Raw genomic sequence first — 276603 nt, 5'->3', positions numbered from 1 at the left:
AGTGATGTGTCTGAAGGTTAGAAGTTCATGATGAACTGAACTACAAAACAGAATCCTTCCTAAACCTTGACGTCACCCTGACTGCCACATGCACTCAGACAGTTACTCTGAGCAGATGGCTTTCTGTGATGCTCTTGTGCAGTGTAATTTCATTTTCTGTTCAACATTTTGGAAGTCTTGGGATGGTGCTATTGTGGACTGTCTTCACAGATGTATTTTAAAACAAGAGTGTAGGCTGTGAGCTCTTGAGACAGATGTGGTCAGGTGCAATACATTCATTTTTAAAGAAACAGGATACTCTATCAGCAAACTTGTGGTCTCATGCAAAAGCTCCAAATGGTGTGAACAGAGTGGGCAGCACGCAGTCAAGTTTTAAATGTTGGCTACTGTTGTTAGTAGCACCAAAAGACATCACTTTTACTGCTGGAGGCTACTAAGGGGAGGTCCACACCTACAGGCTATAGCAGTTTTAACTAATATTAAAATGTCCATCCAGCACAAATCCCCGTGTGGGCACTTTCCCATGGATTTCAAGCAATTTATATTGGTTACAGGTGCAAGCTAACCCAGTAAGTTTGGTTTAAATAGGCTTAAATTTGACACACAGAGTAATGTTTATTTAGCTAAATGAAATTTAAACAGCTTTTTTAGCCAAGCCAAAGTAAACGTCCATGTAGCATTTTCCCCATTAAAGTGGACTATTTTCCTTCTACTTAGAGACAATAGAGCCACACACAAACAGCTCAACTTTAACACAGCAGCACCTCTATGGGTCTTAATTTATTAACAAACTTTCCAGAGGCCTGCACACAGGAGACTCATATTCTTTACAAGATTAGGACATTCTCAGGAGTTTAAACAAGCCAGACCTCCCCTCATCTCCCCCTCCTCCAAACCTACATACCACATTGCTGAATGCTTGCATTAAACAGCTTCTACCTGCCTGCTGGAGAAAGAGTGGTAAATGTGACCAGCTGAATAGGCAGATCAAATTAGCAGCAGTATGGAGAAAAAGAAGCCAAGAAGAAGTCAAGAGTCTCCTGAGAAGGTTTAAGGGTAACTTCCCTTGCCATACCCTTTTCCTTTATCTTGTCTTGCTCATATCCATAGCAAGCTCTTCAGGACAGAGTTCATTTGCTACCTTGCAGATGTAGCAGAAGCTATCACAAGAGGCCTTTTCTTGTGATTAGTGTCCATGCATATTAGTGTAATTACCATAGGAATCACAGCTGGGACATATAATGGCTCCACCTTTGCCTATACAGGTGCAATTGAGACATCCGTTTGGGCTCAAGTCAACACAGGTCTGAGGTTGCCTAATGCGTGGTGCCTGAAGTTTTTCCTCTGTGAGCAGTCCAATATTTCTTGTAGGTGGTCAGTGCCACAGTCCACACAAGTTCATTTCTAGAAAACTCTGAGCAAGTGACACGCGTGCTCAGGTTTCTCCAGCGTCCAACACGTGCCAAAGCTGTGCTAGGCAGGAAAGGGCAGTGATGCTGGCTGTCAGGCAGCCTAATGCCACCGCTTCTGTTCCAGGCCATGACCTCAACCATCACATGCAGCTAGCTGCAGGATGGCACATCTGGCCTACCAATGACGTTTGTCATGTGGAGCGAGAACACAAAACAAGGGAGAGATTGTGGCATGGCTCCCTGAATGTAAGATATAAGTCTTGCTGGGGGCAGAAGAAGAATGAAATACAAGAGTCTAAGCTTCATAGGATGTGACTCACCAGGACTCACCTTTGCAACACACCTTAAGACAGTTGTTAGACAATAAACCACCATAACTGGCTGCACCCTGTTACTTTGGTTCACTCTTTTTCTGGATCAAAGGGGAACTTCAGAAGACACTAAATGGAGTGGGACATCTGGGTCTGAAGAGGGGAGAGGTCAGGGGGATGATTAAGTGTACACTGCTGGTGGATGGCTAAAGCCAAACCTCATATTAGAACCAGACATTGAGCAGCAGATGTTAGCGGCTCCTCAGCTCTACAGACATACACAGGATAAAGTTTCACCTAGTCCATTTTATTCACCTATCCCAAATCAGTGTAATCTCTGTAAAACTTAATTCATTTCCAATAAACATAAATATTTAATTATTGATTTGGGTGTTAGGAAAAAAAGTCGACAAATATTAAAAGACCTTTCATCTTATTTTCCCAGGCTCAGCTTCCCTCCAGACACCCCTCCCTCCACCTTGATATTGCTGCAGGTTGCACAGAACCCCTTCATGAAGCAACGAGCAGTGCAGGAGGTCAGAGTCAGTAGACAGCAGTTTCTCTTTGCTGCCCTTTCTCACCCTTGTCCAATGCCCCAACATGGGTCCTCTGTGGGCCAAAGTCCCTTCAGAGGTGTACCCGCTCTGGCATGGGCTTATTCACAGGCCACAGTCCCTTCAGGGGAGTACCTGCTCTGCCACAGAGCACCTCGTTATCCTCTGACTGTTATTTTTTCTGTTCTTCCCTCCTCCTCTCTGTTCCCTTGTTCTCTCCAAGTTCCTTTCCCCAGAATTTTCTGCCTTTTCTTAAATATGTTTTCACAGAGGTGCCTCCAACTCAGCTAATGGAGTCAGCTGTGACCTGCAGTGGTCCATTAAAAGGACAGCTGGAAGGGCTGTATCTGACACAGGGCAGCTCCTGGCCTCCTCCTGCTGAGGCCATGCCTGCAGACCCCTGCTGCCAAAATCTTGCCATTTCCATCCAATATAGCCTCTATGGGATGGGAGTGGTCATCTTAGCACAAAAGTGTGCAAGTTAAAATTAAGCATAATGAAATACACTTCAACAATTTGTGAGAAGAGTCCACACATTTACTTTCAGGTCATCACAGGTCACCCAATTAACACAGAAGGGTATTATAAATTATTTTGGGGCTTAGGCATCTACTCTTCTATAGGAACAGAGGTTAAATTAATAGCACCATGTGGATCCACTCATATATACTACCAAACTACTAGCTCAGAGCCACATAATACCTGTAGAAGTTCATAAATTAGCATATGGGTACAATACACGCTGACATAACATAAAAGAGAAGCTTACAGAAAACATGAGGAATGCTAATAGACAGTCATACGACTGAATACTTTCACTAATCAGAAAGTGACTTTATTAAGGCTTGAGCTGCTTAGACGGTATTTTGCTTAGCATTCTTATCTTTTTCTGTGAAAATGTGATTTCTGAGACAATGGGGAAAAAAACCCCTGGATTTCCTCATTTATAAACCCCCTAAAATAATGGATAACTTGATAACTGGATTTGTAAAAACAAGAAAAGATTTCATTCTCAATCGCAATTCTAGTATTTTATGGCATTGGTTATATGCCATACTTCAGCTTTGTCCCATCCCCTACTATGTTTGCTTCCTCAATTACCATGTTGGCATTTGCCTCTAGAACTCCAGCTAATAATGGCAGTAAAAACCTAGGCATACATCCACGAGTTATTCCATGTACCAAGATAACAACATCTTACTTTCACTTTCCATGGGTCAAGGTAGTACAATTGCCCATTGGCATGTATTATCATCAGCACATATGGCTGTCAACCGTCAGAGAAACACTTGGCAATTATCTCTGTTAGTCACAGGCTTGCATACAGCTCTTTAGAGTCCTTCATGAGTAAGTCTGCTTTGGTATCATAGGTCAAGTCAGGGGAGAAAAAGCTACCTTGCATATATTTTTGGTTGGTTACGCTGTTAAATGAGCCTTTAATGAACCTTGATGAACCCAGGATTTTATTTTATTTTTTAAGTTATTTTAAAAAACATGTAAAGAAATAATAAACCCTTCAGTTCTGAAAGACAAAGACCCAGTAGATTTATTATCATATATCTATTACAATTTTTTTAAATTATTTAAAATTAAATTTTAATTATTGACTTTTGCCAGCTATACACTCTTAAAGGCACACTATAAAAATCACACTTATTTATTAATTAGATTACTGAGAAATCCTAGGCCCTATTTACCTAGATCTTCTGATATATTCAGCTTGGAAATCTACATTTCCCCCAAAAAATCTTTTTTTGTCTTAACTAAGTCAAAATTACTCTGTAGTAGCACAGTCCCTGGATAGTGTCTTTTTTGAAGCTGTTAAATCTTTCAAGTCATGATAGTTCTAAGAGTCAGCATTGCTTTCAGTTTCATACTTTTCAATTTTAAGGCAGAGAGGAACCATAAGAGCCTCTAACTTGTATTAAAATTCAGTAAGTTTAGTATCAAAGTTCTTGTCTGATAAACTGATGTCTTCCAAACCAATTTTTCCATGGAAGAAGCTTTCTGACTCCACATAATTCTGTCATTTCCATTTATTTCCTACTGCAGACTAACTGCTCATGACACAGTACTGCCTGGGCCCATGCTGGCACATGGCCACATTGCAGCATCTGTGCCACACATTATAATGATGCCACAGGAATTAGACACGTATGGAGCTTCTCAAGCACGTCAAACTCTACAGGCATGTACTGGTCACCCAAGCAGTCAAGATTATAGCTTAGTGTCCCAAAAAGCAAGACGGTAAAACACAGCCCCCCTTCCCTTTCCCATCTCTGCAGCTACATCGTAGCAAAAGAAGATAAAGTTATTACCTGCAGTCAGAGAAAAAGAAGGGAGACCACACCGCCTCCTACCTACCTGCTCTCATTTCCAGCATCAGTGACCATATCTGATCTCTCACTCTGTCTGGTTTCTGGTGTTCCCCAAGCTGAAGAGCAACTGCAGTTCTTTTACATCTAATAAAAGCAAGCACATCGCCTTATGAAGAGGGGAGGTTAAGTGGGTGTTTATTTTTCTTCTTTGGCCCTGCTATCCCATGCATTACTTCCCATGTCTCCCCATGAAGTCACAATCTTTACCTATCCTGGTGCGAGGAGTGGCCTCCCCGTTCAGCAAGAGTAGTTTTGCTGCCGACCTTTCCTCCCGTGATTACAATAAAAACATGGGTTGGCTTCAGAAATCTCTCAGCCACACATTTACAGCCTGGGAAGTACTTATCAGTGCAGCAAATTGAGGGCAGCAACTGGCAAAACAAAAAAGGCAGGAAGAGGCTTTCAGAGACATAAGTAATGGGAACTTGTATGACTGCGATGGAGCAAGAGAGAGTTAAAAGGACAGAGGGGCAGGGCAGGATCTTGGCTCATTTGGTTGTTACAGTGCATTTCTAATGGAATTACCCTTCGTTTTCCCTTTGATAAATGGAGAAAACTTTTCACATGTAACTGCTATTTCCCCATGGAGGTGCTAATAGGTCCCAGACAAGGAGAGAGACTGGATCTGATGCTAATGGCAAGTAACCCTTCTCACTCCCTGGTGGCAGCTTCCCATTCATTTGGGAGCAGTTGCTCTTAAAAGAGAGGATGAAAATTAAGATGGTTCACTAGAAAACACTGTCAGACACATGTGACAGTAGGCAGACATGCTGTGTGATCTGAGGAACTCATGCAAATTGCTGTCTACTGCACTCACATGAATCAGGCATGCCTGCCTTGCGCAGTGCTACAGTTTTGCATCTGCAGAAGTCACCACTGACTCAACTCACAGGCAAGCAGGAGTGCAGAAAAAGTTTGTAGAATAAAAACACAGCCTGGAGGTCAGGAGAGAACCAGCATCTTTTTTTGTGAAATTCTGTCAGCAGATGCTGGACATCCAAATACAAGAGTAGTTCCTTACATCTAGTTATTTTCTACGCGTTCTCCCTTGGGAAGATGGGTGAAACAACGGCAGGCTTCTGACTTCTTAACAATATGTAAAGACAGGATTTTAAACACAGACACACCATGTTTCTTAAGCCAGTTCAGAGGTATTTAAAATAGTAAGCCTGCAGCAGAGAAGACCAGGAAAGAGATTATTTGCTCTTTCCATTGTGTTTGACCAGATTTTTGGAGGTAAAAAGCAACCATCAGTCAGCTGACTAAGCCTTGTTTCCTTACAGTCTACTGAGAAACACACGCCCGTCAGTACAATCATACGAAGGCACACAGCAAAACTCCAAAACTGTTTACAAAACAAGAAGTCCACGAAGTCCAGGATACAAGAGCAACGTCACCACAGCTAATTGCTATATCCAAGCTTTTGGAACAGAGTGAGTTTTATTAATAACCACGTCCCTTCCTAACAATAAGACAGTTTGCAGCCAACAAGTTAAATGCCTTCCTTAAAAAGACAGTAATGGCAACATGGAATTTTCTCATCAAAAGACTTGAAACACAAACCCAATTTCATCTGGAGAAGGCGCTATATATAAAAATACACAGAAGACCAAGACAATTAGAAAAAGGGGAAGGAGCAGTGTATAAAGTAAAAATCTATCTCAAAGATAGAAAAAACATCTTACAGACTTTAAATGTAACACATTAAACAAGTAACTTTGATCTTTAGTTTGCTACTATTATTTTGGTAGTTAAATATTTATTGTATGAAAGAATGTTTAACACAGGACTGTAGCTACACAGATATCCCACTTCCACAACCACAAAGCAGGACAACAGGACTTCAGAGAAAGAAACCTTACCAAAATCCATTGGTAAAGTTTGCAATGCTCATGTCTTAAAATACAACACAGTAATTCTCTAAACCTCATCTATTTGTAGTGTAACCTGTATTTACTGCCTAAAAGAGCAGCATCCATAGAAAATCCCCAAATGCATATTATGTAGAGATGCTTTGCCAAAGATGCACCATTATTTGAACATGAGCAGTTGCTGTAGCTGTAACAGTTGAGAATCATATACCCCACCGAGTATCTTTTTGGCTATGTGGATAAAGCCCCTTCAGTTAATTGGTAGTATAATACCTTTGCACTCACTGGCTCAGGCCATCCCAAATACCTGTCACCCTCATGACACTTACTAAATTCATCCAAGCCTGTATTTATAGAGGAAACTTTTAACTACTTCCTCTCTGGCATTTATTTATCAAATTTAGTGAGCTTATCATAATTTCTTGAAGGGTCTACTTAACTCTGATAAAGATTTTGAAATAATAAAAATCCTGTAGCTATGTAGTAAACCTAATATGAAGTGGAAAATGTAAAGTAAGGAGAGGAAATTATAGGGTGTGAGGTGTTAGGAAGATCTTGATTTAGAAGCTGAGAGAGGCTTAGGGACTTGTTTGCCCTCCCCTTGTACTCAGCATTAGAAGACTGACTGTTACTGCAGTCAGGTTTTGAAAACAGCTCAATCCTTTTCAAGCTTATTTACAGGAATGAATTATATTTCTATAAACACTAGTATTCCAGATAACTGTGCCCAAGTCAGGATTTACACCAATTTCTGAATCAATATAGTTGAATCAGTGCAAGAATTCCAAAAGGAGCAGATTCTGAGACACAGAGCTGAAGCAAATTGCAAAAGAGCCTTTAATTTAAGTATATTAATCTGAAAACCATCACTCCGATTTTGGTTCCACAATATGAGCTGAGAACTAAATCAAAAAGAAGGATTAAGTGCCCAAATCCTGGCTCCCTTTCACTTTAAGGACCTGACTCCAGAGGTGTGATTGTCAACCTGGTCTCTCACTTCTCACCTCCTTACCCCAGAGAGTGACTGCACAAAGCTTTTAGCCTCCTTCTGCATTTTCAATATTAAAGTCCCCAGATGCCAAACAGTGGGCTTTGAGAAGCCTATTGGAGTCAGCAACACCAAGCAGCTCCCTTCTGAGGTCAGTCCTAAATCCTTTTGGAATCTGCATACCGGATGCATTGCCTGTGGTGGTCATTCCCATATTAGACAGGTGCATCTGTGATGCCCAAGTTCTTTATCCAAGACCTCTGAACACTCCTTAAAGCTGTGAGAGCTATAGGATCACTCTTTCCCATTAGTGGAAGGATTTATAAATCTCCCAGTGTCCTGGCTGAGACTACAGAGTAGATTTGCCTGCTCCAGAACATCAATGAAATTCCCTATTAACATAATGAAATTTCTTTGTAGAAAGCAGGCAAGAGCACAACTGTACAATTTAAAGGGAAGAGCTCTCACTCAAGAAGAGGGTGGGGGGAAAAAAAAAGTGAATTCTATCTAGTTCCTGCCTCAATGCCTACTTGAGATAAAAATATACGGACAGTCATGAGGGCAGGGCCTGAAAACCAAGAGTTTTAGGAAGGGTGTCAGCTGTTCTAGGAAGTACGTGTTCATGAATTTGGTAAAGCGGAGCATGAGTAAGCAAGCAAAAGTAGGCAAGACATCTTTAGCAGAGGGGATTACTATTAGTCTTTTAAGGAAGCTATTCCATGAACAGTGTGATAAGGCTGGCATGTCATGGCTATTCTGACTCAGATAACAAAAATCACTATATATCCAAACAGTAAGTTGACTCCAGCCCTAGCCCAGCAAAGATTTTCTGATGTAATTTGCCCCACTGATCATCAACAACGTATCTGCATAAACTGGGGTTTTTTTACTTCCCACTATCAACAGCAAAAATTTCCAAACAAGCTCTGGGTTCAAGTGCTGGGGTTGCTGCAAAACAAACGGATCTCACCAATGCATGCCCTATGAACCTGCATGAAGGTTATGGATTGGGTGGACCTCAGTGAGTTAGAGGTTATGAATGGAAGCCTCTCTGTAATGATGATGTTCCAAGTTTAGGAAATCCAATTCGGTGAGACTAGAGTTTAAGCTGGCAAAATGTTATGCCTTTTTAAAGAATATGAAAAGGAATATAACATAATGACAAAGACTACATGCATCCCTGGGTCGTGTGTCAAAGGCAGCCTCATCAACATGCATAGCAAGCATGTAAATACACTCAGTGTAAGTCATGCTCAATCTATTTGACCATATGACTTAAATATGAGCCTCAGGGACAGATTCCTATGTTGAAAACCATGAATCTGCTTCAGGCATGGGGAACAAAAAATACTTCAAAAGGAGTGGAAAATCCTCGTTCCTCTCAGAGAACTTGTTCCTGCACACCTTTCCCACCCTCCAGATTCTCTTGCACAAGTCCACCAATACTGGCAGTTTTAATGGTGGCAGAAGGAGTTATATATGGAAACGTGCTGATATACTTAACACATAATATCAATATATGTTAGCTACTGGTATATTAAGCTTGGTATGACTTCTGTGATAGTCCAAAGCATATATAATGCTGAATCACTAATATTAAATTTGTGTTAATTTAAGATTAAATGATTATTTTCTGTTTGTAGGAGCTAAATATATAATGTAACCAAACAAGAATAGCTCGGCTCTCACTAATTTTGCACAAATTATTATGCCTGGCAGGTTCTTGAGATGCTGAAGCCTTCTCCTCTTGCCTGAGAAACTCCAGATCATTAGTAACGAGAATATGCATAAATCACAGGTGGGAGAGTACAGTGTAGAAAGAGTCAAACCATTTCACCTATTTGAATATGGTCAGAGGGCACTGCAACAAGGGGAGCAGTTAATTCAGAGAAGTGAGACAGCAGATGGCCACCAAAACAACCAGAGTAATTCTCAGGGGTAATTGTATTTTCTGCTGAGCTGTAAACATCACTCGTGTGGGTATTTCCACACACCCACACTTTGATCCTGACCTCATACACACTTACAGGTAAGCTGAACTTTCCGATGGGACCACTCATGTGTTCAGCTCCACAAACACCTACGCGTTTGCAGGGCTACTCTTTGCATCTGAACTGGACTTGCCAACTCTCCTTTGATGATACCACCAGTGCTTGAAGCTGATACTCTTGTATTTTCATTACAAGTGAAGGATTCTCCCCTGTCCCAATGCCTCTAATCTGGTGGCCAGGTGGTTTTTAGGTAAATTATACCAATAAGCAAACTATTAATGAAAAAGTACCACTGCACTTGCTATTCACATCAAATAGGAAAAAATACAGGGGAAAGCAGTGAACAGCAAAAATCTCTGACTGGAGAATTTGTTTCAGCTTTTTTTATCCAAACACATTGTCACTCCTGACTTAAAAGGGAGGGGCAATGTGAAAACACGTCTTTCAAATTTAGCTGTGAAAAGTGATTATACCACAAATATGTTAACAGAAAAGATTTTGTACAAGTTTTTTAGAGTACTTATAAAAATGTTCTGTAGCCAGGCTCAGACAGCTTAGGAAAAAAAGAAAACCACACAAGTACCCCTTCAGTATTTTTACAAGTAGTTTCCTCTCTTTCTTCAGGAACATCCTGAGGGTGGCTCCTGTGTTTAATGACATTCTTAACTAGAGAGAGGGACTGGTAAAACTCTGGCTACTCTTCAGCTAGATTTTTTGCTATAGAGCAGAAATAGGGCTGTCCAGACAACTGTGAGACTGCCCTGAGCATTCCCCCCAGGGTAAAAGAAAAGGATTTAACAGGAACCTCACAGTCATACAAGTACACACTGAACTTCTACAGAGGCACAGCAATGGTCACGCTGTGAACCGAATCTCCTCTACTATGTAATTACAAAAATTCCAAGATGAACTATTTCTGTTAGGCACTGGACTTTCTGGGGGTGTGTCAATGGGAAATGCAAGGACAGGGCGCTTCCCCAAAGCAAGCATGCTGAAATTTTATTCGCATACTTCATGCCTCTGCAGAACTGTCCTGGCTTACATGAACACGTGGGGTGCAGGGGATATTAAAAAATCTGAGCTGTGTTTAACAGGAAGTATCCCTGGCAAAATGTGTTGATGATAAGGATTTAAACAACTGCACCCTTGAGAATCTTGTAATGCTGATCAAATTTTATTTTGTGGTCAGAGGATTGAAAAGTCTAGTCATGAGTCTTGAATAAGACACAGAGACTACAGCTGGAAGCTGTAAATAAAGGAGGGTTGTTTACCTTATATTTTGTGGATCCAAATGTTGAGTTAGTGGCACAAAACTGAGCTTTCCTCACTTAATCTTTGAGGCGATTCAGTGATCTTTGTGACAGCATGTTTTCGGACATATATTATCCAAAGTTGAGCTCATCAGCGCAGTCACACAATCTTTACTACACAATCATCAATAGCTCCTTTTTGTAATACAATTAATTCCCAAGGATGCCTGTGTTGCACAAGAGGTACATGTAGCAGGCTCACAATCCAGCTGATGGAACCGTATGGCTTTACATCGTCTTCTGCACCAGCCCTGCCACAGTAGTCGGACCAGAGATAGGGAACAAAGTGGTGCAGCAGGAACAGTCTGAGCTTCTACCTATTTTCTGATTAATAAGGGGTTTAATTTAGGTTTGAAGCATGGTCCTTCAAGAGACCTTCTCATCTGACCAGGCAGCTTGCTCAACAGAGAACATTCATCACAAACATCACAAAAAAATACTTTTGGAACCAAGCACACCATGGCACAGTCTTTCCCAAAATGAAGAATTCCTATTGCTGTGGAGGGGAAGAAAAAAAAAGAAAAAAAAAAAAGTAAATAGTATTCTGGGATCAGAATAAAAAAGCAAGAGCAGCACCAGTGCTGTCTGCTCCACATGGGATGGAGACCTGGTGAGGTCTGAGGGGCCCCAATGCAGCCAAGGTTCCCAGGGCATTAGAGGTTCCTGAGCACAAATCCAGGTACCACGGGAACCCCTAAGCCTGCTGCATTCACAGTGTGGTGTGCCATCTGCACGGGAAGGCTGCAGTAGAACCACAGCCTGATAGTGCTTGAGCTCTTGGTGCAAAGGCAGTTTACCCTTGGAGACGTGAACAGGCAGGAAGCTGGGCAGACTACTCACTGCTTTTATGAACAATTGAAACTGATTGACATTTTCCTATAAAATTTCCAGTTAACTGGCAAAGCTGTAAACTATAGTTTAAAAGTAAACCAAAAAAAGTCTTCAGGGAGAAATAAATAAAGGGACAACCTGACAGTCAAAAAGCCTTGGTCCTGGCTTTTTGACTTGATATACACCTTCCTGAATGGGACTTCTCTGCTCTCTACCTTCTCTGGCACTTGGCATCCCTCAGTCTCATTACATATCAAGCGCCATCACCCATTCATTTGTTTCCATTCCTCCTAAATCTTCCTCAAAAAAACCCCACAAAACATCATTTCTACATAAATAATAGATCAAAAGTTCTTTTATATATATCCTACACTCCAATTCTCATGTTTTAAAGCAGAATTTCAGACTGCAACATTCAAAATATACTGGATGGGGGAAATCAATCACTCATGAAGCAAAAACATCAAAAATGCAAGTATCCAAAAATAATATGGATTAAAAAACTGGAGATATTTAGGAGACTCACTCCTCATTTTTAGGATGGATTTTTTTAGATCTTCACAATTTAATTACACATTATTATCCAGAATGACTGAATTATATCTTTATCAGCACACCTTCACTGTCTCTGCTTCTCCCTTTTTCCTTCAACAAAAAAAAATCTCTTCATCCACCCTCAAAGAGTAACCAGTCACAAGCAACTTCCTTCAGACCAATCACACTATTTTGAGGGGGTACTCTTATCAAGTCTTTACTTTTAAGCCAAATACTTAAATTGCTCTATACTCAACTTACATCATTATTTATTGACTAGCTCTGCAAATTAAAACACGCTTGTCATAAACAACCTCTTCACACCAGTAAATAAGCACCGTTTTTCCCTCCCCGCTAGACAAAACACGGTACCTGTCTTGTTCCCACAAGAGCAAAAACAACGCTATCGTTAATCACAGGTCAGGAAAATATAGGCATTCTGAGCACAAATGACTGCTTATCAATGAGGTGACAAAAATACGCCTCACCCTTAAGTGTTTTTATGAAAGGTCTAGGATGAAAATAGGAAAGCAGTAGCAGTTTAGGAAAAAAAAATAAAAACAGGGAAAATCACTTACTGTACTTGGTTCTGCAGAGGTATTCAACACAAACATCACCCTTCCTTGTCCAGCTGCCAAGTGCTAAAGCATGAAATGAGCAGCTGTTTCCTTCAAGCTGGGGCTGTGTGTCTTAACTAGTCACATGCCCCTCCTGATAAACCTCACTGCTGTGCCAGGAGGTCAGAATCTGAAGATCATTATTCCCCCGCATTAGAAAATCCTTTTCATAACAGCAGCCTTTGCTAAAACATTTGACTGGAACGTGGCGCTATGTGCTCCACAACTACTCTTTTTTTTTTTTTTTTTTTCTTTTAAATGACTAATGCCAAACAGTAGATAAGCCTTAATTGACAACAGGGGCAGCACAAGTGGAAAGTTAAACACATGCATCCCTGCTGATGGCTTCAGGTTTGTTTCTAACTTTGTGATCTGCTGTGTTTACATTTAGGAATTTAAACCTTCAGGAACAAAACAATTTAAAATGCTGTGGTGTTCATAGCACTTTTAAGACCAGGCCACTCCACAGGTTATCCAAAATATGTGAACAATCCCACTTTTGGGAATTAGTTGTTCTTAAGGGGCAACATCACTACCTTTTGTGTTTGGATAGCAGAGTGAAGAGTGCCTTATTAATACTGGAGATCAATTTAATTCTGATATCCGGCATTTTTACAGCATGGATTGTGGGGCTGCATTGCGCCAGACGTTGTCTAGTCAGACTGTGATAGCCCTTTTGAGGTGGGAACTATCAGTCTAAACAGAGAGAACAAAATGGGAAACAAAAGCATCCTTATCCCCATGTTCCCAGATGTAGAGGAAACACTGAAGTCAAGAAATTAGCAGACTCTGATGGAATTTTCCAGGGTGATATGTAGCCATAGGTTATTGAAATTCAACTGAGACTCTGCATTTAATTCAATTTACTTTGGTCATATATTAAAGATATTTAGGTATTTAAAGACAAAGGCATGCTGTCAAAGGAATTTTGAGGGCAAGATGCAAAATGTCCTTTTCTGAAATGCTGAATTCCCACCCCACTTACAGGATATACCGTAGTGAAACTCCAGAGGGACTTTACATTGAAAAGACTTACAGGACACAGGCAACTGCCATACCTCAGTATAGAATATGGTAATGGTATTTTATTGTTTGGCCAGTAATCCTGACCTTGTAAGCTTGCAGTCTCATTGGATTTTAAAGGGCATTTTTCTGAAATACATCCTGCAACTGAGATCAGAACAAATTCAGGGGATGCCTGTTGTTATAAAGACATTAAGTGCTAATAGTGGGTCTAACTGGAACATGTCTCAGGAAACACTGAAAGCTTGCAAATCACTGAAGATGAGGGCTGCAGCAAAAGGAAAAAGGAAGGTAACTCAGGTTGCTTCCCTTGGCCTTAACCCAGCTCTTCCCATTATATAAACTCACATACGGTTATGAAACCGCTCAGCCCGGGGCAGGGAAGGAGCCCTAGTGCCAATTCCCCCTGCCTCCCTTGGTGGGTCTCTCGTTTTCTCGGTACCGCAAGGAAACCGCTGGGCTTCCTTGATCGGTTTTCACAGGAAAAAAAATCCCCACAACAACCCGTTCCCGCGTTCCGTGGGCTCTCACAGCCCAGCCAGACCCGTCCCTCGTCGGCGGGCGGGCGGGTGAAGGTGCGGCGGATGGAGTAAGTGGTCACCGCCTATGACCCGAACCTCCCGGCCTTTCCCCTGGTGACGCGGCAGGATTTGGTGCCTTCTTTGTCCTCGTCAGTCTCTGCGCCCACACCCTGGTAACGCACGTAAACAACAAATAAGCGAGAAGGAAGCACCGGGTGTAAAGTCTTCAGCCCGTGGCCAGGGAGGCTCGCTCCTTGCTTTCCCCGGGAGGATGAGCCCGGCGCGGCAGAGCCGTGTGGGCGCGCCCCCGCCTGGGAGAGACTTCGCCCTTTCGGCCTGACATCCTAAAGGGTGAAAGCGCGCCAGGCGCGGAGGGCGACGGAAAGGAGTTTCTCAGTGTCACCCAGGGACCGAGTTCCAGGCCGGGGCTGGAGGGGGCACCCGGTTCCGGCCGGGCAAACAGCGCTCGCAGCCGGCGGTGAGGCCCAGCAGCAGCCCCCAGCGGCCTGAGGTCTCCGGTGCAGCCGCCCCGGACCCCTCAACTCGGGGGCCTGAGACGCGGGTTCGTGCTTGGAACGCTCGAACATGATAGTATGGTGCCAGGCCTCTGTTCGGCGTAGGTTAAGGGGTACGTATGTGCAGGGTGAGGAGAGATGTTTCTGCGCTGCCATCCAGCGAGACCTGGACAGGCTGGAGAGCTGGGCAGTTAGAAACCAGATGAAGTTCAACAAAAGCAAGTGTAAAGTCTTGCACCTGGGAAGGAACAACCGTTCGTTTCAGTACAGGCTGGGGGATGACCTGCTGGAGAAGAGCTCAGTGGAGAAGGACCTGGGGGTCCTGGTAGATGACAGGTTGGCCATGAGCCAGCAGTGTGCCCTGGTGGCTAAGAGAGCCAATGGGATCCTGGGGTGCACCCGGAGGAATATAGCCAGCAGGTCAAAGGAGGTGATCCTCCCCCTCTACTCTGCCCTGGTCAGGCCCCACCTGGAGTACTGTGTCCAGTTCTGGGCTCCTTGGTTTAAAAAGGACAGGGATCTCCTGGAGAGAGTCCAAAGAAGGGCCACAAAGATGATTAGGGGCCTGGAACATCTCCCCTATGAGGATAGGCTGAGTACGTTGGGACTGTTCAGCCTTTAGAAGAGAAGACTAAGGGGGGACCTAATTAAAGTTTATAATTATCTTAAGCAGGGGATGCAGGGGGAATCAGCCAGCCCCTTTCAGTGGTCTGTGGGGACAGGACAAGGGGCAATGGCTGCAAGTTGGAGCACAGGAAATTCTGCACCAACATGCAGAAGAACTTTTACACAGTGAGGGTGGCAGAGCCCTGGGACAGGCTGCCCAGGGAGGTGGTGGAGTCTCCTTCTCTGGAGATATTCAAGACCCGTCTGGACGCCTATCTGAGTGATGTGTCCTAGGGAGCTGCTTTGGCAGGGGGGTTGGACCCGATGATCTCTTGAGGTCCCTTCCAACCCCTACAATTCCATGATTCTATGATTCTATGTTTCTGGAAGCATAGGTTAATGGCCAGGCGAACCCAAAGGTTTGCTGCAGTTGTACACCACTGTTGTGTCCCAGTGAGCCACCTGGCCTGGCAGCGTGTCACCAAGCTGCGCCTGCTGGCTGTCCTGGCAGGCTGCGTTGAGGAGCCTCTCCAGGCTTCCTTGGGAACTTCCACCAGGCCTCTAAAGCGTCCTGGTGTGTGGGGCTCTGGGACGCTGGGGCCTTCAGAGGCGCTAAGGAGGCTTTCAAGGTAACGGCGACTGTAAAACCTATGAATTTAAGAAGTGAGAAATAAGCCCACAAGGAATGAGTTCATTCAAGGTTAGGGCGTTGTCAGGGTGATAATTTGACGGAGGGACTGAGAGCTGCCTCTGCAGCACTGAGTGGGAAGCTCCTGCAGGCCCTGCCCATGGACGGCTCCTCACGAGCTGGGCAGAAGGTATCAGGCCCTGCACAGAGAAGGGAGAAAGCACTCACTGTGCTTTTGGCTGTGGCCAATTGACCAATTGGTTTATTTTTGATAAATGCCATTTCAGTTCCACTAAAAGGCATTTTCATTTGAGATTGGGGTAACAGAACTTCATATGCAGCTTTCAAATTTCCCTTACATTTCTTTTGCGTTTATCAAGACCCTTTAATATCATTGATTAAATGCTGTTAGTACCTGGGCCATTTGGAATAGCACAGAGGACAGTGTCACCACTCTGCACTGAATAGCAGCCTATTTTTATTCAGTAGTCATGCTCCACATAGGAACATAATTTGATGGTAATGACTGAATGGCAATATTCCACAAATAACTTGGGATACACTCCCTAAAAAGAAAAGGAGCTTTTGTACTCTCTGAAATGAGTAGACAAATAATTGATTTTTTTATGGCTCAGTAAAAAATGCCATAAACCCTGATTGCAGTTTATGTGGGAAAAAGTTTATCAGGTCCTCATGCTAGACAGGCAAATTTAAGTCATCATAAAACAGTGAAATCAGTTGGGTGTAATTCCCAAATAGAAAAGTCTCAAGAATTTGGTGGAGAATTGGGTTTTTTTTTCCTCCTTCCTCCTTCCTCCTTTTTTAAAGAAATGCCAACATAAGAAAGCAATAAGGTAGCGAATGCAGGCTCAATGAGTGTAATGTTGTGCTCTTGAATCTATCAGCATCCTCTGTATGACCAAAGGTTTGCTGTGTGCTACACAACATCTATGGCCTTCTTTTTCCATTGAAAAGATGACTCGGGACTGGACTGAAGAGGGTATATTTTTCTCTGCAGACACTGATGCCTTAAATAAAAACTAAGACATGAACACAGGTTTCTCAGGTGTGCTATGAGAAATACTGGACAGGAGTAACAAAAAATTAGTACAGTTAGCACTGAATTGTGATAGGGGTGGGTGCATGTAAGGTTAAATTTTCAATGTCCAATAGTATGGATAGATTTTAGAGAAGTCACAGGAAAGAATGGAACAGTTGCCTATTTTGGTTCACTTTGAGATCAGGAAGTCATTCGTTTTACTGAGGCTGGATAAATGGATCCAGAGTCTCTCCTTACTGTAGGAGAGGATTTCTTTCATGGCTTGTTTTTAACTATTATTTCTCTTTTCAGACATACTTGGCTAGGCCTTGCTTATGGGTAATTTAATTAACTGTAGGTGCACTCATTTATAAATTGTTCACTGATAAAGAGTTTGTCTCAGCATCAGTGCTTTCCTACTGTGCAAAATGTCAGAAAGTGGCGTCATGTTTTGAGAGTGACAGTTGTGAGGGCTGTTTTGTGGATTGCCTGGAAGTTTTGTGGATTGCCTGGAAGTGTCTTTTTCTGTTAATGTGTTCTTCTGGAGTTTATGTTACAGGAGGTAAGATTCTCAGTGGACATAAATGTCAGGTTACACTAACTGCAAGTCTGTGTTACTACATTTGCTTCATAAATGGTTGTGCTATGATTTGACTGCAACCTTTTAGAAGATGTGGCATCCATGACTAATAAATGATGCCTGGTTTGCCAGTCAACCTAACTGCCTCAGGTGTTAAATAGCCTTCCTATCAGCAGCAGAAGTGAATGAAAGCAGACCACGGAAGCCTTCACAAGGCAGGATGTTTTATAAATACCTAAGTGCGATTAAAAAGTCTGCTATAAATAGTCCAACAACTCTTAAGCTAAGCTGACAGCTAAAGGGCATCTGAAGGACATTACAGGAAATTTTGTTGAAAATATTTTATATAAGTCTTTCAACCTTACATTTCTTTAAATCAGTATTAAACATCTCTAGGCTGTGTTACATCCCTAGCAATCTAATAAAATTCCAAGTTCTTCAATATAGTGCTCTAGGGGGCACAGGAGTACTGCGAAAGCACTGTGTTACCTCCCCTTTCACACCCAAGGGAACACCTGATAGTCGTGTTATGGCTAAGAAGATAAGGTGTCATCAAACTAGATCATTCTTAGGTGTGACACTTGAAATCAATCCTTCCTTTATATCAGCAGTTGTATGTCATAGGTGGAGCCTATAGCAATGCCTAGAGTTAAATCTACTGGTTGCTTTCTGTTGGGGGAAAAATGCTTTTGAGTGATTTTAAGTATATGACAATACAGTAATTTAAACTGAAATTTGATATGCAGTATACCTGCCTGAAATTTGGAGTTTGTTAATTAGGTTAAATACCTGATAATTCCGTTCTCTAAAATAATGAATGGAAAAAAACCCCAAACAACCCATCATGCTCTGTTAAACGTTTCTTCCAAATGTAGCATTGAAAACCAGTAACATTTGTAGGGCTAAAGTACAGACCTGCCTTTTGACAGATCCGTTACATTGTGGCAGGCACTAGGGGATATTTTTTCCTTGACCTAGTAATCATGCAGCCCAGTTATGGGCTTCTCAGTAAGGTTTTCACTTATTCAGTAGAGATTTGGGTATTTGTTACTGTGGCTTCTGAATCCTCCGGGGATTAAACTGCTCTGCCAGCAGTCCATGCCCTCAGTGCTTCTTGCATCATGTTCCCATGGGGCCTTCCTACCCATCCTCCTGGGCCACCTTCCCACCACTTACAGATAACTCTTAGTTTTCTCTTAAGCACTTGATCTGCATAGTAGAAGACCCAGAAACAGTATGCCTGGAATGGAGAGGAATATGAAGAAGGGGTTACTGCACTTAAGAGGGGGACAGTGCAATGAAGGTGGGTAAAGTTCAAAGAGGTGGATAGGAAAGAAATATAACAGAATAGAATATTGCCATTGGGAAGGACCTACAGTGATCATCTAGTCCAGCTGTGAAGTGCAGACATGTAAGAGTAAAGGAGAGGAGGATCCAGGAGGTAGAGATTGAAGGTGGAAGGATAAAGTTTTTTGATAAAGGTTGGTTGCATAAAAGTGGTGGGAATAGCATGACCAGATTGCTTAAGGCAGCATTTTCATTACTAGTGGCTCCCCTCTCCTTTTCTTTCTTTTCTTTTGATGTCTAGCTTAGATTCTGTTCTTTGGTTTGTGGAAATGCTGTGTGCTCGCAGCTCTCAGTTAATGGTAATTGTGCCTTAACTCATGTCATCTCTGAAGAAATACAGGGAGTTAGTAGATCTTAGAGATTACAAAACTGGCATGAAAAATGGGGACATTCTTAATTTCTCCTTAACTTTGGTTCTCAGATTTAGAAGGGGGGGTGATGATGATTAATGAGGTGAAAGATAATTGATCCACAAACCCAACTCTTCTCCCTTATTCCTTCACTCCCAAAGCCCACAGTACTCTCAGAAAAGCTGGAAAGTTACAGTTTCTAACAACATATGTAAGAAATTTCAGTTGTTAAAATCATTCCTACTATTGTAGAGCTACATTTTTTTTTTATTTCCAGTTCATTTTACTTGTTTCTGTTTCACAGAGAGGTCATAATTCTTGGTATTGTATTTGTCTTGTAGCAGGACATGTTTGTAAGGGGAAACACCTTGTCAAAAGCCTCCAGCATAAACTAGCTGGCTGTTGCCCTGAAGAGGCTGTGGTGGAGTTTGTTTAAAAAGTAGTATTAAGACCCTCAACACATTAATATCCTCAGTATTATTTAATTTTTTTAAGTGATGTGACAGTGAGCCAATAAATTTGTCTTTTATCCAGTATGTTGTCTTCAAACATGATACTGCATCAAAAATGTCTCTTGATGTTCAGTCGAGGGTAGACCAAGATAAGGAATCCCTTATGTCTTGAAAAGCACCAAGTGACCATCAGTATGCAGCAAGAGGCATTTCAGTTTTAAGTTTCTCAGTGGTTTGAGCAACTTTTTATTGTTTGATAGGTTCTTAGTTGTTTAATAATGAGATTGTTTGTTGCCTTTGAACTTATCCACAATGCTTATCCTTCTCCACTGTGACTTCCATTTTTAAAAATGCAGCAGGAGTTCGTGAAATAGCTGATCTCAAGCAACTGAGAGATGAATGTGTATGTATTTCTCACATTGTCAGTTATTGAAATAGAATTTGGGTTTTTTTTTTAGCAAGAATTTGTTTCTTTTAGAAACAAATGAGAAATTTTCTCTTGTAATCTTCAAAGTGCAGAGATGGACTGACAAATTGTTCTGTGAATGGTCAAAGGTAGTGGCATTGCCTTTGCTAAGGTGTGGGGTGAAATTGTGCCATGCAGTCAAAGCAGGTGATAAGGACGATAACAACATATTCCTGATTGTTTAAAAAAAACTAAACAAAACAAAGCATGGTATTACCAACTAACCTAGGTAGATATGTTCATTTCAGAAACAACTTGTAGAGTGTGTTCCTGCAGTTCTAGACCTAAATGCAGTAGCACCACTAAGCACAAAGCCAAATCTGTCATATAGAGTATTTTTTCCAGTGTTACCTTTATTGTTCTGAAGTTGAAGATTTCTAAACAGATGAGCATTTAGAAGATACTTGTTTTCTAGGTTTCTATAGCCATCCTCATTGTGGATGACCTGCTGAACAAGGATGGAGTGTTGCTGCAAGGTTGAATGTACAGCAGCTCTCGGATTTTGTTGTCTTTTCTGCATCTGGTAAGTGTGAGTTAATCATCAGTTCCTTTACCATTTAAAAATCTTCAACAAGTATGGGGTTTTTTTTTCCACAATTGATGGAAATGAGTACAAGTAGACAAGAGTATGACATCAGTGCTTTTCAGAGCTCTTCATTACATCCTCTCTCACAAATGAATTCGAATAGTAATTGGACAAAAAGTTTTCAGGTCAGTGAATATATGATTTATAATGCATTTATTTCTGTTTTATGTAAAGTATCTAGCTTCCTGGGACTTCTGTATTTTAACTTGCCTCTCCTGTTGTAATTTCAGCTACTTTCAGCTTTGTCTTGTATAAATCACCTGTGAGTTTGCTTTTCACTCAAAATGTGTGTCAGAGAAAATGTTACTCTGCCAATATTGCATTATACATAAGTAGTGAAAAATGTTTTTTTTCTGTTTTGTTACTTGTTACATACGTGTTGCCACCATTGATGTTACAGTGGTTCTTGGTTCAGTAACCTTCTATGGTTCTGTGAAGTCAGTCTCTTAGTGAGGCAGCACAAGCTGGTACTGAATATCTGAGTATCAACCTGAAGTAATACATCCCACCTTGCTGCTTGACATAGTCTATTTGCATTGACTTTATGAGAGTGGAAGTAAGTGGAGTCTAATAACAGACCCAGCAAAGAGCAAAAACCCCAAGCCTCTTTCCTTCCTCTCCCTAGAAGAAAACTGAACTTTTTTTAACAGTGTCTAACAAAATGCTATAAATAATGCACCACTCCCTTGCAAACAATAATACTTGGAGCCTGTGCTTGCACTGTAAAATGAGGCATGGATCACAAAAGCCTAACGTGGTAGAGCTGGCAGGCAGGGTCTCTGCTAACACAGCTTGTTATCTGTCTTACTATGTTACTCACCAACCTATCTGAGATTTGCTGCATTGTATGCAAATACCTTGGGGTTCATGCTTCCAAACTTGCTGTGAGATGTATGAATTTGGATGCATCTCTGCCTTCTATGTACTCTGTGAGGTACCCAATGCAAAGACAAGAGAGAGCGATTGCTTCCATGCTCATTAGTTGTGAGGACATGAGCTTATTATAGTCACAACAATTATTATTTTTGTATCCTGGAGCCCCCTGGGACCAAGGTCTCTGTATACACAGCTCTGCTGGATTTGTTGCACTTGTTTGAGTATGGGCCTTTTTCTGTTGCTAATATTCTGGCTTCACGTCTCTTCATAGTATGAAGATGCTATCCTGCTTTCTTGGTCATATTTCTACTTTAAATTATTGCTTAAGACAGTCACCCTCCACTCTTATAGAATACCTGTGAATGAATAAAACTATAACAAGATGATGTGCTGTGTCCAGAATTCCATATAGGCTGTATAAACCCACGGCATTACGTGAAGGCAGCATGGAGGTTCCTTGTTTTAAGAGAGAAACAAGAGACTAGCCATGACAGAGAGGAAGGTCAGGCAGCTTGGAAGAATTCAGCACTAGTCCCCTCCCTTGCCTCTTTCCCTTTCTGAAATTAGAAAGAATACCTTGTAGTTGAGTTGAGATTGAATACTCTTTGAGCTCTCCTTTTCCCTTTAATAATGAGCCAGCTGATCTTTTGAAGATATAGCTTTGTCTCCAGCCTCCCAAGACAATTGTGGTATGGTAATAATCCAAAATAGCAGAGAAACAATATATGGCACTATGCTGGGAAAATAAAGCATGTTAGGATATAAAGGATTCTAAGAATGCTGAGCTATTTAAATAGAGGTACATGTTTTTGTTCTAACCAAAGTGACCTACAGCTTTATAATGTAAATTATCATTAATTAATTAGTGGGAGAATGCCAAACCTGTTAGTTGACAGAACATTACATTCCCCACAAGTAGAGTTATTGTGCATGTGGTTGAATCACACTGGTAGAGCAGACTACCTGCAGTGCTTTGTATCACACCATGGCCACCCTGGCTGTTTGCTGACTTTGTGCTGTCATGACCAAGTGGCATCACTTCTTTGCAACACTGGCAACAGGCTGGCCAGTGTGCGTTTTCATGCTCCCGGAGGTGTATGGTCCTGCATTACTCTACTGTTACAGCAGAGCTATGTTTTGCATTGTACAGTTGCTTGAGTCAGTACAATCTGTTTGGGGACCACTCATTAAACTGGTCTGCAACCATTACTAAACAGATGGCTGAGAAGGGTCATTTCAGAGATGATATCCAGTGCAGAAATGCAAGCAGAGCGCTGCAATGAGTTTACAGAAGAGCTGATGATAAAATATGGTAGTGTATTTGCTATTTTCCCTTGCTGTCAATAGTTGGGAAAGGTTTCTTCTTCCTGTAGGGTACTTCTCTGCTTCCCAGGAAACACTGTAAGTAACAAGGAGATTGCCAACCCTGAAACTCAGTGGAAATAGGAGGAAGATAAAACCAAGAATGCTTCTCAAAGCCTACAAGTCTCTTTTGTAGGCATGAAGATGCCTGCATGGTTACTGAACTTGCACATTCCTTGGAGGTGTCTTTAGCCAGTGTGTCCTATTTTATTTTTGATTAAATTTTGCTATGAACAAGCATTAGTCATATGTCATATGGTGGATTTTTACTTTGTTCTAGCTGTTCTGTGAATACAGGCACTTTGGATGTAGAACTACTTCAGCATTTAGGCTCACCTGCATAAAGCATGAGCCATCCCATTTCCCCTAGCTGTGTTTTCAAAGAAGCCCCGGAGGCTGTATGTTCCAACTCATCTATCCTGCTGCAGTGTTGGAGATTCCTTGTAGTAAAAAGATCTTTGAGTCCTGGAAAGGTAATATGAATTGTGGGCAAGGTGGACTTGTACTCCAAGCCAGTCTTTCTTGTTCCCCCTCCCTTTTTGTTACAAGCGTATGTTGTATCCTTCTACAGCCCTGTTCTGCTGTTGCTTATTCATGTAATATAAACCCACTGCTACTGATGCTTGTAAAGGAGGCCCCAGGTCAAGCCTCCCACTTTTTCTCTTGTCTTTTGCTCAACTGCCTGTGTGTGTTCAGGGGATGATAAGAGGTTTGACAATTTCTGTATCTCCCAGTTTGGTTAACACTTCTGTGTCTCTTTTGCTTCTGAACAGTGTCTCTTTATTTTGTATCACAATTTCAGAGAATCACAGAACGGTTTGGGTTGGAAGAGACCTTAAAGATAATCTAGTTCCAACCCCCCCTACAGGGGCAGGGACACCCTCCACTAAACCAGGCTGCTCAAGGCCTTATTCAGTCTGGCCTTGAAAACTGCCAGGGAGGGGGTAGTTGCAACTTGTCTGGGAAACCTGTTCCAGTGTCTCACTACCCTCACAGTAAAGAATCTCTTCCTAGTATCTCATCTATGTCTGTTCGTCTTCAGCTTAAGGCCGTTACTCCTTGTCCTGTCACCACATGCCCTTGTGTACAGGTCCTTTCCAGCTTTCCTGTAGGCCTCTTCAGGTACTGGAAGGCTGTTAGAAGGTCTCCCTGGAGCCTTTTCTTCTCCAGACTGAACAAGCCCAAGTCTCTCAGCATGTCTTCATAGGAGAGGTGCTCCAGCACCCTGATAGTCTTTGTGGCCTCCTCTGGACTTGCTCCAAGAAGTCCATGTCCTTCCTATGTTGGGGTCCCTGGAGTACTCCAGGCAGGGTCTCTCAAGAGTGGAGTAGAGAGGGAGAATCATCTCCATCAACTGACTAGTCACGCTTCTTTTGATGCAGCTCATGATACGGTTGGCTTTGTGGGCTGCAAGCACACATTGCTGTGTCCTGTTGAGCTTCTCATCCACCAACACCACCAAGTCCTTCTTCTCAGGGCTGCTCTCAATCCATTTTCCACCCAGCCTGTAGTTGTGCTTGGACCTGACCCATGTGCCTCACAAGGGCCTCACACTTGCCCTTGTTAAAATCCATGCGGTTTGCACGGGCCCGTCTCTCCGTCCTGTCCAGGTTGCCGCCAGCGTGTCGGTCACGCCGCGCTGCTTGGTGGTGTTGGCAGACCTGCTGCTAAGGGCGCACCCAGTCCCACTGTCCGTGCGGCTGACACAGAGGTTGAACAGCACTGGTCCCGATACCGGCCTAGTACTGCCTTTGCACGTGGTCTGTGGGAGATGAGAGAACCGAAGGCAAAAAGACAGCTGTGCTGTGGCATGGAGGTTTTGCAAGACAGCTTTTTCATTCATCCTTGGTTATGCATCAGTACTTCTCTAGTCCACTAGAGGAGTAGGAAAGCAACCAAAGTTAATAGCTTTTTCTGATGCACATAGACTTCTGGGGGAAGCAGTCCATCTTCCATGCACGCATTGACCTTCACCCTTGTGCAGCAAGCTGGCACGAGTCCTGTGCAACATTTACCTCCTATTAGAGCGAAGGGATTTGTGTCAACTTGAACAGTTCTTACTGTAGTGAATCACTGCTCATGGATGTAAAGCATCATGATATTCCCCTTTAAACTTTTATCTTGTAGATACTATATCCAGATGTTCTGTGGTAAGCAGGCAAGCTTTTGGGTTTTGGACAAGAGGAATGGTAAAATTAGCATCCTGCGTTTGAAGTCAGACTAGATGATCTAATGGCTCTGCCTGGCTTTAAAATTTATCAGCTTATTGAAATAATTTTGCTTTAAATCAATGGGACTACTCATATGCTTAAATTTAAGCACCTGTATAAACATTTGCATGAGTCAGGATGTTATTCAGCACATAGTTATTAGCTGGGATTTTTAAACGTTATCAAAGTATTTTTTTAGCACTGACATTACTGTTTTAAGTGTTGAGCAGCTGCTTCTTTTTGTAGAACTATTCTGACGCTGTCCAATATTGAACTTTGATTTCTTACTGTGTTTTAGCTGGGTTTCTTTTTATATTCTCACCCCCTCCAGGTTCTGCTTTTTGAGTGAGGCTACCGCAGGCTGTACACGTGTTCTCAAAAAACCTTGCTTTGACTGCCCCAAACAGACCCACTGGTACTTCTAAGTCTCTGCTCTTTTTTCCTGTAATGTTAGTGGGCTTGACTGTGACTTGGAGCACAAAGCTCCCTTGTAAGAGCATCTGTTATAGCGGAATAGGGGCTTAGGGAGTAATTAAGATACTTACACTGGAGTAATTGCATGAGGAATAATAAATCCTACTAAACCTGAGCTAGCTTTGCATGAAAGCGTGGCATGATTTGTCACCCAGAGTGCATTATTTTTTAAGTCATGTGATTTTTCTTTTAAGTCAGTTAATTTTCCTGGAACCAGAAACCCATGCTGTACACAGTAGTGACAGCTGACTATGTATGTGTTTGACAACTCTGAACTTCTCTGTATCACCTGGCAAAATAAGGTCAGGTTAGAAAGCATGTGAACCTCCATTTCCTTCTGTTGTATCTAGTTCTCCTATTTAATTTTTAGCTTGGATTCTTAATACTTGTGAGCACTCTGAAGTGTTTATGTATGAAGAATCTCTCACAGTATAGTTAGATCCTAGCAGGTAGTAAGATTTTATAAAGTGCAGAGGTGTGAATTTCTTTCTAAAGCCTTCTAGAATGATTGTATCTTCAGGACAGAACTCTCCATTTGCAAACTTTGAACTCATGAGCTTATGAACTCCTCCAGTTTCAAAACAAATCTTTTTTTTTCCCCAAAACTGCTACTTCTATTATTATATGACTGTGTAAGGCAGTTTCCGTTTTTTAAACTAGGGTTACTAACTCTTGCAGTTACAGAGACAATCTTGAAAACACTGGCCTTAAGCTCTCAAAGATAGAATGCATAACAGTTATGTCTAAGCAATATCTTTTCTAAGGCAATCTGCTTTATTTGGAAACATCATAGTAAGTATTGAGCACCGCTAGCCGTACTGCTGACACATTTTCCTTGATTCTGAGTTGCTTTGAGCCTGTCCTAGTTGCTAAAATGGGAAAAGGGATTGAAGAAGGAGTAAGGTAGCTCTGAGCTGCCATTGTGTTCCCTACAGAGCCCACTGTAAGAAGCAGAAATTAGTTGTATGTTATAATTATCTTCAGAACAGAAAACTCAGTTCTCAGTGGTGTTAGCAAATCTCTTGGCTTCAGTGGGTTTGTACCTGTGCCTGTCGTCAGAATTTGTTCTGCTAATTCCTCATTAAGGGTATGAATTTATTGAGAGTATTAATCAGGCAATTCTATGTGCCATCTGTAATATCTTTTCCACAGATAAATGTGAAGGTGCATCTGTACATTATTTTATCTCCTCTTCTGTAATTACATTGTAACTGGCTGATTTGCAGATGATCTCTCTAGCTGAGTAATGGTCTCTGTTGTGCTACATTCTTTAAAATAAAGTTGTGGTGAGTGTGGCAGACCTGAATGAATCTGAATGATACAGATTTTGCTGTTCAGTTGTATTGCAGTAGATGTGCAACTGGCACATCATGGAACTCAGCGCGCTTCTTTTGACAGCAGAAGTCGCGATGCTTTTTTGCTTTTTTGATCAGTATTTATCCTCAGAGTTGCCTCTATAAGTTTTACAAAAGCTTATCTAGTATAACTGTAGTTACACAATTTGATCTTTTCAATTAAAACCTTTTTTTTTTTTGTTTGTTTGTTTCTGCTCAGTGTTTGCATAGAGGAATCAGTTACTGAAATTGAAAGCAAGGCATGGTACCTGAATGAAAGCATGTTAGTAGCTATGCTAGTGTTACTCAAACTGCAGTCTAAAGAGCTTTCTCTTGCAACTACCTGTATGTTTTTACTCCTATTGCAGATATTTATTTTTCACAAGACCAGGTTTATAACCTCTTGGAAATGAGAATTACTGTAAATAATGGAGTACTTTGAGTACTTTGAAATCAGTCCAAAGAAAAGCCTATGAGCATTGACTAACATCTGCTTCACTGGAATTGCTGCTTGGCACTTCCCTGGATCAGATTTTCAGCTGCCTGGTGCTGTTTACAGTTGTCCTATCGCAGCTTTTCACCTACATGGATGACATCCTGCCTTGCTATCTTCACAATAACAGACTAAACATAATAGCATACTACAGGGATACAGTAGAATAACAACACATCACACTTCCTTTTCAGTCCCCAGCAACTTTTTTACAATAAACCACTAATCCTGAGCAACATCTGAATCACAAATGAGTAATCTGAATGGCATATGCATAGAGGTAATGTATTAACACAAGTGAGACTAATACAAAGGTTATTCTCATAGCTAATTCAAAGGACATGAAAATTGCAGGATGCAACCCTGAATCTAGTGTTCTGTAAGCTCCTATCCTCCTGCCTTCAAATCACAACAGTGTTTCCTGTGTTAATGGAGCAAAGGTCATGATGGGAGTCAAAGAAATCAAACACAATCTTAAAATAGCTTTTTGTTTTTCCATCTTAAGTCTGTCTTGTTGATCATTCAGTTAATTAATATGGTCTATACGCTGGTATGTCTTAAAGTGGAGCTTTTTAGGCATAAGAGTCATTATAACTGTGTATAGTATCTGAAAATAAACAGATTAAAATTTTCCACTCACATTCTCCTGTCAATTTAAATTAGACCTCAGGATGGCAACTCCATGGTATTGCAATGCAGAACCACAAGGAATAATATATATTGATGTCTGCGCATTGCATATGTTTGTGTGTGTGCGTCTACACACACACACAGACACACAAATTACCTGCTACAAGAAATTCTAAAACTGTGGCCAACTTTTGGGTGCTTTAATTTTGGCTAAGTTCCTACCTTCATATGTACTTCATGACTGTAAAACTAAATTCTCACAAAATTTTAGTTAAATATATCAATATTTTATATAATTTGTATGTATTCTAAATTAACACATCTTGTGTAAATACATATTACATATACTTTCTGTCTATTTAACCTAATGCAGAGCTGATTTCATTATCTTTCTTTTGGGCATATAGCTGCCCTCAACATTTCTCTAGTACTTAATCCCAGAATATGAAATTAAGACCACACAGGTGAGGAAACTAGCAAAGTTATCTTATGGCTATAAGGCAAAGGTTTCTTTTGCTTAGGGGAGGTTCTGAAGAATTGGTAATTGAATTCAGATGTCTGTCTAAAAATTCAAACATCTGGCCAAACTTCTACCTAAAATCAGATTCAGTTCTCTAAAGCTCATTCTGTTTCCATTTACTAGTCTGGCCACATCTGAAATGACATGGAGAATGCAGCAAGCAGAAATGTCAGAAGGAGACTTACCTTAGTTTGATAGGTGTCTAACATTCAGCACTCTTTTCTTTTTAAAGAGTTGTTCTCAGGGTGCTGAGAAGCGGAGATCATTTGCTGCCCAGCAGTGTCCCCTACACGACTCTCCGGCTCAGCAGCCCTGGCAGGGCCCTGGAGAGAGAAGCAGGATTGTGCTTCGTTCACTCCCAGCAGCTTCACTGAGGCTGGGGCTCTTTTGAGCTCAATTAGTTCTAGATTGTTTGGCTAAATGGCAGCCACATTTCCTTCTATTCTTTCCCAACTTAGTTTTCCTGCCTCCAGTGGTGCTTTTTCCTTTCTTTGGACTATAAATAGGCCTGCCACAACACAGTCTATAGCAGTAAGGAAGGCAGGAAATGCATTTAAACAAAGGAAAGATCTTGGGGGGTTTTGCCCTCCCCCACCAATATAAGAAAAAGAATTTGATAAAGATTGCTCTGCAGACACAGTTCTCTTGTGGGAGGAAAACACTTGTTTGAAAACATGCTAGGATGTAATCTTTTGTACTCTACAAAAAAATGAGGAGACCGTAGCACTAGGCCTTTTGACCATAGTCTCTTGAGTAATTATCTATTTCCCTTAAGTATTTAATTTTGATTAAACCTTTGAAATTGTTTGAGGCTGGAGAGCTGGAACAAAGATTTTCTTTGGCTTAGAAAAGAGGGCAAAGATGGCTAACATTTTAGGATGGCAAAATACGCCATATAGGATGTGCAGATCTTGCACACTTAGGGATGACGTTTAAAGCCTGTGAATCATCATTTCATCTTGAGTACTTTGTTCCTCAGTGAAACTTACCCTTAGACTATACTCTTAGACTAAGAGGTTGGAAGCATTAAGCCAACAAAATGCTTTTACCTGCAAGGAGACAGCAGTATTCAATGAGGACAGCTATAGCTCTTGAAGAGCAACTATGTTAAAATCCTCAGATACATTTTATGAATTAATTTGAGTTAAAGAATTATTTTGATGGACTGTGGGTCAGTTTTTTTATCAGAAGCTTTCCAGTTCTGTTTTTTTTACTGCTTGCTGGTTTTAAAAACACATACCAAGCTTCCAAGGCTCTGTTAAGCTTTTAAAAAAATAACCCTTTTCACGTTATACTCAATGAAGATGATAATTAATACTGTACTTACCTTGCTCTTTATCTTCTTATTCCCACTTTTTCTGCTATCTGAGGTACATGCCTTTACCTAATTTGTGTAAACTGAATGAAATTGCTGCAAAAAAAGCCTTCTTCGGGTCTTTACAGTGGTAGTTGCACATCAGAATAGCAGCGTGCTTACTGAAGGTAGTTAAGACCATAATGCATGGTTTGGGATCAGTGGTTATTTTATTGGGAAGGTAGAGACCTGAAAGATAGCTGTTGCTCTGTGGACAAGTGATTTTTCCGTTTCAGATTTGTATGTGAAGTATACTCATAGGAGTCCTGCTGAAAGTGGTGAGTTAAGGACCTGTGGCATTTGAGGAATTTGGAAAACGTTAAACCTTTTGTTTCAGCCATGTCATGTAGGCAGTGATCATGACTGTTAGATGGTATGGTGTTTTAGGTATGAATTTGCAGATCTGTGCTAGGCTTAGGTAGGCTAGATGGTGCTGTAGCAGTTTATGTAAAAATCAAGAGCATCTTCCAGAAAGTGCCTGCCTTGTTGAGGACTTTGCAAAGATGCTGTTTCTCATGCAAGAATGTGGTTGTTTATGCAAAAAGAGGAGACATACAAGTGGTGGGTGAATAAATATTTTTGTGGATTTCTTGAAAATTGGTAACTCAAGGCCATGGTTTTCCTTTAAAGTACTTCTTAATAAAGTTAAATCTTGTGTTGATATTGGTAATTAGCAGAGAGATTTAAATTCTTAGGAATATGTCAATTTTTGCGGATTGTGTAACAAAAAGGAATACAGTTCTTTGTAGTGAACAGTGGATTGAATATTGACTTCAACTGAAGCATGGGAACCAGTTTTAGCTGAAAAGACTGTCATGGAGATGGTTGCAGTCTTTCTGGCTCTTTCCAGCATAAGACCAAGGCTGAAGGACTGGCCGTGGGTAAAATGGATCGAATTCATTATTATGGAGCAGCTGTGGAACGGGCCTAACCAACCCCGTGTCTGCAAAGTTGGTCTTCACCATATAACAGCACTGAAATGCAGAGCTGCTTAGCAGTATTTCACTTGTGCATACCTTGATTCAAATGTAGCCTGGTTTAAATCTTAAATCTGCTCAATGTGTTGCTAGTGGTTACAGACTTGAACTTGCATCACACATTCTCAGTGCGCTGTGGTGCAGTTAGCACCAAGCACTGCCAGAGCCCTGGAGAGGCTTATTCTTGAATAGCTGCTTGCCTTTTGTCAGCACACTGCCTCCTTGCGCTGATTTAGCTGGTAGCCTTTCTTTCAAACACACACATCTTTTTTCAGTGTCATTCAAAACATCTCCAGACATTAAAAGTAGGATGCATGGTTAAAGCAGGCTTTCTCTCATCTGTCATTCCAACTTCGCACACTGGAGGAAATTCTCACCCCGTGTACAAAGTTCTTCACTCCCACCTTGCCCTTGCAGACTTGGAGAGAGTCTGTCTTCAGAGAGGTCTTCAGAGTTCCCACTTTAGTTTCCTTCAGAAATTGATCAGGTAGCTGGTGGAGCCACAACAGAGCTAGGAGCAAGATGGGAAAGAGTTGCTGAGGGCAGATGGTTGTAAGGGGGAGTTACATTTTTCTGCTTCAGAGTAGAAGTATTTTGTCTGACAGTCCCATTTTTACTCATCTTTCTTATGCATTAACCTCCAGGACAAACAATGGCTGCATGAGCAGATGCAGACTATCACTGTGGTGCCCAGAACTTAGGATGTTTCTGGTCCCCTGGAACTCAGTAGATTTTCACAATCATTTACAGTCTCTGCCCTGAAAATACATGTATGTGTGCGTGTCTTAAGGATGTAAACCAACTCTTTATCTTCAGCAAGTTCCTGTGGGTAAAGTCAGCTTGTTCATGTAAAGACAACTGTGAATTCTTCACCACAGAAAACTTAGACTGAGCTATCCCATGGCAGCGGGATAAAACCACTTCTTTTGGCTAAACACTGGAAGGGTGTTCTCACCAGTAGTTTGGATTTCTCCTAGTGAGCCACAAAATTAATCTAGATGCCTCGATACGCTTTCCCCCCTAGTGCTAATTACTGAGTTAGTTCTAGCTCTGCATCTGGCTTTTCACAATTAGAATGGTAAAAATGATATCCAGATTCCCATGGCATTTGTATATGGAAGCTTTTCAGAACGGTTTCCAAAGTAAAAAGCTGAACTACCTGAGCCTTCTCCTCTGCATTTATGCTGCCCCTTCCTTGTGCTGCTCTGCAACATTGTGTTATGTTGGGCTTTCCAGTCACTGATATCCGTGGGAATGGATATGACACAAAGTGAGTTTGAGCAGGGCAGCACACTTTGGTTTGTCGACCCTATAATTCATTAAATGGCTTGAACTCTTTATAGTGTTATTCCCGTCTCTTCTCTCTTCAGTTGTCTCCTCCTTGCCTTCATATTGCGTTGCTTCATGGACTATGTTGCAAGACATTACATAAATTTCCCTGGTAAAGAGGTACTGAGAAAGAAACAATAAACAGGTTTTTATCTCATACAGCTCTTGTTTAGTCTACCTGGCTTAACACCATGGAAATCACTTGTCTTGGTAGTATTGGGTAAATTATAAGGACCGAGACTTTCCTTTTGATTTCTGATCCTGTTAAACACAGATGGTCTTCTGGACTGCAGTGCAGGCTGTGGGCCAGATCCACAGCCTCTACAAATTGGTGTTGCTTCATCAGCTTCAGCGGAGCGACACTGATTTGGGCTGTCTGGGGAATCTGGCCAATTGGTTTTCATGGATCTGTGCCAGCTTATAGCAGCTGAGGAGCTGTGAATTTAAGGCCCTTTCTGATCGTAACTTATATTCACTATATAGAAACTGTGTTACTTTACTCCCCTGTGCCACTCAAACAAACCATCAAACACAGAAATATCCCAGCAGCTCTGCTGCTTACAGCTATGGGCCAAGCTGAGAACAGTTCATTGTGACCTTAAATAAAGAAGGCAGGGAAAACTGCAGGTCAGACTCAAGCTGTGAGTCAACATAGATGTAGAAGATAAAGTGCTGGTTGTCTGCCCTCTATGTTTGTGGCCTCATAAGGTTAGTGCAGTTGTGGTCTGTAATGCCTCCTGCCATAAACTATCCATTTGGGTTTTAGATTGGTTGTGTGGTAATGGAATGAATAGAAGATTTTCACCTTCTTGCCTGTGTGGTGGTGTACCAAAACACAATGTATGTTTTTTTCTCTGTACCTTAAAAAAAGAACATGCATTAAACCTGAGGGCAGCACAACAGTGAAGACTGAAGTTAAAGTTTCATTTACAAAATGTTAACATTCTTAAGGCCCAAACCTTGTGGACATCCCCATCTCTTCCCTGTGATTGATTTCTGTACAAACAAGCTGAAGTTTAAAGCTTTTAGGGAGGTGGTGACAGAAGAAAACATTATCTCTCTGGTATTGATGAGGAACTAGAGTAACTTGCCAAAGGTCTCACAGGAAGTAATACTTTTATCTGGAAAGCTTATTCTGTTGGGTTTTTTTTTCCTACTTTGCATCTATTTTCTTTGTCTCCTGTTGCCTTTTCAGCCATACCTTTGTATTCATGGTTCTTTGCATTCTGTTTCTACCCTGCTTAGGCTGTGTGCAATTCAGTCTAGCAGAGCTGATCTTTGCTTCCAGTCAGCTCATGATCTTGTCTTATGTTCCCACGTGTAAAATTTTAATGCAAGCACCCTTGTGTTTTCTCTCCCACTTGTGAGAAGCTGCTTTATAAACAGCTGCAACGTTACCTCACTGTTCTTCTGCAAAATTCTCCTCTGTCCCACTGCCCTACGAAATACCAGAGCTGTTGCTGCAGGGCTGCAAGTGGTGTTTTGTTCCAGGAAGGTAAATGGGACAACTTAACATTTCAACAGGTTCTTGAACCTGTCAGAAATTTTTCTTCTTCTGGTGCTGTCCAACTTTTTGGGTGGCTTCTCTGCTCTCCTGACTGCTCAAGATGCCATGTCAGAAGTTCCCTTTCCTCACTTCATCCCTTGTTCATACAGTGTGGGCAGCTGCTCTCACTAGCGTTATCCCATTATTTCCTTGTATACTTTTTCCACCTGTGTCCATCTTATTTTCTCATTTTATTGTAGCACTTGGCACAACAAGGTGCCTATTTTTGACTCACATGCACTGAGAATCAAAGTAACAGGCATTACAGTCCTGCACTTCAAGGCCTTTAGGCGTTTGATCTTTTCTATTCTTGTATTTATTTTAATGTGTTTATTTTAGAATTGAAGTTTCCAAGAAAAAAAGGGAGAAAACATGTAGCAGTGACAAATTGTTTCCTCCTTTGTGTATAATGCACTAATAAAAGCAATAATGTATTTTACAGGTAATGCATCTCTAGCAAAAAGACTTCCCTACAGCTGTTTACTTTTTCGTGGTTGCTGGAATCTGGGAGCACACCATTGTACTTGTCCCTCATAGCAAGGTGCAGATTAGGCACTTTTCTGCTGGAGTGGTGAATTGAACACTACAAATCATACCAGAACACAGACCCCTTTTCTGGCACATGGGCTAGGAGGGGAGGTGACTGATTACCCTGCCATAGTGTGACATCTCTTCAGTGCCAAATCTCTGTTTCTTGCACCTGTCTTGAGCAGCAGCTGACTGCCACAGTCTCATCTTTTGAAAGGAAGAGGAAGAGTTGCTCATTCACAGTTCCTGTCAGGTGCTGTGATAGCATGTCACCTCCTGGCTGGCAGTAACCGGACCTTTTGAGAGGCTCCAGAAGACAGGAATAGCAGCATACACAGCAAGATTCCTTAACCATGAGGTTTCTCCAGTGTCTTCAGAGGGACAAGGGTCATAGAGTGGTTATCTGTTCTGTTGTGTTGGGAAGATGAGTGTCTGTCTGTCTGTGGGGTTTTTTCCTGTGTTCCTAGGAATTGTTCCAGTGCAGTTAATGCTTTCCCTATCTCCTTGACCTGCATGTTTGAGCTAGCTTTACATGAGCTAGACCAGCTGCTCACAGCCTGGGGTAGGAATTCTGTTGTGCAGGAAGATTAAATGGTTTATTTCTCATACATCAGGAAGAGTCCTCAGAGTGTTAGTCAGCTGGGCTCTTTAGGTGACAGCTTTCACCTTAGGCTAATGGGTGTTTTAAAAATAGCCATTGTTAGACCCTAACTGCTCTGTGGGAACCTTTAAACTTCTAGTGTGCTCTTACACTGATACTGGGTTCAGGTTTTCTATGTTGCTGTGTTCTTCTTTCTTTGAAGCTTCATATTTCACATTGTCCCCGTTGTAGAAACACAGATTCTGTCTTCTTGGGGCTGCTTCTCAAGATCACTGTTTCCCCTCTAAGAGGAATTTCTTATCATTGTATCTGGATTTTCTTATAATTCCTTAAACGTGAACAATGTTATACTTCAGATGCTGTGCTGACCTCTAGTGACCAACGCAGAAGAAAAAGTATCTGCAGTTCAAACCCGTGAACAGCAAGCAGGCTTCCCTTGAGCTCTCCTCTTTTGTGCAGTTTTCAACCCAAAGTATAAGGGCTTAATCTCTTCGACTGTATTGCCAGGTCTTTGTGATACTTGCTTATATTTTTTTGTCCAGTTGTTGAACATTTGGTGCTGGATTCAGATCCTTTGCTGATTGTGAAATGGGTGAATTTTATTAACTTTATTAATTAGTACTTATTAATGATAAAAAATAGTAAATTTTGCAAGGTTCTTATGACCCTACAATAAAATGCTTTATATAAAGATAAACCCCAAGCCCCAGAATTTAAAAAGTTTGTGTTTTGCCCTTTAATTACATTTTAGTTCATGTTTCATGCTGGCAACAGGGGAGTTGGAAGGGCTCAGTGAGATACTACTTGTCTTGAAACAGAGAAAAAAATCCCACAATTAATTATTTTCTCCAGTGGTTTTAAACACTTTGCTGAGTTTTGAAATGTTGTATTTTTTTCTAAAATTTGAAAGTGCTAGAAAAGTCCCGCGGTTCTTTATGTACTGGGAGGACAGATCCTCCCTGTGTGAGTCATTGAAGTCAGTTGAGTTGCATCAAAATTAGTTTAATATTGTGATATTAACAGATACTGTCAATTGCTCCTGTGTAGAAGAATGAGGTGTGGAAATTTGAGAGAGCTGAGCCAGAGATGTGAGAAGTATAAGAGGCTCGTAGGGAAGGTGAGATGCTGCAAGGACCCTTTGTTTGGTCTGGCTTGGAGGCTGGTGGGCTCTTGCTCAAGGTCCTTGCCCTCCAGCCCTCTATGCTGCTTTCTTGGAACTGTTTTGAGTTAGATGCTGTAGTCAGGGAAAATAACTACAGTGTTGGATTTTCCTAGCCTGTCTTCCTTGTGGTGCTCATTTCCAAGTGTTTTGTTAGCTCTAATATGGGGTAGATGTAATGTTTTTAGCAAACACTCAAACAAACAAGTTTTACTGGATGAAGTAAGGGCCAGCTTGGCTAAAAATAGTTACTGCTGCCTTCTGGTGGAATAATCCAATAGCAGAACTATTACCAGATGTGAAATTAATATATATGTCTGGATGAACTATATATTGTTTCATTTAATAGTGAAACCCACAAAAGCTCCCTGTCATCTGCTTTGTTTTATATTCAGAGTACTGAAATGAACTAACATTGCAATGAGTAATATCGTTAATGTAGTTCCTTTTTTTTTTCATTTCAGCTTAAGGGAATTTTAATATAATAATTCCCTATTTTTCTTTAGTTCTGGAAAAAATGACTTTAAGTATGAGCAACTGTGAATGAAAATTGCATGTTTGTGCAGTTCACTGTTGCACAAACGGAAGGATTTCCCTTTCCTCTTTTATTTTCCAAACTTCCTTATTCCATGTTTGCCATTCAGCTCAGTTTGGTGATGCTGCAGGCCAAAGAACAACCACTGTGACGGGTGTCATCAGTTTACCTTGGTGGAAGGTTTTTCTGAGCCCCAGACAGCTGCTATCAGTTTCACCACATGCCAAATCTGTATTTAGAGACTGAAAACTAACTTATGGAGTCCAGTGCCAGTGAACAGGAAGGAAGGAGTGGGTATGTAGGATGCTGAGGCTTTGGAATATGAGCAAAGGACAGGGTGTACTGGAGATGAACAGCAGAAGCAGGACTGCAGTGAGACCTGGCCCCAGGAAGGGGTTTCAAATGGGACTAAAATGGGGAATGCCCTCGTGGTCAGAGCTGAGCTGGATGGCTGCCTGCAGCAGGAAGGGGAGGTGTGGGTCCTGAGAATGGTGCCCTCTCACAGAGTGACAGGGACCATTTAGATGACAGGAAAGTTAAGTTCAGTTAGGTGGAAACAGACTATATCCTGCTGGGAATTTTTGGAGCAGCTCCTACCCACCCTTCTGGGCAGTTACCTTCTGGATGAAAAGTGGCAGAAATTAAACTTTTAATGCGAAAGAAAGAAAGAAAATCTGCTTAGATATACTCAAAAACTGCTGCCAGAGACAGTCCTCATTAAACACACATGGTGGAATTTTTTCAAAAGAGCTTGGCACAGTCTTTGCTCTGCTCCCATCAGAATCCACAGAGGTGCCACAGGTTTCAGTGGGAGGAGGGCTAAAATCAGCATGGAGTGCTTTGGAAAAATCCAGCCCCCAGTGGATCCTGGCAGTGTGAGTAGATAGGGATCGGAGGTGATGCTGAAATTGTCACGTAGAAGTTTTCCATCCTGGCTAGGAGTATCCTCTCTATTCCCCCTTGTTCAGAGCTAATGGAAAGCAGTGTGTGGCAAAGCATGAGTTGAGGGAAAGTCAGCGTAGAAAGGAATAAGAATATCCTGATTTCCTCCCTCTTCTGTGTCTTTCGTTAGGACAAAAACTTCACTGCAGAACTTCCCTTCTACCTAAGGTTGCCTCTGAGCTCTTCAAGGACCTGCTGGCCAATAGCAAGCAACAGTCCACATTGTACTTGACAAACATTGTGCTTAATGCTCCTTCTGGATGGGGTTGTCCTGAAACAGGCTAGCACACCGGTGTTCTGTTTTCTCCAAAGTGAAAGGCATGATCCTGGCACGTCCTCAGATGTGGAAGGAGGAGAGCGGGGTCACATCCCCGCTGTCAGCTTCTCTGTCTCACCTAAGGATGGGGTGCAGAGGCTGGGGTGTCAAGCCACAGCCTCCTCCCCTGGAAAAATGTGGCTTGGATGGGACCTCTGGGGACCCCCTAGTGCAATCTTGTGCTTTGTGCAGAGCAAACTTGAAAGTTGGGTGAGATGGCTCAGCTGCTGAGACACAGAGGTATTTTCCCACCCAACAGCTTGAGAGGCTGATGAGCAAAGCAGTCACAGGCCCTGGACGTGCATCCTGCAGACTTCCATGAAGTGTGACTGAGTCAAAATATGTGATCCAATGGTCTTGAAGGAAAGCTGACATGACTGACATTCTGCATGTCTTTGGCTTATGTGATTCTTTCCCCACCAGACAGCAAAATCACTTCTTAATGCAGGTTGTCACAGGGTTCAGTTTCAATACATGTTCTCTTTTTGGTGGATGAGTGCTCAGACAGTAAAGGTGGGCTGGGGTGGTGTTGGGGATTCAAGAGCTTTCACAGCTTGGTGTGCAAACACAGCTCGTGCCAGCTGTGGAGGTGCTGCCCCAGGACAGTCCAAATTTTCTAGCTCTCCTGCTGTGTGAGGTTATTCTTGCAGGGGAATGTGGTGACTGTAGCCCAGCCTGGGGCATTCTCCCAGCTAATGCTGTTACCCTCTCCCAAGCTGACATTGTCCTTATTGGGACACCTTCAGCAAATGGCTCATTCACTCACTGCTACTTAATCTGCTTCTTTTTTAGATGTAACTTAGCTTCCCTATGTAAACTTCAGCTCTTCTGATAGAAAAAGCTATATAAATACCAAATAATTATCATCTTAGAAGTGAGCAGAAGCCTCTGTGACACCCTGTGTGGTGTTAGCAGAGACCCAGCAAGTACAAACTACGCTTCAAAGTGGGTGGCACTATTAAAAGAATGAACCTGGCGTCTCTTCTGGAGGCAGCACTGGGGCTTTTCAGTTTGCTGTGCACTTTGAAGGAATGAGCTGTAGTTCAGTTGCTGGCCACACCAGGCCTGTGACACGCTGTAACGGGATCAGCTGTTGAGAAGATAGGAAAGAGGAGTGCCAAAGCCAGGAGTCCCTCTGCTGCCATACGGATGTCACACAGAGGGCAGTGAGGTACTTAAAACCCAGATTCAAACTCCCGAGGCTAAAGATCACTGTGAGCTGATAGGTCGTGGCTACCACTTTGGTGCTGTTAGTGTTCTAGGACTTGGTCAGGAGTTTATTTGTGTCAGTTGCCACTGAGTAGATGAATATTTGTCCTGACTGCCAGTTTTGTCTCTTGGATTGGAAAAAATGTGTCCAGCCATGGCTGTTTTTTTTTCTTCTTTTTACCACCCAAGGAATGTTACTGCTCATTTTGAATAGTTTTAACATTGGCTAATTTTTTTTTTTCACTGAACAGCAGCCCAACATGAAAGTATCTATTGAGATCAAATATATTTCTAGCTGAAATGTGTGTAACTCTAGTTCTGGTGTAACCCCATTCCCATTAACACAGCAGCAGTGTAAGGGCACTAGTTCTACCATGTCAGCAAGTTTATTTTTTGTAGCAAGGAAAAGGTTGGCTGAAAAAAAAAGGACTAATTTTTTTTTATTTTTTAGAGGGTCCATATGGATGCTAAAAGAATTGGTGCCATTTGGTATAAATTGTAATCAGTTCCAGACTCTGCTGCACGCAGAGACTTGAATCGTGGAATTGTACGTGGGGGTGGCTGTATTTTTAGGGCTCTCACCTAAACCGCAGCTCTCGTAACAAGTAAATGGCGACAGCCATGGTGCCCAACCCCTCCTCTTAATGATGCTAAGAAAAATGTTTGTTTAACTATGAATCAAAATGGTATTCCTAAGCCCCACAGCTTTTCAGGTGAGATGACAGAACCAGCCTTGCTCCGGTGGGGCACAGTAGGTGGGCTCCAGGGGCTGAGGTCAGAGCGGCTGAGTTTCACTACATTGTGGTTCCGTTTCTGAAGGCCTGGAGCCAGGCAACGGGGAATGCTGAGCACTGGGATGGAAGTGGAGTTCAGGCTGTTTGGTCTGCTTTTGGCTCCCTGTGTGTGTTTGAAGGCATATTAGAGGTAAGAAGAGTGAAAAGAGAAGGTCAGAAGCATGCACAAAGTGTGCTGTTATCTCATGTACTGTCTGTAAAACAGCACAGTGGCTGTGGTGAGGGCGGGCTCTTGAACCAGGAGAATGTTTTCAAGCTTCACTCAGGGCTTGGGTCAACTACTGCCCTCTTGAATCAAGCAGAGGAGATGGAAGGTGGCTGGACACACTTCCAAAAACACTTTTGTGAATTGCTGGTCACAGAAATTGATAGGCAGAAATTGATGAACAGCTGGATACAAGTGACCCCAATAACGCTCCCTGCTGGGAGTCCGGACATTTGGCTTGGCAGCGGCTATGTCAGGCCATGTGCATCTCATCACCCCATCCTGGCATCTGCTGCTACAGGTGGGCTTCTTGAGAGTCACAGAGATGCAAGGAGCTGGACCTAGTCTGGAGAGTCATGAGGAAAGGTTATAGGAATTCGTTTTAGTTTTCTTGCTCATGGAACAGCTTGGGTTTGGGTTGCTTTGGTTTTTTTTTTGTTCATGTCCCCCACCACCCAAACAAAAAGTGAGAGGGTTGGAGTGTATATTGTCTGGGAAGGGCAAGGTCCCAGGCTATTCTAAACTAGCTTTAAAGAGAGCGATGCAATAAATCAGCAAGGAGTCAGTCTTGTGGCTTACAGTTACATGTTCAGTGCAGTGTTTGTCCCCAAGCAAAGACTGAAGTTTTAGTGTTATTTCCTCAGCTGGTTTAATGTTGTACTCCCAGGAAAAGTGGAGACTTATACTGCCATTTTAACTCCCTAGCAGGGGGAGGACTGAAGAACAACTGGGATGTTGAAAATCTGAGGCTGTGGTGCTGGTTGCAATGGAAGCTTTGGGGCCCAGGCTGTCTTTGAGAGGTGAGCACAGTTTCTGAAGCAGGAGGAGGCGGTCTAGAGGTTGGAGTCAGGGGGAGCACTGTCTTGTCTGTGCATTTTCATGATAGCTGAATGCAGACCAGAGCTCATCTTGAATCCAGTGAAAGGTTGTAACTGGTTTTTATTAAGAAAGATTGTAGGATTAACCTTAAGCAGGACAACTAAAGTGCTTATTCCCTAATAAGACCAGATCTTCCTTCCTTTCTCCTTAACCACAGCAAGTAAGCAAGAATTCTTTTTTTTTTTTAAATTTAAATTATGGATCAGCTGTAGTGTTTATAGCCCACCTCTTTTGGCTGAGAAGAAGGACTGGCCCTCCACTTCTCTCCTGTTTAATTCCAGAAAAGTCAAGGGATCTGGGCATTTTATAAAGAGTCACTTCCTTATATAATCCCCCCCTTCCATTTTATTCATGATTTTTTCTTGCATTTTAAAATACCATCAAATCTTAAATGTGCAATATCTTCATTAGTTGCAGCAGGCAATGAGGAGGGGCCCCAGGGAGGACAGATGCTTCTGCACGTTAACAGGCTTTCATAAGATCTACTGAGTGCACAGTACTGAAAGGAATATAACTTATGATATTTTTGGTTCAGTGGCTGACCTAAATATTGGAAAAGAAATTTGATTCAGAACCAAAACACGTATTTCTTTTGGTGAAATGAGAAATGAAAATCTAATCTTTGGACAATTGGACCCAATTGGACCCACTTTTTAAAGTCTCATGTTATCCTTTTCCTTTTAATGCAGGGCAGGTCTAAAAGACACAGCAGAAATGTTTCGTTTGGAAAATATCAAAAGGACCTGTTTGGGGATTTCCAAAGCAAACTCCTTCACTCTGGAGAAGGTCAGAGTGAAACATCTGTCAGTCTCCTAATCTCTTTTCTTTCCTTCCACTGAAAAATAGAGCTGGTGGGAAGGTACAGTTCATCAAGAGAAGGAAATTCTCCCCTTTCTCTTCAGTATTTTCTGAAAACCAGGCCATCATACTGAAGAGCCTTATTTGCAGATTCAGTGGGAAGTATGCCTAAAGCAGGAAAGAAGAAAAATTCCATAGGAATCAGTTTCCAAGTCAAACAGTTTCTGTGGGTCTGTGTTTGAAATCTTCCCTCTGGAAGCCTAACTTCAGGCATCAACTAATTCAGATTCTGGTTTTATTAAAACAGCATGAGAAGGAAAAACCAGCCAAACAACTCCCTATAACTATTGTAATGTAAATAAATTCTAGTGCTCCAAACACCTGAGGGGCTGATTCTTGTAACAAAAACACCAATAAAAGGAAAGGACAGGTACAATTAGTAAATAGCATTTTTCTAAAAAAAAAAGGTGATTTTATTGAGTTTTAATATACAGCTTTAATATGTTAGGGTAATCATACAAGATTTCTCTTGTGTTCAATTTACACATTACAATACGGACGTGAGCTAAAATCTTTTGTTTTAATGTACAAAAGGAATCCAATGTTGTCCACTAGCAGCTTTGAACTTGGCAAGAAATGTTCTAAAGACTTTTAAGTGCAGTAACAACCATACAGAATACAAAATGATTATAAAGACTTTTCGCCAAGGTATATAAACATTTGAAAACAAGTGGTGCCTGCTCCACAGGGCAGACAACTAGCAAATTAAAAAAAAGTCACTGACCAATGTTCCAGAGAAGGAGGAGCATTACCCTGTGTAACAGTTCTTATAAAATGGCCTAAGAATATCTGTATCATAGAATTTGTACTGATCAGAAAATAGGTCTGAAAAGAAACAGTAGGCAAGGAACTGAACAATCAAAAAAATGACATAGTAATATAAAATATTTCCATCACTATTTAAATGTCAAATTAATCAAGCAATAGTAAAAAAACAACAAACAAAAAAACCAAAGCTCTTCTGTTTAAAATAACAGCACTGTTTTTGCTTATTTTCCAAGATATTTTTTTTCTTATGAACACACTATATACTTGGTTGTTTCTTTCAGAGTAATGTGTCCATCTGGTCTGTCACTTCAGTGAAGCTGATGCACGGTCAGCCCATCACGTCTCACTTTTGACACATTTTAATGCTTTTCTCCCCTTACTTTTGCTACTCCGGTGCCTTCTCTCCTCAAGTTAAATACTTTTCTTCCTTGTCTTTATACAGTGCAGAGTATATGGGCTTAGAACGCGGAGGTTTTCCTCTACTCCAGTTCACTGTCCAGTTCTGAGTTCAGTGGTGTGCAGTAGTTTGGCTTGTCTGAAGGAACGTAGCCCGGGAGGCACAAACACTTGTAGGAACCCTCCGTGTTAATGCATTTGGCGTTCTTGCAGAGGGACATCCTGTTGTTGAGCTCGCTGCACTCGTTCACATCTGCACAGGGGGACACGAAAAGACATGGGCGTCAGCCTGGTGCGCAGGCAAAACTCACTTATTTCCAGCATTGGCAGGAGCAGAGCGTGCTGTTTGAATACACCCAGAACTCTATTTTCAGTTCAGATCAGGTGGAGTTAGGGCTGGGACAAAAGCTGTAACAGAGAGTTGGATGGAGGCGGAAGTTATCCTAGGAAATCAATACTGTATTGAATGACCTTCGACCAATTGCCAAGTCCAAATTCAGCCCAAGCTGCAACCCAAAAATTTAGTAACAGCTTACAAGTTTTTATGTGGTGACTAAAAAGTGGCTTATAAGAAAGAAGCTCCAAGTTCTTAGCAGAATTTTATATAAATAAAACACTTTAGGAGCTACTGGTGTTGTCAGCTAAATAGTTGTGAACAGCAAATTACCTGCACTCAATATTAATAGTGCAGCACTGGCCTGAGACACAGGAGCTACATCTTTTCTTGCTGTGCTGGTTTTGTCTGGGGTGAAGTTAGTTTTCATCACAGTAGCTGGTACAGGGTTGTGCTCTGGATTTGTGCTCAAAACGGTGTTGGTAATGCAGAGATGTTTTTGTTACTGCTGAGCAGCACTTACACAGAGTCAAGGCCTTTACTGCTTCTCACCTCACCAGGGAGGAGGCTAGGGGTGCACAAGGAGCTGGGAAGGGACACAGCTGGGACAGCTGACAAATGACATATCATATGACATTATGTGCAGTATATAAACTAGAAGAAGGAAGTGGGGGACAGTTGGAGTTTTGGTGCTTGTCTCCCCAAGCTTTTCTGGAGGTGGCTGAACACCTGCCTGCCCATGGGCTGTGGGGAATGAGTTCCTTGTCTTGCTTTGCTTGTGCGCGCAGCTTTTGCTTCATCTTCTCACTGACACTTGCCATCCCCATGTTTTGTTGTTTTAATTGAAGACATAGTCATTAGATGTCCTGGTTAGTAGTTGTGCAGATTTACTAGTTTGAGTGAGAGGAATAGTTGGGTCTGCTGACTGCTAAGTAAGTGAGAATCAGGGAGCAAACCCCAGAGTGGTGATCTGCAGATTTACGCAATTCAAACACTAAAAATCTGCTCATGAAATGACTCTCCTCCTCTGAATCTAGTTCCATCCCCTTAGCTCACTAAAGCCTTTGAAAAACATTTGCTCTGCATATTAGTGTTAACTAATTGATAGAAGTTTAAGTTCATTACACAAATGTGTGTCTGCTCATTTCTGGGCTCTTAACTGAGCACAGCTGTAATGAAAAGATGAACTGAGGAATACCAGTGTAGTTATTTCTGTATATTTACTGGCCTTTGCAATTAATCAAACAATGCTGACATCTTTAATACAACCCCTTTGTTCCAGCCCCTCCTTAGCTCAAGTCACTGAGTAAACTGACAGACTAACAGAAGATGATGAAGTAATACGCTGTCCTTACCAACACAAGTCATTTTGGCCATGTCCAGGTGATAACCATCAAAGCAGTCACAGGTATAGCCTTCCTGGACTCTTACACACCGGCCATTTTCACATCCATTCAGAATACCACATTCCTCTGCTTGTAGCTCCTCAAAGCTGTTTAGAAAACCTGGGTGGAGAAAGAATTGCAAATAAGTAAGTGACAGAGCTGTGTGATCAGTATACACAAACGTATAGCCAATGCCTGAGATTCCTGCCAAAGTCTGCAGGAAGGTGACTTTGCAGAAAATAGATTGGCTTTGGCAGATCTGCACCATCTGGAGTTTTAAATGCACTGGAAAAGTGCTGTGATATGCTTCAAGATCAAAACTGAGTAACTTTGTGAACTCTGAACTTTTTATTTTTGTCAAAAATCAGTGATTTTTTTTTTTAAAGGAAACCACATAATTTGTCAGTACATTTTTTAAAGGATAATTCAATGTTTTCTAAATAGCACCTTTTATTTGAATTGGTATGTGTATCAGTCTTTGGAAACAAGAACTGGTGTTGCAGTTTGGGGTAAAAGTTCCTTAAAACAGCATTCTGGAAAAATAAGGCAAGGGGAGGAGATGCGTCCTTGTTTATCCAGAAGTAAACAAATATTAAAAATGTCAACTGCCTTAAGGGAAGTCAGAAGTGGGTACTCCAGCGACATGACGGTACAAATACTTCCATCTACCAATTGCTCCTTGTCACAGTTCTTGATGGTGAGTAGTCAGATCCAAAGAGCTGTCTTTGCATTCAGTGGTTCATACAGTGCCTTTTGTGCTGCCTGTCTTAGGGCTTATTTGGCCGTTAGGTTTTTATATATAAGGAAGGATTTATACTTTAAAAAATATTAGACATTTTTACATGTTCAGAGATTCTGTTTAGGACTGAATCGTTCCTGTTGGTCCTGCACAACTTTTTTTCACTAGTTTTCTATTCGTAGAGCAGTGATGTACCAGGACTGCAGATGGCAGCCCATCACATCAAAAAGACTTTCAAGGAAAAATTTGAGAGCATTTGAGAGTCAGGTTTACCAGCATAATGAATATATAGCAGAGAAATGGAGAGGAAATTGGAGCTGAAGTGGAACAGCGTAGGATACATCTCCCCATCTACCTCATGAGATATAATTATTGTATATATATAATACATAGTAATTCCATGTAACAGCCGTTGGTTTATCTAAAACCAATGGTTGTTTACTGATTTATATTGCAGCAACAATTGTGATATGTAGATATACAATGCTGCTAAGAATATGATTTTCTCCCTTTCCTTGTGCTTGTTCCCCTGTCTTTTAACATTTACTGCATCGTGTCTTTGGCTACAGACTGTTTCTAGGCTGTACTTCTCTAGCACAGTGGGATTCTTTGTAAGGGTCATGCTGGTCAGTCATACACTGAATATGTTCTGGAGACACCGAACATGTAAGGTGACATGAGTACTGGCTGGCACAGGCTACATCTCAGTAACACATCCAGTACACAGGATGTATGCAAGTGCATGGTAAGTGGGAAAAACATTACAGTCCTTTCCATGTACCTAGTAAATCACATCTCAGGGCAACAGGATATTGAGCAGAGTGTCATGATGTATGGTAACAAGGTAGTAAGAAACTTGACCAATTTTCATTTTGCTCTCAAGTCCTCTAATAGAGCTTGCAGGGGGCTCGTGAGGGTCCTTTAAAGTGAAGATTTTGCTAACTTAGAAAAGAAACAGTGCCAAGGGAAATGTGCTCTAAATACACTAATGTTTTAAAAATAAAGGCAGCATTTATTTGATGTGTAGTACATAGACATACGTACATCCACATAGACATTTTTTCACTCCCTCTGTCAGAATAAAGTATGCTGTTATTTAACTAGATAAACTCAAAATATTTATTGCTCACAGCAAGTTCTACTTCACAACATATGCTACTTCAAAACAGCTGGATGGGACCTGGCTTGCAATTCTAATTTGTCTGTTTGCTTATGTAGAAGTTGATTACACACAACTCTCAAATACTACATTGAAGCAAGGGCTGGGAGGTGGTGGTGTAGACTGCAGCAGCACTGTGGCCCTGAAGTCTTTCCATGCCAGGAACATGTGGCAACTCTATCTGAGGGAATACACCTCCCCTGAGGAGAGTCATACAGCCTTGTGGTTTGGGGCTTCTTATGCCTTGGCTTGCCACTGTATCTGAGACAGCCATAGGATGGGAGCAAAAGACATGAGCTCTTAAGTCTCTGTCCCTAAGACAATGGTCTCAGCTGTGGATTCAAAACTGCCTACAATTTTATTGTATTTATTGACTACTGCTTATAACTTGCAAAGTGCTTCTTTCCCCTCAGTATTTCATCTATCACATTGGCTACCAGTCATCTTTCCAGGCTTCTCATTGTGTTTGATAGTTACCATCCGTGTGACACTTCAATTAGACATCAACACCTGGTACTGTTTAATTAAAATAATCTGTCTCTAAAGAAATAAGGCATTACACAAAGTGCAATGTGCACAAGGAATGCATATCACCCCTCTCATAGTGTGCTGTAGTCCTCCTGCCCTGTTTTGACCTATTACCCTGACTTTAAAAATAACTCCTTTTGCAGGAGAAGCACTTTGGGAAAGAGCATAGGGGCAACTTGTAGGCCATGTGTAATATGCATGGGGGGCTACTTGCTCCTGCTATCTCCACTTTTCTTTTCTAAAGCTGTGATGAAATCTGCATGACCTATACAAGGTGGCTGACCTTCAGGAAGATGCCAGGATGTGTAAGCATTCCTCTCCCACAAGTCTTAACAGGGAGCTGGGACAGATGTGTAAAGAACCCCGTTACTCCTGAGGTACAACCAAGATGCTGTATACAGCCCCTCACACCCTGCTGTGTCCAGCCTGAAGGTTGTATGCACACCTGTACTCTCTGATCAGACTGTGCTGTACATTTTCTCCGTTGAGTGAGAACGACTTGCATGCTCTCTATTTCCCCTATATCAATTCCACTGGAAAATCATGGAAAGCTGGTGTGAAGGGATATTTTTTTTTTGAATGAAATTCACTCTGAAGAAATTTGTCCCATGCTCCAGAGTAATTTGTGAGAAGGAAAACTGGCAATCCTTTTGACCTTTAGCTGTAAATCTGTTGGTAAATACAGATTTAGTACACTTGGCACAAACTATTTCATTATATTAAAAACTAATACTGTACTCTGAGCCCAACTGGACTCTTATACAATACTGGCTCTTGAACCAGAACACCTGACTGAAAGCTGGTGTCATAGGAATAACTAAAACATAAATAGGCCACATTACTCAGAAGCAAACAGAAGAACGAAGCCAGCTACAGGGAAAGAAGCCAAGTTACAAACCCTCATTTCAAGTATTTTATATAACAGAGAAACTTGCTTACGGTCTTCGACAAAGTATGGATTAGTTTCTGGAGTGTAGTGCTCCTCGAAGTCAACCAAAGCATCTTGTCCATATGGCCGTCGAGATCCTGGAACAGGAATGTTGCACAGCTGGGCATAATCCTCTGAGGGGGGAAAGAAAATAGGATATAAAATTAATCACACTTGTAACACAGGCTGCATTACATTAGCCCCAGTGAGCTGTGGTTCATATTAGCTGGAAATAAACTTATCTTCCTAGAAAGACCATAAATCTGCAATTTCCACAAAGCATTCTCTCTTCAAGAAGAATGTCATTAAAATGTTAATGAGCCAAATGCAGACTATTAAGTCATAATAGGGATAACACCAGGGACAGATTTGAGTCAATAACTGTACAAAAAGTTATGGGTCAGGTTCTTCTGGGCTGCAAGGGAAACAAGAGCAGGGGGATGCTGTGTATCCCACTGGCAGTGCACCCCTCTCCAGGGCTACAGTTACACTCCTCACTCTGGTGGAACACAGGTTATCCCAGACCATCACAGTTGCTAGCAGAAGCCACCCCAAAAGAAGCAAACTGGAGCAGGTGGGGCTGTATTCCTGGCGCTCTCAGCCAACCTGCAGAAATCACAGTATGAGAAATTCTTCAAAATAGTCCACTTTGTCTGCAAACTGCATCTTGAAGCTACAGGCTACAGTATGAGTGCTGTTCAAAACCTCCTTGGCTGTGAACCTCAAGGGGCGAGGGGAAATGCACAGCAAAAATAGTTGTACTCTCTTTTTCTGCCTCTCCAATAGCTGGACTCCACAAGTTGAAGCAGACCAAAGCAGCTCTTCATTTTAGGTGTCAGAGTCCATGTCTGAAATGCTGATGCACAGTTTGATTTTTTATTGGATTTATTCTGTCACTTCTCTTTCCATCACCATTTACTAAAACATATACGAGACAATTTGTTTGAAAGTAGAAAGGTTATTAAAATACAATGATCCAGGTGCTCCTTACTGTTGCTACAGACTATTTAGCATCTGTTTCTGTGAAGATTGCCTGGTGTTCTCAGAATCAGGCAGAGTAAGGACGGGAAAGAAAACCACCAAAAGAGAGAGAGGGGAAAAAAAGCCCTAAGCAGATACAAAATCCAAGAATTGCAGATGGTTCCAGAGCCAGAAACCTCACGCTGTGTAGAACTGTCCCAGACAGCAAACAGTCGGATAAATCCGGATTGCCTCTAGACAGTGCAGAGCGCACAGTGCAGAGCACAGCCCCACTTGCTGCCCAGCACTGTCATTTTACTTTCACAGGTACTATCTTCTCCACCTGGAACAGTTTTATTTTGTAGCTAAAACATTCAAAAAGTCTGTTTGAATTCTGTGGTCAACAACTTGGCTCTTTGAGAGCATGAGACTGTACAGTAGAGGCCACGCTTGCCTGTGCACATCCAGAACCGTCATGGGTGCCAGTCTGAGTCAGCAGAACAAACTCCCCAGAGAGCATAGAAATCATTCTAAGTCTCACCACCTTCTGCTTCAGGTGCAAGGTGATTTCCTCCCATGTACATCCTTTAGAATATATTTATACACAGTAATACTTATATTCAAACAACCTTCTGCTGTCCCAGATGAAAAAGCATACTGCCCAAGAGACATCCCAAGGCACATGAAAGCAAGCCAGCTTGAGAAAATAAACAACATATCCCTTAATGCACAGCTTCCTGATGGGACACTGTGATAATGAACAGGGTTTCAAGAGCTGTCACAGGACCAGAAACGCCCTATTCTTCCTTCCCCACATTTAACCCCAGATAACAATCATGTATAAGGATCACCAGGCTATCATCTGTGAGAATTGCACCTAAAAGGTTAAAAACACCAGTGTCTGCTTATCTCTTACACAAACCTGGAGATGTTTGTATGGGAGATGTGGATGGAGATCTGCAAGGTTGGTATGAGCAGCAGTTGAAGGAGGGAGTCTTACGGAGTTTTAGAGAATGCAGAATAAATGGACGGTTTCTACACAGAATCTTGAAAGCCATGGTGCCCTGAGTAAAGCTTTTTGTTTCATTATCTGTGAAAGGATGATTGACACCCCCAAATATGATAATGAGCTAAAAAAGGTGTACATGCTAAACATATACGAGTACTTGACTCTTGACCCAAATCATTTAAAACGTCATCCTGGGAGGGAACAGCTAAGATCAGGGTATAAAGGATATTGAGGAAGTTACCCCCATGAGATGGGACAAGAAATTGAAAACCCTGAAGAGGCAGTTGGCGGGCTCTGCTCCTCTTCCACCCAAGATGGGGACACCTTCTTGGCAAGCACTGTGATTTCACCTTTTTCAATGAAGAGTACCTTTATTTTGCTAGCATTATAATTAAACCCATGTATTAGCACTATTGCAGTAAATGCATTTATCAGTGACAATTCTGAACTCTTTGTATCTGTCATGTGAATAAACTTTCTGTTTCAGCTTTGCAAAACTGTCTCAGTGAAAGTCCCTGGGGGCTCTGGCAGGCAGAGCTTGACTCTGATACGGGCTTATACATATAATCCTTTTGGGAGTAAGACTGGACTAGACTTCTCTCTGAGAAGGAGTTCTGAACCTCGTCACTCAACTGGAGGGCCTCCCTCAGCCACACTTACTCTTTATCTGACATCATCTCAGATGGCTCTTTCACCACTGTGTGTTGAGCTACTCCTTATGCCCAAGGGCTTCAGTATGTACGCAGAGAAAAGCTGTGCAGAAATGTGAAAGCACTTTCTCACAGATGCACACAACTGTTCTTGGCAAAGGAAATCTGTGCTCCGCCACATCTGGCCTGTGTGGAAGAAACCACCACACAAAACCAGTCAGTGACTGGTAAGGGGACAAGGCAAGCAGGTCTGAGGGGTCATTACTTCTTCCACGTGAATGGGACCCGATGGAGAGGACTGGACAGAACCTGTACACAGGCTTCTAAGATTACTTGGTGCTGATTTTGGACTTAGTGATACCAGTAGTAGAAACAATGTTTTTCTTCCGAAGGAAGCAGTCAGAACATTTGACAGTCTATAGGGCTGGAGCTCTCATGTATGAGAGCTGAGTAGTTTGAAGATTGTGCAAGACTACTTTATTGCATGTTTTCCAATACAGAATTGTTATCTAAAGAAGAATAAAGAATTGTTGACAATAGAAACATGTTTCCTGCCACACTGGTCCTTTGCCAGTCAAGTTCTTGATGTCTGCATTTTTAGGTCTCATTATAAGTAAATTAGAGGCTCCAGAATGACAAAGGCGCTGTTGTAGGGCATACTGTAAACTTGGCATTTGTTACAAGGAATTGTAACCATATCAAGGTCTTTCACAGGACTGTACATACAACTAGAATAATCCATTGGCCTTTTGAAGTCCATTATTAACCATTTGTTCATACACTTTACTCATTCAATAATTCTATACATTATTTGTATCTAGAGCTTTAATGCAAAAGCTGACAGAGCATTTAAAAAGTCTTCAGTTGCTTTAGAATATGCAACACCTATCCTCCTTATAGATCATTTACATCATTGTTTTGATAAATGCTGTGGTGATCTGGAGTTACCTACAATACTCTCTTAAATCCTATATGCTCTGTTCAGCTGTCCAAACACCACAGACTTTCCCTCTTGCCTTTTTTAATGTGTTGATTCAGTTACTGGTTGTTCAGGGCATAAACTCAAGGAAAGCAACAGCAACCCACCTAAGAAACCAACAGTAGAAAATCAGGACTGATAAAAAGGCAAGTTACTTATGGCCCTTTGCTGAGATTGCCTCCCCCTGCCCCCAGGGAAGGAAAGAGCAGGCAGGTACAAAGACTGAAAGGTGTTTGTGAGGCCACATTCTGGAAAGATCATGAGAACCAGCATTTTGAGATATAAGGTAAATGAGTCTTGGATGCCTGAGAAGAATGAACCCATCGGAGTTCCCCTCTGGAGCACAGAACACGTTACTGCAAGACAGATGTGTACGTACAGGTTCTGTGGCTTTAAGCTTTTCCCCTGGCTGTGCTATGTTCCTGCAGTGCAAATCAAAAATAGACTATCTTGGGTCACTCACTGGGCTCTATGCTGGTCGCTTTTCCAAGGGAGGGAACTAAATGAACTGAGTGCTGTAAGATTTGTGGGTAGAAGAATGACATGGGACATGACAGGAGGAGACTTAGATCAAGAAGGCGGCAAGAGGGCAGAGAGCAAGGGAAAATGTGTAACTGCCCCTGAATGACAAAACCATTTCAGCTGTCACAGAAATTAATGTCTGCTTTAAAAATAATCTTTCATTTAATGTAAAAAATTTAAATAATTAATTTTCTGTAATTCACAATCAAGGAGAAAACCTTTTTTCTAAACAGATTTATTTTCTCTGCTCATCTTCTAGCTGTGATCAGGATCAACACAACTGCACTTCAAGAGGGGAAAAGACAGACTTGTGGTTGTAATATAATTTAGTCTACACTGCTCCATGTGTTTTTAAGGTTTTCTCATAACTTGCAAATGAAGCACTGAGACAGCTTGTTGCATGACATAGTATAGCTATTATAGAAGGAAGCTGATGTATGCTTCCAAAAATGTAAAGGACATTTTTAAAGTCAGATGTGTGCATATAAAACAAGCATGTTAGGGGATTACAGCTAGATGCACACACGTACTGGCACAGGCATTAGCCATAATTGGTGATGAAAGCTAGGCTGACAGAGACAAAGCAACATAAATTGGACAGACTGACTGGCTTCTAGGTGCTTGTTAGCACAAGTGCAGCTGTGCAAATGTGCATCTAATTTGCATCTGCAGTTGTAACTGTGCACCACTCTGAGGGCCTTATTTGTACCTGGAGGCCTAAAAATCCTAAACTCTCTAGTTGGAAATATTATTCTATATTTCATATATTTAAAGCAAAATATTATCTAAAAAAAAGCTTTTCCTGACATAACCATGAAAGAACTGCACCACAACCAATCCTAGCTCTTGCCCATGAAGCAGCTTTGTATCTGTTCCAGCTCCTCAGAACTGTCATCATTGCACACACAAAAAAGGAGCCAAAGCTATCAACACCAAGGCAGTTCCTTCAAACAGTTTCACCACGGAAGAAATCACCTGAGGGAAGCAGAAAGCCAAGAAAGCATTTATTATACACAATGCATGTCCCTTCCCAACCAGAGGTTCTGGACATCAGTCTGATTTGGTTAAGTTTATGCTCTCTCAGGAGAATACATTGTCTGTGGACTAAAGCTGAAGTTATTTCTGCTCTACATTTAGATTGTGCTGTTTGACAATTTAGGTAAGTACATTGACATCTTGCATGAAGAGTTGCTGAGGTTTGTGGTGAACAGCATTGACATATATTCTACAACTCTTGGTGCTGAAGAAAAAGGGAAGGGTACCAATCTTGAAGGATTTTTTCATGAGTTAAGAAGGATATTTATATCCTCACATGGAGATACTCTAAATGAAACAGCTGAGGAAGAACTCACAGTGGATGTAAAGCTGTTGTTACAACTGAAGTAATTACTAACCTGATTATTTCAACACCTCTCAGTAGTCACCTTTTGTTTCTCAACTAATGCTGTTCAGATTTCCTGAAACAATCTTTCTTTTTCCTACTGCTCGAGGTAGACTGGTAAAAGTTGTAATCAGAGTCAGATTGTTTCTGCCACAACTTTGCAAATGGCTTTCTGACTCCTTGCTGACTCCCATGTATGCTTGGAATTGAGTTTCCACGAGGAATGCCATTCCAAGGCTATTCTGCACATGTCTCTTAAACTTCAGAAAAAGCACTGAAAATCTTCATGAACAGACACAAAAGCAGTTACAAATCTACACAGCAGAGCAGAAGACTTTGAATAGCCAAGGCCAAATCACTGTAATGTTTTGAACACAAAAGATAATCCATCTGTCCAGAGTCCTTACCAGAAAGGAAGGAGGCACAATGCCATCCTAAATGGAAAGATGAATAATCGTCTCCAGAAATTAATCCAGTGCCTTCCTGCTAATTATTACCTCTCAAAACAAGGCAGATGGAAACTCATCCTTTACACACATTGGTTTTCCCTCTACTTCCAGATCTTAATGAATGACAATAGCCAGAACTCAAAGGGAACACTGTGTCCTCATCATATGGAAGCTCAGCCCAGAACTAGCTCATAACGTAGGATACATATAGTTCCTTGCAACAAAAATGCAATCCAAACAATCTGTTCTGCCAGAAGGGGTAGAATTCAACAACTACACGGAGGCATCTCCAAGGGTCTGCACCTCAATCATCCAGTGTCACTTTTTTAGTCCATGGAAAGACGTAACCACTTCTGGGACACCATCTCATCATAAAGTAGATGTCTAGAAAAGGTCAGAGGAATCTAACCCTCAGGGTGTCTGTCTATGCCTTTCTTCTGAGAGAAGGGGAAACTGGTAGGACCAGCACGTAACTGGTTTCTGTATAAAAAACACGTGAAATTGGCCAAGAGAAATTCTATATTATACAACAGCCCAGGTGACTCATGTTACTTGCTACACTCATTGCTCTCCTAGCCTGGGCTTTGCAAATGCCAAAGTGGAGATAAACTTCAAGCACAACATGAGCCTTCAGCAGTTCTTTATATGACTCCTAGTCCCATGCAACATCTGTACCAACTGGACTGGAGTTCTACCACTGTCCTTCTTGCAGATCTTGCAAACATAAAGTAGTTCCATGAAAACCCACAAACTACTAGAATTTATATCTTACAGTACAAGAGTAAAAGGTATTTAGGACGTTACACAAATGCTGGTGTCCTTTACAGTTGCCTAAGGATGCGTTTGTGACCTTATCCTAGCAGTCAGAGCACCAGCAGGTTCTTACTTATAGATGTAGTAACATACCCGCTCCCTCAATAGTCATGAAACCATCTGTTAAGCACTGCATTAACAAACTGCAAGACAGGTTTCCAAAGATGGTTTTACAAACACAGAAGTGGGCAGTGTCCCTGAATTAAACCCTGACCCTGGGATACCATCCTACTCAACATTTTCTAGCTGTTACTCCTACAGCTCCCTTCACATTTCCTGTACTCTGTAACAATACATCTTGTGTAAAATCCACTCCAGTCCCAGAAGGTCTCACAGGAGCTTCTGGAGGCTCAGCAGGTTTATAATTCAGGTGCTGCATGTTCAGGTTAATGTGAAGTCTGTATGGCCTTATTTTAGAGCCCAGATTTGTTCAGTCTTGGCCAGTTGCTCTATTTTCTGGCATGGCTGCTTTGACCCAGCTGCTAAACCCATTGGTTTAGCAGGACCAGTTTAGCTGGTCCTGCGGCCAGTTACCCGAGCACAGACTCTGGATGGAGACACTTGGGTCTTACAGCACTGGGAGTAAGCTGACCAATGAAGTGGGACTTCTAAAGGCAGGTCAATCCAGCTTGATTATTGTCTTTTGGGTGGGTGCAATGAAGAAAGGATGGTTTTGCTTTTGTCATCTAAAAAATATCCAATTTTCTCATTTTCCTCAATTGGTTAATTGTTACAGATTGCAAATGACAAACCTCAAATAACACAGAGGTTTCTTAAGGATAATTACTAAAAGTTCTTTGGGCAAGTACAGCCTAACACCACAATGAGCCCAGAGAGAATACATTTCAGTATTCATTCAGTATACATTCTGATATTGGATGCAATCTCTGAAAGCCTTTATCTCTAGTATGATGATATCATAAGATCATAATGTTAGAACCAGCGTGATTGAAAACAATCTGTGTCTTTGCTTCTTTTGTGTAATGAGAAGACAGTCTGCCCCACAACATGTTAGTGGGAGTATTTGTGTGAGTTAAGATGCACTCAATCACATCATGTTTGCACTATTTTGATCAGGACTTTGATATAGTATTATGAGTTTCTCCCTTGATGTTGCCATCAAAATACTTATCAGTCTTACTGTTGTTTAGATGTTGCTGTTCAGCTGTGTTCCTTCAGTAGGTGCTACTCCTTTTTGTCTCAGGCTCTCTCTGTATCCTGAAATGCACCCCATTTTCACTGGGGTAGATGATCAAGCATCCATTAGTAGCTTTTAGAAAATCTCAGCAACTACATAAATTCTGTTTTTGTGCCAATGAAGGGCTGGATTTCTTTTTAATTTATATGGATCAGTTCTTAGAGAAGTTCTTTATCTTCTCACTGGTTTTATGCTGGACGCTACTTAAAGAGGACATTTAAATGTTGCCATGAAAAAAGGAAATGCTTTCAAGAAAGGCTGGAACATGAAGGTTAGAAGTTATTTTTATTAAAATGAGAATTAGTTTTAGGAGAACCTTGCAAATATTTCACTTATGGTGGTAGGTCTATATTTCCTCCTAAGCGATCAAGATCCTCAAACAGAAGGGGAGTATAAACAATGTAAAAAGGAACCAGAGATCAGTGAATGATCCATGATTCAACCCATTTCATGGTGAAAGTCTTCTGGTGATAATGCTTTTCACATCCCTGGGTCTTCTTTAACACATGTAACAAATCTTCAGAATGCCCCTAACTTGGGAAATAAGCAAAAACCTGCAGTAGTAAATCTGGCCAACACAATACACAAGTATTTAAAAATGGAGGAATTCCAGGTTCCCCAGCCAGGACTTGAACCTGTGACCTCCTGGCCCAGAGGTGTGAAAGCACTCTCTTGAGCCAATGATATCACTTTAAGTGCTGCAAACTGAAGACATGTCAAATGAATCATTTATTCAGTTCAGTCAGCTTTAAATTTTTCTTGGTAAATGTTCCTGAAAACAGAGAAAGGCTTCCAGGTTTCTGTGTGTGTGCGTGCACATGTGTGTGGGTAGACATGAGCGCATACCGCCTCCGCTAAGAAATGTCAGCTTGTATGTCTGGTCTGACATAATAAAGACCTAATATGCTGCTTTTTTTAAAACTATGTTCCAGTCTATAAGGATGATTTAAAGTCTATGGAATCAAAGTATGCCATATACTTTCAGTTAAAGCAGATACTTTTCAATGCATATTAAACTTCACTTAAAAATTATTTTATGTCTGGAGGAAGATGTTATGATCCAACATAATGCTCTTCAGCTTTAGCTGAGGGTCATCCAAGTCACATTTAGCTTGTTATCTATCCATCAGGAACCTTCAAGTCATTTTAAAAATTAATTTCTCTATTTTCTTCATAGAGGTAGTGGGGATTTGCACTCCACTGCTGTCACAGGATTGCTGCTCCAGAATCCTGTGGTCCTAATGATCAAAATCCATCTAATTTCAAGCCTAAATATGTTCAGACTGAGCTTGTTCTGATTTCTTCTGCACTTCAGCACAGCTGTTTAATTTAAAAGCCTGTGGGAATCCTCCATTGCAGCCTCTGTCCTGCATCTAGGTTTGGCTTTTTTAATTTTCCCTTGTAAAACAGGTTTCTCCATTCCCTGACCACCTTGGTAATCCCTCTCTGTTCCTTTCCAGATCTCTCCTGCTTTAAATGTAACTTGCTGGGAATCTACCTACCTGAACTGTCTCCCAGGAATGGCTTTCCTTCCTTCTCTCAGGACTGCATGCTTGCACGACACAGATGGATCACTGTCACCATGCGATGACCAGTGTACAAACAACAGCTCCTTTATTATGCTCTGCCTTTCTGCCTGAGGAGCTGAGTCATAGCAACAATTCTTGCTGTTAGCTTTTGCCCTGTGTTTTTGTCACTATTACATTTCATTCCATTGTAGTTGTTGCTCTAGCAGGTGCAGTAATTCAGTGCCTGGGAATGTCTTCCTCTAAGATTTGTTCTGACAAAGACATTTTAGAGATTTTCATATCTTATAAAGCAAGGTGCTGTCATACCCCATTTTTGTTCAGTCTCTTTCTGCCTCAGCCAGCAGCCACTCCAGCCAACATCATCAAAATCAGGTGCTTTTTTTCAGTTGCTGCACTTCCAAAGCAAACTCAAACAAGTACAGATCTATAAGAACAGCTTCAAGGACCTTGCAAGTAAATTATAAAAACATAAAACCCAACCAGACACAACCAACCACATTAATCCTTCACTGAGTTTCTCTGTTGCTTTAACTGCAGGGTTCCTGCTACAAGTAAAATGTACTGCTTTAGCCACAACATCATGGTAACACCAGCCCAAGTAAAAATCCAGGTATGATCAGAAGAAAATGCCTCAGTAGTTTAGCATGGTTCTCCTACATGGGAAACCGTATTACTGAAAGACACGCTTGTAGTAAGAAAGCTACATCCAAAGTAGGCCTTGCAATAGTTTATATGGGGAAGCAGCTGGGGTGGTACCAAACTGTATATACCAGGGCTGACATCTTGGGCACAGCATGACACAGACCTATGCTGCTTCCACTGGTTACTTCTAGTCCCCAGAAATAAGTCTGTGTGTCAATGACAACATTTCTCTCTATAGCCACCTAGCTTTTGCAGTCGCCACAAGAAGCAGCTCCTACCTGTGACAGCTTGGAACAAAGTCTCATTTCTGAACACGCAAACAGAACACAGTCTTTCAAAAATACGACTGTCAGTCAGCTGTCTTTAAATTCTGTTCCCTGGAACTTCTCCAGTCCTTACCGATGCTCCATTTCCCTTATCTATCAGAAATTGTTCACCTATACGTTTCACAGCCTCTGAGCATATAGCCATAGAATAACAACTCATTCTTTGAGAGGTGCAGTGATTCTAAACCACAGCTTACCAAATCCTTCTTGGGGAAATGGCACAAAGCTGTGCCAGGGCAGGTTTAGATTGGACATTAGAAAAAAAATTTTTACTGAAAGAGTTGTCAGGGCCTGGAACAGGATGCCCAGGGAGGGGGTTGAGTCACCTTCCCTGGATGTGTTCAGAAAAAGGGTAGATGAGGTACTTAGGGATATGGTTTAGCTTAGGATGGGAATGGTTGGATTTGATGATCTTCCAAGGTCTTTTCCAAACTTGTGATTCTGTAATTACAGTCAGCCTGGCAGAATATCACACTGAAAACGCATCTGAATGCATAATACCAGCAACAAAAACTCCAAACCAGTTCTGTAACCTGTTGAGTATCAAGTGTGTGTGTGCACATGAACTGCATTTTCACAGATGGTATTTGAATTCTCAGCCATGTTAAGAACTCTGCTACCCTTAAAATGCCCTCCTGTTTCCACCAAGGTTCTAAATTGCCAGCTTAACAGTTTCACCTAAAGGAATCAGGTCCTGTAAGTGCCAAATAATGCAAGCATCCACATTTTCAAAATTTCTGATTATTTCCCCTTAATTAATGAGAAAAGTTTCCATTATTTCTTGGAGGGTTAATTTTTTTTCTTCTTTCTTATGTTAGTAGCCCAAGCATTAATGGATTAAACTGATTAGGTATTTCAACTTTTGTTCCAGGAACTGACATGTGCGTTTCCTTACCTGATTCCTTCATGGGACACAGGGCGCACTGCATGCCCCAGGCTTCACCGTAGAGGCAACAGCACTCCGTGTACGTAGTCTGCTTTCCCACCAGAGGTCGACTACAAACAAAATCATCGCTTAGATGCTGCCAGCAAAGATCCTGGTAGACCTCAGTTTCTTCAGTTTGTTCTGATGGAGAGGACAGTGTTAGATCGTCATGGCAGTGCTGTTACTGAAAAAAGATACTGGCATAATGCAGAATTTTCTAAACTTACTAGAAAAATAGCCTAGTTTTACAGACTGAGCTGAACACAAAGTTTAGAAGTCATGACCATTTTTAAGTGCTGGAGGTGGCTTATTCCTTGAGTTTTCAGCTTTGGGAAAGTCTTTAAAAGTTTTGATTTGGTGTTATTAGGCCAATTTAAAAGCACATTAGATTGGACACCCAAGTCGTCAAAGCTTCCTACATCAGTAGTCATTGTTGAACACTTAACATAGACTCAGCTCTGCTCTCATGGAGGTTAACAGAGCTTGACAAAAACCAGTGTTAGGACAAAGGTGAATATTTGAGGAACTCCATCCATGGCATGAATCTGTAAAAGTTGTTATTTTGCTCTTCTCAGATTGCCATCGGTGGCATCTGAAGGGCAGAGCCGAACAAAAGATTTACATGGGCTCAATGGGAGACTGGACAGATACTTGGAGGAGAGTGCCATTAACTACACAGACAAACATCAGGCCCAGGAAATCCCCTGAGCCAAAAAAATAGCTGGAGGCTGGGAGAGTGCTGGGGAGGGTGAGGAGAAGTATTGTTTATCTGCTCTTCTGGTCCCTAACCATCCACTTACAGCTATTGTTAGAGACAGAATACTGCTGTGAACTACTGTCACATTCTTACAGACATTAACAAAACCATGTATTTTTGTCAAAGCTGGAATATTTCAGAGACATACTAGTTCTGACAAAGATCTCAGTGGGAACAATTCCTAGTCCTAGCAATCTCTGATCACTGCTTATTGGAGGGAGAGGAACAGTGAACTTAATCTTCCACTTGGACTCTCAAAGCCTCAGCACAATTATTTTGTAAAGACATCTGCAAGGTTTTGATTTTGTTCCAACACAGAGAGGAAAATAAGCGGTGTCACAAACCAAGGTTGTGTTTTGTCTGTGCACATCCATTTGCTGCATTTTTAGGTGACGCGCTGGCTCATGGGGTGAGCACAGGATTGAAACTTAGTTCAAGAGTAAAACGGTGAGCTCCCAAAGCGCAGAGGTCATCGGCATTTAGATACCTATTCTACTAAAAACTTGCCAGAACACGCAGTGGAGAGCAGCAGTGGGCCTCTGCAACCAACTCCAGATTCTGCTGGCAGCAAGGAGTCAGCCTGTCCCCTCCTCCTCCGCGTTAGGGAGGACAATGCCAGTACAATACATACAAGGCTGGAGCACTTTGTGCTGGGCGAGAAGATCATTGCAGTGTCAGCCCCAGTGTCACATGATGGAAGACCCTTTGGGCCCTTGCATTCTCTTCACATCCCAGATGAACCCAAAGGGCAGTCCTGCTCTTGGTTTGTTTAACTGAAGATTGAGCAATAGAGATGCCGTGGTTCTTTCACAGTTTCAGGCAAGAGAATGACCACATTAATCCTCAAAAGTATCAGTCTTAAAATTTGGAGTGACTAAAGCAGGCATTCAGTGTGTATTCCCATTTCCTTTCACAGAGGCATCTTAGGAAAATTCATTGCAAGTTGCAGGGACCAGAGGTCTGGATTAATGGCTACACAGTGCCAATATTAATCAAACCCATTGTAAAATTTCTTTCAAAGATGTGTGTGGCATGGACAACGCTGTGCAGGCTGCATAATGCTCGGGATTTCTGAGACGTTTCTAAGAATCTCACAATATCTTAACATTTTTTCTGAAATCAGTTGTCTACTGAAATTAAAAAAATCCAAAACCCCTTACTTAACAGTGATGCTGCAGCCCACAGCTCGAAAATGTGAGCTCAACTTGCCTTTTATATCAATCAATGGAAAGCAGAGATACAATTTCAGCTATTTTCTTCTATATCCTGTTATTCCTGTTTTTATTCCTTGCTTCATTAGAATCAGTTGCTCACTCCAAACAGAATCTCCAGAGTTAGCCCACAGCCAAACCCCAGCCCGGGTGAGACAGCGAGCAGGCTGTGCCTCATTACCTACAAGGCTGGGCGAGGCAGATGTGGAGCTGGTGCATCAGGTGGTTGAAGACTCTCCAGCCCAAACCTAATCTCATGAATACTTCCAGCAAGCCCCTGCCTGTATTGGCAAAGTGGAGCCCTGTGGAGGCCTAAATCATGATGCCTTCTGGATCAACAGATGGTGGTCCAAGCACTGCCTTCTAAACTCCTCCAAAAGAGCAGGCTCATCCAAGCATGACCCAGTCTGAAGCTTACTGGGGTCCGTAGCCATGTCAGCACCACCTCGTAGAGGTGTACTCACTTCAGTAATAGGTATAATGGGTCATACCACTTGAATCTGCTGGTCTGATGCATCGCTTTTCTGTTGCGTCCAGAACCATTGGGTGTGTACAGAAACAGTTGTAAGATCCTTCTGTGTTAATGCACTGGCCATCAATACAGCTGTTTGGGTCCTGACATTCATCCGTGTCTTTAAAATGGAAGGAAATGTATCAAGGAGAGCCAGCACAAAGTAGTCGCATTGTGTTAATCCATGTTTATATTCTCCCACATTAGGAGCAGACTTCCCTGCATGCCTCCTGGGAATGACCACAAACACCAATTGCTGGCAGCAAAATCCTGCCTTTGCCCATGGAGGAGGGCAGACAGATCAGCAGGATGCTGACCTCTAATCCTAAAGTACTAGGGAGCATCTGGATGAGGAAGCTTGCTGGGGGGGAGTAGAGTGCCAGGCACACCAGGCACCCAGCACAGCTGCTGCTGCTTCCCAGGAACATGTCCCTCAGAGCAGTACCAGCAGGCATTAGAGGTGGGCATACTCTCCGAGATTCTTCATGAGCTGCTCAGAAGGGATCACTTTGCCTAGCCACAGTAGTGCTATTCCTTAGTTTGTTTTGGAGAGGAAAAGCAGAAATTTAGCTCTAAGGGAAGAGCAGACCGTTTTACTTTGAATAAATTACATTAAATCAGCAAAACCCCCACCCTTTGTAATGAGCAATCATAGAATCCCAAGGCTCTCTTACTGCAGATGCAAAAATTACTCCTATCATTATACTATATAATGTATACACAGAACACACAGGTTTCTGCTTACAGAGCAAACGCCAGGGTCACCGCTATGAGTAATTTTCAGCTGAATACCAGAAGCAAAGAAGTACAACAAGATTGCGCAGACTAAAATGGGCTTATCAATGACCTGAACTGTAATTACACATTGCATATTAACTCCTGGTGGAAAATATGTGTCCTTGTGGAAACTTATTGTAGGAAACCGCCACACTTACCAAAGGAAAGGTGAGCTTCAGCATACGGCTTTCACTGCTCACCCCGTGTACAAAGAGCAGAAGGCTAAGCCTCAGCTTGGCAGAGTGAAGCAGCGCTGTGTGTGTAAGGAGGGAGCCACCTTCCCTTGTTTGTGCTGTCTGTAAAAAGGCTGGTGGCAGCTCAATGGGGCACAAGGGGCAGTTTTGGAGATGCAAACTCCTGAGAGCAATGTGGCGAAAAAGGAAACAAGTAAAGCAAACCCTGCTCTACGTGCCATCGCCACGTCAGCCAGAGCTGCTGCCCAGCCAAGCAGGAGGGAAGGGAAATGACCCGATGCCTCTTAAAAAGCTGCTACAGGAGTTCGGAGGCCCAGTGTTCCTCCCCTTGCTGGGAATACTGCAGTTCTGATGGGAATCCTGCCGTAAGAGTCTGCTTGTTTTGCCCATCTGCATACCATTACAGTGACAAGACCACTTTAAATAAACTTACCAAAGCATTGGAGCTTAACAGGGTCATAGTATGTGCCTTGTTTGCAGTAGCACTCATAACCTGGCTGTGTATTCAAGCAGAAGCCATTTTTACAGATTTCTTGTCCAAAGAGTTGGCATTCATCAGCATCTGGAGAGAAAATATTAAAGGCTCTGTTACCATAATTCCTGTGAGGCCATGCAGAGGAGCAAGATGGTATAAAGCCTATACACTTCTCCACTGAGGCAAACTTCAGGGCCCCAGGAGCACAGATATCCACGGGGGGGGAGGAGGGAAAAGGAAAAAAAGAGGCTGCAGTGTGCTCATAGCCAGAATGGAAAAGGGAAAACTGATGGACCATGACTTTCCCTTTCTCTTGTCAGAGCAAGTCCTGTGGCACAGAGTGACTGGAATCTGGAGCTCCCCTTTCTTCCCTTTGGCACTACACTGCTCTTTGCTCCAAACAAAACAGATGAAGAATATGGCCTGTATTTTCCAGTATAATTTGCTTTACCCAAGGGATTCCCACCGTGGATCTAATTTAATCACACCATGTAATTACAAAACTAAGCAGTTATGCTTTATGGCTGGACTTTGAGACTACTCTCTTCTCTCCACCTAGTTTGGTGACTCTGCTGTGCAGGACAGGGAATCTTCATATCTCCACTGCTCACGACTTTGTTTTTCCAAGCTCTGTGCACAGCTTTGTACTTCCAACCACATCCAAACAATCGTGCCCGTTGCTCAACAAAAGGCTGTGACTGCTCTACACCTAGTGACAGCTGACAAAGAGAATCTCTCACACTTTCAAATGAGGCTAAATGTTTTCAGGGAACTTTCATGGAAACTATATGCCAGCTCATATATAGCTTTTCACAGTTGTACACATATTTTCCTAGTCTTGTATTTATGTATTTGTTACTGTTGGAATTCCATTCACTTCCTTTTTTCCAACCTACTTTTCTTAGCTAGACCTGCCTAGAATAGTCTGTTAAAGCTAGGCTGGTATTAAAAATGGCAGTAAAAAGCACTATGTGAAGTAGGTGATTCTCCTCTCAATACCAGTTGTCTTGATCCATTGCCTTCTGCAGAATTACTCCCCATTTACTTTGGGGCAACACAGATTTTAGCCCAAAGGTGCCATTTCCAGCTGTACAGCAGTTTTAAAGGTGAATTACTCAAACGTCTATTTTTTCCAGAAGAACTGAAAGTGCTATAAAGCCATTTATTTTTACAGCAACTCTTCCAGTCACTAAGTGGCTTCAAACATTAAATATTTAAATTTTGACTGTTTAGCAGCAAGAACAATGCAAAGATTAATAAGAAATGTCATGTAAATGTCTGACTTCTTCCTGTGGAAGACAGAGTTGTGCTTGGGGAAAAATGGGAAAGCCTGGGAGTAGAGTCAAGGAAGGTCAGCTGAGTATATTCACTTCTGACAGATAATTATAATTAAGAAAATAGGAGTTGCTCCTACAAGCAGAAGCTTGTGAATAAAAGCAACAGGAACATGAGTTAGTGCAGCAGAGAATAATCATGTTACTAAAAGTACTTATCCATTTATTGTATGTCTTTTGTGCCATTCCTAAGGTTATTGCAAAATAAACTTAGTGAAAACAGAAAAAGCCTTATTATGGCATGGATGTGAGGAAGATATTTTCAGATGAACCATTTCCACACTTAAGTATTTATGGCAGCTGGAGATATTATGAACCCTGAGGTAGAACACCAAAAACATGGCAGATTTTCTCTGAGACACATTTGGACATCCTGTACATGCAGCATGTCCCCAGCCTACACTGCAAAGATACACAGAAACCTTACACCTGTGAAGGGAAATGACAAACTGAACAAAAATACTCTCAGAGAGCATTAGGTCCTTTAAGATGAGCTCTGTGACAGTGTTCTGACTTGCTGAGATGTCAATTGTCAGTCTGTCCAACTGGTCCCTGCCACCCCAGCCTCAGGTCTGGTTTCATCCCATGGCACTTGGTTCTTTACTCAGAATTGATGGACAAAGCAACATGTCCAGAGAGTAGAGGTCTTCTGTGAGTTATCCCATTTAAATGCCCACATTAGTTTGACTGAGTCTGCATATTAGTGCCTTAGAACCTTTAATCTCTTTTCCGTTTCCCTGCACTTTAGAGGTGCAAAGAAACACTTGCTGCAGGACAAAGATCTGAACTCAACCATGGTCTGCTCACTAACTCCATGAGAAAAGCAACCACTCAGTGAGGTAGGGCAGTTCAGAAATGTACACATAATGATCGTTAGGAAAACTCCCCAAATCTGTGAATTTTTGTCATCTCTCAGAATTAGGTCTGACAGATTAGACAGCTGGAAGCAAATGCTTATTTACCAGCCCTGTGATACTAGGCCTTTGTTAAGGTTCTTAAAAATTAGTAAATTTCACCGTATTTTTATGTGATATGAACAAATATTTTCAGTTCTTGATTTGCAAACCAGCAATTCCAACAGGAACACAAATATAAAATGTGTGCTTTTCTAAAGATCCCCAGTTGCTATGTAACCCAAGGACAATACATTGACTTCATTTTAGCTAATACAAATAATGTGTTTAGTGTGTTTATGCCAAGGAGAATTAATCTCACAAATTATTAATACTGATGACTGCTTCTCAGACTTGAAAGGAATTTCACTGATCTCACTCTTGCTTCTTAGTGATGCCAACTCCTTCCCGTCCACACCCACCAACAACTTCTGTCACTCATATTTCTCTATAATCTTTTGTTCAATAATTATTTCCTGAAGTTCTGTAATTAGATTTTTAAACTTCTCTTCAGTTTTAAGATTGATTCTCGCTTGTAGGCCTAATGTTCAACAGAACCCTTCTGCTCTCTCCCAACACCCCATACATTCATTTATGAATTGCTGGTGCCTTTGTGTTTCTTGTGTAAACGAGTATTTGAGTTTGTGGTCTCTGCATCTACTCTCCCAGTACATAGCAGTTAGTATAAATTAAACCACAATATTAAAGAGACAGTACAATTGGCAGTCTTAATGACCTGTCAAACAATGATGTGCAGTAACATTTCATATCACCAGCTGTTTTTGTCACCTAATAAAATTTGAATTACCATATATACATTGTTGGCTTACATTTCAGCCAATTAACCACCAGAACTTCTGAAATAATTAGAAATAATTAAACTTAATACAAGTCAGTACTGACCTTTGTAATTCTGAGCAAGAAGCCCGTAAGATGATTGTCCAGAGGGAATGAAACCTTTTCCTTCAGGACACAACTCAGTAAATTCAGCTAGGAGAGAGAGAAAATGAAAAATTATGTCGTTAAGAAGAAATTACTCATGTACATATGTGTGGCATATGTGTTTCACAGTATTTTGAGAAACCTGAGGCGACGTTTTGCCTTACATCTATTAGGCAATAGTGCAACCCTTCAGCCAAATGAAGGGTGCCAAGGCTACAGCCCAAACTTGCTCTGCTCTGAGTTTGCAGCACTAGCTTTGAAAAACCCAGCTGGGGTACCCGCAGCGTCACAGAGCTCCATGTGAACTAATTTCTCCTGCTCTTTGGCAGGAGGATATAGTCCTTACTGGGTTTCATGGTGCACTGCAGTTATAACAATACCGGTAGCCCAATTATCTTAATTAAAACTAGCATGGGCCTCTCTGAGCTACAGTGCAAGCTGCGATCTACACATACCCCGACTGAGCTACAACCCCCTGTGCACATTCTTCAGTCCATATACAGGGAAAACACTAATTGACTGCAACAGGAGAACACGGTGTGGGTTACGGAGGGAAATTATTTAAAGTGTCTTGGAGGCTATACAGAACCAAATAAACCTATCCAAGCAGAGAGGCTCTTTTTGTAAGGCATTGCAGTTCAGGTCCACTGGCTCTGAAGTACAGTTAAAGCAAGAATTAAACATGATGCTACATCTGTGTGAAAAGTAATCTTTAGTGTTTAATCTCCGAGAGTTTGCACTTATGTGATTTTTTCCAGCTGGAGCCCGAGATCCAGCCATCACTGTTTATGTTTCAAGCCCTGTTTTCAATATTTGTGACAAATATCATATGGTGATGTTTTTCTAATTTAGTATTCAGAGGTTAAACAACAGTCTGCAGACAACTTGATTAACTGAATTGTTCAGTAAGTAGCAAAATGTAAAACTAATGTCATAATATACATCCATAATTCATAGTGCTGTAAGAACAACATTACAAATAGCTGTGGACTCAAATCCGCTCTAATTTTTGTGGGAATAATAAATAATAATAACTGAAAAATAAATTAATAAATAAATAAAAAGAATAAACCCGCTGATTTTTGTGGGAAAAATCTAACATGTCACCATAGGATCTGGAAAAGCTTCTGTGAGAATCCATCTTTGTTTAAATCAGTTGGAGATAATGCTGTTCAGTAACAGGCTGGTTTTATTCCCCAGGGTAACTGCAGCGAAGCCAACGGATTCACAGCAGGTATGAATTATTCCTACCTCCTTTTCCTCCGTGTAAGTCTGCTCTGGGTAAGTCATGACTAAATACTACAGAACAGGGGATTGAACGGGACAGCCTTCTCTGACCGCAGAGCACGCCACTGTTCACATAAACACAAGGCTTTGAAAGTTTGCAAAGGGACAGAACCTTCCTCTTACCAGTTCCAAAGACAGGGCATGGGAAGATTTCACAGTTGTCACCCCAGCCAGCACCCAAGGTACAGCAGCATTCTTGTTTGGTTACATTGGATGTAAGCACATTGTCACAGAAATTAGCATCATTCAGATTGTAGTAGCACTCCTTCTTTCCATCTTCTTGTTGGTCGGCCTCTACTGGTAATTCTAAAAGCAAAAAGAAAACATAAGCCATGTAAGACGATATATGAAATTAATTAGTTTTACGGGAGACTCATAAGAGTGGCAGAAACTCAGTTTCACCCCAGCGAAGAGCAGCGTTGTCAAACAGGGAAGAAAATGGTTAAATAACAAACCTGGTGTAATGATGGACGTTGATAACCTGACCTTATCAGACCTGCTCTCCAGCTTGGCCACACAGGGGTTCTTCGTGTTTGCACTTCCTTCATTTGTAAGCTGCACACAGACCTGCCTGCTCTCGCGCTCAGCTATCTAATGTGCCCAGCCACCGACACAGGGCTTTCCACGTGTGAATCTGGAGGTTCCTCGCAGAGAGAAGCAAACATTACACCGCCATTTTACAGATAAAGGAGCCAAGGCACAAACTGTAAAGGCCCAGTTTTCAAAAGAATGAGCTTTTCCAGCCCCTTTTAATTCCACTGGGTAAAAAGCATGTTCCACACTTGCATACAAGGCCCCTTATGATTTTTTCAAAGCTGACTGACTCCATGGTCAGCAGATGAATATAATAGACATCAAGTTAACTGGCTCTGTGCTTTATTTTAAAATAGGCTTCACTTTAAAATAGGCATCCAGCCAACAAGTCAGATATTCTGCCTTTAGCAGTTGAATGGGTCCTCTCACAATACTTGTAAGGACCGGGGGCAAAATAGTCTCTCCCATAGATGCAATAAAAAACCCTATAAATACTCAAAGACCTCTGTAAATCAAGGCACTCCTCAAGTACACCAAGAAGTGAGTTTGAAAAGAAATACCTAGTTAAATCTTCTATGTTTGTGGAACTCTGTCTAATCTTGCACTTCCACAGAATTCTCATTGAGAGCTTAGAAGTGGGAACTATCACATGGAATTGTTTTTCACACTTGATTAATATGAAAAACTTTTCATAGGCCATCCACAGAGCAACAGAGTTCTAAAATTACAAACACATTTATTAACCGAACCCAAAACTTTGTCCAGCAACTTCAGATAGATAAATCTTGAGGTGACTAGTTTATTTCCTTTTTATCCTGGGAAATTCTTTATGCTTAGCACTTAACAAATGTTTAATTCACGAAAACTTATTGCATGTTGGCTGATTTTCCATTGTTTCAGATTTCATTCATTCCTACTTAGGCTCTCACACAACATGCCAAGCACGAGCCATTGCTGAAGTAACACATATGTCCGGGTGGGAATCAAACCCTTATTTTATACCTGAGTGACAGCACATTTCAAAATGCCAGAAGATGAGTAAGACCCAGAGAGCTGTGGTGCATAACCTGCTTCTGTTGGCCTTGCAGTTCTTTTTGGGAAAGAGCTTAGGGTCGGCCCTCTTACAAGTATTGCTAAACCCAGGAGAGCAAAGTCACTTGACCACCTCATCTGTCCACCTCTGGCTGTCTCTTGGCGGTCAGGCTTGGTCTCTTTATGCCAGGTATAGCATGGATTTTCTTCTAATCCCACCCACTCAAAAAGGAATAGCTGCAAGATGGGACCTTGAAGATAACAATTGTCCAACAAATGCTGAAAGAATTAAAGGAACTCTAGCTCTTGTGACCTCAGCCTGTTATCCCTGCCCACCCACATCCTCCCAAGCAGATGGGGAAAGGCATCTTTATCAAGGAGCATGCAACTACTAGATCTGTTTAAAAATGCTGGTAGGGATTGCCTGTTACTGCACTTCGGTAGTACAAATGTGTATAATAGTTCTTTTGGCTTCTAATTCCCAACAGACAATTGGATTTATTTCTGGTTTCCTCAGAAGAGCGACTGTTTCAGGAAGTTGAGGGGCTGGCAGACACCTCTATTCAAATTTAGCACAATATTGCCACCTACAAGGCAAACTTTCCTTTGCTGTTTGGCCAGTATCACTAAGTTGTACATTAAAGGAAACACCCAGCTGAGTGCTTATTTCATCTTTCTTAGTTTAGCCTGTGGTCTCCCCTCATCAGGTAATTGCACTTTTCCTCAATGTGCTGAATTTCATACAGTGTGGTGGTTTTGTGGTATCAGCTGCTATCCACTAGGAACTACGTTAAGACTATCGCGTGTCACAGAAACGCCACTGAACTAAATCTGTTATTCCAAGGTGAGAGCGCAGTACTTCAGTCACCAAGTTACACATTTTCCTTGGCCATGTGCCATCTAACTGAATCCCAGCCAAACCTTCAGCAGGAGAGGCAGCATGGCAGTTTTCACGCTGTTTACCCGAGAAGGAACACCAGAAGCTGCCCGGGGAGGAAGGGGAGACAGTCTCATCATATCGCTGTTTATTCCCATTTTACATATGATGTGTTGGTTTCTCCTCCCACTATCTGTTCAGCAGCTTAAAAGTCTGTTGTTTACACAGCTGTGACTGAGGGTTAGTCAAGCAGGCGTAGTGAGCGTTTGGAAAGCAAATGAGACACCAATCTTCTATATTTTCCTTTTTTTTAAACCAAGACCAGTCTGTGTCTCCAAGCTTGTAATTTCTCTCTCATACATTATTAACCTTTAGTGAACGGGTTGTTTCTGAAAGTGGTTTCCCTGGGAATGTTGACAAAATATAATGGGAAATGGATACTTGTTTTGGTGTCATTGTTACAGGGTTTATGTTAGTAAAAAATACAAAATATCAGTCTGAGGGATGCTGGTAAAGGATCACGATTTCATCGGGTTGTTGATACGACTGTTCTGTTACCAGCCTATAGGAGAGATTTTGTAGATTGAACTTTGAAGTATTTATTAGAAATCGATTTATACACCTTAGCGTGACCTTGATCCAACAGTATCCTGCAGCAAGTGTCTAGCACAAAAGCGTCCATTAGTAATACGGGGTTCAGTGGATATTCATATTCACATATGCTTAGACCTCAGCATACACTTAAATATTTTCCTAAATAGTGGCCTGTTAACAACTGTGATCTGAAAAAACCCCAAAACGTATAGAACTGATGGGATCTTAAATACTGCAACTGTATGCTGACACCTCTTACCGACCACTGGAATTAGTAAGGAGGTTCCTAAATGAAAAGTCATCACAAGTTCATGACTTCTAAAACTTCAGCAAAGACCCCAGTGACTGAGCAAACAGCTTGAGGAACACACACTTTCAGAACCTGATTCTCAAAAAGACAGTAAGAACAGATTGGTAAGTGCCTATTGTCAGGGTGTGATGTGTGTCAGATTTCTCAACTGGCTGCACCTCTGTCCATCTATAGCACCTATGTCTGTGCATGCCTATGTACAGTTCAGGGGTTAGTGCAAGCAAAGCACTTGTAAAAAGTGTATCTAAGACAACGTTTATAGGACTGAAATTCCAATTATTTGCCTTAGAAAAATGCAGGGATATTGCCAGTAAAAAAAAAATACAGTTAAGAAGAGTTTCCTTTAAACTCTTAATGTTTAGGAAACCCTGAAAGTTTAGGAAATGTAGAAATTTACCTTCATGATAGAAAGGTACTGCAGTATTTTTCCTTATAATGAAGAATAGCAACAGTACCACTGGGCATTGCTCTTCTGCCTCAGCCATCTTACTTCTTTTCATTCCTCCTCCATAAAACAAGCTCCAGTAAGCCCAAAATCTCTCTCACAGGCTTTTGCAAAAGCTTCTATTTGCCAGTCAGCTGTTCGTGATATTTCACAGGCAACATCTTGAGTGGTGCTGAGTGTTACGTTCAGTGATCTAAATACTTGTTGCAATTAGGTCACAGATATTTCAACCTTGTTTACAAGTCTGAAAGACCACGAGTGGTTGGAGAAAACAGTCACAGCCTTGTAAGCTGTAGAGTCTACATCCTGGCACTAGAGACAGTTATTGTAAAGCCTTTTGAAAGCTAGATCAGCTACAGTGTAAGAACAAAACAAGAAAATTACTAAGATCTGGAGGGTAAAAAAAGAAGAAAAACCCAAGAGTTGTGCAAGTAAATCCCTCAGTTTCTTTTTGCTCCTTACTATGGGCTTGTTCCTTTCTCCAAACTGCATCAATGTAGAAATATGGAGGCAACTTTAAGAGTTCTAAACTCATTTGTCATTAGCTTGTTTCCAGTATTTGCAACACCCTGAACAACCACAAATCCAGTACAACGGACTACTAGGAAAAATGGGACAAAAGATGGAGCAAATCAGGCAAAGGCACTCAAAAACCCACACAAAGAGACTGATAACACTTATGTATTTTTGTTTTTTGCTTTCCTAGCTACCTTTTCTGAGAACTTATGTCAGTACTAGATAGTGCTAAGAGGATACTGCTTTATATGAATTTTGTTTTCCATCAGATGCCCCCTGAAACATTGTCCAAGCACACTGTGGATGTCTGTAAAAATCTGAACAGAAAATAACATCACTCCAGCCTTAGCCTCAATTCCACATCTCATTTCATTCTTACAGTGCAGCAAATGAGACTGTTTACTCTTAACTGCTGTAACTGTTCATTATTACTGCCTAGTCTGTTGACATACAAAATTTAGAAGGTGCTTCTGCTATATTTTCAGTGCTAACGATTCACTGATAAAATACTCTGTCCTAGGAAGGCCTCTTCCCATGCACACGCTTTCAGCATGACAAAGTTTGGGATTTTGCTGTTGTAGTTAAAGGAACACTAACATTTAAAGCAACTCTGCCTTCCCATTGCTTGCTTATGCAGTGGAGATCACACCAAGACCGGAAAAGATCCGTCGGTGTCTTACCTGGTGAGGCGCGGAAGCGACACTGCCCAGTCATGGGATCGTACTCCTGGTTTTCATCAGAGCACAGGCACAGGAAGGAGCCCTCCACGTTCTCACAGAGGGCTTCGCCACACACCCCGCTCAGCATTTCGCATTCATTCACGTCTGGGGAAAAATTCCAAAGCATAAATCAATTCAGGCCCATTACTGACAGATTGTTCTTTTATCTGCTGTGTCTGTGCCAACAGTGTCTGACAGATTACAGATGTGATCTCTGGGGAAGGATTAAAAACTCACTAATACCTAAGTGGATTCATAAACAAGTAGTCTGTCCTTTGAAAGAAATGCCCCCGAAAGCCACAGTGCAGCTTACAGACTGTTGGTGCTGATGAGGTGCTGCTTATAGACCAGAACACCGGCTTTGATTTTTTTCAGGTTTCTTTCCCATTTTTCAATACTTTTCCCTTTATATGGGATTTAAGATTCAGGGTCATTTAATTTCTTTTCTTAACTTATTTTATTATCAAACTTCGACTGAATTCAAGGTGCAAAGTGAGTAGGTTTTGGTGCGTTTCAGACTGCACTATGAAAAGAGAAATCCGTTTTCTTCTCAAAATCCCATTTTCCTCCTTGAATTCCCCAGCTCCACCACCACCACCACATGCCTCTCATGCATGGCCTCACAGGCTGCTCTGCAACCCACAAGGGATATGCCCAGGTCACCCAGGGTGTCCCTGCCAAATACCACAGACTTCCTCTCCCTGAAACACCTACATATTTTTAACTTGGATTCCATGTACCTGCTGGTCTCTCAGAAGACAGATTGATGAGAAAGGTCTTTAAACAAGGGTTACCACATACTCCTCACTCTCTTTTCCATTGCTAAAGTTTATGTTTGAAAATATACTTCGTCTACTAATGACAATCTGAAAATTGCTATTTGTATATCATGATTCAGAAATTTCTAAAATTTTGATCTGAAGTATGACTTGGGAGGCAATGTTTTACCCCTTTTACCTCTTAGCCAGTAAGAATGAAAATCTAGTCACATGACTGAATGATGGTTTCTGTGTATTTTTATATACATATGTATATATATGCATTTTAACTTGCGGTTTCCTCACCACCTTTAAAATGTACTTAGATTTTTCTTTACCTTTTTGCTGAATTCTTGTCACAAGGAGTAAGGCATCTTTGGGGAACACTGCCTGGCCAGGAACTAAAGAGACTTATCTTTTCCTACAGTTGCTTTGGTAGATAACTGGTATCAGCATTTCCAAGAGTATACTATATAGCGTGTACAAGAAGAAAACCCTAAGGCACTCTTTAACGGTGCAGAATCACTTCACTGGCAACTCAAAATTCAATTTTGTTTCAAATTGGCTTTTTCTTTCCTTTTTCCCCCTTTCTTCCTTTGCCTCATGTTTTTATCTGTGAAATGTGACTGTATGCAAAATAAGCACGGATATCTTGTGCAAACTAAGTGCCAAGTGGCATAAAGATTTTTGAATAAAACTATTTGATATATTAGAGCATACATACACACACTTCTGTAAAACTGACTTCTCGCCGGTACGTCGTTTAGGTTCTGATGTTGGTAAATATGTTTCCTCCTGAGTCTGAATTGAAGAAATCGCTTTATGAACACCTTTCCTTGATCTGGTATTAATTTTATATTAGGAATTTGTGCTGCTTCAGACAGATCTCAGGTCCAAACATCACTATTAACAACAGATCTGGAAACCTGCTACACACAAGAGTAACGTGCAGTATTTAACATCTACATAAATCTCACACCGTTTCACAGTGATGGGTGCCTTTCCTGGAGCTCGAAGCCAACCTTAAAATCCATCCCAGTGTGATGTGCCTGGGGCAGTGGGTGTGCCACCAGCTCCCACTGGCTCTCCCACCAACTCCCACTGGCTCTGCCACATGCCAGACGGTATTTCCTGTGGGGGGTACTACAGAGTTCTGGTTCTTCAGCTAAGAGACTAAACAGATGTTGCATTTAAATAGGCCAAAGTATTAAATTCAACAGGCTAAAGTATTAAATTCAATCTATTATATTTGCAAATGGTTCTGACGTGCAGAAATACTGGGCCTTCTTGGGTTTTTTAAGAGGCAAAATGAGTGGCTCAGCTTCTCTGCTGTTGGTTTCCATTCAATCCCAATAACAGGTTCTCATTAAATGGATACATGGTTAAGTTTCCATCTGGCACAAGGCTCAGTGAGTAAAGCACTGCTCAACCTTATTTTACTAGTAAGTGACATGACTTTAACCAAAAGCGACACAAACCAAAAATGCTTCTGTGAAGAAAAGCACCTTGCTCCTGTGTCGCTTTTTGCTCACTACAACCTCGCAGGAACGGCTGCTTGGCGCCTCACAACTCACCCAGACACCCTCGCCCGTCCTGTGGGTCCTGATACCCTTGGTAACAGAGGCAGCGGTAGGAGCCGTCCATGTTTTCACAGAACCCGTGGCTGCCACAGACTGTGCCGTTCGCACATTCGTCAACATCTGCAAGGAAGAAGAGTAGCGTCAGACAGGCCACGCGCAGTCAGGGCAGCCATGAGCCCTGCAGAGAAACAACCGGCGGCTGTTTCTGCAGACAGAGGCAGCGATGTCCCTCTGCACACCGGGAGGGAAAACACAACAGACAAGACACAAACAATAATGTGAGCACACCTGCAAGTTAAGAAAGGGTTTCGCTGTTAACTTCACAGGAAGTATGTCAGACAATGATTTTGGCCAACTGTCTCCCATCTGTTTCACCAAACCTGCCAATCATGGCATGATGCTACATGCTACAGAGTTAGACATAGTTTAAATATGACCATCTGACTGACTGACACATTCTGCCAGTGTAGCACTATACAGTCAACACCATGTGTGAAACCGAACCCACTGTGCCTACAAGGAGAGTTCAAGGCTGTGGTTGCATCTACTGTGCAGAAGTGCTGCAGAGATCTCGTTTTGGCTCTCAGCACTGAAGGGAATTTCTTGGTGTAAGTGGTAAATGTGGACTGAGCCTGCTGGCTAATCCTGTCAGCCTACACATGCGAATAATCTTACTCAGGTAGGCAAAGTACTTACAATGCCTGTATTCTTTATCCCTTTCATTTGTAGTTCCCGTTTGCGGTTTGCTGGCCTTACAAGTAAGAGTCACTCGCATGAGTAAGCCTGTTCTTTGACTCAGCTACCCATCAGCCCATAATAAAGCAGAGCTTCTTGTGGCAGAACGTGGTTTATTTTTGCAAGTGCATTACAAGTGCTAGGAATGTATTATTTTTATCTTCACTCAAAGTAAGATGTAAACCCAAGGCCCTGGCCATCTGCGGTCATTAAAGACGTCATGGCGTGTTTTTCAGGAGGAACAACATTTACTGAAACTCAGAACTTGCCAAGATACTAGGAATAGCGCCTTCTGCCTTCTAAATTCCTCTGCAGCTTGAAGCAGAGAAATTATTGCCATATCTCTTTCCTAGAAGCCATTATGACCATTAAGTAAGGATGCTGTCCACTTGGAATCACCTTCTGCAGTGTGCCTCAAGGGTACTTACATTTTAAATCCCAAGTAACATGATTAGCTTTATCTGGGTACTAGCAACTGTCATTAATTCTGCAAATTAGAATAGACCTTCATGCCATGGAGCCTACCCTCATTCTACCCCCAGTGAATGCTGGAGGCACTCCCTGAACTAAAGAGCTAGCGGGACTGCTACAGGGAGAAGGCTTCTGTCAACAAGTGAGCAGCACTGCTGCTTTGTGTCTCTCTGAAAGGAGAGAGCAGGACTCAAAACATAGTCCTGTCTGCTCCTCCAGCTCTTCACAAAGGCCTAGAAAAGTCAGCAAAGAGGCACTTCTGAGAGTGCTCGCCAAGCGAGAACATTCTTACTTGTAAATTGTGTGCGCCACTCAGCTGAAAGGGATTTCTTGGTCTTCGAACCAGGGGATCCAGTCGCAGCCCCCCAAGCTATCCACATTTGAGTAGCACATCATTACCACCCACACATGCTTCTGTCTGCCTCAGGGAGAGGCGTTTTGGGGATCTTGGAAACCAATTTTTCCTACGTGCTGTTGTTGGGGTTTGAACAAGTTCAGAATCACATAGAGATTTTCAAGGCCAGAATAGGATATCTTCTAAAATGGGTTAAAAAATTGTCTCTGGCAATTTCTGTACCAGTGGAGTAGATAGTGGAATTTCAACATCTTTTTCAGAAAGGCATCCAATTTCGCTTTACGATGTTTAGAGAGTCACTTTAATTTCACTTTGCGATGGAAAACTCACTTCTCGTACTGCAGATCAACTGGTTAACAACCTTCAGCTAAACCACAAAATTAACGTGAAACCCATTTGTACTCTGCACACACCAAAACCTAGGAGACCTAGATGAGTATAACTGAGAATTATCAAAGAAGAACTTGCAAGTAGAACTGGCAGAGTAATTTACTTGGTTTGTTGGTTTTGTCTATAATGGCTTTAATGGTCTTTAGATCCTGATTTATTAAACAGTAAAAAATATTGAAGGAATTTATCTTAGGAAGGGTTATTTATACTCTGGCAAAGAATACAATGGCCACTGTGCCTATTCTCCAAATATGAAAATTTGGATGGTTTCTGCATACTGAACTTCCTGAGACCTACCCACAAGTCCTCCCCTAGTCAAATTAATTCACCACCAAGAGCAAGCAACATGGCTGTGTTAAAGCCACTGACAAAGCTGAAAGTTCAAGTATTACCTTTAATACCCTTTCTTTTTCCAGTCACTGTAATGACAGGATTATAAAAGGATGCATATGGAACTACTGGGAGGAAGAAGAAGATACAAGTTCCTTACAGTTGTGCTTTTCTGGTCTATCCCCCTCGCTGCTATGCACTATACCTGCATAATGTAATGTTTCAATGCTTAGTCTCATGTGATCATCAGAGCTTCAAGTCTGCTCCAAAAATCTGAATACTCTCTCTCTTGTTCAGAAAATCCTGTTAAGAAAAGTTTCATAAAGGAATTCAAAATGAATAAACAATGGTGGATTGACAGCCAGGAATTTAAGACAAAAGACAATAATGTAGTGTGTGTTTTTTCAGTGGCTCACTATGGTGTAAATAGGAGTTCCTGAGCCGTGGGACAGTTACTCTGCTAAAAGCCTAGGCAGAAGAAACTGCACCTGGGGATTTTAGGATTGCATAAATTACAGTATTTCTCTTACTTAATAGCTAAACGTTAAAGGAAACAGATAGGGCAATGGATCATGCAGCTGGTCTTCTAAAGGTAAACTGAGGTCACTGAGGAAAAAGCTGCAGAAACAAAAACTGTGATTGTAGCAAGTGTCCTCATTTGGTATATAATACAGCCACAGAAGAGTGTTTTGGTTTTTTTTAAAGTACACAGTCTGAATACGACTGGATCTTTCAGTGCATGGGAAATTACAGGGAAGGTCCAAGCACCAAATATTTTTCCTTGTCTAGACAGCTTGCTCAAAGGACTCCTGTTTTACAGCCGGAAAGCGCATTTGTTTCTTTAATCACCCTGTAAAGCAGGAGGCTTGTTTGTAATTGGCGATTCTCTTGCTACAGGGAGACAAAGCAAGAGGAAAGAAAAGAAAAAAAAGAAACTAATATATGCTATGTCTGTCCAGTGACTAAAGCAGCTCTCTGTAATTACAACCTGTTTTAGAATCCACGTCTCAGTGCTGCCTGCTTTAATCAGAACTCCTTTGATCTAGCACCATCAGGATCTAACCAAAGGCAAAAACCATGCACTTGAGCGCACTCCCGTTCAGGTCCACACTGCATCCCTCTCTTCTGCCAACCCGAACAAGATGAAGACATACCTAACCTCAGGCGTGGTATTAAAATCTCACTGAGATCTACTCACATGGCCAAGCGTCTGAAGAGGAAATGTTTTCTAGGACAGTTCTGTGCAGTGCTTAGGGGACCAGAACTCTGATTCTGAGGCTTCCAGCGCTGCCCCTAACACCCATACATAAAAACCACTGCCATGAGAAAATTTAAAAAAATGAATATTTGAATAAAGACTTTGGCCATCGAGAGGCAATAATGCAGGATAGTCATTCCAGCACTGTGATGATGTGGGCAAGAGATTCTTGTTTCTCTCTTTGTGTTCTTAATTGTTCTAGCCAGCATCCAGATAAGAAGTAGTTGGTGCTCTAAAACATCTCTGTCAGCAAATGTGAGAAGGCTGGTGAAGGCTGCGATTACAAGAAGGTAGCTCACAGGGGCGCACACTGGAAATGTGTACTTACATCTATGTTTGGCAGAAGCCTGACCTTTCTGACTTCAGAATTCTGGCAGAGATTTGATGAACCTGTGACATTGTCCATTGCATAAAATTTACTCCATGTAACAGATGATACACTTTGCCCCCAAAGAAGTTCTAGATTTGCCATACACTTTTCATAAACCTGCCTTGTCTTCCTTATATACGGGCAGAATTATGGTTGTCGTGCAGTTACAGCAAATGCCTACTCTCTTAAAATGCCTGTGGTGGCAGAGGTAACAGTTACACACTGTTCACAGAGCTGCTCTTTGGTGCCTGATTTTCAGACCTCCTAGGTACACAGTCACCTTAAACGAAGGACATCTCATTGCTGTGTGCAGATTTTTAAACTGTTCTTTGATCACAGAACGATCTGTGCTCGCGCTGTGCAAGCATCCGAAAGGCTCAGGAGGGTGGCTAATTCAATAGATGGGGAAAAGAGAACAGGATATAAGACAGTAGGTGAGGGGAAAAGAAGCAGAGCTCTGGTGGGATGTATTTTTTCTGGAGTGCCTGTTGAGGCAGGCAGTGAAGGTCAAGACCTGGAGAAGAGAAAGAAAAGCACGGGAGCCACAGAGAGATACATGGGATTGGACATGGAGACAGAAGAGGTGCTTGGGGCAGGGTATTGACTTAAGCATCAGAGAACATCTAACTTGAGGTTTTGCCAACACAGTTGACTAGCAGCCAGCTGGGTTAGACACAGCCTTTACAGGAACCCCGGAGTGCTCAACAGGGAGCTAGGGAGTGCTCACAGAGCCTCCTGTTCAGAGAGCCTGGCGCAGCCAACATGCTGAGCCTGGGGCCAGGCAGCAGTGGCATGTCACTGCTACAACAAAAGTTTGTCTACACCTTGGAAGATGACACAGCCTCCACAGATGCTCGGTTTACTTTGGCCAGTGGCCATAAAAACTTCATACCAGAACTGAACCACATGGGGATCTTCAATGTTTTATGTTGTTGTTGTTTCTGTCTTTTCAAAAAAATGAGTCAAATTTATACAAAAAAAAGTCTGGAGATATGGAAAATTTGCTCCCCAGGTACACAGGCATGTCTGGATCCAGCAAAATTTCCTCAGGTTCTTTCTCTGATGGTATAAACAGTTACTCTCACTCACTTAACTAGAAGTAAATTTGCAGAGGCACCTAGTGTAAAGAACAGTAGCTAACTCCTGTGGCTGGAAGCCACATCCTTTCTCTGTACTTGGAATGTCACACGTTCCTTTTGTTTCGTCTTGCCTTTTCACATGCAGCTGACACCACTACAAATATTAACACTGATGCCATCAGTGCTCCCTTCAAATTAGTTTCTTCACTAGAATTGTTTTTATTAAAATGACAGAATGGAGAAACTAACTGTGATAGAAACAGAGTGCTGCTGCTTCAGAAGACTAGAAGTACCCTTGCTTTGCCAAGTTATTAAAATACTTTTCCAAACGCTGAATATAAAGTCTGATCTGTATTCCATACACACCACCAATTACTTGTGAAGCACGCTCAACTGGTTTTGTACTTGTTGTTTTATTCTGCATTAAAAAGTTCCAAAACTTCTCACAGTCCTGGAAATAAAATCTCGTGATTTCATCTTTTTCTATTTAGTAAAAGTTTGGCTTTTTTTGTTCTAATGGAGATTAACTTTGTACTGCTTCATCATGTGTGATGGGAACCCTTCCTCAGGAACTCTGCTACTCTATCAGCTGTCAGAGATCCAGACAGAGGGGCTCATTGTTTCTAGTAAATCTCCTAATATTTGATGCCACTGACTTTTCTTTTTCTTTTTAAAGATGTCTTTCTATTCATTCCTGCTTTTTTTAATTTCTGAGGGTTTGATTGCTCAGTGTTAGTAAGTGTTCTTCTAACTTTACCTTGGAATAAAGTGTTTGGTTTCAACTGCATTCTTCTCTGACCACTTTTTTTTTCTTTAGCTATGCTCAACAGTGAGGCAAAACACCTGCTATTACTTTGCTGCACAGACACTGAAGATATTTAACCATATCCTTCCTAAACACTGGGTGAAATGTATACATGCTGCCAAAAGAGTCCAGGAACATGCTTTGGAGCTAAGCCCATTACTTGAAATCACAAAATACCGCCTTGTCCATCAATCACTGGAGTTATTCAGATTTGCTCTGTCTAGCCTACTTGACCAGGCTTTTGTCTTGGCAGTAAGAGAATGTTTCTTTCAGCTTCTGCCATGATTACAAAATAAAGTAAATGTTTAGAGATGAAAAAGCACCAAAAATATGGCAGGATTTCTTTTTTTTTTAGTTATTAAAAATAATTCAAACACACATAGTGTTTCTGATGTTATGCTATATCTAAATATACAGCACTTACTCCCTTACATCAGCATAACAGTACTGCTGCCAGTAGCATATTTCATGTCACTGGGTATTTTATGACTAACTCCATGGCAGGGTGTATGCCAGCTCGAATAACAATGCTGTAACGCTGCTTTTCCTCCGGTCAATGCAGGGGATTAAATGCCACAGTCAGACAGACATTTCAATGCCCCCCCTCCGCTGAAGGAAGAACCTTTTGCCTATCCCTAAGTGAACTATGAGAGGAGCTGGCCCATGAAAACCCATCACATATGGATTTACTGGACTATAATTTGGGACAGAAAACAGCTTGTTTACTTCTCGGATGCTTGAGAGCCACTACCTGTAGCTTTTAAGACTGAACTATCATCTACATGGTGCTTCTCCTCAGCGTGCCACCTGCCGAATTACCTCCGTGTAATTTTTTCCCCTCCTGAACTTTTCCCACATCTTCTTGTCGTGAAGAGTCCTCTCATCCATAAGATCAGCCATGCTTCAGTCAGGGGAATTTTTGTTTGCTGTCGGCATCACTGCCTACGCAAAGCTACATATCTTCTTGGTATTGCTGAGCACAAGGCTCCTATTTCAAATTCAGTGCAGGAGAGCAGCATCGCTAGCAAGAGTGTGCATCCCATTAGCAACAAGATAGATTCTTGTGCCATGACCAAACAAACACCCTGGTTACACCTAAATTCTAGGCTTCTGGTTGATGTTTCTCACCAGCGTCACTACCAGAGCAGGTTTTACAATCTCTCATGAAAAATATCGTGTTGGCATACATAAATACTGTATTTACTAGGAATAAGCTGGCTTTAGCACTGTAAACACCTTACTGCTGTGATTTATTCCATTTCTGCCATTCCAAAATGCCTGAGGTTTTATCATAAGTAGCACTTTACTGCAGTTTCTCACTGGAGCTACTTCTGTTGTATGGATGCTTCATCTGAATCTTTTTTAAAGAACTCTTGACAAGCAAGGTTCTGTCATGTCCCACACAGCCACAACAACATTCAGACAATGCAGGCTTGCTGCTAATCCACTTAAGAAGCTTTAAATTAAATAATGCTAAATATTTATGGCAGCAAGGTCTTGCCCATTAAAACTTATCGAAGCCCGAGTTCCAAACTCACTTTACATGTCTTTTGTAAGTATTTATTGCTTTCACCCTTTCTATAAGACAGAAATGATTTCCCAACTAGGAATATATTTTCCTATTATTACAGATGTCTACAGGTGTCATACCTTGATGTAAGAACATCATTCCCCCTTTGCCATCATTTGCCATTGTTAGGTTAGTATTCCTTTTTTTTTTTCTACTAACAAATTTTGCTCAAAAAATACAATCCAATGTAAGGTAGCAAAATTATTAAAAATCGATAAAAGTGAGGCACAGCTTGTAACAAACACTAACTCCACTAGGTCGCCCGTTTGGTACATCTCCTGTTGCACTTCTTCCCATTCACTCAGCAGCACAGCACGCCGGGCGCTGACGAGAAAAAACAAAGGGCCCTTGGGTGATCAAGATCGCGGAGTTAATTGTGGGTTTTGGGGTGTTAGACCCACACTGACCACTTTTCTCACCCAACTAATAACAGCAAGTGAGTGGGAATGCACGACTGGAGCTTGTCTCACCTTCACACGTTCGGCCGCCGGCGGACACAGAAAAGCCTCGCTCGCATATGCACTGGTAGGAGCCAGCCGTGTTCAGACACTCCCCGTGAGGCGAGCAGAGGTCAGATCTCTCACATTCATTGATATCTGAAAACACAGAGGCATTAATAGCTTTGCAAACCATCATACCCTTAATGTTAAGCCTAAATTCAACTAGTCTTGAAAGCAGCTTGTATTCCCAGCAGCGAAGTAAATGGCTACATAAATGGGGCTCATTTCACAGAGTAACCAAGTCATCTGGGATCAGTCTTAAATAGGCATTAGTATCTTCTGCTGGGTCCCACTCTCACTGTATCACTCTGCGATGAGGACGAGCAGATGGAGTGATTTGTGAGGTATCAGGCTAAGCTCCATCCTAGCCAGCGTTTCTTTGGCGTTAAGGGAAGTCTCAGACAGCTCCATCTCACTGCTTTTTGACTGCTGCATGCTGGTCAACTTCTGTATCTGGCTCCATGCGTTACCAGCAGGTCTGGAGTTGCATCTTTCCCAGGAGGCTGATTTTATATAATTTAAAGCCAAATACTCTTTTTGGCTGATGAGGAATGGGAATGGTCCCAAAAGGTTGATATATAAGAGGAGTCTCTCATCATTGTTTTTGGCTTTTCCTAACCTTAGAAAGCATTTTGCAACTGCTGCCTTTCAAACTTGTGAATCCAAAAAACTAAGCATTTATTTTTGACTGATGTCTCATCCTAACAACAAAACCTGCCACTTCAGGACTGCATTTCCTCATTACAGAGGTACCACTTTCACATGAATTACCCTCCACATGGTAATCACACTGTGGTATTTTTGCTTGTTCAAGGTTCTGGGGAGTGCATTAGTCCTACTGGCCACAGGGTTACACTGGAAGCTCATATTAGGTTGATGCTCAGTGACCCCCTCAGTGCTTTTCAGTGACTGTGTCCACTATCCTACAACCACAGATGAGATTCCTTCCTCAATAAAGAACTGGATATACTGAAACATACACTGTTTGCTCATGCCCAGTATACCATGGGATCAAGATTACCCTGCAGTAGTAGCCTATTATCTTTTCCCATGCTTTCTTTCTCTCCAGGTAGAGAGTCTCAAAATGTTTATGCTTTTTTCTTGCTAGTTCAGAACTGCCATAGACCTATCTTTCAGCCATTTAAAAAAGCCACAGTTTACAGTACTTCAGAGGTACTCTGACAACATAAAGAAGTCATCATTTATGATACACGTATGCCTAGTTTTGTCCAGTATAAAATACAAGAAACTCTATTGAAAACTTCCATCTTTGATAAATAAAAGCCCCTCTATTATTGTATTTTCGGTTGGACTCCATGATCTCAAAGGTCTTTCCCAACCTAGTGTTTTTGTGACTCTGAGCATCCTGTAACAGCTCAACAAGTAGTCAACATTGTAAAAAAAAAAGAAGTGTAACTGTGGCAAGTTGTTATTTTCGAGTGTTTGTGGTCTTCATTCCCAAGTATGGCTCCTACCTCAAATGATTTCCAATTTTTGTTCATATTATTCTGTTTCAGGTCCTGTGTGTATTGTCTGTCCCTTAGCTGGCTTGTAAGTGCTTTCAGTTTTGCTGTATTTCTCCATTTAAAACATGAAGCTTGTATACTACTGCTCTGCATAGTAAAGAGACTAGAATGGTACCATAACTTGTGATCAACTCTGTAACCTGCTAAAGCAAGGTCTAATGCAGCACTTCCCTGTGGAACGTGCAACGTTTTCTGAGTTAGAAAGCAGTCATGTATATAATACCCAATGCTTACAAGGAATTTACTGTTGGTTGCTGTTCTGGTTTTGGCCAGGATGGTTAATTTCCTTCTAGCAGGGGGTGTAATTCAGTGTTTGGGAGTCAGGATGAGGGCAGTGCTGATAACACACTGATGTTTTTAATTGTTGTCAACCAGTCCAGGGCTTTTCAGCTTTTCACACTGCCCTGCTAAGGAGAAGGTGGGGGGCAGCCAGAAAGCTGTGAGGAGACACAGCCAGGACAGGTGACCCAAACTGGCCAAAGGGGCTATTCCAGATTAATGATGTCATGGTGAAAATAAAGGGGGGCTAGTGGGAGAGGCATGTGCAGCTCCACGATGTGTGACTTGGGGACAGTTTGGCTTCAGGACAGGTCTGAGTTGTGTGGTTTGGTGAGAAACTGCATTTCTGCATCACCAGTTTTGTATATTTTGCTATAAATTCCTGTTGTTATTTCTCCCTCCCTTTGTTGTCCCAGGAAACTGTCCTTATCCCAGGCCAGAGGGTTTGCCTTTGTCTTCCCATTGGTTTTGAGTGGTGCTTAGCTGCCACTGGGGCTAAACCACGACAGTTCCACAAGACCTTCAAAACACAGATCAGGTGGAATACAGTCTCTCAGCTCAAGTCTAAACTGTACATAGAAGAGCAGCCAGAGCCAGGTCCAGCTTCCCCATCCTCCAGAGCTCTCCAGCTCTAATGCCATGGTTCTTGTCTCATATAAACAGATGGCACAAGGGAGTCATGAGGCAGGTCTGGGTGTTGTGCTAACATGGAGCTGGGATTTTTCAGAACTAAAAGCTAAGAAGTATTTTTCTGGGTTTGGCAATGCTGACTCAGCCTCAGATAACACACAATCTTCCTCCCCACCCATCCTCCACAAACCACTGCAAGTAGTTTAGAGGTGAGTGAGGTTTATCTAATGTGACTTGACACTAAATATACTGCTCTTTCTGTTACATCACTGATAGAGAAAAACATAGAAGGCTTCCTCAAAAAATGTTCCTAGGATTTAGGAAAAGGCAGCACTGTATCTCTTGTTAGTTCTAGTACAGATTCTCTTCCATGTTGTGAAGGCTGAGATTCCAGCCCCTTGAAATAATTTCTCAGCATATATTTACAGAAAGCAACATAAAGTGAGAGGAGTAAGAAATTACTACAAATGATGAATAAAATGAGTTTCTCTTCTTGACCACAATGTTGACTATCACAAGTTATGCTTACACACTTAAAATAAGGTAATTTAATAGCTATTTCATACCTTGACATCCCCTGTTTCCTATCTGCTGGAAGCCTTCTGGACAAGTACATTTGTACGAACCATCAGTATTCATGCAGGTTCCTCCACGGCAAATGTCACTGTCTTGAAGGCATTCATCAACATCTGAAAGAAAAAGGTAACTGATTAATTAGAGGATGTAAAAACTGATGAAACTTTTAATAGTGATACTTCGATACGAACGAGCGACTTGAAGCTACAAAGTCATTTAGTAGCTGTGTGTGTCTGCGTGTGGGCATCGAGTTTACTACACTTTAGAATGGCCTTTCAATTTCTGTCATGTCATCATCACAACTTGTATTTCTAGAGAGCTTTAAAATCTGAGTTTGTATCACTCATTCTTAGCAAGCTAGTCTAATATGTGCTATCTACATCTCTAATGAGCTATCATGATTAGTCTCTCCCTGCTTTAATGGGACTGTGGTGTTACAGTAGTACAAGGAAGAAGAAAATCCAAGCAGCGGTACAGTTCGGAGACAGGCACAAAAATTGCTAATTTGCAGTTTATGGTATGCATCTTTGGACATGTTTAGACCACTACAGTGATCCCTGAGCTGGAAGTGACCTGACTCAGATGTACCCCAGGGTATGGGCAAGCCCAAGCACATCTGGTGTGTCATTCCAGACAAGAAATGCCTATGGAGGGTACTCACACAACCCCTGGCGGACAGGATGGGGACCACGCTGTGCGTGTGGCTGTGCTAACGGTTGCTTTTTCAGAGTCAGTTCATGTGATGCAATACAGCCTTTTTTGGTTTTTTACTTAGATTGGTCATGAAGCTGAGCAGCTGGCACCCAAGCCATAGATCCAGTTGCAGAGTCTGGGCAGGTGGGGCCTATCTCCCAGCTGCTCATATGCCACGTTCCCAGCACCAAGCTTCAGGCCTACAGACTCGTCCCTCATGGCTTGACATCCATGGGATAAGCATGTTGACTGACAAAGAGCAGGGCAAGTATCAGGATACCAACTAGATCCAAAGCAATTGAATGTCAAGAACAGGACACCGACATTGTCTCCACCTTCCCTAAAGGAGGTGGAGCACAGCTGATATGGGTACAGGTTTAATTCATCAAGTTCCAGTGATATTATACACCTTTCTTTCACTACAGTTAAATATACAAAGTATTTTATGACTGTGCCTCTAGTTTTAAAAGAAAACAGAAAAGAGAGTCAGATAAAAGAAGCATCTCATAAGGAACTTTCCCTTGCCGCTACACTGCCCTACCTCGTAATTCACCAAGCCTATTGCTCTGATAGTGCAGACAGCTTCCTTTGAAAAACAATCAAAGAGTTTTTCCACTGCCTTTGATTATTCCTACTTCTTAAGCTTGGATCTTAGCCAATTAGAACATTAACTTTTCCCTGTATTGCAGGAGTAAGTAACAACTGTAACGAACACAGAGGACAGGGCCTCACTTCTGCAGCCACCTCTGCAAAGCCCACGCTATTATCAAAGAGCAGCTATCTGAGGGATTTAATCTATTAGATACAAATGAGAAAGAGGGAGAGCTTTCTTACAGAAATGAATGTTACTGCAGATAAAACCGCGCTTAATGCCGACAAAGTTGTGACCTTTTGATAACCACATGTTTTATAATCATTTTCAACTGAGAAATAAATCGTGGTTTATTTAAAACAGCAATTAATTTTGACTAGGAGCATGAGAAAAAAATAACGACTCCCTTGTGCTGAGTGAATGCCAAGTCGCACAACAAGAAGGCGTCTTCTGCCAGATGCGGTCAGAAGGCATCATTTGCCATATAGGATCGTCCTGGGTCCGGTTAGGATGGAGTTCATTTCTTTCTAGCAGGCGGTGGAATGCCGTGTCTGGGAGTCGGAATGAGAGCAGTGCTGATAACACCCTGATGTTTTCAGTTGCTGCCAAGCAGTCAAGGACTTTTCAGTTGGTCATACTGCCCTGCTAAGGAGAAGGTGGGGGTCACCTGGCCAAAGAGGGGTATTCCATACCAATTACATCATGCTCAGCACAAAGGGAGGCTGGTGGGCGGAGGAGCGCTCCGCTCCAGGAGGTGCAGTTTTTGGGGAGGGCCCAGTTTTGGGACGGCTCTGAGCTGTACAGTCTGATTTGTGTGGTCTGGTGAGAAACTGCACAGTGTATCATCAGTTTTGTGTATTTTGTTATAAAATCATGTTATTGTTATTATCTCTCTCTCGCTAGTATCCCAGTAAACTATCCTTATCACAACCCACGAGGGCTTGGTTTTTCTGATTTTCTTTTCCCTCCCTTTCCCCCTCCCCCAATTCTCTCCCACCCCCTGAGAGCGAGTGGCTGCATGGTCCCTGGCTCACAGCTGGGGAAAAATCATGACAAGAATGAAAACCTCCCTTTCTCTGATACAACTCCTTGTGGGTCCTATGGTTGCTGTACAGGAATCTCCAGAAAAATCAAAAGGCATGCTCAAGACATTTAGTGCTTTTTACCACCCTTTATAGAAGCATTTTGGCTAGCAAAATCTCTGAAGGCTCCTAGGAGAGTATTGGAGCCTCCTATGCTTCAGATCAACTCTTCCAGTGGTCAGAGTTCTTTCAGATGCAAGTACAGCTGGTGCATATCCATATGTCTTGCCAACACTTTATACCCACAAGTGCACTCACACTTTGTGTTCCCTCATATTCAGAGCAACACAGAGCAGAAAGTCTCAGTGTCACTTCATCTCAAGAATAAGATGCTGAATGAGAGAGTAAGGCAGAAAGAAAGTAAACATGCATGTGGTCATGTGTCTTGGAGGCTCCTGACTACTAGACACTAACTAAATCCTGCTTTCGAGTGGAAAGTTGTGTGTGCAGCCTCCCAGGGATGGTCATATACTTCCAGGCTACTAATTTCCAGACAGATATTAGCAAGTCTCTCCAGATCCCACAGAAGGGAAAGGTACTTTAGCCATGGATAACAGGGTACAGAGGCAGGGACATGTGGATTATTGCTGTCAGACAGAACTGAAGGTATGAAGGCCTCAGTGCAGCTGTTGCATTTTCTGAAGAGTTCAGTGCAAGGATGCATACAGAGCATGTATCCTGCACGTATACACCTCTGTACAGAGCAATTAATTGCCAATTACCTTTATTCTTAAGCAAGTGAAATACTGTGCAAAGACTTTGAGACAAAATCTGCAGCCAGAGGGTTGCAAAAAGCGCAGCTCAAAATGAGCACAGGCCACTCTGCCAGATTCTGCAATATCCCTAGCAGTTTGCACAAGTGTATAATGATCAAACCAGCCAACTACTTCTTGAGCTGCTACATTTTTTAAGAAAACTTCTGAGATAGAAGAAATCTTTGTTATTAAGTAAACAAGCACATTTCTTGCAAGTGTGCTTTACCAGCTTGATACATTTTTTGGGTAGGCTCTGATGTGACAAATGTCCATCCCTGAGTCTTTATGGAACTGGACAAAATTTGAACCTCTCTGTTCTTTTCACACAGCTGTGCTCTGCTAGATCCACAGATTTTGTAATCTCTTTCCTACTTGGTGAAGTGTGAGAAAACATTCAGGTAAATACGCTAAATCCAAAAATCAGAGGCCATCGTGTGGATAAAAACTGTATGCCTTCTCTAGGTGATTTTCTCTTTATGGAAGCTCTGCCCTGTAACCTGTGCACACATCTGGCTGAACTGAGGTCAGGAGAAAAGCCATTTTCATGAAGATGGGAAAAGGGCTGAGAGGCTGAGCACCTCCGCTGGCGTGAAAAGCATGTGAGATTTAAAACTGTAGTTAAAGTTCCCTTGAAGTGCCCCAGTACTTCATGGTGCCTACTTACATCACAAGGGGAGTTAAAACAAGAGAGGGGAATGTACAGCAGATAAAGCAGTTGCACAAAGTGTTCTGACTGAGAGCTGAACAAGCAGAGTCTGTTCAAACTCAGTTTCCAGGGTGCAAGACGCAGGCCAGAACATCCTGCACTTAGAAAATATTGTAGGGATATAACGAAAGCACAGATGATTTATTCCACTTCAAGAAATGAACAGATTTTGTGCAGGACTTGTCCTACTTAAGATATCTTCAGTGAACAAACTCTACAGAAATTACCCCCTCTGCCACCGGGTGTAGAAGCTGCAGATTAGGTTACACACTGTTGCAAAGAAGACAAAGACTCTGAGGTGAGGGAGCAGTTTGATCCTTTCCCTTGTATGACCTAGTCCCTTTTCTTTTGCCCTGAGAGCTTCTGAAATTATTTTTTCTTCAAAATTGCCCTTGAACAGGATCAGGGAAGAGATGAAGATAAAACATGGACCAATCCTCACAGAAAATTGCATAGTGATGGACAGCAGCAACAGCTACCATGACTTCTTGGGCTGTATGAAATGCACCAAAGCAGTCTGAAGAATAGCTCTGGGAAAAGTTTCACATGCTTGTACGTACTAACAGCATTTACTAATTCCAGATATCTCTCTGCAAACTTGATGGGTTGTAAAGCTTCTTGCTGAAGGAATCAAAATGCTTGAAACGGTTATGCTTCCCACCCTCTCACCACCTCCCTTTATGGGACAAAGAAAGGAAAGAAAGAACCTTTTCTTTTTTAAGGTGGACAAGGTAAGAATTCATAAATTTAATTGTCACAATAGAAAATTACCATCACACATTTGGGAAAAGAGAAAGTCTAACAAGAAGGACAGCAAGACACTAGCACCGGCTGCTTGAAGAGATGTTTGGAATCTCATCTGCTGAAGCCTACACAGAGCAGGTTAGATACCTGTCAGAAATAACACATGGTTGGTTCTGCCTTTGGGAGGCAGGATGGACCAGTGATCCCTTGCACCACATTTTTCTTTCTTGACATGGTATCTTTGCAACTGTTGCAACTCACGAAGATCTTGAAGCCAGGTGAGAACGAAGTTCTTTGGCCTTGTATCATCAGCCCACATTTCTTGATGCTGGTGCCAGTGACACTGGTATTCACCAGGAAATTTGCAGAGATTGCAGAGAAGTTCTTCTATGACCAGATTCTCCAAACAGGTCAGGACCAAAAAGTATCAGTAAGCTGAGGAGATTTTATAAAATATCCGTATTGCTTGGTAAGAACTTCAAGAGAAGTCACTCATTACGTGTGGACAATCTGTTACCATCATTGATGATAAAGTCTGGTCTGACACTACAGGTTTGTCTTGAGAAGACACCATTTGGTTGGCCCAGGGGGATCTGCTCTTCTGCCTGGATCACATGAAGAAGAGGATTCTTGACCTATTGCTGTGGGGAGAAAGGTAGGAACTACCTCCCTGGAGTGCTGTGTGGAGGATAACCTATCAGCAGAACACTGTCAGGAAGAACAGCAGTAAGAAGCTGTCATTTCCATGGTATCAGGGTCTACAGAAAGCACACTGGAGCCACACCACATGTACAGTGAGACCTTAACTGAGCGGTTTTCCCCCCTAGGGTGAGATAAGGGAGCAACCGAGGAACAATCCTTTTTGGAGCTCACTAGTAAGAATATCACATGATGAAGGTGACCACAAGTAGCGCAGCAGATGTACCGTATCAGGTGGTGTAGCCAACGATGGAGAAGAGATAGTAGCTGTAAAATAATTAATTAGAAAAAAATCCATTTGGAAGTTCATGGACTGTTAAATTGTTCTGCTTGAGGGATAATAGGATGTTTCTGTCTTGTATAACACAGCATTTCTCCCTACATTTACTGTACATCTTTCACCTCTTTTGTTTTTACAAGTTCAGAATGTAGACTGCCTTCTGAGACAGTGAAAGCTGTGACCTCCAGCAGATCCCCTTGGAGCTCATCTTATGCTACATATTTCCTCTTGCCAGTGCACGTATGGGATTGTGGTGGCTGGCTACAGGTTCCCAAAACCAGCTGGAGAAGTTTTATCTTAGAAGGCCCCTGTGGGAAAGGCGTATGCTGGCAGAAGCTTTAGAACCTCTGTGTCAGAATTTGAGCAACAAAGTTTGGAAAGGCTTGGTTTTGGTAATAAAGTCAACTGCTCTTCCAATCTCACTGTTTAAAACACATGTTGATTTCTTGTGTGTGGAAAGATGATGGGAACTGTTTCTGAGAATCCATTAATTATGTGGCTGTGTAGGTGAGGACTATTGAATGGTTGACAGCAAAGTACAGAGAAAGAAAGAGGAGCAACATACCGTTCTGCCCCATTCGCAAGAGAGTTCATGTCTACAGATGAAATACACAGTATCTTTTTGAAGAAAAAAATTTTAAAAATCAGTAGCTTAAGTCCACAAGCTTACTTACCTTCACACTGATCTCCAGCAGCTGATAACGTGTAGCCTTGGCTACAAACACATCTGAAAGATCCTTCTGTGTTCCTGCAGCGTCCGTTCGTACAGAGTGATCGGTGCTGGCATTCATCTATATCTGTAGCAAGAGAGACAGTGAAAGCAGAACACTTCTGAAAATACCAGTTACCAACCAAATGGTGCAATAACCAATTCTGAGCAAAGCAGAGCGTCAATATCCAGCACTGCTTCTCTTGGTCTTGCTTATTAACAAATGCAGACAGACAATATAAAGCATGAAAATATATAAAATTGCAGATTGGGTGTTTTCTTTGAGATGACTGCATTCAGCTTTCTCTCCTGTAGTGTCAATATATTCCTCACACAGGTACACACAGACACACACGCTGCTTGAGAGGTGCTTTTGTTTCTTTTCTATCTGGCAAAAGTAACAAGCCAGCCGCTCCAGTGAGTCAGCAAAACCCACAAAATACTTTCCAGCAGGATCACCACCTTTTAACAGGGTGTGGTTTTCAGATGCACACTGACAGGCTGTTCCCCTGTGAAGCTGTACCTTAGAGCTCCTTTAAATACTTACCTTGTAACAGCATTAATCCTTTGACGATAAGGAAATGTCTCTTCAATTCCACAACCACTGCTAATCCCTCAGCGCTTCAGTTCTCATAAACTGAGGACAGCCTGGGTTAACACATGGGCTTGAACATCAAACTTAAATTTTCCTATGAAAAGCTCAAAACATTGGAGGGGAGTGGCACTTTGAATCCAGAGCACAGCACATGTCTTGTTTGAGCCTGTTCTCTCTCCGTTATTTATAAAATACTCGTTAAGGAACGGTAATTAAGTCGACATGTTAAGTTCTTTGTCACTCCTAGGTTTTAGGCAGGGCAGAATGTTTTTCTGAAAACACACCCCAATTCAAATGGGAGCAAGTTACTCAGTGAAGTTTTCCAGGTCTGTGTTACAGCTGTGCAGTCTGACCTCTTCAGCAACAGTCCCTTGAGACCACAGAAGCTTGAATTTAAGCATCAGCGAAATCTGAGGGGCTGCAAGAAGCACCTGGGCACGTCTACAGGTCCTTGCTTTAGAAGGGTACCCTTTAAGAAGAACAGACTGCACATGCCAGCTCAGCTTGGCAAGGGCCCTTTTCCATGAAAAGCTCAGAGGAAGCAGTCGAACTTTGTCTACATACTTTCCCCAGGACTAGTCTGCTGTGCGTCCTGGATAGCACATTTACCTCAGTCATGCCACTTCACTTACACTGATGTTTTGTTTCAAATGTCCTGACCAATTTACATGAACGATCATTTAGTTTTACTGTGTTAATATTAGCACGCAGGAGTCTGACAGTGTTTGGTGCCATATACAGACACTTAGGGAACAGTGGGGGGAGGGGAAAAGAAGAAAAAACCACGATCTGACAAGAAACTTTGGGTTTCTGTATGCTTCCATAGGTTGGAGAGACATTCTCCCAGATTTTCACCTTTGGGGAGAGGTTTCAGGAAGTCCCCTCCCCTTAAGAAGAGGGATATTCATACCTCCTGTGCATAGTGTAGGTTCTCTTTTGGACTCAGCTCTGACTTCAGACCTAATTTTGTTCCACTGGAACAGCCCTGGTGGGAGTTTTAGATGCGGAAGAAATGTGGAACCTGACACTTTAGAGGTACAGGTACTGTTCTTAGAAATACAACACCAAACTCCAACTCTACTAGGCATTGTACTTGAAATGTAGTGACACCAATGCAGGCATCAGCTCAGTGTCAACTGTCACTGCTGGGTTCCAAGCAGGCACAACCTAGGATTTTGTGATTCTGCTCACCCACATGAAAGAAAAGCAATTAAGGCAGCCAAAGCCACCATGCCCAAACCTCCAAAATGCAGAAGTGCCAAGGGTTTTGCAGAAATTAAGATTTAACAATACAAATATTACTACATGTTCTTGACTGGCCTTATAACAAATGTCAAAATCTACAGCATGACCATGGAAGCCATCAAATAGAAATACTTATTATATTTTTTGTTATTTAGCCTCAGTGGTGTACATTTGTGGTTTTTTCTCCATTAATTGGAACACTATTAGATAAAAAGTATTATCTAAAAGCTAAATGCAAGCTTATGACTTTTAATCATGTTCTTTCCTACCTTCACACTGATCCTCTGATGCAGAGAGTTTGAAACCTTGGCCACAAATACATCTAAAAGACCCCTCCATATTTTCACAACGTCCATGTCTACAGAGGTTGCCATATTGACATTCATCTATATCTGTGAACACAAAGCAGCATAAATGTATAATTGACATAGGTACAGCCATCTTGCAGTTGAGCTTGGGAATTAAAATTTTGCCATAACCATGGTTGTAATCAACTTTCCTGTTTATTCTGACCCTCACAATTCTGCAGCAATTGATTTTAGAAAAAGGATTTGACCTCAAGCTGGTCCATGCTCAAGCACTCAACTATACTCAGAGCACACGTGTCTAACTGCTCTCATCCCAGTACTGCAAGGGCTGCAGGTTAGGCTAGCAAAGCCTTTTCTTCCTTTTCTTATTTAAATAGGGGTTGCTCTATGAACTGTGTCCCCATCATCCTTACCTAAATAAGATTATTTTGTCCATTATTTTCCCGGAATAGCTTAAATCAGCACAGCTTTACTATACAGAAGAGGCGAGCAAGCGCTGGCACATTCGTTCTTGAACTGCACAGATTTACTCTTAGGATATGTACCTGTGATAAAGGCACTAGCAACTGCCAAAGCAACTTCTCCAGTGCATAGCTACAGACTCTGTACAACACACGTACACGTGAGACCTTCATAGATGACATTTTTCAAACAGACCTAAAGGAGGCAGGTTCTAAAGGACTTAGCTGACACATTTCAGTGTGTCATGTGGGTCCCTTTGTAAGGCTACTCTGTACAGGCAACAAGGAACTTGATTGAATTTTACCTTTATAACAGAAGCAAAATCTCTTCCTGGTCACAAACTATCCTTTATTTACAGGAGGACTTGAAAGAAACCTTTTTTCTACAAGCTGTTCCATAGACAACTACCTTTCATCATTCTCTAAAAGAAGGGTATTAATTAGATGGTCCGTTCTCTTTAACCAACATAAAAATCACTATGTTACTACTTAAGAATAATTTTCAAGAATTCCTTTAGAATGCAGTTTGTATAAGTCAACAAAGAAAAAAGCAAACATCCAAATAAATAGCACATTTCATTATAAACCTCATTAGAATTAATGGGGTTATTCTAAAATAATCAATTTTATCTTTTTCCTAGGAGTGGTTTTCACTTTAAAAAGCAGAAGGTTAATTTTGAAATTTTATTTACTTTATTTTGAGATGAACAGCAAGCAGGTGTCCCTGTTTGTTTGGAAAAAGCTGGGTGGTTTTGTTTTTTTTTTTTAGTTTCACTGATGCAGAAAAAAAATTACACTTTATTTACTTTTATGTGCCTGAAATCATATTACTCCCAATGTTTTGCCACCACAAAGTACACAAATCTGTCAACATAAAAGAGTAACGCTAATGATTATTTGAGCCACTTGAGCTATTTAGGCAAGTGTAGCACACAGAGAGCTGGAAAAAGATTAGAGGTCTTTAAATCATCATGAGAGCTCTTATTACCTTTTGTGAATATCCACAGTAATTATTTTGCTCACATATATTTATCTTTCTTGGCTCTACACAAGCTCCTATACAATCTGACTTTGACAAAGCCCATCTCTGCCCAGACACAAACAAAATCTCCATTATTGTCCATATTTCAAATGATCTACAGTTCTTGTTTCCCCAGTTGAGCCTCTAATTCTGTAAATAAGAGCCCCTGTTCCAGCCTGGCCAGGAACACGAAGTGGCATCCTCCCAAGAGATGACAGCACTGAACCACAGGTGCTCTGCTACAGCAGTTTGGTAAGTGATACTACTCACACTCTTCTGCAAGACTCATTTCTCAGCTCCCTACTGTTGCGAAGCTCAGCATAACACAACCTTTGCTCTCAGTGTATGTGATCTGTGCTCAAATTCCAGAATTTGTAGAAACGCAGATAACCTAATTCAGCAGTCAGGCATGCAAATTTCCAACTGAAGAGCAAATCTGCTTCTTATACATTAATTTTCATGCCCTTATCTCCAAGCTACTTGCAAGTGAAGCCTCCAATATTATTTTCGATGTTTGGATGGGACTTGAAGATCAAGAGACTTTCCCATAAAGCCAGCAGAAAAGCCAGGAACAGAGCTTAAATCATCTGAGATTAAGTCCAGAGCTGTGACTGATCCGATTGAATCTCCCTATGGTAGGGCTAGAGGTATATGGGTCAGTTCTGCTGGCTTTTGCATTAGTTCGGAAATCTTCTGATGGGGTCCCGAATGCTGTACAAGCTGAATAGCACAGCAGCAACATCCACCACAGTGATAACCATGAAAGATTGAATGGCCTATAAACTTCTGTCAATTTTTTTTTCTCATTTATTTGTCAATACACAGAAGCATGCTCTGGATTCACATACTACTTTGCTGTCATTATATATCATGATATATCACTTTAATTGAATGTGTAAATGTGGAGAGAAAAATAAAAAAAAAACCAACCCCACAAATCAAAACAAACCTGTGATTGCTACTAAAATAATAATAATAAAAAATACATATTTCAAACAGTCCCTGTATGACACAAATGCACTGGAGGATCTGTGACAGTAACAATTTCAAGAGAATGAAGTGGCAGGGTATGCAGGTGCCATTTAAAATGTCTTCCAAAATGCATCCCCCATTGGATATTCCCACCTAAGCTGCAGTTAAATCTATACTACACAAGTCTGGAGTGAAGCAATCAATTTGCCTTTGTCAAACAGAAGTAGCTATGTTCTTGACTTAAAATCTCAGAAGATTAAAGTATCAATAGCATCAAAGAACTGTAGAAATGTTACACTAGACCTTCTTGGTTATCAAGTACAGACAGAGGAATTAATGGAGGTAAAGAAAAATTACTGGAAGCAGCACAGGGGAAAACTAGCAGAGCTGCAGCTGATCTAAACTAACAGCAGAAACAAATGTATTAATGGAACTATGGGCTTAAATACCCTTCACAGACAGCTTAGGAAATATTTTCCTTTCCAGGGTACTTAAATTGTACCATATTCCAAAGCTACATATTTCAGACAAACTCTGTCCATATTACATCTTCTAAAATGTGCATGGCTTATAGCCAACATGACCTAAGTTTAAGATAAGCAGAAAATGAAGACTGATCACGTCCCTAATGATGTGAGATGTTTAGGCTTAGAACATTTCATAAAACAAAGGAAAAAGGGAAACTACATGCAGGATTCCAAGGAAAAAAAGCATCAGCAACTTGGAACAAAGACTTATCCCTTACATGTCTTACTTTTGTTTGTAATTCTGAGCAGAGATGCGACACTTTTTTTCTCTCAACCTACTCCTACTAACCTGATTAGCAAGAATGAAACAAGTGAAAGTTATGCCATGGTCCTTTCAACCAGGCTATTTTCACAAATAGGCATAGAAATCAAGCTTGATAGCTTGGAATAATGCAAAATTAAATCAACTTTACACTTTCCAAATAAGGAGTTAAATAAGAGGAAACCTTCCTTACAGAGTGCACATGCCACATTCTTTGCAAGGGTAGCAGTAATCCAGGCAGGAGGGAAGTTGCAAAATAAATATGAACATGAACATGTTGCTAAGTGAACCACATCATTTTGCTGTAAACATCTCACAGCTTGTTATAACTATGTTAAAAATCCATGAAATGATCTGAGAAATACATTTCTCCACAATGCCAAACGCGAAGACCAAATAACGAGGCTACGACACGCTGGGACATTGTAACAGGCAGATATTCAGACAGAAATAATTTGCTACAATACACCTTCATCAGAAAATAGGGTGATTGAAAAAGGCGTCATCATTGGCAGAGCAAACCCAGTGGTGAGGCTCTGACAGCAACAGTGGATGTTTTTCAGGTGCTACACTACAACCTGGCTCTAGTCTTGCTCCACATCATAGAATCATAGAATTGTAGGGGTTGGAAGGGACCTCAAGAGATCATCGAGTCCAACCTCCCTGCCAAAGCAGCTCCCTAGGACATATCACTCAGATAGCCGTCCAGACAGGTCTTGAATATCTCCAGACAAGGAGACTCCACCACCTCCCTGGGCAGCCTGTCCCAGGGCTCTGTCACCCTCACTGTATAAAAGTTCTTCCGCATGTTGGTGCGGAACTTCCTGTGCTCCAACTTGCAGCCATTGCCCCTTGTCCTCTCTCCACAGACCACTGAAAAGGGGCTGGCTGATTCCCCCTGCATCCCCTGCTTCAGATAATTATAAACTTTAATTAGGTCCCTCCCTTAGTCTTCTATTCTCAAGGCTGAACAGTCCCAACTTACTCAGCCTTTCCTCTCAAAAGCCCATCTGCAGCTGGAGCACAGTAGATGCCCCCCTTCCAGTGCTATTATAGCCAAAATAATGAACTGAACCAAATCACAATCAACTGCAACTGGGATCAATTAGGAAATAAGCTATGGAAGTACCACTACCAATCTGACCTAAAGGAATAATGCAGGCACCTCCTATGTAGGTTATTATACACCTATGTTTGGGTTACTCCAACCATCACAAATTACAGGGCATGTGTTACACACAGAATGGGCAGGAGGACTCACAACAGATATCAGAGCCTTCACAACTAAGGTCAAATTTTAACTTTCTGGTAGTGTCCCAAGAAGTGGCATTCAAACTCCAAAAGGTTATTTCTTTTTGCATAATTGATGCATTTTTCTCTTTCTTGCCCATAACTCAAATAGCCAAAATGGATTTGGAAAAAAATAAAATCAAATCTAACATTTAGAAACAGACCAATGGAAGTATAAAGTGAGAATTCTATCATAAAGACCTGAAGTGAGACAAGCTGTTTTAGGATGTGCTGAATGTTTTTCTGGAAGTACAGATAACAAAGGAGTTTATTTATATGCTTTGTGAGCAAATTCCCATATCCTATTGAAAAGCCTGCCAGTCACACTGATGTGTAAGCACTCTCATGCTCTTTCCATTTGTTAATCCCTCCAAACAATACCCTACTGTCATCTAACTGATAATACATCCCTCCCTTTCGGTTCCATATTTTCTATTTCAATAATCTGGTTTATAATTACAATTCTAGATTCAGTGTTCATTTATCTACAGGAAAACATTATTTCTTCATGTATACTGTGCCTGAGAGCAAAAAGTTGTATCAAAAAATCTCACATTTTCAAATATTATTGAATGAAATGAGGACCCAGGGCACAGGGCTGTCATCAAGTTGTAACATTGGTGGTGTAGGAAATACAGCATCTTGGAATAATAACTGGGGATAAAAGAGTACTGAACATACCATGGCACTGTCCATTCCAGCCTGTGAATCCCACTCTGCAAGGAATGCACTGATAAGAGCCAGGAGCATTAATGCACTGTGCATCTGGACAAGTAGTTGGGGTCAGGCATTCATCGATGTCTTCAAAAGAAAAGATAAACAAGAAGAAAAAGCGGTCAAAGCCATAACAAAGCACTGAGCTAATCTGGTTATTCTGACTGCACATGTACACTGACACATTTAAAGTATCTTGGAGACATTCAGGGAAGTACAAGCTTGCACAGGTGGTACCAGCGAAGGGCATCTCTGAGAAATAAATTAGTACCTCCAAATCCAGCTTCCTAAGCCCCAGTCCTTTCCCTGCCTCAAGCCTAGTGCCAAGTTTTCTGCAATTAAGGACTGCTACTCCAACATAGATAGCAGGGAGGCAATTTACTCCTAGTTCTGGGAACAAGCTAACAGAATGAAAGTAGCCTCCCAACAGTTGTAATTTAACTGAACAATGGTCCAACCTTCGGAGAACTGAACAGTCCAGCTCCAAACAACTCACTGGACATGGAAAACCCACAATTTTTCATAGAATCATGATTGTCCAGCTGAGAATAGTTTCTCATAGAAACAGGAACAGGCCTCTTCAGCTGGTATGATGCAGACTCAGTGAAACTGCTGTGATTTCTTTTCTATTTGACAAAAAAAATCCACTTCTCAGAACTGCCTGGACTGTATCTGCCCTGAAAACACACATGAATGATGGATTTGGTACAAAAATTTTCAGGCAAAATAAAAGTGTAAATGCTACAAATCTTAAAGAAATCACAAGATTTTATAGAAATACTTAACCATTTGCAATGCTGTTCAGCTATGCTTATCACACTGTTCAACTTACACAGCAGACTCCACAAAACCAACACTCTTTACTTTTCCCAGGTGAGGCCCACGACAGAGCACAGCATGACGGCAGAATGAAGGTGGGGTGAGGAAGTGTAAGTGAACTACGGTCCTAAGGAGGATTCTTGTCTTTGTTTTTGAAGGGTGAAGGAGGTGGAACGGAATTATTTGTGGAACCTGGAATCTGTCAGTAGGGTGACTATAACGTGTAGGTGTAATGGCATAGTGAAATGATTCCCTGAATGTGTCATTTCCTTGATTTGATGGATTTAGTGTAGGTGGTTTTTTCCCTTAAGCAACCTTAAGTAACTTTCAACAGAGAATTAGGTTTCAGAAATTACATGTTGTTGTGCTAGATGATAGAGGACTAACTACCACCACACTACTTAAAATCCAAGCTAATAGGAAATTTGACACAGTGTGATGCTCTGATTTCTAGCCTATTTTAATCAGAAATTCCCTACCAACAGAACAGATTCGGAAAAAGTAGTTGGAGGACTGACTGTGAAACATTCTGAAAAAAAACATATTGTCTGATTAGAAAGAGGAATCTTTTAGCAATGCTTAGAGCAGCACATCTATCCACAGCAGCTTTAAGCTGCTTACTGCTAGGCAAATTAACATTAGGAATTTTATTCTGTCTTAAGTAACATAGACTAAAGTATGAACAAAACTACATTTAAAATCAAACAGCTACTTGTGGTTTTTAGTTTACAATTTGAGCTGAAAGTGAAAAAAAAATAACATAACAGCAAATAGAGGAAAAGTATCACACTGAAAAATAATGTGAAGTTTTGAAGATCCTAGGATCTCCTGCAACATGAAATATTTGCTATATATTTCCAAATTTTAAAAAGTCAACTTATCATTTCCTACCTGTTATAATACAGGAAAAAAACAAATATATTTATTTTGAAACAGAAAGTTTGTACCAAGCATGGAGGGAAGGACTAACAACATCATTGCAAGATTCCATGGCAAGAGCTGTGAGAAGCTCTGTCCCAAGATGGTCTGACCATAGTGGGGAAACATCTTTGCAGCATCTTAATTCTAAATAATATGAATTAAATTGTGATCCCAGACATCAAATAACTGAGAAGACTGGAGAGTACCCAAAAATGTTTGTTGTTTAAGCTCACGCTCTCTGAGAATTCTCCCTTTGCAGCTCAAGCTGCAGTGCACTCAGCCTCCCAGGCAGGCAACGTTGGGCATTGTTTTTGTGATGTGACTAAATGGCAACTTTACTTCCTCATCCAGGACATACTGTAGATAAAACAAACAATGTCCTTTTGAACATGCTGCCATTTTCATCTGCTGCTCATGGGGATGTCTGAAGACAAAGTAAATGGAGAAAATAGCTGTGAGAGAAATGCAGTAGTAAGGTTATGCTAGAGAAATTACCCATGGAAAGAAGCAGAGAGTAGGATGGGGAAAAGGAACTCTGAACACAAATAGATACAAAGGCACTCTATCAAGACATTCCATCCAAAATCAAATAGCACAGGGAGACTGAAAAGAATGAAAAGAAATAGATAAGGTAGAAAAAATACTGTTAAATATGAAAAAATCCATGTTATTTTAATATCTATCTAATGGCCAGATGTCTTAAAAAATAAAGAAAAGGATGTCAAGTTTTCTGTTGAGATCAGAAGCAGCAGTCAATGCGAACAAATGGCTCTTCCTGTTCCTATTGTTTGGTTTGGCAACTGTTACAGTACTACTACTGGTGAAGAGTCCAAACCTACCTTCACATTCACCTCTCCGGTTCATTTGGTATCCACTATCACAATATTCACATCTGAATGAGCCAACAGTATTTATACAAAAGCCTTCCCCACAAGTATGAGGCCTTGAACATTCATCAAAATCTACAGATGAAAAAGAGAAGAGAAACTTCAGTTCACCATCACATCACTGCTTGCAATCTCCCCTAAACTCTACTTTAATTAAACATAAGGAAGGAAGTTTGGATTTTCAAGCTGTTTGGAAGCCACAGCCCTGCAGCTGTTCCTACAGAACAGTTCCATCTTGACGTCACTGTTTGTAATCACAGAGAGAATGAGATGCAGAAACAGCCAGGCCGTGGGAGGAAGGCAGTGAGCAACCCTGCCTGTGCTAACCTGAGGAAGATCACAGACACTTCTGTGTTGCTCTCTCCATGCAGTCCATGGCTGTTTGCAGGATATTTAAAAATCTAGTTTGTTATAGCTGTTAATGATTGAAAGATTTTTGAATATTTGTATTTCCCATCACAGAAGGTGTTTTTACTAAATGGCAGTTTTTGCAAACAAGCATGATACTGAATGAATTAGTGGTTTTAAATAAGTAACAATTTTGCAAAGTATCAGGAGCCACTCAAATATTTTCTTCACCACAATACCTGGTGAGAGAGTTCAAAACACTTCCAGGCATCAGTCTAGTACCAATGACATTGGGGGAAAAAAAAAAAAAAAAAAGACTTTAGGGGTTTCAGATAGGCTTCTTGAATAACTTCTGTATTTTTGTTTTCTATAAAGGAGACCAGTAATTACCAACACAGTCAGTTCCATCTTCACTGGCCATGAATCCAGCTTGGCATATACATAGGAAACTTCCTTCTGTATTTTCACAGCGTCCAAGAGAACAGAGATGGGGTGACTGATTACACTCATTAATATCTGTAAAAAAAATAAAAACAAGACTGTAGAATACCATATTTAGTTGTAATCCTTTTTGTGCATTTTATGTCATGCTTCTGAGAAGAAGATCTTGTAATTATTTTAGCTATTTGAAAAAGTGCAGCGTTTCCTCTCTCTCAGACCTGCAAAGACGCATTAAATAGTTTTGGTTGGAAAAAAATGCTCCTATTGGCTCAGACTATAAGAATACTGCATTGGCCTGAAGAATGTGACATGATTACTATTCAAATCACTGCACTGAGTACAAGCTGAGCACAAGCTGCAGGCATGAAACAATAACAGAGTTTGGATGAAATAGAGGGATTTTAAGCTGGCACTTGGCTATGTATGTGCATAAAATATTTTTCAATACTGGAATTGCACCTTATATCAGTGTCATGTGTATCAGTGTGAAGCTACAGAACTTCTGGTAGCATGAGAAGTTGATAATGTAGCATTTGGCAACATGATGTAATAAACTGTTTCTGATCAAAGTTACAGAGGAACCAGCATTTTCTGCATCAAAGATACTGATGCAGCTGCTTCATGTTCAGCCAGCCTGGGCTCTGCCTCATGTTCATCAGAACTCTCTGTTTCAGAACTTACTAGCGTTGAAGAGGATGGAGTCCTCCCTTTGCAGATCTCCTAATATGCTTCTGGGATGTTTAGAATATACTCTCTCTTTTCAGCAGGAGGTTGAAAGGAAAGACCTAACAGAACAACTGGATTTACTGCCATTGCAGAGCTGGTAGCTGGGCAAACCCTTCTGAGAAACAGGCACAAATTTGTTCTTTTTCCAAACAGAAGTGTATTTCTCCCCAGTAGTCTGATGATTTTAGATACCTGATATAAAACTGTCTCATCACTTTTTCTCTCATCTCACAAAGGGAAAGGCTTTCATTCAACTTAATTAAATTCACATTCAGTTCTGACTGACTGAAATACTGTATCAGAGACTACCCAGCAAATTTTATCTGACACACAATAAATAGTTTCTGTCTGGAACCATTCAGTGCAGGAAGCAACTCCTGACAACACTGTAGCATATCCACCCCACACCCCCCGCCCACCCCCCCTCCAGCAGACTCTACATTTGAAGCATTTCACTGCATGTTTATTTCAGAGTTTTGAAAGGGTCCATTCATACCAGAGCACTTTGTTTGCTGGTCATTAAGTTTGTAGCCCTCATAGCAGATGCAAGTGTATCCCACAGGCAGATTAACACAGTGTCCTGCTCCACAGATATCAGGATTAACTGTACATTCGTTGATTTCTAAGGGGAAAAAAATAAATTAAACTCTCACACATAGTTCAGTAATTGTACAATATTCTGTAATCCAAGAAGATCAGGCCAGAAAACAACTGCAAATCAAGTTTCTAAGGCCTTCCTTATCTGGAAAAATCTAGAAACCATTTAGGCTTTTCCTAATGACATATTCTCATGTCCTATCTAATATCTATAAATGGGTACATAAAAAAGAAAATAACTGTAGTGGGTTTCTGATTATTTTTTCAGAATTCTCATCTGTTAATGAGTAGGATTTCTTTTGTAAGATAAGGGGATTCAGACATGGGCAGCATTGGCTGCTAAACTCTTAACAGCAATTTAAACATTCCCAAAGTATACATGTTACTGCAAAAAATACAAATGATTCTGTTTAGCTGCAATTTAAACTGAGGTTATACAGCAGCATGAAACCCTAATTCCTGAAAACACCATCATCATCGGTAAAGAAGAATCATTTATCCAGACTATTTAGAAACAGGTTACATTCAAATTTAACTAAATTTTAAAGTACAAAATTAAGGCAATCAAAACCATCTCAACTCCAACTGCATTTAGTTTTTTAAAACCAATTTAGGATTTTCCCTTACAAATCTTTCTTCTCTTGTACTTTACTGCCTCTTAAATATCTGAGCAACACTTGGTACTGTATCTGAAGAACAGATTGATTTAAGCGTTCATAGCACACAGCAATTTCTACTTCCACTCCTTCTCTGGAGGAAAGAAAAAAAAGCAGAACATGGAAAACTAGCATTTTTCCTAACTGACGTGACTTCCCAGTGTGGAAACTGGGAGCTGTCAGGCTGAAGGGGCATGGTCACAGCACACCTGACTTCCAAATTCTGGTTTGACAATCACCATTAGTAGAGCTTTAGTACAGGAATGATGAACTGTAATTACAGGTAATTGAGGGAGGCAGTTGAGTGCTCTCAGGACAGGATACATTAGATTCAGGAGGATTTAACTGCAGACCGAATCATACCTCGAACAACTGGGTGATTTTGAACCTGTGCATGCAACTCAAAAATCCATTCCTGCATGAAGGAAGCCATCTCTGAAGAGTTAAACTTTTATTAAAGAATGGGCAATTTCTCCCCGTGAATGCAAATTGGAAAGCCTCTTGGTAGGCCTAGATACCTCTGTCATATGAGATACTGCATCTTAAAGTATTTACCTGGATATTGCAATTACTTCTAAGGCTGTGTTAATTTTGAGAGACTAGCCAATGTGACATTGTAATGCTCTCATGTATACACACATATTGTATTCACCTTGTTGCTTTCAAATTTACAGCAAGTGAAATTTTCATGCCAGGGGAAAGGGTGGAGCCATCCCTTAAGACAGGTTTCAGCTATGACAGGAGCATTACTTGCATTTCCATTATTTTCACTTCTTGACACACGGATATAGAAAAGGCAACTTTAACCCAGCAAAAAAAGGAAGAGGCACAAATGTCAAAAGGCCATTTCAAAAGAGAGCTTAGAGTAACTCTTCATCTACCTTTTTGAGAACATGCTGATCTACACCTCTCAAACAACACGATCACATGTACCTCATGAACACATGTGCAGATTGCCTAAAGACCTGACTTGCAGCCAAGAAGTCTTCAGTTCTGGACTCAGGTTGCAGATACATCATCTGAGTTGGAATTATTAGTTTTTCCTTCTATCATTTATTTATGGGCACAAAACCAGCAAGGACATCCTGAGGGGGTCTTGTCTGAGCTTTGTTGACAGCACCCTCCTGGCTGTGCTGTTCTGCATTCTATCCTTTCTGTTCTACAGCTACATTCTCCTTGCTATTATAAATCAGAAGTGGCATGGCACAAGTTATAGCATCAGGAACTCACATTCATTTCTTAATTTATTTTATTTCTACAAAGGAAGTACAATACCTGTAACTTGAGTAGGTGCAATTACTTGACTTGCACTTGAAGTAGAGATTTCAGGAGCAACTTCAACAGGCAGAGGAGGAGATGTTTTCTCAATCACTACTGTATGACATGGAATGGAAATCAATCACATCCAAAAAAAACCCCTTAAAGCATTCAAAAAAAACCCCAACCCCTTTAAAGAATTCACACACGATACTGAATGAGCCAGACACTATGGAGCTTTCATTAGTTTATTCTGCTTAGATCTGGACTAGAAAAAATAGTATAATTGCGTTTTCCATCATACTACAGCTTGTGAAAAAAACCTGAGGCACTAAAGAAAGCAAACACAATGGTAAAACTTTTGCAGCCAAAGTTATGCATAAATCTACAAGGAGGCAGCTTACTAAAATTTCCTCTTGAAAGAAAGGGGTACAAGACCTCAACTCTGCTGACATAAAAATTCTCATGTAGGTTATCCAGGATATTACTTTTGCCTAAAATATGTCTTTGCCTTCTAACAAGTCACTCAGCCAATGCCAACTTCTCAATTCCTCCTACTTCAGCTTCCATGATTTTTTTTTCTGTAGTCTGCTCAGGGAAAAATTGCTTATGAAGCTGCAATCCACGTTCATTAATCTCTGTTACAATGCTACCTTCCCATTCTTAGAAGACTCATAAGCAGTATCATACCAAAAGACAATTCAACACAAGTTACCTGGAAACTGTGGATGCAGATTAATTGTTGAAATTCCAGGAGAAAGCTGAGGCTGCCCAGGCTCTAGATCAGGCTGCTTTTCTTGATCAAGAGAGGCTAATTCCTAAAAGAATGATTAAAAACTTACATTCTGGAAACATTCTCTAAATTCAGCTATCATAACAATCCACAAACTCCTGGCTTGAGAAACTGCTAACATGCTCACATGGATGGCTCTTGCTAGCAGACCATTAAGTACCAATTTAAGCCTGAAAGACCATGGAATCCTATGTTTTACACTATGGCATACAATGCAGTGTTTATTTTATTTGAAGCAGCTATTTCATGTAGCTTATAACTGTATCTTTGGCTTTGTCCCTCCATAATATTCACAACTGCAGTTCAGCATCACACAAAAGTAGACAATCACGTATGTCTCTTTGACTACTGCAAAAGTTTCTCACGTAGCTGTTGTAATGTTCATCCTATTTTCATAAGTGTAAGGTGCTTCTACCTCTTTAAGAAAAGGAAATTAAGTACAGCTGCAGTTATTCCTAAAGAATCCCATCATCTCCAGAATGGGGGACTTAGAGCTACACTCCTGCTCTTCACTGAATCTGTAGCAATGCTAAAAAAAATTAGAAAACTAACTCGGCATTAATAAAAGTCTCTCAAGCTGGTGTCACAAATACTTCTTAGAACTTCATACTATTTTTCTCCAGCTCATTTTCTTTAGATGTCAGTATCTGTGCCTCTCCTTCATACTGTCTGCAGTTTTCAGTATCTTCTTTAAAATACAGGCTCCAGAATGGGATAGAACAACATAGCACTAGACCCTCCACCAATGCCCTAAAGAGAGGTTAAAGTAATCTGTTTCCTGTACCTCACTAACCTGCCTGCTGTATACAACAACATGAGCTCTTTTTGCCTCAGGGCTGGCACTGTGAGTCCACAGTGAGTTGTTTGCTCCTCATAAATCCTAAATCCTTTTCAGAGTTATCATATCACCTCTCATACACATGGTCTAATTCCTAGATAAATCACATCATGCTTTACCTGATCAGGGGCTGCGGTTGCCACTAAAACCAAAAAGAAAAAGAAAATTAATTGATCTTCACATAACATTTACTTACACATTCTACTTAAAACTACTAGAACATTTGAAAGCGTTTGCAGCCATCACAGGAAAATTTCCCTCTCCCAAAATGGTGTAAACGTGAAGTAATGTTCCTGAAGCAAATGTAACAACTAACATGAAACCAGAGTAAGATTCTACATGTTGTATGTACTCAGTGTTCACCAGCAACAGAGGTTTCTCAATTGTTTCCTTAGAAACAATTACTAACTCACTGATTGAACGTTTTTAATTCCTTCCAAGGAACATGAACATCTGTAATTATTTTAAAGGTACAAAACCGCCTTTAATATTTTTCTTTTTTTTCCACAGGATAGATTAAAAACCAAAACCAACCAAACAAAAAACCTCCATCATTTTTCTTGCTCTCTTCAGTACTAGCCAGGAGGCTGAATATCAGAACTGGGAAAACTTGTAATAAAATTTTAAAAATTCCAAAATTAAACTTATCTGAAAATAGAATATAAAATTCAAATGTGTATGTGTCATTACTAAGTTAGACTAAGGATGTTTTTAGAAGTGGGTTTTTTTAAAAAAAAAACACTACTCCTTTTTTTTCACTCCAGATTCTCTGTGTGTTAAGATTTACTAGAATGTGGTGATCTAATCACTGAAGTAGTATTTTAGCAAATGATACACCATGTTTTCCACTGGATTTTATAATCCAGCCCTGTCTATAAGTATGTTTGAACGGCTTCTTTTTCTCTCCAAATTCAGTTTAGCTCAGTTCTCTCTTTTTGAAAGCAAAACTAGAGCAGTGATTTTAAATGTAAAATAACTCATGTTGCAAAGAATTCTGCAAAGTCAGCTGAATGGAACTCTTTCTAACAACGGCCTGACGTACAAGTACATAACTGCTCCTTGGAAATAACCTATTAAATAATCAATACCAAGAGAGGGTTCTTCAGCAATGTGTTTCTTCTTGTCTACAGTAACTTCATCCAAATTTTGCTGGCAGTGTATGTATAGTAGCGCTGCCTTCTGCATGCCTTTGCTTCTGTGTTTGTTTTAGGCTCCTCCAGACAATTTCAGCTGCTACAGGTTCTTAGAGGAGCTTTCAGAAAACAGAGTCTGAGAAAAATATCTTAGAGGAGTCAGCTAATTGTTAAACAGCCCAGCAGAGAGAGGCTGATCCAACACGGTCATGCCGAGGGAGTGCACAGCTGCAGGGCTGAGGGCAGACCACCATAGGGGAAGGATGCCCGAATATCGGGTGGTGCTAATCTACAGGAGCATATAGAGGGAAGATGATGAAAACCTCTCAGCTTCTGCCATCCCAAATCAAAGCCTGAGTCGAGTCCTTTGTTATATATTAGAGATTATAAATACCTTTATAAAAGTCTTAGATATTTGCTACTTCTTGTCATAAAAATTAATGAAATTAAAGCAGTCTCCCTCCATGGTGTTCTTAGCATCTGGTTAGGAGCTATACAGAAAACACACGCTCCATGCCATGGAATGCTCTGCTGTGGGAAGTGATGCCTCTTTGTCCTGCCCTGTATGCAGCTACTCTGCAAAGAAACAGACCATTGCAGACACATGCATAGAAATATAGAAAAACTCCATTTTCCCACTCTCACCTTCTTGCACAGCCATCTCAGTCTCACTTTTCTGTGAGAAGGTCAGTGCCTCCACTGGCTCTTCCTTTGCTGGGAGAGGTGGAGGAGAAGTACCTTTAGCAACAGGTTGAGTAATCGGGGTCTTGCCAATGACAGGTGGCTGTACTCTAACTGCAGGGTGATGATATAGCTTGTTTCTGTGAGGGCCAGAAACCGTATAACCCATTCCACCAGGGCAGATTTCCTTAAAAGCAGCTAGATTTGGGATGGGAAAATATTCCTTTTAGGAGTCTAAAAGTGCAATATGTTGACATAGTGGAAAATATAATGACTACCACTAATAAATTTAATCTCATATTGTATATACATTTTCACAAAAAAATTTTAAAATTCAAAGACAAGCTATGCATTGCATGCTAATATGACAGAGAGTTCTCCCAAAAGCATGTCTGGCTGTTAATTCCCAGGATGTTTCCACTCCTGTTTACCATCTTTCTTCAATTATGTGTAATCTATCATTATATCAAGATAATTTTTAATTAATCTTCTTCAAACAGCATAGCCTTTCCAAATATTAATTTAAATATGCAAACTCTCATAATAATCTACATTGCATAATGAATGAAGATCAGTGTTTCTATCATTCTTTTTGCTGAAACCAAAGGAGAAAAGCTCACCACCCTGTACTAGAGAAGCAGAAGAATATCAGGCAGTAAAAACATTCATTCAGAGGATCCCATTTGACTACATCAGGGGTCTCACACCAGCCCTGATCTAAAATTCCAGTGAACTGAATAGGTCTTTCCACTGACTTCAGTGGGCTATATAAAAAAAAGTTGGGGATCATAAAAAGCAAAATCATCACCGAAAGAGAGTGGAAATAATCTCATTTACAAAGCTGCCACAGTAAAAGGTAACAGAAGTCAGGCAGCAGCACCTGTTCTGATCTCTGCAACTGCTCTATATGAGTATCAGGTTTTGCACTCCTAGTTAGAAGACTAGAATGAAAAAGAAACCCAGGTCAGCCTTCCTTCCCATCAAAGATAATAGATATGCTCCTGTCAGAGACAGGGAGACCTTCAGGAGTCTTGAGGGGGGCAGTGCTTCATTATCCTCATTGTTCTAGGTAAAGCCATGTTGGAATAAAACCAAAGATCTAGTCTCGCAAATTCTGCTTTGAACACATCAGGATTTTAAAATGAATTAGCATCTAAAATAAAAGCACAAAATACTGACTATAGGTCCATAGATTAATTCATTAAATTAGGCATGAAATTGCAGTATGCACTAAATGCATACTGTGTTCTGATTATGTCTCAGCAATAAAAGATGGATCAAACTGATTAAATTGAGTGGATTCAGAATGACAAAATACTTTATGTTGGAAAATGTAAATACCAATACTTGCCACAAAACCCCACACATCTTAGGATGGGAATTCTAGTTTGAGGAGGAAGACAGAGAAAACGTGATGCCTGTCCTTTCAGATGCATACTCAGGATTGTAAGAAAACTTGTTTCAGATGCAAATCAAAAATGGGCTCAAATGCAGAATAGAAATAGGAGCCTTATTCTACTACAGCTCTGATAAGTGCTTTTAACACCTGGGTATAAAAAGCTGGTCCCCCCCCTCTTTTGGAGCCAGTCTTCTGCTTTGTACAAATATTTTTCAAGTTATCAGAGAGTGAGATCATGACTTTTTATTTCAACGACTGTTAAATTAACATGGGATGCTGCAGTAAATACATTACCCCATTCTGGAGTATCCCACTTTCACACATTTTTCATAGAAAACTCTGAAAGATTATGAATTTAACCTGTTACGGAAAGGAACATGTTTTGAAATCATGAAAGTTGTCATGAAATGGGAAAAGTGTTTCCCACAGCTCATCAGAATTTTCTACTCACAGATTTTCTCTCTGCAGTCTGCTCATTAAGACAAATCACTAAAATAACCAATTCCACATAATATTCAGTAATATGCTTTTTATGACTAGAGACCAGTCAACTTTGCAAAAATACACAAAATTAGGTATAAAGCCTCATGCAATACTCTCACAGATGTAAAGCATCTGCATTTAAAATGCAACTCATCTGATGAGAATGTATTTTTCTCCACTAAAAATAGAACTTTTATTTCTCCATTAAAAACAGAGCTATTATTTATCTGCAAATGAACTGCACTTTTAAAATCCTACTTGGATCTAACAATCCAATGATCATGCAGGAAGCAATGGTTTTAAAAATTAATTTAAATGCTCAAAAATGTTGGTCACTTCCACTTCTGTAAGCCTGACTTAAAAAAGTAAGGGATCTGCTGCTCTCATCACATCTCTGATGCTAACTGTGGATTTCTCAAAACAGCTAGCTAGTTCTGAAACTCTCTGTCATAATGGTGACATCTGCAGCAGCAACTTCAATAAGAACAGTGGATTAACCATTACAAATACCTGTGCTAAAAATTTGAACAGGCTGTGCATCATGTATATTACAGTAAGTAATGATGCTTTTAAAAAAGCTGAATTTGATCATACATTTGGAGAAAAAAATAATACTCAACTGATTCTGACAAAAGACTCTTGGGAAATAGATGGTGCTGAAAAGCAGTAATCAGTATTTATGTATGTCTTAATTTATGAGAGCCTAAATGAGGGTCGTGACCAACCAAGCTGGTATTTCCCTTCCATATTTAAAAACAGCAGGACTCCAACTGGACATGGATGATAGGAGTGAGCTTTATGTACCAAGTAAGGAGTCATTTAAGTGAAAGGCAGCATGAAATCTTTAACTACCAGGTGACTTAAGGCAACATGGTACTTAGCACATTCTTCAAAATGAACAGCAAAGACATGAAGGAAGGCTAAAAAGCAGAGATACTCCTATACGTATCCCACTAACTGTAAACTACAGCATGAGTAGTTCTGCAACAGAATTCTCAAAAGCTGCCATCCTTTCACTAGTGCTTTTAACGCCTGAATAATATTGATTAGATTTTGGGTCAATTTGCCTGGATCTATAGTCAGAATATAATGTACAGTAAACTTATTTTCATGTGGTGGAGAATCAAAGCTCAAGGACATATTCTGAGATGGAGACACCCTTAATCTGGAATTCTATCACAACATGTCAAAGATGATTCCTTTATTTCAATCACAAATCCCTATGAACAAAACCACCTCATGTGATAATTCTACTGTTATTTTGAGAACTGTCATTTAGTGGCAGACACTCCTTGTTTAAAAAGAATTCTGGAATTATTTTGTTTTAAAGCATGCATAACAAACATAGGGTGGGGGCAAGAGCTTGTACTTTGAACGGGCAGATCTTACCTGTTCCTGGAAGAGGACACTTCTCACAGTGCGGGCCCCAGGCTTTGCCAACACTGCAACAGCAGAGCTGCTTGCTGAGCTGGACAGAAAGAGGATGCATGCATTGCTTTCCTGCACTAACAAACCGGTAGCACGGTCCTTTCTCTTCAGCAACTACAGGACTTTCAGCTGCAAGGAAAGTGGAAGAGAGGAGGGTACGGTTCACGTGAAATGACAAGCAGAGACACACCGCTAGATTTCCAACACCAGTTAAATGGATTAATACTCCCATCCACAAAGGTTTTATGGCTTGAGATTGGTGTTTGAGACAATCGCAACATAAAAGAAAATTCTAATTTTGTATCAAACACTCCTGAATTCCAACCCATCCCAGACCAAGGATATTTGAAAGGGTAAAAAAAAAAACAACACTAAGCCAGCTGTTGTTATGTTGCCACAATGACGAGTCAGAATCAGCTCCCTCACCTGTGTACCAGTCCAACTGCTGAAGACTGCCTAAGATCCATTCAGCTTCCTAATTTATGCACCCACATATATATACAGTTAACAAGTCTGGGTTGTATGCTCAATTAATTCAAAAAATACAAAGACTATCTGATTTTCAACATGACATGTAAAAGCAAAAATGAAAACCACCTCTTTTTTCCTGGAGTTGGAAAGAAATGAAAACTGGTAAGAACTGAAAAAAACTGAAATAAACTGACAAGTGGTAAGAAGTTCTTCAAAATTTAAAAACTTTCTCATTAATTGAGTGTCATTAATTAGTAGCATAAGAGAAATACACTGAAGAAATGAAAGACATCACCTATAGCTTTAGATTATACTTTAATTTATAAATCTAAAGATAGTTCAGGTAAGAAGCTTAGGAAATGAGGCATTTTTCATTGTGAGTATTCTTCCCCAAAAACTTGAAGTGAGAAATTTAGTTGTTCAATATGCCTTCTTTTCTTCTTGCAGAGGTAGATGATCTCAAACCAAGCAAAAACTGATTAACAGAGAAAAAGATTTGCATTCGTGCTATTCACAACTTTTTCTTTCTCCTAATTAATTCTTAATTTTTAACCCTTCTTAATCAGAAGGAAAATGCGCCCAAGATCATCCTTTGTTAAATGTTTAGCAATGGAAACTACCCAAGTCCATGCAGCAGAGGTGAAAGAGGTGAGGGCAGGATGTAAAGATGATTTTGGCTGGGGAATTGGTAGAGGGAGGAAAAAAAATTGTGGAAAGAACAACTCTAACCTGGTGAGCAAGACTGACTGTACAAGGAGACAGCATGTGGCCTTGAAGGTTTTGACAAGAAAACCAGGAAAAGTTGGCATGGATCTTGGCCAGCCACTGGTAGAGACCAAGGCTTCCAGGACAAAGAGACAGAAAAGAGGTATGAATGCTGAGACTGACTAAATAAAGAAAAGCTGTGGAGAGGCAGGGACAGCTTAGAAGATTTGGAGCCAGTCAAATAAATCCTCATCTAAATGCAACTAGTTAGCTATTTTGGTTGTTTTGATTAGCACTGTTACTTACGGATGCATCTTGAGAGGGTAGGATCTGGCACAAATCCCATTTTGCAGGTACATCTGTAGCTCCCCATGGTATTCAGGCACTCACCATTAGGACATACTCCCTGTAACTGACACTCATTGATATCTGTGGAAAAATTGAACACAATTAGATGCTGAAACTTGTACGAATGTTCTTTCTTCAGAAGTTACCTTTTCTTAAATATGTACAGGAGAACTGTTGAGTAAACACTGCAATCAACACTTTTCCCCCATACTGACATTTGCTTTATGACCTTTTAAAACACTGCTGAGAATATAACAGGAGAAATAACAGCCTTCTCAAGTACTCTGAATTAAAAGACAAATGCACTTTTATTGGCTCATCAAGCCCTCTTTTTCTGACTAGACAACTGCTCACAAAAGCATTAACAGTGACAAGTTTTAAGCAATATAATATATTTTATACAGGATGGAACATCACTTGAGCCATTTAATACAGTTTCTATTAGTATTTCTATTCAGCAGTGCCTAGAGGTTCATTGTGCTGGAAGAAGCACAGTGCAAAAATGTCACCTCTAGCCTAAAGAGCCTGTTGCTAATAGAAAGAATATGCTTCAGGAAGCACAGACCACAGGGTGAAAAGGACTGCATCCCTGGGATTGCAACGTTGTAGTAATTAACACTGATAAAGTTTGCTGTTAGGGGGCTACCTGCCTCAGTGTCCCTGTTAGGATTCTTACTGAATTATTCTCCCATGCCCCAAGCATTTGGCCTCAGGTGTTTATCACACTTGAGGTTGTATATAACTCACTCTTAGAATAGGACCTATCCAGCAATCATCTGGATACCATCTGTAACTAAGTTAGCCAAAGGAGGATTTTATTTTAGGAGACAGTAACAATGTAGCTTGCACTGACAATCAAAATCTTAAAATAATAAAAATAGTAATTAACTCCTCCTCCCCCAACCTATCATTGTCTCTGTCAAATTGTCACATTGCCTCTTTCAGAAAAAGAGAGACAGCACATTGACATAGACATACCTTAAAACGTTAATGTAGTTATTCCTACGTGACTTTCCCTCCCTATTCCCAAGCTAGGAAAAAAGGGCTGCCTTGTTGGGTAAACAAGCTTCAAGTAGGAGGCAGATATTCTAACCAATTCCTTGGAAATCAGGTATTAGTGATAATTTTATCTAAAATACAATATTAACTTTTTGCTTTTTACAAAACCTCTGCCATTTTATTTTATCTCATTCTATGTTGCTGCCTGATTCAACGTGATCACTGAGGGTAAGAGGTTGAATGTGTAAAACATAACAGATATGCTGGAGTTTGCTTTTGGAAACCTACAGAATCTTTCACAGTTTTACTTCAGTCTTCATTTTTCTCCACAAGTTTGGCCACCTGTCCCACCACACAGGAGCATACAACTTAAGCTCACAGTACAGCAGACTCCAGAAGGTGCCATGTCAGCTGTGATATTTCACAAGTATTCTGTATTCAGCTATTCCTCAGCTCTTCCAATGCTATACCTAAACTAGTATCTTGACACCACCTGGATCAACTTCACCTCTTTGCACTTAGCCACATGTGACAGAGAATGATAATTTATATCCTAGAACTCTGGATGAAATGATGGAAACCACATGAATTACAAAGGATCAGCTCTGCCTCAAAGGAATTTTCAAGTGAAATTCCCAGACTACATGACTTTCTGACCTCAGAGGGAGTGGACTACTTAAAAAGGAGAATGGTATAAGAAAAGAGAAAAAAACTCTGCTGAAATATTATCTAACTGCAGTCTACCTTTTGACTCTGCCTTTGAGCAGGAAGATGTCCCACATAAGCACAGGCATATCGTATTTGAGGATCGCACTGATACAGAACATTTAGTAAGCTAGAATTGTTCTGATGACTTTGATGAAATTTTTTTAGACTATTTCTTCAGCTGTTTAGTCTGACTAGGTTCCTCCTTCTGTCCTGAAACCTGACCCAAGAGGATGTTCACCACCATTTCAATACCATTGTCTTATGTGACTATTGCAAGGAACGATCTTGACAGTAGTAAATTAAAGTCACTACTTGAAACATCCCTAAACAGAAACATTGATGTGATTGTAAAGTCGATAAGAAGAAAGGACATATTGCTGACCCTCCACCTTCAAACATCAGGCACAAGGAACATAACGGAACAGAAGACTATGAAATACCTAGAAGCTGATACAATGCAAACACTGGAACACTCAAGAACCCACTACTGAATTTACTACCCATTGTCAATATGGGTTGTCAGATCAGTCCTCAAATGCTAAACAAGAAGTCTTCTCGCTTTGATAAAGCACTGACTGTCATCATAAACATGTTGGAGGAAAAGACAGTATGCTTAACTCTGAGTACAGCAAAAATCTCAATATACAGGTTCATTCCAAAGTGAAAATCCTCAACACAAATACACAAATTACACACACACACATGCAAAAAGGACATAGAGATTTTGGAGGAAGAAGAAAAACAGGAGAAACAAAGAAATGGAAGAAAGATATTTTTTAACAAGGACTGTGCTCTTTTATCCATCTTTAGTTTTTTATTTTTTAATATTAGTTATTCATTGGTTTTGAGATTGGCACATACAGTGAAAATGATTGCCCACTTTCAACAGTGTAATAGCCAGACATTTTCAAACAACTTTCTCCCCTAACAAATTCTATGGATATATTTTTATTTAGAGGAATCTTAACCTATACTACTGGGAAAAAAAGGAAGAATATCTCCCACGGGACACACATAACATACCAGGTTTTCTTTGCACTTTGTCTAGAAAATATCCATGTAGAATTAGCAGAAATGCTTTGTATAGTGAAGGCAGCATTTAAATCTTAAATTCATGAAAAAGACAACTCATTTAAAATTAGTGTTAATTTCACTTGGATATTATAGTTCTTACTTTTAAGGAAAGACCAAGTTTTTTGTTTGTTAACCATTAAAATATGCTCATATATCACTATTATGGAAAATTTGGCACTTCCTACTGAGGATAACTCTCATCATTCTACATGTATTTAATCAAGGTAAGCAATTACATAGCTTAACATAGGTGCATTCATACTTTCAGTGTCCAAATTGATTAATGATGCATTTTTCATTTATTAGATTATGATTTTAGTCATTGTTCGCATAAAGCTTCATGTTAAAAAATTATTTATGGATACATTGTATTATTGGAACATTTAAAGTATATAGCATGTAAATAACCAAAAAGTAAAGTCCTCCAAAGACACAGATAGATGAAGGGAAAAAAATTATGAAACTGGCTACTTATTTCATTCACAATGCTACTATTATCTCTACTACTGAAATAAACCATATCTTTTAAGTTTGTAGAATTATATCTGTATGGAGAAGGAAAAATTGTGTCTGTCTATAACTCTCAAGCCGTTTTAAGACTTTGGATAACTTAGCTACAGACATAAAATGTGCATGTATATATATTTACAGTGAAATGAAGAAAAAAAAATATGTTCTGCAGAATGAGGTACAAAATCTGGGTTTGGATTTAAATAAATTCTAGTTACAGGTCACAGGCTTCAACTAGCTGCATGATCTTGAATACCCAGTAGTGAAACTGTGCTATCTGGATTTTATAATGAAAAAAATATTTTTTTTAATAACTTATATTTAAGTCTGTATATCAATAAACCATAATTGTGAATCTTAAATTTCATTTACATGTCATCTCAACAGAAATTATGCACCTTTTCACAGATCTGAACTGTATTTCATGTCACAGCTGAGAAAAACTGCCACAGGAATCTGCCAGATGCATTTGGTGATACTAGAGGAATCCTTTTTTAGAGTTTTGCCTGCAATAGGGAGGGTTTCATGGCATTATTTACTGAAGTGGCTAACTTGCAGGTAGATGGGTCCTACCTATAAGTAATCAATACACAGTCATCTATCTTTCCAAATGATTCAACTATTCAGCAGGAAACATTCACAGATATTCACATTACTGCCTCTGTATTAAATCGTTTGCCAGATGAACTGTTCTTGTATATCATATCTAGTATTTATAAACCTAACACCCCATTCACCTGTACTCTGATTATTGCCATCTAAGGTGGGCACTGCTACATTCAAGTACTAATACACATGTAAATATCAATTCTAGAGTTGCTGATACAGATATTTCTCTTACTAAATTTGTCCAATTTTTGAAGTTAATGTTATCGTTCATGTTCTGGTGCCTCAGCATAACTTAATTACAGTGTATTTTTAATGCCTCTTTTCCAAGTCATGTTTTCTCAATGAGCTCATAGAATTATTGAGCTGATGCACTGTGCTGAATTACACAAGCCCAGCTAGGGGTTCAACAGAAACAAGCCACACTGATAAAATAGCCCTTCAAATTGTCAAAAGAAACATACAGGCTTGTAAGAATAGTGTTTATTTAATAACTTTGGGTTAAAAAAAACAAACCAAAACTAACCTCTTCCAGATTCACTATCTAATTCACTTTATTTCAGATAGTGGTAAAAGGACACCTTCCCAAAATGCTTCCCACCACCTGCCAGCTTGCCCAGCTGTGCAAATTACACTGGAATCAACTTGTTCAGGCAGCTGGAAAAGAAATCTGATTCAAGGTTAACAGACTATTTCTTGTACATGGACACAAAAAATATTTCAGTTGTAAACTAGTACAGCAATGAGAACTCCTTTGCTCCACTGTAAAACCTAGAGGAAAAAGCTACTCTGAAGTTGTCTGAATAATCTTTCGTTGTGCAGAAGTACCAACTGACAACATGCAGACTGATTTGATCAAGTACTCTTATTTACACCGAGAAAAATATTTTTAAGGGATTGTGTAATTATTATTTTATTAATAACCATTACATGAAGTTTTTTAAGGGACTATAAAACCATGCTTAGGGAAATAAACCTTTCTAAAAACCAGCTAAATATTATTTTTCAGTTTCCAAGGAAAGGACTGTAACAAGTCCCACTTCTAAAAAGCTTCACATTACTGATACAGAAAAAAAAAGTTGAAGCAAGGAGCTTTTGTGCACAGCACCTTAGATTGGCTCTGCAGCAAACTCTCATGGTAGGTAATGTTATTTATGATCTAGAAATAACTGGCAAATAAAGCATTGATTTCCTAATAATTGGTGCTTGCCAATGCAAATGACTCGAGCCTTCTCAGAAGTTACAGACTGGTGTAACCCCACTGGCATGAAAGAAGCTCTGTCATTCAGCACGGACTCACAGCCTGACCCTTTGCTGTTGTCTTTTAGTATTACACATGTCAAATACATGGAAGTGGTCCCTGACAAACTGTGCTCCTAGATCTGGTATTCTGTCTTCATGAAAATTTGACAAGAGATGAAAGCTTTACTTTTGCTTTGGATCTGTTGAGATGGCAGAGGAAGCCACATGCCATCCCAGGGGCCCTACTGATGACTCCACTCACAAGTTCATCCAAATGCACAGAGGCTTTGCCTTAACCAGGGTGTCTTGACAGTAGTGTTGCAGTACTGTACAGATAAATATGCTGCATTTCAGCTCCTCTTACATTCTCTTCTAAGCACATAGCTTGATAGATGGTCACCACAGTTCTCCCAGCTTCAAACAATCCAGATGCTGTTACCAAACCACTGCTAATCTGTCCCACAATCTTCCTCACTAGGGTGAACTCAAAACAGGCTCCCTTCACAACAAAAGTTTGTCTTTGACACATTCCCATAGTTTTTGATAGCTTTGCAGGGTGTCAGGTCAACCAGCTCACAAGAAAATACAATGTTAGTGACTCACTGCCATGAAACAAGCTGAAAGCTTGCCTGCTCATGTTAAAAGCGTGACTATGAACAAAGTAATCTTTATGGCTTAAAGAAGCCCCACACCTCCAAAACAAAACAGAACTGGAGGAAGAAGATGGGAACAATGTAAGATGGTATTCATTTGAGCAAGAAAGAACGTGCTAACATTGCAGTTGTTATAAATCATGATCTAAGTCCAAAAAAACTTCATCCTCAAAAATTTTTACATATATTAATTAGTAGACAGAAGATGGAAATGAATAGATAACTCAAATTGAAAATTTACTTTATTCATGGCTTTTTCTCCTTGCTCTCTAGGAAAGTTCATGAAGAAATTTTGTTTGGATTTTTGTCCGGATTAAGGCAATCTTCAAGGTTTCATATTAGAAATATCCCAAAAACACAACTGGGTTTTGAAAGCACTTTATCAGAATCTTGTTCCACAAATGGTTAGCAACATTAGATGAAGAACTGACCTCCATTTTTACTCATGACCACACACACGTATGTATTTCCAATCACATTAGGTAAACATCACAATTATTAGATTAAATTTCATTAAGTGCAGGCAACATTAATATAACAACTTCTTTTCTTCTAATAACTGTGATTTAGGGAAGAACTGAATAGTTCAGAAGAAATTTAAAAAAACCCCAAGCACCAAACACAAAAAACTCTTAAAATACAATCTAACCCTTATTTGTTACTTTTCTGTAAATATTTCTTCCTTGCTTAAAGATCCAAAACCCCAGTGGTTTTTCAACATCTCAGTCTGTATTATGAGGGTTGGGCTCCCTTAGTCAAGCACTGATTTACTTGTACAGCTCTCTTAGATGCATTGCACACTGGGGAATTGTGATGACTGAAAAAGAAATAAATGAATCAATGAATAAAATGGATATGGTATCAAATTCTGCTCTAAAGTACTTAAAAAATTAAAGTGACAAAGCATTTATGCACCTACTGAAAGATATCCCTCTGCCTATTGTACAGGTATTTGCATACAAAAGGGTACTACACAACTACGCAGTAGAATCTCTCCACTGTATGATGACATATGAAAGAACTCTGCTGGAGGGAAAGACGTGCTGCAGAAGATATCTTCTGATGTTCTGCTTGCATTCTCCAATTCTATAATGACTTTTAAAGTAGATTAAAAGGCTGCATCTGCTCCTGTTCAACACTACTTTGGTTCTCTACTGGAAACCTACATGCAATGTTCTCCTACCTTTCTGGGAGGAACTGCATGTTTAATTCAATCACATTCAGGAAATGAATCATTTCAGCTTTATTCCACCACGATTAATGACACCATAACGTAGCCTGAGTATCCTTTCTCCAAAGATAACAAACCATGCCAAGTGTAAACATCCAGTAGGAAAAATTCCTGTGCCTACTTACTAACAAAACCTGTACCTGTCACTTGCTGCTGAAAGCATATGCTTTGCTTGGTTACTGTAAAACATGCCGAGTGATTTATTGTGAGCATCAAAAAGCTACTGTGGCCTCCAATTTGCCCATTTAATGAAATATTTTACTTCAATTACTCATCAAGCAAATATGAAAATGCTTCACAGCCTACAGGTCTTCTACATATTAACAGGTCTTCTACATATTAACAGGTCAACACAACTTGTAGAGCTCAATGCCTGCTACAGCCCTGTGCAGAAGGATTACTTAATCAGCAGAGCACTGTTTTGCTACAGACCAACCTACAAAAGCTGACAGTTGGAATATCTGCCCTGTAGTGTTTCCCTTTGGCAGCCTCCAGCTGGAAGACTATTTAGGAGGAGAAATTCACTGTGTTTTGGCTGTGTTAACCATTATAACAGCTCTTCAGACCACCCAGCCCCAGCTGGCCTAATGCAGAATCTCAAGAAACACTGAGGTGGTATAAAGCTGTCTTCTCTCCCTTTTGCCTTGTAGCTCACTTGGACCCATGGAGCAAGTCCACTCTCTACCCTTTTCAGATAACGAGGGAGGCCCATATTTGGTCACAGACATACTGGAATTTGAAACATTCCTATAAAATGAAATCCACGCTTTCATCTCCATGCTTAACACATTGAATTTATGCTCATCAAAATCATCACAGCTTGGAGCATTTAACTTGAAAACAAACTAAATTGAACTGAACGTACATGTTTATTAATATGTTCTGGTCAGAGCTGCAATCTTCTTCCAGCATGTTATTTAAACCCATTAATTTTAAAGAAAATATTTTTGCTCAAGAAAAACAGTTTGAGTTCAAAAAAAATAAGGGTCACTATAAGAATTCTGAACAATGCAGATGTAAATAAAAATAATTTTTGGGTTTTTGAAAGAAATCATTGCTACCATTCATGTAAAGAATGCAGTCACATTTTGTTTCAGGAGCACTGATAACTTACGATAACATCAACTATCAAAACTGGATCAGGGTTTGGGTTTTTTCTATGTCATGTTGGCTTGTATAAACAAGGCTGAAGAAGACCAAGTAGTTATTTAGTATTAATTAAAATAACCCTCCTTTTGAAGCAACAGATACAACTACACAACACATTTTCTATTTTACACATCTGAAAACATGAATAAATCTATCCCAACAGACCAAAAAATTCAAATTCTTTAAGTCACACCACATCCATAAACAGAAGTTAACAACTTATAATTCCACAGTTTTAAAGACAAACACATGATACAAATGACGGGGTATAAAACCTAAATATGCAACAGCTTTCTGCCTAGGACAGTCAAGGTATCCAGAAGGTTCTTATGAAAACTGGACAAAGAAAGTGAACTTGTAGAAGCAGAAAGCCTACTCAGAACACCCCAGCCCTGGTAGTTGCACTGAAATACTCAGAATAAACTTGTGGTTAGAAAGTATTTCAGTCCTTCTCATTTCCCCTGCCCCAAGTGCCTGGTGCTGGAGGACAAAAAGCAATCTCAACATCATCAGCCTGCAGTCAATTCCGGGACTAAGCACCACAGAAAGGTAGATTTTGGGAGGGGGAATTCTGTGTTTAGTGCTGAAATCAGATTTCTGTGCTTTTCAAAATGTTTAAAAGACTAAGTAATAAAACCAAATGGGAAATGTTTATCTCCTTTTGACACAAATCAAGCAACTTGACTTTCAATAATAACAGTGTGCACTTAATATGCTTTGCTGTATTTAAGCACAGCAAGCCTTCTAGATCAATTATATACTAATCAGAAATTGTCAAAGTACTGGGCAACTTCTTAATTAGAAATAAACCTGTGGTCCGTTGTTAAATGTGATTTAGTAGTATCTGCAGAGACAGATGTTTTCACGCAGGTAGGGCTTTAATATGCACAATATCTCATGTTGCAAATTAAGACTGGAATATATAATTCAAGTCTCATTTGTGAAAACTGGGAGTCATTATGGTAGGTACATGGTAGGCTTCACTGAGAAGGCTGACTGAATAATCTCTGAATTAGTTCAATACGCAGGCATCATTTTTTTTTCCTCTTTGTGAAGATCAATTCCAACTGTATGTACTAACACCACTGAAAAGCCTGTTCCTGTTACAGCTATATTGTTGACCACTATTAATAACCTCATTTCTAAGAAAAATGTAATACCCAGATTTGTCTGCCTCCTTGGTAGTTGATTGTTTCAATAACCTGATTAGTGAGAACAAGGGGTAAAAAGAAAAAACAACAAAGTTTGGCTGCTAATGAAACTATTGTTATATATATTTTTTTTAAAAATTACAGAAAAAACATTTGCCTATTCTAAGAAATGACCCACTGATTTCTTCTGAGCTAACAGAGTAGCAACAGGAGGAATCAATCCAATTCGTTTTGTGCTTCTGCATGGAATTTACTAGAATGCAAGTTTTCAGAGCCACACTTTCCAAACACATAATCAACGTCCAAACAGCAACCAAACCCAGTTTCTGGAGATACATTTATTTTCCAGTATGATCATCATAAAAAAAGCTTCTTTGAAAGAAGGTTGTTAACTTAAATAGCTAAGTAACATTAAATAGCATTTTTTATGAAGCAAAGTTCTTTTATTACTTAAAAGTAATAAACCATATATATACAACCCACAGTGAAAACAAATTTATTACTGTATTTTAGGGACAAATGTAGGAGGGCAGAATATACTTTCAAAACTTATTTTAAAACAGAAACTAGTACTGTATGTTGATGGATCAAATTCTGTAATCATTTGCTCTGGGGACTTTAAGCTTTTTTTCCCATGGCTTCATCATGATTTAAAATAAGCACATGGGGACTTTTTAAGAACTTCCATGCACAACTTTTTATTTAATTGCAAAACAACAAGTGTTCACATATTTTTCCAGTTCTTCAAGATAAGATTTTGAAAGTGCTCTATTGGCAATACTTTAGTTTCCTGAAAAAGGAATCCAACCTTTTCACCAGCTGTTTTTTTCATTCTATTTCAGTTTTCCAAGAAAACCATTAGCAGGAGGAGGAAACAGTAAGTATAATTGTAAACAGGGAACCAGAAATCAGTATTGCATGTGGACTCTGTCAGAGAAGTTGCAATTCTGATAAGCTGTGTTTTGGCTTTAATGACAGCCTCAGGGCATCCATGTGCATAGATGCAATACATCATCCCATTGAAAAGATAATTACTGGGGGGGGGGAAGCTTTCTGGATGGCAATTACACTAAATTGTTGGAATTAGCATAACCACAGATGGTTCTTTGTTGTCCTACATGCACATTAGGGAGAAGAATGTTTTAATACATTAGTTTATTCACTTGAAAGGAAAAGAATCAGGACCTGATATTAATCACACTAATACTACATAGACTTTATAAACTAAGGAGGCTTTTCACTGCAAAACTAGTATAGAACAAAAGGTTAATTAGGCTTTTAAGCCTGAGTTTTCAAAGGCAGTGAAAGTTGGACGATACCTTTGTGAAAACAGCAGTCTCATTTAGCTGCAGGCAGGGATTCAGAAACGTATCCCCATTTCTATTTGGTCTGGCAGAGCTGGCCTTTCTGAGCATGGACACAGTATGCACACCCTTTCAGCAAAGAATAATCTAATTAAAATGTATACTTGCATATGGGCATGCTGTGCCACTCCTTCCCAATTTAATTGTGAGGATTACTACAAGAATACAAATACACCCCTGCCAGCAGCTTAAACAGTTTTCACAGTTCCTGCTGTTGCTTTGTTCCATGTTTGAGAGATAGAAAGCTGCTTCTTCATTAGACCAGTCCTACTCTCTTCTAGAAAAGCCCGTCTGTTTCAGATAAACCCAAACAGGACACTTTTGCCTGACCCATGAAGCAGCACATTCTAATGACCATTTCAGGACCGAAATACACCCTTGCCAGCAGCTTTCACTTATGAAGCTAGGTTTCCTGATGACTGCTCAAAGAGAGGTCAAAATCCTGACCCTCTAAAAGAAGATGGTAATCTTGTTACTTAGTTCAATAAGACTAAATTTCATCCTGGCTTTGTTTCATGGGTATTCTGTTTCCCAATTCCTTCCTTATTTGTACCTCCTTTTTGGAGTGTGCCGGTGAGCAAATTACAGGGAAGCCACCCAAAGGCAATAAGGGGAACCTGCAGCAGTCACCACCTCTGTCCTCTTCTCTAAATTAAGAGATTGTCCCCATCCTCAATTCATCAACAGTCTACTTCCTGGTGGGATAATCCAACTCCTACTGTCTGATTAAACTCTATAAGTTTCCATCTATCAATGGCAAGTTATATTTAGAGTCGACAGCTCTCTCTTTTCTAGGATTATGATACCAATAATAAACTATTTAAAACCTAATATTTCTTGCAGTATTAGTTATGTAGAACAAGAATGCATCAGGGGAAAAACTATCAAAACTCAGTACACCAAAGAATGACTAGTTAAAATTAACTTTATCTCCAGAGCCCCTATACACATCTTTTAACCCCAATTACTCTTTCATTCTCTCCTTCCCTCTACCACCACTACTATTTGATGGAAACCTTTTTACCCTTGCAGTATCAACAATGACTAACAAACCTGACCACAGGACCTCACTTGAACTCATTATTCTCTTCCTTCCCAAATCTCTCTCCAGAGCACCACTGCAGGATTGCCTACACCAGCTCAGAGTTCCTTTTCCTTATCTGAGCTGCACCAAACGAAGTGGATAAGCAACTAAGCTTCTCCTAACACACTCATCCAGCATCTCTGTTCAATACTGCATGACACACAGAAAGAACAAACATACGCCTATGATCATCTGTTCAGCTTTGCCAGATAGAGATCCTATAAGGCCAGGAGAATCTAAATGCCCCAAGACTTTCTGTGGAGCTGTGTGAGCATGCAGATCCCACATCCATGTATATTCCAATAACATCTGTGGTTACAGCCAGGACATATAGTGCATAGACTTGCAGTAACACAACTTATGCAGTATTTAATTCCATACATCCTCACCTGGCACTATGCACATTCTTGAAGCACGTGGCAGCACTACTTTATGAGGCAGCTAGGTACACATGATTATTCATTTCCACTTGCCAGTGTCATCATCTGGCTGTTCTCAGTACTGTTGTGTCTAACGTCTTAAGCCAAAAAGAATTGTTCTCTGATTACTCCACACTCTTGTGGTTATAGGAATTACTCTCTCTTGCTAGTATCATCTGATTTAACTGAGTATGTCACTGTTTAGCAAAAGAACTGACAGAATTATGTGTTTTTACTGAAAAACAAAGTAAATGAATCCTTATGAAGTTATCTTCATACATCAAAGAAAACAAGAACATATATAAAAGTTTTAAAAGCTTTTTCCCCAGAGGGAAAAAAAACCCCAAACAACAAAACCCCACTCTGTGGAGCTGACAATATATGGAAAGAGTTAAAAGTAATCTTGACAGGATTTCCCAAATACATATCAGTGGATCCATCCAAATCATAAATATCAAAGAATTTGTCACAGAAAGCTAGAACTCAAAATCAGCACAGTCAATTGTGGGTGCTATTATACCTTGACAAAATGTAGCATTGATCCTCTTGTAGCCTTGTGGGCATTCCATCATAGGACTGTATCCATGGTAAGCTGAAGAAAAAAACACATCAGTTACATGCTGCTAATTGATATGCTTATTTAGAGAACCTGGCAGCCAAATTATTATGTAACTAAAAAATATAATTTAAAATTTTTATGATGTATGGTTAAGCATAAAAGGTCAAGAAATTAAAACTAAAGGTTGTACAGGTAATCTCAATTCCACCTCTTTCTACATGTATACCACTTAAGTCTTCGGTCTACAGTTATGACATTGGGAAAAGATAAAGTTGAAGTTTCAATGATTGAAACTCAATGGTCCTCAAACTGACAGTAGCTTTAGAAGTAGAGAGATATATTCATTGTTAAATGAAATTGTTGGGGTACTATTTCTCCTGCCACAATGAATTTAAAAAAATATTTGAAATAAATAGGAAATAGAAGCCAATGAGCTTTTAAAACAAGGCAAAAAAGAAAAATGCACATTTGTGATTTACTGAACAAAGTTGCTAAATTTTAGAAGACTCTGTGACTTACTGGCTTATCAGAGTAAAGTCCAGGGCATAAAAACTCTGAAAAATATAGACTGAATTTGATTTTGCCAAAATAGAAGAGTGTTCGGTTAACTAGATTTTTATTTCTATTTACTGTTTCTTTCCTCCACTTAAGGTTGCCTTTGAGACTACAGAATACTGTTTATTGATTCTTAAACCATTATAACATCATAAATGAGAGCAGTAACTTCTTTGTATGGTTATGCGCTAAAAGCTAACCTCTTGGCAAAGCCTAGGACTTTATTAAACATATAGGACTAAACTTTTGGCACTAGGGTTACACAAGTACCTTTAATAAGAGTCAAGAGAGCTTTTCATAATTTGAATGCTACAACAGAGATACCTTGTATTTGGTCAGATCTTTTGTTTTTCCTTAAAAGCATTCTAAATGTTCAGCAGGCCAAAAGAAAAAAAAAAAAAAAGAGAGAAAAAAATCGAACACATTTCTTTCCATCTTTACTCTATATAAACTGTCAAATAAGACAGAACAACTGAGTGAAATAATGTTTCCAGTTGGCTTCACTTCCCATATAATGTCTGAACTGCACATTTATCCCTGCAGCTTATTTTAAAGCTGCTAACTGGTTGACTACAAGGGTGGGGAAAAAAACTCAAAAGATAATAATTATTTTCATTAGTTCTATATTTTTTGCAAAGAATAGGAAAAGCTTTAAGTCATGATCTCGAGTTGCAGGCTTGGGAGCGAGACAGTTTTATTTCAAATTGCTGTAAATTATTTTAAAATATTTGATTATTAGAACATTAAAAATCTCCCTAAAGGTAGCTTAAGGTGAGGTAAAGTTTAAACACAAAATATAGTACGGGTCAAAATATATCAACAATGTTCTTACAGTTTTGAACATATATTTTTCCATCTTTTCATTGATTACAACCATTTTAACAGAAATTAAAGATATCACCCCTCACCGAAAAAGGGCCAGCTCCAGTTTTTCTACAATGTTTAATATTAAAGTCAGTTGAAATTCAAGGAAATATTTTCAAAATGAAATTCATTAGCTTATTCCTGGTTGCCAAAAATGTCACTAAAACTCCTAATACTCATGTGGCAGAGTCAAATGATTGCACTGATTATGCCCCAACTTGTCCATGTTTGCCATGACAGACCTTATTCAATTCACATGAAAACCAAGAGAGTCTCTCTAACTTTTTGTGGACAGGACAGTACCCTGCAGTACCGACTGACGGAGGGCGGCAGGAAGAGCAGATCTCTTCCAGCTGTAGATGGAGACCAGCCCATTAGCAATGCCAGACCTTTTCCAGTGTGGCAACATATTTTCCCTTCCAGGGTGACTCAGCTGCTCTAGAAAGTGCAGTGGAGGAGTGAGGTCACAGATTTTAACCTCTCCGTCTTCATCCTTCTACTCCCACACTGAACAGGAAACAGTGGCTTACTAGCAGCTGTTTTCTTCCTTTTACAAAGAGTGGCAATGTAGGAATGCTGCAGTAGAGCAAGGAGCTCTTTCAGTGATGGCTAGTGATCCACGTGGGAGCTGGATGAAGTCCTACATCACTTAACCCTTTACTCACTTAAGACAACCTGTTTGTGATTAACAACTGTTAGCAGGAAACCTGAATAACCAGAACATTGCCCATGTAGCAGAGAAATGTACTTTGTATTATAAATTGTCTTCTGTAGAAGCCCTCAAAAATGAAGATTCCAAATTTTATTTAATTTTTGCAGTAATACTGAATAACCTGTAAACAGGCATGGGAGCTATCTCAGGCCAAGCCACTTCGCAACAAGACAGAAGCCCTGACTGAGCAGCAGGTATTGCCCAAAATAGGCAAGTACATCTTACAAAGCGACAAAGGCCTATTTAAGGCCAGTGAAACAAGACACATACAAACTTAATTACAGCCTTAAGTAGTTGACTGATGAGAGAAGAAAAATGCCTGGTAAAGAGCCTGAAGTATATGCTCAAATATTTTGCTGAAGTGGATTTTGCAGAAGATCACATTAAATGCAAGCTGCTTGTGTGTTATATAAAAACAGGTGAAACTTAAATGAAGTTCATGAAGCACAAAACTAGAAAAGAAAGTTTGTTTGCTTCCAAAATGTGTACAATAAAAAGCGTACTACCAATTTAGTGAAGTATCAGAACAGGCCCTGTGAGACTAATTTGCCTGCTAAGACACTACCATGGACACCACTTAATTGATAGCTTACTAACAATTGCCTTGACTCCCAAGTTTTTCCATCCAGTGTAATATATACATACATAAAAATATATATGCATACTTTTTTTTTTTTTACCACCGAAGCATTTTGTTGTAAAACAAAAATACTTGATGAAATAGAAATACTTAAGCAGGCACTATAAACTTTCACTAAATCTTACCAATTTATCTTTGGAAATTCAAACTGAACATCTATAAAATCTAAGATGCTGTAATATTACTTAAACTCCTACAACACTCCAAATTTATTACCTCAAGTTCTTAGAAATCTGAAAATTGTTGCACTCATGCAGAATTGCCATAAGTCATGCCATGATTGAATAGTGTCACGCTTACCTAGTTCCTAAATCAAATCTAGACTAAGAAATTTCAGGCACCTCTAATAAAGCTTCCTGAGAGATTCAGTGACTATTTGAAGCATACACCAAATCACTCTGGGTGTAATGCAGTGGTAGATGATACTGTGTTTTAACCTGGAGAAAACAGCGCACACATCTCCTTCTCCCTTCTTGAAACACTACTGTCCAGTGAGAGCTTCTATCTACAAAGATGAGAAACATATCCCATTATGTCTAGAAGACACAAACTCTTACTTTCCAGGAATGCTTTAATCACAAGGACAGGATTATTCCAAGTGGCAACATCCTCTGTCTCCCCTTGAAATTGTACAGTTACATTCAAAAAAACAATTCCAGATTGAGCCAGAGAGCAGGAGTGAGCATGACTCATACCATGAGTAATTAAGGACATTAGGAAAGAGACTGGATTCCCAGTCCTGTTCCAAGAATTGTTTCTACATTTTATGGGTTAGGGGATCTCCTCATAGATATAAAATGTAGATTAGAAATTCTTCTGGCAGATAAAGGAACTCCGAATTGCCCCATCTTGAGCATGTGTGCTAGACATTAAGCTTTTATTATAAGGGACAGTGCTCATCTCATTAGCATCTTAAAAAATATACATACACTTAGTGCTTTGAAAAAAGGCTGGTGGAGTTCCCTTCAGGAGACATTTTAGGGTGAGTTCAGGCACTTCTCTGTACCCACCTAAGAAGAATTTGGGGACTGGGATTTTGGACATGGTCCCAGTGTTTACCAGTTTGCTTGCTCTTAACATCATGCCAAGAATAGAATCATAGAATCACTTGGGTTGGAAGACACCCTTTAGATCATCAAGTCCAACCATAGCCTACCCCTGACTAGTCCACCTCTAGGTCAGGTCCTTAAGGACTTCATCTACACGTCTTTTAAATACCTCCAGGGATGGCAACTCCACCACCTCCATGGGCAGCCTATTCCAATGCCTGACAACCCTTTCAGTAGAGAAATTCTTCCAGGTATCTAACCTAAATCTCCTCTGGTGCAATTTTAAGCCATTAAGCTTGATGAACATGTCCTCTGTTGTGGATGCCAGGTTGAGGATGACAGCATTTTACCAGAGCTAGGAAGAGCTAGCACATGGGTTTCTCTTCAAATTTGGCACCAAAAACCCCAAAATTAATCAGTATTAGTAGTTCCAACTAGATTTTTGTTGAAGCACATTTCAGGCTTTTGTGATTTTCTCATGGCACACCTATATCCACTAAGCAATATTCTGCATGCCCATAGGCTTCTGATGAACAAAATTTTCAGTTGTTGTTAAACTAATACCTCTTTGGAGAAAGCTACAAATAAATTGCTACTTCTTCAAAGCAATCTACAAAATCAGGACACATTTCACAATTCATACCCAAACACAGGATGCACACATGTGACTCTTGGAAACCATATTTATGTGCTAGAGAAATAAAAATTTAGACACCTGAGTTACTAACTGTGAACCTCAAAGACTCCGAGAAGACTCTCTTTTGGAAGCAAACCAGAAGATAAACCTAGTTCAAAACATGAACGTTAAAAGCTTCATAAACTAACAGATCAAACTGAATAAGTATAAATTTATATCTGGCTCTCCTGTGGAAGGAAGAGTTAGAGAAGTAGGAGTAACAGATTTTCTGCTGGAAGTGTATTTATGTCCACTTTAAGTCTTGTGGACAAAAATATGCCTAAAAAAAAATAAAATCAAACTCTGCACGTTTTTCCAACATTGTTATCTGTACAAATAACAGGCCTAGAAGACCTAGCTAAGAATGACTGCAACTCCTTGCACCATTTTTGGCCCACCAAATGCAGGTCTGCTCCATCTGCAAAGCAGAGATTACATTTTTTCCTCCTAATCTTTCATTTTTATTTAGTGATGAAAATACATGAAATATTACTACTCCTGTCCAATAATAATGTAGTTTACAAAAGGTGTAAGAAACTAGCATCACCTACCATGTAAAATAATTTCAAATTTCTCTCTCATTACAATATGTCAAATCATAACAAAACAGCAAAGAAAGTCTTTGTCATTGCCTAATTGTTGAGGAAGATATTTCAAAACCAGAACAAAAACCGTAACTGATAATTTAGAGCCCAGAAAACTTTGGCTTCCAACTTGAAAGTTCCTCTGCAGTCCCAAGAGGTCACTGCATTCTCTCCAAGCAGTAACTGGCGCCTCTATAATTTAACATTTCTGTGCAAACTTTAAAAAAAAATAAATCCAGCTGGAAGCGGCAAGACAATTCAATGTCATTCTCCTTCCTGTACTCAGAGAACACAACAGTGCATCACTGACTTAGAGGAGGAGGATGGGGAAAAAAAAAAACCCAACACTAACTTTGCTGGCTGAACTAAGTGCCTGCATATTGCAACTCTGCTGACATGCAGGAGAATTCCAGATGCTGCAACCCATCCCTAATCAAACCACAGCATATTCTTTCTGCTAGGTTCTTTGTTGTATTATTTCCTTTTTTACAAAAAAAGGAAAAATACTACTCAAGGGCACGGGGGCAGTGGGGGTGTCTGTAAATCATAAACCAATCCAGAGAACAACAAAATAGCACTTACATGGCTTCTTGGGACATTTCTGGCATTTGTTAAAACCCCAGGAAGTACCCACGGTTCCACAGCAGTCTTCTTGCTTGGAAAGGCCAGGAAGTGCTTTGCCACACTGGAATAGTCAGGTAAAGAATACTCTGGTTAATGATGTGGTATGATGCTCAACTCTAGTACAATGTTCTTTTTCAGCCACCTTGGGTCAACCTCTTGCTGAGCCACTGGAGCTCTTCACTGATTCACTGGAGCTTTTAAATGAACTCAAATAGTACCCATGCGTCGCAAGAGCTCTCTTACACAGGCATAAGCAAATTAGGTGTCATTATCTGTCAACTTGGAGGAGAAGGAAACAGAAGACAATAGTATGTCATAGGAATGAGTGAGTGAATTTCCAAGGTCATAACTCACCATTGGCAACTATTCCCTATATTCTTCTTCATAAAAATGTGCTTGTCCACTTTTTCAAAAGCTGTATAAATTATCTCAAATATCTTTCTAATTACTTGCTTAAAGACGAAATGTAGGATTGATTTCTATATTATTTCCTATTAAAAATCCTCAATTTCCTACCAAGTTATGTTTAGTGTTTATGGCCACTTACTGAAAATTGCCTAATTATGACAGATGTTGCTGACCAGATACTAAAGAAGGTAACAGATAAGATGACTGAAGCTGAAGTTAGTGATGTCCATGTTATTCCAAACAAGTGTCTTTCCCCCTGCATATATTGAAATCAATATTGCAATAATTTCTGAGCTCAATATTCCTTTTTTCCTGACCATAAATATTCTTATGTTTTTTATTAATAAGAATACTAATTTTCAGAATATCATTAAATACTTGGCTATGTTCTTGACTTTTGAAATATTTTGCACAGCATAGAAAGCTTAAATATATTTTTGAGATGCAGAGGAGACTAGATCTAAACCCATCAATGAGGTGTAAAATGCAAGTGCACAAAGCACAAGAGAAGTGAATTTAGTAGCTAAGTGCACAGTGGCACTTGGAAACACTTTCAAAGCCAATGCTGATATAAATAGGCACCACAGCAAACAATTTGAATGCGCTGCAGCGTGAATCCTCAGTACATAGTGAAAAGACCCTCCCTGATCTAACTTTCCTGACCCAAGTGCTCGCTGCTGCTTGCTTAGCTCAAGATAGCTGGCTAATCCCACAGCACAGGCTGTGGCCTTGTGGTTGACCTCTTCCTTCTACCTTCCCCAAATTTTTCCAGTGTGCTCTTAATCATACTGACACTCATAAATCACTGATGTTTTCAAAGCTACAGACTCCCTGTAGCTTCACAGTGTGACTGCTAACAGGACAGCAGGCCAACCCACAATGTTTGGGCTCTGACTCATTGGAGGGTCCCCTCTTCACATGGCTGGGCTGGCAAGCCATCATCCTAGCCATCTTCTCTGCCTCTTCATCACAGACACTCCCCAGGCACCTCCTGGAATACCTCAACAACCAACCGAAAGCAGCACCAGCAGTTCACTGTTTAAACACCAGACTGCAGCTCTGCACTGGCTGCTTGCAAAGCTCAGACATTTGTCAAGGGATGTGAGAGTGGCCAGGAGCATCCTCTGTCACAGCCTCTCTCCTGAAACGCAGCTTTTAGCACCAGGGCAGCTTCACGAAGTTATGGTTTACCTCTGCACATCACTGCTCTGTGGGCTAGCACCACTTATGATCTGAGACACATGTTAGGGTGACACATGAACAATATAAAGAACAGAGCACCCAAACAGGTTAAAAGACTGCTCAGTTATCATGGAACTTTAGGACTCCACTTTCACACTAACCATCTGCAGAGTGTCTTGTGACAATTTTTTCTATGTTCCAAGGGTGAGAAATAGTCCTGGCCTGGATGGTACTTGGCTGTGTCAAAACAGTAAAGTATCAAAGCAAGTCCCATCTTTCAGATGCAGGCCCAGGCTTACACTATGGGAACATGTCTTGCACACTGTTTTGCACTCTCCTGGCTTGGACATTGGCAGGATTAGTAGGAGACTGACCATTCCTGATCAGCCAGCCTGCTCTGTTTCTGGAAGCGACTCTTGGTGTGGTACTCCAGAAAGGCGGTCAAGATGCACAAACAGGGAACTCTGTACAGCTCCCTCCACTGCGGCAGCTCAGCTGTTTTCAAAACTGTTTTCAACTGCTTCTAGCTAGATGATATGCAGATCTTGTTCCAGTTCCTAGAAGATCAAAAATCTTTCAACTGAAGAGTATTCACAATGTCTCCTTCAGGTGGCTGCCCTAAAACCTTACAGAATACATTACATCTTTACACAATGCTGATTTCTCAACCCACATCCCAGGTGAGCATGCTCTAGGAAGGACCATTTTACTTTATAATCAGAGTTACTCAGTTTTATTTTAAAATAACACCTGCTCAATTCATTTCCTAGAGCTGGGAATGCTTCTTCAAAGAAAGTGAAGCCACTTACTAAAGTCATAGTCTGTCAGCTAAACCAATTTGTTCTTGATTCTTGTCCCCTGCCTTGAGCCTCAGTTTTACAACTCTCATCTCTCTGAAAAGAAGTGGGAGGAATCAAGGCTGGTGCTGCACCTCCCCCTTATGATCTCAGAAATGGAGCATTTGGGCAGCAAGGCACATTACCTAACAGCCAGTGTTCCTCTAAGGTCACAAGCCTCAAGGACACATCTCAGCACCTTGTGGCGTGAAGGCAAGGCTCCACTGATATGAGAGCCAATATGCCATCATGAACTGGCCAGGTTTGTTTTTTTTTCCTTTCCCCAGAATAGAAGAGATCTCATTTAACAGTAGTAAATTAAAAGCATATAAAACAAAGAAGAAGAAGAAAAAAAAAACCCTAAAGGAGGAAGATGGACTAAAGCCCACTTTTAGTTTAGGTGTGGTGCTACAGCATTTGCACTCTACTGAAAAAATCATGATCTCTGTGGTCATAACTTTTTCAAATTTCCATATAAAAACCATGAGCAAAAATAAGGATGCCAAAGTCTGAGTCATCTGGCAACTGTGGTTTGTAGTCCTGTCAGTAAAAACTGGCAATGATTAAAGCTGCTGCTCCCACTGCCTCTATGGTGAATTAAAGTTTGAAGAATCAATGATAATTTGGTTAACTTCCAGATCATTGTCGAAACTGGCCAGTGAGGAAAAGCAACTGCCACATGGGGCTCCTAGTGGTGTAAGATCTGTGTAATTTTGGAGCTATGCATCAGAAAAAATGACTGCTCTGCAAAGCCCCAAGCCAAGCAGAAAGAGAGAGTTCTTCTATCGCTAATAAACCCCAATTTCTCTGGTACATCTAGTGTTTCAGATACTTTCAACACTCACAACACTGCACAGACTGTTTCCTAGCCAGCTACAACTTCTTAAACGCTCCTCCCTTTCACAAACCCTAAGCATCAATGAACTGAAGCTCTGTTTCTGCAGGTCTCAAAAACTTTCAGGTAATTTTTGTCCACCTCAAAAGTCTTACCCACTTCCTACTACTGAGAAGAACTCATTAGCTCTTCAGACAGTTTGTTCCAGTCTCTGAGTCACAAGTGACTGGAAAGTCACTTGGGGGAATCCATAACTATTTTTAGTTTGTCTCACCATTCAACACAACTCCAACACAACAGTATGAGCCCAAAATGAGCAGGGAAGCTAAACACAGGCACAGACCTCGCACTATGCATGAAGATGACGCCGTTCCCTAAGCTTAGGCTCATACTTTTCTATCCATCATTCACACACATTTTAAACTAATCGAGTCTGTATTCCTGAGGGCTTCTGGAAAACTCCTCATAGACAGAGAGCAGATTTTCATGAATGATACATCTGTCATAAGCTTACGATTTGGAGATAATTCATACTGGTTCAGAAGGCAAAGAAGTCATGAAGGATTGGTATAAAAGAGCTCAACTGTGCTGAAAGAGGCTCAGCAGTAGCAGCAGTATGAGGCACACATGGTACTGCTATAAAACAAAGTTCTTCCTGGGTAAAGCACTCACAGACACTGAAAGTATTGTTTCGAATCTGCATACTTTTCCCCATGCGTGCCTGGGCTTCTATGCCAATATTTTATATAACTGAAGGAAGTACTGAATATTCCCCCTGGTAAGACTGGAATTCTGGCTGACCCTGTGCTGGTGCACAAAGGCCACCCGAAGCCACATCACCTCTTTGTTCTTCTGTCCAGGCGCCAGCCTCTGCCCCATCTCCACAGTCCTGGAGTGCTAACAGTACTTGAGTTCTGCACTGCCACCAGTGTTTCATGTGTTTTCCAATGCCAGGGAAAAGGAAGGACTATATCCTCAAAATCCCTCTGCTGTGGCAGTGGAAGGAATTTATTCAGCTCCCTGTAAAGTGCAGTAGCCCTTTACATAGCCCTGTCTGGCAATTAGTCTCAGGACAACCACAGAGGATTCTGGCCGAGGGACCAAAGTTTCCTGGGACTCCTGCTCCTGCATGACCCTTCTACAAATCCCTGTCACAAGCTGTTAGTTAAAACCACAATGCAGGCATAAATAAAGGAGTGTCACATGATTAACTATGATTGAAATCGATAGGTGCTTTGCCGGAGCTAATAGCTAATGACTCTGGGATCCAGCTCAAAAGACTGCCTTTCACATACCACAATAGCAGGAGTGAATGGATACACTGTTTAACTTTCTGTAAACTGTTCCACAGGCACAGGCCTTGGATTGTTGCTGCTACTTTTTTTTTTTTTCCTATAGGCACGACAAACAGAGTAGGAAACCTCAAACTCAATAAACCGTATTACTGAAGCAATTAACAAACATACTTAATTAGCTTACTGACCAGCTGAGTGACAGGTTGTTACAAATGAAGAGTATTATCCCATGTAGCTCTGGCCCACTAACAGGCATTGTCTCATAAGCAGAGGAGAGAAACTTAAATACTTCCAGACATTCTAAAAGAACTGGTAAAGAATTTGTTTTGGCTTAAGCAGAACATTCTTCATAGGCAAGTAAAAATTACCCAGCTTTCTTCTATTTGAGTAATTAAAACAATGTTTGGTGTTTTTGGTATCCGATACATCTTTAATCTTCTGATATTTCAGGGTATTGATCTTGCAAAGAATCTATTGCGAATGAAGCATTAATCCTGGAAATAAATCCACTCTGATTTCTGACAGTCTATTTGTTTAAAAACTTCAGAAGCCAAACCATGAGCTTCAAGGAATTCCAGACAGTTATTTTATTTTATGAGATGGTATTTTTAAGACTATTCTAAAGAAAAAAGGCTTTAAAAGTGCTCTAAGAGAAGAAGTATGAAACAGTACGAAGCACAGAATTTTACTTGTATCATTTTTCCTGCCTAAGGAATATAAACAGGGAAGTTCATTTCATACAGCTGTCAAAAAATTAAAATACCTGAAATTTACCTCCACAGGAAATGTTTTGTTAAATCTGAGGTTCAACAGGGTTGTTTATACAGTCAAATGAGTAACTTCAACTGGCGTATTACTACTGTCGTCACCTCCAGACTACACACACTGCGATCACGTTGCACACAGTAGTATCGATATGTTAGGTTACGCATTAAGAGCTATCAACACGTTTTGCTGCTCTGATTTCTAACTCTAACACTTTGGTGCCTTTGTTTGGTATTTCCCATTGTGAAAAACAGTGATCTAAGCCCAGCCCCTAAAAACTTCACATGTATTCTCAAATTTAGTACATGATCAGTGGATGTCCTCATGTGTATTGAGTCAAGTAAACACTTAATGATTTGCAGTGAGGATCTTTACCATGATACAATGTTGACAATTTCTGACCTTTTCCAGCTGCCACCCATCACTTGGCTTTCTTTATATTCCACCAAGTCTGACAATGGAGAGAAAGGTGTTGCACAAACCAAACCAAGGCTTTCCTACAAAAGGTATTACTGAAATACAGTACTAAATAAACTATTCCCACAGAAATTTATCCCACTAAAGATGCTGATTAACTAACATCTGTTTATGAGACATACTTGTTATACGTCAGAAGCAAGCAGTATTTAAAACACATTTGAATGCATATGTGTTTTGCTGACACTGAAAAATGGACAGGCCTTATAATTTTCAATATAGTCTTTTAACAGTGTTCTCCATAATTTAGTTTTCTTTTTAAAAATATGCTTCTATTGCCTGCAATTGGTGGTGAATTTTTTTTTTAATATGATTTTCCAACATAATGTTACAATACACCAAATTTCACTTCACAATACTCAAGCAATTCTGGTTCAGGCTTCCTTCTCAACAGAGCTGTAACAAGTACAGATCTCTTCTGCAACACATTTCAAAGTACTTTGCAAGGGAAGCACAAAGCATCATTCAGCAAACAACTGCCAAGCAAAGAGTGGAAGAAAGACCCTGAACACTGCAACCTGGAACGGACCTGAATTTAAAGCACCCCAACAAAGTTGGTGGATCAGAATTTAGTATTTTGTAAAATTCTTTCAGTATGCATTTTAAAGAGCAGTCCAGCTCCTCTCAGCTGCCGAAGAGAACAGCAGTGATTGTCAACCCAGTCAGAAAAAGCCTGCTTTACAGAAATCTGGGAATACCAGATTCTCCAATTTCTTGCTGCTATGCAAGAAACACCTTCCCCTCTTTATAGTTTAGGAAAAAAGAGACCAAATAAATGTTGAGAAAAAAAGATGGTTTTAGTCAAAACACTGAAATGCAGTAACCACCTTAAAACACATTAATATAGCGACCTTAAAGGGGGGAAAAAAAAATGGTGCTTCATTCTCTTCATATGAATTTTGTCATACAGTCAACATCTACATTCTTTTCTTGATTTAAATGCAAAGTAATCACATGCAAAATTAGCAGGACTCAAGATTACTAACACAATCTTTACTTGGTGCACCACTGACACTGCAGAAGTATTTTGGGAAATAGCAAGATCATCTGTGTCATAACAAAGGCATTTCCATTAGAATTAAAATGAAAAGCAGCTGAAGAGGAGGAATTAAATATGAGAAACATAATCTTCCTTATTTGCTTGCTTTTTAAATAGGACTTAGAGAATCAGTGGTCTAAGATGACCAACTCTGAGGATTGCAGAAGCAAAGGACTACATGGCCTTGCAGGACACCATGTCCAGGCTTCAACATTTGTTGTCCATCTTAAGTGGGATTTATGTCCTACTGCTTCCATTGTATCTGTTTCCCAATATAAAATTTTGTATTTTTCTCCACACAATTTTCTACATATATGGCACAAGTTTAGGTAAAAAGGTTTGTTGCCTATATTTTTATGACAACAATAAGTTAGCAGCCTGCGACTTGGCTGCTAGTTTATGATATACCCTACAAAAGTCTTTTTGGTACTAGGAAAGCATTTGATAAACCACAACTTTTGTATGCGACGTATCACAGTAAGCTATCCTGCAGCAATCATTGTTAACATCTCCCAGGGGAGAAATAACTGCAAAGTGTTCACAGAAAAGAGAGGCAGCCAGAAAACATGAATTGAATTGAGTCAAAGAGAGACCACTGTTTGCTTCCTATATTACTACTTTTTTTTTTCTATAGCTGCTCTTTCCACTTCATCTCCCAGTGCTGAGGACGCTTCAGAAAACAGTCACATTTAAACAACACATACATACATGTGACCATGTGATTATGACAACAGAAATCTTTATTAATCTACTCTAAATAAACTAGGAAATTACATTCCTCAAGCCCCTCTCTCCCCTCCTGTCCTTTTAAGCTTGTAGACTGATGTTTTTCACACATCTTTTACTACCCTTTTCTCACAGTTCTTGTCTTTGGTTATAGTTAATGATAATACTAGAGACAACTAAGTAAATGTGAGGTCTAGAATAATTTCTGTGTTGTTAATTAGGAGTGATCGAAGGCCTAAGAATATGACCAGATACTTGTACTATCTGTACCATAATGCTCTCCAGACTTCAGCTCAGGGTGCCTCCAGATGCTAACTTGAACAGTACACACTCTATTGTGAACACAAAATACACCCTGGCTGTTCTGGGATTTGAGTACAGCAACTATCATACTGTTTTTGCTGGACTACTGTTTTTGAATGCGATAAGTTAAAGGAATTTAACTAAGGTGGGGTGAGGAAGAATGCGTTGGGAGATGAAAAATATTCCACAGAAGGTTGTGAAAAAAGCAAAGCATTAAAATCAGAGGACCTGTAACTGCAGACCAGCTGAAAGTCAAGGAAGGAGAGAACAAATAATGGAGAGAAATATAGAGTCATAGATGTTACACACAAACCCACAGCAGAGATTTTGATACTGTTTTTATCCTGTGCTTTTGGCCTGAACCAAAACTAAGCTCAGCAAAGTCTTTGGTTGACTTGCCTACAAGAGGCCACACACATATCCTTCCATCAATCTGTTCTATAGACAGTAAAGTCACCTCTGATCCCAGGGTATTTAATAAAACATTTCTGAAGCCAAGTATACAATCCACCCTGCAAAAAAATGCATAAACACTGGTGATTGTTGAAAAAAGTACAGACAACAAAATTATCCAGCATAGACACTGGAAAGGACTTGTAACACATTGCTACTAATATGGAAAGCTCAGCTTACCAGCTTATCTGAGCAAAGAAAGATAACCTTCAGATTTAGCAAAGCAAATATCAATGAAACAAGGCAAAAAAACCTTTTAGAATAGAGGTGAAAAGAAGTGTCTTCTCCAGTTCAAAGTGTATTTAAGATAGAAGTAAATAACATGCATTTCCTGGCTCCAGGAAAGATATTAACCTTTCAGGTTCAAATCTGAAAGGTGAATGAGTCGCTTCAATCTATGTTTATGGCAAGGAAGACAATGAGGATGGTAATGAGGATGGTAAGGGCCTGGAGGGGAATACTTACAAGGAGAGGCTGAAGTCCCTTGGTTTGTTCAGCCTGGAGAAAAGGGAGACTTGAGGGGAGACCTCGATGAGGTCTATGGCTTCCTGACAAGGAGGAATGAAGGGGCAGGCACCAACCTCTTCTCTTTGTCAACCAGTGATAGAACCTGAGGGAATGGTATGAAGCTGTGGCACGGGAGGTTTAGGTTGGATTTTAGGAAGAGGCTTTTTACTGAGAGGGTGGTTGGGCACTGGAACAGACTCTCCAAGGAAGTGGTCACAGCATCAAGCTTGACTGAGTTCAAGAAGTGTCTGGACGATGCACTCAGTGCCATGCTCTGACTTGGCTGGCCCTGTGTGGAGCCAGAAGTTAGACCTGATGATCCTTTATGGGTCTGTTCCAACTCAGGATATTCTATGATTCTGTGATTGCAAGTTTTGGATATGACACTGGAAGCACCTCAGTCACGCATACAGCAGAAAGGATAGGAAATGCACTAAGCATGAGAGAGAAGAGACAAAAGATGCAGCACCCACTGCCAAGTCTAAGATGGAGGAAGGAACTTTGTCTTTCCCATATATAAGGGCAAAAAGAAATGCAAATAAAGAGCTACTAATTTTATAGTTATTTCCATCATTTTATGAGTGCGTATAATGCCATGTTTGTTAGATTTCTCATTCTTAGGAAATACAGAGAAATGGTTTTGACATATCATGTAAAACCCATGAACATCCATTTGAACACATTTCAACACTTGGGAAGAACAAATTCAATTTTTACTGTTCCTGAAACAGACAAGCACAAGGGGCTCATCAGTATATATTAACACTGTGGATCCCAAATGATGCATTTAACAATTACTGAACATTGTCCTTTAATGTTCCATACACGAACTTAAATCCAGTCTTCTACAAACTTTTTGAGGCATGATGACATTTAAATTTACTTGGGGGTGCTCAAGGGACAAGCTCAACAGGAGCCAGCAGTATGCACTAGCAGCTCAGAAGGCCAACCATGTCCTGGGCTGCGTCAAGACCAGCGTGGCCAGCAAGTAGAGGGAGGTGATTCTGCCCCTCTGTTTTCATGAGAGCCCACGTGGAGTACTGCATCCAGTTCTGGGGTCCCCAGTACAGGAAAGACATAGAGCTGTTGGATTAAGTCCAGATGAGGGATGAAGATAATCAAGGGGGTGGAGCAGCTCTCCTATGAGAACAGGCTGCAAGAGTTGGACTTGTTCAGTCTGGAGAAGAGAAGGCTCCAGGATGACCTAATTGCAGCCTATCAGTACTTAAAGGGGTCCTACAGGAAAGGGGGAGAGGGACTGTTCATCAGGGAGTGCAGTGATAGGACAAGGGGTAATGGCTTCAACCTGAGAGAGGGTAGGTTTAGATTAGACATTAGCAAGAAATTATTTACTATGAGGGTGGTGAGGCCCTGGCACAGGTTGCCCAGAGAAGTTGTGGTAGCCCCATCCCTGCAAGCTTTTAGGGCCAGGTTGGATGGGGCTTTAGGAAACCTGGGCTAGTGGAGGGTGTCCTTGCCCATGGCAGGGGGGTTGGAACTAGATGGTATTTGAGGTCCCTCCCAACCCAAAGCATTCCATGTTTCTTCCATAGCATTTTTCAGAAAGATTTTTTTTTTTTAAATACCCTCACAGGATGGCCTAACATAAGCAGGTTTTGGGATCTTTACTTCCACAGAAATTACATCTAAAACTAGAGTTAATTATGTCATTAGTTGGAATGCTACAATACTCTGTTAGAAGTCAGTCATTGAAAGGAAAAGAAAAAAAAAAATTCACAGGAAAAAAGTCACTTCTTTGGAGCTGGCAGAGGATGACCGAAACTAAGGAACTGTTATTTCAGTTTCAGGTTCCAGAAGGTAATAGGTACCATTATCGGCCACTGTCATTACCCTCACCCTGCTTCTGACTGTACCTTGATTCTGCTCCTGTCCCCCATCACTGATCCCCTCTAAAGCAACTTGTTCCTTTGTGAAGTCTCTTCCTTCTTGGCTTTTTTGTGGTTTTTTGGGTTTTCCTTCTCCTCCTCCTCACCCACCCCCCTTCAATTTTTCTGTTGTTGTTGTTGTGTGCATGCTGCCTGGGAGCCATGAGAAAATTTCATTGCTGCTAGTTGTAATGCTTGGCATCACAGCATTCACTGATAGCTAGAAGAAACCCTTGTAAAAGGCATTTTGCTCCCATCCTGCATTTCAGGGATGGGGTGTCATCCCTTTGAGGGGAAGGCAGACCATGCTCTGCACAGGTGAAATCTGGAGAATTTTGCTGTGAACATCTCACAAAAAATTGTGGAATATATTTGAAATAGATGTTTTTAGATCCTTGAAAATTGTCTTACTTTGGATGTATGTTAACAGAAGGAACAAAAAGAGAGTGACCTTTGTGATAAAGTTTCAACTTCAAAGCATACAGAAAATCGACATCCTCACTGAAAGTCTTAAATTATTTTTTGAGCCTGAGTAAAGCAACATAGTCATTCTCTAACATCATCCATCAAAATGGCTGATTTTTTTTCTGAATTGTCCCACAAAATTTCCATGAGACAAGCATTAAGCAAAAAAAAAAATCACCTGATCTGAAAAGTTAAATTTTGGCAAGGTGATAGCAATAACAGAGTCTTACTAACTTTTTTACCATCTCTTCACATACATTTTTTTTCTTTCTCCATATATTTGCAAATATGCAAAAATTATAATGCTGTGTCACAATAAAGTCCTTTCAAGGGCTGAAAGAAGGAATGCAATTTTGAATAATCACATGTAAAATCAATGTGAATATATTAAACAACTAAGATTTAATACTCTACCTTTCATGATGTTTCTATACTATTTAATGGTCACATTTCAACACATTCAAAATATTTACCTACAACACTGTAAAACATTTGAAGTTGTTAAATAGAAATTGCCATGAAAACTGCAACTCCTTGAAAAACACTGGCTATTGGGATACACGTACAAGATGACTCATTAAACCAAAGGGCAATACAAGCTCTGGGAGACAGTGTAACCTTAGTTGCTCAATCAGGAGAGGTGGAGCTAGAATTTAAGTCATGCTTTTAATTTGGAGAAATAACTTATTAATGGAGAAGGTATGGCTGGAATAGCTGAAATGAGAATATCAGGGTTCTAAATCTGTAGAAAATAAAGACATTCACTTGAAGGAGAAGGAAGTTCAGCAGGTTGTTTTGTAAAACATTACACAGTCAATTGTCACAAGAATTTTTTTTAAAAGAATGTCAAGTGCATCCTTTCCCTGTAACTGATGAAGAATTGTTTCATTGTTTTATAATATTGTTTTAAAGCTGCCTGTCTCAAAGCCTTAGCAAACATCTCTTACCTGTGTCCCAACAGTCTCCTGGAAGCAGCGCCCAAGCTGAGTTTTAACTGAAACAGGAAACATATGAGGAATGGGTTGTTGATTTGTGTAAGTAGTACGTCCTTTCTGGGTCTTCTGATATGGAAGACCTTGGTAAGAGACCTGTGGATGTCCTGGCTGAGGTACTTTCGCTTTTTGTCCTGTTGATGCGCTGTCAATTCTTGAAACTTGATGGATCTGAACTGAGGCTTCAGGGGGATGTTTCACGTGGATATTCACTATGTTAGGAGGGAACTTCACTAGAATAATTAAAGGAAAAGCACATTAAAAATCGGTAAAAACGTATCAAAATGAGATCTTATGCAACTTTAAGACATGTCTTTTGTACATGAGAATTTTTATAGAGTGCCTCAAAGTGACCGTAACAGAAACAAAGACCAAATTAGGGCATTAGAGAAAAGGCTGAAAGAACACAGAGTCTCATTCACAAAGCAAAAAGACCTCTTCACACAGGAAAGAACGACATTAGAGCACTGTAAAGACTGCTACATAAACATGGATGTCCAATGGTGTGACATTAATATTTGTGGTCATACTGTGTAATAAGAATCCCATTCAAAGTTCCAGAATTCAAACTCCACTGGGTTATTTTTGGATATATAGTAAGCTTTATTTTCTTTTTCAGATCCATCATCTTTCTCTGGAACACAGAAGAAGCTTCAGATTTCATCCCTTCACCTTTATATACCTGCCAAGTCCTGAGTTTGCCCCTGCAACACTTGCCAGCATCTCAACTATCTAAAACCACCACTCCCTTCATTGGGCTTTGAGTTCAGGAGTTGGCAGATAAAAAGGGAGGAAATGTTTTACAGATACTTCCGTTTTAAAATACAGTTGCAGCTTTAAGTTTGGGTATATAGACTGAGACCCTCCAGTCAACTTAATGTGCCCAGAACTGTTTGTGACCCTCAAGCTTCTTTTCATTGAAACACAAAATGCCCTTGAAACACGTAGCTCAAATTATTATTGGGAGGGGTGGGAGGCAGCAGAGAGGAGAGGTGTGTTCATGTAGTTTGTAAACTGCATAACAAACTGAGGATTTACTGTGTCTGTCTGTGTGTCTCTCACCAGCCAGTACTGCACAGATGACTCAGGGCCATCCAATCCACTACATCAAGAACCAACTGATACTTTCTCCATAACGCATATAGGATTTTTGAGTCTCCTGAGTTGTCTCCTTGCCCCCAGTAGGACAGACTGTTCTTTGGAACTTGATGAGGCATTTCCAGTTCTTGTTTACAGATTTCAACCTCACAGCTCCATTACACAGGAAGCAAATTTTGTTTATTTTAGCTGCTTTAAAATTATATTATCTTGTAGTAATTACTTTGGGGTTTTCACATTATTTTCATTTTCAGCATTAATTGGTCCCACATAGGAATTCCTTACAAACCCCCCAAAATGTAGTTTTATTGTGCCTTGCATTGTTTCATCAATGAAAATCTTCAAGACATTGCTGACAGAAACATAAGGAATAAGGTAGGAGAAAGTCAGCAAAACATGGGTTCAGGGCCTAATGGCTCTTCAGATCTTGCCTGTTGCAGAAGGCAAGCAGAACTTATGCTTCATGAGTTCTGTTAAACTCACAGGGAAAAGATTCAGCATTACCAAAAGTAACAGTAAGGTTATTCTCAAGCTATTAGACTTAGCAGGGCAAGACAAGACAGCACAGGCCGACTGTGAAGATAAGAAAACCCATCCCTACTTACTATCAAACTTTTTTATGTATGAAGAGGGAGCCCTTCAACTAGTTTCTACAGCTGATAAAGTTAAAAAATATATTAGACCTCAAAAGGAACCACTGATCCCCCTGCTCTGCTTTAATCTATCAATCGACCTAGAGATGTCCAGATGCTGAAACCATCAAATTTGGACAGGTTCATCACATGTAATTTCATCATTACAATCGTCTCCAGGCCTTGGATCACTGCCTACATGTGCCAATTATTTTTTTATTTCTGCCAGCCATTTCAGGATGAACTGCTTCATTCTTTCTTTGAAAGAAATGAAACACTCTTCTCTCCACAATCCAACATCCTCATTTGGTCATGAAGAGAGAAGAAAAAGCATTTTGTCTGCTAATGGTTGTGTTGAGAACTTGAGGGTCAGGAAAAAAAAAAATTCAAGTGTTCAGATTCTTTAGCAATGAGAAACCTACTGTGTGTTTTAAGATAGCAACTCTAAATCTGAAAAACAACTACGTCTTAAAGAAATGTTGTGGTCCACCATACTGTCTAAAATAATTTGATCTGGAATTAAATAGTTCTGCTCTGCTAAGTATTTAGGTAATTATATTCCTTTATTTGGTCCCTCCTCCACCCCCCTTTTTTTCTTTTAGTTTAGAGTCAGAAACTACTGGGGAGCTTAAGGGATTAATACTCCAATATATCAGTGGAAAATATTTCCCAATGGACTGTGTAGCAGTCCCTAGAGAAAAAAATCCATCAAAAAGATGGGCAGCTGCTTAAAAGCGTTTACAAAATACTGTGTTTCCAGAAGGATACTGTCAACAATGCCTTCACAGCTATGTCCCTGTCTGAAAACAGAATTAGTACATTAGATTATATTTATTACAAACATATAAATAGTTTGGCCTTTTTTAGTGGTGGTGTTCAGGAACTAGTTGCCAACAACCGAGTGTCTTAACATTTTTCCTCCATATACTTTCTTTTAATTCAGAGGTAGATTGAAGAGTTAATCGTAAAATTACCCTTGACAAGAAAAAAAAAATCAACTAACCAACCATTATTCACGCCAATTCATATATCGTGAAACTGAATTGCAGGGGTTGTTCTGTATGGACAGGATCTCACCCAAATAAAATGCTATCTAGTCATAGGACACAAGAAACATTCAACACTTCTCTTCAGGATCATCAGAACTTGTCATCTCTCAAAAAAGCATTAGGGGAAATGGAAACCCGAAGCTGACTGAAACTGGAGAAAATCTGATTAACGCCACATCCTGTCTTGTTGCTGATCCTCTGCCTTCTTCACAACACTAGCAGTAGGAAATCCTTATTGTTTTTTCCTACGATACTGTGATATGAGCTGAAAGAATGCTGTATTAAACTGAATCACATGATGACCTATCTTCCCCACAAATTAACTTACAGGACTCTACCAAGTGAGCAAAGATAATAGTGGATTGCATTTTTAGCCTTAGATTCAAATTTCCTTATGTTGAAAAGCACTGTCTATTCCCTCCACTATTAACCATAGAATCACCTACAACTGTCTATCTAGGTATATTGCAATTTATCAACTGTTCAGTTATAAACTTTCTCTTTTTGAGCAGGTCAACGCTCCTGAAAGAAGCCCTCATGTAATGCTTTTACTCTTGAGTAAATTTCACCACAAAGCAAGGTAAATTTCCTTATAAACTCTTTTTCATAGTACTGTTATTTCTTATTATTTCAGTCATTGAGCAAAATACTTTCCAGTCTTTCTGCTGAGGTCATGATTCAAGTTGGGGTGTCAAGATTCAAACTATGTAGGCAGATCATTATTGTTACTGGTTGGATACCCAACAGTAGTTAGTAAAATCAATTCCAAGGGAAAATATAAGCCAAGAGAGAAATTACCTTTCACACCTTGCTGTCCAGACATCGTCAGTGGTAAAGTATGAGTAGAGTGGATAATTTGTGATCCTACAGCCTTGTTCACCTGTTGTGGGTGATGGTACAGTTTTGGAGTATTGGCTGTCTGCACAGGGATCTGACAAAGTTTACCAGTGTAATTAGGAGGGCACTGGCATTTATCTCTAGAACTGCACTGGCCTCCATTCATGCATGGAAGGTGGCAAATAACTGAAATGAAAACAGAAAAAAAAACTTATTTGTAATGACTTTAGCTTTAATATTATCTGACCACACATCACACAGAAGTTGAGGAGGAAAGAAATAGGGCTGGGGCCATTTGTTATTCCAACATCTGAGGAATGACTACTCATCTGACACACAATTTTGATTGCCTTGTGCTTCCTTGTGATCTCTGCCTGGTTTGCATCTTCTCTCCATGACAAACACAGCCAGTACACTCTTCCTTTAAAAATCCCAACTACTGTATTTCATTATGCTGTTAATCAAGACATTAAACTAATATGGTGCCTGGCTGTACCTCTTATTCACATTTCAGCACAGTTACTCTTATTTAGTCAGTCTCCCATTTCTGTAAATCCTGGACCACCTGCACTTCCCTGGAAGACTGGGGAAAAGCTCACAGAGAGTAGACAGTACTGGGTGATAAATTTTCCATTTTCATGGTAAGCACTGGTTGCTCTCTGTAAAACCAGGCCTTAGCCTGTATGTAGATTTTTGCTTAACTTTTATTTTTCAGACGAAAGAAGCTACTTTGTATACCCACCCATGAAGATCATAAAAATATCAAGAGATTCTAGTGAAATTATTTCAGAGACAAATTCCAAAGTATTAAGATATTTTAACTCCAATATAATGACATGTATAATTACTTCTATGTCAGCTAGTACTTGCACATTTACAGCATTATAAATTATCAGATGGAACATTAAAATAATGTCAATGACAAATGAAAAATATTTCTTAACTTAAACAGTAATAGGCATGATCCAACACTTTCTAAAAATATGATGTGAGACTTCATAATCAACCATAACCTAGCTGTGTTATCAACATTTCCAAGAACTAAAACAACAGGAAAAAAAAACCTGTAAGTTTTTGTTCAACTCAAACTAAGGTCATATTTTCAATAATCAAAGATTTTTTGAGAAATAGCACACAGTATCCATTTGTCAACTTTAAGATAAAATTCTGACTATTAAAATAAATACATAAAAATCTAGACTTTACAGTAATTATGGCATTTTGTGGGATTGGTATTGCTCGGTCTATATTGAATTACAATAAAAATGAGAAACTGTAGATACTGCAAGGTAGTTAGGAACCTAGTGCTTATTATTCCAAATGGTGTGATGTCTGGACAACCACAGCCTATTGCTATTATTAATACCATAAGACATCAGTATTGGAAAAGGAACTTCGTGCACTGGGTGTTGCAAGAAAACAAAGTAGGACATTCAACAGTCCAAGGAGTTCCAGCCCAGCTGCGTAATACACTTGGACCATGAGAAGAGCTCCAGAAACAGCGCTCATCACGGAGCACCCTCGCATTGTATTGACAGGGTCTGGAACGGTGAAGGCTGATCACCAGATAGGTCCATGCACAAATGTAAACAGCCAAAATTGTTTTTCCACTCCATTCTGCAAATGTATATTTAATATTTTCCTCATCTTATCTCCTATTTTCATTTCATATAAACTGACTGAAAGCACTTCAAGCTGTAGCACTGTGCTGAAAGGTCTGGTTGACTTTGGAAGGCTATCCACACCAGTACAGGCCTCACATTTTGGGGTTTCAATGCTGTTGGGACTTTATCTGAGCATATAAAAGATGTCCATGCAGAACTGCTCTTACTTTATGGCAAAATGAAGGATTTTTAATCCCAACAGTAATTAAAACATGACAGCTATCTCTCTTTTTGGTGCCATTTCTCCCATTTCTGGTGGCCATTTCAGCCACAAACCGGCAGATTTACTGTAACTGCAACAATATACAAACAATTGTAGATATTCATAAAGATTAGCTTGAACAAGGTTGAAAGCTAAGGTGGTTTTCCAGCAAAAGTGACATTGCACAATGGAAGTGTAAAGTAGCATTAAGGGGACAACAGCTGGATGTTTGAAAGTAGTACAGTAAAACAAAGGCAAACAGAAATAGTCTCACTGAGGAATTCCGTGAGCATCAGAAGCCTATCCCATAGATTTTCTTCCCTCTTCAGCCTCCTGGCACAAGGTAACATGCAAAATCCAGCTTTTAAACAATATAAATATACCCACTGTTTCCAGCAAAATAAATTAATTTATTCCAATATTCTGTTCCCGGAAAGCTGTCAGCACCTGGAAGGCCATATCGTGCAGGTACCTCTGCATTACAGGGCTTTCTTCTCCTGCAGAAGCCCAATGGGTAACTAATTGGCATGTGAAAAGCTTTGATTTCAAGCCAATGAAAGTTTGTGCTAAACATATTGGGAAGGAAGATACCAATACAAAAGAGTGTATTCATTTCCTTCTTAACTCTTTGCTGTGGATATTCTCACAAACAATCTGTGCAAATAAATGTAAGCAAATACTACTGAAAGGTCTAGTTTGAGATAAATAACAAAGAATGTTTAATTTCACAGTATTTCATACACTAGAAAATAAAAATTCCAAGCTGCCTACATTATCATGTGGTGCAAATCGCTCAATCAACTGATATATGTAGAGATATAATGATTTACATCTCTTGAAGATCTGGCCTAATATATGAGGAATGAACTTTAAATGAGTATACATTAAATCTATTCCGAAAATATAGAATTCTGTAATAAAAAAAATCCTGAAATATAAAACTTTAAGTTATACTTAGCCATGTACAAACAAATAGGATGTGATAGCCAGGCTAAATGGAAAACCCAATCACATTATTAATTTTATGAAAACTTTAAGAAGAAACAAGAAACATACTAAAACTAAATATCAGATTATTTTAAATAGGCACAATAAGCGCACAAACACACAATATTTGAAGGAGAAAGGGCTATGTTTGATTATGACAGTGGTGCTGGAAATAACAGGCACACAACTTCACCAGAGCTGGAATTACACAGAGACCCCTTGAGAAAAGTGAGGTGAAGGAGGGTAAGCCTCTAAAAAGGCAGAGGAAGGAAACACTACTTTTCCCCAATAAGGCTCTGGGAATCTCAGGTTTACAAAGACCAAAGAGCCCTGGGGAAAGGACCACTTAAGATAGGAACAGGATATAAAGCCAGAGTATGTTTGAACAGCTCAACTTCTGATGAAAGTTTTTTGTTTTTCCATTGAGGCTAAAGAGCTTAAACAAACAGAATGGCTGAACACTGCCAGAGGCCTATGGGACATTCCCGACATAAAACAGACCCGTGCTCTGGGCATGGGAGCATTAGAAGACGCTGGGTTAGCACAACTGGTACTTAGACAAAAGGGCACACTGCTGCCTGATTCTCACTAGGCTGTTGCCATTTCCTCTGAAAAGGGGGGAGAAAAAAAAAAAAGGAAATATCCATTATGACGTGAAACCCTCAAGCTTCTCAGAGCCTGATAAAAACATAGCGATAGGCCTGAGCAAGACAACAAAAAATTTTAATTCACATGGCTGTATCTTACCAACCAAACAAAGTATTAATGGACCCAAGAAAGGCAACAAATTCTTCACTCAGGTCTGCTCTAAGCCACGTCTCTCAACTGTCTCTTATGGATCAGCAAACATATGATTAAACAACTTCTTCGTATAGATGAACACCCATCCTTTAGAAGTGTAGACATCTTTAAAGAATTACAAATATTTTAAGTAATCTTTTAATCCTCAGGCAATAATAATAAGGTAATAATAATAAGGTAATTTCCCTAGCATCCAACCTGGCACGGCTTGGTGTGTATCACTGTTCAAAACGAGCCTAGCAGAGAGGGTACACTGACATGTCCCCACAAGCGATATCTAAAAGGCTGAACGCATAGAAAAAGGAGAAAATTTGCAACATAAATCTGGTAAAGATGCCACAGCCAGAGATTGGAAACACAAGACTAGGACATGAAATAATCAAGAAAGCAGCTTGGAAACCACTGATATGCAGTTTGTCCATGTAATTACATCATGAAATTTGTTTTCAAGATATTCAACCCTGAAATATTCCAGATAAACTAATTTAATCAAGTCTGAGTGTTATCATTTAATCAAAATAATGTGTAACAAAACAAATTCCAAGCACCTAAATCCTCCTCATCCTTAAAAATTAGTCCACAGTTACCCAAACAAGCCCCTAAGGTGGATGCAAACTCCCTGTAACCAGTGTTGAAGAAAACAAAGATGGGTTTTGAAATGTTCCTTATCTGACTCACCGAATTATTCTTCTTTTAAACCTCAGGGAACACATGAGTTTCTGTCTCGCTTTTTCTCACTGCTCTTTGCCTTTCTACTTCATGCTATCAACTGTTCAAGTGTAAGCACTATTCAATTACATCAACACAGTCTCAATGGAAAACCTTAAACTGCTCATTAGATCACAGCATTTCCACTGGATACATCCTTTTTTGGCAGATTAATTTTGTCTTGAGCCCTACACAGTTATCCAGAATTACTACATGCCCCCAGCTGTTTGGGCATCTTTTATCTGTGCTGTTACTGAGCACACAGGAAGTGCAAGGACTTGGCACACAGTTCTACCAAGCACAGTTTTTCACAGAGAAGAGATGGCATTCACTGGGGGAAGCAGTGCCATGTGCAATGTTCTTGTAACACAGCGCCTCTAAAGACCATGTTTTAGGTAAAAGTTGAAATCCAGAGATACTATATATAGATCACTCCAAGATTATTTCAACTTTCTAATTACAGAAACTCTTAACAGTGACTCACAAAAGGCACAGAGGCATGAGCTCCAGGAATGATGCCCCAGCTTAGACTTTTCCTTATTCCCCTATATTTTTTCCTTTGCCACATCTTTCTTATTGTGCCACAATTTTCTACCTACTTTATCCCAAAAGGTTTGGTGTTTAGATTCCTGGTTGCGAACCAGATGTGTTATGTAAAGTAGTTGCAAGTAATCAATTTTTATTTTAAATAAGTCTAAGATAATCTTGACATTACAAACTTGTGTGTTGAGAAGCAGAGGGAAAAAACAAAAGAAGTTTTAAGCGGCCTTGATTTACCAGTCTAACACCTCACCCCACTCACCTTTGAGTTTACCCTAATGTTTGTATTTTGACAACTTTAAAAAAAAAACGCCAACAATTCCACTGCAAGAACCAGTCACAATTTGAAAAAGTAAATCTGATGGCAAGAGCTCCAGCAGCAGATGAGAAATGCTCTGTTCTGGCTCCCCACTGAAAATGGGAAGTGATGCCTGGCCCATGTGAATAGCCTGGTTACCCCCCACAAATCCCTTGTTATGTACCACTGCATTCACTGACCCAAAGAATGAGGCCAGCACCAGACACAAGCAATCCCGTAGAAGGCTACTCTACTATTGTACAGAGAGCAGTCAGTGTGTCTGACAATGGCAGGATTTCAGAGGGGGTTTGGGGTGAGGGGTGGTAAGCCTCCATGTCACACAGCACTTCTTAATGAAATCTCTAGTGTTCGACACAAAGGGAAAAATGTCTTGAAGCTCTCCTCTTTTTATTGTTGAATGCAATCTTGTGCATAAACAATGGCTTAAGTATGAGTCAAGAACTCCAGTAGATTAATACTCTGTAATATTCATAATAACTTGCAATTATATTCTGAAAGATGCTTGCAAAATTAAGAGTGTTGCTGGAAAATGAGTACAGGAGAAGATGGGGAGAATAGCAACGCACCTCAGCTGGGTAGCCCAAGAGGATAAAAAGCAAAAATACAACATAAGAGTTGTCATACAGAAATCTCACAAGTAATTAGTTTTGTTTTGTTTATTACTAGTTTAAGAAGTTTTAAATTAGTTTACATAAACATAGATTTCCCCAAAATAGCATGAATTTAAACATATAATAGTTTTACAATTGCAATTTACTAGGAATGACAAACAATAGAACAGTACAGGTAAGAGACATACTTCAAAGAACATCTTTACTTCAAAGTACATTTATTTTTGGGGACTGTTTTTAATGAATACCATTTGTGAATAAGAACACCAAACCTAGTTTGTTTATATACTCCCAAGATTTTGTTTCTCCTTATTCTGTGCTTTTGTAGTTATACCTATCATCGTGGTGACATATGCAAAGCTGTTATACATGTTGCTTTGCATATGAACTCCCAAGTCTTAATCTTGTGAAAAAACCCACAGCAGTCCCTTCAGCGGGTGCATTGACATCCACATTTGTTCAGTGAGAAAGAAATAAAACAACAAAAAAATATTCAGAAGGGGAAAAAAACCTACTTCGTGTCTATCAAGGTGGTATGTTCCATTATGCCAAACTCCAGACTAGAAAATCAGATACAAAGAAACCATACCGAATGTGGTCTCTTAAACTGTCACCTTCACACATCTTATCAGTGGACACGCAAATATTATAACAAGGATCTTATCAAACAAATTTTCACTTTGAACGCTGCAATATGTTTGTAGAAATGATCCCACAAGGCTGTTTGGGTCAGTGATACTGAAAGCACTACAGATATTTCCCCAGGAAAGAAATAAAATCTGCAACACCACAGGGAAAAACTTCCAACAGAAGCCCATCTCAAACCTAATGGCATGGTAAGCAAAGTTAGATAGCTACTAAACTGGGTTCTCAGCCATTATGAATTGACATGGTCACTGGCTTCATTAGAATTTTTCTGTATTTTTAAAGTGCTATTACCAAAGGATCTTTCACAAGTGATGCATCCCCACTTTGGAATGGGATCATAAGTATTGCTGTTTATCCAGACAGGGAAACAAAGTTACTGAAAAAATAAACAACCATTGTGGTATTATTCCTGTCTCAATCATGCACAGTTTTGGGGTGGGTATGTCTCTAAACTAAATAAATAAAAAATTAAGAGAATTAGCCATAAAAAACAGTCCTGAAACAAGTTTAACACTTCCAAAATACAAATGATCTTTCCTGCACACAAATGTCATTTTCCGCAGGCAGAACAATTAAGGGGAAGTGTTTTAGCCTCCATCTCTTGCCAATACTGTAACATAGCATTTGTTTGACAATTTCCAAGGACATGCTGTAAAAATGGAATGCCTGGGCCCTTTCTGAGATGGACAGATGTTGTTGAGGATAAGAGTCTTTTTTCCTCTAGTTAAAAGGCTCATTAATGTAACCTGAAGACTACTGCGAGGTATCTCTTATGACTGTGCAATGGAGAAATATTTTTGCAATCCAGTTTTGGTTGATCCAACATGGACATAGAATTTTTTCTTCCTCTTAAAAATGTATCTCACTCACAAAGCACAGGATATCATCTTTTTGTCCCCTTTATTAAGATCACCATCTTGAATTTTATAGCTCTTATACACTAGATGGTACTTACATCTACTTTGTAACCATCTCAAGCAGTATTTCTAATTACTAACATTCCAGAAAGTATTCATCAGGCATTTCTGTATGATGTACATATGTTGGACAGATTTTTTCCACACTCAAAGCAAATAGTTATTGAATCCTTCTGCTTTTATTCTATCAACAATAATAATTTGATAAATGTGTCTGTCATATGTTATCTCTTGTGCCCCTACTTGTATAACACTGAATGTCTACCCAGAATATTTTGTGAGTTCTTTAGCTATCCTTACCAATTTTCTATATTAAAGAAATTCTAATTTATACTTATCACTATCCCCCCCACTTGTCATTAGTGATTCCTCTGTGTCCCACCCATCGTCACAAAAGGAGGCTGATATCTTCCTTCTTCCTTTCTGAATCATGACTGGACACTTCCAAAAGTAATTCCAATGTTCTAATGCTTTTCAATATTTTTTTCCTTCTAATCCTACTTTTAATTTTCACTTGACAAAGAATGCTTAAGAAAAATCAATATTTAGAGAAAAATGCAGGTAAACAGAGGATTGAATTCAAAGCACTGTTCTTAGCTTGAATCTAGTCTCATGACTGAACTCAGTAGAGAACCACTGACTAGAAGAGGATGTAGTAGTCACTAAAGCCGTTTGGACAGGCATGATTTTATACTTTTAAATATGCCGCTAAGAATCCTGGGTACTTGCTCTTGCTCTAGAAGGATTCTTCCTCTCAACAGAAAAAAAACATAGGAATTCCTAAAATGCCTTCTCTTAACTCTCCCCATTCCATGAAATGCCAGATGGCACCTAGTAAAAATTAAAGAGAGACACACTGCACTAAAGAAACACAATACTTGTCATCATGCCTACGGCTATTTGATGATTTATCAATTCAGTTATTTTGCTGTTGCTGCATGTTTAAATTAGTGAAGAAAAACTTTACAGATATACTATGTGTCATCATTTTTCAAATCATGTAGTTCCCAAAAGCCCAACTGGAACACCTGTGACACCACTTAAAGCAACAAGGCAATTACCAAAGCATGCAAGTAGAAGAAAGCATCACAAAATCAGATCACCTGCACCTTCAGGCATTTTACATCTTCACATCTCCCAAGAGCAAAATTTACCATTCCCTAACTCAGCTAGTATGTACAGGCTCAGCTCTTTCGATGATCATTATCTCCGCAAGTAATTGACCTTTATGTGAGCTGCTGAAAGGGTGTGTAGAGATTAGCATCACTTAATGGTAGTGTTAACTTGCTGTAAATAAGGTGGAATAAGTGTAACAAATTAGGCACACACTATAATAGGACTGTCTACCTATGAAAAAAAAACAAAAGAGGGATGCTGTCTTCACTGGGAATGGAAATCTGTGAGATCCCATATATAGATGCTGACATTTAAGCTGTCTCAGTCTACACTTTTGTTCAGCTACATCTCAGTTTTTTTATTACAAAGCAGATCAATAGCAGGGTTATCAGTCATTCTTTAATGGAGGTTACAGAGTCAACTGTGGGAGATCCTGACACCAAAACTGGGGAGCAGGGTCAGATCATAAAGGACAAGGTTGCAATACATTTTAGAGAAAAAAATATTTGTTGAGAAATACACATCTGTGGAGCAGGCACCATGATCAGCAAGAAATCCAGAAGAAACATGAACAATATCATTTCACTGTACTACTCCTATATCTTCCTCAGTTTTGAACTCAGTACTTCAAAACACCTTAGGAAGAAAAGCTGGATGTTGACTAGAAGATATGTACACAAAGTCAATGAATAGGCATCTCATATGCCCCAAGGTCTTTGACTCATCCCACAGGGGAGTCTCATAGGACCTGTATCAGCATCTTTCCATGCTCATGTGATAAACCAGCTAAATGCAACTCTAGGCCTGCATGTAGATGACTGAAATGAGCAGCATCTAACCAACAGCTGCCTGTAACAGTGTGGAAAGAACAGGACGGCTGAACAGTAATATTAGAATATTCAAATGCTATCAGAAAAATAAAAGGTATGCTCTCTCATAGAAAATGGTCTAAAGCTGTGGGTTTTCACCATAAAAAGGGTATAACTAAAATTATGATAGTTGAGAAACGATTGACAGGAAGATGCTGGCTCACTAACAGGCATGATGCTCAGAGTCACACTTTGCTAAATCTGCTTCTAATAGTCTCAATATCTGAGATGATTCAGACACTATTTTTAGAGGCAAGGGGATAGACAGAATGTTAAGGGATGACTCACTCCTACCCTGATCATATTTGGTGAATCTATTTTATTAGAGTTGATCCTGAAATATGGAGTCTAACGCATGAGTTAGGCCTACAATCAGCATAGAAAGGAGACAAAAACTCTGCAAGCTTTTGTTTTTCAGGAATTAATGCATTACAAATGGCCATTGTCAGACCTTTGATAACAACACTAACACGTAGAGAAAAGCAACTCTAGGCATTCCTTCAGATTTCTACTTTTCCTCTTTGTGCAAGAGACATGGAACTGGAACAAAGTCTCCAGGGAAGGCTGAGTTTGAAAGTGTAGAAAGTTAGCAACATTTTTTAAAAAGAACCATTTTAAAAACAAATTTCTGCAGAATACAAAACACAAACAAGTTGCAAAATAGTACCTTGCAGTATAAAGACTTTATAGTGATCATTTTAAGCAGTCCTGAATAACTTCTCAATTGGCATTTTTAAAGTGGGAACACTGGAATCAAGATGCCCAGTTTCAGATGAAAACTAACCCCTCCTATGTTCCCAGCGCTTTTAAGACTCTTACTACTCTGTATAGTGTAGGTGTGCCTGAGCATGCAGAATATTAATTTGGATTAGTTAACAGTATAATGTATCTGTTTTCAACAGACAAGAGCAAGAATTCAACAGGACAGGTAACAGTGAACAAGCATCATCCTTACTGCTAAAGGATCCTTCCAGGCTGTACTCTTCCCTGCTGGTGTCAGTTGAGCAGCATTACCCACCTTTAAGGGCTACAAGATTAATAACTTGACCATGATGACACTAAGTGTTACTGCTCATGCACTGTTATAATCCAATGAAGTCACTGAACTGATCCTTTACTCTGACACCATTCTTCTATTAGGCTGCTTTGAAAAAGCATACTGACTCTTGCATGATGTAAAAAAGTAGTAACACCCATTGGTGTCAAGCAGAGAAACGAACTGCTCTTAGACATCAAATTACTTGGTTAGCATCAGACAAAATGGAAGAACGTCCCGAGGAACATTTAAGTGATGGGTCACACCTCTGTTAAGGCTCTGAAGAAGAGAAGCAGCAAAGCTGACACCGTCCAGGGACATCAGCATCCTTACTTATTCTGGCAACTGCATGATAGATACTTAAGCTGAGATTCATCCCACTTAACCCTACATGCTTTCTGGAGCCATCTAAGTTAGGAGAGTTGTTACCTGCGCTTTCTCACTCTGTTACTGAAGACATGTTTGCCCAGCAGGCCATTCAGGCCATCCACAGGCCAAGCTGCCATAAAGCTGACTACTAGGCTCCTGACTCAGGTACCTCAGTGAGATTTGGTGAGTGGGATGAATCCCCAGTATATCCCATACCACAAGACATCCTTCAATATCAAAATTATGTTTATAATAGAAAAAGAAAAGCCACAGAAACTGCAGTCATCACACAAAATTCCATCATTTCCACACATCAGAAGACCACTTTCTGATTACTCTAACATTACCACAGTGCTCATTTTTGTGTGAAAAAGTTCAAAAAAAGAATGCAGTAGGAATAGATTCTTTCAAGTGGATATCCATTAGCACACAAATAATAGTCCATAATCCAGATCTTCCTGAACTAGTTAAAAACCACAAAAAACATAAGCTATCTAAGACTTTTCTGGCACTGGCTACACCATAAGAAATTGGAAAGTTTTCTAGGGAGTGGACCTTGAGGAGGTGACACAATATGAGAATACTGGGAAGGATATTATTCAGAGTTTGAGTAATAAATTAGATCATAAGAGGCCAGTAAAAAGCAAGAGGTTCAAATCCTGGAGCTCTGAAGGAAGAAAGGAGCAGAGTCAGTTCTAATGAGTAGGAAGGATAAAGGTCACTCTGCAGAGAATGTACAGTTGAAAATCCATTTAAAAACATACAACTTTGACACTTCTCATTGTGGTTCTTTTAACAACCCATAATAGCTATATAAATTGTTGTACAAGCAGAGTAAGTCCAAAATACTGACTGGTCATGTCCAGTTCTAGGCAATTAAATTGGGCATCCAACTCCCCTGAGCTGTGCACACAGCCATGGCCAAGCTTCACACCACAATGTTGTACCTGACCCTGTGCACCAAACTGTGTGCAAGTACAAAAAAATCCCTTTGCCTCTGCTGGTACAATAGGCATTCCTGGATCTATGGAACTTCCAATTAGATTGGAAAAATGGTGTTCTAGCACCTACATACATAGCAACTAATATAACAGGTTGAATTTCATACAATTAAACAATAAGTAAGAGACACATGATGGATCCATATGAACTGCAGAAAGATAACATTACAGCTTATGTTATTAAATTAGTCTCCTTTGGTTCCCTATACCAGCTGTCTCCAAAGCAGGGTGTGTTCATCCCAGGCAGTGTGCAAGACAACCTACTGGCAAGCACATACATTTTGTACCATTAATAAATAAAACATTTATACAGTAGTACACATACGTAAGTTATAAATAAATAAAAATACATATATTGGGGGTGATCAAAAAGTTTGGAGATTGCTGCAATCTGTGGATGTCAGAGAACTCGTGTTCTCTGACAGAACTCATGTCAAAAGTCAGAGAACTCATGTTCCAAAATTAAGACATGAATGAAGAGTAGCTTAAAATTCCCCTAAACTTGAAGCATCCCAATAATGTAAAAATTTGACTTCATAGTTCAGCTTATCTTTAAATTAAACTAAAAATACAACCAACACGACAAATTAACACAACAAATTAACAAAGTATTTGACTGAATAAAACACAAATGAGAAATATTCTCTGTGATTGATCTTCTCAAACCTCAACCCCTTCCTGTGCAAGCAGGAAATACCCAATTTTCCTTCTATTCATTGACTGGCATGCCTTTAGACTTTGTAAGAGGTTTGTAAAAAAGAGTTCACAATTTCCATGGACTTCAACTTGATTCACATTTGTAAATCCCTGGTTCAAAGTCCATAATTTCCTTTTAATGGTTCAGATGGGTTTTTTTTATGGATAGAAAATGCAAAGAATTTACATGTGGACATAATGAAGATGTTCACTTTCCAAAAGAAAGATCCAGAAATCTCTGTGCCTCTATGCTACAAAAGAAGCCTCTCAATTACAGTGATACTGAAACCTAAGAAATAGTTATAGATGGAATATGTAGGTGAAAGTTATACAGGCTACACTGTGCAGAGACAGGGGGATTATCTGGAGCAGAATAAACCAAACAGAATAGATGGTAGAGAAGCCGAATGGGGAAAAACTGTGATAAGTAGAGCAGTCTTAGCTGCTTGCTTCCTTCTGATTGTGTTATGTCCAAAAGAACACATTAAATACAAAGAAATCTATTCCTGATAAATGCTATATTTTAGCCAGTAAATACATTTGTCAGACTCTTCTGTGCTTGCATAATTCCAAGGCAACTTTTTTAAGCCAAAATTGGCATCTACTTCATCTTCAATGAGGTATGTGCAAAGACATTTGGTTTAGCAATAACAAAATTATAGCTGTACAAGGTAGTGTGTTTATTTGACTATGCAACAATGTAATCATTCAAACAAATGCACTCTTAGTTCTCTTTTTACAGTACTTCAAGTCAGATGTACAGAAACTAATCCCTATAAATTAAAACCATATACAGTAAAATAAAGCACTATGCATTTTAACTTTGTGTTCTGTTTTGCTTTAATTTTGAGGGAAACATACTCCATGTGTTTTTGAATGGCTGCAGGTGTGGATTTTGTACCATTTCCATTTGCGGTTTCTCCTATGACTGCACATCCAAAAACTGTGTTCTCTGTAATACACCGTTTGGGGAGGGCTTTGAAAGCAGATGGACTTTTGCTTCACAGTGACAGTCTGAAGTCCTTAAGGTGAGCAAAGGAGTGCAAATGAGTTGCTAACAGGCTTGTCCAAGTTCAACCTCATTAAAATCATCTGTCTGAACAATGTATTTTCTTTACATTAGCATCTGGCTTCTGTTAGAATCAGAGGGAAGGATGTCAAATTAGAATAATTATTTTAAGATTACGAAGAAAGAGCTCACAGATGCTGAAAGCTGTATGGTAGAAACCAGAAATATTTGTTGATGACAAGTACTGATAAATACATGGGGGAAGAAAGCATTCCTTCTGAACAGATGTGGGTCTCAACAACAACAATAAAAACCTTATGATGTAATTTTTCTCTGTAATTTGAGTGTAAGTGGCCCATAATTGAAAATGCATTAAAACCCTCAGATACAGAGTTGTAGGAAAGCCTACAGTATGCCACTTGAATCATAAATAAATGAATTCATTCTCCTGTTTGCTCACAATTACTTTCTAGAGCAAAGTGAGATTATAAAAAAAGGAGTATCTGTTTTAAATTGATGGTCATGATAAGTGGTTCCTCCCAAATTGTTTGCATTGGCTATTCAGGCTGGGAAATACCCTTTTCCTATTATCTTCTATAGGGCAGAAGATGTATATAATTCATAAAATAGCTCCTCTGCTATTTGTCCTTTCTATTTTAGCCGAAGTCTGAGGAAAAAATACTTGGCCTTCATTTTGCTACACCTGTTACAATTCTGGTGCATGAATAAGTATTTCAAGCACAGTCACCATTTATACAGATTAAATTTCAAATTACCAGCTAAAGTAGTGAATAAACTCTTAAATCCAGATCCTTTTCTCTTCCTTTTTTTTTTTCCCAGAGACACACACAGTCTGAAAGACTGACCAAATTCCTTGAGTACTATTGCAGAAAACTTAAGAACTTACTCTTTTAACAAAAGTTATCGGAGAACTCTGAAATTTTCAAGTGTCTGCCAGTGTCTGGTAAAGAAAAAATATTTAATCTGGCAGAAAAAATAGCATAAAACGATAAAGCCTGTCAAGAAAGAAATTATAACTACTGCAGGAACAGTAGAAACTTTTACCAAATACAGCTAAAAGGTAGCTACTGTAGAGACAGCAAAAGGTCTAAACTGATAATACTGGGGGAATAAAACCATGTTCTTGCATCCTAACTACTTTGGAAAAGGATGATACTAGGGTAAGTTCAAAAGCAAATTCCATTCTCTTACCCACAGATAATACACGACTACAACCAGACTATGAATTATCATATGGCATTCCTGAGCTAAGCAATTATTCCAGAAATAAGCTCCTAATAAATTAGGATGTCTGATGGAACATAATCAAGTTGAAAACCAAAGCATTAAAACCAAAAAATCAATTCTCAGTTATGTTAGCAAAAGGAATTAAAGCAACTCTGCGTTACATTTGTTATCAATTATTTTAAGTCTTCCACTTGAGAAACTACATCTGTGAAGTCTCAGCCGGAGCCATAGGAATAGCGTTTCTCTGAGGCACAAGTTACACAGATCAGACATGATGGGTCATCTACCCAGGCTGACATCATTCACAAAGTAGTAAACACCACTTCATAATGAGGGAGGGGTCTTCTTGTAGTTTTGTGTGGCTGGGTTCTGGTGCAGAAGCGGGTGCTGCAGGGGTGGCTACTGCAGGCCCTAGAGAGTAAACACCAGCCAACTCAAAGAGTTGGAGTCATTGTTGACCAAGGCTGAGCCAATTGGCCATGGTCATAGTGCCTCTGAGAGTCACATTTAGGAGGAAAAAACCGACAAGCAGACACATTTTGCAAACAGAGAAGGGAGTGAGAGGAAGTATGAAACTGTGCAGACACCAAAGTCAGTGAAGGGGGTGGGGGAGGGAGGTGCTCCAGGTGCTGGAGAAAAAGATGCCCCTGCAGCCCGTGAACAAACCCATGGTGGAGCAGGTGTCCCCCCGTAGCCCATGGAAATGGCCGAGACCCCACCTGCAGCCCATGGAGAGGCAGGTGGAGACATGCAGAAGGCACTGTGATCCACATTGGAGCAAGCCTCTGCCAGAACTTGGAGCCCATGGAGAGACACAGAGATTAGTGAGAGAGAGATCCACACCGGAGCAGGTTTGCTGCAAGTGGAGGCTTGTGACTCTGTGGAGGACCAAGCTGGAGCAGTCTGGGCCTGAGAGACTAAGAGACATTCTGTGATTTTATGACTGCACCCCACAGCAGTGACCCACGCTGGGGCAGCTGGTGAAGAGGTGAAGCCCTGTGGGAAAGGATTCATGTTGGAGAAGTTCATGGAGGACTGTCTCAGGGGAAAAGTCTGAGGAACCTCCTCCCCTGGCTAAGAAGGAAAACAACTCATGAGAAACTGACTGAAACCCCCATTCTCTGCTCCTGTTGTGCCACAATGGCGGGGGGAAGGGAACAAAATCACAACTAAAGCAACCTCTGCTAAGGAGGGAGGGGTTGAGGGAAGTGCTTTAAGATCTGGTCGCACTTCTCATTACCCGACTCTGGTTTCACTCTGTGTGTGTGTGTTTAGTGTAATAAATTACACTCCTTTATTCTGTGTTGAGTCTGTTTTGCCCATGATGCTGACTGTGGAGTGATCTCTCCCTGCCCTTGTCTCAACTCCTACACCTTTCAATATCTGTTTTCTCCCTTTTCCAGCCAAAAAGGGGAGTGCTGGAGAGACTTTGGTAGGCATCTGGCCTCCAGCCAGGGTCAAACCACCACAGATCTCTTCTAACATGTTGCTATTCTAACAACTCTTACTAAACTGAGTACAACAAAACAAAGACTAAACCGGAATGGGTAGAAAACAGAACAGTGTACACCTCACAAACCTACACAAATATTTTTACAAGCTGTTGGTCTTTTATATACCTTTATATGTCATCAAATTTGCCCTCCAATATTATTTACAATAAAAGCCTTTTCATACAAAATAATATTGAAAAATCTTCCTCAAATGTCATAGTCTTATGCTACCTCTTAAACATAGTAGGATACGTGTAGTGTGTATTGTACAGAGCAAAGAAACAACAACTTTATTACCAGCAAATGGCAGCAAGAAAACGCCATTCATTGGGTGTGGATTTCCTGTCACACAAACTACAGAAAAACGTGCTGGGTTGCTTACAGGTCCATTGCCATTTTTAACTAAGACCAGAAGTACTTGAATTAAGAGCAATGTTAACTTCTACAGTATTGATAGAGAGTCATAATCATGTATTTCTGAATAAAAGTCAGAAATTCTATCAGCTTTTTTGTAAAATAACTTCTTCACATTTTCACAGTTCTAAATAATTATGTTCTTTAGACTCTTTCCTCAACAGGCAACTCTGCTGGAATAATAATTGCATAGTCTTTTTTACTAAATTCCCCTTGAATAACCTATTGTTTTGAAATATCCTGGTCAAATGTTCTTTCATTTCTTTCAACAGAAGACCAAATAAAATTTGAGCAAAATATTTATGCCACTTCTTGGAAGTTTCTGTCTATACATAATTGGAAACTTCTAGACAATCTCAATTATCCAAAAACATTTGTAGAGAGTCAACATGGTAAAACAGGAATTTTGGTTTTTATACAAAATTCCAACAGGGAAATTCAATAGGCAAAACAATTTATGAATTATTGCAACATGGTAGAGAATACACAGACCACTGTGATCCATACAGAAAGTTTTAAAATTTATTATAAAATAAATGTATCTGAACCTTCAAAAAACAAAGGACCAGACACATTTTCAATTCAGACACCAGGTCACCAAAGGATATCTGCAAGATCCTTATTAATATATTAATATAAGTCTAGCGATAAATTGACCTTTTATAGATGAGAAGCCGGATGGATAAACATCTTACCATTCTCTTCTAGTCTCACAAGGTAGTTTGGCTCACGTGGACTGCAGGCCACAACACACACATCTGACATCATTCTCAACCTCGTAACAATTCCCTACAAAGTCCAATGAAGCTGTAGGAAAAATCTTTAACTTTTACTCAAATTCAGTGAAACAAGAAATAAATGGTTCCTAAAAATCTGCCTTTCTTCCAAGGGAAGGCACACAACAAAAGACTCCCTCCATGCCCAGTGACAGCCTGCTATGGTTGTGCGCAGCACAGCCAGGAGGAAGGACAAATGTGCAGGCTACATGAAAAGGGATCAGAAGAAAATCAGAAGAGAATGTTAAGAGATACTGATGAGCATTAAAGAGTGACATAAAGGGGAGTAGCAGAGCAATAATTCTATCACCACCTCCACCACAACCATCTCCTATGGTCTTGGGAAAAAATTCTTACTCTCTCCTTGATCTCCATCTGCAGTAGGCTGCTATTTCCCAGTTTGACACAGATACTGCCAAGTGCTCAGACACAACATTTCCACAGAAAGACATGCACTTCCACTGAACAGCACGCAACTTATTTTAACTTCTCATTCATAACAGTTTGAATGAAACTCTTTAAAGGAGACATAGGGCTGAAAATGACCAGTGAACATAAACCTAAGTATTAAATGACTGCTTGCTTTACTAAGTTCTGTCATTCCTGTGCAATGAATGAAACAGGGATCCTGTGGAAAAACAGAATGTAAATTTATAATTAAATACATATGCACAATAGGGGAAAAAACTAAATAGCATGAAGAACATTAACTTGAGCATTTCCTAATTCCTCAATGCTTCATTTTGCAGTGACAAATTAGACGCTGTCCTCCCACTCCTGACATAGAAAAAAATTTATTTCAAAAATAGGTATTTTGGAATGTGCAGTAATTTTGAGGAGAAACAGGGCATATCACTGAGTAGCTTCAACAGTGTACGAGGCAGAAACCTCAGATGTTATTCTATACATAACATTTCCCTTGCATGTTTATCAACCTTGTTTTCAAACCTCTGTAGATCTATCAGGACTGAAATGTCATAAAAACTGCACATGCATCAATCCCATAGAATAATAAGATTCATCTATTAATCAGAAGTTTCCACTCAGATTAAATCCCTTCATTCTCCAAACCAATAGAATACTGGAGGTTGGATAGTTTTAGCTGTGCAGCATATCCCATTCACAAAATGAAACTGCAAAAAACCTCCGAAGTTTCCCTGGAGCAGACTGGCAATCAAGGAGACCCTTCCCTTCACATACCAAGCTTTCATCACCTTCAACTGAAATGCTAGAGCTCTGCAGGAGTACAGCCAAAATCTCAGCTACCTGAAAAGCTGTTTCCCCCAATCTGTTTCTTGTTGTGGGTTTTAGTTTTTAATGGCTTATCCATATCTTATAAAATTTTCAGGAAACAGGATTTGTTCCTTGCCTGGGCTCACTAGTACCAAGTTTCAGCTGAAATGAAAAAACTGAGCAAATTTTAAGAATCTAAAAGTAACCCATGGAAAAACTTGAGTAGCCTTAGTACAGCTGCTGCAAGTTATTATCTCTGAAAATAAAGTGTTCAAGTTTAAAACATAACCACAAGGTTTTACCCTAGTTCATTATTGGAAATAACGTATTGCTAAGAACAAAGCAAGGTGCTAGCTAACTACAATCTGTCATGAGAGAATCTAAATAGTCTTGTGTACTACAATGCTGCTCGTGCATTTAGATCTAACAATCTAAAGAAGTTTCCTAATCTCCCCACTCATAGTAGGCCTCTATTATTAGCAATAGCAGTTAGTTTTGCAAATAGGGCACGTGAATTAATCTTTTCTGGTTTTAGGAAGAACAATACTTTAAAAAAACATACTGAAAAAAATGCTGTTTGTTGCTTTAAGTATGTATTTTCTGACACAAGATTCTGTTTTGTGGTTGCACAGAACCACAAATGTCAAACAATCATAATAAGAATTTCCATACATTTTGGATAAACAGTAAGGACTTAAAAGCAAAAAGTACAACTAAAATATAATGCAGATATTAAAAATATAACAATAAAAAAGTATCTCACAAGACGCAAATTACTTCTGCTTTGTGTATCTGGAGGCATCTCTTACCCCAACAAGCCTAAGCTAATGAGAGGTAATAGTGAGAGAAAAGATATAAAAATGAATTCAGTACTACATACTTTAAACCCCAATTTAAAAGTTCCTGAAAATCTGTGATCAGTAAAAGACTCAGTCTACAGGTGTAGGATCTTAAGTTCACTCAGCATTTTTATTTGTAACTGGAGAGCCCTGAAGTCACAGTCTAGACCTCTTTCTTCTTCCTCTTCTGTAAAAGTGACAATACTAGAGCTGCGGTGAATGCTTTTGGTCTTTAAAAGGTAATGGAGATGGTAGATAGCTACAGGGGAGTTAAAAATCTCAATACATGAGTAGTGACTTGGTTTTCTACATTTATAAATGTAATGCTCCCTTATCTTTCCATCAAATGCTAGTATAGGCTGCTTTTGTTGAATATTTTGAGCAGCCTATTGTACACAGTGCATCAGGAGCTGGATGGCTCCAGGCCAGGAAGGAAGGTGTGGAACACGTCTTCACAGGTCAATTTCCACTCACCGAGTGCTCAAGTATTTGAGAGAAGGTCATGTTACAGCACAGATTTACATAGCAGACAAATTACATGACTACCCATTCTCAGCATTTCATAATTTCAACAAAAAATTGGGTCAAATGAAGGGGTGGGGGGGAACAATAACCCTATCCTTTCACAGTAGTCAGAAAACTAAAAAAAACCCCATACTGAACTGTGCTTCTTGCCCAAACTTTAGCAAAAATTTATTTTAAAAGTAAACACAAGTATTTTATTTACCATTCCTTTACAAAATCCTTTCCATTTTTTATGCCTTGGAACAACCATAAACAAACCCAAAATGCACCACATTGCTCTTTCAGAACACTGCTTTCACTACCATTAATCTCAAACATATATATATTTTTTCAAACATATGTATTATCAAGGAATGTGTTATTAATTTCAAGGGCTTTCACCCCCAGTCTGATAGTCTAGTAGGAGTGTTAAGAGAGGAAACTGCTCTTTGTATCATCTGTCTGGATGAAAAGAATAATTTGGAATAGCTTTTTCCCCCCTCAGAGCCTGAAATATAGCGCACTTGAGAAAGGGCAGTATTGGCCAGCCTCAGCACTGCCTGACATTATGTTTATACTAGACCGAGACTAAAATTACAATGTTCATATCTGGCATTCTTTTAGCAGAAATTGGCAGAGTAATTAATTTTAAAAGGTTTTTTGAGAAAACAATACTATGATCTTTTCAGGGTAACAACAAAATGCTTTCCAAGAGCAATTAAGGATATCATAATATGAAACAACATATTTTTAAGTATTTAGGTATATATCCATATATCAGCTTACAGGACTAACACTTGCACACAAATTCCTATCAACATCAGAGAGCATACAGCTAAAATATGCTAATCATTATTCTAGATAGCTTTCAGGATTTGTTTCACTAAGTCAAGCAGTTTTAAGGTTTAGACCAGCACACAGCTGACACTCTTACTGAGCAAGCAGCAAGAACAAAAATTAACAGAGAAATGACCGGCTTCAATAGCTTCAATTCTTACTTAACATTATTTCAGTTTCTAAAAATGACAAATATGAAATGTGATTTACTCTCAGAGGTATGAGAAAGTTTAAAAATACATCAGCTGAAAAGAGGATTGTAGTTTTAAGGAACCCCTTAACAATTCTTTGAAGGCATATTCACCGTGTTAGCTAGATTTTATGTGCATTTGATACCTGTTCAACAAGCAAAAAAACCAAAAATGAAACAGAACTTTTTGTGGAATATGACATTTTCTCTATTTACTAAGACAAAATCAGAGGCATGAATTTTAACCAAAAGCTTCAGCTTAGCACGTTGTAGCCCCGCAGCTGAAAATTCAAATGAAAAATATGGGAGGTTTTTTTTCTATGACACAAAAGGAACTTTTGGGAACATTTCCGAAGGATACCAGAAAGCTTGTCTAACATACAATAGTTCCTACTCAGCACAGCCCTCCAAACAAAGAGTAACAGATGCACAACTGGTATTAATAACAAAACATCTCCTCCCTCTGTTAGTCAAGAGAGGACAGCTAAGGACAAACACAGTTTCAGGGTACTTACCTACTCGGAAGTTAGTGGCTGTCAGAGTGTCAGCAGCATGGCCGTTTTCACTAATGAGGGTGGTGGTATTTCCCTTCTCACAGTTGTTCTGACAGTTGCCTTTGGTACAAGTCACTTTACAGATGCTGGGTGTAAAGACCACCTTGATGCGACCAGTGTGATTTCCCACTGTCAGTGGAGGCAAAGAAAAAAAGAAAAATAAACAGATCACTTTGGTATCCATTGATTTCCTTCAAAAAGTTTTTTGGGAAAAAAAAAAGGCGGGGGGTGGGGGGGGAAGAAAAAGGCGACAAGTCTACAGGAGGAGGGCAGTCTGCAGTGCTCTCTCATAGATCTCCAGTGGTGTCTCTGAAACAGGAGTAGGAAGCTTAGCAAACAGAACTCCGGGATCCGCTCCAAAACCACATTTAAAGTCAAGTCACTGGAGTGGGATTAGTAATCACAATGCTGCACTTTATTCACAGGCAGACAAAGAGCAATACCAAGGGCATGACAGCTTAAATAGCCAACCCTGACAGGCAGATGTAATGTAAAGAGGCTGGCTGTGCACCTAGGGGTGAATAAACTCTTGTGTCCTCCTGCATACTTTTCCTGTTTCTGCACTTATTAAGTCACTATTTGTAGCTCGACCCCTGGAAATGTTTTAGGCATGCGGCATGTCTGAAAACATCTGTCTCAAATCTCCTGGCACCCCAGCCCGAAGTGGTCAAACCTTGTGACGCAGCTGCCTGGACACATTTTTTCACAATTTTTTGGCACTATTTTTCCACAAGAATCTACGTAGTATAGACTGAGCTTTGCTGTTAACCTCTGTTTAATAAATAACTCTGTCACAGAAAAAGGGTGATTAGGTATCAATATTTGAAAATACTGGTTCTGAGCTTAAAGATAAAAATTGGCTAGATTCTTTTTTTTATCTACTTCCTTACAGTCCTTTTGAAAACTTGAACATAATGAAAACTGAGCAAACACTAATTTTAAATTAAGCTCACGAGAACCGCATCTTGTTACAGAATTTAATTTAAAAACAGATGTATTTGATTCCATATCTAACAGCTACAGACAAAAAAGAGACTAAAACTACTCATTAGGAAAAAAAGAAGAGAAAAAGAACAGATTCCATTTGTGACTATTTAAAAACAAAACAGTTTGTCCTTTGCACACTTACTAAAAGAGACAGCAAGTTCTTGTAAATATATCACAGAATCTTGGTGGAAAGTATTTGTAAATATTTTCATATCAAACTAACAATCCCAAGAAATGATACACAAAAAGGGAAGAATCTCCTTCTTGCTCATGTCATTGAAACAAAAAAGTTGCGGGATAGTTGTCTAACCTAGTTTATGAAATACCCTCTGGACAAGCATTTTTTTGGAAATCTCAAGAAAATGAAGAAAATCTTCCCACTTCAAAAGAATATAAAGCCTTCTTATTCTGGCTCTTCATAAACAAATAGATTAAAACAATTGTGCCAACTGTTTTGTCTACAGTAAATCCATTGCTCTATTTGAACAGCAGCTGTAGTACAGATGCTCCCACCTTATTCTCCCTAAACAATAGTTAAGAAAAAGCACAGCCCAGACAGACAAGGGAACAAAATATTTCAATTAAAGGCTAGTATAGTGATTTTAGTCTGTTTAGAAGACACCTGGATTCCTGGATGCCAAGCATTTCTTACAGAAACTATTGATACACCTTTCCCAATGAAGAGGTGTAAGTGGCTTGTGAAGCAAGGCTAGAACTTCTAAGCTTTTCTTTTGTTAAGCACAGCTTCACAAGCAATACTGCCATCTTTGTATTTTATTTCCAAAGTTTTATATGTATCTTTTCCTAGAAAAGCCCAAACCATTTTATATTTTATATTTTCAGATGGTTTAATAACATTTTTCCTTTAGGATGTGATCTAATTAAAAAAACATGGTTAGTTGAGTCACAAAAGTCAGTCCTGCCTACACTGTAAAACACAGTATTGGGGGACCCACATAAGTTTTCCAGCTTAGCTAAAATATAAAATAAAAATATATTAGTCTTTACCACTGTAGATGGAACTAAACCATGACTTAGTTCTCCTTTTAGTATTCTATATTACATTGTTGAATGCTGAGGTATAGCAAAATTTGTGCACAATATTTATAATTTTTATCACATAGTTAGATGTTACCACGAAAATTCTGTAGCATAACTTTTTTGGAAGAAGAGGTGCTTTAGTATGAGCCTGAATGGAAACTGTATGTTTGCTTCTCACCCCTTGTGGGTGAGAAAATGTTAGCATCTAAGTCTAGGAGCGACAACATAGGAAGAACAGTTGAGCAGTACCTTCAAAAACACAGGCCAGTATGTACAGAAGTATAGACTATCCATTAAAGAATATGTAAATTCAGCTTTTCAGGGAAGTTAGAAGCGTAAAAACCAACACGATGTAAGCCAAAACACCTACAAATATTCAAATCATTATTCACCAATGCTTGTACTATAAAACAAATTCAATTCACACCAATATACCTGCTTTACAAGTTATAAGGAGATAGAAATACGACAGCTTCATGTTCTTTCAACATATCAGAAGATTTTCTCCATCTGTCTCAAATTTATGAAAACTATAATGAAACTATTCTTTTCTTCTCCTTGCTAAGCAGGACACAGCCTTTAACTTACTCCGTTCCTCCGGAGACATTTAGGACATAGTAATGGCCTCCAAGATGAAAACTGACCAGCGTATGACAAGGTGGTTCAAGGCAGAGCCATTATCTTCATCCTCCTCTGTAGTTGTACCTAAGTAGACAGCACTATCCTCATGCATCCTCAGGTTTAGGGACCTTAACATGCAGATTGGAACTGAAAACAGACTACAAATCCTTCTCCTAAAAGAAGCTTTTCTTAGACTTCCTTGAATCCTCTCCCTTTTTTCTCTCCTGTAGTTTCTCCCATACACACACTTCTATCAAAGGTGAGTTGATTGAATTCTGAGTGAGAAACTATATCCTTTGATACCTGGTACCAAAGAGTTTTGCTGTTTGGGATTGATTCTAAAAGCCACAATTTCAAACTGGAAAAAAGTCCATTAATACTATAAGCCTCGATCTTTTTTGGTTCTGGGCTAGTTCATATTAAAGAAGGACATGAGGTAGCATACAAATTATTTAAACTCCAGAAGCTTTACTGATGATGTCACTGCGACATAGACATGACAAAATCTGCAACTTAGATTACCTCAAATTCATTTCTGGGAAAAACAATGATGGTGCTACATCTCTGCAACATACGTGGAATCATTAATTTTTTTTATATCTGTATTTATAGACAAAACTGTATCATAAACTCTTCAAAACAGATTTTAAAAGTGGAAATGAAACACCTCACTCTGCTCTTAAGTATAACACCAGACTGAAAAACTACAAATGTGAGACCAGATAAATAAATGAGCCTAATGAAAGACAACAATAGCAGAAGATACAAACACAAAACAAAATAGCACAGCTACTGAAAAAATGGCAAAATTAGAGATAAATCCATATTGCTGTTTCAATAAACATAGGACAATTGGGATTACTGGCTAAAGCTTCATCCCTGAGCTAGGCAGCAAATTCTCAAGAAGGGTGATCAGCCAGCTGCTACATCACCCTGCCTCACAGTCCAGGCTCACTCAGAGATACATTTGTCAAAGGAGATCAGTGGAAGAATGTACCCATAATTTCCAAAATCTTTGGAAGTCTCTTTCTTGAGCCAGATTTTTTTTTTTAAAAGATAGATGCTGGGTAAAGTGATGGAATTTTAGCTGAAAACTGGCATCACATGCATCTGATTTTCTTTCCATCTCTCTAAGTCGCTGTGACATAGCATTATGAACACAAGTTCCTGCTGTGATAAATTTATGAGTTAGCAACAACTGCAGGAGAAATGGAAAATATAAGCAAAAGGATTTCTTCATAGAATCCCTTCTGCTCCCACTGTCCATCAGGACAAACTGATTTATTTTTATTTTTTTGCATTAGCAGAAAAGTTGAATGAGTTAAGGCAGGTGGCAGGTGTTAGGTTCACATGGTCACAACAGCTCACACAGAGCTGTAGAAGGGGAGAGCTTCCTTCTCAGGCTCCTCGGTCTCTTTGTCTGTTACGCTACTCAGCCTTCATTTCTTTCTAGAAGAATTTCTATAAACCCATTTTTTTTTCTTGCTTTTACGGCTGCCCTCTCAGCTTCAGCATTCTGCAAAGATTTAACTAGACAGTATTCAATAGCTGTAGTGGATCTCAGAAGATTTGTGGCATGTCCCTGTTTTGTGGGAAAACAATGGGCTAGCAACACAAGTGAAAACAGAACTGGTATTCAGCTATGACTACTACACTGTACTGTCTCAAAGGTCAAGTGGGGCAAAGAGAAGAAAATATTTCAATGTGTTGAAAAAATTACTGTGTGTATGATGTTTTGTGTTTCACAGTGATCTAATCAAAAGGATTCACAATAGATGAATCCTTGTGCCTACTTCTCCCACAATCTTTCTTTCAGAAGGGGTTGTGTTTTTTTTAATACCTTCTTCACTTTTGACAAATCTTGTCAGGAAAGACAAGAAAAAAACAAACTGCAGGCTTTCCATTATTACCTCCAAGAATGATATACACAACTCTGTTTTTCATGACACCCTACCTCTGCAGTGAACCCCATATGTTTGCAGATGTGTATCTACACAAAATGTCATCACACCTGAATATTATATCTTAAAACTATATTCTCTTCCCAAAGGCAATAGATTTTCTCAGAAAATTTCCTATTTTCAAATGATAACCACGATGCATGAGGTGTACTTTGGAATGAAAATTTGTCTTCTCAAATCAAAGCCAATAAACTTTTAAATGGCAAATAGATTCAACATTTTTAATTCTCAGATAACCAACTCCCTCTCTTTTTTTCTAAATTAAATGCTGACAGGAAAAAAAGGGAAGAAACAGAAGGAAATTACTTATTTCCTAAAACAGGGATCTCCCAGTTATTTCACCAGTCCACCTGATTTAGTCCTCACTATTAGATATGCTTGTTCAGCCAAAAGGAAAGCTGACATTGTAGAAAAATCAACCACGTAAGTAACACAGTTAAAACTTTTAGAGCTATTGTTGAATGACCTTTTTACACTTTTGACTATATATGAGGAAGTCTTATCACCATAGTCATAAATTTAAAACAAACCAATCCCCAAAACCTAATTCCCAAAGGTCAGAACAAGTTGAAACTTAGCTGTCATGCACCTTAGGTTTATCAACATCTGGAAGATCTACTAACGCTAAGAGCTAAGGAGATAAATAAAATAAATATGAAAGAGGGGTAGAAAGGGGGGATGGGGAGGTACAAAGGGAGAGAGCAAGGCGGGGGGAAGGAGAGGGGGAGGGAAGAGAGAGAGAGATAAAAACACACTAGATTCACATACAGACCAGAGACAGACCCTCTCCAAATTTTAAATTGCACATTGAGAAGAACACAGCTCTTGATAGCCATAGACAGGACTGGAAGACATTCTGAGAGATCATCTAATCTCTTCTTTTTCCCCAACATAGGATGAAACAGCAGCATTACATAAAAAACAGTTTGTCCAAGTTATTCTCCAAACCCCTCTACCATGCTGATTCCACAGCCTCCCTAATGAACCTATTCCAGTGCTTTGGCCTCTCATTATAATGATATTCCTAATACCTAGTCCACATTTCACCTGTTGCAGTTCAAGCATATTATCACCCTGTCTTATCAACAGCAAACCGATGAAATCTTATTCCTCTGTGGATCAATTTCTAACATATATGAAGACTGTTACCGCAAATCTCCATCAGTCTCATTTTCTTCAGACCAAAACCCTCTGAACAGGTCTAATAAGCACTGGGGAGAGCAGCAGAAGTACTTAACACTGCATAAATAAAATGCTTTGGTTAGTGTAACTTATTTTTCTCCCCCAACAGTGCCCTATGGATACTTCACACTCAGAACCAGTCTACAGGCTAGGACGAAGGGGTGCAGATCTCCCACATCCCTTTCTCATCCGTTCATATGGAGGTCACCCCAGTGAAGTGAATGTGGAACATTCCCTACATGACTGTAGCAGGACTGAATTCAGCCCTTCCTCTGCTCTGAGCATGGGAGTAAAACTTTTTGCATTCAGACCTCGCCATCTGAAAACTAGGCAGAACATGAGCCTTATTCTTTCTGTAACAGTCACAAGCACAAACAAGTCTGAAAACTACACGGACTCAAAAAGGCAAGGCACAGTTGCTGGGTAATTTAATTTTTGGCTTCAATATACAATGCCTATTTTCAGGTAGGGCAGTTCACCTTTGCTCCCAGAAACTTTGCTGCAATGCACTTGCCCACCTTACACCTGGTTGTCTTTTCACAAGCATTGGGAGAAATTAGACATTAGAAATCAAAAATAAGATGACCCAGCTTTATTTCATCCAAGATCCAACAATGCCTTCTCTGATGTACTCCCCACCGATCTGCATGAGGTGAGGTGTATGTGTGCATATCCACTCAAACATTTTGAGAAAGAAGGCAGAATAGTATGTCAAGCTGTACTGTATTTACCAGTTGAGAGAGCTACACACTCCTGACATAATTAATTCCAGCACACGTTCTACTTACTTTTTATAACTCCCTATTTTTTGTTGTATTTGTATGATCTTACAGGTATTTCATCAGTTAATGTAGCTCAGCCTTTGGTATTGTGTCACTTTTCAAGTACTCAGTTCTGTTGCTGCTGTACAAACTAACGGAGCTGTTCCAAGAGCTATTACACACACTTCTACATACACCTGTTTCTAACTCTAGTCATGTCACTACATCTTCCTCCTACCACAGTCTTCTCCCTTCAGTCTGAAATGAGCTCTCAAGCTTATTGCTTCTATTGTACTCTTGTTTCTTCACCTTTTTAGGCCCTGCTTGCTTCTTCAGTAACCTTGACATACAGGCAAAAAAAAAAAAAATCCAGAAGAATCAATGCTTCTAAGGGAAGAAATAATATAACTGAAAAGAAGGTATCTGCTAAAGCCTTTTTCCTTCCTGATTATCACAGGGACACAATCTGCCACAGCAGAGAGAGACTTCTGCTACACACACACCAACATCACCCCCAAATAAAATAAAAATGCTGTTATATCCTAGGAGAGGCAAGTAACCCACTCCTCAGTTCTAAATTTCACTTTAAGATACATATGAAGGTAAACTTTATTATCTGAAGCAATTTACTTCAGCAAAACTTGCCCCATTCAAGTAGTTGTCTTCACAGATGAGCAGATTCTGAGAAACCCTCTGCTGTCTACAGCACTGGCTTGTTGTGTTTTCTTTTATATGGATGGCTGTCACTTCAGCATCATAGGAGCATATGCACAAGCACAGAGATACTTTTGAAAGACATTCATAATTATATTTACATGCACCCCAGGAGCCATTGGCTGATAAATTCTCTTACTAACACAGCCTTTTTAGACCAAGTCAGGGAATTCACAGTAATTAGAATATTTATTTTGTCCCATGAAAATGCATAGCATACAAATCACAGAGATTTGAAACCTGAGATTTCAATGACCTTTTGCCTTGTCTTTTTTACCACTACAAAGCAATAGGCAATCCTCAGGTAACAAACATCCTATCTTTAACTACAGCTATTTTGCATGCTTTGGTAGTAAGAAATACAACTATTGTTTCTCTTCACACAGTTTAGAATGTTCCAGAAAAATATAGCAACCCAAATAAATTTAGACTGCAATGTGGTTTGAGATGTCTGACAGAATGGCCTCAATTCTGAGCAATTAAATTTATTGGGGTATAATTCTTGTAATCTGGTGTTTGTTTTAAAGGAATTACATGTAGACTAGATCCACAAATGGATACAATGCTAAAAAGCTTAAATTTTACCCTTGAGTTAGACCACTAATCAGTCTGAGGTCTCTTGTACAAGGGATGAGAGAAGTTAATTGCAGGGAGCAAGCAGCCTAACCAGCACACTGAACAGGAATGTGCCCAACCCATTAAACAGGAAACGCTGTGGACATAAGACTGCTTAGTTCAAATCCTTTTAGGGCTCAGACACATTTCTTTGAGGAACTGGGTGACTCTTCACTGCAGCTGCATTCCAAACCCCACCATTACTATGCTAGAGCACTCCTTAGGGTGCTTACTCCTGCAAGAGAGTTTAAGAAGGCTCAAGGTACTTCTAAAGACAGGCAGGGAGACAAGTGTTTCTGCTGTAGGTCTGGGTGAGAATTAAGCAAAATATTAGCATCCAGATGGCTGGTTGTCTTCAGAGCAAAATGCTTCTACTGAAACAGAAGTTCAAGCCTTTTCAAAAGTCTCATGCTTGAAAGTTCATATTCATGCTTTATTCATATTCATTCAGATTTGCAGCTGGAGACAACTCCAGCTGTAAGGAACCCATCACAGGATTCAGATCTATGAGCCTTTTTTAACTTAGATTCTCGGGAACCTAAAACCTGTTGGGACACAAAAGGCTTTCAACTTGAGGGATGGAAGAACAAAAGCCAAAAAGACACATTGAGACATAGACAACTGTCTTTACATCTAGGACAGAAAGCCATTCTACACAATGTTCATCTTAGCCGTAATGAAGCAGCAATGGCTTCAAAATCCTGCACGTGCATCTTCTCACCGATGGAGGCTGCTGCAGATACTACTGCAGGAGTTGCACAATCAGATAGTGAAGCACCTTTACACATAAATTTACAGCCATACAGGAGGTCAGGTGGGCAAAGACAAACACAGGTTATTAATGCCATTGACACTTTGGTATTACCAGCTAAGTACAGCTGCTACTGTCTACTTTGTCAACAGGACTCTTCCAAGAAGGTTTAAATGAGGCCTTTATATTCCTGTTCTAATCGGAAATTATACAATTTGCCTACAGTAATTATCTAGGCTCCTTTCACAATCAAGGCAATAGACTTTACCCTGCCCTGTGATAGTATTATGAAAGTGCAAGTAGTTATTTCTTTAGAAAATAAGTTCCTGAAATAGACAGAAGTTTCCCACTCCATGGGTACATGACTCCCTTAAATGAGAAACCAAGCATTAGGTGCAACACTCTGAAAGTGGTTACCATTTCCAGGAAGAATAGGGAATAAAAATTACATGAATATTACCTTACTGTGTCTATTCATTTAACATTCCATTTCCTGAAAGGAAGCAACCAAAAAGCACTAAGGAAGTCAACAAACTGTAAACAGTGACAAAGGATAGAACGTCATGGAATTAAGTTATAAATGAACATAGCCCTCTCCACATGCTGAATCACCATTAAAAATCTCTCTCAGCACTGCCTGAAGCCAAGATCTTTTTTTCTTTTAATTTTCTGAAAGGGGAAAAAATGATGACAGCAATAGGGCTATTGCTGGTTCTGAAATCTCAGTAACACTGGGTATATGAAAGAATCTTCTTGCGGTACTCTTTTTGTCAACATTTGTTCATTCCTTCTGGCATGGGCAACGGCACTGACATCAGAGAAGGGGACTTTCACATCTCCTGAGTAAAACCAGACTTAGCTACTTGCAACAGTCCGAACCAATTCTTGCTTACAGAGACCTGTATCACAGCAACTCTGGAATTAGTCTGGCTAAGGGACTTTTAATGTTTAATTGTGTGGGTTCAATCAGTCTCTATATCCAGCTAAATTACAATTTTTCAAACACGTCATAGAGGTTTTCCCCTACAGAATTTTCTGGAAAGCCTCTTCTCTTTCTTCTTGAGAAATCTTTGTGTTTAGAGCCAATTCTCTTTCATCACAGCAGTGGAAATGCATTTGTCTCAGTCTGTGTTTTCCCCTAACTATAACACGTTTTGAACTGATTTTAATTCTTGTTTGCCAGATCACCGATCTGTTTTTCCAACGTTTTTTCCCCACACTGCTGTTTATCAGTCTTGGCCTCAGCGTTTTAAAGTGGAGAGATGATCATTCATTTTTGGGTGAATGCAACATTTAAATTAGTTCCTTTAAAAGCACCAGCAGCCTTTGCCTGTCACGCAGACATTCAATTACTGGCGAGCTCAGGGCCATAAAATCTTTTCAGAGTCCAAAGAGAAAAATACAGTACTTTTTTGGGGTGTGTTGATTTACTGGCCTCCTCAGTACCCTTTATGGATACACAAACAACCACAGAGGCAGTTTAGAAAGGGTATTTTTTTAAATGCCTGCAGCTATAGTATATGGAAAGAAGCCATTTGTGTTTATACAGAGTTGTTCTGGCTGTCTCCAAGGATTTCAAAGAACTCCGCTTTTTTGCAATTGCTAACTAAACTATGTTCACTTGCTAAAATTGGTTTTGTTTTTTTCTAGAATTTTTCACTCCTTTTTTAAAAGCAAATTCAAAGTATGTGTGCTGCTTGATTTGATAGCGTTAACTGCATTAGTGTGAATCTAGTTAAGCCACTTAATTAATATCTGGAGTTTAGCCTCTTGTTTCCAAGTCTCACTGGAATCAAATGCAAACTTTAAATGTCTGTTATGAACCATGATGTTTTTCAACAGCAGTATAGGCAGTATGGGTAACGCTTTTAAATGAGAGGAAAAGGATGCTTCACTAAAATTGTTTGGGTTTTGGAATCAAAAAAGCCACACTGCTGCTTAACCCTAATGCTGACTGCACCTTTTTTTTTTTCTTAAATGTTTTAGAATGTCTCTGCAAAACCCCCCCTTGTCCCTTGAAGGGGATCAAAGGTTTTGAACACACATGCAAGTGTTTTGCATTTAAGAAAACAAACAAACAAAAATCCCTGACATTTATACACTTACCCCATTCCCTTATTTGTATTTGTTATGTACAACTTCAGGAGCATGACATGAATTTCAGGTCCCATGAGTGACTGAGGATACTTTGACTCTTAATTCTCTCCAAATAGACTGTGTCCCGATTTTTCAGTTAGTTCTGCTTGTTAGTCTTCTAACTATTCATTCTCTTCTTATCCAACTCATTCTGCTGCCTATTCCCTGCTTAAGCTTTTACCTCCAAATTTTCCAAACCTTCTCTTTAGAAATGTCACCAGTGTTCAACTCTAGTATCCACACATACATAGAGGTGGGCAGAAGTTACAAGGAACACAAGGCAATGCTCTAGTTAATAGAAAACAGTGAGAGAATTATTGTGCTGTTTATGCAGAATTGTTCCACAAACAAACGCCAAGAAGAGTGGAAAGAATATCTGACCCACTGAAGACCTGAGGAAGCATCTCCCCTGAAGTCAACAGACACTGAATTGCAGTAGTGTCAAATCATACGGATATATTTACATGGAACACATGTCATCTCTCTTATGCACTTTTTTAAAAAATAAGAGTTATGCATTTTACAGATGTTTACCTGTACTTATTGATGAGGAAATACTATTATGATGATGTAAGTGTCATGTAGGGAAGTCAGAATGGTGCAATTTCACAAAAATGGTTTAAATTGGAATTTCAAAGCAACACCTGGTTTTGTTTAAATCAGCCTATGAAGTCAGTGAAACCAGAATGTGTAAATTATGTATGAGCTTAAAAAAAGAGCTTCTCTAAGTTATTGATGTACTATGCTTCCAATAGTAGGAAAGCTATTGTTATGCTGAGAGTATTCTGCACATTACAGTTCTAAGTGGTAGGACATCTTCTTCCTCATTAATCTTATTTAATATATAAAAACATATGCAATAATGTTGTCAAATGAAACAATATACTGTAATGATAATTAGAACAGTTACATGACTTTCATGATTGTTTCAACTTCGTCTGTACTCAAGGATTTAAGTGCTTCCCACAGAACCATGTGAATTCTAGAAGCCTAATACCCATATGCACACATATTGTCCAACTTCATGCCACAACACACACAACTAAGCTATAGTAGGGTGCTACAAGCCAGTATTCACTAACCACTGTGTAACCTGTATTAGTAAAATTTGAGATGTTTTCATTTTCTGCCTAAAGTAAGAGAGGAAACAAGTCTCCCTAATGCATTTTGCTAAAGGGCAAAAACCCCCCATCTACCTAAAGAAAACAAAGAAGTCCTCCATGGTATTTAATTGTATAAACTTAAGACACAACTTCAATAGCAAACTTACATATATTTTGCATTGTCTTCCTGAATAAAGAGATTAGGCTCATTTCCCTTCTTAAACATAGCTTTATCCTTGGGATAACTTTGTTATATAAACACATGCTTTATTTACTTCACACAATGCTGTTCCAGCTGTGGGTAAGTGTTGTGGCTTTGCATGACAAGGTTCTGGTGAAGAAGGGGGGCTGCAGTGGTGGCTTCTGCAAGCAGCAGCTAGAAGCCTTCCCAAGGCTTGACCCCCTGCTGACCTAGGCTGAGCCAATCCGAGATGGTCACAGCGCCTCTGTGAATCATATTTAAGTGAAAAAAAATGGAGGCAACAACTTTTTGCTGCCAGAGAAGGGAATGAGAAGATTTAAGAAGATGCGGACACCAAGATCAGCGTAGAAGGGGGGGAGGAGGCGCTTCAAGTGCTGGAGGAGAGATTCCCCTGCAGCCCATGAAGAAGACCGTAGTAAAGCATGTTGTCCCCCTGCAGCCCATGGAAAATGATAGAATCATAAAATCATAGAATGTGTAAGGTTGGAAGGGACCTTTAGAGGTCATCTAGTGCAACCCCTTCTCCTGCAGTAAGCAGGGACTTCTTCACCAGATCAGGTCGCTCAGAGCCCCATCAAGCCTGACCTTGAGTATCTCCAGGGATGGGGACCTCCACTATGTCTCTGGCAACCTATTCCAGTGATCCACCACTCTCACATTTTTCCTAATATCCAAGCTAAATATCAAATTTTGAGTTTAAAACCATTAACCCTTGGCCTACTGCTACACGCCCTCATGAACAGTTCTTCCACAATTTCTTATAGGCACCTTTCAGGCTAAAAGACAGGAGAGCAGAGACCCCCTGCGGCCATGGAGAGACCCCATGCTGGAGCAGGTGGAGACAGATGGAAGACTCTGTGACCCACATTGGAACAGGCTCCTGGAAGGACCTCCAGCCACTAATGAATATATTTTCACAACACGCCTCTAAGAAATGGAAGTGATGGCATCACCACTGTATACACGAAGAATCGCAGCATAGTGAGGGGTGTGCACAACAGACAAACACCAACAACACTGGACAACTGATTTCAGAGGCAGAAACTCCACTTTTTCATCTCAATGGGCAAAATGCACAATGCCACTAAAAACTAGCCCTCAGTCACCTCAGGCTGGAAAATGAGGTGTGTATTTAAATGCGTTTTCTGAAGAGCCAATTAATACCAGAAGTAGGTAAGAGTGAAACAGAACTTCGTAGTCTCTTACTGCAGTAATAAGAAATTCTCACAATAATTGTGGTGAAAGGAAGTTCAGAAAGCACTTAATAAGCAAATTCTAAACTGAACATCATAAACTTGCACATTTTAGACCAACAAAAGCAGCACAGAATCCCTTTAGTTTTCAACATTACATTTGTGAAGCCAGGGAGGTCAGCACTGATATGCTCACACTGACTAGTGGCTACTATTTAATGGTGCCATTAAAAGAGTAATGTAAAATGCCTGAGGTAGATAGACCTGAATTACTGAAAGTATCATCTTCCTACTGTTTTGTAGACTACTAGGTCGCAAACAGAATTTTGCAGTTGATATTTCTGTGCTAATGCCCTTGTTACTGTTACACTCTTAGAGGATTTTTCACCATGAGGTTTTGAATATTCAGGCACGTTATAGAAGTGTGCCCATATGTACTTTTAAGAAAGCAAAATGTATCCCTTGAGAATTACTCAGAGCTTATGGTGAGCTTATATAAGGCAGGCTATTTGGCTGGCTTCACCTACATGTTTAAGCATTTTTGATGTTTACATTGCAAACATTGAGATTCACATGACCTCATCCTTTTCAGTTTTTCTTTGCTGATCATATCATTTTCACTGCAGGCTTATTTTCATCACTATACATGCAATATTCCTACTGGTGCTAAACCACATTTATATTTTTTCTGCAGCTGTCAGCCTATCCAACATGAGCTATTTTCATTTGCTTGAGCAAATGAGGCTCTGAATTTCCAAAGCCTTATCCCTTAATATTTGGTAATTCTGCACAAAGATATCTGAAGATTAATTTGCAGTAGCTTAAATAAATTAAATAGAACCAGATAGATGTTTACAGTGTCATAACTTTAACAACAGATGATTTAGAAGCATGCAAACAGAAGAGCATTTCATCTCTAAAGACAACCACTTTAAAATTATACAGTGCCATATTTATGGGTCCTGATTTTTTTCTCTCTTTCTGTACTGGACATGGTATGAGCCCTTTGAAAAAAGCAATATATATAAGGCCATATAACTAAAACCATATTACAATACTAGGCATAAGGAAACAGAATTAATTATGGAGTAAAACTGTGACCATTCTGAAAATTTGAATGAGTCAGTGAATTAATAAAAGTCTTAGCTCAACTTCTTCAGAAGTTGCAATCACTGACTTCCTCCTCCTCACAAACGTAGAAGCGGAGGCAAATCAGGTAAAGTGATCCTTTCTAGGCTGCTCAAAAGCCCAGTATCAGAAATTTCAACACCAAATAACTTCAGACATAGTCCTACATTTTACCTCTGAGGCAACACTTAAGTCACAGCAGATCTTATCAGGCCATGAAAACTCCGTGTCCTTAGAGTGTTTTAGGAATTATAGGTCTTCCAGTAAGGGTAGAATGTTTTACTAGCACACTGCTCTCTGGGGGGCTTCTTAGAGAATTTGATAACAAAGACCCTATGTCTTCATGTCTTAGGTGTTCTTCTCTTAGCCATGTCCCTCAGAGTACTGTAATTAATAGATGAGCTCCAACAAACTATGAAGAGCTAGAAACACTGGCTCTTTCATCTTAAAGTATGCTACAAAAGAAGAAAAAAAAATCTCACATAAACCATTCATTTAGTGGCGGCTTGGTACTTTCAGGCAACACTGAGTGTATCAAAGGTGAATTGACTCAAAAAGCCTGAAAGAAGAATCCAACCAGTACTGGGAGAACTATACAACATGGCATTTATATACTTTGTCAGAAGAGAGGGACACAATACAATCCTGTGGCCAATAATATCTCATTTCGAGGAAAAATATAGCTGGCTGGAAGAAAAGTAATGGTATCTTATTTGCAAAAGGGACTAGTGGTTGATGTTGACAATGTGATTAAATATAATTTTTAAATTTCTAAGAAAGGGATGAAGTGCTTTGCAAGCAGTTTACTTCACCACTCTGAAAGTGTTAATCAAAAAGCCCTCCAGCTACACCTGGTTCTTCCCATTAGGGCCAAGATTCTAATTAACTATGAGGAAAAGGAAGCAGAGGTTTGCATTTAAGTATAAATGGACAGATCATAAAGATATACAATGCAGAAATGCAAAGATACTCAAAGAAATCATATTTAGAGATTTAGAAGGAAACGTTCTTCCCTAAATCCCTAGAACAACATATTTCTCTGTGCTACATCAGAGGAAGCCCATCAGGAGACTGCAAGTACCTTAGGTCTCCGCATTAATCAGCCAATTATTTAACTGTGGGAACTTTTCTCCAAATCAAACCAGCAGACGCTCTGTAATACCTAACCCATAATTCATCAAGGTCTTCATCTTTTAAGCCAAAACTTGTCCTCAAGCTCCCAACACAAGGAGGCATGAGCCAAGGCCACAAGCTGGGCACCTACACAATCCTTTTTTTATAAGTATGAAGCAGAAACTCTCATGCAGCCTCCATACTGTGCAGAAGTTCATAAACACATAATAAATTAAATATAGAGAAAAACAGTCACCAGTGAGACCACAATCCTGGACTCCAGCTTTACAAGAAGTGTATCCATCATACTAAAGGGAACCATCTACAGTGCCTGACTACACTCATGGTTATGGCTAGTCTAGCAAGTGTTCACAAAGCACCTTTTATCTGAAGCAATGTCCTAGTTTTCAGCCAGGACAGCCGACCCAAACTAGCCAAAGTGGTATTCCATACCATATGGCATTATTGGCAGTTTCTAAGAGGGAAGCTGCCAGGAAGGGCTTGCCACAGTTTGCCAATCAGGTTGGGCAGTGACCAAATTGTATTGTGTATCACCCATTTTGTATATTCTTTTGTAAGTATTATTGTTGATATTTCCCTCTTCCTTTGCTCTTCTAGTTGTTGTTTAACCTGGTCATCAGCTAAAACAACCACACAGCCCTTTCCTGCCCAGTGGGAGAAAAATAGTTTAACTTGTGGGTTGAGATAAAGACTGTTTAATAGGGCAAAAAAGGAAGGTACTACTAACAATAAGAGAAGAATATACAAAACAGGTGATGTACAGCACAACTGCTCACCATCTGAAGCCAATGCTCAGCTAGTTCCTAAGCCACACCAACTTCCTGCCAACCCCATTATATACTGGGTATAGTTCCAGATGGTATGAAATATCCCTGTGGCCAGTTTGGATCATCTGTCCTGGTTGTGTCCCTTCCCCGCTTCTTGGGCACACCCCACCTTCTGGCTGGCAGGGCAGTAGGAGAAGCTAAGAAGACCCCACTGCTTGGCAACAACTAATTAGTGTGTTATCACCATTATTCTCATCCTAAATCCAGAAGACAGCATTATACCAGCTGCTAGAATGAAAATTAACTATATCCCTGCCAAAACCAGGTTACTAGTAAACTGTCCTTCGCCCACACATTTTACCTTTTTCTTCCTACTCTCCTCCCCATCCCACCAGGGGATAAGAGGAGTGAGAAGCTTCATGGTGCTTAACTGCTCAATGGGGCTAAATCACAAGGAAAAACTATCATTTAGAAATAACATTATGAGATTCCAGCGGTGAATCAGGTTCAATTTTTTTATTCATCCAAGACATATGTTTTGCCTCTCAGCAGAATGCAGAATGCTGGAGCTAATTTATGATTGTTGTTGCTAATCTATGAACTATCTCATGTTTAAGTATTTTAACCTTTTTCAGTCTTTAAGTGTTACTGCAATTCAGGTGAACAAAAGAAACCTTCAAGATCTTAAAAAAAAGGAGTGGGTGTCCATTGTGGGGTGAAAGAAGGTAGTACACCTTTTACAGTTCTACTTACATTGAAAAGGTGATGCAAGTTGATCCTGGCCCAGTCTCAGTGGTAATGAGCCCTCGGTGGACTGTTCTCCCGAAATCACTTTTTTTACTGGATAATATTTGGGTTTGATTACATATTCCTGTGTTTGGCCATGATGAAGATTCATCATCAGTGTCTGAGACGAAAGGGGTATCATCCTGGTTTAGGGAAAAAAATAAAAATAGAAGAGACAGAATGATGTAAGAATTAATAAAGTAGACTTAGACTAGGAAACTTCTGGTAAAAAAATTAAAGACATTCATGTATACTCCAAGTTCTCAAAATATAATTTGGGAAACTCACTAGCTTCAAATTAAGCACCTGATTTTCCATGCATTTAACATTCTCATTGTCTTGATAGCTCAAAAAACACTTAAATAAAGACTATGGGTATTATATAACTTCTTTTTTGACACAGCAACAGTATCATGGACAGCTCAGAAAACAGGGAGGAATGGGAAAAAGTCCTCAAAATTATGAGTTGCAGCTCAACACTGTTAGCATACAAAGGCTTCCTGACTGGTCAGAGAAGTAGCAGTGCATTTAAACCTCTCTATCTCTTAGAACTGTCATTTCACACCCAGTACGTTAAGTAAAACCTAAGTCCAGCTGACACTGTCCCTCTGTTCCCAGAAACCCTACCATACCCCGTTCTTCACCCATAAAGCAGAGCAGTGCTCCTCTTCCCCTGTTTTCAACCTGTGTCCCATCTCACCAGGTCCATCTCTGTTTCCAGCTCCACATTACTTTCCCCATCCACATTCTTTTTGCCTGCACTACTGAACATCTGACAAATGTCCCATAACAACATGCCTTCTTTCACAACAATACTATTTCCTCTTCCTGTTAAAAAAGATGATTCCTTGAAGCTCACTGATTCTTAACTGCCAATCCCAGTTCCTTACTTGTATCGTTACCGATTCTTCCCTAAGAACTCAGTTTCTCGATGTAGAAGACCTTGACAACTTTCAAAACAAACTCCCTTCTCCCCCTCTCAAAACACGTGGTTATTTAGCCACCAGCAGCACTAGGAACCATTTCTTCACTAACAGACAAATTGGCTTTCACTCCATCACAGTGCTACCCAGCAGTAAACAAGGAAGCTAGCACATCACACAGCTGTTATTCACATGCAGTGAAACCATGAGCTGCTTTGGGGTCCTAGGCTGCACAGTTTCACTCCCTAGCAAATAATTAACAGCACACTTTCAAGTAATAAACCTACTAACAGCGTCTTCAAGAAGCTGTAGCTAGTGTAGGTCACATGATAGAGAACAGCATTCCTCAGAGTAGTACTCCTTAGTAACTGTGGCTACTAGGACTGCACTGTCCTTTGCTCAAATGAAAGCATAAAGACGGGGATACTGTAAGCCTCTTCCTTTCTTCTCAACTAAGGGTCTCTCATAAGTTAAAAAGTGGAGTAATGTGAAAGTTGTGAGCTTTGAAACAACCAGCCCTCAAAGAGACACAGTTCTGCTGGGTGAATAATTCATCTTGAGAGTAAGGCATGGGCCCTACATCACATAGGAGAGCTGAGCAGCACTTCCCCACAGTGGCAGGACTGAAGAGTTTCAGCTGAGTGAGAAGTTGGATGATTATTGCATTGTTTTCTGACATATGGAGCCTGAGCCAGCCCCTATCTCCAAAGCAATGTCTGATTCCTTAGTCATGTTATTCAAGGATGCTTAGGAACTGCTGTAGCCAATGGATTTGTGGTCAGAACAAACAATGGGGTTTTGTCCTACACAGATGCTCTTGCTTACTTGGACCCATTTACAAAGAAGTACATTCATTAACAGAGACGTTCTATGACTCTTGCATGCAACAGAAACATAACTCCTCAGACTATCTCCAAGTCATTTTTTTCCTAATACAGTGCTTATAGTTTCAATATACTCAATAAATCCCTTCCCCAGATTAAGAGATGACTATTTTCTGTGCTATCTTTAGCTTTCCTACCAGCAGATCAGAGGGAAGCTTCAGGGATGCTGGATGTCAGGCTCAGAATCGATCAGAGTTTGATAAGATTATCACCAGGAGGACCTCAGTCTCTGACAAAGCTGAAATCACCGCCTTCAGTACTGCTTATATATGAATTTCATTTCTTTGAAGAGTCTCTCAAATCCTTCCTGCACGCCATGCTTTTTCTACAGATCTACTTTGATGCCTATGGATAAGGACATCCATTTCCGTTCCTGCTCATAAAAAGGTCTATACTGAATTATGTTTGCAGGTCGCAACAACACAGATCAAAATACTACAGAAGTTGATACTACAGCAAGTTATTAGAAATTACAGATATTTAACAGTTTTATAATCTTTGACTGGACAGAGACAGATGCTGCCATTTAAATGTCTGTGTCTTTTCTGTTAAGGCTATAAAAGGTTGTAAAGAGATACCTTTACATTGCCACATATCAATCCACACTGTAGAGTCCATCTTAGCACTTGAAATCAACATATTTTTTTAAAAAATCATTACAAAACCCCCACAGCACCATTCCACATCAAAGACAGGAATGCTACACATTGGAGACTGAAAGACACAGTACTGCACCAGCTACTAGAAAGGAAATTATTTCTATCTTGGTTGAACTCAGAGCACTGGCATATGTAGAAATGTTAATTAATTATTGTTAAGGCAGTATAAAAATAAACTGTTTTGCAGGAGAGTAGTTTACAGGGAAAACTGTCATCTTTACTCTGGAAACTCCAGTTCTTCCAAAGGAAACACTTTCAACTGATATGTGAGTTGTTAATCTTGGTTTGAACAGAGAGTAAATCCCCTATTCATTTTTCAAGGTGTATGCTTATAGTAGTTGTAAGAAAAAAAAATTTGAGTTGGCTAGACCCTTTTTTTTGAACATTTACCCTTACTTTTGATGATCTTGGCATATAACTACAAAAAATACATACAAATACTTATACAATACAAATGTTTAAAAGCTGCCCAACACCAGACATCCACTGCTAACGTGATGTGAGCTAACCGGCAGCAGGTTTTTGACAGCTATCCGACCAGTTCAATTGGTGTTGCTCAAGAGAGGTGCAGTTCTAGTAGGAGCTGATATGGGATCCCTCTGATCCGACAGTTCTTTTGATATTCAAATTGTTCTCAACATGACCCAGTTCTTAAAGATGTTTGTTTATAATCAAAAATACATTGCATAGCTGAGATGCTGCATCTTCCACCAGGATCAAGAATACTACTTTAGTTACATCATGGGAGCTATATGAAGCCAGTAACATAGCTCTGCTATTAACAGCTTGGTTATAGATGCTAATGAAAGACACAGATTTTTTTCTTCCTAGACAAAAACATAGAGGGTCCTTCAGTCCTGTGGGAATCACAGAATTATTCTGGTTGGGAAAAAGTATCAAGTCCAATCATTAAACTAGCACTTCCAAGTCCACCACTAAACCACACCTCTAAGCACCACATCTATGGGTCTTTTAAATGCTTCCAGGGACAGTGACTTAACCACTTCCCTGGCAGGCTATTCCAACCCTTTTGGTGAATAAATTTTATCTCATACCAAATCAAATACTCCCCTGGCACAACTGGAATCCTTTTCCTCCTGTTCTATTGCTTGTTACTTGGGAGAAGTGACCAACACCCACTTGGCTACAACCTCCTTTCACGTAGTTGTAGAGAGCAGTAAGGTCTCCCCTCAGTCTCCTTTTCTCCAGGCTAAAGAGCCCCAGTTCCTTCAGCTGCTCCTCATCAGACTTGTGTCCCTGACCCTTCACCAGCTTTGTTGCCCTTCTCTGGACACAATCCAGCATCTCAATGTCTTTCTTGTAGTGAACAGCCCAAAACTGAATGCAGTACTCAAGGTGCGGCCTCACCAGTGCCAAGTGCAGAAGAACGATCACTTCCCTAGTCCTGCTGGTCACATTAGTTCTGTTATAAGCCAGGATGCTATTGGACTTCTAAAAATATATGATTTCTAGTGGGTGCAGCAACATGGTGAGGATTGGGGGGTGTTGGTTAGATTTGGGTATTTATATTTGTTTTTTTAAATTTGCATTGATACATGTGAAAGAAATCTTCAGAACTATCCCTCTGCAGTGGTTTTGGCTAGGATAGAGTTAATTTTCTTCACAGTACCTAAGTACAGGGACAGGATTTGGCTTTGCACTGAAAATGGTCTTAATAACAGAGGGGTGTTTTAATTGTTGTTGAGCAGTCCTTACACAGAGTCAAGGCCTTTTCTGCCTCTTACACCACACCACCAGCAAGTAGGCTGGGGGTGCACAAGGAACTGGGAGGGGACATGGCTGGGACAGATGACCCCAAATGACCAAAGGGATATTCCATACCATATGATGTCATGCTCATCATATAAAGCTGGTATGAGTTGGCCACGAAAGTGCTGCGACTTGGGAACTAGTTGGGCACTGGCCAGCAGGTGGTAAGCAATTTTGCTGTGTATCACTTGTTTTGTATATTCTTTTATCATTGTTACTTTCTTCCTTTTCTGTTCTATTAAACTGCCTTAACTCATGAGGGTTATTTTTTTCCCCAATTCTCTCCCCCATGCCACTCTGGGAGGGGTAGGAAGTGAATGAATGGCTGTGTTGTTTTAGCCGTCTGCCGTGTTAAACCACAAGACTACAGTAGGGTATCAATGCGAGGCACCAAACAGAGCGTTTTCATCTATTCCTGGTGTTGGATATCCAAATTAAAAAGTAAGTGGAAGAATAGACTGATTTCTTCACAACACTGTGCAAGGTTAAAGACCACAGGGAATAGCTGGTGCTATCTTGCTACCACAGTCCACAAGAGGATACTTTAAGTAGGTCACAGACACTCTGAACCCGTTTTATATAATTTAAAGCACAGAAATGAAAGGCACATTCACCAACCCATGGCCACTATGCTTAATATTAGAGATAAATAGTCCTTATCTATTAATAACCATCACCAGAACTGAACATTTGAACACAACACAACACAATGGAATGCCCAATATTGTTGAAATACAAAATAGTCAAGTATTACTAATGCTCCCTGAAACACAAGTTAAAAACATGCAATTGTTAGTTCCAGTCTTTAAATTTTGCATGGAACAGCCAAGACTACACAAGATTTTTCCATTACAGAGGCTTATGTCACTAATTTATCTGGTAGTTTGTAATCAGATGGTCAAAACTGACACGAACTTAATAAACTTGACAAAAACTTTCCACTGCTGAAGTGTCCTCTAGGCAGACAAATGTCTAACTGCATTTTCAACTAACAAACAATATGATAAATACATGTAAGGCTAAAAAAGCACCAAGAACAAACATTTGCAGCTAACTATCATGCAAAAGAAAGCTCTCTTGCTTGATAAAAGCAAACCAGGAATGCGATGTATCACAGTAACTCTGGCATGTAGAAATGAGACCAGCAACCTTTGGCATGAAAAGTACTGTCTAGACTAAATAAGACAAGCCTGACTCAGGCTGCTTTCTTCATTTTATTTACTGTAAGTCTGATGCTCCCATGCTTGGCTCCTGGCTAGAAATACTTAAAAAAAAATCTAAATTACTTACATGACCATTTTATACAAACCCACAAATTAATTCCTTCTTTACTACCTCCTCTCAAACTCACAATGAACAGTGAAAAGGAAAAGAAAACCCAACATTTCTTAAAGTATGAGATAATAAACAAAATATGCAGGACAGTTTAGAAGGCATGAAAACAGAAATAAATCACCCCCAACCCTGTAAATTGTTAAAATTCAGTTGCTAGTTCAGCCTGACCTTTGCCAGCTGTTTCCTCCTTACACTACTTCTCTGATTGGTTTTTTTTTTTAGATACATGAAAAAGTTTAACTTCCCAGCTGATGCTGAACAGATGGGATTTCTTCAAAGCCCTTTACATTATCATACCCAACGTTAATCAAGCATGGCCTATTTTACGGTGCCCTACAAGACAGGAGAGATGAAAGAGAAGTGTTCAAGCATTTCTTTTCACCATTACAAAAATGCTGCACAAAAATGATTTTATGTACAAATATACATTTTTAATGCTTAACTAAAACTCCTGTCCCTGAAATACAGTGCAAACACTACAAAGAAAGTACTGCCTTAAAATAACTAGGGTTGCATCAACACTTTCATTATAAACCTGCCTTGACTTTGTCTCTTTTTATAGAGTTTCTCAGAGAAATGCAAAATATTGACTTTTATCCACAAGTACCTGTTTTACCCAATTTAAACATAATTTCTGTGGTAAAATCCTTTTTGAAGACACTTTCAGGGATTATCTACTGTTAAGTGTCTGCTAATAAAGCTAGCCCTGCATTCGCAGACTCAACTGAATTGCTCATTGGTTAGAATCTTTTTGCCAGCATAAGTTGGTGTAATAGCTGAACCAAAGCACTTTGAAACAACAGTGTTTTCAAACCAGCTCAACTGTGACTTTGCTAATTCATTCCATCTTCTGCATACAACACAAACTGAAATGTGTAGATTTATGAAATTCTTCAAGGTTTCTAAAGGGAAGAGATACATTGAGTTTTCTAGAATCATGAGCAAGGTTCCTACATGTCAAAAAGGAGAAAAAAGTTTTAAGGCAAAAGAAATGTGTATGTTGAAGATTCTGATACAGAATAAAAATACAGATGTTGTCACACAACCTGAGGGAAGCTACAGTTCTTGCAAGTTGAACAACAGCAGACAAGTATTTCTCATATCACAGAGCATTTAGAGATTAAATTTGAAGAGTTCTCCATCTTAAAAGGAATTAATTTGTGTAAATAAGTCTATCAGTGAGGAAAAAGAAAGCGTGCCTACTAGATCTTTTCATTAGCATGAGCACAAAGTTTATTCTGCCCCTCTTCCAAAGTGCCACCAAGATACAACTGATGCAAGTCTAAGAAGTATTCTCAGAGTATTAAGTCCTAACCATCAAGGTAAACCAACAGTTAAAGAAACAGTATGCATGAATGCTAGAAAAGTCCTTAGTCTCATAGTAACAGCAGCTTTTAAACTCTCCTTTTCACCATGCACCAAATGAACAACTAGAAACTACAAATAAATCATTACCTAACGCAAAACTTCACCAACACTTAAGTGATGAAGCTTTTCACAAATCCAGGTGAATAAATTGTTATCCAGATATTTTACATAGGTTCTCAGACCTAAATACACCTTCAACTTGTCAGGCACCTCTTAACAGCAAAATTCAATGAGGAAAAATAATTTAAAAAAAAAAAAAAACCTTGATGGCCTGTTTTCGTTGATTTTGTTGTTTGAGGGTTTTTTTTTCCAGAACATTATGTTTGATAACACTACATTCACGTAAGATACTTTGTCAGGGTCTTTTGGAAATCAGGGAGGGTATAAAACTCATTAGTAATTCATTTTAAAAGAATGGCTGCCAACATCACAAATGTTTGCATTAAAATTTGACCTTCAGGCATTTGCTGTATTTCAACAGTGAGGCAAGATGAAATTCACACGTTAATGGCAAACTTACGTAACTAGAGCACTGAGCAAGTTCAAGACATAATCTTTAGTAAAATTAACATACGATATTCCTTGTTTCACATTACATTTTCTACATCACTTTTGTTTTCATAGGGCCAGTGGCACGTTACTCAATATTACACTGACAGTGCTTAATAAAAAAAATACTCTAGTACAGACATATTAATTTGTGATAATATCTAATCTGTCTACCCATAAAACAGACTTTGGTATTAGAAAAGTATGCTGAAATGACAATTAAAAATAGAAATGATGGATGTTATATGATAAAGGCAAACGAGCACAGCTGCTGAAAAAGAAAACCATGCACCACTAATCTACTCGAATTCTTGAGCATGTTAAACAAAACAGCAGACAAAGAGCCCAGCTGGTTGATATAATTTTTAAAAAAATTTAAAATAATACTTTGAAGATTTATCTTACAAGAGGCTACAATGAAACTGTAAAATAAAAAAGTGTTGCAGCTTAAAATGGTCAAAGATATGGAACAAAATATGTAATTTTTTTTCTTGGGCAATATATTAATGCTGATACGTCCTTTTGAAGTGTTCCAACACATAGATGGTTTGGCAATACCTAACTTCCGTTAAATAAGTAACTTGGAAGTATATGAAATTCTCCTACAGTCATTAAGAAGACCATCAAATCTAATTTGGTCTTCCACACACAAGATAGAATTAATCCTAAGAATATTCTTTTGCTTCATTCATACAAGGCCATAAGTCTGTAATTTAAGAATCTAATGACTAAAAGTAAATGTGCTTATAAAGAATCTAAAACCTATTTCTCCCCTTGAGATTCTGACAGGTTAAGTCACAATTGCAAAAAGATAATGCTATGAGCAAGTAACTACACCATCAAGTTTTAGTGAAGATGGAGATAGATTAGCAAAAATGTTTTGTCACTGTAGCTTGCTATGTCTAGGAAATGTTTTAAAAGTATGATCTTGCTGGTATAAGCAGAGTTTCTGAGAAAGGGTCAGAAATAGGGAATACATCATAGGTTTATCACATGCTTATAAATTGCACATCTGTACATGGAAATGGAAAGGAAATGGAACAGAGAAGACACAAAAAAGGCAAGAAAATTAACAACAGCTAAACAGGAAAAGGACTCAGAGTACTTAACTGTAGATTAAATAATCAACAGGACAATGTGCATTAGAAGCAACCAGAAATTGTCATACACTTTAGTGATGTCTATGCTGAACTGAGCCAACCAAATAATATTCCAGCATCAGCCTGCTGAGTTTCCAACATACAAAATTCGATTAGAAGATGAAACTGAAAGCATTACTGAGTGTAAAGAGCTGAGGGAAAAGAATATGGAAGGCTTTCAAAGGCCCTGATACCCACAGAGCTAAATGAGTATCCATGAAGTGCCCCTGTCTGGTTAGGGACTGTATAATAGACAGATAGAAAAACAACCCTTAATTGAAAATGAAATGCAGTAAATTCTAAAAACAAGGAAATACTTTTTCCACATAGTGCAGAATCAGTTTATGGAAAAAACTATCACAAGGTATTATGGGCTATAATAGTTTCCAAGGATGTCAATGTATATGGATCATATGAGTATCTTAAATTTAATTGAGATCACAGGGAAAAAAAAAAAAATCAGAAATCCTTGTGCTTGAAGATACCCATTTCCTACATAATAAACAGTGTAAATAAACCTTTATTTTCTCCTCACAAGGAAGCGCAACTCAGAGCACTTTATCCCTCCATAATACACTGATTTCATACATAAGCAACTCCTATCACATGTAGTAGGATACTGATTTTGCCCAAGTATTTATACACAAAAAGTGCCATATGTGCATTATAGGAGAATAAACTATGTCTTCACACGTTTGAATGAGATAGTTATTGCACAATAACCATCTTAACCATATTTACAGAAGGTTTTCAAAATTTGCTTGACAAGAAGCATAAAAAGCACAGTAAAGGCCAGCCTAGAAAACGTCAAGATTAAATCCAGACTCCACCTCCAGTACATGTATTTCTCAGCAGAAACTCTTTTTGGTATATTAAATCAACAACAAGAAGCTCTGACAGACTGTACTGGCTAGAGGATACATTCCCTGAAACACCCCAGGGACTGCTCTTACTGAATTATGCCACAGAATTTAGCAATCTCAAAGATGGAGAGACGAGAAAAAAGCAAACAAAAAAGTTTATCCAAGTTCTCCTCCACAGCAGCCACCTAAATTCAAGTGATGCAACAACACTATGCTCTCTGCCAGATCTAAGTAGACTGGAAGTGATGCAAGACAAAAAGAGAAGTGCAAGTGCTGTACTCCTGATGGTGAAAAGATAAGTAGTGAAAAGTTTTGGCAGTAGAAGTAATATGTGTATTAGGCCACAACACTTTTAACATCTAAACTTTCAAATGTACAATTAATTTCTCATCTGAATTAGATAAACAATTCATATGATCTATTACTTCATACCACAAAACTAAGTAGCAGAAGTTACCCTTTAGTTTAAGTCATCTCAAAAATAGCATGTTTCCATCTGCAGGCAGAACCAGAGGAAGGGAAGACAACTGCATGCAGCTACCAGGATTCTAACTTTGGGGGTCAGGAACTTCCAAAACCTCATGACATATGTATACAAATGGAGCGAGTAAAACACTACACACACACCCATCCCGAATCCCGCCCATTTTCTAAGTAATCAAAGTAGTAAATTTATGCAGGATCAGAGGACAGCAATTTCCAAAAGTTCTTACTGAATTTTAATTGTTTCTTGAAATTCAGCCATATAACTTTTTGATCATTAGAACTGCATGCATAGAATGCAGAATAACTACATTTTCATCATCATGGATTTTCAGGTAACATTCAAGGAAATTTTGTGTTTGTGCCTACATGGTATAATGTCTTTAAAAGACAGATAGAAGATAGTTCTAATCCTGTTTGTGTTGGTACAGGATCTCCGATGTAAAAAAGGTCACTGCAGCAGAGCTAAAGAACCGACTACAGCTATCTGAACTAATAGAGCATTTATTGACTGTTGTGACCTAGGAAATTCCTCTGCAGAAAGAGCCTTGACAAAGAACCTTGACAAGAGATTAACAAAAATCAACATGCTTTCTGTATACTTCTGTTAGAGATATCACAACAAGTAATTAAGCCCCTCCAAAACAGTATCTATCAGCTTGTTTAATAATGAAAACCAGATATTCCCAGTATTACCTACACAAGTATTTGTTCTAAGGTTTAACAGGAGCAGCATTGAGGAGCATTTCTATTGGCTTAGTGTCCCAGAATCAGGAGAGGTACAATATATACCTTTTAACTTCAGACATTAAAGGAAGAAAAAAAAAGTTTAGTACATCAACACTAACTCTTGGCGCATATATATATATATATATATATATAGGTAACTACAGTATTTCATATAGCAAGTAAATCTAAAAACAGCACACAAAAAATGTAGATTTAAAAATAGCTGCCTCCTTCTCATTTACTTAATCCTCCTAGAAAAAGACTGGTTGGTTGAAAATGAAGTCAAATCAATCTTTCTGAAAGCAAACCCAGGTAATATAAAGACAGAAATATTATCGTCTGAGAAAGGTTTATGACTTTCAGCAAAAATTACAGGGCTAAAGGTGAGCATAGATCTCAATTCAACACCGGGCTAATGAGCCTAACAAATAGTATAATTAAAATTAGTATTATAATGAAGCGCTGTTGCAATTTCTAAAATAATTAGGTAGAAGGTAAGATTATGTAGTGCATTGAGGTCACTAATGAAAGCTAAGCTGTTCGAAATCACAACTTTACTACCCATCTTGCTAGACTGAGCAATGCAGCTTACTCCAGACACAGAGAAGTTATAAAAAAAAAAAGTTTGAACAAGCACTCATTTTTTTTCTCCTCTACACTTTTGTATCTGTGAAACAATGATCTGCATCACAATCCAATAAGATGCTGCAAAATATTTGACAGTGAAAGGTTTTAAGATTGTGCAGTTCTTGGTACACTGAATAGTTAGACTGGTTTTAATACATTTGATTTACTTAGGCTCTAGCATAAAAATCCTGATGCCACTGAAGTCAACAGCAGAAGTCTCAATTATTTAACTGCTGGCTGTGATTTCATCTCAGGACTTTGTTACTTGTCAAACACCGATTTGCACCTTGGGACTTAAAACCCATTTATGCTACTATGCCCAGCAGCCTTTACTCTGCCCTTGAATGTGCCAAAACAGAGATTACCCTTGGTTTCTAACTCTAGATTCTGAAACCCACATTTGTCACCCTGGAAGGCACTGAAATGCAAACATAAAGAACACTGTATCCCTGAGTTCAGCCCGTGATCAACACAGGACTACAGTATGTGAAAGCTATCTAATGCCTTTTTATAAAAACAAGCCCAGCTACAGTTCAATTCAGCTTGCAAAGAAACAGCTATGAAGAATTTCTGACATACGGCTGAACCAACAATGTCTGGAAGAATTTGGATCTCTTCTTCCAAACCACTTTGCCTACTTAAAAAAAAAAATTAAAAAAATACTGTGACCAAAAGCCCAGACTGCATTCCAGAGGTCTAGGAATAGCTTGTTTTCTTATTTGCAGTAGGTAAATTTGAAGTCTGTGAGGCATTCCACTGGTTTTTAAGGATGTCTCCAGTTTCTCCTCAAAAATTCACTTTGCTTCTTTTTCTACATGTAAAATTTTACTTTATTATAAAAAAAATACTTCTGAGATCAAATTTTGAGCAAACGCAGTTGTTATCCATGCCTTCTTTCTGTTACTGTTTCAGTCCTTGGTTTTGGTTCACAGACTTTGGTACAGCATATTGCATATATATTCTAAGTCGCTGAAGTTTGTGACTTACAGGTTTGTAAGGCGTAGCAGTAAACCACATTACACAGTACTTTTTTCTCCTCCTCCTGTTGTATAAAGGGTTTCTTTTAAACAAACTGAATACTGTCATTCCAACAAGTCTAAACTATAAAAAGGACAGGTTATAAGGTGTTTGAAATTACATCCTTAGGGCTCAATTTAGAAGCTTCTCCTAACATTCTTTTGATTTACGTGCTTCCTTATTGAAATGTCTGCTAGAGTTCTTTTTCTTTCTTCATTAATGACTTCAAAGAAATACATGCTTGAACTCCTAAATATATTTGACTAATTTAAATTATCTTAAAACACCCAGTGACTGCTCAGCAAACCAGAAAAAGCAGACTGTGCTTCTAGAGAAAGCATAGTATTTAGCGAACTGCGCACACAATTAAAAAAGAGCACATCTAATTAAAGAATACCATCAATACATATACATGGAAGTTTGAAAAATTTCTAAAGTACCACAGTAACCTAGAAATGTAAAAATAAATTCAAAATTTACAAAAATGTTTTCACAGCATACCGCTTAAGCTTTTTGTTTATTTATTTTTCTGTATTTTTAGCAATTCCTTGGGGAGAAAAATAAAAGGAAAAAAGCAAACATTGCACCCTTCAACAATAAAACAATTCAGATGTGCAATTCAGATCTACAAACAGCAGTTTATGGTATCATTATGGCATGTTTGACTTAATGCAAAACAAAAATCGTAGTACAGCATTTCCCTCTATAGGGATTTTGTCTGTTATAGAATTTCTGAAAATTAAAACAAGATTTCATTTTTTTATATTGTACACAAAACCAAAAAAGCATCTTAAATGTACCTATATTTGCAGCTGTGACATTTATTTTGTCACTAAAACAGGTAATTATAAACCAAATCAAAATATATGTTTTCAAATCAGATGACTGACAGTGACAACTTATTGCCAAAAGCAACACAAAACTAATTGCTCACACTATTTGCACAGGCTAATACATGTTGAATCACAAAGCAGATCAAACAACCTTATGCATATACTAAAACATTTACATCTTGCAAACAATATCTACTGAGATAATTTATCATGGTAGGAATAAGTTCACTACCATCTCAGAACCACTAATAAAAGCCTATATTTTGAAAACATCCTCTTCTGTGGTGCCAGCTGGTTTGTGAATTATACTCAGCAGCCTGGCAGAACTTGTTCCACTGAACTTCTGGAAAATGGCATTCCTGCCAAACAGACCCTTCTGAAGCTTGTGTTTAGCCCCACATTCAAGCAGCCTATAGAAACTCTGCAGTCCTTGGCTCTACATGAAACAAATCTACCTCTATCTTAGTAAAGCAACAAGGATTTGATAAAGCTGGGGATAGTACTGTGACACTGACAGCATTGCACGTTTCCAGGTCACTCCACTACCTTGAATCATGATACTGCTGAACATTCTTCTTATTTCCAGCAATTATGCACTCCTCTAATTTCTCAACACTTTCTGAGTCCTTGGCAGGACTCACTGCTCAGTGCTATTTTTAGAACCTCCAGCAAAAAAATACCATAGGTACCTACCCTTACACACTGTTTAATGACAGAGAGGCATAGCTGTTTGGAACCACTGAGCTTAACACACTACTTTCAAACAGAAAGAAAGATGCTTCTGAGCAATGAGCAAGCACTCTTGAGTATATGTATCACAGGAATTACTGGAGACAGCAAACGAAGGAAAAGAAGCAACAGCCAGTTCACTCTCTGGAACTGAGTATGCTGTAACCCCTTTTGTATGGGCAACCAAGAAACTTGATGAGCTAAATCAGCTTAACTGGTAAAAACAGAATTGAAGCCAGGAGCTAACCTGGTAAGACAAAACCAGAGTCCTTTGAAACTGGAAGCCTGCACTGGACTGGAACCTATTATAAACAATTTCCTCAAACATGGACTAATACAGGAGTGTACATTTGGAATATAATACTCCAATTTTACATATTAAAAAAGCCACATTCACTGGAGTACGGTACAAAATTTGAGAGTTATCACTCAAATGGTAGTGGATGTCCACCTGGTGGTGCCCTACCCGTGTATTTTGCTAACTACCATAATTGACTTCAATGTTTATCTTACAGTGTTAGATTTGAAGGATGCTTTCTTCTGCATTCCTTTAGAAGAACAAAGACAGAAGTTGTTTGCCTTTGAATTGAAAGTCTCACCATAGGACAGAAAATATAGGCATGATGGACAGTCTTCCTCAAGGATTCAAGAATAGCCCTACAGTTTTTGGTAATGTACTTGCAAAGGAACTGAAACAATGGCAAGGTAAGGAAGCTCATCTTACCTTGTTACAATATGTAGATGATACACTGCTGGGGTAGACAGCTGCAGAATGTAAAAAGGCAACCATAAGCCTATTAAACTTTTGGGGGAAGCAGGAGACAGAGCATCAGGGAAGAAGGCCTTCTGAATCTGGCAAAGCCTTTTGAACTGTATGTTCATGAAAGGGATTATCAGGCACTGGGAAACAGCTGGCAGATTACTTTTCAGAACAACTAGACAAAGTGAGCTCCAGGTGGCCAGGATGCCTGAGGGCAGAGGCCACTGCTGTGTTACTGATACAAGAAGCATGAAAATTGATTCTGGGACAGAAAATCACTGTGTATGTACCACAAGATTTTTGCAGGAAGGGTATCACTTTTTGTCTCTGAGCAGAATGATAAAATACCAAGCAATACTGCTTGAACAAGAAGATGTCATAATGAAGATGTCCAGAATCTCTGTTACCCCTTCATGAAAAAGAATTAGCACATGATTGCTTGCAAACTTGCAAAGAGGTGTATATTCCAGTTGTGCACATCTGAAAGTTGTCCCCTTACAAGACTCTGACTGGAAACTGTTCACTGACAGAAGCAGTTTTGTCATCAAGAGAGTGAAAAGTGTTTGCTATCATTACTCTGGAAGAGGAAATAGAGGCAAAACCACTGCCAGTGAACACTTCTGCACAGAAGGCTGAATTGATTGAACTAATACAAGCTTTAGACGTATATAGGAAGGAAACCAGATCAACATTTATATCGATTCAAAATATGCCCTTGGAATAATATATACACATGGCGCAGTCTGGAAGGAGAGGGGATTACTATCCTCACAAGGAAACCTCATAAAATATAGCAGGGAAATCTTGGGATTGCTTGAAGCAGTCAACAGACTAAAAGAAGTGTCTGTAATGCACTGCAAAACACATCAATCCAGACAGACTGACATAAAAGGAAATTAAAAGGCTGATAAAATTGAAGAAAGTTGCTTTAGTCACAAATATAGCAGACACAGTCCCTGAAAAAAAAAAAACATTTAACATCGATGTCCCTGAATATACAAGAAAAGAAGATAAACTGGCTGAGCTTCTAAAGTGCCTAAAGAGCCCTGAAGGATGGTGGAAAACTCCAGATGGACAATGCATACCCCTCAAATACTGAGAGAACTCATGAAATGAGCCTTAGTAGAAACGGTAAGAACATGTGCAACAGTCATTAATACATTGAAGAATGCTAAAGGTGTCACACAAAGATGTGAGATTTCTTTGAGAAATAATCCTGAAGTTCAGAAAAGATCCTTACTAAGACAGGTAAAAAGAGGCTGCCTGGGAATCACTGGCAGACTGATTTTTCAGAGTTATGAAAATGCAAAAGGTATAAACATCTACTGGTAATTGTTGATGCTTTCTCCAGCTGGCCAGAAGCTTCCTCATGTCACACCAACAAAAAAGGAAGTAATAAAAATGCTTCTGAAAGAGGCAATACCTAGATTTAGAGTGTTTCTCATCAGATAGAAGAACCCAATTTATAGCAGAAATAATTCAAGACGTTTCTTAATTTTTACAGGTTAAATGGGATTTGCATACTCCCTGAGACCACAGTCCAGTGGAAAAATAGAAAGAAACAAATAATCAAACAGCAAGTTAGGAAATTATGTCAGAAAACACAGATGAAACAGACTGAGGCTTTACTACTGGCACTACTAAGAGTCAGAGAAACACCTAGAGCAAAAGAGAAAATTAGTCCATTTGAAATATTGTATGGGAGGCCTTATGTTTCCAATCTGACAGGAAAAGACAGATGCACTGGAAAAGAACACACAATTTGAGTGATTATTTCATGTCTTTGGGCAAGGTCATTAACCCTCTTCATAGACATCCACATTAAAGCTCCATGCCTTTGGATTCACCAGTATGTAACATCAGGCCTGGAGGTTCAGTACTACCTAAGAACATGGAGAGATGAGCCCCTCATGGAAGGGAACCTACCAGGTGCTGGTAACTACAGATGCTACAGTGAAGCTCAGGGGCATCAAGTCCTGGGATCCACTATATGAGGCTAAAGAAGACACTTTCTCATCTGTGGACATCTACACAAAAGGGACCTTTGAAACTAAAACTAAGTTTCGTTTACAGACTGTACTTAGAATAATGATGACTCATTTCTCTAATTAGGTTATATCCAGGAAAAAAAGTTTATCTAGTTTTGCAGTTTTATAGTTTGTTAGGAATAATAGTTTTGTACTGTTCATGTAATGAATTTAATCTCTTTAAAGGCAATTGGTAATAAAAGAATTTATTTATTATGAGCACTTTGCTGTCTTGGATAGGATATGTCCATTTTCAAATTCTACTACCAAAAGTGTGACAAAACCAAAGCCCTTTGGGAACTTCTAGCCAGAGAAGTAACCAACATGTCCTCCTTCGGTATTGATGCAGGAAATTCAATGGGAGAGATATATAGCTCCTGTTTAGGAGTTCAGCCCCCTTGGAATTATTAAAAAGCCATACAATGTTTAAGGTTTTGATATCAATCGGAATTAGAACAACCTGTATAATATGGGAAAGTGACTAAAATCAAAGAGAGAGGAATGCCAAGAGTTAAAGTACAAGGAATCTTTCCAGCTTAACATTGTGTTAATTTTGTAAATTGTAGCTCAAAATGTGAAATCCTGGCATGCATTCAGCCTCCTCTAACCTGTAATGAAATCCAGAATTTGGGTTATGCATGGGCACATGTTAAATTACCTCTAGCATGTCTTTTACTTTGCGAATGGCTGGCTTAGACTTAAATACTGGCTAATGTAACTGGAAGCCCTTGTGCCATAGGAAGATGAGCTCTTTCATTATTAAATAAGGAAGATCTGGAGCATGGCAAAAGATCAAAAAGAGTTATCCATCATCAATTTGCCTGAAGACTGTGACTCCCAAGTTATCTTCAGCAATAGTGAAATGGTAGCTGCTGCAATACTGACACCAGGAGTTGGAATAGCTATAAATTACAACACATTGAAGAAAATTGCTTACAAAAAAGACAGGGATCTCCTGGAGAGAGTCCAGAGGAGGGCTACAAAGATGATTAAGTGCCTGAAGCATCTCCCCTATGAGGAAAGGCTGAGTGAGCTGGGACTGTTCAGCCTTGAGAAGACTGAGTGGGGACCTTATTAATGTTTCTAAACATCTTAAGTATGGGATGCAGGGGGAAATGGCCAGCCCCTTTTCAGTGCTCTGTGGAGATAGGACAAGGGGCAATGGCTGCAAGTTGGAGCATAGGAAGTTCAGCACCAACATGCAGAAGAACTTTTATATAGTGAAGGTGACAGAGCCCTGGGGCAGGCTGCCCAGGGAGGTGGTGGAGTCTCCATCTCTGGAGATATTCAAGACCCATCTGGACGCCTGTCTGTGCAATATGAGCTAGGGAGCTGCTTTGGCAGGGGGTTGGATCCGATGATCTCTCAAGGTCCCTTCTAACCCCTATGATTCTGTGATTCTATGATTTAGATGCTGAGGACAAGGATAACAGAATGCCACACAAACAAAATCATGAAAGTCAATCAGCTTCAGACATAAGGGGGAAGTTGATAAAAGTAGCTGCCATGCCTGAAATGTCAATATCTCAGTTAATAAAAGTTGCCAATAAGGTTTATAACAACAGAGAAGATTTGAAAAAGAAAGAAAAACAGAGAGAGAAAGTAAAAGAAAAGAAACAAACTGCTGCAATTTTGGCATTTTAGCCCAAGCACAAACCTCCTCTCAGGACATTTTCCAAGAGGACAGTGGTATGGCAGAGGACAAAGAGCAAAAGGAACGATAGGAAATAGAATCCTTTGAGGGAAAGATCAGTATGCAATCTGTAAGGAAAAGTGACATTGGAAAAATGAATGCTGAAAGAAACAATCTGCACCCATACCGGGGGCAGACCTGCTATTGATTGGTACAGAAGATTCAGATTGACGAAGACCAGGGGTTGGGAAGTCAGACTCCATAGTCCACCCCCTGATTTCAGTTCAACTGAGGAATGTGATAGTTACATTCTTAATTGATACAGGAGCAACATACTCTATACTAAGTAGTTGTAAATCACCCACGGGTAAATCAGGGATTGGTGCCGTGAGAAAATGAGAGATCAGACCTTGAGTGTGACATTGGAAACAAAATACTTGCACAAAAATTTTTGTGTACACCAGCATGTCCTCTTATGGGAAAGGATTTACTGAGTAAGTTTGAAGTACAAATAAGTCTTGATCAGAATAAAGTCTGAATACACATTCTGCAAAATAATCCCTGGGACCCACAAGTACATATGTTACAGCAGTTGCCAGAAATAAACAATGTTAAAAATAAGGAAGGGCAAATTGAAGCTCCCTCCAAAATCACAAATGCAGTGATTCCTTTTCTCTGGGCAACTAAGAAACCTGGAAGAGCCACATCAGCAGAACTGGTTCAAGTGGAACTGAAACCAGGAGTGAAGGCAGTAAAATGAAAACAATAGTGCATGAAACAGGAAGCTCAGGTTGGACTGGAGCCTATAATTAATTTTTTTTTAAATAATGGACAGTTACAAGAGTGTCAATCTGCACATAATACCCCAATCTGTTGAGAAGCCACATTCACAAGTTTGGTGGTTCAGCCCCAAACAGTGGCTGAGCACCACACACCACGTGCTCAGTCCCAGAGGAGAAAGAGACAGAGCCTCCATGGGTTGGGATAAGAATAGTTTGTTGACAAAAGCACCATCACACCCAGTGATAACGCAGAGTACTTTACCAACCTGAAGATTACAGAGTGCTGCCCAACGCAAGGACTGACCAACCAGACACCCTGGCCACACTCAGACTGTCCTGGAAGCACCAAACCCCTGCCTCCCCAACCAGTCCCTTTTATAGGGAAGCGATGTCAGGTGGTGTGGAAAACAGCCCAGGCTAACTCAGCTTACCTAGGCTAACTCACCTGACCTGTGATGACTGCTTGGGGAGGTTGACTTTGGCCTGACCTGAACCAGAACAACAAGGATATTGGTTAGTACAGTATCTAGGAACTATTAATCAAACAGTGATTTGTGTACACACAGTGGTGCCTAGTCCTTGTACACTGTTGACAGCAATACTCGCTGCAAGTGTTTATTTTACAGTACTGGACTTGAATGATACCTTCTTTTGCATTCTGATGGATGAACAAGGTCAGCAGCTGTTTGCCTTTGAATGGGAAAGTCCTGTTAACAGGATGCAAGACGCAGTTGTGCCGGACAGTGCTTCCTCAGGAATTTGAAGAGAATCCTACAGTCTTTGGTAATGTATTGGCAAAAGATCAGGAGCAGTGACAGCATTAAGTCAGCTCCCGCTACCTTGTTACTATACACAGATGGTATCTTGTCAGGGGCAGACAGGGCTGAAGAATGTAAAGAGACAGCTATTAATCTATTGAACTTTTTAGGTTCAGCAGGATACAGTGTCACAAGAGAAAACACAAATTATGCAGAAGAACATAATTTGTCTGGTATTTGAAATATCCGAAGGATATTTTCTCTTAAACTGAGAGTTTAAGAGAAAAGATCTGCCAAATTGCCCTCTCCCTCTTCACACAGCCTCCCTCCCCGCCACACTCCCCCCACCCCCCCGAATAAAGAGAATTTAGGAGATTTCTAGGAATGGCCGGAGGGTGTCGCCTGTGGATACCTTATTTTGCATTAATAGCAAAACCTTTGTATGAAGCTGTGAAGGGACCAGGAGAGTTATTGGAATGAACTCCAGACTGCCAAAAAGGAGTTGATGAAATAAAAACTGCCCATATGAGTGCTCCTGTTTTTGGTCTCCCAAATTTAACAGTACCTGCTGAACCTTATGAAGATGAGAGAGGACATCAGGCACTGGGAGTACTTGTACAAACTTTGGGAGACTGGAAAAGACTTTTGAAAACAATTAAATAAGCTCTGGATGGCCAGCATGTCTGAGAGCAGTGGCAGCTGCTGTGTGCCAATACAAGAGGCACAAAAATTGACCCTAGGACAGAAATAATTGTTTCTGTGTCTGTTGTGTTAAAGGGATTTGGGCAGAAAAGTGATGCCCAGTTTTTTACACAATAATCTGGCTGTGTTCAATGTATGGGCTATCATGAGTACAGACGCACAAACAGCATAACGCACTTTAGCCCTAGTTGCACCCATTGAACTAGCATGGGTAGACTTAAAGTTGGTCTTGTTCAATGAGAACTCTCACAGTGAGATTAATGTATTGAGGCAACAGAAGTGCTGATTCTTTTGGAGTGCTGGTCTTGAGACACTGTCTACAAAAACATGTGCAGGTAACATAGTAACATAAACCAGCATAAAACTACACACAGAACAACATAAAACTGCTTGAGTAATACAGTAGCATGAACAACTATGTAAAGAGATTTTTAAGATACCTCTGTATAACAAGTGTTCAAATCTTACCCAAAGTGTGCCTACGGAGGGGAGAGAAGAGAGGCTCAGCCTGTCAACTGGTCCCCAAAGTCAGTGATGGCTTGTGATGGTATCTACCTGCCTTGTCTTCTATGGCATCTTCTGCTCACACCCCTCTGTTCTTAAGCCATTTTTATATGACTTTTCACTTATCAGGTGGAATTTAACTAGTCATATATACCTGTGTTATGACTGCTATAAATTTTCCTTGTTATGTGTTTAAAGGTATAGACTAACAAATTCAAAGGTCATGCTCAGTGAGGGGTGGTCACACCTTGGAGGTGGGTACCTTTTGGGATGGAGGTGTGTTTTGGCATCATAATGAGATTATAACAAGCAAAGTTCATCCAAAGGGCATGATTTTGATAGAAAATGAGGAATTGCTGGCTCAGGGCGGCAACTATGCAGCTGATCAGTTTCACTGTACTACCAGGTTCCCATATTATCACAGAGCTCATCAAGCTCCCCTGATATTGCCAACATCTAAGGTTCCCTATGGAACTTCATGGAATGGATTCCTTGCATATCAACCACACTCCACCCTGGAAGTTTCTTCAATACCATACCTTTTCTTAAGGTGTGAATACAAGTTTAATTTCTAAGTCACCTCTAGCAATTATTCCCCAGTGCCACAAGCTGTTGCAGCAGTGCTAGAGTAGGAAGGACATCATTAGTTATCCCCGAGCAGGATGATACAACACCAACATTGCTCAAACAAGAAAATAAATCAATGATAGAGTCCAGTGTCCTGAATCCAGCATCATTACCTTTACATGAAACGGAAGAACTGGCACATGACTGTTTATGAACTATCACAGAGATGTACACTAGTCGTACAGACCTGAAGGATGCTCCTTTACAGGTTCCTGATTGGGAGCTATTCACAGATGGAAGCAGATTCATTGAGGAAGGAGAACATAAGGCTGGGTACAGTTATTACCTTAAAAGAAATTGAAGCAAAACCACTGCCAGTGAATACATCTCCCCAGAAGGCTGAATTAATTTCTTTAACTCAAGCCCAGAAATTATCTGAAGGAAAGTGGACTAATATTTATACTGATTCTAAACATGCTTTTGGAATAATGTTATCTCCACAAGGAAGCCCTATAAAACACAGCAAAGAGATTATGAAATTAGTCGAGGCAGTGAATAAACTGAGAGAAACAGCAGTAGTACACTGCTAAAGCACATCAGTCTGGACAAATTGACATAGTTAAAGGAAATAAAAGAGCAGACAAGGCTGCAAAAAGAATTGCTCTATCATTAACTGTGGCAACCTTAGTTCCTGAGAACCTTAAAAATTGACACTCCTAAATTTACAGAAAAAGAAAACAAGTTGGCTGAATTGAAGTGCATAAAGACTGCCCAAGGATGGTGGGTAACTCCAACTGGACAATGTGTTGTGGTTCTGCAGATAATGAAGGAACTAACAGAATGAATACATAAGAGTACACAAATGGGAACTGAAGCTTTAAGTGAAACAGTATAGAGATACACTGTAAGTATTAACATGGTGACAACTGCTGTAAGTGTTTCACAATGATGTGAGATGGACAAATTGATGTTTCTGCTTTTAAGAATTAGAATAACTCCTAGACTTACAGGAATTAGTCCATTTGAAATTTTGTATGGTAAATTGTACATTGTACATTTAACGGGGAAAGAAACCCAAATGCACCCTAAGGGTAATTTTGAGTGATCATCTCTTGTCTATGGCAAAAGTTATCAGGTCTCTCTGTAGGTACATCTAGCTGAGATACCCTGTGACTTTGGATTCACCTGTATATCTGTTTAAGCCAGGAAGGAGATAGGGTATATTTATGAACCTGGAAAGAGAAGCCATTGACAGAAAAGTAGAAGGAACCTTACTCTGTACTACTGACTACAAACACTGCTGTGAAACTTCAAGGAATTGATTGTTGGATTCACTACACCCAAAAGTGGCCCCTCCAAACAAATGGGAAGTTTAACAATTTAAAATTACTCAGAGACAAATTAACGGCACTTGGACATTTAGAGTGTATACAATGAATTCTGGTTTTATGAGAGAAATATGGTAGTTAAACTAAAGGAAAACAGGAATGGTGCTAACATAGTAATAAAGGCATACCCTTAATACCAATACCAATTCCTTTTAATACATCTTGGAATAATTTTTGGACAAAACCAAAATTCACAAGAAAGAATTTGGATGTTAAAGACAAAAAAGAAACAACCCTTTAATGGAAAGAGCCAGAAGATTTCTTTCCTTTGCCAGATGGTTTATTACTTGGCCAGGAGTAAAGAGAATTAGACTATGTTGTTAGCATCTTGAAGAAATTCTGAAGGATGGTACATCTTTAGGAGTCAAAGAGATTTGGAGATGGTTAAATCCCTGGTTCCCTGATTTAAGCCTATGGCTCAAGAGATTGTTGGTGTTAGTAATCTTGTTATTTTGTATATGTTTATATGTACTTCTACAATGCACCTGCAGGTATTGCTTGGCATTCAGCAAGCAACCTAAAGTGACAATGAGACTTGTCTACCCTTAGACAAGTCACAAAGAGGGAAATTGTTGAAGAGTAGCTTTAAATTTAGACTGGTTGATTATCTTGTGTAAGATATGTGTGTGTGTACATCAAGTTGGAAAGTTAAGGCTGTAATCAGAAAGGCACACAGTTAGCATTCAGTGACTAACAACATTCTAGAATGATTAGGCCTTGAAGAGGCAACAAATCAAGTGCATTTGCAACTTGGCAAGACTACTAAAGTCCATCAGAGAGATACCTGGACCTGAGGAATGCAGGATGGGATAAGAGAGGTAAAACAAGGAGAGACTAATAAACAACCTTTGGGCACTGGAGTTACGAAACTTGCAATACTGTGTCCATTAGGTCATTATAATCCCATTATGCTACTAAAAATCACTCCCCTAATTCAAAAGACCCCTCTCCAAATAAAGACGCCTACTCCCCCTGAGCATGCATAGTGAATTTAGAAGGTACTGTATCTGTAAACTGAAGCAGAAAAGAATGAACTAGTTGCCATTGTTAGGCAGAACTAACACCCTCAGGTGTAAACGCACCATGTACCAGTAACCAGCGTGCTTGATCTGTGGGGAAACACTGAGCACCCAAGCCTGAGTAAATACATGAAAAGCAACATCTCCCTGAGTGTCTGAAAGCTGGATTATTGCACATCAGGCCACAAATCCACTTTTTCAGACAACACCACGACCTAAATAAAATGAAAACATGTTAACCTTTTGTGTTACAGACAAATTGTCTGCAGTATAATCTAAAAAACTGAAAAATATGCCTGTTAACTCTTCATCTCTGAGCCCAGATCCACTATTCTAGCATTCAGGACATGCTTTGTACCATATACTGAGAAGAATTTTTCAGATTAAAAGACTAAAAGCCGAAACTTGGCATATTTGGTCTTGTTTCAAGAAGGAAACTTTCTTTTGCCAGACTTGAAAGGGAGTGGATTTTAACATTTTCTCTTCCAAGCTGGAAAAAGATTCTGTTTATGATCACATAACTAAAAAAGCAAACACAGAAAACCAAGCAAACAACACCTTTATGTTTTAGACATAACATATCTTAATGAGGATGAATATTTTGTCAATTTAAAGAAAAATAAATTAGTTGAAAATGTTGCAGAGTGCCCATGAAGCATGACATTTTCAAAAAGGGAACACAGCCAATGAAAGCAAAGTACACTCATTTTAAATTGAGAATCATTTGCTAGTTTCCATAGCTACTTTTTAAACAATTGTAAGCTCTATCATTTCTTAGAACAACCTTGTTTACTATGAATAACTTTAAAATGGCTGTTCTCAGAAAAAAGCTACTTGGAAGCATTTACAGAAAAGTAAAGTAAGTGAATGTTTCAAAGAGACAAATAGGTCATGTTAAAATGTAATCAGCAGGTAATACATTTTCCTTTTTCATAATATTATTATTAGTAATACAGTGTAAGCCTTAGATACCTCAAGCAGGATTCCAATCTTGCCACGTGAAACACTTCAGAAAACACAAGGCAGAAATTATAGTGCAAGTGTCATACAGGCCAAATACACACCACAAGGAGGAATGAAAGAAAAGAGCTCCAAGAGAGGAACAAACTTCCCAAAGTGAAAGAGAGGATGAACAAAAAATCAGTTACCAATCCTCCCCGAGTAATTTTTATAAAATAGTTTGTTTCATTTTCAACAATAACAAGTAAATAACAGACAGATGGCAGCTATAACATCTTACCCTGCTATGAATAAACTATACCTCATGTAGAAAAAGCAGCTGCAGTTCATGTTACGTTACAATACGTGATAACATGATATCATCCTGCTATCTCATACAGAGCAGCTTAGAATACAGGAGGCTGAAGATTAACCCCTAAGACATCTCCAAAAGGAGCTTTGCCAGGAGACACGCAAACATTTCAGGAAAAAACTGCATTCATAACTTTCCTCTTGCTTGGTTGAAAGATTCCACGTGCAGGTGGTGTTAAGCACACTAATAGCATAACACTGGAGAAGAAATGGCAATGTCCATCCAAAGCGATTCTCCAAAGATGCCTTATGTGCCTGAAGGCAAAGTGACAGGAAGGCTATGAAAAAAAGTGCCTATTGTCATCTTCTTTCAAGACCTTGACCAGCCAAAGCAACCAGAAGTAAAACCTGCTTCCTGCCAAAAAATTACATCCCAGTTGTCAAAATAGGAAGCTAAGAGTGTGTGTCTCCCTTCTCCAATGGGAACCTGAAAAGGGGTGAAGTGCCATCCCTCCAAGGAGTGTTGCTATTACAGAAAGGACTGAAAGACTGACTACTCTGGAATCACCCCTGAATGGTCTCCTGCCAACAGCAGAATTAGCCATCTGCCCTCTACTCTTTTCAGTAACAGCAGAATTTGACAAAGAATGGGAGGAAAGGTAGGGAGAAATAAAAAAAAAAAACACAACCACATTTAAAAAAAATCACTGAATTTATACACCTCTTTTTACAATTTCACACCCTTCAGGTTTCAACACACAAATTGCCATTAGAAATGTTGCCAACGTACAGCTGTGGATTGCATCTCTTTCTAATCTCACTTCCACAAGTACATCAAAAGATAACCCAGTTTAGGAATTCACTGGATTTCTAAGTAGTTCATAAAAAAAAAAAAAAAAAAAAAATTACTGATACAGGCATTCAGAGTGCAACAGAAGGAAAATACTTGAGGACACAAAACATACCCAGCAGTTAAAAGCTTCTGGAACAGCGAAGGGGGGGGAATTGGCTTTTGTTAAGGATCTGCATGTGTGTGACAGCTGGAATTCCTAAACAGGCATTATATAACAACAACAAAAGCTGTTCAAAGCAGTAAGGAGGCACAGCTGGGACTTCAGTGGCCAGCAGTTGTCCTCCACCTTAGAGCTTCAAGGTTCTACTGCAGGAAGCAAGAGAGACACCGGAGCTTTTGCTCCAGTAAATAAGTATATATTTCTGCTTCTCCATAATTGTTAATTCAACAGTGGCATCTGTTCTACCACCATCCTTGTCCACTGTGCAGAAACTAATAGAGAATCCATATCAAAGCAGTAAAAATCAGAGTATTTATTAGCAGTCAGATATAAATGCTGTACAATTATCAGAAATGTAGCCAGAAGTAGATACAGGCTAAAAAATGTAAAATGGTCAATGGAAACAGCTCTCCCAGCATAAAACCCATACAAAGGTAAGTATCACTTTATACACCTCAGGATTGTCACGTTCTAAGAGGACTTAAAGCTAAGTGGATTCTAGCCTCAGATATTGCTGTCCAGGGATGATCACTGAAGATTACTACTGAAGTGGCAAATGACAGTGCATTTGTCTCATGCTCATGTTAGCTTTTTGCTAACAGTTTGCACAGGTCAATAGCTTCAGTGCATGGCTCAGAGAATGGCATCAACATAGAAGGCTTCAGAGATCTCAGAAAGAAACAGAAAACTCTACGGAAGACACAAGCTTACTGGAACTAGGTTGATGGCACTTAAAAATATCAGGAATTTTTTTTGAGATTGGAAAATAAGTATACAGCCCTAAATGATGCAGCCACACTTTTAACCACACTCAAAGAACAAATGAAAAGTTGCTAACACAAACAGGTAATGGTGAGGAACGGAACAACCTATATGGTTTATAACAGAGCAGTCAACCAAACCAGAAGTACCTGTGCTTCGACATGAAACACTACAAGTTCAAGAAATAGAATGGAGAAAGAATAACCAGCTTTATACAGACTTATTAGGATGGAATCATTCCCACCTTGGAAAAGGAAAACTAACAGGAGGTTTGGGAAAAACAGATGGAATACTCTGGAAATGAAACAGACCACCTGGTGGAAGAGTGAGGCTGCATCTCAAAAAGTAGTCCCTCAAATTAGATCAGCAAATTAACCATATTAACCACTAAACATTCTCTTGTAAACTGTCATTTCTGTGCAAAGTAGAGGAAACACAGCATTAGGACTACATTACTAGCTGCTTCAAATGGTGACAGCTACCATATCACTGATGGCACGAAGTCAGGAAACAGTCATACAAAATTTCAATTAAACAACATAAGATAAGCAAGATTCTGCCTGCCTACCATGTAGCACAACAGAACCCAATAGAGAAGAATGTGGTAACTGTCATTTTTTAATAAGTAACTAACTACAGGATGGGGTTTTACTCGCCTTGCCATTGATGCAGAACATGTTTTTGATACAGTTTGTTACAATCCACACAGAGTGTCTGGAGAGGCAGATCAAACAGGGAGCTCCTGAAGACTGACCGGAATCTTGACTGGGCTGTTTTACCTGGTTGTCTACATTGGCTTCCTAACACAGCTGAGGAAACTGTACAACTGTAGAGCCAGGCAAGAATTTCCCTGGTATTACTCCAACATTGACCACTCTTTTCTTGCACCAAAATTTTACTCAGGCAAGTGGTGTTGCATAGCTACATAAAACCGTAAGACAGCTGGCAGTTGCCATCACAGATTAGCTTTCTCCTCCTAGGTGGAACAAGCTCTGGCTGGCTTACGGTCCCAATTGGCTACCCATAATTTCAGTCCCTGTATAAAAAACAGATTTTATTTCTAAGAATCCTTTTCCTCTCAAAGATGCTAATGAAAATACTGAACATCCCCTAACTCCTAACACCAGTTTGTGAGGCCTTCACTTCACCAGGTAAGTGTCAATAAAACAAGAAAGTCACGCAAGGGTAGCCTGCATCATCTCAGGAATGTGAATAATTCAAAGTGTAAGACACTGCAGCTGAATCTCATGAATGTCTTGTGTGGTGGCACACGGTTATACTTTATATTTTCAAAATTCTTTCCAAGGTACCTCTGCTTTTCTGGTGGACAGAAGTCAGTGTACTACACATTTCACTGCGAATGCACAGTACTTCACATGGCCAGATGCTACCTAGCTCCAGTTCATTAAAAGTAGTCTCTGCTGAACTCTCAACAGTAGTAAACTGGATACTTGCAGTCCCAAAGATTTCAACTAACACAGGTCTTCACACTCAAAAGATCTCATGGACAAGTTGTAACAACACACTGGACTTGGTCCACCAAAACACCAAAGGCTTCCTTCAAGGCAGTTTGCCATAACAATCTACCCACTTCTTACAGATCTTGTTAGTTCATAATGGTATCAAACAACTAACCTATTTTGTAATCAATTTATGGTTTTGTAAGGCCATATTCTTTAGGTCCAGGTCTGTTACAACAGCAAGAATACTCAATCCAACAGGGTAACTACAAATTATCTGTTAGCTTATGGACTAGCACTGAAGTGTGCACTGGTACTATTCAAAAAGGACACCAGGACTGAAACTGGTATCATTGTGTCATGGTTTAACTCCAGCCAGCAGCTGAGCACCACCCAGCAGGGCTTTCTCACCCCTCCCCAGGGAGGAGAAAGGGACCAAAGCACTTGCAGGCCAGGGTGAGGATAGTTATGGACACAGCACAGCGAGAGGGGAACAACAACAGGACTCTGGCAGAACACACATACAGTGATAACACAAAGCACTTACTGACACTTACTGACAGGTCAACTCTGCCCACAACCAGGAGCCAAGTGGACCCACCCCTCCCTTCCCAGCCCCCTTTTATGGGGGCATAAAATTATGTGGTGTGGAAAACAGCCTTGACCAGCTCCACTCACCTGTGCTGGCTGCTTGGGGAAGTTAACTCTAGCCTAGCTACAACCAGGTCACATTGTCATAAAAAGAATCATCTCCATGTTCTTATGTTCTTTGCCAACATAAATGATCCCAATCCTGAGGGAGACCAGCCATTTCAACTAAACAGTGACTTCAGCTCCTGCAGCCCAATGATCACATTCTCCTAGAATGATGAACGGAGGTGTTCTTGAGGGATGACTCAGTGCCTGGCAGCACAAAGACATGAGTAATTACCTTTGAACCAGCTTTTGTTCTAGTGCACATACATCAATAGCATTGCCAACAACTACAGAAGTGAGAATAGCTTCAGTATCTGAATCACAAAATACTGATCTCAACTTACCAATACTTGATGCCAAAGATCCTTCATGTATGCCTAGTGCTGCTGCAGCAATTACGTTATCCATGCCCTCGACTAACAGCTCGGAACCATGTTAACTACTTCCAAAATGCTTCTGACCTTCATTAAGAATCATGTGAGGACACAAAGCCTCAGCAGTGAAAATATAAACTCATATGCAGCCTCTATCACATATGGAGACCCCGGTGCTGAATGACCTGACACAGTTAGAAAAAAAAAAGTAACTGTTTCAGAATTTCTAGGAAGACATACTTAAATTAGTTATATTAATATGTTTAAATGTGGTATCAAGAAGACCCCAAACAGCTGATGATCTTCAGAACAATCATAAAGTGCATGCAGGAGGGAGAAAATGAGAGGAGCAACATTTTTTTAATACAGAACAAACTTTAATAGCAAAGCAGGAACAACTAACTCATTACGAAGGAATTTATGAAGAATTAACTTTGCAAACAGGTAAAAATGTGTTCGGGAGAACAGCTGAGGATGTCTAACCCAGACAACAGCTGAGAAGAACTGCACAGGAGGACAGGTGCTGTGCCCCCTGTAACCTTGGTACAGATGTACAGCTGGCTGCTAATTCATCAGCTGTCAGGTGATTTGCTCTAGGAAAGAAGCCCAAGCAGAGAAGGGGTATTAACAATCAGCTACACAGAAAGTACCTAAGGATGAGTGCTCAGGCAGTGCCCCTCTCCACTCAGCCTTAGTTTTAGCTAGGCAATTTGCTGCTGCTTTACTGTCCCCATGCCTCACCCTCCACATCAGCAGAGCAGGCTGGGCTTCTAAGGAGAGCTATACCAGACTAGCAATTCACTGGGGTCTGAGGGAGAGGGTACAGACAGACAAACCAGGACAGGGAATGGGACGCAACACGTCAAAAGAAAGGCAAAATAAACATTCTATGATTTTTCCATTTCAGTAGTTTGCTACAAAGCTAGAAGTCCCATTTTGGGAAAATGTTGTGTTAAAAGAGGGTATTGTGCCCCCTTGGCCCCAGCTGTACTGTGCTCCACAGAAAAGGTTGAACAGGACAATCCCAAATAATTTGGGACTGACTGTGATTGCAACTCATTTGGTTTTAATTTGTGCATTAATGATCTGCTTACTGAAGCCATAAGAGAATACAACAAAGCTCACATATTGATGTGTTCATCTCTCATGTGAAGAGGATCTTCACTTCAGCTTTCAACAGAAAGACAATTACAGACAATGAACAAAGAGAGGGTTCAAAAAAGTGCTGCCAATAAATGACATATTCTAGTGAATTCAAACCACCCTTTTCAAAATTCTGGCATTCTGCAATATGAAAATAAACCCTAAGCAGAAGAAAAAGCAAAGCTTGCCACCTACTGCCCAATGACATAATAGTCTGTATTAGTGTTGTCTTCCTAGCTCCTTTTACAGGCTATCTTGCCTTTGAAACTTGTTTCCCTGACACAGAACATACAGAATTGCATCTTCAAGTGTATTGAAAAGCCAACACACAGAATATCCAAAAGCAGTATTGCACTGGTTTTGGCTGGGATAGAGTTAAAACAGAGCCCAAGTATTTTCATTTAAACTAATTTCAATCTGCTTATAAAATCCCCGACAGGCCTGAAGCATCATTTGTCAGAGCATCCAAACTGACAAGAAATTCCTTTTAATATCCTCCAGTGGTGCTAAGGGCTTCAGTAAAGTCTGTCCTCAGCTGCATGGTAAGTGTTCTGTATAGAGAAAACCTACTACAATAAATAAAGCCTACCAGAAAAGACTAATTTTTTTTTTCCTGCATGCACATCTGGAGGAGATATTTTTAAAGCTATAGATTACACTAGTAACAAAACAGGGCTGTAATGAAAGCTAATTTATTGCAAATACATCCTTTGGTCTGGAAATTCTACCTCTCAATAGTAGATATACTTTTCCCCCCTCAAGAACAGAGAAATTCTTTTCAATAGTTACAAGGCTTCAGTGAGTCATTAGTCTGGATGTATCTATTTTCCTAACATATCACACAAAAAGTCCTTTCTGAATAACAGTAGGTCCTTTGCTTAACATTGGAAGATTATTCAAAGTCATGTCATGATTCAATTGCCTACATAACTTTTGAGCACGCTAGCTGACTTTTATCTTCACATACAACACTATCTGTGCTAGACACCTCAAATTTGCCAACAGTCTGCCTTCTGGTTATCCAACACCTCTCTGAGGCCCTATGAGATAATTCAGGGAAAAATTGCTTAAGAGGGAAATTAACAAGGATTTACTGCAGAGTTCCTCCAATAGGGTACTGCCTGGTTACACAGTCTCCATTACTATTTCAACATCACCAGGAGAAGATCCTGCTTTTTCACAAATGCCTAGTGCTCTTCACCATCCTCATTCATGTTTTAAATCCAGTTGTACAAAAACCTAAACAAAAAACAAACAAAAACCCAAACCAAACCACAACCATTTCCTCCCCCCCCCCCCCCCCCCTCCCCACCACCACCAAACTGTCTCTTACCAGATACTGATTAAATGTAATAGCCAAACTTCAACATAAAACAACATCAGTAATAAACCTCCTTGGTAGTGATTAGGTTAGCAACTGATTATACATCATGTAAAACAATAGGTTTTGATAATTTCCTCCCAGGAATCCAAGTACAAGCATACGTGTTATGTAGCCTTTATAGAGCTTAGGTAAAGTGGAAACAACTTCTCAGTAGGAAAAAGTCTGCTTCTCAGTGAAGTATTCAAGCTCTAGCACTGAACAAGAAAATAAGTTTACTAGAGATGAAGTATGTGTCTCTTGGGCTTCCTAAATCATGAGCGGAACAGGCTATTCATAGATGAGAAATCAATGAGGCATTTGTAATTAATCAGACAGGCCCAATCCTGAAAATACATCTGCCTTTGTCTAAGGCCAGCCCACATCATTCTCCAAACGAAGACTGTTGAACCATCTAGTTATCTGCTACACCAGCCAAATGCTAAGATTAAGTAAATCCCCTGAAGAGAGGCTCTTTGTGTCTTTGTTATCTATTTAATAAGGTTATTAAGAATGAATTCTCAGCATAGACTGGAAGTGTTAAGATAATTCCAAAAGTTCTGCTAATACCCAAGACATAGAAATCAGCTAATAGTTGCAGTCAATTTTATTTTTAAAGAGCTGAAGATGAAAATCAAAATATTAGGCAAGATTTCTGATACAAAGATGAAAGGCAGGCACATTTACAGACATAGTAAGCCTTTTGTCCAAGTTCATTATATGTAAAAAAAAAAAAAAAGAGAAAAATGTCCCTGATTCAGCGATGACTACAGCAGTAAACAAAACCACCTAGATTTTTCTGAAGATAGAATACTGTTAAATATTTCTATACCTGAAATCAGTAACAAGCAATATTCTTATTTTGGTTTTCTTCTTTTGGAAGTTAAAGGTACAGATGTATTTTGACAATAAGTACGAATTTTTCAAATCAACCTACTGAGATCTCTTCCAACAGCTCTAAAGACAGGCAAATTAAAGTGATATGAAAATTATTGCCATTAGCTTATTGATCATACATTCTCCAAGGGAAATTACTACTTAAGATTGTTTTTATTTCAGCCACATCCTATAATCACTACCATTTTACAGCAGTTTTAGAGGAACAAGCTTTAACCTCAGTGGGTTACTTTCACCTGTTTGGGTAAAAAGTCTCAGTTAAGTATAAAATTGTTGCATAGTTGTTTTGTAGCAAATGTTTTTGATACCTAGAACAATCATTTTAAAAGCAAATGTTCTGAATGCCTAGAAAGACTTTCTGCCACCTGACAACAGCATTATGTCAAAACAAATTTTAATGATAAAATGCTCATCACAAAAACAGAAGACACACTGTCATGCTGTCTGTGAAAACTTGTGCTCCTTTGGTTCCCAACAAGCCACTGGAAAGCAGTTCATTTGTTTCCTAACATCTCCTAAAATAATTCCTTGATGGTAAGTGGTAAAGGTTTCAAGAGTAGTACAATTTAAAAAAAACCCCAGAAAATTCGTAATGGAAGAGAGCATACCAGTTTCCAACACAGAAACAAGTAACACTGAACAATCTTCATTAAAGCCATTGCTACATATCCCTGTGGAAAAACTGAATGGCCAAGCACATGTTTGTAAGCTAGGAAAGAAAAAAATAAAACCACTACAATTTGGAATGGTCGTTTACAGTCTTCTTTTCAACAAAGCTGAAAGCATCAGTGTAGTTTTACAAGTAATTTGCTTTCCTGAAAAGCAGTGCCTCAAAAGCAGAGGTGATGATTTCTCTACACACAGAGCATATCTAAATCATGTTATGTCTGTTTTGCTGTTATTAACATACATTAAGATGAACATATTCCAGTACCACTCAAGGAAAACAACTTGATGAGAAGCTAGTTAAAAAGTTGAGCTTACCTTGTGGAGAGTGTTCAGTTTGCTTGGATTGTGGGAAGGAATGCCAATATAGCCTTCTCAAGAGGAACATGTCTTACATGACAATATGGATAACTGACCTGCATAAATGCTTTTCAAATCGATTAGGAAGAAAGCAAAGAGAGGGATAATAGGGTACGCTATGGTTCCTTCCAGTAGCCCTGTCCTTAAAAGCATTGTGCAAAGGCACCTCAGAATCCACTCCAAAGAGCTCACAATGGAAAATTAACTTTCCTGATTCTCCCTGGAACCACCTCACATTAATCAACCTATAATAAGTATACCATGAATTCATCGTATGTTAGAAGCCTATACAGAAGAGAGACAGTCGTCAGCTTAACACTGCAGACTGTCAGTTTTCCACCTCTGATACAAACCAGTGGGCTTAAGAACTGCTGGAAAAACCTAACCTCTGACCACTGGAGCTAAATTTTGAAGCCTGAGAAGCAGTAACAGTCGAGCATTGCAAAGAATACCCTACTGATAAAAGCTCACAGGAAAAAGCCATGACACTGGGCTCTTGGAGGGCAGAACCTAACAGCCCGTGACTTACAGACAAAAGCTCTGAAGCCCAAGGTAACGATCTATGGTTGTGTCTTAACAGCTTAGTCATGGGGCAGTCCAACAACCATACCCCCTCTACACACTCAATTTCCTCAAGTACATGCTTAGGTCTACCAGTCCCAAGTGCACCTACATGCACGTGCCTAAGGACACAGGTCAAACCCCAAGTTACACTAAGAACAGGAAAAATAAGATTTAAGAGTACTAATATGGAGTATTTTGCCTAAAATACTAGTTTTCCAAGTTATCATCACCAGAATGATAGTTGAATTGCTTCCAGCTCCCATGCGTACTCCAAGAGAAGAGACAGTTTCTCCCCCTGAATAATGAAAGGCAGCATATCATACAGGTTCCTGGCTTTGAAGGGAAAGAGCAACACCAACAGAGAATGAAAAAAACTGAACTACTAGTTTCAGAAGTTGAGTAGTCATCACAGACTTTCTGGTGTTAGCTTGGACTAAAGTCACTTTGTTCAATTTTGTTTGACTTCTGTGACGGGTGACTAGCTATTGCATGAAAGGAGTGTGGTGGATTTTTCTAACCTGGACTTTAGCAAGGCATTTGGACAGGTGTCTCCTTATGTAAAAATTGGGGGAATTTGTATAACTGGATGATAAAGTGGGTGCAAAAACTGCACAGCTGAATAGATGATACTCAAGTGATTCAAAATCCAACCTGCAGGAGGTTAACTAGGTAGCTATCTGTTTTCCTTATAGATTGATACTGGAACCAATACTGTTCGACAACTTATTAATGACCTAGAGAAGGGGGAAAATGCAGTCTCAGCAATTACACAGACAATTCCAATTTGGAGGAGTGTTTGTTATGCCAGAATGCTGAGGGATTTGGACAGGCTGAAGAAATGGGCTCATGAAGTTCAGAGGCAAATACAAAGTCCCATATCTGAGATACAGCAACTCTGTGCAACAGTGGAGGCTTAGTGCTGAAGGAGCTGGAAATCAGCCCTGAAAAAGTTATCAGTGGGTCCTGGACAAGCTGAAAATGAGTCAGCAGTGTATCCCACGCGAAGAACGTCATTCACACATTGGGCTGCATTAGCAACAGCACAGCCAACCAGGTCAGCCCTTCACCTGCCACTTTGTGAGATTGCATCTCAAGCACTGTGTCCAGTTGTGTTCTCAACTCAAGAAATACACTGACACAGGGGAGCGAGTTCATCAGAAGGCCACCAAGACTGTCAGGGATTGGAGCACATAGCACACGGGCAGAGACTTAGGGAGATGAGTTTGTCCAGCTCTAAGAAAGGGCAGCTCAAGGGAATGATACTATAAGCTACGTCTGCCTCTTGAGAATATATAGAGCCAGTATTCTTACGGAAATTCAGGGAAAAGATGAAGGGTAAAAATTAATGTGTAACAATGGAAATTTCAACTAGATAAAGAGAATTATGTTTTTTCCTGAGGGTGGTCAGATGCTGCAACAGGACCCCAGAGATACTATGAGATCACCAACCTAGCAGCCTTGAAAATCTTCAAACCTCAACTGCACAAAGCTATGAGCAACCTCCTATAGGTGATCCCACCTTAAGCAGAAGGTTGGGCCAGGTGGCCTCAACTTCCAACATAATTTTTTCTATGCTACACCGATGCTACACCAAAGCCCTCACTTTCCTTGACAAAGTTTCCTTTTAAAAAATAAGCAACCAAACAACCAAAACAAGTACAACAACAACAAAAAAAATAAGGTCTTTTTGGTCAGAAGTTCAATCTTTCATCAAGAAGCACTTCCATAAAGTATTTTTAAACAGACCTCACATTTCAGTTCAAGTGCAGGGTTCTTCTAACTAAAAAGTAGCAAAGTTTCTCTTGCTCTGTACACATGCCTTCCAGAAATATTTACTTTCATACTAGCCATTAACCTTCAGAAAAAATTTCTCTGATCTTTTCATTTAGTCATCACTTCCTAGAACCACATGTCTTAAGACATAAGTTACACTCAAAGATACAAAAATGAACCAGTACGCAGGACAGGAAATAGCTAAAAGAGTAGTCTCGCAGTAAACGCCAGCCAAGAGTTTATACAACACAAAGTCAATAATCTTTATGTTTAATTTTAAATATATATGTAAACTACATATATATTACAGATTAGATAGAGAACATATCCCATTTTCAGTTACAACTGTTCTGCATTGCTGATTTCAGTAGGGTCACAACAGCACATCGAATTCTTCTCATCAGTTTGCTTTCAATCTGAAGTCACACTGATCTCATAGCAATTAGTAAAAGCTGGGAAATTGTCGGAAAAAAATACTACATCCTTAAACAGAAGGAAAAAAATGGTTTTAAGACACAGGGTGATATATTCACTAAAATTAGCAGGTTATATGTCTGCCTGTAATAGCATAGGACTAGACCCAGTGATCCACGAATACAGATTTGGAACGGACCTCTTAGGACACATTTCGAGGTGTATCAAACACACCAGTAAGCCTTAACTTGTCACCTTAAGTCTGTGCATCCACCTGTCCTCTGACGAGCTTTGCTTTACCCAACAGAAAACTTGCAAATTTTTCCAACAAGGGGCTGAAGGAGCAATGCTGTGACACACTGGTATATCATTAAGCTCCAGCTACTTCATCCTGCACACCTTTTGATGACCATTTCCAAGTCTGTACTAGAAAGTTCCCTTTAAAACTGAAATTCTTCTGCCCCCACAGCTGGTAAATGCAGAAAATCAAGCTGTTTGAGATATACTGTTGCCAATGAGTGAGAGAATGAGATGCAAAAGGGACACCTGGAGTTACTGGAGAACTATCAGAGGAATTCAGGACCACAAAGCATGTCTGTTATTGAGATCAGAATTCCCAACAGGTTACAATAAGAAGCAGATTTCTGTTTCTGAGACACCACTTGCTTTCAATTACAGCCATCTACATCTTCTGCTAACATTCTTCAGAGATGAGACCTTGTGGCTGATAATATCCATCTTCAGCCCAAGGCTATGACAGACTTTGCTAGTGCTAAATGCCTGTGTTCTAAATCCAGGATATTTCAGGAAATTAATCTCTCTCCAGGTTGCCTTCTGTTCAGCATCATATTCTTAGAAAAAAAAAAAAAAGAAAACTATCTCTAGGAAGAAATAAATGAATTCCTTGCTTTTGCTTCCCTAAGTATCATTGCCACCATGATGCTGAGAACACGTTAGAACACATCTCCATGACCAAAGTTGGAAAAGTTGCATCCATACACAAAACAGAAAAAAAATTACACAGGATGACAAAATAGAAGCTCTAGCAGCTTATTTTGGTGTTCCAGGTTCACCCTGGGTCTTGTCAATCCTTGACAGTTCTGCATAGCACCAGTGTCTAGATTGACATATCAACCACATTGACAATGGTCAAGTCCACTCTTGCATAGTCTTCCCATAGCCCATTTTCTCTGCACCAATAGTAGAGACCTGAGCTCAGAAGGATCTTTCAGCTCCATAAATTGTCCTAATAGTCAACATGAGAACTACTGCTAGCACTCACTTCAATACTTATATGTAAACATCTACCTTCATCTGCTGTACTTTACACAACTGCTTTGGTTCATGAAACAGACCATTTTCTGTCCAACTCCTGCTCCTATGTCTGGCTCCTGATAAGGTGGTAGGCTGTCTTCCCAATAATGATAAAGACTCAGTTTTTCACTTTCACACTCTATTAAAATGGCTGAAATAGATTTATCTTCATTTGACCTGAAAAGATCTCTCTACATGTAGGAGAAAATCCTTAGGTTGAGAAGGGTCACATGCACAACAAAGCCCACCTGTGCTTATGGAAGCATGCAGAAACACTTTGGACAGCAAATAACAGATGGTTGTTTCTGTAAGCCTGAAGTTGCTTCCTCTACATCTGGGATGTTGTCTCATGCAAGAAAGAACAGAGACTTTGGTGAAGCATGACATGCTCTAGGTAACCTCTAGAAAAACTCCAGGCATCATAGCCTGGCAACTATTATAGTAGAAGACTACCAGCTTATAATCTTTTCTTCTCATACAAGAGGAAGCTTTTATCCCTGGACTCTGTTTTTCCAAGAATAATGGAAAATAAGTCTTCTCTAGAGGCATCCATAAGCCTTCCAAGAGGTTTCAGAGAGTTTGGAAGGTAATAGATTCCTTTCAGGCAAGAACAAACTGCGTTCTTTTTTCTTTTTTTCTTCCTTTTTTTTTTTAAGGTTTTGGAGGGTTTTTTAAAGTATATTTTTCTACCCAATTTAGACAACTGGCCTTTCATGCAACTGGAAGAATTCCCTAAGAATGCTTCTGTGTGAAAGAAGTCAGACAGACAGACACACAGTACTCTCTACGAGAATCAGTACCGATAAGAGAGGAATTGTCTGGCCTGGCCTTTTTGTACTGATTTGCTATAGTGCATCTTGTGGGGCTAAGCAGGGAAGCCAGGTGCCGAGGATAATCCCAGATACAGATACAGACTGGGAGAAGAGCTCCTCGAGAGCAGCCCTGCTGAGAAGGACCTGGGTGTCATGGTGGATGAGAAACTTAACACGAGCCAGCAGTGTGCTCTTGCAGCTCACAAGGCCAATGGTATCCTGGGCTCCATCAGAAGAGAGGTGGCCAGCAGGCACAGGAATTTGATTGTCCTTCTCTACTCTGCCCTCATGAGGCCCCATCTGGAGTACTGAGTCCAGATCTGGGGCCCCCAATACAAGAAAGACATGGAACTGTTGGAGAGAGTTCAGAGTTGCCACAAAGATTTTTAGAAGGCCAGAGCACCTCCCCTATGAAGAGAGGCTGAAGGAGATGGGCTTGTTCAGCCTAGAGAAGAAAAGGCTGCAGGGGAACCTCATTGCAGCCTTCCAGTACCTGAAGGGAGCATACAAACAAGAGGGGAATCAACTTTTTAAAAGGGTAAATAATGGCAGGACAAGGGGGAATGGACTAAAGCTGAAGAAGGGAAGGTTTAGATTAAATATTGTGGGGAAGTTTTTTTACAGAGTGGTGAGGTGCTGGAATGGGCTGCCCAGAGAGGTCGTGTATGCCCTATCACTGGAGGTGTTCAAGACCAAGTTGGATAAGGCCCTGGGCAACCCTGTGTAGATCCAGGCCTGGAGGCTGGTGGCCCTGTCTGTGGCAGGGGGTTGGAACTGTATGATCCCTGGGGTCCCTTCCAACCCAGGCCATTCTATGATTCTATGATAAGCAGTCCTGCTGGTTTGGATGGGAAGGAACAAAGAAAAAAAAAAAAGCCTGCTGATTTTACCATTAATTTCCCCTTCATATTAGTCACTTCAGTAACCCTTGCTTCACTGAAGGGAAGTAAACTGGGCTCAGAGTACTATAAAATATTAAAATCGGGTAGCAATTTTTCTGTCCTTTAAGACTGTGAATGTATTTGTTCCTAAAGTTCACTCTGCCCCACTTTCTACCTTTCTCAGGGAATGTACTGGCTTAGGGTTTAGAACTCCAAGGGAACTCAGGTAAATCCCTCTTCCCATTACACAAGGTATATATGAACCCGGGTTGGCTTGTGGCTCCACAGTTAGATGAACTAGGACAAAGGTAAAAGGAATGGGAAGGGTTTAGAAAGAAAGAACCTGAGTTTACCAGACAACATCAAACATGATTGGCAGAGCCAATGTGTTCTCAGATGCAGGTTTGGAGAGGAGTGGCAGGATGTACTTTGCTGTCAGCAGCACATAACTACTCACACGCAGACTTCTGTAATCACACCCCATCCTTCCAGGTTCACATTTTTATAGCTTTGGGCACAGGAAAACAAATATTTCCCAGGCCTGATTATCTTACTCTGGAAGCCAGAAGTAAGACAGACTGCGCACTGCTTACAGCTAACCAAAAGCAACCCGTGTTAAGGACAGAAAGTTTTTGTCACTGACTTCATCCGAAACTGAAGAGACAGTAGTTGCTCCAGACACTTAAAATTGTCCACATTTGACTTGATTGCCACCCTCCCCTGCACCTTCTTCCCTATCAAATGCAGCCCTCAAACAAGTTAAAGTCAGATACATTAATAAAACCATTATAATTACAGACATTTCAAACTCACTTGAAGTATTTAAATACTGAATGTAATATCAAAATTTTGCTAACTCAACAGCCACTAAGAGACAAAACCTTTTTAAACAAGAGGGGTGTTTCCTTGCTTCCTATGGCAGGCAGATACAATCCTGAACCTCAAACACAAGCAAGCAAGAAGTATCAATTGTAGTAAAATCATATACACTTACTTCAAAAAAGAAAAAAGAATACAGGTGGAAGAAAGAAACCAGATGACAACACAAGTAACAAATCTTACTCTCCTCAGCTACATGAAGTGTTGAAATTCTATGCCAGACACTGTTCTAGGCTAAACACAAAACGTCACTAGTGTAAATTATGAATAACTCCTCTGAAATTAGTATAGCATTGTCATTCTATGGAAAATAATGTTGACTGATATTAAGGGAGATCTCCCCATCTGAACAGAGTATGCTCCATAGGTAGTAGAAGATTAAAAACCCACTGAAGTCTGACAGTTAAAATAAAAAGCTCTAAAAAAAAATTCTGTGTAAGTTTCCAAGTATGACTATTGAAAACACTTGCAAGGAACAATGTTTTATAAATCTAATATGCTGGTCTTCTTTGAGAACAAAGAAAACACTTACTGTGGTTGCATTTGCTGAGGTAACCCACCAGGAGGCTTCTGCTTGATGGTGAATGCCATCTGAGTCATAGGGCCAACCTTCTGTGGAACCTGTACCTTCTGAGAGAAGGTCTGTTGGGCAGCCTGCTGAGGTATGGGCCACGGGGGAACAACAGGGCTCCGTCCACCAGTGGAAGATGTGTCTTGCATGACTGTATCCTCACAGGAATTACCTTTCGTTCCTGGTTTACACACACAAAGCTGAGGTCGCAGGCACATCCCTCCGTTTTGGCATGGTGGTGCACAGTTAGCTAAGAAAAGACATTTTAAAAAGTACCAGTGAAACAAAACATGAAGAAAAATACAAACCCTCCCCCACAATAAAAAAATACACTAATTGAGACAGCAACACTGCTAAACTCTGAAAGACAGTATGTTGGTATAGCTTTTAACTGCTTTCCTACAGAAGACATCCTCATTTGAACAATTTCAAAAAGTAAACTGCTGATGAGCTAAAAAAAAGGAAATGTACAAATCACATCAAGGAATAAAGTATTGTTTCAAATCTTCCTGTCAGCAACCTTTCATACTGTCCTTCCCTGCATCCTCCCTCCCCATACTTCAAAAACCAAACCGCATCCAATGAAATAATATTACGTAGATTACAAAACATTACTACTGATCCAGGCTTGGATTGATTCCATTGCTATTTAAAATTACAGATCCTCCTTACAGTCATGGTATAGATGACAAAATGGTGCAGAGAACCAAGAAGTGATTCAACCCTTTCCCCTCTATGCCCCAAATGAAATTCCCCCCAATATCACCACTATAACAACATAAAAAAGGAGACACAAACTGGTGCTATAAGACATAGCTACAATCTAAGGGTTGCATTCTTTGAAGAAAGATCGGTGCTTGTGATCATCCTGAACTACTTTCTCTATGTTCTTTGTACCATCAGTGATTTTTTCTTCAAAAGACAATTCACCTTCAGATACCTGCCTTCGGATAGGCCTGACTACACTGCTTCTGCTGCTCTATCCACCGACTATAAAGGAAATCTGAATAATCAGCCTAGACGTGACACCCAGCTTGCAGACCTAATTAATGCTGGATCAATTCCATTCTGAATGAGCAAGAAACTTTATGCAGCAAAACCCACCCAAAAAAACTGGAAGGCAAAAAAAAAAAGAAGCTAAAGCAGTTGCTAATCGTATGCAAAGGTGTGTCTGATTTGTGAACTTTGGATGCTTAAACTTACAATACTACTGTAATTAGAGAACGTTAAAATAACACAAGGATGGCAAAACATTTTTTTTTTTATCCAGAGGATACAATTTAACACTAAAATACAAATCTTATTAAAAGAGCTATCAAAACAATTTCATCATTAGTCCCATTAGAGATGGCATACAAAGAAACATTTATAAGCAATATCACCGTCTAGCTACTTTGCACCTTCAAACTAAGTATACTTTTAACGTTGTTAAAGATCTTTATATGCTACACCATAAAGTGTGCAGGTTTTAGTGAAACAGTTAAGATCCTATCTTAAACCATAACATGGGACTCTGCACCATAACCTGGTACATGCAAATGCACCTTTTATTTATTTATTTAGAACCCAGTCCATAGCTCTGCTTCAAATAAATTGCACTACTTGCCACTTCAAGTTTTAAAACATACATTTATATACAAAAATAAGCACACAAGCATACATATAAAATAACTTATTAGGATGCCACTGTCTTAATTTGGAGGACTAATTTGTCAACTGATAATACCATCTGATACAAATGTATTACACATACCACTGGTATTACTTAGCTGAGCTAGCTTAACTGCATACTACGTATCTTCTTGGCAACAAAAAGAAGTAATAATTAGCTTACTTATATTTCTGTTTATTTTCAAGACTGTATTCTGCCTGGTTGCTGGCAAACTGAAGACCATGTTCACTGTAAACTTGAGAAGGGATTCACAAGAAGCCTATGTTGTAATATACAAGCCAACTCTTTCTTGTGCCTTGCTTTTAAGGCCTAGATTTTGCTACAAACAGTAAAAATCCACTTATATGCACATGACAAAGTAATTATATATATTTGAAAAAAATAGATTCATGAGTGTTAAATTCTAATTACATTTCATTGGCTTTGGAGGGACTAAGACCAGAACAGTGACCCCATCATCCAGGTCACCCATAAAAAAATGTAATAAAAAAAAATCAGAATGAAACAGTTTAGGCATAGTTGGGAGTGCTTTCAAAAACTATCAAATACAAATTAATTTCTTTTAAAAATCAGGTTTTTCAAAAGTCCTGTTTTTACAACATTACAAAATCTTAATACTGAATACATATTTTTTGAGATTTATGGACATGTGTCTATATTAACCTCCAGGCTTCTCAAACAGTTCTTCAAGAAAAAAAAAAATCTAAAAACCCAAAACTGGAACACAGAAGTAAGCTAACAAGAACACCCCAAAAGTCAATGCAAAAAAATACCCATTCTGCTAGGATACCAATCCTTGTGTACCTCCTAACTTAAAAGTGAAATAAATTATGCAAACACAAAAGGCAACCCTGAAAAACTGCAACTCTCTTTTTCTGTAGTTAAGAACCTAAGCTGTGCTTCAGTAGCCTAAGAAAACTTGTTCCCGCTATCAGAATGAACTTAATAAGGTTGCAATGAATTTAAAATTATACAGCTGAAAACCAAATATCTTCTGAAACACCCTTGTATTTTTACCCAGACTTGAAGATTCTTAGTTCACTGACAGCAACACAAACAATGGAAGTTTCTCAGCTTTATATATACATAAAGCATACTAAGCTCTGCAGGACAAACTGTATTCCTCTAGCTGGCCTTATAACAAAGCAAGCACCAGCAGATCCAACAACTTTATAATATAAGACCCGGTTTGTCTCAAACCATGTGAACAGTGGCAACAGGTTGAAAAAATGATCCACTGTGTTCAGAGCAATGCACCCTTTGATTGAAGTTCTTCATTATTGTTGTATAATAGAAGATCACAGTTTTAGGGAAGAATTAAAAGGAACATTTTAACTGATATAACACAGCAGTTCAGCTTTAAAAGTGTTCAAGACAGCTGCAGCATGACAACTGGATGACCTCATTATTTCATTTAAAAACAATAATGGCACATTACTGAAAACACCATTTTTTTCCATAAAGCTAAACTTCCACAAACTGGAGTGTGGAAGTATTAAGTTTAAAACTGAAAAGCTGGCCAACACACTCCTGTTAGTAACAATAGGCATGGTCCTGTTCAAGATGGTCATAACTGGAAACTCAAAATTGAGTTTGGCAAAGATACAAACAAGACTAGGCTTAGCAGGTCCGATCAAAGATCCACTTAGTCCAGCCTTCTCTCTGTTAGTAAGGTGAATGCTTAAGGACAGGATGGAGAAACATAAAAGTTTGTACCTCTACAGCCTTCAAGAATTAGAGGCTCAGTAAATTCCTGAGCGAGAGCACTGTTGTTGTGTTTCATAATCCTCAATAGGTTTTTCAGTCAAGATTTCATAGATCTATTTTTTGAACCTGTTAGATCCAGCACCTTGCCATGCCAAGGAAGTCAGCCATGTTGGAATTCCAGACACTGACAACACAGTCAACCTCCCCCCTTCCAGAAGCCTGGTGAAGGAACATGAGGTTCTTTTGGTTTTGGGGGATTTTTTGTGTTTCAAGACTGTGCAATCTGTATCTACTAAAAATAAAGCCACAGTGCCACATTTGCTTTGGAAGTCTCTAATCAATCAAAAGCCAAAAACATTTTCTGTGGCTGTATCCAAAAGTGTTCATCCTTTTCATGCATCTTTCCCTCATCAACTACTGCTCACTACTTTCATAGACAATATTGTATTAGAAGTACATATGTCAAGACTGGCATATTCTCATATATTATTTTCTTTAAAAAGCAAGTATAAAATAATAGCATTACCATTAGGCTTCAACACACCCCTTCCAACACATCTGCACATTGGTTTGTGACCAATCTGTACATATGCACTTTTCAGCCCACATGTTCATGTTATTTTGGTTAAGGAGCATATAAATATTTGCAGGACCAAGAAACAAAGTAAAATATTTATAAGAGTATTCTACATATACAGAATGTATTTATTGTTTAATGCACACTAAATGAGGCATAGGTTATTATATTAAATCAATTAGTATAAAATATTATCCTGTATTGAAGTTTAGATAAAAATTTGGAGTTTGGACCTTTTGAGAGTCAAAATACAGATACAGCTAACTCCACTTGTCATGCGAAAAAAAAATTGTATCAAACTCCTGATAATTATTTGGCATGTTTTGAATTGAAGACTGCTCCAGACAAGAAAAATCCCTAGGGAAGTAGTATTAGGAGGGTTCCTTACAAAAAGGCCTGAGCCATTTTCATTTCATTTCCATTTACAAAGCTTTTCCATTAACGATCATGAGTATGATCATTAATATCTGATTTCTATGCAAATTACTTTGGGTTTACCTTCTTCAAACAGTAACATAGAAACATAGAATAACAGGCTGGAAGCAACCTCAAGGATCATCTGATCCAACCTTTCTTGGCAAAAGCTCCATATATACAAGATGGCTCAGCACCTTACCCAGCCAAATCTTAAAAGTATCCAATGTTGGCGAACCTACCACTTCCCTGAGGAGATTATTCCAATGGCTGATTTTGCTCACTGAGATATTTTGTCCACTACAGTCTGATCAGAACCTCACTACAAGTAACTCGCACCCATTACTTTGCCATTAGCCTTCTTCCAGTCCTCTGGCCAATTTCAATTTGTGCTGACTTTTTGCTTTCATGACTGCATCTCTGTTTGCCCTATCAATGCCCTTACAGTTCCAACTATATGCCTGCTTTTTCATCTCTGGTATGCTTCCCTTTTGATTTTGAGCAGATTCAAAGGCTTGCAGTTAAGCCAAAGAATCTCTTGCTCCCCCTACTTCCCTTACCTTTAAATGGGATGAACTACTTTTGTGTTTCCAGGAGAATGTTACTGAAAAATTCCCAGCTTTCGCTGGCTCTTTTATTCTCTGTGGAAGTTTCCCACAGAATCCCTCTCAACCAAGCTCTGAGAACACTGAGTTAGGAGGGATCTCATTTGTAAGTTTATTTCCTTGTGTCTCTAGATCATGTTGAAAACTGAAATTCAAAAAAAAAAAAATGTTCTTTTTGGTAAGAAATTAACAATAAATGAATTTTTGTCCCAAAAGTTTGGGGCACAGAAGTTTTTAACCTTTTAGACTCAAATGTTGTTGGTTAATAGTTAAATGTCCACAAAAATTTCTCAATGTCATCCCTGAATTTCTAATGCTTTGAGACAACAACAACACTATAGCAAGCAGGGTTGTGCGTTGCATTACTTCTAGTGAGCCCATCCCCTAGATTTTTCCTTCAAGTTTACACAAAAAAAAAAAATAATGTACTTGTTCTTTGTCCTCCTTTTAACCACACCTATGCAAGCATCAGTTTAAGCAGAATGCACTGACTTTCTACTAATTTCATCTCTGCACACATTGACACAGTATATATCAACTCCTCTCATAGGAGTGCATAAATCCTGTCAGGCAAAATACATGCTGGGGGCAAATAATCAAAAATACACTAATTTGAGAGAGAATTAACAGTGGGACTGTTTCAGATTCTAGTATAAAAGGATGCATGCACATTTGCAGAAAGGGGAAAAACTGACACCAGGACACGAGCAGAAGGTTCAAGTCCCTTTACATGCAGCGTAAGAATACTGTTAAAGGCCTAGCAAATACTGTTTTATTTCCTTAATTTAAGACTCCTGTTCCTCACACACACAAGGAAATAAAACCAAAGCCTATCTTGGTTGAGTGCATATCCTAAACAAAAAGCAGTGATACAAAGGCACTTTTAACTCCTGCTGTGTTGAAAGACAGAGCAACTACCTCCCACCGATTCCCAAAGAAAAGCAATAAAACACATTCTCTAGAGTGGTAAAAGCTGAGAGTTCTGAAAGAAGCATATTCCAGTTTCCCTCAGAAAAATCTCAATATGGTGCCAACATCTCGGAGAAAAAGCAAAGTTTACACCAGTTTCCTGTCTGCTGAATTGCCCTACCAATTAGCTCACTACTTACTTTTATTCTGGATACCATTTTAAGTCTTAAGTCACTGCCAGTATTGAGGATACAACACTGGAGACTAGAAACTCAAACGCTAACTAAAGGAACACTTGGTGCTTACCACCTAATGCTTTTCTGGGGATCTAGCTCCTTCTGCATCTGAGTATCTCCAAACAGTTTTCAAAGTTTAAAATTTACAGAAACACACACAATAATTCTACACATTCACTAAGGATGGGAGACAGAGAAATTTATGACCAAGGGCAAGACAACCAAGATGACCATTCTATTAGAAAAAAAAAAAAAAAGTTGAAATTACTTAAATAATCAGAAGTGGCATTAATTGCAGAAAATCTGTTTGACTTTCACAGTACTTAATGGAGGAAGTATTACAACCATCTGTGTCTTCCTACACAGGAACTTTGTTTTTATCATAATTATATGGGGGTTAAGGAAATTCTTTCCCTGAATATACTTCAAATAAAAGCATGTGTCACTGTTGGAATTCTTTCCTGGTACACTTCAAAAAATCTGATGCATTCCACCCTGGCGTGGATGGCTACATAAACATGACCTCCAAGAAAAAAGTGTAGATTCTATTTTCAGCTGGGATAGAGTTAATTTTCTTCCTAGTAGCCAGAATAGCATTGTGGTTTGGATTTATGATGAGAAATAACACACTGATACTTCAGTTGTTGCCAACCAGTCAAGGACTTTTCAGCTTCTCACACTGCCCCACCAGTGATGAGGCTGGCATTGCACAAGAAGGTGAGAGGAGACACAGGCAGGACAACTGACCCAAACTGGCCAAAGGCATATTCCATACCATATGGCATCATGCTCAATATATAACTTGGGAGAAGCTGGCCAGAGGGTTGGAATTGCAGCTCAGGAACTAGCTGAGCATCAGTGGTCTGGGGGTGGTGCATAACTGTGCTGTGTATCACTTGTTTTATATATTCTTTTATTGTTATTATAGGTACTCTCTTCCTTTTCTGTCCTATTATACTGTTTTCACTGCAGGGTGTGGGGAGGTAAGCAAACAGCTGGTTTTTTAGCTACCTGCCAGGTTAAACCACAGAGGGGAATAAAAACCAAAGCTTTTGGTATACATATTTATTTTAAAACAAGCAAAAATCATGGGAGTTTCTCTCCTAATCTTATGACAACATGAAGTACTTCATTAAGATTTGTTTTATGTATCTTCATAGTATTATCTCTAAAGGCTAAGATTTATCAGAATTTAATATCAGTTATTCTCAAATACTCCAAAAGCCTAACTTCAGCAAAAGGACACATCATTTTATCAGTCACAAGACCACAGGATGTTGTTTGACACTTGGCATTTTCATTCATGTTGTGTTTACTGGAGTTTATATAGTGTAAATACTTATACTGTACGATGTGGGAGGCATATTAAAGTATTTAATAATAAATGAGATCATAATTATACATACTCTGACAGCACAAGCATTTTACATGCTATAGATTGTTCTATCATGTCAATATTTAAAAAAAAAAAAAAAAGTAACTCACCGCAGAATGGACTAAGCCAAGGAAACCAGCAGATTCACATTACGTGTTTTTGCTTGCTGGAGTGGTTAACACTCCAGGTCTGCAACCCTTTTAATTCCCTTAACCTTTTCTCATTACAGTGCTTATTCCCTTTGTTACAAAATACTTGGTAAGAAATACGCAGGAAACTGAACAAAGAGAAATGCAATAAAGGAACAATTGAAAAAATTTAACTGGTTGCGGAATTCAGACAAATGAAGTGTTACAGAAAAGAAATCACAGAATGTTAGGAGTTGGAAGGGACCTCAAAAGATCATCTAGTCCAACCCCCCTGCCAGAGCAGGATCACCTAGATTAAATCACACAGGAACACAGCCAGCCAGGGTTTGAACATCCCCAGAGGAGACTTCACAGCCTCTCTGAGCAGCCTGTCCCAGTGCTCCGTCACCCCCACAGTGAAAAAGTTCCTCCTTACATTTTCATGGAACTTCCTATGCTCCAGCTCGCACCCATTAGATATGCCTATTAGAAATACCAGAGAAAAGACTATTAATCATAATTGAGCAGTTAAAATGTGCAGAATAAAGTTTCTCTCAAATCAAGCTAGCTCTTAGAGTTCACCATTCAGTTGAGTTTCTCTGAAAGTCCAGAGCTAAATGGCCATCTAGAAATAACAAGAAAACTGATTTGAGTTATGAAAAAATAAGTCTTGCCACAGGATACAAAACCAGCCCCCCTTTATTAGGAAGCAGCTCTCCAAAACTCTAGGTTTATGCAAGCATTATTATCTGCATTTCACAAAAAAAAAAAAAAAGGAACATGGTCAAGCAGAACTATTTTTAGCTCTGTATTTAAATTAGCATCTTGCCTTGCTAACACATTAAATCCTTGCTGCCCTTCTGTGTGCTGTCAAACATGGAAAGATGCTAAACCTTTGCTTGTTTTCTCAAGTTAACAGAGAGGACCTGTTTTCTAGGAACAAATCAGGCTATACAAATGAAGTACTGGTGCTTTTAAAGGCACAACAAAGCGAAGACCTCAAACCCAACCCACTATCAGTCCATGTTAGTTACAGAATATAGACTCACTTGACAACCTCAAACACCCATATAATCTTCTAACACTCAGTACTACAGTATTTGAACAAGGAGCCAACTGACAGAAGCTCCCAGGTGACCCAACCTTGCAGGATCAGGTGGCACAAGCAGCCCTTGACATAGGAGGATGCAAAAGAAGAATATCATTACAGGTGCTGCATCCAACTTCTTCTCAAGGCCCCACAGCATGCAGAACCTCATGTCTCACTACAGACCAGTTTTCCCAAAGGCCAGGAGGCTCACTGTTCCCATACATGTGGCTGATTTGCTCTGCCTTCTGAGTTTACTGGAGTGAAAGGAGAGGGAAGCATGCCCTGCTTCCAGTTCTTCACTTTTCCAGACCCAGGAAGAACAACCTTATAGAAGAGAGATGTAAGACTAGTATTCTAAGTATCACATCACCTTCAACACATTTTCTTTCTCCACACATGCAGAACCAGGAGAACACTGCAATCACTGGATACACCACAGCTCAGCACCTACAGAGCTTGTTACACAAGTTGCACATTGAAAACAAATAACCAACAAAACTGAAAGGGGAAAAAACCCAAACAAAACCACAGTTTTCTGGGTGGCTTCTGATACTATATTAACAGAGAAAGCGTTCAGGCCTTTTTATCCACTGTAGATTAACAACAACATTCCTACATGTCCTGCTTTGTTTGTTGACACAAACTGCAGCAATAAGCTGACCAAGTTTGCTATGGATCTGTAGTCTGTTCCCCTATTTGTTTTAAATCTATGCATACCAGTAGTATTTGTATGAAACAGGGACTATGTATCATTACATCTTTACAGTGAAGTCCTAAAAGGCTCACCAAGGCTTCACCTCACACCAACTGTGGACTTAACATTTCTTTACCAAAACGTGGCAACTGCACATGGCATGGCCACATCTGTATGTCAGGGAGCAGCTAACATCTCCCCGTCTTCTCACAGCTCTTCCTGGCTGGGAGGCTGGCTGCCACCCATGGCCAGGAGATGGAAGTGAATCCTGTCTCACCAGTCACACTCACCAGGGTTTGGTTCCCATTGTGGGGGCATCTTAACGCACTGGATTTCTTTCAGATACAGAGAAGAAAATGAAAAAATAATAAAAGATAAACCCAAAAATGCAAACGCTCCAAGAATGTATCTAATGTATTTCAACCACATGTGGGCATTCACTCCATAAGGCCAGACTGCACCTAGTACACAAAAAAAATTCCACTAAGTCTTGAAACACACATACCATGGGATGCAGGTCAAACCCAAAGGCTTTATAGTCTATAGATTGGCTCCCATTAGTCCACACTGCTTGCTAATGCAGACAGAGCCAAAGACTACAAGAATCTGGATCCCATCATTTCCCCCCCTCCATTCCCAAGGATGGTAAGCAAAAAGTAAAGCAGAGTAGAACTACCACTAAGGGCTAACACGAGCTTCCCCACTACAAAAGCCAATCTATTCCTTGTATATGAAATTCAAAAGTTTTATTTACATATTATAGTAGCAAGCACAGCAGAAGCAAAACCAAGCTACTCACACAATGGCTTTCACTTCCTCAATGTTGAAGTGCTTAAAAAAAACATGAAAACATAAGAAAATTAATGTATATGTCCTCTTTAAGACTACATGAGATCAAAGCAGTTGTGTCTCAAACTGAGACATTTAATTTTGATTTAGACATAATTTGAAGGAGAATGATACTGCTTTTACTGAGATGATGGTCTTCAAATAAGAAGAAACAACATCTAGGGAGAGTATGTTATAGTTAGGCTTTGTATACATAATGTAAATAAACAAAACTTGGTAAAACTCAAAGCCACAAAACTGATTAAGCACAAGCCTCAGGAATCATTTATGACCAGAAAACCTCCAGGAAGCACAGCTGCAAACATTTGAAGTACTCTGTTCCAATGATGAGAAGTACAGCTCTCCTGGATACCACCATTTCCAAGAGCTAAACTGAAGACAGAAAAAGAATAGATTCTGAGCAACCAATATTAAAATATTTAGTGGTAGAGAGTTTTATATCTAAACTGGGGGACCCATGTATGCTTCCAAGTTTCCAGGTCTGGATCCTGATCTCTGTATCAGAACAAGACCTGAGCACACAACCCTTCCCTCACCTTCTCGAAAAAAATTGAGAGCCCCAGGCTAGGACTCAAGGTCTAGAAAGACTGGGCACATTGTGAAGTGCCCTTCTCCTGAAGGAGACAGAAAGCTGTAGCATGCTAACTCAGCAACAGTGAGAAGTATAGCTCCAGAGGGTCAGGAATCACCTCAAACTAAATAGCAACACACAAGTGGGGGCCATGTAGTTTTAGGAACTGGGCACAGAGACCCTTTGTCTGAGCAAGCTTTAAGATGACTTTCTAGTCTCCTCCTTGTCCATCAGGAAGACTCTACTGTTGTGTATTTTCTTATTCTGAAAAGTAAATTAAACCTTGTTTTGATTTAGAGTGCATTTATTTCATGTCTAGTCAGGAAGTCTTTCAATAGAGAAGAAAATAAGCAAGATAACATTTTAATACAAAGACAACAGACTGTTTTGTCGTCTTTTCTGATGATATATCCAAGGTGCCTGAGCACACGACAGATAAAAGAGAAGTTCTTGACCAAAATCAAAAATCTAGTCCAGCTCCAACTCCAAAACCCTCACCTTATGCCCATGCATGGAATACATGCACACAAATATCACCGTCAGCTAAGACAAAATCCTTCTTCCCTTAATTGACAAGGGTGGTGTACACGGGCTCTACATCCACATACAGAGTAATTTGTCTCTCCAAGAAATTTACTCTAAGCAGAACCCTGCAAAATCCACTTCCTCACATACTTGCCCTATGAGCCTTCCTTACACCTCTGAAATAAGCAGCTCACACTTCAGTACTCCATTAACAGCCAACTCTCTCCTTCCCACTAGTATTTATTCTCATCATTATGTTAGTGAAAGTTAGAACTCCTCTAAGCAATGCTATTTTTAAAAACTACCCAGTTACACTAAGACTCACAATTTATAGTAATAAATTTTAAAATTATACATTTTTAAAAGGGTCTACTATTACAATAAGGTGACTCTGTTGCAATTTAAGCTACCAGATCCTGCTTACTGTAAATAATATCTTTCTTGACTTCCCAACGCGAAAAACAACTACTTGTAGTCATTAAGAAAAAGAAAACAAAACCAGAAGAGCATATTTTGTAGAAAGTGCTATTAACTAACAGAAATTTAGTAAAAAGTAACAAAGTAGGAGACAACCGGTTTTAATAGGATAAACATGAAGCTGAGAGGCAGGAACTCCTAATTTCCAGCTTATGCCTTCCAGTCAGCTGTTACAACTTGTCCAAGGCCACATTTAACCTCTGGTTCAATTTTCATAGATGAAATAAATAACAAAAAACCCACACTCTAGGTTTTACTTGCCTTACAGCCATGTTATAGAGCTAATTAATGTTCATATAATACTCTGGTAATGCAACAAGTACTAACAAAACATGATGTCTCCAGCCTTGGCGGTGCCTTGTTATTGTGCTTCCATAGATTGCAACCTACGATAGCTATGACTAGAAGACAATCTTTACCATAAAACCCTTCACCATGCTTATAACTTCCCAAGGTGTTTATTGCTGTGGTTGAATTTTTCCCACCATCCTTTCTACCCAAAAGTGGATGTTCTGAACACTCCAAAACTGTCATTTTTGACTGTTAGACATTCTCCCAGCAGAAAGTAGTTCTAAGCCTTATGATTTCATCTTTTTAATTAGAATGATGCAGTTCTTCATAAGTCATACCAAGTTTGAAAATGAAGGGAAAGTAAACCTTTACAGTGTAAAACTGAAATAACAGGCATGTAGCAGGGGAAGGCTATATGCCTAAAATTGATTTACAGCAGGCACTCTCATACAGGTATTTCACAGGAGTACAGAAGCTCAACCTCTGAGGACAGACCATCAGGCTTCCAAGAGAACACAAGTACCATAAACACAACAAGCAGCTCAGCTTTAAACTAAAATTTAGAAAAAGAACTCGACAAATCCACTTGCCACCTCCTCCATACAGATGCTGCCCTCTCATCTGCACAGACACATTTCAAATACCCTTCGGTGCTGCTACCAAGGGAAACACGATGCAGCTGCCACTACTCCCAGACTGCCACCCACCTGGAACAAAGTCACCAGAGGGAAAGACAGACCCTGCCACAGTCCCATGCATGAGGAAGTAGGGCTAGCAAACACCACCATCCAAGAGAAAGGGAGGAGAGAAGATTAACAAGGGCTGGGCTGCGAGAACATACACCTCTCCCCGTCCACCCATCTTTCTGCGGGCTGAGGGCTTATTCACACAGGTGCAGCAGAGCAGAAACACATGGTGCTTGTTCCAGCCTGGGATTACACCTGAGCAAATAAGCCTCGCTGATCAGAGCTGGCTCTCAGCACTTTGGTTCTGGAAGCTCAGTGCAGACAAATACAAGTTGGCTCTGGAAAGAGCCAGTATGGGTCTGGGGTTTATTAGCTCAGGCTTTGCACCATGCAAAAGAATATAAACTGGCCCTAGAGGCCAAATAGCTTATTAAAGCGATACTGAGCCTAATAAACCCTGACAGATCCAAACTGACTCTGCATGAAGTCAGATCAGGTGTGCCTGCATCTGTGGCACAATTAATACACAACCACAATAATCCACTCAAAAACAGGCCACTATCTAAACTTTAAAATAACTTGTTCTTGCAGGAAACAAAGGGGTTAACTTTTGTTCAATTATAGGGTTTCTGAAAGTTGCAGGAAAGGAGGTATCTGGCTTTTATGACTGTGAAGCTAATCTTCCAGAGCTAAATCAAGTCTATGCTATCTTACAGTTTGCCTTAGTTACAAAACAGCTTCAGTGCTTCCCTTGGCTTGCCAAGAGAGGGGTAAAACTGGAGAAATCCAAGCCAAGTGTATTATACCGCTGCTGGGAGGTATCGGACTAGTATTAGAGAAGACAGCAAAACATATTTAATGCTATGGAGGGGCAATATTAGAGACACAAAATGAGAAAGGTCAAAGAAAAAAATCCCCCCCACCTTTCTTTCAACTCTTTATGTGCTGCTCCATTCCTCCCATAACTCTGTAACTATATGCCAAGTAATTCATGGATTTATATCAGATTCTACACAGTATTCCCATAAAAATCTATTTGCCTTAGTCCTTACTGAAGGCCCTAAACACAGAAAGGAATGAAAAAGAAAAGACAAAGAGGAGGGAACAGATGGATGATAATGGGAAAAATTTGAAAATATGAAACTTTAAGGACAGAAACCAAAGATAATTACATCATTTATAAACAAAAGCTTAAAAAAGATGGATTGAAGTTATCCAGAAATAAAAGTTACTGAAGACACATAAAGAGCCACAAAAGGAAAGTTGTTTGGGTTTTGTCCAAAATAGTGAAAAGAAAACTGTTTGCTGAGAGTGTTACAGTTGAAATACAGTTACTTTTAATCTCCTGAAATTATTAGGCGGGGCTTTTCCACTTTAGTCTTTCAGCTAAGTTAGGTGTTTGTTAAGTTCTGCAATTAGCTTTAAAATAGCATCTCAAACAATACAAGTTGACAGAAATCATTCCAGTACTTGTAGTAAGTGTCAAGCAAAAAAAGGTGATTAACCTCACACAGCAGATGAAAACATTAATTTAGAAGACTACTTTAAATGCATATCTAAATTGGCCAGGGAAATTATTTTGTCTTTAACAACCTACTATAATAAAGTCTTTGCTTCTTAGGAAGAGCTCCATAGAGGTCAAAGGTACTTGACCTTACTGAGGATAACAAATAAGAATGCTCCTTATTGTTAAAAGTCCCAGACAGGGACAAAGAAAATACCTATTAAAAAAAATCCAAACCACAAAAAAAAGAAGCCCCAGAGTCTGCATCTTGGAAGTATTGTTTCATCAAACTCTTTCAGGAACAAAAGTCTGTCCTACTGAATGAAAACAGTGCACCAAGGTCCTCCCAACCTTGTTGATACCAAAAGAGGTTTCCTGAAGAGGCATGTCATTCCAGTTTTCCATGACCTCATGGCAACATCACTCCAGCTTAGCCATTTGCAGTCATCCTGAGTCCTGCCTAAATCAGCAGAGTTTCTTCCCGCTGATGTTAGAAAGGACAACCTGAGTCTAATAGCGCTGATTCAGTCGACATTATCTTACGCACGTATTCTGTATTTCTAGATATCCCAATAAAGGTAAATCCCTGTACAGGAGCGTCTTTTACCTTTTTCAGTGCTTGAAAACCTCCATGCCCTAAGCACAAGGTCGTCACACAAGCTGCTGGTGATGGGAGTGAGGGTAGAGGGCAAATCCTTGCGGCCCACCTATGATCCTTGCGGTTCTCAACCCTACTAAGGCCTCCAGTTCAAAAACCCCCCACCCCCCAAGCATTAAGACGGTTTTCTTCCCCAGGAAGAATAACCTCCTCAAAGCTCTTCCCAGAAAGGCCACTCTCTGTGCCGAGAATAAACGCAAGAGGCACTTGCTGTTCACCTCCTCACAGAGCTCCAGGTTAGCGAGAAGGGGGTTCGGGATGAAAAGGGAAGTGTTGTGACTGCCACGCACCACGATGCCGGCACCTCCCTGCCGATGCAGGGATCCATCACCTCGCCAGACGACAGCACGGTTCCCACAGTTCCCCCCGGCACTGACCACAGTGCATCCATTGCCCTCATCCCGTCATCCCCTACCCCCCAGCCCCCTCCCCGCACACACCCTCCCCGACCCGTACGGTCACTCACGTTTGATGCACCTCTGGGAGCCCGTGGCCTTGCTCCAGCCGTGGCAGCACTGCCCCCCGCAGACATTGACCCTGCGGGAACAGCAAAGAGGGGCGAGAGTTTGGCTGCGCCACCACCTCCGGCGCCGCGGCCGGTCCCGCTCCCCATCCCCAGCCGGGCTGCAGGGCGGGCGCTGGGCCGGCGAGAGAAAAGGCGGGAAGAATTAAACGTCCCGAGGAGCGCTTGAGGAAACTCCTCGTCCGGCGCCGGTCCTGACGGAAAGGCAGGCTGGCGCCTCCCGCAGAGGGACAGGGAGGGACGGACGGACACCCCGAGCGCTGCTTTCAGGGGCGCCAAGGACAAAGGCGGGAGGACCGAAGGACGGCAGCTGCGCGGCTCCTCGCGCACTCGACGCCTCAGCCCGGGCGCGGGACCCGCCGCGGGCTCGCGGGGAGGGGGGCTGGCCGCGCGCCCGGCCTCAGGTGCCGCGGGGAGGCGGTAAAGAAGCGGGGGGGGGGGGGGGGGGGTGGGCGAGCGCCGCGCGCCCAGAGAGCGGCTTGCAGCCAGCCGGGCGGCGGCGGCGGGCAGGTAACGCCGCCGTGCCCCGCGAGAGCCTCCGGCGTACCCCCCGCCGGGTAGGCGACAGCGGCCGCCACGAAGATGCTCGGAGCGGTAGGGAGGCTGCAGGCAGCATCACCGCCGCCTCGGCCGCGCCGGGAAGCGGGGGACGAGCGGGGCAGGGCGGGAGGGCGCCTTACCCCGGCAGCGGCGGCAGCTGGTGCTTCTGGCGGAGGGGCACGCCGGAGCTGCTGTTGCCGTGGGGACTCGGTGGCGGCTTGGGCCTCGGGCCGAAACGGGCCGGCTTGGCGAAGGAGGAGGCGTGAGCGGCGGAGTTGGGGTGGACCTGTCCGGCGGGGCTCAAGCGGAGCTGGACTCCCGCGCCGACCGGCTTACTCATCCGCCGGGTCCGCTCCAGGGTGCCGCCGCTGCCGCTGTAGCGCGTGTTCAGCTGTACGTTAAACGTGCGCTGCTGCTGCTGCTGCTGCTCCCCGAGGAGGGTCGGGCGCTGATGCCGGCTACCGGAGGAGCCCCCCCGGCCGGGCTGCAGGACATACGTGATCCTCCTCAGCCTGCCCTTCTCGGAGGCAGCGAGCGCTGGTGACAAAAGCGCACAGGCAGCGAGCAGGAGGAAGCCCCATCTGATCCGAGCCATTTCCACAGCGGGAGCCCCTGCAGCCAGCGAGCCTCGCGGACCACCCCCCCCACCCCCACCCCCCGGAGCAAAGGGTTTCCTCTTCCCCAAAGGGCGCGCGTGTACGCGACCTGCGCCCGGGGTGCGGATCCTCCCGCCGCTCGCTGCCCCCAACCTGCTCCGGGGGTGAAAGGAAAAATGCCTCAGGACCCTCCCGCTCGCCCCCCAAACTGTTCGAAGAGTTCAGCAAACACGTCGCCCCGTGGAGCAGGAAAACATCGTTGGAAAGAAAGGAAGCGGCGAGTGCGAGCCGAGCCGGAGCGGGAAGGGAGGAGGAGCAGCAGCAGCAGGGGAAGGGTGTTTGTTGGAGGGGGGTGGTCGCAATGCAGAGCAGATGTTTCGGTTGCCGGAGCTGCCAGGGGTCTGCGGGCGCGTGTAAGCAACGGCCCCGCAAGCTAATTCGGGCTGGAGAGGAGGGGAAAAAAAAAAGCCCAACCCCAAACGGAGCAACAACTGAACTTTTTATGAGTTTCTCCGGGAGCGTGTGCGGGAGGGGAGCGGAGGAGGGTGGGTGCCCCTGCCCCGGTGTCGGCCCCGCGCAGCCAATCTGGGGCCGCTGTGACGTCAGGCGGCGCTCCCGTGGCGTGGGGGGCCGGGGCGTGGGGCCGGTGCCAGGTGACGAGGACGGGGAGCGGGATGGTGGGGCGGGGCGGGCCGAGCCGTGGGGGTCCGGGCTCCGAGCGGGGCGGTCAGAGCCTGCGCCGTTAAGCGAAGCCTCAAGCCCCGGTGCTTTAACTGCTGGGCGCTAACTTGCCGCCTGCCCGCGGCACGGACGGCGTCGGTACCGCTGCAGCGGCTCAGCGTTCCTGCTTGAATGGCTGGGGGGGAGCTGGAGGCTGAAAGGATAGTGCCCTGCGCGCTGCCTGTGCCGTGCTGTGGGGCTCGGTGCAACGGATGTGGGGTCTGAGTAAAGCGGTGATGTCAGGTGGAGATAAGGCTTTAGAGCCCGTATACCTGCGTGGCTTTGTAGGTGACTCAGTAAAAGCACTGGGACACTATCGGTCCTCGGTCTCTGCCTGATGAGAGCCGCAGGTTTGAGGTCGCTCTTAGCTGAAATCCTACCAGGATTAGGGGCGGCCGCGTTATTTCTTGTTTTCCTTTGTGTTTGTGAAGCAGTACGTATTCCTAAAGAATAAAAATACAAACCACAACAGAACACTTGGAATTAACAAATAAGCAAAGCTGCCTGTGTTTCTCTGCAGCGCGTCTTAACCCATGTTATCCTTTCATATTGTAAATAAATAAATAAATAAATAACCCAAAGTTCACAAAATACCCCGAAGGTTCCATCTTTTAAAATACTCAGAAGCTGATGTGTCCAAATTCTTTCCAAGAAACCTTGGGGAGAATCAAACCATTCGCACATCTAATAGCTTGGAATCCAGGTCCTCCTCCCTGGGTTCTCCTCTGTTTTTTTCCAGAGCTTTAAGGACACTGACCCTGGCTCCAAACTGATGAGATTTTGTTCTTAAATGCTCTTGGCGCAGCTCTGCAGCCAGCACGGGGAGCAGGAGGGTTTTACATTGACAGGATTCCAGGCAAGAGCCAGTGTTAAGAGCACAACAGTCCCTTCCTCCTTAGTTCTCATCTATTTAAAACTGCTCAAAAATAAATAGATGTTTTAAATAGATGAGAGTTTGGAGCTTTCTATAGTCACAGTGTAAGGGAGCCACTTTGGCATTAAAGGCTTCTGCCCCTGTGCCTCCTGCACCCTGAATTGAAAGCCAGCGTTTGCCACTAGCGCTGGGGGCTGGTGAATCCCGAGTGGGTTAAACTAGAAACTCTGCAGTGATTCAAAAAAAACCCAACACCGAGATAAAGCCTGAACGGAGCCCCAGCTTGAAGATAACTCAGAAGTTAACTGTAAGACCACTGCCTCCTCTCTTAGCAAACATATACATCTGTTGTTTTTTTAACTTGGGAGATATTCTCAGCAGCTGAACTGTTCAGGCTCCTCACGGCTAATTATTGTCAATCACAAGTACACTAAATGTTTTTATAGTCTTTAAGGAACAAAAAACATACCTTGAAACCAGAGAGGTGGGGTGAGGACTGAGTAAGTAGAGAGAAACTGATGTGGTACTTGTGATTGTTGCTCAGCACAAGGCCACTGTCCTTCAGAAGTTTTCCGGAATGAGATCACAACTACGTGTGTGGCTGGGTTTGTTGAACAGAGGGCAAAAACTGCATCATTCCACAGCAGGAGCCAGTTGCTTTTAAGAAATGTGGGGTTTAAGCCGTGTCAAGCAAGGGGCAAATGCAGTGTATTACTGGCTACTGTACAGCAAATGGTACAGGACCTTGAGGGAAACAGATCCACAAAGGTGGATGCCTCGCATAAAACAGTCTAAGTTCACTAACAGTCTTGGAAAAATGTTAAGGATTAGCTGAGATTAATTGGTTGAGGTCAAGCACTCCTCACAAATTTACATGGCAGATCTAACTTTTTGGTGGTTTGGTTTTTTTTTTTTTTTATTTGTCTTACAAGGCAATCCACACTTTTTGTGTCTGCTTGTCTGGGTTTGGTCACTTTTTTTTTGACTTCTTTTCTTCCCCCAAGTCTGGAGGGTCTTGGTTGTTGGGGACCTAGTTTGGCTGCAGTAACACGTTAAGTTGGCCATAGAAGTTTTAACAGCTGAAAGAGAACTTCAGTGGACCACCACTGCAGTCTAGAGCTCAGCTCAAAATTTCTCCACACATAGAAGTCCCTGGTTCCAAAGGCCAAAAAGTGTATCTGTCCAGAACCAAACACCTTGATGCTGACTTTCAGAAACAAGGCAAGTGGCTACTGAAGTTCCTGAGGATCCTCTGGTAGATAGCATCACTACTTGTGAGTAACATGTCCTGGCTGCCTCCCCACCTCCTGTGGAAACGGCACTGGCAGAGTTTGCAGTTATAAACAGGAGTCAGCACCCCACACCACACACACCACCCACTTAAAGAAGAGTTGGGAGAGCAATTCCTGCTGTTTCTGTTCCTTTTCCTTTTTCTGTTTATGAGTAAATGGTGGATGAAGGGAAACATGATGAAGGGTCCTTAGCCTGTACACCTCCTGCCAGAGGGGCACACCTCTGAGTGCTGTGCTCTGAGGGCAAAGATGAGGCTGAGAAGGGCAGAACTAGCTGAAGGATTTGAAGCAGGATGGATGCAGGAGTCAGAATTGTTGTCTGACGAGATGGCAGAATTACCTCAAGGGTTAAAAGCTAAATGGACAGGGGAGAGTGTGTAAGAAGAACCCAACTAGCATTATTCAAACCAAAATGAACTAAACTCCTGTATATTTTTGTTCAAGTCTCAGGATTTTGGGACTAGTCCCATGAGTTGAGTGAGGATGGTTTTGAGCTATCAAGTCTGGCAGCACTCAGATCTCTGCAGTTCTTTTTCAGCAGATGAGACACAGGACAGTGGCAAAGCCCAATGTGTTGGGCTACAAGGCCAGGACCTGGCACTGGTGGTCCTGGAGATCCACCAGGCAGCAAGCCTTATCCTGCAAGGAAAGCTGGGTTACGAGCTCACAGTTAACGTATTAGAGTTGGATACAGTTTAACGTTGTGCTCAGCCCCAGTTTTGGCTACAGAAGAGCACTTTTACAGTAGCATAGCTCCATTAGCTTTGATAATATTACTTCAAACTTCTGAGCTGAAGGAGGAAAAGCAATCTCTATAATTACTTGTATGCTGAGAATCAGCTGGAGATCTGTGTCGCTGTTTTTCCTTCCCTTACTATAAAAGTATCTGCAAAAAATCCCTGTATTTTGCAGGCTAAATTATACCTTTGGCCACAGCTTTGTACAGGTAATGTGATTATAATTTATAAAGTATTTCTTTTGAACAAAAGAGAATAGCTTAGTCTCATTGTCATCAGAATAGAGAAAAAGTAATTGACCCTTATGATGTCACTGAGGTATATAACACACGACTGAATACATGCATGAAGTAGATCTGCAGAGCAAGATCATGTCAATGTTAATATAATTTTACATATTTCTTTGTAAAGAGAACTGCAACTTCCAACCCTGACAGTTGTTTGTTCCTTGTGGCAGAGACTGTAATTACAGTTTGCAACTAATACCTGAGGCCTTAGCCATTCCTGAGTGTTACCAACAGATATATATGTATATATACACACACACACACACACACTATTCATGAAGTTTCACAAAAAGACAGGTCCTGCTCACTCTATTCATAGAAGCACTTATATTCACTTCCAAGAAACTCAGATAGTCAGACTAGGTCGATGTGTGAGCCTTGGAAGGAAGCTGAACCCATTTGCTACCGGTTACCCTGCTTTGTGACTTGGGGATCTGTAACATCAACCCTGGCACAACTCGGTCTTTCCAGACTCACACTACGTTTCCTTGGGTAAACAACCTTCTGCCTCCCCTTCCTTGCATTTGCTACCATGAATGCATCTTTGTGGTGCCTTCCCCAGCTCCTCCTCTGAAAGAAGGCATCGTCTCCCAGCGCGTCGTTACTGCCACTGCAATCAGGGCTCTGTCTCGTTAGGCATTATACACACGTGACAGCAGATAAATCACACTGGCTTTCCAGATGGGAGTCACAGGGTCCTGAAGCTGACTAGCTTTTCAGGGGTGAAGGAACTTTTATGATGGAACTTGGAGCTTGGTTTGTATATGAATTCACATCTGGGAGCAATATTGGTCCTATGTGGCACTGGGTGTCTGAAGCAGTCAGATCAGCATGCAGAGGGTCCAGCGCTACAAACCTGGATGGGAAGATAAGACAGACTGATCATAGACAGGGTAATGGTCATCATTCCCCCTTGGACTATTACCAAAAGATTTTGCCACAAAGACTTTTTTCTTTGCATTAAGTCACACTGAAAGTCAGATCCATTTGGCAAAAATCTAATGCCAGTCTATTGCTACTGACCGCCACAATATCCAACAAAATCCATGCTTAAGGCAAGTAGGAGTTGGCTTCTTTTCAAGATGTTGACATAACTGTCATAGTAAAAGAAGCTGTGTGGAATTGCATACTCTTGAGTTCCATTTTCCTGAATTAGCAGAAATCTCTACTGGAGTATTTGGCAGTTTCACAGTTCCTCTCACACAAAATAACTGATTCAGAAATACAAGATTTTTTCAAAGATATGAAAATCTCCACACCGTGCTGTTGCAATTATTCTTCCCCTCAAGGAAATAAATATCTCATCTACAAAACAATTAAGATATCCACTGAACTTTTTATTGCACTATGCCTTGCGATCGCTTATTTCTTTGTACAATCCCATGTACACTGAAAATAAACAAACTTCAGCAGAAATTAGGTGGAAAGGACCACAAAAATGAGAAAATACGTTTAATTATTTCCCTTTACCTTAGGAGAAGACATGTTTAAACTAACACATTCTTCACAAAAGCAAAGTAAACATTGTAACTAATATTTGAAAACTCTCGCAGCATGGCTATGTCATATGCCAAGAATACTAACCTCTACAAAAATAAACTTCAGCAGTGGATCCTGATTTTTCACTGTTGCACTGTGTGCTGCTCAGACTTATGAAAGCTGAAGGAAAAAAGCATCTGTGTAAAATAAAGCCCCTCCTGACTTGAATTAGCACCAAAGAATGTCTTAAAGATTTCATAATTATACAGAATCCAGGCAGATCAGACCGTTGGCATAAGCGGAAGAGAAATGGTATGAGACTGTGGAAAGAGGAGCCACATCACCAGCCATGATTATCCCTGCACCAGCCCCTTAATAACCTGAAAGGTAATGTTTGTACCCGCTTGTCTGTCCTCAGTCTTCCCCCTGACATCTTGGGATAATGCTGAGTGGGTGGCTTGGGTTTCCACTGCTCACTTTTGCCTTGCCCTCCAAGTCACAAAGAGAGAAACCCAGCCCTGTTTGGAGTGCTGTGCTAGAAACTAGTTACCTGAGCCTGACTGTTAGGGTAAACAATTGTTTAAAGACCAGCTGGGCACACAGAGCAGCAGATCCTGGCTCTCTGGACTGAAAAAGGGGCAAAATACTACTTCTAATGATGCATTTGGAGCAGCTCCCAGCCACACCAATGTTAGAGGTTGGGAGCATGTGTATAGGTCCTCTGTCTGCTGCTCTTTCAAGGTTTGTGGTGGAAGGTGATGAAATGAAAATTACAAGCTTTTTTTTTTTAAAGTAAGTATGGAGAAAAATGCTGGGCTTTCATTTCCACCACTTTTTTCTCCAATAGCAAAAGGTGTCTGCAGAGGTGTTTAATGTCAGTCTGCAGTTTGTCTGTCTGTGTTTTGCATCAGGATGCTTGAACACCGACCCCAGTCTGAGCAGACAGTTGAACGGGAGGACCTCTGAGGGTCTCCTTCACCCTCAGTTATCATGTGAGCCTGCGATGAGGTGTGGCATCGTGCCTAACAAGCAGCCTCAGGTGGAAACAGGCACAACTCGTACCCATTTTGGGTGGGACAGAAACCAGTTTCAAGAAATTAAGCCTGCAGGGTAAGCATGTGCAAGGCTTCCTGGTGCCAGCTGCAGGTGGGAAGGAGTTTAAGGACTAAGACATGCCAGAAAGGGCGAAGGTGACCCCAGAAAAAGGCTACAGACCTAGGCTTAGACACAACTCCAGGCACAGCCCGAACTGATCTTGCCACCAGGCAGGCTGTAACAAAAGAGCACTGTAGAGAGACAGGCCAGCCCAGCACAGAGCCTCACCTGTATGTAGAGGAGATTCATTCTGGCCTTACAGCAAATACACTCAGCCAAGGAGGACCTGGTAGGGGCTGACAACATGAGATCATTTAGAACATGGTTTGCAAACAGCCAAATCAAAGCAATGTCAGTGACTGCTTCCAAAGCATCTGAAATGAAGCTGTCCCCAGTAGCCTGCCAGAGCCTGAGCAAAACAGACATGTGAGGGTCAGGGGGAGCCAGTGGCTTTATTTATCCTTATCACACTGACCTCATGTCTGATTTCTAATTAAATGTTGGGGGTTTTTTTCTTTTCCTGAGGCAGACTAAGCATGCCCAGCAATAGTTCAGATGCTGTTGCTTTCCTGTGCAAAGGGATGGCAACAAGAAGCTGAGCTCCACAGTGGTTTTCCTGTGACACAAGGAGAATAGGGAAAGGACATGCCTTAGCAGCTCTCAGCAAGAGGGACTGCAATCCTAAATCATCTTCTAAAGAGGAGGAGCAGGAGCATAACCAAGTAGATACACTGGTTTCCTCAAAAGGCATAAATCTCAGTGAGCTGCAATCAGTGGAAAGGCTTCCTACTGACTTTGCTGGACTCTGGGTTGAAGCACAGATGCAGAGGGTAGAGCATTTTGTGCAGTGGCTTTAACCTGCCTCAGCGTCTGTCACATCACCAGGTCCTTTTTCCATCCCTCTTGGTTAGAGTCAGCTTTGCAGTGTTTGCCTGTTGGGCTCAGGACACTGAGCCTAAACAAAGGCTGATTATGAAAATTATAGATTTGTATCCTCCCTTAACAGCTGTGTTTAACATAAGTCTCTATAATTGTCAGAGTGTTTTAAGCTTGTCACCATAATTTACCGTGCTTCCTTAAAGCAGTAGCAGATGAATCTAAACAGCGCACAGCTTGTGGTCCATCCACAGCATCCCCAGGACACCGTCCTGCTCTCAGACATTCCCGTGACGGCCAGCCGGTGAGTCACGCAACCGCAGCTCCTGGTTGCCGGCAAGGGGAGCCCACCTGAGGGGCAGCCTTTCACTCCTTCCTTCTTCCAGGCACTCGCTCGCTTCTCCCAGCGGGGCTCCGGTCTCCGGCATAGCGGTGTCTCCACAGCAGCGTGCTGATGGTCTCTTCAGAAGCCTTTTGCACACAAAACCTGGCACACATCTGCAAGCTGATTTATAAGATCACACAGATTTGCAGGGCAATACAATACTGCATGCAGCAGGCTGGAAGAGCACGCAGAGTCTTTTAGCCACACACATCTGTATTCCTACCTGGAAGTAAGCTGAAGATGTGTCTCAGCGCGAACTTGTCCTTCTGCGAGTTAGCTTCTTGTTTGAATCAATTGCAGTTGGGGTGTAAAGAGTAGAATCACTATCTGTTCAGATGAGGATCATCCGGGAAAGCAAGCCTGTGTAGCAAGAGGTTTCAGCTTATATAGCCCTTTTTAATTTCTCTCATTTTACTTGTGTTGACTTCTGGCCAGCAGCACAAAGAAAATCCAGAAAATTCAATGGGTCCAAGCGTAGATGAATTAGCTACTTTTCTTCTTATTAAAAATTTTCTGAAAAAACAAAATGCAGATTTATATCCTTCTTTCAAAATAAGCATAGCATTTTCAAGTACTAAAGTTTTGACCTATCAGAGTACATACGGTCTTGAGCTGAAAAGATGGATTCTGAAGACAAAACGAACAATCTACCTCTGTACAGAAGCATCCCCTCTGTTCCTATTCAAAACCATCAATGGCCATGTCTGACCTAAGATCAAGCAATTCTTATACTCCTAAAGCTGAATACAGATGTGTTGCCCCTCATTTTCTATGGGGCTGTAACCATGGCTGATGAGGATCAGGATTCTTCTCCAGGATGGCAAGCTTGATGATTTCCAGCAAGATACCTTACAGGAGTTTTTTCAAGCAGAGTTGATTCAAAGACAACTGTAATTATGAAAATTAGAAATTATGGCTGCCAACTATTTAAATTGAGAAAAACCCTCTCCAATTGAGAGCCTGATAAAAGTCTATATGTAAGTCCCTAGAATTGATTGTCAAAAACACCAACGGGTCTTTTGAGCATTTGCCAGTTTTGCTTAAGATACAGTACATAACACTCTCAGAGGCTGCAGAAGTCTCTTGTGAGTCTCTACAGTTTGGCTCATCAAATACTGTCCTTTTCAATTTCAGTGATTATTTAAAGTGGCTTCTGCAAGCCACAGTCATAAGAGTTCTTCAGTCTTATCATCTACGTTAACATGTTTTTTCGAAGACTAGATTTCAACAAAATGGTTTAGCTCTGCTCAAAGACAGGGCTTATATATTGAACCTTCACTTCTCCTAGATGCTACTATATTTTATTGGTTTTAAAATTGGGTGGCTTTTTTCCTTCTCAAAGAACATATGTTTTTATTGCAGAGAGGATCTAGGTTATTTCACAACACAATTAGGTAGAACAAAGTCTTTTTACAACACTATACAAATAGCTATGCTGAACAAAAGGTTCACAATAGCAGTTTAAATATTTGCTTATAATTTGAGCTAGGTTTTTTGTTGTTTGGGTTTTTTTTTTTAAAGAAGATTGGTATTCATAACATAGATTAAAAGTGTTTGTTTGGAATCTGCATCCAAATCTTATCTCTTTTTCTCTGTGGATCTTCAAGTTCTCAGGCAGGGAGCAGCTAAGGATTTTCTGTCCTGTCCTGGAGAAACTGGGGAGTTATGCTTAACTTATGCATGTTTTAGATTGCTATGATTGAGCTCTGAGCAGCGTAATAGGGAAGCGGGTTTCTTTCCTTTTCTTTGAAAACATGTTTGTACAGAAGAGCTGAGGCTGAATTTGCATTTAAACTGAACCTCTTTAGCAAGTAATTTTCTTGAATGAAACTCTTCCCAAATGTTTCCACAGTAGATTTTTTTAAGTGCCCATAATGTCACCAGGGAGGTGGCTTATTCATATCAGGGATAAAATCTACAAAAAAAGGTTTTCACTGAATTCTCCAATGGAGGGTTTTGTATTTTTTCTCGTGAATGAGAGTTCAGTTGTCTTATTGTTGAAAGAGCTACTAGGGATTCTCAGTTCCTCAAAGCAGGGAACATTATTCTTTATTTTTTGGTAAGAGTGTCTGTTGTGAGAAAGGCATGATTGCTTGTCTTCTGTATTGAAAAAGAGTCAGTATGATGATCTAATTAAGTACCACATAGGTGTTGAATACTCCTCTAGCTAATTTTCACAGCTAAAATAAATATGCTTTAAGGCATCTTTTTCCTCTCTCGCTGTGCAGTAATCTTCAGTACCCCTTAGCCTTTATCCTGTATCAGGAAAGCTTATCTTCTCAGTAAAGGAGGCTTCAAATTCTCACTCACTGGTAAAGTAGTTTAGCTCTATGCCAAACTGGAAAATTTCACCCTTCCCCAGGGGTAAATAAAATCCCTATAAGCAAGAGTTCAAGTCGAGCAAGTTCTTCACTAGTTACTCTTTCCATGAGTCACACACTTCTCAGAATCTGTCCAGTTCCTTGTCTCAGCAATAGAAGATCAGCATAAGCCAAACTGTCCTTTATAGAATCACAGAAATCTAACCTGCAACACTAATGAGAATAAAAGCCCTCTGCAGCCACAAACCGAACTTTCCCCCTCCTTCCCTTCTGAGGCTTTCTTCACTTTCCTGTTCCTCTTGCTGTTTTCCTACGTCTGGCGCTCTAATCAAAACAAGATGCTTAGGTTTCAGGTTTTTCATATTGATTAATTCTAAGGCAGCCACCAGTCTTCCTGATGTTTTTCAGTCAGGGGGACGCTCCTCTTTCTTTCATGCTGCTCTATCACATCTGCACTGGGGAATGGCGTTGCTGGCATGTGACCGTTCTTTGCAGCACTCCAGCGCTTAAGCTTACACTGAAACCAGCAGCAGTGTGGGGATGGACAGGGAGCCTGGGTTTGAGGGCTGGCAATGCCTGTTACAGTCCCCTTCTCATTTGTAATACGATTCTTAGCGAGGGAAAAAAACTCAAGCTCTTTGAGCATACTGGCTGGTCCTGTAATCAATTGATCTTGCACAGTGTCTCAGCTATTCTATACAACCACTGTTTCCACTGGGTAATTCCAGTAAGAATAATAAATAGGAAAATGCTTTTATTTTTGTGACTTAAAACCAAAGAAATAGTGTCTCAGAGGACAACCTGTTTTGCCCAAGCAGGGAAATACCGCGCAGCGATTAGCATCTGCCAGGGGTATGTGTTAGGTATGGTACATGGGAAACCCTTCTTCAAGAGTGAGAAAATAATACCTGCAAAAGAACAATGACCACTTAATCTGAGAATGTGGGTGAGAAGCCGTGGGTCAGTTTTCGTCACAGACAGTGCTGATCCCACGTATTACCCAGCCCATCTGAAATACCCTGCACTGCAAGCAGAGCAGTCCCGAGGGGGAGCTTTTGATTTTTATTGGGTATTATGGCAATACGTGCACAAAGGTCTGTGTATTGTCCAAGAGGATCTTGTCATAGACAGTAATCCCACTGAAGCGCTTGGAATGTTTTCACAGTTTCATTTTCCAGGATATCTCCAGAAGTGTAGCTGGTGATGTCTAGGCATTGTGGAAGATGAATTATATTCTCCTGACCTTCAGTAGTAGGTTAAGCCACTAGGTAGCCTGTTGAATCCAAGAGAGTTACACTAATATTTTGGCTGCCTAAACCTGTAATTTAAAGGTGTTTAGAATCACAGGCTTATGAGTATACTGGAGTAACACAAAACACTTTCAACTGGAGGCAATGAATTCTTCTGTGTTCATCTGTATTTGTTTTACTAGGTCTCTTTTTTCTACCTACAGGTTTTATGGTATACAAGAAGAAACAACATTAGAATTTATATATAACAAATGCCAGTGTACTTAGAGAAAAAGTCAAGCCCAGTAACAGGTTTTACTTTGTTTTAGAAGTACAATGGTGTGAAAAATGAGCACATGGTTTAGGTTCCCTTTTATCACTTTAGAGTGTTGTCTGGCTTTTTCAAGCCATATCCATAAATATGACTATATGACCTGGAGATAGGAAAGCACTTGTTTAAACATGTGCATGCCCACAGTACTGTAATTTAGAGAGACTCAGAGTTGGCACCGTGTTCTGACACAGAAATTTAGGGTTGCACCACATATACTGAACAATTGCTCTAATGTTTGAAATACAATGGCCACACTGTTTTGTTTCCAAGTTCTTTAGGAAAAATCAGTACAGATTTTTTGGTACGATATTACATCTCTAGGTACTGTAGAAAAGTATTCAGTGCATTATTTCTGAATATAGCTGTTACTTATAATACTGTAAAGAAAAAAAAATCTTCAGTAGCCACAATTTACCCACTAGCACTCATGGTCAAAACTCAGTGGATATGCTGTAGAAGCCTATGGATTTGTAAACTGCAGGTGGAACATTAAAACAGGCAACCAAACAAACAGGCTTGCTAAAAAAATCTACAAGTTACACACACCAGTTTCATTGTTATAAACTGCCAAGTCAACCAAACACTTGGTTTTATGAGGTGTTACAGACTCAAGAGAAAAAGGGGGGGCAATATCAAGAAGTTACTGTGCCAGGTAGGAGAGAAAAAGACCCACGTTTGTCCCTGTTGGAAGACAATTCCCTCTGCTGGGTGCAGTTGCAATATATGCTGTGTAACTGCACACATCCTGGTGCTCCTCAGCCCAGAGAGGTTCGCTCAGAAAATCCTAAAGGTTTTCCCAGCTTAGACTCTCAGGTTTTCCCTTCGTAACACTGAAGGGATCACAGTCCCACCATTCCTGCATGTGGCCACTCCTCAGTGAGCAGCTGCCAGACAGAAAAGGGTTTGGTGACATACTCATTCTAAGCTTATTTCTTGATGGGTAGTCATCCCTCTGCCTGCCTGACCTTGTCATCTCAACTCAACGAAAGCACCGGTGTGGGGCAATTGCACTGAGCGCGCAGCTTCCAGTTGTATGAGAGGATGCACTACCCTGTCAGGAAATCCCTCCACAAGGCTCTAAGATGAGGAAAAGGCAGCTCAGCTGTTCAAAATTGAATTTTCTTGAAGGAGACATTGAAAACTGAGTCAAAGAACTCTGTAGAAGTCAAAACTCTGTAGACTTGCAGGACCTCCATGGTCTCTGCTGCATTTGGCTCAGACCAAAATTACAGGAATACGACAGAACACTACAGAAATGACCTTTGATGAAATTACAGCAGTTATTTTTTTCCTTTCACCTTAGTAGTTCTCAGCAAAACCTTCAGTGGCTCTGCCACAGCTCACTGTCTGCCTCAGGTTTGTTTCTGAAGGCGGCTAGTTCTACCAAGCAGCCAGCAGCACACCTATGCAACGCTTGTCATTCATAGACTCCAGCACACTGGCACAGCTGCACCCCTGCTGCATGCAGGGGAAAAGCCAAGGAAAGCGAGACCGACGTGGAACTTTCTCCTGCACGGCTGCAGTCTGGGTGGCAAGAGGCTGGCGGATATTACTTGGCTTTTTCCTCTGGTGTGCTGGAAAAGGGTTTAATTAGCCACAGCGGTCTTCAAGTGTGCAGCCATTTGCTGGACTGAAGGCCCCGCAGGGTTCCCACACGTCCCATGAGCGCAGCTGGCTGTGCTCCAGGCACGGGAGCTCAGGCCAAAGTGTGGCAGCACCCTCATGCTGCTACGTATTCGCTACAACCAAACACAGGCTGCTCCCACTTTCCAACAATGAGCAGAAATAAAGAGGAGGGGTCAGAGAGAAGGTGAAGGGGAGAAGGAGACTGCGTAAGGAGGAGGGGACATACTGCAGAAACTTACAAAGGGGAGAGGGAAAATGCATTCGGATAAGGAGGGACGGGGGGCACTCAAGTTTTGATCCAGAAAAACATCTAAACATCACTTAAGTGACCTTTGAATTTGGGGAGCTGGAATACAAATGTGGTCCAGGGTGTACCTGTACCTTGCAAGATTTTAATTAAGGGCATGAAGGCAGATTTAAGCCTGGTATTCCCTATTTTGAGTGCCTGAGTTTCACAGTCTTAACATTTTTCCACATGGACACCTATCCATCACTACTTTCTATCAACTCTCTGCTTTTTCTTTCCACCCTAGCAAAGTTCAGAGCATTTCCTGAGCAGATAACAGGTATGTTGAGTTAACTGCAAGTCTACTGGCACATTACCTATGGATTAATAACAACTGCTACGTCAGTGCAAGATTCTGTATCAGAAGATCCTAGTTCTGGATGCAAGAGAAAGACTATGTAACCATGGTACTTCCTAACACCTCCCAAGTGTTAAGATACAACAGTAACTCCTTTGTAGCAGCCTAGTCAATGTTCTTGACTTAAGCTACTAACAAATGGGCAATGTTAAAGAATTATTAAGCAGACTAACAGATTTATCAGCTAAATAAGGCTTTAGCCTTAACAAAACATTTAAATAACATAGCCTTAACAAAACATTTAAATAAGCCTTAACAAAACATTTAAGTAATATGAAATCAAGACTTAGAGTCAACAGGCTTTAATAACTTTTTAGAAAACATCAAATAATAGAGGGTTTGGTCTGGCATTGAAGCTTATCAGCTTAAAAAACCCCATGAAATATTGGGAAGCATACAGTTATTTGACAATCTAATCATGGCTCGTGTGGAATAAGAAACACACACCAGGCCTCTCTGTTGAGTAGAAAATAATTTTAACATGGTTTGAGGCATTTGTTAGATTGCTAAAAAACCAACAATGATCAGAAGTATATTTTAAGAATAAGCTATCAATTTTTTTTATAGCACATGCATCTAAATACTCAGAAAAAAACCCACAACCTGACTCTTCCTAAAACAGTTTAAAGAAAGTCTTAGGCAGCTGCTAGGTTCTGATTTCCTTTCAAAATTAGATTATTAATTTAGGTGCAACCAGAAGGTAAATTTGATCATCCCAGTTTAAATCTCAGCCTTCATATAACACAGTTTCCTATTTTATAATGATTTGCTATTTACAAAGAAATTCGGAGTTGCTGGCAAGCTGTGCCATCAAGCAGCTGGTACAGCCAATCAAGAGCAGGATTTCCTTTTTAAAGTTAATATTGCCCTTCAGAGCCCTGGGTTGTGTGTGGCTCTAACCCAGCTGTTGAGGCTAACACAGGAGCAAAGGTCCATTTTGACCTTTCAGACCTTGCTGTGCTGCTCCAGCTCAGCTTCTGCTTTTGGAAATGGAAGGCAAGGGCTGAGCTGAGAGACACCCTTGGGTGCTGATGGGCAGGGATAGCTGTTTCTTGAAGCTCCCATGTGCTCACCCACATGGGCACAGGACTAGGACAGAAACACGGCCTGGGGTGAGGAAGCAGCCCAGCTCCCCTGCCCATGAAGGAACACCATGGGTTGGAGAGTGCCTGAGCACTGCTTCCTCCTGGAGGCTGAACAATCAGCCTGACCCATTAGAAGCAGCGGTAAATTTCTACTTAGCAGCTGGGAATGGGAAAACCAAAACCAGGCAGCCCCACCACTTTGAATCTTTGGTCACATTCGAGCGAGTGAACGTAAACAAGTGTGCTGTGATACCTCAGTGTGCATGGGAAAGCAGGCAGAAGGCTGGGCTGGAATATGTACATGGGAGGTATGCTCAAAACCCTAAAAATAAGAGGCTATAAATGTACTGCAGAGTCAAAAGTAAGTGAAATGTTTTCAGAAAATCCTAAAGGGAAGAGTGGAAGAAAAGCAGACCAGCCCTCTGGGAACTCTGCTTTGCTAAGTCATAAAACCCTCTGTTTTCCCTGTCTGGAAAAGTTGTCCGCAACACTCAGAACAATATGTTTTTATTTTTAGTCTTTTACACCAAATAACCATGAAAAAAAACAATCAGTGTCAACTGCTGTGAGTGGGCCAAAGTACCATCTTGTAGCTGAGAGAGATGTATTTTTAAAAGCTAGAGTTTGAGACATGAAAGTGAAATTGTTGAATAAAGTTAACGAGTAAAATTATTATTTCAGCTAAATGTTTATGTTCCTAACTAAAACATGTTTTCCTAATTGCTTTAGTTTTTTATGCCACATGTTAATACATTTCATGTTCTTCCCTTAAGAAATTCACAGAAATTTAAATCTCAAAAATTTCTGAAGAATGGACATGCCAAACTTGTCATTAATAAACTAAAAATATACTTTATTGAATGAAATGGCCTGACAAGAAGCCAAACTTCTCAAATGGAAAAGAAGATAGATTTTTTTTTTCCTTCTTTTTTTTTTTCTGAAGGCATCCGACTGTGCAGGAATGCTTTGTTGAAAATTTAAAGATGGACAAATAATCCGAAACTTGGTGGAGCATGAAGCAGCAGACTGTATTAATTAAACCACAATTATCTTTGCGGCACTATTTGGTTTTGCATGGCCGCGCAGTATATTCACGCATATTGCATCTAATCCTGCTATCGCTACATAGACAAAACTCCAGACATCAGGAATTTGGTTTGGCTAAGTCAAGCACAGGGACTTATTTCAGATGCCGATATCTGCTCCTTAAAAAGAAGCATTGTTACTTTTTCCTGTATATTCTGTAGCTGGACTGACTTGAGGCCCAGCTCGTGGGGGTGTGCTCCAGGGAAGCCTTCAGGCAACACCCACACGTTGCAGAGATGCATAAAGCTGCTCACGAGGGGCGTGTTGCTGTAGCTGCAGCTGAACTGGGTCAGCGACTGAAGCTCCTGGGCACCCTCCCAGCCAATCACTGTTGCTTTGTCTTTTTTCCTCTGCCAGAGGTTACCCTCCTCTGAGATCTGCCTCTGTCACTGCACACTTCGGTTGACAATGTGCAGTTACATAGTTGGCATGATCACAGTCGCTTTCTCGTTGATACCTCTCAATAGGTACTCACTTGACGGACAAGATCCCACCTGTATCTCTGTCAGGTCGGGGACAGTCATTGGCTTTTTAGATTTCATGGGTGGTAACTGAAGCGGAGTGAGCTTGGTCAGTGGGCTTGCTGACAGCTGTGCCCACCGGTGCTGTGTCCAGAGTTGGTAGCTGCAGAAAGTCATCAGAAGCACTTCTTGCCTCAAAGGGGGTGGCAGGCCCCTCTGGGTATGTGAGCCCCATCCAAACAGCCATTCTGAGAAATGGAAACCCCTACTCCAGTTCGCTAGTCTAGTCCTTCTCCTCAGACACCGCTGTGCCATAAATGCAGACTCCCTTAGATGCCAAAGGCAACCTTCTAGTCTCAGTTTGGCACACGACAGGACAGGTGCTAAGGAACAGATACAGACAGGGCCTAACACGTGTGGCAGGGTTCCCCAGAAATGTAACACACTGCGAGCGAAGGGCGAGCTGGTAAGAGGCCGGGGAGTTTTGGCAGCCTGCCGCCACAGGCCAGCATTTGCTGTGTATGTCATGGGCAGATCCTGTGCAAAGGTCACTGCAAGCTAAACACTGCAAATCCTAAAAGGTCCTTGCACAATTAACATTTTAAAAATAATATGTATTGTATAAACTGCTGTGTGTTCAAGAGGCCAGGACCAGGAGATGGTAGCCTGCCTCCTGGAATGTGCTAATTAAAATACACTATAGAAATATTAACCAAGTGACCTTGGGGATGGGAAGGTGGCAGGAGGAAGGGGGATGACATGACACACTCCCTTAAGTACCATGTTACATTCCAGTGCCCCGAAAAATGGAACTGACAGGAAGAGAGCAGTCCTGCCATCCTGGCTGGGAAAAGCCGTCTCCACCAAGGCAGCAGCTCTGCCTGGGCCTGAGAGCCACACATAACATCTCTGAGCACCCACCAGTGCACACCATGGCCTGCAGCCTCCTGAACCCACAGGGACCCCAGAGAAGATGCTTATCAAATGTAGATTTAATAGTGGGTTTTGGTTTACTTTTTCCTACCTTTGTATGACCGATCAATGGTTTGAAGTAAGCCTCTTCTTTTAGCCTCAGTTAAAGGGAAATCTGGCTGTAAGTTACCTCACACAATAAAGCACGCTGTTCCCATGAGCACGGCAACATTTAAAGCTTTTCCTGTAACCATCAGCCCTATCTGTATTTTTTAGGATGCTGTAATGATAATATAGTCAGTCGTCTCTTAGTCACACAAGCTGTTTGGGAGATGGTATCTCTGGGTCTGAGGTAGGGGAGAATCTGCCAGCAGACCGCTTTAGCCAGGAAAATCCTCTGGCACACAGGATGAACCAGGAGCCTGCCAAGTACAGAGCACTATGAGGGAGTTTATAATGAAGCAACAAAGCCTGCGCATGCTTCTTTGCATACGTTTTCTTGCTGCTACAGAGGAGCATCCGTACATTATGGTCCAGCTCCTGGCTTGTTTTGTTTAGATCTACCAGCTCATCTTCCTTTTCTGTCCTCAGCTGATCTTGCAGGTAAACTGGGCTCTTCCTATTGAAAGATCCTGTCCATCTCTATCCACTCTTCCTCAGCACCACCCTCATGTATGACTGTAAAATTGCCCACTTTCTGCCCCTTGATCATTACCTGACATCTTTATCAGCCTCTGATGTTCAGGCTGCTGGGCATACAGCACGCAGCAGCTTGGGGCTGGATTTTCCCTGCCAGGAGCCTGGGGAGTTGCCAGCAGTAGTAATGAGGAAGATATGGAGACTCTTAACCAGATTCTGTCACATTAATATACTCTTCTAGAGTAATTAGGGACCTCATAACAGCTTTGGATATACATGCCCTTTGCACCTGCCCACAACTTGCTCACATACTGTATTTTCCTTAGTGTTTTTTTCTTGCTCTTTTGAAAAGCATTTTGGAGCAGCTCTCATTATCAGCAGCAGCAAGATGAATAGGGCAGCCCCATTCAGCTTTAATTTGTCGTTTGTGCCAAGTATAGTATTCAAATATCAGCTCTTAACTATTATAATTACATAAACTTTCTTGCATGCAAGCACCCCAGTCAAAGGAATGCATGTCCATACCAAAAGTTCTTTCAATACCTTTGCTGACATCTGTTGTATGTTGCCTGAACAAAGAAAGAGAACGGCTCTTTTCAGCCATTTAGCAATTCATACCTAAGGTCTTTGTTTCTGGGACACAGGAATGAAGCTGGTCCCCAGGAAAAAAAAATGGTTAAAAAGACCTCAATATAATCTTGTTTCCCTTCATGATTAAGTGGAGCTAGGGGAAAAAAAAGGGTTCTCTTTCAGGAGCTTTATGTCGCTAGAAACATATTGGAGTCATGCTGCTTTGTCAGCTGAACAGGAGCTCCTAATGTGACACACTGCTAAAAGAGACAATGCTGCTCTTGGATACACAAGCATATACCCAAGGGTATATCAAATGGGATGGCTATCGTATGTCTGCATGCAATCCTGAGCAATTACTGCTAGAATACTGTCCAGGCTTAGTGCCTGCAGTTCAAAAGGCATGCTGATAAATTACAGAAAGTTCTGAGAAAAGCCACAGCAGTGATTAACATGGGCACAACCAATCTTCCTTGTCCTGTAAGCCCCACACTAAAACCTTTGATCAAAAGCCAGGAGAAGGGAACTCCAGAAACATTCAGTAGAAGACAATAATGGTCCCCAGGAGTCTCACTGCATGAAAGACGAGACAAGTCTATGACAGAAGATGGGCTGGTGACTCACCGTCTTCCACGACCATGCCACAGTCCTGGCATGAGATTACACTGTAACTGCTTGCAGTATGTGAAGCTCAAGCTCTGCTGGTTAGCCACCTGGAAAATAAACATCATATATAAGAAGGACCATCAAGTCAGACTTCCTAGCTCATCAAAGGTTAAAGACTTACATGTGCAGAGACTGGTACATGAATACCAAGACTCTGATAATGACTGCTCAATGCAGCAAAGGAAAAGGACTCTGAAGCTGCTTGTGACCAGCATCCTCATTTCTTAACTCTTTTGAATGTAATCAAGCATTTGGCATTTTCAAAAAGAAAGCTCAAAGCAGTTACAGTCTCCACTTATTCCCTCTTAAAGCCATTCTCCTCTGGACAGCTCTGTGCACAAGCATTGCTTACACACATGGTGAATGGCTGTAGTTATAGAACTAAAAGAAATACCTTTTTTTTTTTCCCCTGTATTGAAAATTACCAATAAAAAGCCTCATACTCATCTCTATCTCTCTACTCTGGAATTATCTCTTTATGACATCAGAAATTACGCATGTGAATAAAAATAATATACACTCTAAATTCTAAGCAGTCCAGCCACTCTGACAGCTCACCTCTTTTCTGACAGTGGCCTGTAGCTGCCCACAGTGTTCGCTTACCAGCAAATTGTGCAGGGCCTTCAGGCTTACCACAGGAGAAGAAACAACCCCAACATTCAGAAGGCCTTAGCCAGGGCGACCTGTGCTAGAGTTTTAAAACTTCACAGTGTATTAAGGCACAGGGACACATTTTGCAGTCCACAGGTATGCAGAAGAGCTACTAGGAGGTGGAGACAAGCAAAGGATTCTGGGAAACTGTGACTCTCAATTGCAAACCCTTCAAAAACATTCAATGTCTTCTTTCAGAACATCACAATCCTTTCTCAGCTTCCTTGAGAACAGACCAATAAGAACCACATGACAATGATGAGCACTTCAGCAGCCATTATTCTGCCTAGTGGGGCTTTTAAACAACAACAGAATTATTGTATGTTACTATTAATTCCTTTTTGTCACCATTGATAGAATTGATCGAGTGCTCTTCAGCAAATAAACACATTGGAGAATTACCCTTTCTCTTGGTCAGCTGTCGTGTTGACAAGACTCTTTTATCCTCTGAGTGGCAGATGGTATGTGTTGCTGCTGGGAGGCAGCAGACAGAAAGTCAAGTTGAGGGCTTAGGGGACAGGCTAAGAAATGCCAGTGGTAGCTTGTGCAATGTGTGAGAATCAACCAGCTTAGAAAGGGAAGGAAAGGCACTGGATGACTCTAAGGCTGATTTTGGACTGCCATTCTGATTATCTTCCTGATCACACAGCTGATAACATTGTTTTTAATGATGCCACAGTGATTGTGAACACTGTTCAGAAACCTAGTTGACCTCCAGAAAGTCAGGTGTTGTTGAGATAACTTGCCAGAGACGGCAACACCAAATATCCTCACAACAGCAAGGGAAAATGCCACTTTGTCACATGCATATATATTAGAGGCAAAGGAAAAGTGGCTAGCAGAATCTTCCTCTAAGAGTTGCATATCATAATCCTCTGTGTTAGTCCAAATGTTTTGTTGTCATGAGCCCAACCCTACCAAATGAAGAGAGTGCCATAGAAACCAGTACATCAATGTGTACTTGCTTTCTGTACCCTGATACGCCACATCCAGTATCCCTGTGTCAGAGAGAGAGCAGCCCAAGGCATTAGGCAGGTTTTTCCTCAGGAGTAAGATTTGTTTCTGCTTTCACCCTAATGAAGAAATAGGGTCCAGGTCCTGGCACCCTGAGCTCTGTCCCTGTGCCCACACGTCAGCTGGAAGGGGGGAGAATTGGTGCAATGAATTTTGTGGTAACTCTCTGTGTGCACCCGTCAGTGTCACTGACCGCACTCCTGGGACCTGAGACACTCTGGGACACCACCCCTGTGCATTTTTCTCCTCCAGTTTTGGCTCATTCCAGTGATTTTCTTAGAAAAACGAACTAACTCTGGTCATATGATTTTAAAACACAAACCAGACATTTTGGCCCCTCAGCAAAAGAGCTTTAGAGGGAAATCCCGTAGAAATGTACAGATGTTGTTCTGACCACCAGAGGGGGCCTGCATTGTCCCAGATTCTCAGTAAACTATCAGAAAACCATGTTTTAGGAAAGGAAGAAAAAGAAAAGCATGCATTTGTACTAGAGTAGCACCTACAGGCACCGCGTGTTGATTCCCTGCATTGCAACACACCGAGGTGATGAAGGGAAAACAGGGAGCGCTGCCTGGTACCCACTCCATCAGCTGTGCCCAGAAGGTATCCTACAGAGGAAATTCTTGAGGAATAATATGAGTTTTTCTGTGAATCTGTATGAGAAAGACAATGAAATTATTTTGGCTGCTGTACTGCCTCCCTCATGTTCACTTCAGGAAAAATAATGCTGTAGATGTAAGTTTTGAAAACTGTTATCGAATGACATCATATTAATATCTCTGCTTCAATTTCAAATGGGGCTTTTAAAATCCTTGATATTTTACCAACATGTTGCACAGATCTAAGGCAGTGTCAGGCATCCCAGCTACAATACAAAGAACACACTTTGGGAATACAATTTGCTGTTAACACTTTCAATTCTAGCAAGAAATCCTCTCATAAAATTTAACGTGTAAAAGTGGAAAAGCTTAAAGAAACAAAAGGGGGTTTTCCCCTAAGAAAATGAACAGATACATAACAGATACCGATTTTCATCACTGCCTACTTAGTTACCACACTGTAAATCTCAAAAGCACTTGTTTTCCTTTTGCCTGAACTTTGCTTTTTTTAATCTGTGTAAAATGAATGCAAGGCATGTGTAATACCATACCCTATGCCTGCGCTCTAAAGCAACTTCTGACAAGCATCCATATATAACCATATCAATAACAAGGCAACAGAAACTCTAATCCAGCATTTAATGTAAAAAATCCTGTTTATGTCCCGTGACTTTTACAGTAGCCCATCTATACACAACAGCAACATTAACACCACCAAGTAGAATTTAAAAAGAGAGGAAAGTTGCTGCTGCTTGAATAGCAAGTGTCAGTCTTGTGTGTTCTTGCTTGGAAACACTGTACAAAGAAAACAAATCTCTGAGCTGAAACCCCCTCATTCCTACAGTCACCAAATAATACATAAGTAGGACCACGTAGGCATACAGCATTTGTCCCTCACCCTTGACTTATTCATCTATTTCTGACAGATATGAGAGCTCGTGGGTGGCCTGACATGGTCCTCATTCGATTTTATTTAATTACTCACTTGATTTCACTTGAAAGAACTATTAAAATGGCATCTTAATTGCTCAGTGTTATCCAGAATCTCTTTCAAAGCCCATAAACTGTCAAGGATTAAAAATGATGTCACTTTTCTGAATTCCCTATTCAGATGGGAAAAAACCCCAACAATCTACATCCAAGCCAAAATAAACACATAAACAATACATAGCCCTTGAGGAGGGGGCCAACAACTCCTTCCGCTCCCCCTGTGCTGCCCTTCTGCTGTAGGCAGGATTTGGGCAAAACAGATGAAAGATGAAGCACCACAGCCATAAAACTTTAGGCAGCAGTGGAAAGTCATGTTTGGGATCCTCAGAGCCTGGAAGATGGACATTCACAGACACACACCCCACTCTGCCCCCTGAACACACAAGAACTGCCATCCCGGGTCAGATGAGAGATCCATCCAGCCCAATATCCTGCCTTTGACAGCAGACAGAAAAGGGTGTGTGCAGAGCACTTCCCTCTCAACTCCCCCTCCCCCCCCCCCCCCCCCCCCCCAAATATCCTCCCTGTTTCCAACAATCAGCAGTTCAGGGATTTCCTGAGCCAGATGTTGCATCTGGACTGCTGCTTTTAATAACCAAATAGAAATTGAGATCCCTTTTGAGCAAGAGAAAGATAGAGGGTCTTGGCTGTAAGTGCAGCCTGGCTAACGCAGTAGCAGCCAGGGAGTGTGGCGTTACTGTTTCTTTCAATTCTAAGAAGGCTTCTGCTTGTTCCTGACCTTCACACACAAAAATGCCATGAAATTAAGGATGGGCACTATGGGGGATTAATAGCCATCAGGCTTTACAAAGCCAGATTATGCCATCAGTAGTCTTATTAAGCGATCCGCTGGTTGCGTGGGAAGCCCTCTTTTTACATGCACATACAACCTACATCTGCAAGCAGATGTGAACTGCAAGGCATATGGAGTCTACCCATTAAATATCTTACATTTGATTGCTTAGGTATTTGATTCAAATGCACTTCAATATAGCTGGGAGCTGGAAAAGGAAAAGAATTGCCAAGTGTCGGTGTAGATGCATGGGGCATCAGTGCAGTTGACTGTAACTTCCCTCAAGGTGTTGCAGATTCCTTGTGCAGCAGACTCCCCACCCGTGGCTGTACGGACCAGCTCTCGTGGACCCAGAAATTAGCTTAATTTTTACCTTTGGAGAAGAGAGGACATGAAGAGAGAATACTTCCTAAGGAAATCAGATTCCTGTGCTTGATCTCCACACATAGCTTTGCCTTTGTTTGATTCACTGATTTGAAATAAAAATTGTCTTTTATTTCTACCTTAAATGAAATAATCCCCCTTCCTCCTCCTGATCAAATGCCAACATCTTTTTTTTTTAATTTTTATTTTTATGGAGTTAACACAAAAATAACTGAACTCTGAAGCCTGGCATGCAAATAGTTCTAATCTTAGGGTATACACATGTTCAAGCTTGGAAGCAAACTGAGTAAGATAAAAATAAAGGTGTTGGCAATTCCAAATATGTCTGCTGGGGATCTGCTAAGACCTTTAGAATGTCCTGATTAAACTCCTCCATATTTTGTGACTTGACACAGATATACCTGCCTGATCTGGATGCTCAGAAAGCTCTGCAAAGGCAGCAGACAAGGAAGGAGAGTGATGCCTCACAGTTACCACAGCAAAACCCTTGTGGAGGGTGAGAGGAAAGAAAAAAAAAATTGCCTAGACACAGGCACACTGGAGACTGTTTCCATTCAAGAACTGCAGCTCCCAAATGCTTTTGTTGCATTCTGCTGCTTTAAGCTCTGCAGTTATTAAGCACTTAATGCTGTAAGTTGTTCCAGTCCATCAGTTATTGAGTGTACCACCATATTCATTGAACTGCTCATACCACATTCCATTTCAGGGAAACAAGAGCATCACTGACTAATTTTGTGACAATTTGTCTCCTGATTAATCAAAGTGGTTAGGCACATGTTCACCTTCAAGAAGGATACACCTTGCACACTGAGAGGTTTTGTTAGTTGGAATTTACTTAGTTTGGAGTTTAAATACTCAAAAACCCAGAAGCCAAAAACCCAATTCCTGTGCACGAAACTTCCCAGCATCTTTAATCTGCCCAAGAGAGCCTCAAAACTGAGACATCCTCCAAGATGAAGATCAGATCTCCCATTAGGTAGGCATGTGCAGGTCTTTTCTATTTTCCCCTTTCTTAAGGGCCTTTGGAGAAGTCAAACACCTTCAAAGAGCTTGGGTTCTCTCAAAACACTCCTGTCCCACACAGTGAGATCCCTTTCCCTTGCAAGGCAGTGGAAATAAAACTCATTTTGCCTCATCCCTCGCCCTGACTGCTTTTGACCATCTGCACAACTCTTCTGCCCTCTACCATCCAGTCACCACTTCTGCCATCCCATGCAGCCATGCCAGAGGGACAGGAGACTCTGGCTGAAAGGCTGAAAAGGAAAGACAAAGCAGATGGAGAAAACAAAATGATCCCTTTCTGTAGACTCCCTTCAAGGACAGATACAGGAAATAATCTTGCTCGTGGCTTTTGGCAATGACATTATATTTCAAATGCTATTAATTGATCTTCATGTTGTCTGTAAATTCTTTTAAAATCGTGAGAAAGTATCACTATGTAAAGAGAAATTGTCAGAGACTTCATTCACACATTGATATGGTGAGTTAGGACTGCCAGAAACCTCCACCTGCATGTCTCCTGTAAGAAAGAGCAGCACCACTGCAGGGTGTTACCTCACACATGTGTGTGCATGTCACTCACTAAAGTGTCCAGCCTGAGCCCTGCCACACCCACACTGGCCTTAAAGTTAAATATTTAAGTCATTGAAAAAAAGGGAATGATGTTTTGGGTACCAGTGAGGCACACACATGCAAGTAAAATTGATACTGGCAATCTTCAGGGACCCTGAGATGCAACAGGTGAACCATCTGAAAAGTCTTTTTTATCCTATGAGAAAGTGCATGTAAATAATCTCTGAATTTTCTGCTTGAAGCATGGCAGCTTCTTAGATAATGTTACAAATATTGAAACATTTCAAAGTCTGTTTTCCCATCCAGAAGGGAAGCAGAGAGTGCCACTGCTAGTAGACCCAAACAAAATACACCTTGTGGCATTTGTGCATCTATTTCATACATGAGAATTTGGCTTTTTCTCAGGCATGACATAAAACCAGAAGAAATGGATTAGCTTCCTCTATGCCCCTGTTTGTGTAACACGGACGCACCTACACAGGAGAACAGCAGTCACAGCACATGTTTTATCATTAAAAACAATCCTCCTATGGGAAAGTAATGCCCAAAGTGCCTTTTTCCACTTCATTAATCAGAACTCAAACAATTTCCTCTTACAACCATAGCTCTCAAGAAATGTTTCTGCCTTTTACTTACCTGATTTACATTCCATGCCAATTAAAATTCAAAGAGTTATTTAGCTTTCCATCTCCTACTGGCACGGGCTGACTGCAGACCTGTAGTCACACAGAGTCCTACCAGCACTGCTCTTGTTAAGCTTAAGAACTCGCTTTCCCAAAATGCAGCAATGACAAGTCGGTTCAAATAAGACAGGCCAGTAGTTCTAGGTGCACTGGAACTGGGACTGTCAGTGCAAGCAGTGTATTTTCTGACTAAGAAATTGCTGGCCACGTTAAGGTTATGCTTAAAATACAGGGAGGGACACACACACACACGACACCTTATTAAAAACTTGCTTTGGAATATTACTTTTTAAATGTTTCTAAAGGTGTTTTTCCCCCTCTGTTTGCTGCTTGCCAGATGTTAACAGGACTGCTGGTGCATTTGCACAGGTGATGGAAATATTTGAGGGCAAGGCTTACAAATGACATATAAAATGCACCTCCAATGCTCAAATACTATTTATTGGTTTTAACTGCTCTGACTGAAAGCAATAAAATTCCCTGCTCAGCACTTGAGGAATGAGTATTTGACAAGGAATGCAGCAGAATTGCCCCCAAATAACTTTGTCTTGACCCACCAAACAAAGGGATAAAACAAACGAGATGATTCTTCACTCCCTCCTCCTTTTCTGAGAAGTCAGCATTCTCCACTGAAAATAAACCAGTGTCAGTAAGTGACAATTCTGGAATTCTCCCTGGGAGTTGAATCCCAGCTGAAACACTAAATCACTTCATGAGAATGTGTCCTATTGCAAAACATTTGTACCAGGGTCCCACTGCACTGTCCTTGGGTGCATTCTTTTTTTTTTTTTAATAGGCATTTTATTCCACTTGGGCACATCATAAAATTGCCACCAAATAATACTTCATGTGGCAGTTCTGTAATAATCAGAGAGACACGGCGGGTACATCATTCTCAATGTCAGTCCGAATCCTCCAGGCAAACACTAATGGATAGGAGCAATTTGTGTAGCCTTTGGCACATAAAAATGAACTTTTAAAATTTCTGATGCTTGAAAAGCAAGCAAACAAACACACACACACTAGTTTGTTTGTCAAAGCACAAAGAGCTTCCCCACAAAACATCTGAGAAAGAATGAAGTGGCATAAGTTTGGACAAATCCAGTTTAGTCTCTGTGTGTGGGTCTCTATCTGCACTAAGGAAACTATTTTATACTGGCATGAATGCAGCTCTAGTAAAGGAGGAACAACAGAAGGCACATCTAGCAAACTGAAAAACATCACCTGTTTCCCTGCTACAGGACAGTGGATAGATACCACAGGTATCTGGAGACATGTTAGACCAAAGCTACCAAAAGTGACTGCAGAGACAAACACCAGATGGGTAAGTGACACTGCAGATACACACACAAAGCCAAGGTGCCCTAGTACGCTAGTAAACAGGCCCTTTTCTACCAGAAAAGTTATGCTCCAAACTTGTCCCCTGAACTTAGAATCACAGAATCTCCTGAGTTAGAAGGGACCCATAAGGATCATGGAGTCCAACTCCTGGCTCCACACAGCCAGCCAAGTCAGAGCATGTCACTGAGGGCATCACCCAGACACTTCTTGAATTCAGTGATGTTCAATGCTGTGCACACTTCCCTGGGGAGCCTGTTCCAGTGCCCAACCACCCCCTCAGTAAAGTATCTCTTCCTCATATCCAACCTAAACCTCCCCTGTTGCAGCTTCGTACTGTTCCCTCTGGTTCTATCACTGGTCGCCAAAGAGAGATCGGTGCCTGCCCCTTCGCTCCCCCTTGTCAGGAAGCCACAGACCTTGATGAGGTCTATGCAGGTGCAAAATCCAGCACTTGCCCTTGTTAAACTTCACGCTGTTAACAATTGCCCAGCTCTCTCTGTGAGGCTTCTCTGCCCTCAACAAAGTCAACAGCTCCTCCCAATTTGGTGTCATCTGCAAATTTACTTAAGACACCCTCTAGTCCTGTATTCAAACTTCTCCAAACTTCCACTGAAAATCGAAGAACAGATTGTCTTGGAATCAAGGAACAATGTTCATGGGTCCTTTTCTAATTAAGTGTTGGAAAACAAACAAGCAGAGTGACCCATACATGCAACAAGACTGTAATTTCCACGTTTTTCACAATGGCCCCTCTCTTCTCCACTTTCAAATGTTGAAACTGCACAATTTGATCTTTCCTTTTTGAAAATTCGGAGCTTTCATATATGAGGACAGCAGCTTTTCCTGCTGCCCATCTCCTCACGTTCAAATTTTGAGGGAGTCATACCCATGTTTGTGCAGGCCTGTTTCAACTGGCTGTGTGTTAGATAGGTTCTCAGCTTGCTGACTGCAGTAGGTCCCTTCTGAGGGCTGTAGGACCACCCCAAGCACAGCCAGAAGAGTAAGTGTTCCTGAAGCACCAGCTGGAGGTACAGAATAGAAATCCAGGCACCTCAAGCAGGGAAGGACTTGATGGCTATAGGACTGCAAGGCAGCAAAGTGAGGGCTTTTGGCTTTCTGTTATATCTAGCTTGAGCACCTATGTCTTTCAGGGGGTTGAGCCTGAAGCTCCAAGTTCACAGTAATATACTGCACATGTGACTGGATCAGAATGCTTCTCCTTCAAATATGACCATGTATCTTTATTGTTACAAGCATTACCTGAATTATGTGGCAAATATGTTTTCCCAAATTTTTATCAAAGAGCAAACAATATGGAAGCACCACATCTATGAAAAAAATCTAAACAAACATAGCAATTATTTTGTAAAGACTAACTGCTTTTCATGAGAATATTTAAGACAAAGGAAAAGGAATATGTGTACTTGGAGCTTGATGGAAGGATGAGATGAGGGTAAAGAACGTGTATGATTTTAATATCCTGTCTTTTGAAAGCTGCTGCTCTTCCTGCTATTTATAATATGATCCAGCTTGTGAAATGAACTAGCTTGAACATGAAAGTCATCAGTATTCAGCTAACACTGTTTATTAGTCAACCTTCATGTTAAAAGAAGTTTAGCAACACCTCTGTGTTTGGTGGAAATCTGTGAAACTGTGCTTCCAGGGGACAGAATCTGCTTTTTGAACTAATTTGAGAAGTACAGAATCACAGAATGACTAGGTCGGAAAAGACCTTTAAGATCACCAAGCCCAACCATTCCTGCCCTCTACAATGTACCTTGCGTTCCTGTTTGTAATACAAACAATACAAACTAAAATGGTAAAGTACTAGAGACCAATCAATTGCAGACTACACAAATAAAATAGTAATAAAATCTGTGTGCATAAAACCTTTAATTACAGTATCTGAAGATCACTGACTTCTTCTGATACAGTTATCCTAAACTTTCAAAATCAAAATGTCACTAGAACAACTTCTTAAATAGTTTTCTGCTTTTCCCCTCTCTCTAGATGGAGAATTTCCTTCAAAATAGGTTGCTGACTTAAGCCTTCATATTTATACTGATTATGCATCCCAGAAATTATCAAGCATGTTTTTAAAAATTGTACTGCCAGACATAGAAGAGACAGAATCAAGTTAGTTACCTTCATGATCTTAGCAAAAAGGAGAGGCTGTGCTTCTGCTGATAGACATGACCAGACTGATACTCCATCTCTTTCAGGCAACTTACTCTCTGCTCTGGAAAGACAAGACAACAAACAATTGTGAACAAGTGTCTTCTCCCTCTTAGATGATCTTATACCTCAGTGTGGTGGCTATATTAAATCCCAGTCTCTCATGGGTTATTACCACTAAGGAGAGGCACACGGGAAACTAGTAATTGGCAGTAAAACTGCCTGGTCTTTCACCTCTGTTGCTGGCAACTCAACAGGTTTCCTGTTTCTGTGCTTGAGGAGATAGTCTAACTTTGGGAAAAGTCTTCACACAATCAGAGTTGTGACACACATTTCATTGTTCTCCTCATTTTGCTAAGCAGACATCCCTGCCTCGGTGCAGGTACCGGTGCTCACTATAGAAACAGATGCTTTAATGATGCGCATAATGACATGACGAGATCCCATGGTAGAAGATGAAGTTAGGCGAGTTCCAATGGTAAAGCTCTACCATGAGGAAGTAAAACAGTTAAACAGCTTATGAAAGGATGTAGTAACTTCTCCATGACTTCAAGTCTGTGTCAATATTGAATTTTTTCACACCTGGTTCGAATGTTCTGGGCACAAATCAAGAAAGGCAGGGTGAAATTCTATGGCTTGTCCCATAAGGAAAGCTGAAAGAGATGAATAGTAGTAACTCCTCTGGGCTTTAAAACCAGTCAGTTCTCTGACCCCTGATCAGAGTGCCACTAAGACATATGAAAGAATTCTCCAATCTGTTCTTTTCAGATTTTTAAAATTTTAATATTTCAGAAACATGCTTCTGTTTTTTAGTGCTTGCTTCAATTTTATTTTCATTACTTTTCTTGGGAGAGGAATAACAATCATAATAATATACTTGAATAACAAAACAAAATGCTTTCCCAGTGTTTAAACTACTAAATACTTACACCTACTTCAGATATAACCCTGGGTTTATGCATTCATTATAAGCTAGTACAAATGATTTTTTTAATTGCTTAACTTTCATCTTATCCTGAAAGACCAATCAGGCAGCTTTTCCCAAAGATAAGCAGCATTATTTCAGCAATCAACATGTAGAGCATGTGCTAAGCATCTGTGCATTCATCACTTACTGTGTTAAGGATTTACACGATGTTTGAAGAAGCAGAATCCTAATGTTCAGCACCAAAATCTACATTTAGTGAATTGTACAAATAGTGAACACAGATCAGCTCCCTCTGACGTGGCTGACCGGCATGAGACCTATCCTGTTACATAAGGTTGAAAGTAGATAAACCATTCAAACTCATTTCCCCTTTGACTTCCTAAAATCTAAATAAGTTAATGCATCTCTTTTTTCATCACCTGCCTTTCATATGGGGGAGAGCGGAAAAGAGCGATCTGTTCTACTAAGGAATCTGCAGAACTGTCTTTCCAGTGAATGCCTATAATGTATAATTCATTTTCA

The 276603-nt window shown here is 40.3% G+C and overlaps 1 protein-coding gene across 1 annotated transcript; it reads right to left on the bottom strand.

Moving 5' to 3' along the window:
• Positions 1 to 43288: 43288 nt before the first annotated feature.
• On the bottom strand, positions 43289 to 245632 carry LTBP1 (latent transforming growth factor beta binding protein 1; the record flags this gene model as incomplete). The annotated part of the gene is made up of 33 exons (XM_084262367.1): positions 43289 to 43458; positions 44895 to 45044; positions 48290 to 48412; positions 59632 to 59802; positions 62121 to 62261; positions 63545 to 63673; positions 66717 to 66803; positions 68166 to 68348; positions 73031 to 73174; positions 75402 to 75527; positions 83241 to 83366; positions 86272 to 86394; positions 92507 to 92629; positions 94651 to 94773; positions 99904 to 100023; positions 102516 to 102638; positions 103302 to 103427; positions 104575 to 104700; positions 106607 to 106705; positions 107304 to 107406; positions 108339 to 108361; positions 109998 to 110231; positions 113305 to 113472; positions 114826 to 114948; positions 127578 to 127649; positions 133279 to 133381; positions 145445 to 145722; positions 149067 to 149291; positions 170648 to 170815; positions 187736 to 187911; positions 228968 to 229256; positions 244441 to 244511; positions 245178 to 245632. 33 exons carry the CDS (start codon positions 245630 to 245632, stop codon positions 43289 to 43291), a joined length of 5001 nt encoding a protein of 1666 aa, XP_084118493.1.
• Between the last annotated feature and the right edge of the window lie 30971 nt (positions 245633 to 276603).

The sequence above is a fragment of the Gallinula chloropus genome (genome assembly GCF_964237585.1).
Source record: "Gallinula chloropus genome assembly, chromosome: 3".
Taxonomy (NCBI): domain Eukaryota; kingdom Metazoa; phylum Chordata; class Aves; order Gruiformes; family Rallidae; genus Gallinula; species Gallinula chloropus.
Note: the sequence above shows the minus strand (reverse complement) of the source record. Positions and strands in the feature narration are given on the sequence as shown.